Raw genomic sequence first — 288,358 nt, forward strand, 5'->3', positions numbered from 1 at the left:
CTCCTAAGAATACTGGGACATGCTTCAAAGATACACATTTGAATTTTTTTGATTGTGCTAGGAAATGCATTTTGACCTATTATTATTATTATTACTTTAGATCAGAAAAGACAGGCTGCTGCTTTAGTAATTGTGGAAAAACCCCAAACCGAGAGACCTCTGACATTCTGTATTAATAAAATGGAACAAAATAACAATGCTACCGCTGAAAATTATATCTGACAGAATTATTTTATATGCATGTGTCCACAATGGCAGTAGTTTTGCATAATTCTCTTCCTTAATGAACTGCCAAAGTTTGTCAGTTTGTTGCAAAAAGTTAGCGGTTATGTAGGAGAGGTCTGTTACGGCAATAACACTAATAAAGGTCCATCATGATATAGATAGATATGTGTAAACAAAATCAGTTTGAGACCAATGTTCTAAAGGATGGGAACAATGCTAAAAGTCAACTGCAGCCCATGACATGGGGAGACAACATGGTGGTAAAACACTGGCATCCTGTCTACAAAACAGCTTCCTCGTGTAGTTAATTATACCTACAAAGTCTGCTGATATAACACATTTGTATACTATAGAACAGGTTTCTGGTATCTTCATAACAGAGACAATGGTTAACTGCCAACGTTACTGATTTTATATGTAAAAGTAAGCTGGGTGGATTTATCTGAGATCAAAAAGATAAACTACTTTCCGCCTTTAAAAATGACCTCAAGAAAGTACATTTCAGCAATAGTCTCTGCAGTAATAAACATGCCACTCTGCTTACGCTGTATGAAAAACTATGGGTTCTGAGAGCTGGGGGTGGGTGGGGGTCAAGACAGAGAGATCAGAGCGCTTGTAGCACTGCAGGACCTTTATCTCTGTCCTTGTGTTGGGAGTAAAAGTAGTCAAGATCCCAGAGATGCCTTAGAAACATAACTTGACTTTATTAAGCATAAGATTCGTTCCAATGAGGTTCACTGAAAGTGCATGAGTGAGCTAGGAAGGGAGAACTCTATTTTACAGCAACTCCACCCACCACAGCTCCTCAGCAGGATGTCAAGTTACAAGCATCACATCTCCAGGACATTGGCTGAATGGTGACTCTTTGCTAGTTGCTGGTGGAAGCAGTAACCTAACGCAAATTAACACATACATGGGAGCCATTAAACTCTTAAATTACAAAGTAAAACATCCTTATTTTAGCAGATGGCACCATTAAGGTGGTGTTACCAGGCCCGCTAAAGCTAGTAACGCTCATGGACATTTCCATTTGAAATACTGCATGTATATCACTGCTGTCTCCTTTTGGATCGGAATTGCTCTATCTATGCTCTTTACAGTTGACAACTAATGGAGAGTCTCCCTTAGCTCAAATGGGAGAGGCCTGTAATTTTGGAGCAGGAAAACAAATTCATTTTTCACAGTTGCCATGAAATTTTGAATGGCCTTGGGATCCTGCATAGCGCAAGCTGTAAAGTCCTAGGTGGCCACAGATTCATTACAACAGTTGGAGACCATTAGCACTCATGTGAATATTTGCACCAAGTGGATTTCAGTCCTCAAGCACTTTTTTGCATGTTTTACTGTCTGTATTCTGATATGTCCTTGTCCACTACTACAAGTTTTTAGCGAGTTTTATAGGTGATTTGGCCTAATCTATTTTAGTGTTTTAAAAAAAAAATATGTAAAGAAAGCAAAATGCAAATTCTAGGGCAGGAAGGAGTAAAAAGTGCTGAAATACTGAGGTTTGAATGGCTATAGGACATTCACAGTGGCTACTTTTGATCAGGCTTTTTGCTATGAATTTGATATGTTATGGATTCAGGAAAGTTAAGACTGTTATAATTACACATACATAGAATAAATCATAATGACCTGATGTTCCGATTGACCTGTTATGCTGCATGCTTTGAAAAAATATTAAGACTTGCAACAAATCTGTCTACATCCTAAGTGCTGGAAGTAGGAGTGTGCTGCGGCACCCCCTGACTTGAAGTGGTTTCTATCATATACAGGGTTTATAGTTTGCTTCAGTGGCTCTCAGCACCCCATGGCTTCATGTCAGCTGATCTAGTGGTAGCCTGATGATCTTGTATTTAGCTGTGACACTCTAAAGTACCTTTCCCAGACCTGAGGAAGAGCTCTGTGTAGCTTGAAAGCTTGCCCAATAAAAGATATTACCTCACCCATCTTGTTTCACACTAAAGACATTTATCAACCAGTATTCTTTATCTAAATGGGTTATATTCATTCCTTTGGGCCTCTTTCTCCTCCTCTACTCCCCCTTATGGACTTGCAAAAATCTCCAGTTCATGCTATTGTGTATAGAATCTGATCTTTCCACTTTCAGTTCTTAGTGCACAGTGTACTTCCACCTTGCCTTTACTAATAAATAACACATAAAGCGCACAGAAATATTTTTAAAATTAAAATGTTAAAATGCACATGAAATTTTTCCCCTGGGGAGAAGGAGAAGACAGAGTGAGAAGGAAATAAACTATGCATGGGAGATACTAATCATATTGCTTGCTGTGTGATGCGTTGCTGAGCTGGTATAGTAAATGTTAGCTATCCTAGCTTTTGCTGTTAGCAAATAAAATACTCTAGAAAATATTTATAATCACATTTGCTTTCTTTTATACATTCATTGAGTCCGTAAATTTGTGTTTATTTTTTCTGCAAAATCAAATTATTATTTTGTACAGATTTTAAAAAATCCACAAAAACAAACACATACACAGCACAACTGTAGACTTCTAAAATATTACTAGTGCTAACATGTGAAACAGGACTAATGCTAGAACTCATGTCCTCCATAGTTTACAACCACTTCAGGGACAAGATCATACACAGTGTATTGAGGTTAGTACTACATCTTGTGCAGCAGTATTAAGAAGGAAGGTGACATGAACACACACATGCCTGAGCAGATCTGACATCGGTCCAGTAAAAGGCAGAATTATACATATATACTACAAGAGAGGGGGGGAAATAAGTGTCCTAGGTTATCAAGTTATATGTAAATCAATGTTTGATTAATGAATGCAAAATAGTTCCTGACTCATTTCAGTGCACTAATAAGAACTGTAATAATATACTATAATTTACTGAGAGGAAGAGTTGATTGGGCAGCTCTTAAAGTAATTTTTAATTATGGAAATTAGCATTTGCAATCTTATTCTTTTCTAAGGATTCAATGTATTTGGTAGATTTCTCTGTGCAACAGGTAAACACCACTGTGAGTTTTTGAGAATTCTAAACTTATCACTTTCATTATTTCATTTGTACCTATATATGTCTAGGGCTCCCATCACTACAGTAATTGAGTGTCTCACAAACATGAATGAATTTAGGCTCACAGCACGTGTCAGGGAGGGGAATTATTAGCCCTAATTTTACAGACAGGGAACTGAAGCACACAGAGATTAAGTGCCTTGTCCAGGATCATGCAGGAAGTCTGTAGCAGAGCCAGGAACTGGCTTCACATGATCATTGCCTGCTGGTTAGCATTTTCTGTACCACAAGCCTGCTAAGCTTTCAGAAAACTGCACAACTGTGTGCGAGGAGCTTTGTAAAAATCCAGACAGCTGAAGTCTGCTGGAGTAATTTAGGGGACTGATCTCCTTCTGGCTGGCCTCACAGGGACTAAAGGTTGGATTTATTGTTTCTGAGAATGGCGCTATTGTTGTTGAGGCCGTACTAGTTTGAAGCTACGACTATGGAAACATCTTTGATTCTTATAGGCCAATGCAAAATGTGCTGCCAAGATCATAACTTAGTTGTTTCAGCCATACCACCAATCTTGGATGTACTTCAGCTGTGTTCTAACAAGTAAACACTTGAAACACCAGTAGCTGCAGCAAGTTGAAACAATATGATGGAATGCAACTTTTTAGTAGGGGTCATGCTACTACAGCTACTGCAGTAGAAAAAAACAGTGGCTGATCACTGTTCGGAGCACGTTTTACTTCTGACAGGGTACTGCTCCTTTTGAGAACTATCCGTGATATGTCCTTCGATAGTTTCAGTGTAAGCCAGCTTATGTGTCTTAACAGACTCCTCAAATGCTACCTTCATATATATTTTTTTTAAAAAAAATCATTTCAAGAAACATGGAGATTTGAAAATGTTTCTCCCATCCCTGAAAACACTTGACAAGCTTCACTACAGCCCAAACCTAGATAGGGTTTGTTTGGGGATTTTATGACGACACTGGTAGGGGTGATCCTACCTGTCTGTCTAATTTGGAGTCAACGAATCAGCATGGGATGGATGCCTTCACAACAGGTTAGAAGCAGAGGGGAACTATATGTTCTAGTATAGGAAATGTAGGCCCTGGGTTGATGAGCAAAAAGGATGGTTTTCTCAATTGTGTTAGCTCAATCAAGTTAGTTTAATTGATTGAAAAGTCTTCAACATTCACAGAGCTGCAGGCTAACAAGCCCAAAGCCATGTTAAATGACTGTGCTGGAGCATAGGGCTCCCTACTGACTACAATATGGCCTACTTACCTGGCTTCACGCATGGGCAGCAGGTGTAATAGGCCAAGGGAGGCTAAGCCTCCCCAAACAGCCACAGACCCGACACCTTTGAGAGTGCAGATGCCTGGGCTGTGGCCCCTCCCGCACTCTGCCCCAAGGCCCCGCTCCCACGCTTCCCCTGTGGCCCTGCTCTCGTTGCTCCAGCCTCCCCAAATGCTGGAGTCACACGCCGCCCATGCTTACAGACTAAGGGTATGTCTACACTACCCGCCCGATCGGCGGGCAGCAATCAATCCTGCGGGGATTCTATCGTGTCTAGTCTAGACGCGACAAATCGACCCCCGAGCACTCTCCCGTCGACTTCTTCCAGCACCGCAAGAGACGCAAGTGGAGTCGACAGGGGGGCGGCAGCAGTCAACTCACCACGGTGAAGACACCATGATAAGTCAATCTAAGTACGTTGACTTCAGCCATGTTATTCACGTAGCTGAAGTTGCGTAATTTAGATCGATTTTTCCCCCCCCTAGTGTAGACCAGGGCTAAGAATGGAGACTTTGTGAGGACGAGTAAATTCACTGTATGTGGTAAACTAACAGACATTCTGAGGATCTTATTATTGTTGATGTGTAGACAAAGCACCACTGAATCTGACTCGTGCATTCCACACAGATTCTCCCAGGCCTGCGGATGACCAAATCAACTTTGTATTACATGTATAAAGTAAGGGCAGCAGCAGCTAACTGAACCTTTTCCACATTGGTTACCACTGATGTTTCAGGGTAGAAAGTAAGGGTGTGTCTTCACTAGCAATGTTAAAATGCAGCCGCGGCGGCACTTTAACATGGCTGCGTAGTTGCGGCACCAGCACTGGGAGAGAGCTGTCCTACAGCTGTAAAAAGGGGGTGTTTGCAGCACTTGGAGGGGGTGTGTGTGTTTTCACCCCCCTTGAGTGAGAAAGTTGCAGCGCCGTAAAGTGGCAGTGTAGACAAGGCCCCAGTGTCAGTGACCAAAAATAGGGCTGTCCATGAAAAAATAGTGATTTTCACTAATACAGAGCAGCTGAATATAGCTATTGTTCAGTATAAAAATAGACCCGAACCTGTCCCTGTTCTGCCACATTCCTCACTGCCTTGAGTGTCAGTCTATCCTTGTGCTTTGCATAGGAACGTGGGGGTGGGGGTGGAGCTAAGCGCCCTATTCTACCTTTGCACTCCCTGTATTCTGGAGCAATTCAAGATGCTGACATGGTCCGCAGCATCAGTTACAGTAGCCTCAGGGGGCAGAGAACAGCTAAAGCAATGTACTTTCTGGCCACATCCTCTCCCCATGCCGTGCCCCTGGTGTGACCCTTTTCTCTTATGCCCTGCTTCCTGCCCTGAGAGATGGAAGCAGGACCAACACAGAGCTGCTGTGGCATGAGAGCAGTTTTATACAGGGGATATTCCCCCTGGGTCGGGTTTCTGCCTCTTTATGCTGCTAGTTAGAGGGTCATAAAGGGAATGCTGCGGAACAGAGAACTGGGCCCAACATGTCCCCATCTGCTGTGGGTGACTGCAGTCCACAGAATGTATGATAAAAGAATAAATGGACATCAGGACAAATCGGACATCAGGAATGGTAACATACAAAAGCCAGTAGGAGAACACTTCAATCTTCCTGGACATTCTATAACAGATCTGAAAGTAGCCATACTTCAACAAAAAAAATTTCAGAAACAGACTTCAAAGAGAAACAGCAGAACTAAAATTAATTTGCAAATTTAACACCATTAATTTGGGCTTGAATAGGGACTGGGAGTGGTTGGCTCATTACAGAAGCAGCTTTGCCTCTCCTGGAATTGACATCTCCTCATCTATTGTTAGGAGTGGACGATATCCACCCTGATCCAATTGGCCCTGTCAACACTGGTTCCCCAATTGTGAGGTAACTCCCTTCTCTTCATGTGCCAGTATATTTATATCTGCATCTGTAATTTTCACTCCATGCATCTGAAGAAGTGGGGTTTTTACCCACGAAAGCTTATGCTCAAATAAATCTGTTAGTTTTTAAGGTGCCACCGGACTCCTTGTTGTTTTTGTGGATACGGACTAACACGGCTACCCCTGATACTTGACAAAATGTATGATAGTTTACTTTGCTGGGTGGTTTCCCAGGGCGGGGGGCGGGGGGGAGGGAAGCTCTCTATCCAGCTGTATGCTAAACTCAAGTTGTTGCAGTGAGTTTGGGAGGTCTCTGAAAAGCTGCATTCCAAATTAAGATTGTGGCAGCGAGCCACTGCTGTTGGTTCCCATCATGCTTCCCAATTCCCTGTACTTCTTAGACAGGATTAACTCAGGTCTGAGACTGTGCACTATGCTTGCAATACATTCACTGATTGCCTCTACTCTGTAGTTCCAAAACCAAGCTACTACAGTAGAATCTCCGAGTTACGAACACCTTGGGAACAGAGGTTGTTTGTAACTGTGAAATGTTGATAATGTTATGGTTGTTCTTTCAAAAGTTTACAACTGAATATTGACTTAATACAGCTTTGAAACTTTACTATGCAGAAGAAAAATGCTGCTTTTAATCATCTTAATTTAAGTGAAACAAGCACAGAAACGGTTTCTTAACCTTGTCAAATCTTTTTAAAACTTTCCCTTTATTTTTTTAGTAGTTTACATTTAACACAGTACAGTATTGTATTTGCTTTCTTTTTTTTGGCTCTGCTACTGCCTGATTGGGTACTTTCGGTTCCAAATGAACTGTGTGGTTGACCGGTCCATTCTTAACTCTGGTGTTCATAACTCTGAGGTTCTAGTGTAGTATATATATTTTAAGTTTTAGATCTTGTTTTGATATCATGCACTGAATCTCAAGAAGGGGAGTCCCATAATAAAAGTTTCATGGGCCTCCGCTTCTCCTCTCCTCTGATATTCCAAATCTCTGCACAAAAAAATGTTTGAAAATTTGTGACTTTGAAAACAGTTCCACTTTTTTTTTTACAATGTTTTAAAAAATAGCTTCAAAATTTCCCCCACAAACTCTATCCAAACCCCTGATCTGGCATACTAATTTTTAAGCAAATCTGACTTCTTAAATTAATTTTAAAGAGAGACAAAACTCACTTGGAAACAGAAGATTAGCTGCAACCTTACCAATGGAACCAGCTTGTCATCATTCCTTAATAGGATTTGGTATGAAGCTAGTAAAATTGCCTTGTACATATTTGTCATTTTTCTAATGGCAACTGATGATCTTCAGGATTCTGGATGTTAATAAACTCTGATATGGTGCTTTTCTTTAATATTTTTACCTCTATATAAATTTTGTATTTTGTAGTTTTCTGAAAGTTTAAAAAAACAAACCTCTCTGTGTTGGTTGAGAACTGTCTGGGTGGTAACCCTCAACTAATGTGGATTTAGGAAAATCAAGTGCGGTCTGGTCTCTGGAGGACTGTTTTTAGTTCATCTGCTTTTGTGTGCAGTCTGTGAAGGCAGTGGCGCAGGTAAGTATGTAATTAAAGGCTTATTTAAAATGGAGATTCTTTTACTTGACAGGCTGCAGAATTCTCAAAAGGAATCATGACCAAAAAGTATAAAAACTGCTTTAGTGCTGTTGTAGGTATTTAAGGTGTTTGGCTTACAGCTCATTCTTGGTTCAATTACACAGTATCAGGTTTGTGTGTATGCCATACACGTGCAGCAGGGCCCGATTCTGCACTACTGATGTAAATGTGAATTTACAGCCTTGAGTAAATATTTAGGAATTTATCATGGAAATGTCAACTAAAACTACAATTGCTCTGTTACAATCCTCTCCTAAACCAGTGTGCATTAGCTTGGTGATTGTAAATGAAGTATTACAGAAAACAGAAGATATATGACTTTTCCCCTTAGGAATATCTGAATCTTAAGCTATCAGGTATACAGCCTCTTAAAGTTCCCACTCCCCTCATTACAACTGTCAAACAATGGTAAGTTACAGTAATTTTGCTCTCTTTATGTGTTATAACTATTTGATTTAATGTGATATTACACATTACATAAAATTAATAGCAAATAATCCACTTTCTCTCTGTTCCTCTCCAAACTATGTTTTGATTTTAACACAAAGTTTATTTTATTTAAAATCCCTATGCACAAATAAAATGCCCTATTTCAATCCCTTCAACTACAAATTGCAATCTGTATCTCTTTGGAGGAACAGATCTGTGACCTTATTCTCAGGCTATTCTGCAAGTGTCTAATTGTACTCTTGGCTGAGCTTCAGATAATGCATTATTCACTGACATAAAAAAAACCCTGTTTTTAAAAAAAGTATTTCTTGACCCTTCTTCACTATATTTTCTCAAACAAAGTGCATTTTTTCATTGAAGCTTGTATGATCCACAGAAAGTGCAGGGTATCTGCTGAAAGAAGACCCCAGATCCTGTACAGCACCAACCCTGGACACAAACTTCAAATCAAACAGGACCCAGGACACTGTGAAGCAAACATTTTTCTCTACAACAAATTGCATGGAGGATTTTCCATTTCCAGAAAGTGTTTTGTTAAAACAATTACAATCCTTCCAAAATGTGTTGTGGTTTATGCAAAATATTTTAAAATTATTCTGTTTAGCTAGTCATCTTTTTATGAGTAAATATTTATTCGTGAGAAAAATACTTTAAGTTCACTTTAGCTTAACTTCTCAATCGTCTCCTCTTGATTTCTGTCCTAAAGCTATCTGCAGTAAAGTCTTACCTACTCGTGATGCATTGGGCATAAACTTACAGGCTCTCTGTGTGCTAAAGAGCCATGGACTGAAGTGGCTTTTCATCATCTCTCTGCTATCCGTGCCTGAATTGGCCAGAGAAGGAAATGTGCCTACACGGTTTATTTCGTTCCATAACACATTCGTTTGTGGCTGATGATACGCTCTGCAGGGCAGCAGGATCAGTCCTGCCCCTGTGCACTGACCTGACCCCCCTCCCAGGGGCACTGGGGACTAACCACGCAGACGCCACGTGCACGAGGGGCGAGCCTGCAGACCGCTCTGTCTCCCCCCATCCCCTCCCCTCCCCATATGCAAATACTACTGCTTTGCTACAGGGAGCATTTCGCGCCACAGAATTAGGCCCTTACAGTACCACAAACTCCACTGCAGGAAAAAATATTAGAGGATGCTTTCGGCCCCCTCTTTGCACTCCCCGGAGCCCTCTGCTGCTCTCTAAACAGGGAGCAGGCTGTCTGTTGCACGGGGGAGCAGTAAGGGGTCCTCTCCTAGAGGGGTGTTGCCTGCACCTTCCAGGACTCGGGCTCCAACGCGGGAAAGGTGCCCCCAGTCCCCGCCCCCCTGACAGTCCCGAGCTGGTTTGGCGCGAGCTCGCAGCCTGCTGTCGACCTTCCCAGTCCAGCGCACGCTGCCCGGATCGCGCCCGAGCTACCCGTTATGACTAGCCGTTACAAGAACCGCGCGCGCCCTGCAGCTGGTAGCATGGATCCCTTCGGCATGCAAGTGAGTAGCGGACGGGGCCGCAGGGCTGAACGCGTGCTGGAGCGGGGAGTGCAATGAATTACAGGCTCTGGAGGACGGGGACGTGCAGTAATTGTAGGCACCGGACGCTGAGCGGGGCAGAGGGTGCAGTGAGTTGCACGATCCAGAGGAAGGGGGCTGAATGAGATGGGGGCGGGGGGGGATGGGGGCTGAGGGTGCAGTGAGTTGCACCCGCTGGAGGAAGGGGGCTGAATGAGGTGGGGGGGATGCAGTGAATTGCACGCGTTGGCGGATGGGGGCTGAGGGTGCGGTGAGTTGCACCCGCCGGAGGAAGGGGGCCGAATGAGGTGGGGGGGATGCAGTGAATTGCACGCGTTGGCGGATGGGGGCTGAGGGTGCGGTGAGTTGCACCCGCCGGAGGAAGGGGGCCGAATGAGGTGGGGGGGATGCAGTGAATTGCACGCGTTGGCGGATGGGGGCTGAGGGTGCGGTGAGTTGCACCCGCCGGAGGAAGGGGGCTGAATGAGGTGGGGGGGATGCAGTGAATTGCACGCGTTGGCGGATGGGGGCTGAGGGTGCGGTGAGTTGCACCCGCCGGAGGAAGGGGGCTGAATGAGGTGGGGGGGATGCAGTGAATTGCACGCGTTGGCGGATGGGGGCTGAGCTAGCTGCAGGAGGGAGGCTGAGGGGCGGTAAGTTGCAGACTCCGGAGGAGGGGGGCTGAGCGGGACGCGGTGCAGGAAGCTGTAGGCGGTGAAGGGGGGGGGGGAGCGGGGTAGGCTGCGGGCGCTGGCTGGATGTGGCGGCCCGGCAGCTCCCGCCCCCTGCCCCACACACGTGTCCCCGTGGAAACACGCTGCGACGCCCCCTTTTTTTTTTGCGGGGGTGGAGGTGTCCCTGCAGGCGGGGGCCGTGGCGGCGGCGCTCGGACAGCGGACCCTCCGGGGCAGTCTGCGCTATTGGTCCGCCCGGACCCTTCCAAACTCGCGTTCAGCCCGATGCGTCCCCCCGGTCCCGGGGTCAGTCGCGTCGATTGCGGCGGGAGCCCCGTGGCCGGGCTCGCTGCTGGCCCGGCTGCCCGAGGGATCCTGTGGGAAAGGTGGAGGAGGCAGGCAGCCCTGCCGCGTGTCCCGGCCGGCACGCTGAGCCGCGTGTCTGCTCCCGCGCCCCGCCCTGTGCTGCTGCCAGGCTCGGCTCCCCTGCTCTGCCCCAGCCGCTCAGCCCTGCCGCTCGTCCGGCCCATGGCGATCTCTGCCCTTCAGAGCTTGCTGACTGGGGTCCCTGAGCTTTGCGAAATCCAAACAAGGTCCTTGCACTCTCTCCCCATCAAAACAAGGGTGGCTGCAGGCTCCCAGTTGAGTAGGACGTGTCTCCATGCCAAGCTGCGGCCTTCCCACTGTCTGGGTGGAGGAGAGCTTTGCGAGCTAAATAAAGCCCTGGGGATCGCTCACGGGAGGAGAGCCCGGTGTCCCCAGTTCCCCACTGTGTTGGGAAGAAATACTGGTTAAAAACTGTTCTTTAGAAAGTCTCTCCATGTCTACTGGATTTATTTTGCACTGGCGTGGCTTCATTGGTCTTGCTCCGCATCTTGGTGCAGTGTGTGCCACTTGTGGCTTATAGCCGCCTAATGAGCCACATGGCTGTCAAAGAAGCCCTCACTACTTTGGGATGATTAAAATAGAAAGGATTTACAGTGAAGATGGTCAGGTTCACTTCTCTTGCCCATTTTGGGGTGCCGCAACTACCATGTTGGGGTGACCTGGTTGACACTCAGTGGGGTTCTATCTTGTGGTGTAAACAGGAGCTAACTGATGTGCCTGTACCACACTGCAGACACAGTTTGGAGGGACAGTTGAAACTCAGGTCCCTTCAAACAGAATAGTGCGTTAATAATGGAATAGGAATTGTGATTGTTGTGGCTTGGAAAGGACTTTTCAGGCTGTCCTGTGCTTATCTAGTGCAGTGTCTGCTCTGCACCACAGAGAGTGTAATGTAAGTTTTTACTGGAATGTTGCAAAAAGAAAAGGAGTACTTGTACTCACTTCAGCTGTAGCTCACAAAAGCTCATGCTCAAATAAATTGGTTAGTCTCTAAGGTGCCACAATTTTCTTTTTGCGAATACAGACTAACGCGGCTGATACTCTCAAACCTGTCATTGGAATGTTGGTGTTTAAAAACAAAAAATCTTGCCCTTGGGGTTTTGTAAAAGTTCACATCTGACTCCATATTGAGCTGATACCTACTTTGTTTTTCCTCTGCAAACCTACCTTTACCTCTGCTGAAAAACAATAGGCTCTCTAAAGAATGTGGTTTTGGTGGGAGTGCAAAGTGTCTAATTGGGGTGGAAGCATACCACATTGGAGAATGATTAATAGAGTACTGAAGAAGTTTTAGGCTGGTTTACACCTAAAATTTAGGTTGACTAGCTGTGTCCCTCAGGGGTGAGAGAGATGTTGTTAAAGTGACCTAAACTCCAGTGTAGATATTGCTACATTGACAAGAATTATTCCATTGGCCACTTTTTGGTGGTGGGGATTAATTACAAAGTGATGGAAAGCCCCTTTCGATTGCTGTACCACATGTTTACACTACAGTGCTATAGCTGTCCTGCTGTAGCGTGGACATAGCCTTACCCTCTTCATTGGCCGGATTAAAAAAGTAGTAGCTATGATCCGGGTGGAAGCAAATAGCTGTGTCTGATTGGGAGGAAAAAGAGAGACTGGTCTGCATGTTGGTGCAAATTTCAAACTCAGAACTGGTGGGGGGAGGGAGGTGGCAATCGTTTCTACAGTTGTGTTAGAATTAGATTACGTTCTCATGGCTCAGACAAGTGTATGCAATATCCAGCATGTGCAGACAGCACATATCTTTAAACCTCTCTGTGTGGCTACATTTTAAAGAGATTTCTTAAATATTTTGGGCTCAATGAGGTTGGCCTATGAATTGCTAGTAACCATAAGAGTTCTTTCAGCTTGGCATGAGCCACATCAATCACTGGTCACGTTGCAGTAACTGTTGGGTGATGTAGTGTGTTTAAATATGGGTACAGACATGGGTCTCCATTTACAACTCAAAATCTTAAACCATATTTACTGAGGATATGTGAGATTCCAAGGAAAAAGATAAATTTAAAGGCCGTCAAAAGATAAGACATTACAACCCAATGATGGTACGTAATGAAGTAATAAGCCATTGTCCCTAAAGCAGTTGTTCCAGTGTTCCTTTTCTGGGTTTTTTAATGCTTTAAAGAAATTTAGTTGATTAGTATTTGATTTCAGAAATTAAACTACAAACTAAAATGGTGATTTCTAGATGCTAGTCACACTCTATAAGATTCAACATAAAATAAAACTTGAAGGACTTTCAGAAGGGATGTAACTAATTTTGGTGGGATTTTTCACAAAAGCTATTATTTGTCAGAAGAAAGAAGAAACATTTATAATATTCAAGGATAAATCACTTATGTTAGTGACCAGAAATGCATTAGAGCAGAAACTACTCAATTTTAATTTTAGAGCTCTACTCCTGTCTCTTTTCAGTGCTGATGGTGTACTGAATGGATAAAAGTCTACTGCATATCTGAAAATTTAACCACATTAGGCTTTATAAGCACACTTTTAAAAGCTAGTGTACTATAGTGTAAATCATATTTTAATATTACATCCGATGAAGTGAGCTGTAGCTCACGAAAGCTTATGCTTAAATTAATTTGTTAGTCTCTAAAGTGCCACAAGTACTCCTTTTCTTTTTGTGGGTACAGACTAACACGGCTGCTACTCTGAAACCTGTCATATTTTAATGGTATTGTCATCCTCCCCTTGCAGCAAGCAGACCTTTCAGGAAAGAAGAACTTCATAGCATTCCGAAATATGAAATTGATCCCCATGGAAACGTCATCATCTGATGACAGTTGTGACAGTTTTGGTTCTGATAATTTTGCAAACACCGTAAGTACAGTACATGAATAAACAGAACTGAATGTGCTGTGTTGAAAATGTCCCAAATGCTTCATGTGTGATTTAAAACTGCTTGCTATGCTTACATTTCTATACAGTAGCTATGAATCTACAGTATGCACTATAATTTCATTTCACTTTTTGCTTGTCCTTCTAGGTAGTAATTGTTGGAGGCAGATTAGCTATTTATTCTATTCTTTGAAATGTCGCTTAAACTAATATGCTTGATGATTTGCCGTAACAGCTCTGAAACCATTTGTAAATCCCTGAACCATTTTGTTTTCTTTCTTACAAAAGCTATTCTCTTGTAGTGCACTTGTAAATGTGATTGGCTGTCTGCATGGTTCATGAAAAATTGGTTCTTTTTTTAAAAAAGTGTTTTTATTCTTTTTACAGAAACCAAAGTTTAGGTCAGATATCACAGAAGAACTGGCTAAAATTTTTTGTGAGGACTCGGATGATGATTCGTTCTGTGGTTTTTCAGAAAGTGAGATTCAAAATGTATTGGTGAGATGTGCAAATTAACTCACTAGTTTTAAAGTTTAAGTAATTACTAATTACTGAAATGTTACAGCCTCTAGGACACTTGCCAAATATAACTTTCCTTAATTTTAAAATCGCTTCTCTAAGTGTATGAGAGCGTGTGAATGCCTAATATGGAGAAAACTAAATTAAGTCTTGCAAGAGATAAAATTTGTGCATTTTAGAAAAATACTGTTTTTCCAGATTTAAAATTTAACTAGTACAGATTGAAACTTTGTTTATTGGATATGTACTCTGTTCGTGAGCATCTTGTATTTTCTTTTAAAACTGTTTGGACAAGATGGCCATCATTTGCTACAATCTGTGAGTTAGCATGACATGATATTGGTCTTCATGGCACTTGTGTAGCATAACAGGAAACAGTACAGGAAATTCTACACTTTGTAGGCAATGTAGAAATAGCAATAGATAGTAGAATTTCCCCCCTTCTACCTTTAATCAACTGCAGAACATCATAGCAGGCTTACTGCTTAAAAATAGCCCAAGAATAAATATTGAGCATTGTAGAGAGCAATATATTCATATTGCATGTAACATGGGTTATTGGAGTATTATGTCAAGGGATGTCCAGGGAAAAGAGTAGGTGCTCTTCTTGTAGAAAGAATACACATCTAAGTTAAATAATGAATAGTAGTTCAGAGAACTAACAGAGACAAAGTACGCTCATATATTCAAGAAAAGGGCAAGGACAAGCAATAACAGCATGAAAATTGGTGAGCAAGAACCACATATCAAGCTTAATACAAAATTATAGAAAATGGGATTGTCAGTATGAGCCTTGACAAGCAGAAAAAGAAGTACTAATGGTCCACAGCACGGTGTCTGTTAGACAGGTTAGTCCTAGATGGAAGCAACTTTATTTTGGTTAAAGTAAGATAAGACATGTCACCGAGTGGATAATTAATTAAGCAAACAAAAAATAGAATAACTATCTTCATTGGCATCACTAGTAAATTCTCATTACAATTGTGAACAGCATCAGAATACTAAATTGATAAAATACTTGATTTGGGACCGTAATTGTCTCAATGGCTATTTGAGTTGGGGCTGTATTTGTCTCAATGGTTAGTCCTGTGAGTAAGTTACAATTTGCTAGTGATCTTGTTTCCGTATCCATTGAATTCTTTGTAGTTTACAAACTTAGGCCTGACCCTGCACAGAGAACCCTGGTGGGGGACTTGTACACCCATGTGGACTAACTTGCAGGATTGGGCCCTTAACGCGTACCAACTCAAACAACATTTTTCTCTGAAATATTTTTACTAACTAGACTTACGAGTAAAACTAATCTCTCTCTTTCTGTGTATTGGAGCACTCTGTAAAACCACAAAACTTGTCAGGGGGTTTCATGGGTAGTAGTGCCCAAAACTTCAAAAAAATAAAATAAACCAACCTAGATTTCAGGTTGATAAACTTGCTTGTCAGACTAAACCATACAGCAATCCAGTGTCATTCATAAACAACAATATTGGTTTTTGATAGAAATTGGAGTCAGACTGTAAGGAAAATGGCTTACGTGCTAAGGAGAAGTTGCAATATAGGAGACATGAGAGACGCTCGATTCCTTTGAAAGTGGCTATGAAGTTTCCAACTCGAAGGTCTAAAAGGGGAAAGAGTGAAATAGCATCACCCCCTGAAATACAACCATCTGCTTTGGATTCTGACTCTGAAGAAAAGGGCCCCAAATTCTTAGAGAAAAGAGCTCTAAACATAAAGGAAAACAAAGCAATGGTAGGTATGCAGGAAAGTTCTTCAATTCATTTTTCTCCTTGACTTCTAATCTCTACGCAGTTCTCTTCTCTTATATAAGTTAACATTAATGGGAGTTATGTGAATGCATTAACAGAAATTTAGAGCCCTGATACGGCACATTCACTGGCATATGAAAATCCACATACTGAAATAGGTTCTTCAGCAAACATCTGGGTATTCTAAAGCCTTATTCCATGTTTAGGCTGTTAGCCTATTAAGCCTAAGCATCATTTTCAACCCATTGTCAGGCACCAGGATATAAAAATAAGATCTCAAAGAATATGACTGCATTTCCTATAAGGCAGTTGTACTTCTAGGCAATTGCCCTAATTTAATAATAGCACATAAACTCTTTTTTAAGACCATATGTTTCTCTTTTTTTCCCTAGCTTGCAAAACTAATGGCTGAATTAAAAAATGTCCCTGGCATTTTCACTGGCAGAAGATCATTGTCAACTACCAGCCCAGTAAGTAGAAATTTAATTTCTGTTTGTCTTATACTTCAATCATCTGAGTGTATCTACTTTTGATTTAAAAAAACAAAAACCCTTTCAAATAAAAAGCTTAATAGACCAAGTAAATCAAAGTCCAGTTGTTCAGAATTTTATTACTTGTTAAAACAATCATCCCAGTTGTGCAATTCCCTTTTGATTTGCCGTTCTATAAAAACTGAACAATATAGTCACCTGGAAGTGTCCATATCAAAGGCCAATTAAAGCCATAAAGCAAAACAAAACCCCTTTCTAAATGCTTATTTACACAAATGGAGAAAGGGGGGATGGGGGGCTTAAGCTTCAAAGGTCAGGTCTGAATGTCATCAACAGTTTGAAGGTGCTTGGATCCAGATTCTGGTTTGGGCCCATCTATATGTTTTACAGCTGCAATATCAATCTACTTAAGGAGGCAGCATGTCCCAGTGAATGGGTCACAGGATGGGGAGTCAGGAGTACCTGGATTCTACTCCTGGCATTACCAATGACTTGCTTGTATGACGTTGGGCATGTACTTTTCCTTTGTTGTGCCTCAGTTCCCCATCTGTAAAATGGGAATAAAGATGATATACCCTTCTAAATAAAACATGTTGAAAAGTACTATTAAAGTGCTATTTATTTGATTGATTATTAAGGTACTTGGAATCCTACTGAAAATATATGCTTTTCCATAAAACAGACAAACATATCTAAGCTCATTGAAACTCTCTTATGTTTACACAAGTGAATTGCTGCCTTCTACCTTATATAGGCACTGCCTGCTGCTTGGGGCTTTGTATGTTTCTACAGTTTGTTGAATGGCAAAGGTGAATTTACCTGCAATGTTGTAATTGTGCTCCATTTTCCGTACTAGAAACAAAGTTATTTTGTTTTTGTTTGCCTTTGAGGGCAAAGGGCTTTGTTTTAACTCATTTTTTCTTCCAGCGTCCAAAACGGGCTCCAAGAAGCTCGTTTCCCCAAAATGCTTTAAGGAGGAACCCAGACCGAATTTCTCGGCCTCACACAAGATCTAGGTCCCTGATTGATGGACCACCTACTCCGTTACAAGAGGAGGAAGATGATGACAAGTACAGCTTAGTGAGGAGAAGAAAGCTGTCTGATGAATACTCAGAGGTATGTTTAATGTGTTTGCCTTTTACAGTAGAACATTAATTGGGGAAACTTTAAAAATATAATTCGGTATTGGTTATTCAAATAAGTGCAGCTTAAGCCTGGTTGTTGGTCTCTTTGGCAGAGCTAGAAGCTCATGCAGAGCTAGTTGGTGTTCCAGTCCACACAGAGGCTAATGGGAGGTGTGGGAAAAAATGGAGTGTATTGCACAATTACCTTCTTATTTTATTTTTATTATCACAGTGGACGAATTGTCACTTTCTCCACTATAGTAGGAGCTAAAAAAAATAAAATAGCATTTGATTTCTGTTCTGTTACATTTCTAGAACTAAAGCTGGAGACCTGGATTGAGATTTTCAAAGCATCCCATTAACTCAGTACTCGTCTGCTAACTCTAGTGGAAGATACACATTTAAATCCCTTAAACTGCTTTGAAATTCTCTGCCCTTGTTTGTGTGGGGTTTCTGTTGGCAGTAATGTTATGACCACAAAATAAAACTTAGATTTTGATTCTTCCACACCCTTCAGCAAGAGATTCAAACTCCCAGGAGAAGTCGCCCTGGTGCTATGGCTCTTCCTCACATAGTGCGTCCAGTGGAAGAAATAACAGAGGAAGAGTTGGATAATATTTGTGAAACTGCCCGAGATAAAGTATATAACCAGGTGATGGTAAGTGTATTGCAAATCAGAGAAATGCAGATTGTGTATGTTAAGATAGCTTTCTCTTTTGGGTTCTCCTTAAGAATGTCAAGTCTTGGAAGAAGTACTAATGCAAATACCAAAACTATTTGCAAGGGATGGGTTGTTTGTTAAATGAGCTGTCTTGTTAACTAAACTACCTCTCTTGGCTTTCTTGTCTCCTGAACACCTGTTTGTTGATGTAGGGATCCACTTGTCATCAGTGTCGCCAAAAAACTATAGACACAAAGACAAACTGTCGTAACCCAGACTGTGTAGGTGTGCGAGGTCAGTTCTGTGGACCTTGTCTTCGCAATCGATATGGGGAAGATGTCAGGACTGCATTGCTGGATCCGGTAAGATAATTTAATGTGGGCACGGGGTTTGTCATGCTTAATATAGTGGGAGCCAAGTTCATGGAGCAATGGATTGTAGTTAACGCTGAAGATAGGATGTTGGTGGGCGAGCTGTGTTTTAATGCCTTTTAATACTGTAGTGCATGCACGCTTTCGTCTTTAAATATGTCAGAGCATCATGGGTGGGGGCTCACAGTGGAGACTTGAACTCATATGTGTCCTCTTGCCTTGTGTAATTCACAATTCTGAGTTAGTGTCCAGGTTCTCTATACAATGCATGGGGAGAATAGGATTCACAAATACCAGCATGCTGAGTGGGGAGCGACTCATCCAGAGTGTGGGAGACCCAAGTTCAAATCCCCACTCTGTCTGATGGAGCAGCTTGTCACTATGTTGGGTTTGGAAGGGAGTGGGGAAAATTGGGGTGCTCCTTGTGGCTCCATTGAAAGTACAGAAGATGCCTAGCACATTGGAAAACTTACTCTTTACTCACAAACACTAGCATTTGTTGGCATATCTTGACAGCATCTGTGCTAGCATGGAATTGTTTTGAGCCAGTGCCGGAGAGGGAAAGGAGTGGGATGAGGAGTCGCTGAGATTTTAGTTTCTTTAAAAGATGTCTTATTTTTCTTTAGAACTGGCGCTGCCCACCTTGTCGTGGAATCTGCAATTGTAGCTTCTGCAGACAGCGGGATGGCCGATGTGCTACTGGTGTGCTGGTTTATTTGGCCAAGTATCATGGCTATAACAATGTTCATGCTTACTTAAACAGGTAATTGCTATTTTTTTGCATGGTCCAGTTTTGTGTGTTAGGCAAGGGTCTGAAAGCCAGGAATGGAGAAATCCTGGCTTCTCCACTGAATTGCTTTGAAGTCTTAGTTAGGTAAATCTCTTATCCTCAGACCTGTCATCTGTGAAATTGAGATGATCTCAGAAGGATCTCATGGGAATTGATTGTTACTACTTAGTAATGTGCCAAAGTGGTGTACAGTGTAAACACTAAGTACTTATTCTGCTGGCAGTGAAGTTCAGTTATTACTTAGTCCACAGCTTTCAAACTGTATCTAAACTGAATGGAAATCAAATTCTTTAATGGATCAATCTGCTTTTCTTGAAACTAAAAGTGGTTCCTCTTTGTATTTTGCAGTCTGAAACGTGAACTTGAAATGGAAGATTGAGGTTGTGATGGGTTGTCAGTGGCACCTTTCTATAGTCATGTGCTCTTTCATCCATGTCAGACTTCGTGTGCAGTTAATTGTTCAAACATCTGAGGGTTTTAATCCCAGGGTGATCAGCGTTTTCTTTTTTTCAGGTAAAAAGGGACACGGATTTTTTTCAAGATAATCAAAAGCTTTCTGCAAATCATGTTGAGTCCTTTAAATATTGTTGGACAGGCTCTTTCTTTCCCCTTCCTGTTCTTACACAGTCTGGCTAGCATCCACATTTTTTCCCCCTTCCTCCCTGTAACGGGAAGTGAGACTTGACTTGGCTTTAAACTGATTAGTATCTTGTTCACACAGTTGCCCTTGCTGCAGTTTTTATCCACAGTTAACAGTTATTGAAAATGTTAAATGCATTTAATATATTAATAGCTGTGTTTCTCATGGACCTAAATGGAAATGTAGATGTTAATCCTTGGCCTGGTGAAACTGGTTAATTTCTGTCTCATTAAAATTTAAAATTATTTTAGGAAGAGTAACAGTAGCAAATGGAAGCAGAAACCTTTTAGGTGCAGTGATGGATCTGCTTTAAAATTAGCAACTCCAAAATGATTACTAGTCCTTCAAGTTTAAAGAGGAAAAACTTACTTGAGATTGTTTGTTTGTTTTAAAAACTTCTTTACAATGCGTAGATTTCCAGCATTTGGTTTTATAGAGTGCTCAGAAGTGCAAAACAACAGTGGGGGCAAAAATGCTGCATAAATAAGGAATTAATATAAACGTTTAAAGTTTCCAGAGTGTGACAAAGTGGGCCAAAATACAACTGAAAGACTGCTTTTGAGTAGTCAAAAATCTTGATGGACTCTGTTGATGTCTTCCTTTGTGATGTGAGCATGGAACACTGTTGAAAACTTCTAGGGCAGCCATGCTTTTCCTCACTGAACTAGGACTGGTGCAGCTCCACTGAAGATCGCAATGATGGCAATGCTAATGTGAGTTGGCAACAATGATGGAAAATGATTGCACCCTGTTTATATTAGTGTTTCCACTATTGCTGCCAATAGTGATGCTGCATCAGTGCAAAGTCAGGAGTGAGACACTACTAGTATGTAAGTGCAAAACCTCCGTTTGGCATAGAGGCAGAAGGTCAGTTCGAGACGCTTACTTAATCAGTCACAAATAAGGTTGCAAGATCAAATGTAATAAATCATATGTACTGTTTTTAGAGCTTTATGGACAAGTGGTCTCTAGCCATTTGGAAGTGGAGCCTGAATTTTCTTTTATTTTTTAAGAGCCAGTGGTTTCAAAGCCCATAGTTAGGATGGACCCTGTCTTGTACGAAACACATCTAACTATGTAGTGCAACTCAGATTTGGATAACAAAGTATTTTAAAAAGAAATTAAATGTCCTGACTGATGGGGTATTAAATGAGACTCCCAACCCTTTTTGATAAAAGCTAAGAAGTAATAGTCTAGGAGTACAGATGTAATGATTGAATATATTTTGGTAGCATTCACACATACTGTTGCCTGATCCTGAGCACAGTCTAGCTGTATTCCCACTTAAAGTGGTCTCAGCCTAGTTGTGGAACATTATTTTGCGTGACATGATTAATGAACCATAAGTACAGCTAAAAGCAAGGACTTAAAAGTTGAAAAGATCTAGTGTGCTGCATGGATGAGACCACTGTAATGGCATGAAATGGAAAGAGCACTACATCGGCTGAACCAATGTAATTATGAAAATGATTGTATAGTTAGTGAAGACTTCAAATGTAATGTTATAACTGAGATCAATCCCAAGTAGAATCATCTTGGATTTGTTGAGCCATAGCACTAGATATGCTCTTGGATCTTTCTGCTAGTAGGATATTTTATGCAACAAGTGTTTTTCTCTGGTGGTTTTTGCCCCTTACCACAATTCAGCACCTCCTACTGCAGCAAGGAACTATAGTAAGCTAGAGTGAGACTCTTCAAAGGCAATTAGGCATCCAGCAACTCCCTCTGCCTTTCATGACTGTCATTGTGTGTCTCTGAAAATCTCCGTCCTGCCTCCAAACGTTTTCTTTTAATTATGTCAAAGCTTGAACGGATGTATAGTCTAAGGTGGATAACACACTCATCCTAAATAGAGTGAATATTTCCGTCTTGGTCAAAAATCTAAGGTTGATCTTTTGCATTTCATGAAGAGGGAACTATATGTGCTGTGATAATTCAGGTGACCTTCTAATTGAGTTGCTAAGCTGTGTAAGTATTTCTGAAAGGTTTGTATTAAGACAAGACCTTAATGCTCACCTTAAACGTGTCATGTGAATAAATGCTGTAACTGGATCATCGGATCTATGAAGTGCTTTTGTACAAAATTTTATTTTGATAATAAAAGCTTTGTCAAGAGTTTCTGCCTCTTTTTTTGCTAACATTCAGTCTTACATAGGTTATCTTGTTCGTGCTTGCTTGCTTTTTTGTTGTTCGTTGGGTTAATGTTTATGCTAAAGTTTACTGCAGAATTAAAGAAAAATATCAACTAAATACATGGCCAGCTACTCATTCTCAAAATAGAACGGCTTCCACTTTCTATCAGATCCCATGTGTAGCTATTGATGTGAAAGCCATTTGATTATAGAAGTCTTCCTAATTATACACGCAGTGACATTGTCTAATTTTCCTTCTTGCCCCCAAAGATGCAGCTTCCCTCGTGGCTTATATATAAAGCTGCAAGTTGTATAAACTCATCCTTAAGCCAATACAAGACTTGGCTTTGTTTACTGTAGTAGAAGGTGATGTCGTTTTAGTTTGTATGCAAAAGACTATTATTGCTACTTGTAAATCAGTTGCTAGACGGTTTAATTTTAAGTAATAGTGCATTTGTACAGTATGCATCCAGCAAACCAGGAATATACTAGTGCTTTACCAGAGCTGGGCACTGCTCATTAGTATAGTGTTTCCCCTCCCCAACATGAGTGAAACTGGGCCCAGTATAGAAAGAAGATAGGGGAATGGGAATAACTGCAATTGCAGTGAGAGACCAGGTGGGTGAGGTAACCTCTTTTATTGGACCTACTTCTGTTGGGGTGAGAGAAATTTACGCAGTGCTCTTATTCAGGTCTGGTGTGCTACTGCACAGTAAAAGTTCCATACTGGGCTTCAACCTACCCATAAGTCAAAGCATACTATTGAACTTACTCTGCAGTACCAGGGTCAACACAGCCAATGAGAGAAAAGTCCAGTACAGTGCTGTAGATTTCCTCCTCAGTTTGCTGTGCGCTAATACTCTGGGTAGATGTGTTCTGTTACTCACTTTAAAAGAGACATCTTTCCACGCTCCCTGCAGGCTGCATCCCGTATATTAAAAGGCTTTAATTAAGTCTGGGCCAAGCTAACTCAGTTTCTTCACGCACCCAATGTTCTGTGGGCCTTGCCTTAGTTTTTAAATGGAATGCCTACACGCAAGTGGAGCCTCTTAGTTTCGTTGTAAAAACTGGGCATTCATACATGTTTCTTAGCATCTCTCTGTCAGTGGGGAGGGTGCTCACAAAAATAACAGGACTCACTGGTTCTGATGCTTTCAGAAAGATTACCAGCTATATGTTCCCCTGGAATGTCCCGGGGAGTGCCTGTAAATATTTTAATTTATGGCTATATGGATTCTTAATCACTTCAAAGTTAAAGTTGCATTTGTTTTTGACAGTAATGCTGAAGTGAACATACAAACACAAACTGAATATCTTGTGTTTTATTTAGTTACTAAGGGCCAGCTTCACAAAAGTAGGGGCCACTGTGGTACTCAAAATGACTCCTCAGCTGTTCCCGAACCTGTCCCCAGCAGTAGGCATGCAGACATCACCTAAGCATATATTCTGTTTACTGTATTTTTCATTCCATGCGTCCAATGAAGTGGGTTTTAGCCCATGAATGCTTGTGCCCAAGTACATTTGTTAGTCTCTGAGGTGCCACAAGGACTCCTAGTAGCTTTTGCTGATACAGATGAACACGGCTGCCACTCTGAAACCTAAACACTGACAGTATCTCACAGCCAAGGAGATGCTCATAGCCCTTGCGAAAGCCAAATCTCCACAGGTTCAGAAGCGGGATTCTCAAACTTGGTGTTCCCCCGGCCTATTTTGTCAGGCGTGAGATGTGTCACCCAGACTAACTATTAGGACACTCCTGGGGTGTATGTGGAAGACCCAATGTCAAATCCTGCTCTGACTGATCTGATGCTGGGACTTGAAGTCAGGTCTTGAAGTAAGTGCCAGAACGACTAAGGTATTGTGGGGTAGGTCCCTCTCAATCTCTCCTGCTGAAGCTTTTCCATGTAGTATAACTATTTATTAGGTACTGCAAAACTCAGCCTTGCAACTTTTCTGGTACTAGCCCAAAAGTAATGTGCAGTATTTGATGTTACAGTGGGCCCTTAAAAAAATGCAGTCTAGTTCTAGTGAGAGGATCTGTTCTAGGGCTAGTCCCAAATTAAACATAGAGCTTTAACCAGAATTAAATTTTAAGTGCTCTGGCTGCAATCTTGCTGGAGTCTCCCTCCATCAAGCTTATTAACCACATTTAGCAATGGGAGAAATCACATTTCCTATTGCTCTAGCCTATTTTTAATGGCCTTTGGTTTGTGAGCTGCATGTGGCTCTTGTGCAGTTTACAGCACCCACCTCCGTACCCTCCCATTCTCCACCGACCAGACAATGTGGTGGGGGAGCTCGGGACCTCTGCCTTGCAGCAGTGTCGGGGGGTAGGTGTTTCTGCCCACAGGGGAGGAGCGGGTCTCAGGGCTTCAGCTCCTCAGGGTGTGCCTGCCAGGGGCCGGGGCTTCAGGAAAAGCGGGGCTGCCCCAGCTCTTGAACATCTAAAGAGTGGGGTAGGTGGCTTGGAGGGTCAGTAAGTCTGACCACCCCTGGGTTGTCGTGTGAATACTAGTGTTGACCATGACTCACCAAGAAAAAAAATACTCTCAAACTCACATTTTCTTTTTTGTACACTAAAGAAAAATGGTCACACTCGAAAGGAGGGGGGGGAGGGGCGTGGAATTACTTAGCCAGTGGTTTTTCCTTTGGGTTTAGGGAAGGGGTTTTTTCACACCTGCCATCTTAATGCACATTCCTGCTTTTTCCTACAAGGAAGCCTTAATCTGGTGAAGGCTTTTGGTTTGTTTTTTTAACCTAATTTTCTTGGAAACGATGGTGATTAGGTATAATGCTGAAAGTGTAACAAGTGTACAAGTGTGAGGGTCCAAAACTCTTGCTCCAATTATAACTTAGTTTGCTTAAGTAATCAAGCTGTAGTGTGTGTGTGTGTGTGTCTCTTTTTGTAGGTGCAAAACTGCCCCTGCAAACTCAGGGTCTTGCTGACGACTAGGCCTGCAAAAAATTCTGGCCACAGTCTACAGACTCGCTCTGCCACAGACTTCCTGCATGGCTTTGGGCAAGTCTCTGAGGGCATGGTTATGCTATAGCGGCACAGCTATGGCACTGTAGCTATGCTGCTGTAGTATAGATGCTCCCTACATCTATAGAAGGGGTTTGTCTGTTGATGTAGTTAATCCATCTGTTTAAGCGGCAGTAGCTAGGCGAACGGAAGAATCCTTCCGGCAACCTAGCTGCAGCTATACTGGGGGCGAGGTTGCCCTAACTACAATGTTAAGCACACACAATTTTCACAGCTCTGTGAGCCATAGACAGGGCCTGCGTCTCTGTGCCTGAGATCCCCAGGTGGGGATAATAAGCACGTCCCTACCTTGTAAGGGTATTGTATGGACAACTAAATTTAAATATAATGAGATGCTCAGATACTACAGTTGTGGCAACTGTGTCCAGGGATGCCAACCTGATTTGCCAGTACAGTCATATATTCAGAGATGTTAAAGGCCAGAGGGGATCATTAGGTCATCTAGGCTGATCTCCATTATAACACAGGCCAGAGATTTCATCCAGTTTCACCCTGTAATGACCCCAATAACTTGTGTTTGGCTAAAGCATATATTCCATAAGATCTTCTCCTGTTTATGCATTGGTGCTGGAACTAGGGGTGCTGATGCACCTGACCTGGCTCGATGTTTGGTTCAATGGCTGTCAGCACCCTTCCCCTCCCACTGCCAGAATTGTTCCAATACCCCTGCTTTATGGTTTGAATGCAAACTTGTATTTGCAGAGTTGAGGCCCTCTTAAAAATCAGCCCCTCTCAGCTTAATGATATTTTCATCAAGGCTGAAAGTCCCTCCACTCTCAACCTGAAAATAATGCCCTTAATATTTTGTTCACCTTCCAAGTATAGGCCATGTACCTATGCCCGGTCTCTAGCAAGCTGAGTAAACTCATCTTTGTATTTCTTAGTGGCATCCATTGTTCAGTCTGTCTTATCTAAAGATCATTCATTTTTATGGGATATGGTAGCCTCTGCATTACAAACAAGATTTTTTATTTGAATCACTCTGTCTAGGTATCCTACTGGTCTTACTGGTCTCTAGACTTCTACAACATGCAACTTGTGTAACACTTTAATGTTAATAGTCTGTTTGTACCATAACTGTGAGGAAAAATCTTGACTAGGAAAAGGGGTTGTATTTTGGGTAGCTAAGCTGGACCGAAGTTCAATATTTTCCCTAGTGCAAATAAAGAGTAACACTTTTAGGTTGATGAGGATAGCCTAAGATCCTGCCTGCAATCGGGCCTCTTAGGTATCTTCAGAAAAGTAGCACCAAATGAGCTGCAATATATAGATACCTAATTCAGAGGAGCTTTCTAAGCGGGTCTTATTTACATGCTGGTAAGTCAGGCTGCGGGGCAATTCTGACTTAGAAATCAGTAACTCCACTGCAATCAATGGAGTGTAAGTTAAATCAGAATCTGGTCCACAGGAATCAAATCTAATTTAATGTAACGTGGGCAGTAAGGAGACGGTACCAAGAGGCATCATTTTAAACTCTCTCACATTTACTTAGCCTCAACTTTAAAATTGTCCTAATAGGTGGATGAAAGGGATGCTATCAATTTGAAATTAACAAAAAAAAAAGTACTTTTAGGTACCTCAGCTGCACCTCATCACCCTGCTAATTTTTGTGGATTTATTATAATTTACTTAGTTTGAATGGGCTTTTTTTTTGCTGTGTGAAATGCTGATGCACGTAACACAGACTTCATGAGGCAACACTAAAATTGCATTAGACAATGCTTTGTTGAAAGAAAACAGGAACATATTCTTTAATTTGTATCTGTTGTATACAAAAATTGACCTTTTAAGTTTAAATCCTTATGCTGAAGTGCTTTGACATATATATATATATAACATGACCTTACTGTGGGCATTGGCTTGTAAAGGAATTGTTGAAATGGGCTCAAATGATGGCAGAAAGTAGAGTAGAGAAGATTGCTTTATAGCCTTGATATGTGTTTTAGTGTACCCCATATTTCTGTACTTCTAAATCTGTAAGCAAGGCAGAAAGTTTAATTAAATTGATTACATCTAAAAGCGAACTAAACATATTATGTTATTGTTGGCCCACAAGTGTTGGTCTTCTACCTTCATTGTTAGGTCTCACATTGTTTAGTTTCACTGATTTACAAGCTAAAATAAAATAAAAATAGACTAAACCAAACTGCTTTGTCAGGGGCTAGAACAGAGTGAGTGCAAACACAGTGGAGCACTCTTCTTTGACACCAAAATACACAGCTATGATCCCTTTTTCTTTACTAATGAGCAGTATTTTACTTTTTGCAACAGATACGCCAATTTCTGTTTCCACCATCTGTTCCTTGACAATTGACACTTTAGAGGTCTAGCTGTTACTGAATAGCCATTGATATGAATACAGTAAATTCTTTACAAAATGAAAATCAATAGTCACTGACATACTGCGTATTGAGGAAAATAATTGTTTATGGCACTCAGCTTAAGCTGTTCTGGTAATCACGTTGAAAAATACAATATTTATTCATTAGATCAAATTTAATGAGGCCTCCTGGCAGTAATTATAAAAATTACTGTAGCAGTAAATTACTAATGAGCTGTGATGTGCTTCCTACCTGTGAGGCAAGACTGGGGGTTGAAAAAGCCTGATATCCAGACAACACTGAGGAGGGAGAGATCCTGAGACCAGGAGTAGAGCTCGTGGCAATGCAGCAGACCATCACTGTACCTTAGTGGTAATATAAAGAGGGGAGAAGGCTCACAAACAAGTGTGTTCAAAGGGTCACTTTAAACAGGCAGTAAATCTCTATGTTCGTTTCCGAACAAAGATGCATTTGCAATAACATAAAATTATTAATAGCAGGAGGCGCATAATTCATGTACATAGCGGACAGTCTAAATGACCCAATAGGTCTCGATGGTATACTGACCTTTTTTATCGCAGAATGAACGTTTTTCCTGCATGCTGTTCAAACATGAGGAGGGTCAGGAGTGCAGTCCCATTGCTAATCAATAGTGGAGGTGGCTTCTGGCCCCAGTAGTTGATTATTTCAGCTTTCTGGGCAGATTAATTTCTCAGCTGTGCATAACCCTATGGACAAAATCAGCTCTTGAGCAGTTGCCCACATGCTCAGCAGCTGAGGTGAACTGTATATCTTGAGCCAGGAATGACTTCTTGCTTTTTGGTGATTATGATAATTGGACTAATATTTTTGCAAACTGATTCATTATGGATTAAAGGTGGGAGGTTGCAGCTGACTCACAGCACAAGGTTACTGCATTTGGAGGGGTGGATGTTGTTGCTGGAGCCATGAACTATACAGATGTGCTTGCTCACAAAGCTGTCTGGGTGAAGCAGTGACACATGGTCACAGCTCTGGCCCATGTTCTGGAGTAGAACTGCTTCTTCAGTCTTTTTATTCTGTTCCTCAACCCTAGTTATTTGGGCTGAGTGCGCTTCGCCAGCATTTCAATTTTAATTCTTATAGAAAACCTAAATAAGTCATACATATACTGTACTGACAAAGGGGCATATGCTGCATAAGATCATACTAGAAGAGGTAATCCTCTAAATGCTTTTTGGCTTCAATTTAAAATAGATGAATATAAAATAAAAATGAGCTATTTGGAACATTTTGGAAGAGCATATGAATTGGAATAGGTATTCAGTGTGTAGGCAGAAGGATTGGATCGTGGCTAAAGAAACAGAACTGGGAGACTAGGTCTGTCCTCACTGCCAAAAAGAGTATTTTTAAAAACATGTATTAGAGGCCAACAGCCTAGCTTCCCACCTGGGAGTGACCTCACCTACCTACAGCACAGTGAAAAAACGACACAGTCTTGTCTCCATGACAATGTTACAGCAAGCTTGCTAATGCACAATAGTTACAGCTTTTTGACAGTGATGATCTAGCTTTAGATACTAGAGTCCTGTGTTCTATTCCTACTCAGCCACACACTTTCTTTGTGATCTTGGGTAAATCTCACTCTCTCTCTCTCTCTCTCTCTCTCCCTCTGTTTCCTTACCAAAGCGTGGGAACAAGGCTTTTCCTTTTCCCTTTCCCTTTCCGTTCCCTGCTTGCCTTTGCTGCATCTACAAGGGCAAAAACAAAAAGTCCTCCTCTGATAGCCATGAAACCTTTTTTTTGAACATCATAATTTTAAGGAGAAAAACCTTGTAGCTAATGAAGAAATAGAGAAAAAGTTAAATTTTTTTTTACAAATCCCATGAAAACCTATGCCCTAAAGACAGACCTGGACTGTGCCATCTGCATAGTTTTGGAGGCAAAGGCGTCTGAAACGGGTGTCCTCTGGGGTGGCCCTAAGCCCAGGGTCAGGGTCAGAGCAAAGATCTGGGCTGCTTCCTGGTGCTAAGGCGATTGGGAGCACCCGATTGTGAAGGCTCTAACATGGGGCAGGAGTTCTAGGGAAAAAATTCAAAAGCTAGAATTTTTCAATCTTCTTTCTCGGCTACTATGAGGTAAATCAATATTTGCTGAAGCATTTTGAGATGTGCAGATGGAAGGCACTTCAGAAATACAAAAGTGTAAATTCAAATGCACATACAGTAAAAGCCGTCAGGTAAATACAAGAGCGTAGACCAGGTAAAATGTTCTATGTTTTTAAAAACAGTTAAGTCTTGGGACTTTACAGCCACTCAGAGAGTCACAGACTTTCCATTCAGGCAGCCTATCTATTGTCTTACAATACAAAGAAGACGGTTGTTTAACTTTGTGAGTTCTTACACTATCTCAAATTGCTGTGCTGGAATGGAGCACATAGCCCCAAGGGTCTACTTCTGCAGCTTATGATGTTACTTAAAGGGGAGCTGAGTACCACAGTGCTGAAGCATACAAGTTGAAAGCATCAGCAGTACTGTTTAAGAGAATGTCACAAGTCTCAGCAATCCAGTAAGTAGTAAGACTGTTGCTGTATATTAGTACTATAATTCAATTACATTCAACTAATACATTAATCCGTCACTAATACTATACTTAGCGGTAGGGTTTTGTCACATAAACAAGCCTTTAAACTTCTCCATTTTGCTGTGTGAAATGCAGGCAAACGTAGAAACTGAAGCAGCAGAATATGACAGAAAAATGTTTAGCAAAAGGCCACCTGGTTTAACATGCCAGTCCTTCTTAAGGGGGTAAGTTAGGACTGCTGGAATACATTTACCAAAGGGCTGGATCAGAAGATGTGTGTGAGAGGTCGCTAGTTTTAGTTATTTGAAGCCATTAAAGTGCCAATGTAAGCAATCTCTTTTCAGTTTTGCCTTGAACTTGGGCATACGTATGGTTACAACTGAAGCTGCTCAAATTGGGATGTTAAATAACAAGTGCAAACAATAACTGAAGTGAAGCTTCAACGTTTTCTTACAGCAAAGGTGGAAAAAGGAGCCTACAGTATCATTCAAACTGTGATAGCGTGACCAGTGCAGTATGGCAACTAGCCTGAAAGCCTTAGCTACTAAGGCAAAAAACAAGCTAGAAGAGTAACATTATCTCAGGCATTCCCCTAGATCCCATGTCCATCATGGCATCTTAGTCCCTTTTCCTCTTTGGCAACTCCTGCTCCGTCATAGCCTACTATGCTTTTTGCATGTTGTGGGTGGTGTTGAATTGCTGCCAAGTCATTGCATAAACTGTAGCATTATGCCAGACTAGCTGTCCTTTCCCCAACCATGCAAATTATGGTTCAAGCTAAGGCTGCCTTAAATGTGCCCTTTAAAATCAGGGCAGTTTGTTTATTATCAGTGACCAGCATAGCTGAAACAAAAGTTAGATTTTTTTCATTTTATTTTTTGAATGATCAGAAACAATCACCAGATTTCTGTCCTATCTGACAGCACCACATGGACACACACAGCATTAGACACTTGGAATATACCAGGATGCACCGGTTGACTGGCCACAGTATTTGTGGTATTTCTTTTGCTTACCAAAGGCAGTAGGCACACAGATAATAAACACAATGCCCTGTATTAATTTGGTGTTTGTTGCTTATTGCACAGTTGTTGGGGTGACAGTCTATTAGGATGGCTCAGCTGTTCATGGGGGAGTCAGAGGTCAGGTTCCCATCTTCCTGCTGCCTGAGGTAGGCATAAAATAGGAGTAATATGGAGACAGCACCTTATGAACCCCCCCCCCCCCCGCCACTGGCTGATTCAGGAGTAGTCCCTGTAGCCTCTGCAGGGAGCTTCAGCCATGACATGTTTATGCGGTGTCCATGCTTTTATAAAAAATGCTCACCAGTTTGTAACAATACTTTGCACGTTTGTGGTGCCTAGCAGCTGAGGCTCTCATAGTGTTTTAAAAGAACTAAAACTCTCAGCGCCATTGTGAGGTAGCCATGCATTGTTTGAGGCTCTGAGATATGACCTAAGTCACTTGAAAAGTGGGAAGAATTGGGCAGAGAACTCCTAATGTCTCATTCCCAATGTGCTAATCATGCTACTTCCCATCTAATTTTCCTAAAACCCAGGTCTATGCTCTTAACCGCATTTCCTCATTTCTATACACAGCGTGTGTAATAAATATAGCATTGTTTCAACGGTCACAAGATATTAGTTTCCAACTCCATTTAATCACCTGGAAAGCAATCCTTTGACAATTGGGTGTAGATATGGCCATGAAAGAGAGAGAGAAATGTCTTTTTACTATTGTCACAGCTATGGGGTCTTGTCTCCCCTGGAGGTGTATAACTCCTGTACATGCCATTTACATGGATTCCTGACAGAATAGGATCCTAAAGCTACAATGTCCTTCATGCATAGCCGCCAATTCTCTACAAAGCTTACATCTCACAGGATTCAACAGTATTGGTTCTTTTGGGATCAATGAGAAATTCACCACCCATCTCCACTAGCTCTGAATTACAGAGCAGAATCAGATCAAATACAGAAGAGTTCCCTCATTTATCCTGCCTCTGAAACACTTCAGAGTATGTGCTGCATTCATTTTGTGTAGGCGGGCTGGTGTCTAATCTATTCTGTGAACATATTTATAAAAGATTAACCTGTGCCTAGTATTCCTGAAAACTGATTTACTTAAAATACATTTTATTCCACTTGTCTCAGCCATACATATCTTTTCATTTATCTTTGATATTAGTCATTTTCATTGAAGCATAATGTACTGTACATTATCAGTATTTCTTCTATGTATGATACAGCTTTCTCCTAGCCAATACCATTCAGAAGATTATATGCTCTGTGTCTAAGAATTTTAGCATACAGTTAATGCATTCACTAATGGGTTGGACTATGATTCTTAACAAATAGCTGAACACCTGGAATTTCATAGAATGCTGTAACTTTAAAAGTGTTTAGGAGCACCATGGACCCACAAAGTCATGCCTCATGGCACCTGAAAAGCACCAGGTGCAATGTATACAAGTACATATGCACACGCACACGCATGTGCGCATGTCTACATACACTCCTTGCACCTCCCATTTTATATATGATCCGGAAAGGAGTGAGTCTTCTGCAACTGTAAAGAGCTTCAAATATGTTTTAAGTGCAGATGATACTTGACTGATTTAGGGGAATGATTAAAAGGAAATGCATGTTTCCTTCCTTGGTTATTCTGAGGAGACAGGATCTGCTCGCCCTCTACAAGTATTTGAAGGAGGGTACAAACTAGTTAATGGTGATTCTGGGGATTTACCTAGAAAGGCTGGGATGAAATTAAGAACGAATCAGTTTGGGTTGAGTTAGACAACATTCACTACTGGTCAGGTTCATGAAATAGTCTCCCAAGGGAATCAATGGAAAACCCATCACGTGAAAGATTTAAAATGACTAGACCTGGGAATTCAAGATGCCACCAGCAATGGCAGCCATGATCGTCTAATTCTCTCTCTCCTCTAACATGCACTTTGTCGCTCCCTTCATGAGTCAGAAAAGTTTTAGTCAAAATTCCTAAAGACACTACCTCATCCTTCAAGTCCCTCCTCAAAACTCACTACCTCTTTAATGAATACAGTATAGTGCAAATTGTTAACAGCTAGGCAGGCAGTGAATTGTGATTACTGCTCCCAACTAAGAATTGCATGTATCCTGTTTTTTATTACTCTATTTCCCCTGTCCTCACGCTGACCTGCTGGTTTATCTCATCTATCTGTTATGCCTTGTCTTTTAGATTGTAAGATCTTAGGGGGCTCCCATTTGCTGTATGTTTGTACAGCACCTACCACAATGGGGCCTGGCCTGGTTAAGCTCTTTGAGTGTTACCACAATACAAATATTAAACACCACCACCCACTGCTACAGTGGCGTTGAATTTGATGACCTTAATAGGCTTTTCCCATTTCTACTGATAGTACACAATAGATTTCAACACTGTAACATGTGGACTCAGACTCCGTAGTCTGTCGGTCAGGTGTGCCCTGCTTTTGAGCCTAAGTTGGGGCTGTTCAGCTTTAAGATTTTGAAATTTGTGGATATTAGATTTCCAGATGAGTTTCACGATGAACACCATTGTTATTTCTCATTGCTGTGATTTAGAGACTTATTGAAGCTTTACAATATATTTGATTTATTTCTTTTTGTAATAATTGGCTCTTGTAACCCATTGTACATGTGTTATCTGTGCTTAGCACATACCTGCTCTGCATATATTGGAAAGGCAAGGTTTTTTGGAAAAACCTGGATTTGTTCTTCAGCATCTTATGCATTGTGGATCCAGACAACTGATTGGTTGATTACTCATTATATGTTTCTTCTGTTTGCACTTTGAGTTGGTGCATTTCATTCCAGTTCAGCCAGTTCTGCGTTCTGTTATTTCCTTATTTATAACCCATTGGTCAGGCATCTTACAGTATTAGTTTTTTTCACTATCAAAATATCTTATTCTGCTATGATGTAACACAAAAGTCAGCATTTTTTTCCCCAGAGCCCATCAAGCAATTTTTATAGTTCATTATCTTTCTCATTGGTTTAATGCCAACTCAGAAGCTTGAAAACGTGTCTTTTTTCTCCCCCCAAGACAGTGATACTTTTGCCATGGCACACAGGCATGGGTTTTTCTTGTTTTGAATGCAGCTGAACAAAAAACATCCTTCTCAATTTAACAGCAACCTTCTCACATTAAGTTCTTATATCAAAGTATCTTTTTGATTTCAGCAAAGATCTGCAATTGAATTTGTTAATTAACTATTTCTGAGCAGAAAACTGGGTATCTGTAGGGATATCTAAAACAAGGTTATTTTTTTGTCTGTTTCGAGTATATCATAGAGCACACTTGCAGCCTCACTTTGGTTTGGCATGTACTAAAACTTGCAGAAGGATGGGAGGGATCTTTTAATCCGAAACTCTTTTAGTTGCCTTTCCCACTACAGCTTCCGCTCGCTTTTTATGTAAGTTACAGTATGGTGCACTTTCACTGAATCCCAGCTCAGTGCATGGTACAGGTTTTTGGCTGGCTTCACAGAAAAAAATCTGTGCCTTGAGGGTTCTAAGTCACTGAGATTGTTGTAATGTCACCCTTCCATTTGATTGACAGGTATCTTCCTGAATGCACAGTACATTTCATCCTGGACTGCTCCATGATGATCACCATTAGGCCACCCCTCACCCCCATCTTCCTGTTCTTGTAGTATTCCTCGCTTTTGCTTTTGCTTTTTTGAACTAGGATTCCTTCTCAGAAAAGTAATACCTGCCAACTCTTTCACATCAGCAGCTGATTCTGTTATGCACTTTAAAAAATTTGTAAAAGGCCTTTTCCTTTTAAGCATGTTGTTTTCCACTCAGTGAGGGAGGGAGACAGTGCATTCATGGGATATTTTTTCTTGTGCCTGCCTTTGCTAATCTTGTATACCACTGTCACATTTTCCAAGGTACAGTTTTCTGTATTTTGCAGCATCCTTTGTGGAATTTTGCTGTATTTGTTGAAAGCCAGGGTGGGAGGGCTTGTGAGATCAGCTTTTTTTCAGATGGATCTCATAGATTTCTCTGAACTGCTGTGGCCTGAGAATCAAAGCATCAGTACATTTCTTCCTTTTATGCCACTTAACATCATCTAAGACTCAACCACCGTCTTTCCATCACAGGTCTCTTCTCTTCTTGGGAGCCCTTCAGTGTTGCTTCATAATAGATCACGATTAGGTAATGCGAGGCACACCTTCCACCCGAGGGGCAGACATGCTGCTTCTAGCCCACGGGTCACAGGGACGTGACTACTGGTGCAAGCGCAAGAGAATGAATCCAGGCCTCTTGTCTGGCAGAGTAAAACACTCACCCTGGGCTACAAGGCTAGCTCTTGTAAGAAAGCATTTGACAGTATTTGCATTAGTTTCAGATAGCTGCACAAAAGATCCTGAGAGATCATACAGATCATACAGTTACTAGGTAGTCTGACATTTATCTTCTTAATTTAATCACTCATACTTGCTGTTTCTATGACATATTTGCTGAGCCCATGAAGCTCAAACTGTGCATTTATTCAGATTTTGCCCTTCACCTCCTTATCCCACCTCACCCCACTTCGAAACAGCATCTGTTTAAAAAAAGCAAAGGGTTTTATCTGGTGTCTCAGCTGGTGACATGTCCATCAGGGATACAGGAGAAGCAGATTTTAAAATCAGGGTGAGTGAGGCATCATTTTACCTTGCAACATATGTGCCAGAGAGAGGCTATCCTCCACGGATAGCAATAATACAAATTATTACAGAAAGGGTTTTCACGTGCAACAGGCAATCAGGTTTTATTTGCAGGCTCTAACAGTGGGCTACTGGTCTCCCTCACCCATGTGGGCTCTCTGACCAATGGATGCAGACTGCCATCCCAATAGCCACACCTATGCATATCCTATGGGCCACCCTCCGCCCCACCCCTCCCCTATGCTCAGTCAAAGAAAGCTGGCATGGAGCCCAGCTGTGTGGCACAGAGTCCCCCTTGCACTGCATTCTGCTTTTCAATGATTTCACTGCACTTTGCACCTTATGCAAAGGATAATCCTTCATGCTAAATCCTAATATGTCTGTCAGATATGTTTTAAATCAGTGCATACTTTCCCATCCTCTCCAGACATGAATATTGGGTCTAGCTTGACTTTCCCATACATTTATTTTTTTAAAAGAGTAGCCGTGTTTTCCTTCATGAGAACAGCTTGTAATTTACCATGACTGCTTTATTTCCCCATGGCAATGCTTACTGTCCTCAGGACGGTTGTCTATCAGAAGCGCCACAGGCTCTATGTGGTGCTCCAGTTTTCCATCAAGGGAAGCTAAAGCCCCATGATGCTCTGGTTGATCTACTCCAAAATCCACCCCTGGTGCTTTATGATTTCCTTCCTCTGATCAACAAAATGTCCTCCTTCCCTTTTCCTCTTCCAGGGATCTGAAATGGCCTCAGATGAACTCATCTGGTTTGGACTTGTTTTGCTTTTTAGCACTCTTTCCTGCTATGCCTGGCAGTTCCTGGCAGAGCTCTGCTATCCTTTGGGTGGCTCTACAGAGATGGTGCAGTGCAGACTGGTAGAGACCAGTCCCCCTTCCCCCCTGTCCCCCTCCCCTCCGCTTAGGGTGGCATCAGTACAGGATGAGAGCACCCAGAATTCCTTGGGTGGCTTCTAGTGGTCCCACTAGCTGGTGGCCGTGGAAGCTGGCAGAGCTTCCTCCTCCCCTTCTCTTTGCTCCTGGGAGTGTTTCAAAGGTGTTTAATCAGACATTTTTATCAACAAATAACTAATCATCAGTTAATTTTTTTTCTTCTCCCAACTTTCACTCCTTTGTGCGATAAGATACCCACGACTGATGCTAGACTAATGTATATTTCTGGAAATGATGTGCTATTAATGCTACCCATCACGGCAGCAGAACTGGGTGGGTCAACACTGTATGCCTGCTCCGAGACATCTCCTCCAAGGTTCTGTGTCCTTAATACAAAGTGCTGTGCAACGGTTAGCACTGGAGTCTGATACTTTCCCCTCCATGTACCCAACAAGGTATTTGTTATCTATTAACATTATGAATCATGACCCAAACAGAAGACCTGTGTCCATGTTTCGTCTTTTGAGTGGTAGATACTACATGTTAGAGCTCTCTGCCCAGTCACTTTGAAGAGCACTCAGCTTGATTTGAAAAAAGAAAGAAAAGTGAGAACTAGAACATTACAGAAATTGCCCAATGTCCAGAGCAAGGTAAAATGCAAAATCTTTTTGCTTTTCACACTACAGTTAATATCAAGCTACAAAAAGCTAGTCTGAATTATGCACGGACACAGGATATTTGCTGGAAAAAAATCCTATCATTCATATTCTGTTTTTCTGATGGGCAAGAGGCACCGTCCATTCTGATTGACTGTTGGCATGCAGCTTACTACTGAGCTAGACTGTATGTTGATGGATAAACCAATCTCATCCAAGTGTCAGGAAGATTATATGAAAAGAAAAAAAAAAGAGCTGTCTCTAGTTGCTCCAGCTCTGAGAAGATTGCCAACTCACCCTAACAAAAGAAAACATTAGTGTGCTATTTGCGTCTCACAAAGAGTCTGTGATAAGATGACATGATAAATGATAGAGAGCTTTTTTCCCCCCAGTAAAAACACATAAGGTAGCTAAATCATGCAAGTGTAAAGAATATCTTGGCTCTTTGAAATAGTGCGAGCCATTTATTAAAAATAAAAAAGGTGAAATTGTCAGAAACATGAGTGTAGTTTCCATTTTTTCTGCATTTCTTAAATTAACTCAAATTACATTATGTAGGGGAAATACATATGTATACACTGAATATCCTAAGAGCCGTCTCTCTCTGCACCCACATGAAATGGCACAGGCAAACAGGTTAGGAGCTTCACTGTTTGTTTGTATTAATGGCTGTTTGAGTGCCCCAATTCTATAGGTATTAATTAAAAATAGGAATGAGTGTATTTCCAGTTGTCAAAATTGGAGTCTACTTTCAAAATTTGGTACTAACGATCATATCTTCAAAAGCCAGTTGTAGCAATACGTGCATTTGTCACAGCTTTGCATACAAAGCACTTGATCATAAATGCAAACTGCTGGTTAGGCATCTAGAAAGCCATTTAGATGCGCAATGTGATCTGAATGTGCATTAAGTCCAAACACAGCAGGTATGTTACTGCATTGACATTTCTGTATCCAAATATCAGGCTTCCCTTTGTGAACATTTGGCCCTAAATATTCAAGATTAGTGAATATTATTATCTACTCTGGTCATACACAATGAATAATAACTACAAATAAAGGAAAGAATTAGATCACAAATCCCTACAGGGTAATTATAAACTATTGCTACAGTCTTACTTATGTTAGTATTCCTGGAGCACTTAGTGAACATGCGACCAGATAGGACAGCACATATTAGCCTCATTTTAAACCTGGGTATGTTCTGAGACTGGGTATGTATGATAAGAGTATGAACCTTATCCAATGGCTAATGATTACCTTCTAGTCATGGTCAAAGGCACATGCAAATCCATTTAAGTGTTCCAGCGGGCACAGTCGTATATATTTTGGACCACTCGATATTTTTGTCTTGGTGGATTTGAGTGGATCCATTTTCCCCCCTCCCACAGAGTTCCCAAAGTGGGTATTGCCTTCTAGCCTAAGGGTTGCTTCATGATGGGGGCATTCTCAAAATATCCACCACAGCTGGCAACCCCTCTTGGTGGCACTTGCAGCAGAGAGGCTGAAGGAATGAATGGGCATGGGGATTTATCTCCCCTCTCACCAGCTCCAAGCTCGGGCTGAGGCACAATGAGAAGGCAATACTCAGAAGGTTGTACTGTCATTTCCTAATATGGGGATAAATGGAAAAGGCTTCCGAGCAGCACCTTTTGTGATCACTCATTTCACACAATTTAAAAAACAAACAAGCTATTTTAGAGTTGACAAACCGTGTTATAATATTTTTTAAGGTCCATGCAATATGAGATGACAAAACACCCCCCAAAATGCAGACATCTACTATATGCATACACAGTCGTGTCTTTAGTTAGACTGGAGCATCCCACAAGGCAGGTAAGCAAAGCACACATACCTCCAGAACTAAATCAAGTCTCTTAAGTAAATGCCTTATCTCATGTATTAGCATATTCATTCTCTCACATTCTTGAAAACAAACCAGAATATATGGGGAGTGTTCTGCTGTTTTTGAGGTAATGTCAGACATGTTATATTCTTCGAGAAGTTTCTCCTGTATCTCATCTAGTATGCCTTTACCTTCATGTTTTTCATGTTGAAAGTTTCTTGTGTATCCAATTAGGTGAGCATTTGTAGAATTTAGGGGGCTATTTACATGCAGGGGAAGTTACAAACATACATACGTGCTTAACTTTATGCACTGAGTAGTTCCACTGATTCTTGTGGGACTAATCTCAGTGCATCACATTAAGTACATGCATAAATAGCAGGATTGGGGCCAACACCTAAATGTTAACTACCTGGGGAAAGCCCCAGCATGACCTTTGGAAAATAAGACCTCTTAATGTGCATGCTTACATTGATTGGAAAGATTGTCTGAATGCAAAGAAGAAAGTCACAGCTTGAGTATCGACTACTACTTTGTGTCTTGCAGTCATGTTGTAGCTGTGTTGGTCTCAGGATATGAGAGAGACAAGGTAGGTGAGGTAAAATCTTTTATTGGACCAAATTCTGTTGGTGGAAGGGACAAGCTTTCGAGTTTCACAGAGGTCCTCAGGTCACTACTTTGCTAACCACTCCATATTGCAGTATTAAATTGCGCGATCTGCCCCATTCACACAATTGTTTTTGTATGTGGGATGGAGAATTGCAGCTGCTTCTGTCTCCCCTTGTCTCTCTGGACTCAGAAAGCGCTTGGTGCGTCTGGGAATTGGCACGTAGGACGGAAGAAAACCAACCTCACCAGAAATCTGCCCAGGAGTTCTTCCAGCTCCTCCTTAGAAGAGGGCAGGAGTATCAGGGGAGGCTCCTGACAGGGAAAGCTGGAATATTTGAGAGAATCTGGCACTCCTAGCATGGGAGTATGGAGGTACATCTGCATAGATATACTTGGCCTCCTCTGAATCCTCCACAGAATTTGTGGGCTTTTTCTTTAGGAATGGGAAGGGCATGGAAACGAACCCTAGTCTCCCTTCCCTGGATCAATTTGGAGGAAACTGCAAGAACACTTCACAGGGTTTCCCTACAGGATGGCAAGTTCTGGGGTACAGTTCATGGGAAAATGGGATACTGCAGCTTGACAAAGGATTCTAAAGAGCGGAGTTCTACTAAAGCATAATAAGACTCACAAGGGATTGCTGCATGATTCAAACCGGTGTTTAATGTATTCAGATTTCTTTTATGTATCACTTAGGCTGTAGATCAGTTTCCCACATTACCAATTTCAAATCAAAGCCATACAAAATAGCTTTTACTGGTGAAACCAAACAGCCAGCAGAAGAAACCAACAAGCGACACACCATCTTGTGAAGGATTTGCAATCTGTTTTTACTAGCCTTTTCTTCCACAGTCTGTGAGACTCCTTCCCCAGTAATCGAATCCTTGGATTGCAGTTCCAACAGCATATGGAACAGTTTGTCTGAAATCACTGTCAAGAATTCAATCTCTGCATTGGGGGGGTAGGCCACAGTGTATGGACTTTCAGGAGGTAACATTGCATCAGTGTATTTAGGGTAATGTTGATAAGCCAGGATCACAGACCCAGGAGCAAGACCTAGCTTCCTATCAAACTGTCAAAAAAAAACACCAAACCACAAGTGACAATCCTTGCTAAACAGAAAAAGGAACCTGCTAGCTATAAATCAAATTATTCCGTTATGGAGTCATTGCTGAGAATGATATGACTTCTTAACAGTTTATGTCCATGAAAATTAATAAAATTTGTTCCATATTTTAATTAGCTTCTTTATATCACATACAGATATTGATGTTCACAAGACAAAAACTACATGAATTTGCAAAAAAACAGGTTTTTCTTCAGTTAGCAAAAAACATACCGATAATTTTAATTTAAAAAATAGAGAGAACTATTTTAAAAGAAAAATGTTATTTCTTCCAAATTACAAAGTGCTGCTCTCTGGTGTAACATTATTATTCCTTATATTAATTTATTAAATAAAGCAATTTATGATAGTATCACTGAAAAAAGCCATCCCTTCTTGAAATGAAAGCAAGTAATAGTGTAAGGTTTGCAAAATGAAACGGCATGGTTTTTTCTTCAGATTATTACCAAAATACATGTATTGTTTATTTGACAATCAATACACTCCATAAAATAAAATGGAGCTATGGGATCATCCTCATCATAAGTTCTTTTCAAATGGTTTGCTGAGAGTCAGACTTTATCCTTTATGGAACAGAATGGCAAAATTGTTTAATTCAATATCATATACTTATAATAAGCTAAAATTCTGCTGTATCTCAAAACTGCTACGCAAATATTTTAGGCTCACTAGACATTTAAAACAACAGACGGGTGGGAGTACATTTATTTATTTACATTTGTAATGACTTAAAATTCAAAATGCTATTTGATGCTTTTGAAGTATTACTGTGGGATGCTAAATTACTACTGAAATCTTACAGTTTTGTGATACCTTTCAACCTGCCAAGATACATAATGATGATGATGATAACAACAATAGCAGTAGTGCAGGATCCTTAAAATAATGTGGGGCTCATTTCTGAAAGATAAATACCATTTTCTCTAACTTCAGTTTTGTGATTCAGCATTTGTGATGCAAGTAATCTGCAATAATGAAGGTAAAATAACCCCAGGTTTGTGTGGGATGGAGATACATTTGAATCTAAAATGAGGCGCCTCCCTTATAATGAGGGGCATGTTAGCAGCATGCAGTGCCATGATGCAAGGCTTCCTCTAGAGAAACTGCAAAAAAGTTCATCTTCAGAAATGACATTATACTGAAAAAATGAACAATTAGTCCAGATGTGCCTGCTGCCGGGCCTCAAGTTTTTTCAGTGCCTCACCAGATCTGTTTGGAAAAGGATTTCCCACTGTTTCTTTGAGAGAGAATGCACCACACTAGTCGGGCCAGAGACAGCTGAATGACCCCAGATTCCTGGCAACCTCAACTGCAAATATGGGTAGCTCCTTGAAAGGAGTTACAGCTTTCCTCCCTGCAGCCCCTCTATATTCTGCTCTCTTTTAAAAAATTCTTTCACTGCATTCTTCCTTGGCTTTCTTTTAATCCTTTTCTGCTCTTGTTCTTTTGTTCTTGTTCTTGCACTCAGAGCAGGTTACATACTGCTCAGGGTGGGTAGGGAATGTACACTGCAGGCTCTGTGGGTGTGTTCTCACAGCTGAGCTGAGTGGCACATGGGACGGGAGAAAGGAAGAGAAGTTTGAACCAGTGGGCTGCTGCCTTGGCCTGCCACTGTATACATCTGCGGCCTGATTCTCCACTATCTCCCACTTTGTGTAGCCACTTACATATGTGCATGGTGTGTATAAAACACCACCAATCTGATCTGGAAGTGTTGTATACCCACTTTGCACTGGTGGCTTGTTCAGGAGGGGAGAGAGAAAAAATAGATATAAAAGGACTATTTATGGTGGCAAATATATTGTTTCATGGGGTAGGATGAGGGAATCACAATAGAAGGTTAGTGTTCATCAATGTCAAAAGGGATCCCAAAGAGAAGGGTTGGGAACCACTCGTTTACAACAATCAGAATGATCCTGATTCTGTATCCCACAACTCCCATTGACTTCAGTGCAAAATCTGTGTCTGTCTAAACAACAAAAGTCATAATTGTGCACAAATGAACTCCCTTGTACAGCATGACGTAAAAGGGCTTTTGCTGCCACTGACTCCTACCATGTGAATTTAGAACTTGAGGGAATTCCATAAATATTATAACCCTCTCTATAATGCATTTGCAGACATCTTGGATATTTGAAGGGAGATCAGAGACCACCACCAAAAATCATCAATGGATTGGACAGATAGACTTATGAGCTAAAATAGCTAAATCCTTAATTGAACCCAGGATGCTTACATGGGTAGGAGTGGAGGAGCACATTTGAGGATGTCTAGGTAGAGAAAAAATAATGTTGCTTAATACCAAAATCCACGGACCATAGAACTTTGTGCCAATGGATGGATGGATGCAAGGCTGGATTATCACTGGGGAATCTCCCCTGGCAAAACCTACAGATGTTCCGCTTTTACTCCAGTCCCATTAACTTCACTCAGACATAACCTCATGCGTCAGGGCTTAAACTATATCTAACCAGTATGGGTTAGGGTGAGACCTTCTTGGGAAACAGGTTATACCACACTGAGAGATCCTACTCTGAGGTTTGTTGTACTTTCCTGTGAAGCATCTGGTTCCAGCAACTGTAGGATACAGGACAGTGGACTAGATGGACCATGGCTCTGATCCAGTCTGACAATTCCTAGATTCCTATGCAGATGCTCGTAAATATAAGACAGAAGGATATATCCCTACTGCATTTTAATATCACATTATTCTCGTGTGTCAATGATGTCTCTAAAATTTCAGCATATCTAGAGCTGTTATACAATGAAGTTATCCATTGTTAGTCAACTTAACCATACAGTTTTTGATGTTTAAAAAGTAATACGTTATTAAAAGCTGATATTACTATTCCATTTTTACTTTGACATCTGAGAATTTGAAAGGGAAGAACCCAAAGCTTGATGTGTACAGACCATGTCACATAGAACTGAATACACAACCTAGATTATGTGCAGGGTGAGGTAAATCAGTCTGACGACGGTAATAAATGACCCAAACATTTTTATAAAAAAGATGAACGGAATCTTTTCTGCAATTCCTAACTGTTCCGGTAACTTCCTTCACCAATTATCTTACATATTCATATGTCCCTTTAATTCCTGAGTCCCAGCTGAGACTGAAAGCAGGAAGTTGAAACTATCTTGAGAATGAACTCTTTGCAGGGTAGTTCTGTCTTAACTGGAATCAGGAAGGAACAGAAGTCCCACAAGCCTGCGTGTGTTAACTGTATGTTAACAGTTTTGTTAACATAAATGATTTGGTGCTAAACAGCCACACCCAGCTTTTGGGGGTGGGGGGGGGTGTATCCTAATCTACCCTATGGAGATTTATCCATTAATAATTGAATTACAAGCAGTTAAGCAGAATCCTTATAAAAATAGTAATCAGTGGTCCAAAACACTTCAGAATCACTATTGTAAGCTTTAGCCTTTTGGATCCTTACTGTAACATTTTCTTTTATATATATAGGGGAGAAGATTCTGTTTTATTGTAAAATGAAACGATTTAAGGTAAATAATGTTATGCAAGGACATAATTTTCACTGCCAACGTAAAAATGGATGGAAGAGCCAGGGGAATTGAAAGGTGAAATAGCACATCATGATCCAGCAGTGCACTTATCACAAATAACACACGTTTAAGAAAAATTATATTCTTCAGAAGTGTTAAGTTTACATATAAAAATGTGTCAGCTTCCAGCAGGGGGAGCTCTAACTCTGGAAACACTTCTGTGGTTGCTGAAGCTTTGATTACCTGATTGGGTTGCATATACTCTTCCAACTATATGCGACAAAGTCTTCTATCCTAGTTGTCTGTAATATGACCACCATACATAATCTAGCCAAACAAGTAACAGAGATCTTCCCAGGATACCTACTACAAGAAAGATATTTTTTAAGTGTAGGGTTTGATTCTAAAGGAAATGAAATTATTATTCAGACAAAGAGCAGAGCGTAGTTAGTGTATCGGGATTTCTACCCTCAGTGAAGAAAGATTCAATTCTGTTTGCCAGTCAGGTTCAGAACAACAGTTGATGGGGCAGAAAATTTCCACTATTCTAATTGTCACACAAGAGAGGTCGCACAAAGTCATCCTTCGTAGAATGTGTTAATCATCTTTAAAATTCGTATTAAAAATAAAAACCCAGTGTTGCACATACAGGAAACAACAGGATTAGGTACAGCACATTTATCAAAGTAGTCAGGGATGGCACATGCTTACTTAAATAGGTTTAAGGAAATGCAAAAATATCTGAGAATTTGCTTCCAGGTAGTTGTAGAGAACATGGTCAGAAATTGTGAGGTTTCCATTGTTAAAAGGGCACTTTCTGTTCTAGCCCCAAGGTCCAAATTTCTGCCACTCATCCACAAAGGCATGCCAGCAGCAAAGTGAAAAACAGAATAATCTTGAATTCCTGTTCACAGATACACTGATCAAGCAGGTTCTGAAAAATCAGAGAGATTTCACTTATTCAAGAGACTCCATCAATCTGAAAATTTCTGTGTGAAGATTTTGTACTTCCTATAATTATAAGTAACACTGCAGATGACTATAACTGACAGAAGTTAGTGACAAAAGTATCTTCACTATTTTTTGCAGCTTGTTTACTTTGTACATTTGTCGGCACTTTCTGTGTCATTGTTTCCCCTGTACAGTCCGCTACCTGTTTTCTTTCTTGCTACAAGACTCCTATAAACATCAACAGGGGAACAAAAAAAGACATTATAATTTCTAAAGGGTTTTCTAAGATGATTTGCACACCATACTATTTAAGGTGTGAACTATCAGAAAATAGATTTTTTTTTTGCTATGAGGCAATTTCTCAAAAAATTAAAGTTAATGGTTTCCCTTTAATGTGACTATTCATGTTAAAGAGCTAATTGATTTCTATGCCTGTCTATGCAACGTTGCTTGCAATTATTAACTGTATCAGTGTTTGTGTATCTTTTAAATATCAATAAAAGTGTTTTAATTAAAAGCACATTCTACAAAATGGAAACAAGTTGAGAGAAAAATGATGATGATCTAGTACAACCAAAGTGATGTTTCATATTACATGTGATCAAAACGCTTCGGACTAGTTGCTTAGCTGGTGTAAATTGGCATAGTCCCATTGATTTCAATAAGGTTAATTGATTTACACCAGCTGAGGATCTGACCCCATACACAGTAATAATACAAAATAATCCAGTGGCCACTGGGCACAAAAATTCATGTTCTCACATCTGAATTAAAGAACAAAATGAAACCAGACCAAAATAATTTCTCATTTCTACAGTAATTATCTGTAATGTCTGCAAACTGTTTCCCATGGACACAGGAATATATTTAATCAGAAGCCATATTTCATGCTTCAGAATGAGAGGATCTAATTTCTTGTTTGATGTACAGTTACACCACTATAAGAAAATTTTGTGAATGGATCTTTATGTAAAATAATGAAGTTTATTCTATTATATTATCTCACAGCCTGCAGTAACTGTCAGGGACTTTTCAATTTTAAATGCCTTTACAATGATAAATTTAATAATCCTATTTTTATACTTTATAACTCCTATGATGTTTTACTTGCTTGGACAAAATTATCCAGTGCAGCATGAAGATTATGCAGCATTCCAGTGGGTGGCTCATTGGTTATTTTAATAGAGTTTTCCAAAATTCCCTGTGGAATGACATGATCTTTAGGAGAAGGGGCACGTTCAGCACACATAAAAACCTGATAGTCTGGGTGACTTCCTTCACTGCGTTTCTCCACAAATTCCTCTACTGTGCCAAGCCACTTTGCTACCAGATGAATATTCTGGATAAGGGGGTGGGGAGGTAAGAGAGAGAAATAGACTTCCCAGTGAGCTATTGATTTGAAGTATGAAACATTTTATTGATACAAGCAAATCCGAGGCGTAAGGAAGCAGTTGGATACAACACAATATCTGCAAAAATCGTGTGCATCTGTTCAGCACAATATACCGCATCATGACAGCAATCTTCCCTGCTTGTGTCTATTCATCTGATTACACAGAGTAACAATTCTTTTTGCTACACATTTATTTACTAAAGGGGTTTTTTTATGGATAATAAATTAGTAAATCAAATAGCATGTGTCTGGTAAAATACTAGAGTCAACTCCCTACCACACAAGGCAGATGCAGTTCACATTTTATGTGATTTTCAATGACCCATTAACACTCAGACCTCGATATTAAGTTCTGAGCTTCTCTTTTGGAAGAGACAAAGGCAGTTGGTAATCATTATTTAGCGCTGTTTTATCTAGACACACATTATTTTGAAAAGCTTCCATTTTTAACAATGCAATGTTGCACTGTTGAAATGAAGAGTTTTGACTTACTTGAAGTATAACCCAGTGGCCTTCTTTTGATGCTTTTCCATAGCTATTTCTGCCTCTGCTTCCTGTCCTTGACCAAGAGGTACACTGTGAAGTTTTCTGGCGTCAGTGGTAAATTCAAGCTTGCTCCCTAAACAGAACAATATATCATATCACTTCAACCCAAATAATTAATATAATTCAAAGAATCACATACTGTGCACTGAGCATTTAAATTGTACACATAATAGAAGTCACTAAATTGAGAACAAAAACAATTCCTCCAAAATAGAGTTTCATTATATCAGATGGACTAATATGTTTTACTCCTTTTGTGCTTCTTACAATACAAAATTGCAGATACAATAAGAAGCAATCCAGAAGGAGAACAACCAACTAATTTCCACTAAGGAAATCACTACCTACTACACATATAAAATACAATTATACCACAAAAGTGCATTTTCTGGTAATGTAATGTAAAGGCAAATATAAAAAAACTTCTGACTAAAATAACATAAACTGACTAGTTTCAGAGTAGCAGCTGTGTTAGTCTATATTCGCAAAAAGAAAAGGAGTACTTGTGGCACCTTAGAGACGAACAAATTTATTTAAGCATAAGCTTTCGTGAGCTACAGCTCACTGCATCAGATCCGATGCAGTGAGCTGTAGCTCACAAAAGCTTATGCTCAAATAAATTTGTTCGTCTCTAAGGTGCCACAAGTACTCCTGTTCTTTTTATAAACTGACTAGGGTATCTGTTAAGCAGCTGCACATCCCATCGATGTACATACAGAGTGCAAGGAGTTAACTTGTAGTCATTACATTGAAATTGTGTGTGTGTGTGTGGGGTGGGGGGGAGAGTCGTGGCATAAAGAAGGATGAGTTGAAATTAATACATTTGTCTCTTATCAATGTAAGTAGGCCAAATTCTCCTCATACAAAACTATCGACTTGCACTCCTGTAATCAAAACAGATGCTGGCCCTTTATTTTTTCACCAGAGAGCAACCAACAATTGCATTGTACACTGTCTGAGTCAAGCACTACAATTGTCATAAAGGAGTATATTTTCCAAATGTCAAATAGTTCATGAAGTAATGTGATGGTACTCAACAATAATGGAGGTTCCTTATTTATTTCTCTAGAGGTATTAATTGTAATAGCATTAATTACAATGAATTCTTTTGGTATTAATGTGAATGAGTAGGAGTTCCACTCCAATTCAATAGAAAGTATGTTAGTTGTAAGCATTCCCTTTTGTGCAACATAAATAGACATGTTTGGCCTGGACTTACCTAATGATTCTATGGCTTTCAATGGGTCAGCTCCAGGAGATAAATGAAAACTAGCAGGACTGTTTTCTTAAAACTATTTTGCATACTCAGCTTTATGCCTCTCTACGTATTGGTTCCAAATTTCTCTTCACCAAAGTTCCTATAAATTAAGAGTTGCAAATGATAAAACTTCAGGGAAACCAACATTTAAAATCTATAGAAAAAACATGAATACTACTAGTATTTTATCATGATTCATATTTGGTAGAAATCCAAGAACACCACAGTCTGGAGGCAAAAAATCCATTCCTCAAAGTGTTCAGGTTAGTAATCCAACTAACACCATATGTCATCTGATCTGGTCGCCTGGCTTACATCATAATCAGCTTCTGGAGGGAACTTTTCATTTTCCATTCTTGTGAAAACTTCTCTTTCTTTGGACATTCTGATTCCACCACTTTTATTCCTTCATTTTGGGGAGCCTTCAATATCTTTATCCATGCCACAAAATTAATCCCTAAAACATGTTGTCTAGAGATGAAAAAAACCCTAAGCACACCGATCACATTTTATTGTATTCATGTATATTTTGAACAGCAAAAAATCCCAAATTATTTGCACAGATTTTTAAAAACAACAACAACAACGTTTGTGGTCTTCCTTGCAAGCCTACCCAGGTTCCGGGGTACATACTACACCTTAATTGCACTCTATGCAGAGCTGGAGTGAAAATCCAGTAGCCTGTTTTAGCTGTTGTCAATATTAACGGTGAATAAGAAGTCAAGTTCACAAGCATCAGTTTCTGTATTCATAAGTAAAAGCTGCAAAACAAAACATTTACGTAATTAACTGAACAATTCCCCACCTACAGTTGTTTACATCTGTAAGAGTTTAGGACCCCATTCATGACCAAATCCCAAGTTCCAGCCGGTTTTTTAAACATGCAGTCTACGGGTACCATAACATGTTGATTTAAATATAGAAGTGTTCCCTACTGCAGTTGAATCAATTCACAGTAGATAAGTGGACAAAAAGTAGCAATTGAGTAAGTCCATTTGAATCAAACAAAAATCACCCCGAACATTCATACAAAATTTGAACCAAACCCCAAACCTAAAGCTGTTTTGACGTTCAAAACATTTAACTCTTTCTGTTAATTTTTCGCTCCCATCTGTGTGCCTTTTTTATATGGGACCAGGGATAGAAACACTAAAATGTGGGGAGAAACAATATTTTATGGTGTTCCTGGCTCGGTAAAAAACAAATAGCACTGGAATGTCATATTACATTTCCAGAACTGAGAGGATTAGCTAAGCAACCAAATTTTTGGATGGTTATCAAATCTGAATCCAAACTATCTAAGGTTAGCAGATTGCTAGCTTTTGGTGACTACTTTATAGAAATCAAAAGTAAACATAAAACCACTATAGTATTTAACTGTCTTGTGGAAGGATATGTTGCTTGCCAACATTTGGAATTTACTGAGGAAGCATTTCAGCTAAGTGTTAGTAGCCACCACTCCTTCAGAGCAGCAAAAAATGTGACAAATAAACCATTTACTGCAATTGCCCCTTTCAAACAGAACAGGAATGTTTTTGGGGGGAGAGGGGAGGGTGGGAGCATCCCTGCCCCTGGTGGAGGTCATTATTCTCCAGAAACTGGTAAACCAACCCTGGCTCATGTAGATACTTGAGAATAGGAAATGTTTTGTCTTTGAAATGCACCAGATTACATGTAGCTTCAAAGAGTGTTCATGGGGAAGACACCCCCGGGACCACCTTACAAGGGTTTTATTTCTTGCCTACAAATTAGTCAGTTCAAAACACTGCTCTCCTCTCATCTCAGCCCTCAAATCTAACACTGCAGATGCCATTTGCAAAATGGGGGGTAAGAAAGAAAAGCAACTGTTTTGGAAAAGACAAAAATATTCTAAAAAATGAAGCCAGGCGCTGTAGAGACAGGAATAAGGATGCAGTTCAGCTGGCAAGTAATACACTGACAGGGTGATGGATTTTTGAGGCATTTCAATAAATCCGTCTTTTTCAACTTCAGCAGGGGCGCATTGAAACAGCTACATTTTCCAAGTGGCAGACAGACAATAGCATCTACATTATTTTTAAGAAAGCACCTACAGCATTATGATGACTATAACTAAATCCATCTTAAAGCTGGGGGGGGGTGTCAACAAATGTATTGAGCTCTTTGTGTAATGCCTCACTGACATTTCCCAACTCCCTCAGTCGGCTTTTTGCCCCCCCCCTTTTTTTTTTGAGAAACCTGATAAAATGCACTAAAGGATTTAAGGTTATCCTCTGTCTCTCTGTCTAACTTCTGACATATCTTTATGACAATAAAAAGTCACAGTCAGCTGTAATAGGAGGGCAACACAATGAATCCCGGTAAGTCAGGGAGGGAGGTCATTTTTTTTTCAACTTCGCTGCCCTCTCACCCCCATTTCTTCCTTGCATAACAGAAGTGCCATCTGTTCCTACCCCAAACATGCATGTATTTGATTTCCATTCTGTAATAGCTAACAGAAAAAGAGATTATCAAGCGATCTAAAGCACTCATCAGCATTACTAGTCTCTCCCATCCAATGTGTTTTGTTTGCACCTCCAAAGATTTAGAGACAAATGGAGATAGATGAGTGCTGTCATTGCCTATAATTATTCCTTTATTTGGTAGGGTACCATATATCAAAGGTACAGAACATGGCTGCAGTAAGGAAATATGAGGCTCTGGGGTCAGAAAGTTTTAGGAGCCCCAAATGAGGGGAGGGATGTTTAGCTTATAGTTTTGTGTGCTCTAGTTTGCATTCACATAGCAAGCACTATAACTTGGGTGCTGTGCTATCAAGATGCTGCATTAGAATACATTATTACCAAGTAACGATGTTGCATGATGCAATGTCACCTTGTAGTGATGCAAAAATCTGTATACTTTGCAGCTGGGGTGTCAACGTTAAAAATGTGGCTCCAAAAATCAGCTCTGTACAAAAGTCATCCCAGGGTTCCATGTTTAGTGTAGCTCAATGACTTCCGCTCAAATTTGTGCAGTTTACAAGTAAAAAAAAGATTTTTTTCCCTAACTGCCAGGTCAGCAAACTCAACTTGGGATCTTAAAGTCAAGTTGGGTCCTTTCCTTCCTATCTTGTATCCAGTTCTAATGATTCTGTAAGCCAAATCCTGCCCTCAGTTACATCTGGTGCCACCTCATGAAAGCAATGGCTCTGCATTTGGAACTTAATTAATGGTTCAACAGAGGCCAGGTTGTGGTTGTCCTGAAGTAGTGCTAAAAAGAAAAGAAAGGAATATGCATTTTGTTACCCAGACAAGTAGACGTGACAAGATACATTCATGGAGCAGATCTACTGAGACATCTGGTGTGAATTTGCCTTAATTACTTTTCAAAGTAGAACAGCACTTTAAATCCAAATTTCTGAGTGATCTAACCTCTGTCCCATTCCTCTTCCCTCATTTTCTGCCCCTCTGTCTCCACTCCTGACTCATAGATACTAAGCCCTGGTCTACACTAGGACTTTAGGTCGAATTTAGCAGCGTTAAATCGATGTAAACCTGCACCCCTCCACACGACAAAGCCCTTTATTTCGACTTAAAGGGCTCTTAAAATTGATTTCCTTACTCCACCCCTGACAAGTGGATTAGCGCTTAAATCGGCCTTGCCGGGTTGAATTTGGGGTACGGTGGACACAATTCGATGGTATTGACCTCCGGAAGCTATCCCAGAGTGCTCCATTGTGACTGCTCTGGACAGCACTCTCAACTCAGATGCACGATTGTTTGCCGTTGCTCTGACGCAGGGAAGGGCGACTGATGACACGGCTTACAGGGTTGGCTTACAGGGAGCTAAAATTAACAAAGGGGGTGGCTTCACATCAAGGAGTATTTCAGGCAGGACTTCACGGAGGGTTCCAATAAGAAATGGTGCACCTAAGTTATTGCTCTTATTGGAACAAGGAGGTTAGTCTGGCCTCTGATTGATACATGGCTAGATTTACCTCGCTGCACCTTCTCTGTGAGTGACTGCAGTGTGACCTAGAGGAATGAGTCCCCTAGACGGGGGGCAGGGGGGTGTTTGCAAATGAGTACAAAACAAATCTGGTCTATTTCTTGTTTTAATACACTCCATCTATCTTTTACATCTTTGGCTGGCAGCAGACGGTGCAGAAGGACTGCATGCCATCCACATCTCATGGCTGCTCGGCAGAAGATGGTACAATAGGACTGCTAGCCATCCTCATCTCTTGCCTGCCCGGCAGAAGATGATGCAATAGGACTGCTAGTGATCCGTATCACCTGCCTGCTCACCATAAGACAGTTCACTAGGACTGACTGCAGGACTAAAGAGAATGACCTGGTCAAGTCACTCCAAATTTAGTCCCTGCGCCCATGTTTGCCCAGGCGCTCCCAGCCGACGTGGCCAGGAGCGCCTCGGACATGACGAGGACGGCTACCAGTCATACTGTACCGTCTGCTTCCACAAGGCAAGGGGTTGCTGCTACTGTGTAGCAATGCCGTACCGCGTCTGCCAGCACCCAGGAGCCATACGGTGACAGTGAGCTGAGCGGGCTCCATGCTTGCCGTGGTATGGTGTCAGCACAGGTAACTCAGGAAAAAAGGTGCGAAACGATTGTCTGCCCTTGCTTTCACGGAGGGAGGGAGGGAACGGGGGCCTGACGATATGTACCCAGAACCACCCGGGACAATGTTTTAGCCCCATCAGGCATTGGGATCTCAACCCAGAATTCCAATGGGCAGCGGAGATTGCGGGAACTGTGGGATAGCTACCCACAGTGCAACGCTCTGGAAGTCGACTCTAGCCTCAGTACTGTGGAAGCACTCCGCCGAGCTAATGCACTTAATGCACTTAGAGCATTTTCTGTGGGGACACACACACTCGAATATATAAAACCGATGTCTAAAAAACCAACTTCTATAAATTCGACCTAATTTCGTAGTGTAGACATACCCTAAGGCCAGAAGGGGCCATTGTGATCATCTAGTCTGTCTTTAGAACTTCCCCAAAATAATTCCTAGAGCAGATCTTTTCGAAAAAATCCCATCTTCATTTTAAAATAGTCAGCAATACAGAATCCACCACAAACCTTGGTGAACTGTTCCAATGATTAATTACTCTCCTGGTTAAATTATCTGTTCATCTCCTGTTTCTTTCCTTTCAGTCCCTGCCACCTCTCGCCTCACCCTCCTCCTGCTTTCGTTTTCCTCCTACCTACTTCCTTAATTAAGCCAGCTCTTATATGTCCAGGGCCTTTCCACTTTGTCAGGCCACTGAAAAATGGAAGCAGAGCCGGGAGTGGGGCAGATCCTGGAGCACAGGAGACATATGGGCAGCATACCCACACTGTGGAACTAACTGGCATGGTAAGACAGTGGAATACACCAGGAAAAATTCTGAACAGCAGGCTGTGTCATTGCATGGGGACTCCAGGAAGCTATGCTTGTACTTCAGAGTAGCTATTTTGTTTAGCTCTTAATTAATTAATTAAAAAGAATCAGAGACTTTTTACAAAAGGTGGAAGTAGAGGGGAAGGCATCAGCTCAGCAGTGTTATGCAGTTCAGTCACAGGGGACCTCCCTAGACTTGGCTACTAGCTGGGTGTTGATGCAGGAGTTGTGGAGGGCCAGTAGATCCAAGATTACGTACCCAAGGATCTACCAGAATAAGGAGAGAGTTAATCAGAGCAAAGGCTACCAAAGCCTTGGGGCTGCAGTAGATGCTGCAGAACAACTGCTGAGGGGGCTGGGAAGAATTCCCTATGTCCTGGAGGGCAGCCTACCCCAAGCCCAGCTGCTCATGCTCAGGGTGGTGGGCAATCTATAAAGCAGTTGTGCAAATCAAATATTGCATAAGCAGAGTCTGAAGCAGATCTGTCTGGCAAACCTCCTGATTTCTACATTATGTCAAAATACATGAGTCAACATTTCATTTTCCCAAATTTTCAGTAATTTAGTTGCCCTATTCTTGTACTTTATATCCTACACCAAGATGACATTTTTGAACCATATTTTAGGAGCTTAATTTGATCAAATGATCCAAGGGAACTACCAGTAGATAACTCTGATTTAATGCTAGATGTGTTATAATGGTTTGCATTTCTGACAATGAAGTTTTATTCTGCTCCAGTTAATTTTTAGGAAATACATGCTTTATTTTTTACATGAGCCAGGAATGCACATTCCTTTTTTTGCAGTTCAGTTAGGAAGTAAAAAAAAATTAAAAAATAAAGAGCTTAACCTTGAAAAGTGCTGAGCACCCTCAAAGAGAGCAGAGGGTGCTCAGCATCTTGCTGGATCAACCCCATAATACATCTCCCAGTGTGATAGACTTAATGGTGACCTGTAGGTGACCCAGAAGGAGCTGGGGTAAGACACAGCTAAAGGACTGATATTCGGATTTGGTAAATACTAGCAGTGTCTGAATATCAGCTTTCATGACCTCTTTCCCCTTCTCCACATGGGGAACCCAGTGCTCAATTTGAATGAAGGAGGTGCGGAGCTCAAGCAATTAGGTGCTGGGGTTCAAGCAATATTTTTAACATTAAAATACATACAGCAAGCCCAGAGATACCGGGGCTCAGCCCTGCCAAGCTCTGGCACAAATTAAGCACTGATTCAACCTCCTCCTTCCCCACAACACATGTTCAACAAGCTCCACTCCTAAATTTACCACCTTCCTCCAGGACATGGCAGCTCATATCCCAATAGGCCCTTGGCCCTTCTCCTCTGTCCCCATTTGTGTTTTTTTTCCAAAAGGAACGTGTAGCTTGTGGGGAGGGGTACTAAGGCCTGTGCCCATCATACAACCCCTTCCGTGAACCCAGAAGAGCAATGTCTGGGTTGAGAAGCAAAGACATAATAGAGAAATTTCCAGCTGTGCAAGGAAAAAAAAAGGCATTTTATACCAGATCAGAGAACATTACACAATACTCTTCCCTCGCCTCATAAGAACAGCCATACTGGGTCAGACCAAAGGTCAATCTAGCGCAGTATCCTGTCTTCAACAAAGGCCCATGCCAGGTGCTTCAGAGGGGATGAACAGAACAGGTAATCATCAAGTGATCCACCCCTTGTCACCCATTCCCAGATTCTTGCAAACACAGGCTAGGGACACCATCCCTGCCTATCCTGGCTAATAGCCATTGATGAACCTATCCTCCATTAATTTATCTAATTCTTTTTTTAACCCTGTTATAGTCTTGGCCTTCAGAACATCCTCTGGCAAGGAGTTCCACAGGTTGGCTGTGCTTTGTATGAAGAAATGCTTCCTTTTGTTTGTTTTAAACCTGCTGCCTATTAATTTCATTTGGTGACCTCTAGTTCTTGTGTTATGAGAAGGAGTAAATAACACTTCCTTAATTACTTTCTCCTCCCCCACTGGGTTCTGTGTGTGTGAAAACCATGCCATCCTTGGGTGACCCAGTATAATTTAAAAAATGAATCCAGCTCCCACATTTTGCTCCCAGGATGGCTAGTGGGAAAATCAACTCTCTTCACTGGGATAACTTTCCAGGGATGATATTGTTTTTGTGTTCTTAAGAAAGCAACTTTGAGTGGCTGGGAGTACTGTGAAAGTACTGGGAGTACTGTGGCACACTCAGCCCCAGGGAGCATCTCAGACTCAGGGTGACACTGATGGACCAAAGTCCAACTCTCCAGAGGCCCAGTAGAGCTGTCCTTCAGCATAAGCAGCTCAAGCACCAGTATGGAGTCCTAGTAAATGTACAAACCAGTTCAATCTCTCCCTCCCACAGTGGGAAGAGAGGAGGAGGAGATATCACTACAGCAGAATCTCTCCTCACACTCAGCAGATGGGGGCCTTGCACATTGTAAGATTAGTTCTGCATACCTAATGACATATGGAGCAAAGTGTTGTGGGAGAAAGTGATCATGGACTAAGCGGGCACGTGCATGAGCATACACCCACCCAACAACATACAAAGGTGTCTCTGTCACAGACATACCGCACCTGGAAAGCTAACTGGGCTGTGAAGGTAAGCTTGTCTCTTTCAAACAGACCCCGAGGACGGATGTAAATGAAAGTGGAGTATGTCACACACTCGATCAGATTGTTTACCCTCTGTCAGGAAGTGTGCGGGAGTCCGGGCCCTGCACCCCTCTTCCTGAGATTCACCATGACTCTCAGCCAGCCAGTAAAACGGAAGGTTTATTGGACAATAGCAACACAGTCTAAAACAGAGCTTATGGGTACAACCAGGACCCCTCAGTCAAGTCCTTCTGGGGGGGCAGGGAGCTTAGACCCCAGCCTTGGGCTTCCCTGCATTCGACCACCCAGCCTGAAACCGAAACTCTCTCCAGTCCCTCCTCCTCTGGGCTTTGTCCCTTTCCCAGGCCAGGAGGTCACCTGATTCCTTTGTTCTCCAACCCTTTAGCTCTCATCTTGCAGGAGGGAAGGGCCTGGCCATCAGTTTCCAGGAAACAGGGTGTTGGCCATTCTCTGTGACCAGACCCCTGCACACACCTGCCCTCTAGGGATCTGCAATTTCATACACCCTTATCCCACCACCTAGATACTTAAGAAGTACATAGGGGAAACTGAGGCACCCCCACAATATTCAGAGAAAACATTAAGAACAGTCCCACTTCATCACAGCCTCTCACACCCATTGTCAGAGGATTCTGCCTGCTGCCCTGCTTTGTGAAATACAACATAAAAAGCCCATGACAGAAGGGAGACAAGGGTCTAAGCCAATGGTAACACTAGATTAAAACAGCAGCACACGAACATATTGATCTCTTTCTAAATCGTAACCTTGAGCAAGAACTGATATATTGGATTGATTTTAATCAGCTTATCCTTGCGGAAATAGAGCTGGGAAGCTCTTGCCACTACTGGCTGATAATGCTCACGAGCCTCATTGATCTTCACTTTGTTGACTTTTGCTTCCAAAACCTGAAATATGTGAGAGATACAGAAACTGTGTGTGAAGAGCTGGACCTGGCCTGACTGGATTCAGTGAGCAGCATTACGACAGAGGCCTTGGGAGAAGCCAGAGGGTTTCCAAATGATGGAAGTAGCAACAACTTTGGGTCTGTTTCTGGAAGGTTCTGAGAGCCTTAGATTCTGCAAGGTTTGAGATGTGACATACTCTCAACTCCCATGACAGTCAATGAGAGCTGAGAGCACTCAGACCCAGCAGGAGGTGCTCACTCTTTGAAGGATCAGGTCCTTGAGGAGGCCACAAGATTAAGAACACCCTGAACTTCTTTTCCCTGTTTCAGTTACTTTTCAAATCATTTTAGGGCATTAGAAATTCAAAGGGACTCAGCCGAAAATTGTTTTACATGCAGCACTCCCAATAAGGCAATGGAGTTTTGAGTGCGGACATTGCAGGATTGAGTCGCAAATATTTAATTTCAACCCATTTGTTTCTCACTGCTCAAACATTTTAAAAGAAAGAAAGAAAATAAATCAGTGATCACTTTCCCTCAATGGGTATTGTGAACTGAGAATAGAGAGACGACACAGAAAGTATCCAGCTACTATATATGTCCATAGCAAATGCAGCTGCTTGTATCATGCTAGAACATCTGCAGGAACATGACATTCACGCAGACTCACACACATTAGCTTTATACAGAGAACAGTTTTGTTATGAAAGCAACATAAATCTATTTTATAATAGCTTTGTCCACCACCTCCCCTTGCTCTCTTAACATAATTTTAACTGAAGAATACTGTCAAACTGGTCAAAATGGGACAAATCCTCAAGTCCGTCATCATTTTTTACTCAGTCCTTAGTAGTCTGAGTGATGTCATGGTAAAAAATGACTAAGGATTTCAGGATTTGGCCCTTTTTGCATTAATAGCCACTATGTAATTGTATCTCTTGAGAAAAGGCATGAAGCTACCAAAAGAATGACAGGCGGAAGATGTCAGTGCCTATGTGAAACAGTTAAACTCATTCCAGGCAGAGCTGATCACATTTTGTAAGAGGCACTGCTAGTCTGTAGAAACTAGGCAACAAGGACCTGCGTTTCTATTCCTCTGCACCTTGCGTAGTCATTTACACCAGTGAAAAGTAAGTGGTAGAAATGTTACCATTCCAACTTTGCACTGCTGTAAATGACAGCACAAGGTCCATAGAAATGGACAATCAGGCCCCCCAATGTGAATTTTTGCAGAGTTAGAGGCAACCCCTTCCCTGGTTCCTTTACAAGTCTCAGCTAAACTCTCTTCCTAAGGATTCACACTCAACCATTTTTAAAAACAAGTGTTCTAAAAGGTTCTTTTAAACTCCAGTCTGTCCCAACAACCTGTTTATAAAGAGTTCTGATGCTTTAGTTTATTTGATGGCTTCTTTTGAAAGAGGCTTTTAATTGAATGTTTGCTATCTACCGCTGTTTCATCAATATAGGCTGCTTCCTGAGGATTTTTACAGGGGAAACTTTGGCACTGATGTATGTTAGTTTAAAGTTATCTAGGAGACGGGTAAAGATGACCTCACAGTAAGACAAATACAAACCTGCAGCTAATGTGCAGATTTGCAATTTACTGGGTTCCTCGGGAACATCTTACTCACAGCCCCCTAAGGAGAGTCCAGGCAGGATGCATCCACACAGGGTAATCAGCTCCAGCCACATTCTCTCATTCTTCCCTCTGACTTCAGGGCTCAGACAAGCCTGATGGAAAAGTAGCCTAGCTGGGGTCACAGCTTTCAGCTCTGTCTAGTCTCACAGCACTTACTGAACCCTCTCCACCTAAGGAAGACCTTCAGAAGTAAGCGTCTCCCTTTTAAAAAGACACTGTCACATGATTAACGTTCCAAGACATTTCTGCAGTTGGTTGTTGATGTTATCTATTCTGAGTTGGCGAAGGGATGGGATAATAGCGTCTCTGTATTCTGATCTGGCTTGAATGCTGATATCCTCAGATTTTTTGGTCAAGTCACTTAATCACCACCTCAGTTTCCCTATCTGTGAAACAGGGGTGAACTACGTATTTTACTACCTAACAAGGATGAACTGAGGATGAATTAATTAGTTTGTAAAGCACTTTGCAGATGAAAAAGAGACGTAAGTGCTACGTATTTATTACTGATATCACATGACATTTCATACTTATGAATGTAATATTTCTCTCTAAACTGCATATGAACCATGACTTTAAAATGCAATGATTTCTAACATTAGCTTCTTGGTTTGCATACTTAGCACTGTTTGCACAAGAGATCCAGTGATGTGCATCAGCATAGCAGAAATTAATATAGAGCTCCAAAATGTGTATGGCATTCATCACTTTCCTGTTACCTTCTTGAGTTCCTCAATTTGCATGAGGTTCATTATGCATCCACTGAAAGGGTTTTCCATACTGGACATATGTTTTTACAGTCAGTTCTGACTACTTAGAGCCAGAGAAAACAGCTCAAGGATTGAATCTGCCTGCCTGCATTTCACTGGAGTAATTCTTGCACTGTTCCCTCCTGTTGTTTTATCTAATCTCCTCAGGTCCTTGGGAGTTAGGTGCCTAGGTGCTTTTTGAAAAACCCACTACCTGCCTATCTGTATCGGTGCCTAAATCCCTTTAAAAATCTGGCCCTTTAGTTTTATGATTGAGCAATGTCAACCAACCAATAACTCAATACAGTGCAATCTCAACATAATTCTAAACCAAACAACGTAGGAAAATATCAGTAAGCATTTGGTTCATAAGAAACGATGAAAAGAGAGGTGCCAAAGAAAAGCTAATTTTCAGTTAACAGTCACATGTGAAATGTAAAACATCGATCTAATTCTCTTCTTCTTACAGCTTTTATTTTGAATTTATAAAAGGATTTCATTGTGATTAAAACATTTTAGAATGATCAGGGTACAAATTATAGAGAGATTCTACTATGCTACATATACATGCAGTTTCACCTATGCAAGTAACTGAGGCTGTTACCCACGGAAAAGAGCTAGTAAAAAGAATCTCTGAAACACACTGAGATCCTCACAGATTAATATGCTGAAAAAAGCGGTGATGCAATAAGTATAATTATGAAAGAAAAACATCTGGTTTTGATCAAAAAGAGCCATTTTCATCTTATCAAAATGATCATTATTGTTGCTGATCTAATTCTTTTCATATTTTACCTTTAGTTCTACTTCTGCTGCTGTGTGTAGTGTTGTTTCCAGCTTTTCAACCAGAAGTGTATCCCAAAGAAATTACTCTTGGCAGCCAAAAGGCGTGCCAGCAATTCATCCTCAAGCATTTTCAACTCAATTTTAAAATAATTTTGCTGCTTTGTGAGTTGAGACTGAAATGAAGATGGCTAGTTTGCAAATCTATATATCAAACAATGTTAACACAGGAAATATTGCATCTCTTTGCTTCAAATACACTGATCTCCTAAACTTTCCTTATAAACCTAGATTTTAGTAATTAAGTTTTGGATTAACATCAAAAGAAAGAAAATGTATAAATTGTGACCTTTTTTCTGATTATTATTAAACAGATTTAAATCAGAAAAATTAGCTAATTACTGGCTATAGATTCCATCCTAATAAATGTGAGTTGAACATCCAGATTTATGTCTGACCATATCTTGCAATTATTTCTGTGTGCACCACACACTAGTCATGTCATCCTCTTTCAGGCCAAAACATGCACAAGAGAGAAGAACTCACACACAACATTAATAGCTTCAAAGCCAGGGAAAACCTGAGGCATTATCTCCTTGGTTTAAAGGGGTCGTAGCTAAGCAGACCTAGCCTGGCATGTGGCTTACGAGTACAGACCCTTTATGATTTGCAAAGAATCATGGCCCTAAATGTCAGTCTGAGGGAATTCATGTGGCATGCCTGCCCCACCAACAGCTGCAGAAGCAGCTTGGTGACCTAGCTGGCATTGGTCCTTGGTCTCCAGTTGCAACTTTGCAGTGAGTACAAACTGTAGATTGGGAACACTAACTTCTCAGCACTTATCTGTGACAAATCTGTGGGGTTCTGAAAGGATTATGCTATCTACAGGAAGTTCCCCAGGCCCCTTCCGTGGTCTGATATCTCCAACTCCCAGCCAGCAGAATCCCACACTTGTTGCGGAGAAGTTGCTGGGGAAGGAGTTGTGCAGGCTGTGCTCATAGGTTCTGCCTTGGCATTTTTCATGACCCAGTTCACAAGAGCCATTCGATGCGTTCATTACTTGTTACATTGCTTTATTCCTTTCTCCATTATTTCTCAATTATCAAAGTGTGGCTTCCTCAGTGAGGATTCTGTGCATGCCAATGCCAAAGTACTAACACAGTTATCGTCAGTTATTCTAGAGTAAAAAATGGATGCCACAATTTTTATGAGTATAAAATGTGTATTTGTTCCACCTCCAAAAAATCCTTTTTAATGAGACCAAGCATAAAATATTTCAGTTCAAAAGGAGCATTCCAAGATAAGCTTATACATGACATATCCATCTCAAACATAACTAGAGTGTTGCCACTACGGTGCTCAATTGGCAGCATTCAGACTTCGTGTGTGTCCACACCATTGGGCGGGAAGCTTTAGGGCAACATTTTCAAAAGTGTCCAAGTCACTTAGCAGCTCAAGTCCCATTTTCAAAAGTGACTTGGACATTTAGGACCTAAGGCTTATTTAAAGTCAGTGGAACTTAGGGTATGTCTACAATATGAAATTAGGTTGATTTTATAGACGTCAACCTTTAGAAAGAGATTTTATAAAGTCGATTGTGTATGTCCCCACTAAGCGCATTAAGTCGGCAGAGTGCGTCCTCAATACATGGCTAGCATCGACAGTCCCCACAGGCTCCACTGCCCATTGGAATTCTGGGTTAAGCTCCCAATGCCTGATGGGGCAAAAACATTGGTTTTGGGTACATGTCGTCTGTCTCCCCTCCCTCCCTCCGTGAAAGCAATGGCAGACAATTGTTTCACGCCTTTTTTCCTGGGTTACCCATGCAGACGCCATAGCACGGCAAGCATGGAGCCAGCTCAGCTCACCGTTGTGAGCATTGTAAACACCTCACGCATTATCCTGCAGTATGCGCAGAACCTGGGTAGGAGCCATAAGCACAAGGATGATTGTGAGGAGGACACAGATGTTCCTGAAAGCATGGGATGTGGCATTTGGGACATCATGGCTGAAGTGGGATAAGTTGATACAGTGGAACGCTGATTCTGGGCCCGGACAACAAGCACAGACTTGTAGGATGGCATAGTGTTGCAGGTATAGGATGATTCCCAGTGGTTGCAAAACTTTTGCATGCGTAAGGCCACTTTCATGGAACTTTGTGACTTGCTTTCCCCTGCCCTGAAGTGCAGGAATACCAAGATGAGAGCTGCCTTGACAGTTGAGAAGTGAGTGGCAATAGCCCTGTGGAAGCTTGCAATGCCTGACTGCTACCAGTCAGTTGGGAATCAATTTGGAGTGGACAAATCTACTGTGGGGGCTTCTGTGATTCAAGTAGCCAATGCAATCAGTGACCTTCTGCTAGCAAGGGTAGTGACTCTGGGAAATGTGCAGGTCATAGTGGATGGCTTTGCTGCAATGGGGTTCCCTAACTGTGGTGGGGTGATAGACGGAAGGCATATCCCTATCTTGGCACTGGACCAACTTGCCAATCAGTACCTAAACTGCAAGGGGTACTTCTCAATGGTGCTACAAGCACTGGTGGATCACAAGGGACATTTCACCAACATCAACATGGGATGGCCGGGAAAGGTGCATGATGCTCGCATCTTTAGGAACTCCAGGCTGTTAAAGCAGCTGCAAGAAGGGACTTACTTCCCAGACCAGAAAATTACCATTGCGGATGTTGAAATGCCAATAGTTATCCTTGGGGACCCAGCCTACCCCTTGCTCCCATGGCTCATGAAGCCTTACACAGGCAGCCTGGACAGTAGTAAGGGGCAGTTCAACTATAGGTTGAGCAAGTGCAGAATGGTGGTAGAATGTGCCTTTGGATGTTTAAAAGCTCGCTGGCGCTGTTTGTTGACTAGGTTAGACCTCAGCGCAACCAATATTCCCATTGTTATTGCTGCTTGCTGTGTGCTCCATAATATCTGTGAGAGTAAGGGGGAGACATTTATGGCAGGTTGGGAGTTGAGGCAAACCGCCTGGTGGCCGATTTTGAGCAGCCAGACACCAGGGCGATTAGAAGAACACAGCTAGGCGCACTGCGCATCAGAGAGGCTTTGAAAACCAGTTTTATGACTGGCCAGGCTATGGTGTGACAGTTGTGTGTGTTTCTCCTTGATGCAAACCCACCCCCTTTGTTGATTTTAATTCCCTGTAAGCCAACCACCCTCCCTGCTTTGATCACAGCTGGCAAAGGAAATAAAGTCTCTATTGTTTTGAAACCATGCATTCTTTCTTTATTAATTAAAAAAAAAAGTGAGATAACTGACTAGGTTATGTGGGTGGGGTTGGGGAGGAGGGAAGGACAATTATAATCGGGCCCACTGAGCACAAAAGTTCACCAGCATGCCTGCTGGGCTATATATATTAGTATGACAAGTACAAATCTATTGATGAAAGTGAAAAAGTTTGTTGTGCTGGTCCCTCCAGCAAGTGGAGATGTCATTCTAAAGAGCAATAACTAACATGAGAAATGTTACAGTAATGCACATACACACCTTGAAGGGTTCTAAGTCTGGTGTTCCCAAATTGACAACGTGTGCCAACAACTGATCTTCTAAATCAGCTTGAGTAACAGTGAAATTGATTAAAGTGTTCTGGGCCTGGCTTTCTCGTTTGTAATGGGGATTTGCAAACTGTGTGTGGTGGATCAGCCAGAATTTAGGGTGAAACTTACATTCCTTATCCCCTACTCTGATATAACTGTATGCAGGTGGGGAGAGTGGAGGTGAAGGAAAGGAACATGACAGCAGGAAATAATTGTACTTCTGAAGAAATAAAATGTGAGTGAGAGGGAAAGTAGCTTGACTGAAAAGTGAATGGGATGCCTGGCTCAGTTATTCAACAAGACCGAAAGAGACTTGTAGCGTGTATTGGAACAGAAAGTGTGCATTTCAAAAGTCATTCACATTCAGAATTGCAACCAAAATATAATTAGTAGCAGTAACTTTGTGAGTCTCAAAATACCAGGAAATCCCTTCTTGAATCAAATGCCTCCCGAGGGAGTGAGAAATTAAAGCTGCCTTTCCACTCTGAGCTGCTGCACACCAGTATCAGTAGTCAGCATAAGGAGGATTCTGCATGTAGTTGCCCTGTGGGAGTGTCATGAAAAAACACCCTCCTGAGTGCAGCCAGTTTCAGTGCTGTAAAGCGCCAGTGTAGACAGTGCCCCAGCGTTGGGAGCTGCACCCCTCGTGGAGGTGGTTTTTTTAAAGAGCGGGAGAGCTCTGCCGCGACCACCCAAGCCACGTTAAAGCCCTGACATGGCAGCGCTTTAGCATTCCCAGTGTAGACTAGCCTTTAGGAAGGCTGCTCTCAACAGGTAGACAATCTGAGAAGTAAGATTTAAAGTTAGGTGGGGAAATTAAGATAACAAGAGAAAAAAGGTGAAAGGATCAGGACAGGAATGTGGGGATTGTGATGACTCCACTTTGTTCCTCAATTTGACCTGTTTGATTAGGGCTCTCACAGCTGCTGTAATTAGAACTAAATTTCAAGAGTCAGGAATTCATTACTGTGGCTCACTAACTACTTTCTCCCAGTATGATTAAAGAGTAGAGAAAAGGAACTGAAAGAATTTTATGCTATTCCATTAATAGTTCTCTCTTGCCTAAATTGTAGGTAAGAGCTGCATTATGGCAACTTTCCCAGGGTTGCATGATTTAAAGAGATTAGACAAGCCGGGTAACGTAACAAGCTAGCGTGCATGATCCCTATAGTCAGAAACAATCTTGGGCAATAGAGGGAATGACCATGAGAGATGGGATATTCTCATTCTCCGGCAGGGCCATGGGATGGAAGGGAGAATCCCTGGTAGTTGCACAAAGGGATGTAGGTGCAGCTAAACCAGAGGGAGGGAAAGGGTTCAGGATTATAATGGGGAGGAGGGGGAAATGCCACTAGACTAAAAGGGGAGTGAATAGCTGAGAAACCCACTCATATTAGCATGTCTCTATCTCAGACAGGTGGGTACATGACTTGAATGGAAGGGGAGATAGCTCCCTATGTCAAAATAGTGAAATAAAGAAATCAGGTTAATAAAGTGGAGGATATGGATCCCTTCCAGCCACTCCTCCTCTTGGGGAGAGGAGCATTACTAAATGTAGCCTATTTTTGACCCATGCGGCAGCACACAGGTTGGTATAACCCCTCCGGTGCTACAGTAGGGAATTGAGGAAGATTCCATGGTGTGGTGGGGAACACTACTCATCTGGGTCTCACAAGGTCCCTGGGTAGTACAGCCAGGACTGTGCAGATAGAACCCTGGCCCAAACTTTAGTTTTCCCCTGTCAGGTGTGCCTGGGTGTAAAGCCACACACGGAAGGGTTAAGCAGCTGGAAGATGCAGCTGGGCCCAACAGTTCAGGGGCCTTGCAGTACCCAGATGGTAGCATACCCAATCACACATGTGCTAGAGAACTTTGATGAAAAGATACATTAAATATAGATAACCATAAGTGGAGAGATGGCTGATGACATGATAGCAAACTGATTTACCTTCCTTTCTTTAGCATATGCCCTCCAAGTAGTTGGTTAAGTACAGGATCAATGGTTACGTCAGTTCTCTATCAAAACAGGATCTCCAGCAACAACTACCTGCTGTATAATATCAACATACCTGTAAAAATCCACAGGGGTCGGGGGAGACATGGACACAATGCTGAAGATGCTAATAGACAGCTCAGTTCGTTATTTCACTGGATACTTTGATATGCTTACAGTAAGAAAACAGTTTAGTAGAGTTTTTAATGCTTCCTGGGATATAAAGAAAACAGTTCAGGATAAAATTAGCCCCCGCACCACTTTAGAAGCTCAACAAATAAATGTTTCTATTCCTACTAATTTCTGGTAGCTGCCAACTAGCTTTTATCCTGCCTGACTCAAATGGACGACTTTCAAATCTGAGCCATATCTGCTTTTTATCCATTTGATCCCCCTGGAGCAGGGGGTCAATCAATAGAGGCCAATGTTCATCGTTTGTAAGAATAGTGGCATTTTGTGTGGACGTGTATCGCTGGGCAAGCCTTCATTGTTCCATTTAGCAATTGTTGCATCATCCGTCAGCATGGAGATTGGAGCAAGACCTTCTGTCATTGGAATGGGGACCTAAAGTAATAAAGGTTAACTTTTAAATTGCTAGTTTCAATGGCTTGTGTGTGACAATATCTTTTCACACATATTTGTAATGCATGTAAAGAAAAAACTGCATCAACAGGAAAAAAATGCAGCATGCTTCTTAACTTTGTACGAATCAACACATGAATGTAAGAACTTGGGTTATAATTTTAAACAGTCAAAAGACAGGGAATACACAAATTAAGATTTTCATAGTGATCTCAACTCTCCAGTGCTGCACATATGGAAAACAATTTGACTGTCTGTGTAACATTCATTGAAGTATTTTAGAGTTATACATACAAGGGCAGAAGAGTAGTCACTTATATTAAACCTTTAGCTGTATAATCAGTACCTGGTGGGCCAATTTCCACTCTCAGCTCCGCTGTCTCACAGCTATAAGAAATCCTGTGTCTTCAAATACGTTACTGCAGGCTTAAGGTGGTATAACAGAGCAGAATTTAGCTCTCCACATGCCACATGGGCACGTTATGATGAAGACCTCTGCTTTTTGTACATCCTGACTGTAGAGGGTTTAAAATTATGGCCTGAACATTATTACATTAATATAAATGTGTATATTTTATTCCCATGTTTTTTTTTTAAAAAAGGGAGATTCAGGCCCAAATTTTGCCCTGTATTAGCACAAAGTTGATCTAACACTGGCTTAACCAGCCCATAGAGGAGACGTAATCAATTATTTTTTGTCAAGGTCTAAATTTCTTGGTCAAGGTCCAGACTCCAAAGAAAATAATACAAAAATAAAATTAAGAATAAGAATAAGAGAATAAAAAGATTTTGTGGTCTGTCCAAAAGCGTCTGGTGGTCCAGATTTGGTCCACAGTCTGCCTATTGATTACCCTTGCCCCAGAGGATTCCTCCAGTGTGAGGGAATCCGTGGGTAGCACAGAGCTACTTTACTGTTCCTTTGGCACCCACTATTCCACCCATTGTTGCAAAGAGTATATCTGGGGAAATGGAGGAATGGTTCTTTATACACTGAAAGTCCTTCATTGCTAGGATGGTCCCTTGATGTTCTTGGGAGCCTGAATAATAATTTAGAGTAGCCCCCAGACTGCTCTAATTTACTGAGGCCAGCCTGGCATCCAGACAGCCCCAGACAGCAGTCTAAGGCCAACTTTGCACTCTCCTGAGTTGTGCCTAGCACTCTCTCTGGTCAAAGCACATGATTCACAAAACCCTAATTACTATACTGCTTTCACTGTGAGCTTCCACATTTTCACAGACAAAAGCTACTGTATGGAACTCCACAGTGAAATTGCAGCACAAAACACTGGTATTATGTAATTATAATATTTTATAATATCTTAAATAAGCTTATTACTTTAAACTTACGCTAAGGGATTCATAATAGAAACATCTCAAACAAATTAGTTAATCATATAAAACACTATATGTAACTTTTTATTTCACTCTTTCTTTCTCATTCTTTGTAATTAGCTTGGAGACTGGCCCTCAGTCAAAACTAGCCACCTGGAAAGTTTCAGCTTGTAACATTTAGCTTTTTGTGAGTCATAAATGTGCAAAAAAGACTTTTTTACAATAGAAAAAACACCTTTTTTCCCCATCCTTGCATAATTCAATACCAATGAATGGTTTTTATTCAGGCTTGCAAAAAAAAAAAAATCACATTTCAACTGAAACCAAGCATGAAAAATTTCAGATGTAAAGGAAATTTTCATCTGAAGGAAAGTTATGCGCATGAGACAACAGCAGGTTCAGATGGACGTCTCAATGCAACCTTAACTATAGCATTCACCATGAAGCCAGTGTTATAACTGAACACTAAATCTTGCTCTGTGCTGCACTGGTGCACAGTGGAGGGACGAGAATAGAGTATTAACAGCCTGTCCCCTCATGCAAGCAGCAGGGAAGCTTCTCTCCACAGCACTCAGCAGAATACTGGCCGGACCTGACAATTGCCCTGGGTTGCAAATCATTTCCCCAAGGTCTGTGGGTTAGTCTGCATGTCTAGCCCACATCAGCTAGTGAATATGTTTCAGACAACAGCAAGCACTAGCCAGCGACCTCATTTGCTCTTGTTCAGGAGTGCACTTCGTTGATTTATTATTTCCAAATGTACCTTCCTATACAATGAGATATTTGCAGAAAGTAGAGTTAAGCTACATGGTGAGTCAACAGCTAAAAAAGGAAATACAGCAGATGTTGGATTTTTTTGATTAATTGTACTTTTAAAAAAATAAACAGTATGAGCACTTCAATTACGAAGGCGTGTGCAAGTCTTGACTTAGCCTCTAGTTTGCCAAGTAAGGCATCCACAGGTTTTGAACTAGCCAATATCTCTTTGCAAATGAACCAGCATAAGAAATAAAAGCTGCAGGTAGGAGCATATCTCCACACAGAATTTGCTCTTGTTCACGATCCTGAGGGACTGACTGAACCCATCTGACATCTTTGGACTAGAATACAAGGATGAAAGAGCCTTGTTAATTAATTGTTTACAAACAAATTGCTGAAAGGAAGTCCTCATTGTTCTGGGAGCATGTGGGGTTACTCACACGTGTTAGAAACAAGACAAATAGTTTGGAGTTTGCACATAGCAAGCCTCAAACAATTCTGTTGCACAAAATATCCTGTGTTCAACATTATGTTGATCTCAAAAGCAGGTTGCTTTTGGCGGGGGGGGGGGCACGATCCAGTCAATAGCATAGTAGTAGAGGGATAGCTATGCAGCATAGATGTAAGACTTTCTAGGGAAGGGCTTAAAGCTTCATCTTGAGTCTGGTTGGCTTTGGGGATTGGTAATATCTCTGATATCCAGATGACTTGTGAAAAATCAACTCAGGGCATTAGTGGTGGAAAAGTTGTTGAAAATGGCTGTTTGGTGATTTATATGGAATGAGTTGGTGGCCTCAGTTCTGTGATTAGCAGGCAGATGACCACAGCATTATTGGCACCAATCAGAGGCCAAAGACGGAATGGATACAGAGACAGAACTAACTTTTCGGCCCTAGAGATGATCTTGTGTGTCAGGGCTCAGGGACTCTGGTGGAGTGGCAGGGGAAACTTACACTGCCATTGGCTGTTTCAGGACTTGATCTTGCATTCAGTAAAGTCAATAAGAGACTTGCTATTGACTTCAACTGGTGCACAATTGATCCCGTGTTCCTTTTCCTGTGGCTAGACAACTTCAGCTTCCAAGACTGTGCATTCAGTACTTTCCACCAGGAATTAGAAGAGAAAACACAAGCACTGGTTATTTGTTAGTATACTAATGATTTTCAGGATGAAATTCCATTTAGTCTAAAAAAAACCAGTACACATATTAACGTAATAGAAAGATCCACTTATGTAGCACTTATGTAGCACTTGCTCAAAGGGAGTTTTGGGAAAGATTACCTTTCTAGTCTTTGCCAGGTCAATGTGCAACTATGACTGCAGCAAGGGCTTTGGCATAAAGCTAATAAAATAATATGTTCTCAGCAAAAATTAAGATGAAAAGAAATCAATCCTCTTGCTCTCTAGGGATATGGTCTAAGAGTATTCACTTCATACAGGCCACGCAACAACCATCCAAAGGTAACAGCTTTGGGTCATTACTGACCTTGATTGAATTTGATACAATTATGTACAGGTGATAGACTCAGTATCCCACCACCAACCCCTTGAGCTATCCAGTCTCTTCAGTGAACTGTTGCTTTGAGAGGTGCCTGGTGAAGGACTTGCCATTAAAATTCACCTGACTGTCATCTTCATCTAGTGAACAACTCACTTTTTCTTTCCTTTTCTCTCCATCTCCTCCTTTAGATTATATTCCATTATACGCCTCCCCTTTTCATCTCTCTGTTGCTATTCCAGTGCTTGTCAACCACAGCAGGGGGTCATGGTGGAACCAAACAATATGAGACATTAGGGGGAAGAAAATAATATCTGATGCTCCAGAATAACCATTTATTGCAATAATTTTGAAAGGTCTGCTGTATTAGATCCTTTATTATTCTGTATTATGTATGTGGTTTAATTTTAGAGGCATTAGTTTCTCACTAAAATATACTATACTTTCAATTCAATTGGGATGTTAACATTTTAAATTATTTGATTTTGCTTCTTTAAACAGGAACAGTGGGCCTTTTGCATTCTCCTTCAGGCAATCAATCCTTCTAGAAATGCTGTGCTTTATTTTAAGTTCTGCCAGAGAGACTGAGCAATATAAATTTATGTAATAACAAATAGATCTTTTATTTTTGAAGGTCCACATATTTGGTTATCTAAGTCAGCTTCAAACGACTGGCTCAAATTGCACAACACCCATAATGCCAGTAAACTATAGCAAGAGATTCCCCAAATGAATTTTAACATGGAATAAAATATCTGAAAAAAATATATAAGGTAAAAATCTAGATGGGTGATGAATGAAAAATCCATCAGTGAATATGGATTCCCCTGAGCCAAACTGAATCAATAGACAGTATGGATTTTTGATAATTCATGGGTTTGCCATTATTTTTTCTCTCTCAAATAATACCCACTGACTGCACATCTCAGAGAGCTAATTAGAAAATTATCATATTACTTAACTAAGTAGCCCAAACTATTATTCTGTATGTACCCCAAGCAAGGGCAGTATCATTAGCACTGTTTAATTGTTGCAAATAAAGCGATTGCATCTTATTAAATCATCGTCATGGTCAATACCTAAGATTCACTAGATCCATTCTTTTAATGTTCTTGGATATGTTAGTTACTAGGTAATCTTACAGTTAATATATACCACAGTGAAGCAAAATATAAGAAAATGTAAAGGTCAAAAACATGCTTCTATTATGAAAAAAATGAATGATAATGACATAATTTTTTCAGCTCATCAGGTTCTTTGCTAAGTGCCTCTGTTATTGCCAGATCAGTAGTGTATAACAAAGAAATGCTTTCTGTAGGCTGCTTCATTAGCCTGCCCTGTAGGACCTCACCTCCAGACCTTTCACTAATCTGTTGGCCAGCTCAATAGTCTTGTTAGTTCTATTCACTTCTTCCTGGCAGCGGATTTTCTCAGCTGTAGCTCTGAAAGGCAGTGGTTAAGGCAGCCAGGTTTGTGTCTAGTGCCTTCAAATAAAAACAGTAAGAAACAACTTTGGCCATTGTAAGACCAAGTAAAAATATTTCTGCTGTCTTATTTTATATTTCTGAAAGTTAAATTATGCACTGTGAGAAAGATGTAAACATGACTGCTCTTAGCATCCTTTCCCAAGTCACACCATCAGATGGTACAGTTGGAAAGCAGTAGGAAAAAAATGTGGCAGTTCTTGTAATTTTTGCTATTTGTTCAGAACAGCATTAAAAAAAGAAACGACAGATTTGCTCTCATAAGAGGGAAAGAAGACTGACCATTTTTCAGAAAGGTATCTCAAATTTAGCAAGCTTTAATACCATGTATTTCTTATAAGATGGCATACTTTATAGGAGGTGTCAAAAACACTCTGCAGAGAGTTCCATTTGGAAACTAAAGAGAACAGACAGGTTTAATGAGGAGGGGTAAAAATTTGCTAAACAGCATACACGACAAAGTTAGCTTGACATAAGTCACCTTGCGTCAACCTATTAGCGTAGGTGTCTATGCTCAAATTTGTCTTTGGCTGACATAAGCGCCCAGTTATAGTGACACAATAAGCAGCTCTCCCTTGTGTGCAACTGCCCAACCCACCATGGAACTCCACGTACTAGATGCATTCCCGCTTGGGGTAGACAGGAAGCATCGGATCCCCTGGGCCTGTGGGGAGAAGAGACTGTGCAGATGTAGCACAGACCAGCCATAGAAATATGGACAGCTACGCACAGACTGCATGGGGGATGCAGGTAAAGGGATAAGATAGGGATCAGCAGCAGTGCCGTGTGAAATCAACATCGGGGGAGGGCTCCAGCCATGCCATGAGCCAGGACCATTTCACATATGTTTACACAGCTCACGGACACGAGCCTTGCAGCCAGGCTGATGGTCTTGTGGGTAGTGGGACACAAGCTAACATTCTAAAAATCACTGTGCAGACAACACTTTGAAGTTGTGGCTCAGGCTGGACTGTGGGCTGTGAAGCCTAGGGATGGGGTGGCGGGAGCTTCAGAGCCCGAGCCACAACTTTCAAGAGTTGCCTACATATCTATTTTTAGAGCACTAACAGGAGCCCTGCTAACCCAAGTCTATTGATCCAGGCTGGAGGCTTGCTTCCACAGACTGTATAGAGATACCTTTCATGATTCTAGCCGGTGTCACCAGCTGAACACAGACGAGTCCAATGAAGGGGAAGGGACCTCAGGTAAGTGTCGCATGCATGTTTCCTCACAATATTTAAATGTAGAGCTGGCAACTAGCCCATCCACAAGTTAACAAGACACAGATATCAACTTCTTCTTGTTTTACTCATGTGAGAAGAGGTAATCGTACAACAATCAGAGGTAGGGTTGGTATCGGCTTTTCACTCCCCTGTTGGGTTCAGCAGGGAAAAGGGAAGTGGATGTAGAGCAGGTTGCGTATGTACAGTAGAACCTCAGAGTTACAAACACCTCAGGAATGGAAGTCATTCATAGCTCTGAAATGTTTGTAACTCTGAACAAAACATTATGGTTGTTCTTTCAAAAGTTTACAACTGAACACTGACTTAATACAGCTTTGAAACTTTACTATGCAGAAGAAAAATGCTGCTTTTAACCACCTTAATTTAAATGAAACAAGCACTGAAGATTTCAGAGTAACAGACGTGTTAGTCTGTATTCGCAAAAAGAAAAGGAGTACTTGTGGCACCTTAGAGACTAACCAATTTATTAGAGCATAAGCTTTCGTGAGCTACAGCTCACTTCATCAGATGCATATCGTGGAAACTGCAGCAGGCTTTATATATACACAGAGAATATGAAACAATACCTCCTCCCACCCCACTGTCCTGCTGGTAATAGCTTATCTAAAGTGATCATCAGGTGGGCCATTTCCAGCACAAATCCAGGTTTTCTCACTCTCCACCCCCCCACACAAATTCACTCTCCTGCTGGTGATAGCCCATCCAAAGTGACAACTCTTTACACAATGTGCATGACAATCAAGTTGGGCTATTTCCTGCACAAATCCAGGTTTTCTCACATCCCCCCCACCCCCATACACACACAAACTCACTCTCCTGCTGGTAATAGCTCATCCAAACTGACCACTCTTCAAGTTTAAATCCAAGTTAAACCAGAACATCTGGGGGAGGGGGGGGTAGGAAAAAACAAGAGGAAACAGGCTACCTTGCATAATGACTTAGCCACTCCCAGTCTCTATTTAAGCCTAAATTAATAGTATCCAATTTGCAAATGAATTCCAATTCAGCAGTTTCTCGCTGGAGTCTGGATTTGAAACTGCATGAAAAAACTTGTACAGATACAGACAGACATCATCTTCCTTTCCAAATGCAAACAGATGGACATCGTACCAAAAGGACTGAAGGTAAAAAATCCATTACAATGGATATCGATACAAATATGCACAAACTTCAGTGGCTGGATGCCGCTGTAACTTGTGTCAATCAAAGTTTGTAGTTGTAGCCATGGCCTTAATAAATAAATAAATTGTCAATGGGATTTAGGCTCCTAAGTCCCCAAGTCACTTTTGAAAAGTGGCTTACTTGGGTGCTTTTGAACATTCTGCCTAAGATTTGGAAAGAGGAAGTAACTTGGGTCATGATCCAGCAATGCACTTAAACACGCTCTCAACTGTATGCATGAATAGACCTGTTGGATCAGAGCCTCTGTTGTTCCCAGAGGAAGGAGTGGGAGAGAGAGAGTTCAGCACAGATGGTTGGGCGTGCACACTAGTGAAAGCATGATTTCCAACTCAGGAGCGTTACATCAAAGGAACACAAATGACTCCAAGAGGAGAAGTGTAGAATGACTTGGCTAGTGAATGGTTGATGTGCTATTAATAAATGTGTAGAGAAATTTTGAAAGCCAAAAAGGCAATTCTAAATTGTACCGCAAGGCCCCAGAGCCAGTGAAGCACTTAAACAGAAGTGAAATTTGGAACATGTGCATACTCCCGTTGGCTGGGATCTGGGATTTAAACCCTAAAAATACTGCAATTGTCCAGTATGAGATTTCATAACTATAACTTGAAGCAGAATTTTGTCTTTTGTAGCTGATGGTTAAATCAGGTGACTTAAGAGCGCCATGTTTCAACCCCAGTTCTGCCACTCACTTGCTCTGTATATCATGGGAAAAATCAAACCCTTCCTGTGCTGTGATTTGCCCTTCTGCAAAATGATGATGATGATAATAGTTAGCTACCTCACTGGGGTGTTGTAAAGCTTCATTCATTAACGGTCACATTGAAATCCCTGTGGCATTATAGGAGGGTAATGTATATAATACAGAACACATGTGGCTGACACAGAAATTGTATTGGCATGAGTTTGGCATGACCAAGTGAGTTATACAACACAAACATTCCTAACAAGGGCTGTTACATATATTTCAGATAAGGAACAATATAACTTTTATACCATACCACACCACCATATTTAGGGTCAGATCCCCAGGTATATCAAGCAGCACTCAGAGCACAGAGGAGTGAAAGGCTAGGGGTAAAGGTGGTTTTCTGCTACGTTCCTGTCCCCTGCATGGGGCATATTAGCGCAGCCTCAGGTCAGGCAGGATTGCCCAGGCACGTTGGCCCAGCTCCTCTTAGATATTTAGGCATCCAATTCCCATTGAAATCAATGGATGTTAAGTGCCTAACTACCTATTGACCTCTAGCGCCACCTCCTGTACTGGAGAAGCCAAGACACCAGTCCCATACCAGCTAGGCACTCCCCGTGTACTGTAAGAAACCTCAGGCAGCATTACATCCCCTTTGTGCTGCTGGAGGGGCTGAACATATGGCCCTTAGGGTTATGGTATATATTTAACACACTTTTTAAAAATATCAGGGAGCGTTGGAACTTTTTTACTGGAATAATTTTTGCTTCTCTCTGCCCACTGAGTGCAATGAGCCAAACTGTAAATCCCTCAGATGCAGAAATATATGGCTAATTGAATTTTACAGACATCTAAAATCATGATTTTGAAGTTCAATGTCTCTGAACTTTCCAGGGTTAGAAGCAGGAGCAGCATGCCCCCTGGAATAACTGGGTCATTGGTCCGAGGCTCGGTGTGAGACCAAAGTAATTTTTGGCAATTTTGTTTTTAATAAAAGGCAGCTGTCTGAAGGGGGAAAAATAGGCAGACAGTGAAGAGATAGAGAAGAAACCCCTGTCTGTGATTAATCCACGAAAGAAATAGTTCCAGTTCACGTAGGTTAAATAATGACCTGTGGACTGCTGCCAGAGCCAGTGAACCGCTGGTGAGCTGATGAATAAGAGCTGTTTGGGGAACTGGAAGTTGCCTGGGGGCAGTATTAACTTACCTAAGCAATTTTCTCAAGATTTCATCGTATGAAATATTACATGCAAGAAAATGGAACTCGCTTTTAGTTACCACTTTGCCCCGTCCCTCGTTTTCTACTCCTTCCTGTGCCCACACAGACCAGGTAGGTTGTGGCTGAATTCTAGTAAGGAGAGAAGAACAAACTGCAGGTAAATTTAGAAAGCCATGCAGCACTACTTCCTTTTCAATTAAAAGTCCAAGACAGTCAGGGCCCCTGATGTGTTACCTTTCACTTGCCTACCCGCATTTTTAACTATCTGCAAATAATGTACTAAATGGATAAAAGATACGATTTTTTCTTCTTTCCCCTGAGTTACAGATAACAAGACAAGTCCCTTCCCTTACAGTTTGTGCATATCAATGTGATTTAATGTTAAAAAATACTAATAATAAATTGGCCAAATCTCTCTGTCTCTGTATTTTTAAAACATTGCCCTTTTCAAAACAAGAGGAAATTCAGTATAGTTTCAGTGCCACAGTGATCAAACAGTGTCACATCACTATGGCAATTGCTGCCCAGGCCAGGAATACAGATCAGCTTTAATTGTGCAACGCCTTATTGCTGGTGCATGTCAATCAGAACCTATGAATTGAGAAAAATTTGCTCTGTTCATTCTGTTAAATGATGTATCCAATTAAACCTGTTAGAATTCATGATCTTCAGTCAAGGTTAAATGAAAGTAGTTACTCCTGTCAGCTAGGTGATTAAATGCTGCCTACATCAGGCACATTTATGTGCAAAATTAAAATTTTGGTATAAAGCATGAATCTTTATGCATGCCAGTTAATTATCTTGCGGTTCCTCCATTTATTAAATGCCCACTGCATTTCTTCTTAATCATCAACGTCCTTTCAAAACTTATTTCATAGTCCACATTATGCCAAATTTCAATGTTTAAATGAAATGCTTTATCAATGAAAACTTGCTCTTTTGAAGGATTTGGCTGTTGCTACGCTACTAAAGATGGCCATTATTAATAGTTTTTTAACCATTATGCAAAAGATCTAGTTGTGTTGTGTTGTATAATTCTGAGTGACTGTGATAGGAATCCCTTGTGTTGTTGCTGTCGGTCATTGCCTCATTCTCTGTACCTAGCTGGGACTTGTGCTGCATATCAGCCAACTCCAACATACACCAAGACAGTAATATACAGTGCTACAAAATTAGTATAAACCTAACTGCTCTGGGGCCAGTCCTGACTCCCTACCCTCCTATGTGGGAATGGAAGGCCTTGAACACAAATTCAGAGTAGTTTCTCTGTATGGGGGGAGAGAGAGGGAGAGGAGGGGCAGGATCTGGGGAGCCTGAAGGATATCCATAGCCTCTGCATGTCAGATAAGGATTTCTTTCGAAGCAGAGCCAGTGGATCCATCAGCCAAACATCCACACATAAAAGAGAACATACCAGCTATGGGGTCTACACAGCCTAGAGGAGGAGCTCTGCCGCTGCTCCATTTTATGGGGTGGATAGAAGACTTTGCTGTCTCTCCCCGCCCCCCACCCCACCCCACCGCACAGTCTATTTATTCCGGCTGTATGCTCTGTCCAGGATTTGCACAAAGTCATTCACTGTACCTCAAAAGTATTCTTCAAATTAGGAGCAAGAATTATGTATTGTATATTTATTCTTGTAAAGTCCAATAAAGCCAGGCCTTGAATGCTGCATGCAGTGTAGAACCAGGATACAAATGTGTGTAGTGATCAGTCAATACATCTTTAACTAGAAACGTATACAAAAAAAGACTGTGAAATACTCGTTTAAAAAACTACAGCGTGGCACTAACTTTGCTATTACAAGGGACATTTCTTCCTAAGGTCTGAAATATTCTAGGTGGACATTTATTCCTTTTCATTCTGAGACAGTGTTAAGAACCCCTCTTACAAACAATCAAAATTAAAAATCTACTATGCCTCTTCCCTGACTATTAATGAATAATATTTAAATCAGACTGGGAGATAAACTAGTACTATACTAAACTGGTACTAAAAAGAAGCATGCCGCTGTTATTAAAGGTAAATGGCCACAGTAGTTTTCTACTTGTGGAGTATAATAAGTGTAATTTTTATTCACATGTTTAAAAATACAGCTAGATAAAATAAATATTGAGGGTGGCAGAAGGAGTGCCACCAATGTGAAGACTGTTGAAACCAACTTGCCGGTGTGTACAGCTCTATCTTTGACGGTCCTCAGAAATTATGGAATGCTGGTTTGAATCTTAAAGGTGATTGATGTGATTTGATTTATTCAGGATTACACCCAGAAAATACCTGTTCAGAAAGTATTTCCACAGAAGCTTACACAAATGGCAGTGTTCTGTCACTCAACATATATCTCTAGGCATTCAGTAAGTTTCCTACACAAATCTTTTGTGGACTGGAGCCTGTAAGCCAGTCAATTCTCGCTGAACTTTGGCTTCAGCTTTTTTGAGTCCAGCTAAAAACAACGTGTTTGTCTCTTTGAAAAAAATCTCTGAAGCTTCTTGATCCATGCAGCAGCACACTGAAGGGAAACTATCACAATTGTATTTCTGGAGTATCTGAAAAATGGAAAAGGTCACTCCACTGAAGCTGCCTTGGAAAACGCCTGGAGCTCGAAGGAAAGGCTTTCCTTTGCTCTCCCCCTTAAACAGCTAAAGACAAAGCCCTCCTTCCGGTCCCAGGCAGCCGCAAACAAAGGTCCCTCTCCTCTCCCTTAACTGAAAATAATGGATTTTTCTCTCTTGGCAGCCAGGAGAAAAAAACCTCTGCTCCCTCCTCTCTCTGGCAGTTGTTTACAGCCACTCCACACCAAAGTTCAATATTTTTAGGTATCTAAATATAATGCTGTCAGCCACTGTGAATAAAGGAGTATCATCAGGCTTGTAGACAACAGAATCCTCACCAAGCCTTGCAGAGGGTGGTGACAAGCCTCGAAAAGTGAACTGGAAAATAAGCCTTTCACTAGCTTCCCAGAAGGCTGATGCTGAAGCTCCTGGATTTGGCTCAGCCTGTCTAGCACATAAATATTCTTTCTTCTTCCTCCTCCACCCACACTTAGCACTATTCCACTCCTCCAGACATACACAGAGGCTGGGAATTGCAGGCTGTATTCTACAAACCCAGCATGTCCTTTCCATGGTTAACTGTTGCCATGGGCATCAGTATGGATTAGTACTTTAATTGGATATTTCTGCTCAAGTGCTCCCCAGCAGAAGATCTCAACCTTTGTTTGCTGTGTCTCCCTTTGGAGATTCATGTCCTATGCATGCCCCACCCTTTCTCAGAAACTGTATTTCCATGGAGGTCTGGGGCCTAGGATCCCATCCCATTCCTCCCTGGCCCAGGACATGCTCTGGGTGGGAGCCCCAACAGGACCCAGAGCTGAGCTGCACCCTCTGGCCCAGGGACCCCCAGAATCACTCACAGACCTCAGGCTCCTCTAGCCCTGGTACAATCCCCAGCATGCATGAGCGAGAGCCTCTGCAGGTAGAGAGGCAGGAACTGCTTCCCCAGTGGGCACACGCACAGCAGCCTCTGGAGAAGCGAGCGAGATGGAATGTCTCCCCCGCCTCCCAAACAGAGAGAGGCCACTCCCTTCGCTCCTCATCCCTCCTGCCTCCTTGTTCTTCCACAGCAGAAGCCGGGGCAGGAGACTCAGCTAGTGGGAGGCATTCTTATTTTATTGTAACCCTTCTGCCAAGTGGAGTCAACAGCAACCAGGGCCTATATCCAATATCCAGGGTTTCCTTTTCAACAACACAACACAGAACCAGCTCGAGCCCTGCCAGCTGCCGTTCCGCTGGCTGCTCCACGGGCTGCCCTGCCAGTCACTATGCTGCACACAGTCACCTTCTGCTGCCACCTGCTTCTCTATGGTGACCTCTGTAAATCAGCCTCTTGAGGTTCCCCTGCAGCTCTATGTGACTGTCAGCTCCCAGTGGGGAAACTTCACTGTAGGACAGAAACGCTGCTCCACAACAAGTGATTCCAGCTCTAATGATCACTTAACAAAATGAAAAGACTCCTAAAGGAGCCCTACTTAGCTCTGTCTTTGAACAGTGGGGAGGGGCAGGTTAACTTTTGCATGGGGCTCTGAGCTAGAGCCCACACCTCCCGGCAGAGACACCTGTCCCCACCCCTGCTTACTTTCAAAGTGGTCTGCATTTGAGCCCCTGGTTTAGCAGAGTTCATTTCAGTTGAGGGTGACCCCCTCAATCTGGACAGGCTAAGCACAGTTCTAATGCCCTTTACCGATACAATAAAGATAACATTTCACTACCCCTGTATTCAGTTTTAAATTTATTAACGCTAATGTTAAAAAAATTATGTAATACATAGGTTGAGAAAAGAGTGTTGGTACATCTGGGTATAGTCCTTAGATTATCCACAAATACAAAGTTTGTTTTTAAAGTCATATGATACATAGAGTACATAATGAGCAATAACCCAAATTTGGGTGAATAGATTTAACAATACAGTTTAGATATTAGAATCCAAATACTTGGGTATATCACTCATGAAAAGTTGTACAGCGAGTTGGTTGTGGAAAGCAAAATATAACAAATGAGTGGAGACTGTCCCTCACTAATTGAGAATTAGGTAAATTGTCCATTTAGAAAATACGATCCATGAGGAAAGTATTTCAGTTAATTCCCTGACTGATTTGTAACCCAACATTAGCCAAAGTTGATCACTTCGGGCAACACAGCTCTGTCTGCTGGATACCTAGGCGTAGTAGGTGTATTCATGTCAATACAATCTGCTCCTGTAATCTTTCCCCCCTCCCCCCCCAGCCGGGGGAGAGCTCATTCACCCTCTGCTTACATCATCAACAATAATTGGAAGAAACAAGAAAACATTCTTAACCAGTCACCACCTGATAATCTCATCATGCCCCCCTCCCCCAGTTTGAAAACCCACTCTCTACGATAAAAGAGTTGACATGTGGTTTAAAGTGTGATCATTAGGTTTCAGTGTTATCCCACCTCTCTCGGTTCAAGCTGTGTCTCTACAAATTTAAGGAATGCAAACCCAGCATCGATTTATATTTGGAGTAGGGTATTTCACAGGCATAAGGGTTAGGAACTTCTTTAATGGCAGATTAAATTGTGCAGAAACTGAGTGAGACTAGCAGGGAAGAAAAAACAACCACTTAAACACGCTGTGGGTTGTGCATCACAGCTATACATGTACACAGGAATATTTGAATACATATATGTTTATCTGATTTCATATGCTGTTTTATTTCTCAGTCTGATCTACACATATAAAAGCAGTATTTTATAGTAAGGAGAACATCAGATCTATGAATTCCACAAGAAAATCACTATGCAGTTCTTTATATTTCAGTAATTTATGACAAAATCGAGAGAATTTTTGCTTTTAGGATTTGCAGTCACTTTCAGTCAAAACCTCAGTATAGATAGAAGGCTATTAAGCATATTTGTATCTGGTAATTCCATATTCTTTGTTTTAATTTTTGTGTGTGTTTTGCCCCTAAAAACTAAACAGAATTAATCAAGGAATGGAATGGAAGGAATTTTTTTTTTTTTTACTGAATATTATAAATGAATTGAACAAAGATAGCTAGTGTTTGTTATTTTTCTTATCTGTACACATGAATATGTTATATACTCATTTCCATTGCAAATGGTACATCAAAATGATCATAGCAAACTGAAATATGTCGTACATTTCATTATTTAATTTCTTTGAAAGTATCACTCACAAAAATATTCAGTTGTCACTGTTCTTGAACTAAAGCTTTATGGTGCCATGAAAGACCTAAAAGTGCTAATGGTGTCAGTCCAGAATAAAAACAGGCCACAAGCTTTGGAAAATTATTATTTGTATTTAATTAGCTAGAATCCCAATCAAGTTCAGGGCCAGTTGTGCTAGGTGCTGCACAAAACACTTAATCACTTTGCTTGTAGGTTATATTCCTTTCCCTTACTCTTTGTATGGCAGGGGTTAATCCAGATCTCAGAATGGCATTCAAAAATACAGTAGGGGAAAAAAAAAATCTGCTACGGATCATGGATTGGAGTTCTTCATCACAATGTTAGGAAGGGCCTATCAATCAGAATAGGAGAAACAAGACTGCGGAATAATTATACAATAGGGAAGATCAACACATCCTTTTGGATTTAATAGGACCAACATCAGTGGGAACTCCACACATATATCTCAGTGCATAACTGAGTGCTAAATTAATTATTGTAAACAGCATATTGGACCAAACCCTACAATCCTTACCAATGAAATAAATGGGAATACTTGTGTGAGTAAGGACTGCTTATTTGCCTTACCAAGGGATTACATGATCAGGTTCATTTTTTGGAGGATTATTGGACAAATGCTAGAAAAAAACACTCTCTCTTCTTTGACACTTTCTTTTGAAGTAAAACAAACAAATAAAGAAACAAAACCCACACACACTAGATAATTTTGAGTTCAAATGTTCATTGTTCCTGGGTGTTTTTTAAAATTCTTTTTTAAAGCTAAATCGTCAAATCAAAATGGAGTGAAATGTTCATCTACTGGTGTGTTTTATAGCTTGTTTTTATAACTAGCTTTGTTACTTAGAAATGTTACAGAGGCTAAAAGAAACTTTGTACTTAACTAGTCTTTATCAGTCCAAATAGACACACACTCAAGTTTGTTGTTCTGTAATACTGCTGTGTTAGCAATTCCCTGAATTTAATGTCAAATAGGAGCCAACATTAACATGAAAGGGAATTTCTGGAGGGTGGCTGAGTTTGTGTGTTTTGGAGGATGGGGTGGTGGTGGTGTTAGTTATTTGGAGCTTTAATTTTCAGGAAAAATTAAAGCTAGAAAAATTCACAGTTTGTTGAGGGAAGGAGCCCTTTTCTCTGAATACTTTTATTCTAGTCATAGAAATTGAATCTTTTGCTATATTTGTTCACATTGATTTGAGCACATTATGTTGTGGGGTAAAGACTGGTAATGTGGGAAAGATGGTTTTAATAGTGTTCCCATTTCAGGTTAACATTTATGGCACTGCATCAACCACAGTGGAATACAGCTAACTACTAGTTTAACTACTAACTGGTGAGTACAGAGAACCAAATAATAACTAAGCCTAGTTGGTCTACAATTATAGATATTTATGGTCAAAGTCAAATGTAATTTTCAAGACTGAAATATATGTTGAGTGTCCAAATTTTGTTGCAGCACACTTCACCCACAAGGGGGAAAAACCAAAAAGATAAACACGGTTAATTTAAACAATAAAATAACCTACTTCAAGCTTCTTTTGAATAACTTTGAGTTTTTCTGTTGCAATGGCAAGATCTGCATTGGCTTGAGGCAAGGACTGGAGTTTTAGATCCACCTCACAATACACCTAAACTGTAAAACATTTTCAGCATTTTAAAAGTGAAATAAGTCATTGTTTAAAAAGATCATGGATGGTTGGCACCTATATTCTTGATCACACCAGGAGATTGATAAATTAAGATTGTTAATGAGGAATAGTGAATAATGAATTGGAATTAATCTCCTCTTTCCTAGAGTCAAAAAGTTTGGGGGAGAAAAAAAAAGAAACCCCAAATAGATTCAAAACCTGTAGAACCCTGGACTCAAAATATTTGGCTCATATAGCCCCCAGATGTTTCACCAAGAATTCCCACAGTCTTCCTCCAATCAAAGTTAATAGGCATTTTGGATGTCCAAGGAATGAAGGATTTACTCTTTAGACGCAATAATTTAAGGGCCCAGTGTTGCAAAATGCTGAACACCCTCAGCTCCCAATGAGTTGGTTCAATGAGACTTGGAGATGCTCAGCATCATGCATGACTGAGCCCTTATGTAGCACCCATTGACTGTACCTGTTGACTTCAGTGGAAGGTTTTGTCTAACTCAGAAGTGTAGTATCAGCCCTAACCTATTTATATATTCTATTTCTGTTCCAATTCTACTCTCATTTACCCTCACGTGACAGCATGGGCCTCCACGCAGTTGCACAGAGCTCAATTTGGTGGTCTATATTTTATAATAAAACCAATAGCGAATATAATTCTGTACCTGTTCATAGTATTAACCTTTTACTAAGATCTTTTGCACAGAAATGTAGAGTAAAAATAAGGAATTTTGTTCAAAGAAACAACACTATTGCACTGCCCCAGGATCAGCCCAGAAAGGAGATTGTTCATCTGCTACTCCAGGGAGAAAGTAAACTGCAGCAGGTCTATTCCTAGTGCAGTGCAGTGTACTATTCCCAGCAAACATGTACAGCTATGCTTCTTGGTGCATTGGAGAGTGGAGCTAAGGCACTAGCCAGTCCCTGCCCCCTTCCACTCCCCTGTGCAAGGGGGAACATAATGGTCCTGTACATTTATTTCCCTTCTCCTGTGCTGCCACCCTAACCTTGCCCCTCCTTCTGCCCCTAAATCACCAGGCTAACTGGGCACAATTTGGCCCTATGACAGCTGACAATATTACCTTACAAAGAAATGCTCAACAATTCATAACAGGCTTGTACGAATGCATACTTACCTTAACAAATACATTTCAAACATTCAATTTGTTTACAGAATTATATTATGAATGCATTTATTTGCCTACTAGTAACACAGTCAAATGTCTTTAAAAAACCAAGAGAACAATTAGGAGCATTAAACCCTTATACAAGCTCAGCAAATATGGCAGCAAGAGATCATCCACCTCTTCAGTGTGTGCTTTATTTAACTGGTTACTACATTAATAATATTAAAAGTGCACCAGTTCACAACGAAGAATCTTATAGCAAGTAATGCTACAAAATCTAGGTTTTTACAAACTGTGCTGCATACAACACAGGGAGAAAAAATACCTGTTTAAAAAATATTGTAAAAAAATAAGGCCCCAAATCAGGTTAAATACATACATCTTTTTGAAGTGCCACAAGGTAGGAGAGCAGATTGATAAAGGACAGAAGAAATGCTAAATATGCAACATGACAAACAGTGAAAAATTAAGTATTGTAACTAACATTAATTACACTCTTGTAAGATGAATAGGCTGCTCATCATTAATGAGAACGTATACCTTTGTCTAAGTTTCACATCTACCTGTGATAAATGTGCTAAAGCTGATAAAATTCATCATAGTAACATTTGAATTAACAGCGCACTAATAGATTGACATGCGAGTATGAATAAAGCATTTAATCATAAACACTGTACACACCCGAGAGCAAATGTTCATTTATGCATATATCAAACAAAATGGGTATGATGAACATTACAATCTTATTTTTGGTTATATTGAGATAACCTCACATTATTGCCCCAAATATTTATAACCCAGACTATTAGATAGTTTGGACAGAGTACACTCATAGGAGAGATTCAGGCAGTTTAATCAGAGAGTGATAATCTCTGAATAGAAAGGGTAGACTTGGGCTCAATACAAAATACCCAGTGACTCTTTCTCACAAGACAGGGAGGGAATATTCAGACATGCCTCATATTGGGCCAGATCCAGCTCCCACACAAGTCTGTGAAGCCTTGTCTACACCCAGGGTTTATTTCAAACTATCTTTAATTTGTACACATTAAAATGACTTATATCCATACAGCACAATTCTTGACGTGTATTAACTAGCCAGTTAATATGTATTCTACAATCTGCTTTGAATGTGGTTTAATTCATTGCGTATTGTTCACAGGGGCACAGCTTTACCTTGCATTAGCTTTGGCAGCCTTCCAAATGCCATCATACAATGCTTTCCATTATGCCAGGACTGGCCTGTCTGTTTACCTGCGTGCCTTGCACTGCTCTAGAGTCATCCTGACCAGATGTCACCTCCCCATTTAAATGGTGGCAAAAAGCCAAGATTGGTCCATTTGTTGCTGCACACCCCTGGAGTCATATATATTATACATTGCTATTGCTGCACTATAGCACAGGCCCAGGAGACCTGCAGAGGACCTGGATCTCCTAACCCAGTGGGGAGAGGTAAGAGTGGAGGCAGCCCTTCCCAGGAAACACAGAAATAAAGAGGTGTAAGAAGCAATATCTAAGGGCCGGATGAGAAGGGTTACTTCCAGGACCCTGTGCAATGCCAGCAAAGAGGCTCAGAAACACTTATAAGAAAACCAAATACAAAAAGAGGCTCTCCAGCACTGCTCCTATTGAGAGTCTTTCCATTGATTTTAATAGAAGTTTGATAAGGCCTACTGCCCATTTAAGTCATTGGCAGCCTTTCCATTCTCTGTCCCTCATAACTCCACCCCCCACTCATGCTTGGCTTGGCTTATGTAGCCGGGGACTGAACTTTCCCTGCCCACAGAGAATGCAGGCTTATCTCCTGACTCTCTGCTTTCAGTGATTTCCTCTTTGTCATCTGCTGGCACCTCTCTACTGCACAGGTGTAGCTCCCAGTTCTTCCAGCAGCTCTAGAGGCAGCTTTAGGGGGTGAGAGCTGGAAGCAGCTGCTACAATTGAGAGAAATAACTGGCAGGGAGTAGTGGGAAGGGTAGTCTGACACATAATCTTGGGTCAGTGACGGGGACAGATGTTTTCCAGGGATGGTTCCAAACCTGGGCCTGTCCTGACCAAACCAGGCATATTAGCAGGTGGCTTCCCTTCTCTTCCACATCCCCTACTTACTAGAAGGATCCATGCATGTGGTAAGCCAAGGAAGAGGGGGAGGCAGGATGGTTTGATGCCTCTCTGGTACCTCTGTGGGGAATGGAACAGGTACCATTGGTGGGTGGCTGCTTGAAGAGAATATGAAGAGGAGGTAAGCAGGTGGCTTAAAAGAAGCCACTAGCTACTGCCTGCTCTCCACAGAGAACATTCTGCAGTGAGAGCAGGAGTCTGGCAGTTTCTCCACACCAAGTGCGCCTCTCCTCCAATCCATGTGGGCTATTCCAGCTGCTATCACTATTCTCCTGCCCCAGTCTCATGGAGGCCTGAGACAGGATGGGAAGCAGGCAGCCACTGGAGTTCAGAGCCTCCCTTTGTTTTTCCTCAACCCGTCCTGCACACAGACTGATACCAGCAGCCACACATAGCTGGAACCACTGCTGGAGTTGGACACTCCTGCCCCAGGTTGGGCACTCCTGCCCCATTTACTGTACATTCTTACAAAAAGAAAACTTGTATTCCTCATTGTTCAGTGCATTACGGCATCCCATTGGAATTCCACATCACAGCACAGGTATAACTGGAGCAAAGGGTTTCTCTCTTCTCTGTGGGTGAAGACTGAAGCACATAGAGTAACTCTCATTAATGATAATCACATTTAGATACATAAATCCCTTGTCCTAGAGCAATAAAACCAGTGATTACTTATTAAAAAGTTTGAAACATTATCCACTGTACTTTCATTTGGCACATCTAAAACATGCTATTTAGTGAACTCACTAATAGCAACAATTAGCCCCTCTCCAAACCAACAGAGGCAGTATCAAAGCAAAGTCCACACACAGAGTAAGCATGCAAAATTATTTCAACATTGCTAATGTGGAGTTGTTCTAGCCACTCATCTGATTAAATATAATTTACTGCAGGTTGTTCACACAATACAAGTGCATTGGTGGTTTTTTTGAACCATTAAATATACTTCAATTTCAAGGCTGTCCCTGGCCCAACTCCTGCCCCTGGTCCACTCAATCTCTGCCCCCTCCTCCAGGGGAGACTCTGGGGCCATGGAGTACCCTCTGTGGAGTTTGGAGAACGGTAAGACTGCCACATTGAGACAGCTAATCCGTCTGCTTTGATCAGAAAGGGAAGATCCATGAGGGGATCTACGGGAGGATGACCAGGCCAATGGAATTAGTGAAAGTGAGTGGAGAATCATGCCCTCCCCCAACCCTTTCTGTCCTCCCCGCATCAAGACTGTTTACTTTGACTTTGAGCACAATATGGTTGGCAATTTCAACCTCCAAACAGTTTACACTACCACTACAAAAGGCTAGAGAGGGGCATGCATATAGTCTAGCAGCCAGAGTGCAGAACTAAACACCAGGGACTCCTGAGGCCTGACTCTGATATGACTCATTGAATTATCTCGGACAAATCAATTCACCTCAGTTTCCCCCATCTCTAAAATGGGGGTAATACTATTTGAAGTGATGCTGGATAAAGTGCTAAGCATTATCATATTATATGGCAAGCAAGCCACTGTAATACAGTATTATTGCTTCACTAGCAATTGTAGTCAAATATAACACTAATCGACTATGTATTTCCTATTAATACAAATGCTATTCATTCAATATCAAATTAGCACAAGTTTTTCTTTGCATTTGGAGTGACAACTTATTGATCTGCTATTTCATGTACCTAAGAAAAAGATTTTATTGATTCTCCTACACAGATTTGAAAGCAGGTATGTATTATCATCATCCTCATTTTACTAATGGAGAAACCGAGGCACAGAGAGGGGAAATGACTGGCCCAAGGTCGACCAGCAGGCCATTCGCAGTGTGCAGGAATAGAATCTAGGTCTCCTAGGTCCCAGTGGCCTATTTGTTGGACTACACTTACAAGGTCAAACCCTTCCAAATAAAGAAAGATGATAAAGTTACCACTATGCTTGAATCTAGATTTACAGCTATGACATTTTAAAAAAAGCATTTTCTCATATACTTTATTATGGCTATTGACAAGAAGTAAATTCTTTTGCATTTTCAGAAGAGTATGGCTGAAAGAAGAGAAATTTTTAAACTATAAATTAAACAGATTAATACTAGTTTAAAATGGAATCTAATTATATTAATAACCCAAGCACAGAATCTGACGACTGCTAAAGATTTTGTACACACAAATTCTGGGTTGAACTCTGGGTCACTAAGATAATCTTTTTTTTTATATTCTTAACTCTGATTTCACAGGTGTGTTCCTTATCAAAATGTACAAGATTTTGGAGGAAATCATCTACCTAGAAAACAGAGAAAACACTGTGAAGATGTATTAATCGTGTAGTACAGGAAACTCAAGGAGCTTTTAGCACCTGCCACAAAGCACAAGCCCAGTAGATCTTGGTCAGTTTGCAACGGTATTTCCTCATTTGCTGCCAGTACTTAGAGAGGGTCTGGGGAGAGTGTCATATTCACAGTTCAGCTATGAGAGCGAAGCAAACAAAGATAAATTACCAACACTTAGAAACTACACAAGGGCACGTAGTGGAAGCCCTTTTTTCACAAACCTCTAGGTATATCCACATTCTAGAGGTTGATAACAAATGGCTCGAATCTATTTTTGTTAATCATTTTGAATGTTAACTTAGATAAAGATTTCTTATTTGTGGAAACCTGTTCTTCTTTCTAAATATTCTTTTCACTGAGGTTAATCAAGACCTGACTATCCAGATTGACCCCAAACAAACTTCCTCTTCCTTTCCCACGTTATCAGACAGATCTATCATGATCCACATATGTTGTACATGGCAAATTTAACTTGAGACATCTAACTAGTGAGAAACAACAGATAAGTTAATAAAAACAAAAATCCCACACAGAGTCCAAATGGATTGTTTTGTATGGTTTTCCTGGCTCTATATTTTTGCATGTTTATGGGGAAAAATCTTTATGAAAAAAAATTAAAATAAGAAACCTCCCTCTGAAATTAATGGGAGTTTAAATGAGTCTGGCTGGCAACACATGGCTCATAGTGTCCAATCCTGCTGTCACTCCACATGAGGAATTCCCATTGAAGTCAATGGGAGGTTAGTATTCAGGAGGACTGTAGGATAGCGTTTTCCCCTGGCTCCTATTACTATTTGCAGATGAGTAGTGCTGCTTTTTTAAACTCACATTACTAAGTATCTTGGGTATTAGCCATGACCTTTTTGTGCAGGTCTGTTCTTTGATCTCAACAAGTCTTTTGGGTAATCTAGCAATTTGCTAACAACAGCCTCAAAGAAAAATAACACAAAGCTTTCATTCTACATTCAAGCTATGCAAATACAGTGTCTCTCAATGATGTGTTTCATAATCACAGCTTTAAATGTGTATGATCATGGAGGTTTTCTAGCTGTTCCAGAATACTGGAATATATTTAATCTCTAGAGAAGATCAATATTTAATCCAGGTAATGACTGATTCACTAACATGAACCCTACTTGAAACTTAAAATAATTTATTTTCCTTTTATTCACTGAAGTTTGTTATTGTTTTATAATGAATAATAAGAAACCAAGGTAACTAAATATTTAAAGTTCATTACTTTGCAAAAATGTAATTTATAAATGCTTAATCTAAACAGCCTATTGGTCAATCATTAACTCAGTATTATATAACAACATGACTCAGTTTATTCTCTCAGTTGATAAACAACTTTGTAGCAAAACAAACTGATACTTCCTAGTAGTCAGATGAATAACCAAAGTGATAGAGCTGGATGCAGAAAGGTTAATTAATAATTCTGGCTAGACTCAAACTCTGAATATACAGTAGTCTAATGACATGGTCTTCTTACTTAGGGCTTTAATCTGCATGGGGCTGAATGCCCTCCACTCCCACTGAGAACGTTGTGCAGCACTGGACTCTAAGGCATGCTTCTGAAAGAGAAACCTATTTAGCAGCTATTGAGGGATGATTATAAGATAAGCACCTGAAAAGTCCACCTATAGTCTGGGCTTTCAGCAATTCTATGACTAAATTGGCTAACAATTTTACCTTTTCATTCCAGCACAGTGTAACTTTGTATAACTACCAGCCGTTTTCCCTTAGTTCATTTGTACTGGAGGATTTGGGTAATATTTTTGGAGGACATGGTTGGCGACATTAAAGGAGGCTGAAACCTGAGCTGGAGCTCTCCCACTCCCAAATTTCAGACAGACTCATACCTAAGTGATTCAGTGTCACCAGTGCTGTAAGCTACTTTAGCTTTTGAGTTGAATAAAAAACAAACAGCAAAATTTCATTTGGCATGTATGAAACTTCCCAACGTCACCATTCTTCACCTCAGAACTACCAAATGATTTTTTTTTCCATGATTGTTTAGTAGCTTAGATATCCATAAGATTAACCCAAGCCAAGTCTGATATGTCTACTTTCTAACTATCCACAACATTTCTGATTACAGCACAAAGGGAAGAGTATTTTCTCTCACACACACTTGCATATACCCCTATCTCCAAAACCTCTGATTTTGCTCAGACTTTTCAGAAACATTAACCTTTGGATCAAGAATGGAAAATGTCAGCTTCACAGAATTAGTATGGAAAAGGTATACACAACCAGAAAATAGGATACAGAATGGAAGCTGGTACACAATCTTTATGCACTATGCTAGTCTGCTACAGGGGACTATCACAACTTCCTTCACAATCACACTTTCTTCATCCATTCATAAGCATCCACTGTGTCATCTAGCCCTACTCTCAGCATATACTAAAGCTTACCCCATTGGTAGGAATGGTGCTCCCACAGTGTTTATGAAAATTAGATAAGAAATTTCCTAGCATCCATAAGGTGTTTCCCTGTTGCCTGTACACCTTTGTGCCTTCTGCACTTTCAGAAGTATTTGTCCCATACTTTTTATGAGTGTGAGTTGCAAACAGAATTATTTCTCTAATGTATATCAAACTTAGTACACCTATTTGAAAATATGATCATCAATGAAAAATCCCCCTTCCTCCGAAAGTTCTGTAAACAAAGCACCACTGGGATAACTGCTATACATATGGGTGTTTATAACAAGCAGTTTTAAAGATGTTGGGCCTTATCCTACAGCCTCTATTTAATCAGAACTCCTGAAGGCTGACTGAGGATTGGGCCCATAAGCAGTAGTCAGTCCATTCATACTGTCCCAGGAGACAAAACTTGTACGTTAGCGCTGTGCTGCTTGACTAGGCCATAAAGCTTTAGGATGCAATGCTGAGACCAAACCTTTGCTGCTTGATGCTACTAACTATATGAAATTCATCAGCATGATAAGCGTTCCTCTTACGCAATATCAGTGGCTGCCTTTCTCATACAGTATGAAATTAATCCTTCACCAACAGCAACTGTTTTGCAGTCACTGTATCTTAGTTCACTAGACTCGCAGACAAATTGACAGGATTGTGATAGTGGAAGCTGGAGAAGGCAATCTGGAATAAAGGAAATGAGACACGGTGAATGGGCATGCCACTATCCTCCCTTTACCTCTCTCTTTGGGGTGTCAGCAATGCTCTCACCAGTCCTGCTCAGCAAAATGATGAGAGTTAGTACCTTCCTAGCCCCGAACACAGTGAATGGGGGTTATTTTCCTCTTGACACCTGTGCATTACTGATGGAATTACAGACATCCAAATCAAGTTGAAAACATAGAGCACAATGTGGGGTAGATAACCCCAGCACCTCCCCTTCTGGCTTTATTTGTTGACAGTATTTGACAGCCGGCAAGGTTAAAATATTCTTAAGTTTCAAGGGTGCAGATGCTTGAAGTAGTTCAGTCTGAACCAGTCTGATAATGACAGCCTTAGCTAGAGCTGTCACAGCACTACATTAAAAGTACATATTTGACTGAATTTTTTTTTTAGATTCTTTTATAGCAAGACTTTTCTACAGTACTCGCCACTGTAGAATCTGGACTTTCAATTTACATCTTGGAGTTTACATTTAACAAGTATCATCTTGGGAAATTGTCAAATATGTCCTATAATTTTTAAGAAATAAAACAGTAAAGATGTCTGTATTTATGCTGAAACATTTTCTGAATTCATTTGACAAACTCCTGCCTTTTCTGTGATCTTTGGCATTTGTTGCAAATATCACAAATAAGCCAGCACACAGCAATAAAGACTTATTTACTTGGATTGCTCCCATACATAATACTTCTGAAACATTCTAACACATTGTTACCTTATTCATGTACATCTCTGCACTCTTCCAGCTTTGATCCTTTGGAATTTTGCCACTGGGAGACAAAAGGACTCGAACAGCAACAGTCACTTTGGTTACAAGAGCAGGGGAGTTAGGGAAAGTTCTCAGCTCAGTCACATTGAACTAAAACAACACAGGAAGGTTACAACTATGAATTGTACCAATGACAGCTCCGAAACTGCAAAGGAAGAGAAAAGAGTCTATTCACACCAGATAAGAGAAGCGAAGCAGAATTGTTACCCTGTTTAGAGTGGTTAAGGCAGCATTTGTGGCAGTAAGAGCAGGTCCAGCTTTGGCAAGGTCATCTCCAGAATCTTGCTGCTGCTTTGTCACTTTTGCTTGAATCTCAGCAACCTGGAAAACATCCCACAACCAGTTCCACACCACACTGTGATGTTGCTGCAGGGTAAACTATGACTGGAAACAGACATATTTATGGTTAATTTCAGCCCAGGAAATCCTATGACTTGGTATGCACAGGTGCAAACGAGGGCAGAATTTATCCCTTAATTTCAGTGTCTAGGTTTTAGCAAATAACTAGGTTTATTGTATTTGGCATATTTATCTCTCCACAGTCTCAATGATACTATATCTGTATGAAAGACACAAGTTGTATAAATGATTTGCTTAATTAAAAAACAGCATTATGCTGGCATTCAAAAATTTTCCAGGATAGCACTTAAGCCAGAGATGGGGTGCATACGCGCCAGAAACAAATATGATGAATCATATGCAAATATGAGACCAGACTAGATGCTCATGATGGTCCACTCTAAGTCTATAAATCTGTATTGCAAACAAACAGCTTTTAGGTAATGGAATGAGGCAGGTATATGAAATAAGTAAAATACTGAATTCCCTAACATTTCACAGCTTCCATCAACACCCTCTGGATACACAATATGAAAGAATAGAAAGGGGCAGTGATGACGGCTGTCACCAGCATCAACAATCCTAACAAGTGTCTGGCATATCAATCAAAAGGAAGACAAATGATTTGATAGCATTAATCAGAACTGGTCCCCAGATACCATGGCAAGTCACTTGAATTTGTGCCCAGTGCCAATTGTTCACTTTTTGGACGTGCATGCTTCCTTGTGGATACAGTCATACTACAAACGCTGAAATAAATCAATAAAAAGTTGCTTTCGCTTGGCTGCAAAGGCAATCGTAAATGAGTTAAAGTTCAAAGAACCGGAGTAGAACAACTACTACTTGTTCCTAAGCATTAGCTGGTAAATGCCACATGCAGATGGGAACGATGACAGGCCTGACCCGAGGCAACTTTCTTCATGCTCTTGGAAACCACATCAGTGAGGGCACATGAGAAGGAGATGGGATGCTTCCCAGAGTCTCCAGCTACCCTAGGCAAGACAGGACAAATAGGAAAGCCTCAGGGAATCAATCCTGTTTCATGGTTTAACTGTTGCTATAAAGACAGTGCTGTAGGGGCAAAAGATCTTGCTAGAATCTTTCTGATGGACGTATAAAACGCCAGTCTGTGATTGTCACAGCTAAAATCTCTTAGCTAAAGAATTAGTCCTAGTGACATAACAAGGTAAACGTGTTTTGCCAGTCTGAGACTGGATTAGGATTTGTTAGCAGGGACTTTTCACATGGGACACTCATGTTACAAACAAGTCTGTGAGATTGATTCCCCCCACCCCACCATAAAGAGGTGGGTAGCAATTGCACCCAGATGCATCAGATGGCAGCAACTGCCCAGCATGGCTCACCATTGAGAGAGGCAGTAGATGTTCTCCTCGGGGAAGGCAGCTTTAAAACATGGCCAGGGCTCTGAAGGAATCCCACCAGCAGAGGTGCTACACTGAGTCAGCACATCCTTTAAGTGTGCTGCCCAATGCCATCTCCCAGTTATTGCGACCGGCTTTTGGAGCTGCACTGGCTGGCTCTTGGCTCCTTGGCAGTGAAGGCTTTGAGGGTGCCTTGAACCACTGGGATCCCCTGCTCTCCCTCAATTTGGACCTTCCACTATTGCGGCCCACAGCCTGGACTTTGCCAGCTGGAATTAATCAAGCTCTATATACATATGCACAAGCGTGTGTGTATATTTTCCCTGATATTTTACATGTGCTTATATGACAGATCAGCTCAGTCTTGTTTTTATTAGACGCATATATACCCTCTGCTCCTCATCATCCACTGTGACTTTTTCTTCGCTATTTCTATTATCCGATTTTGACAACGAGCACCTCAGTTTCGTTGCTTCTCAGATGAAGTTCTATTGCTTGAACAGCAAGTTTAGACTTCAGATCTTCCACCAAATTATCACAAGAGAAAACTGGTAATTAAGTTTTAACAAGATTTAAATTATATTAAAAACAGACAGCTAAAAGGAGAGACTGCTTTGGGCTTCATTGTAAATTTGTATAATTATTTTTAGACCTCTAGAGGATGCATAATTATGTTTCTGTATTTATAAAAATACTGCCCCGGAGGTACCAAAATGAATTTTACAGTCTGTTGATTTGCATATTAATGTTCATCTTGTGTCAGATATTTTCCTAACAATGAAATGTTCGCAACGATTTTCAAAATGGCCAGAGAACTTTACAATACTGCTGCCCTGGTTTTGAAAAAAACTGCTCTCGAATGAAAAAAAGGAGGAAGAACAAGAAACCATGGTGATAGGCATGGCATAAAAGCCCAGAAAAATAAGATAGATAAAAATAAGAGAACTATACCTACACCAAAACTAGAGAGAACATAGAAGTGTAAAGTTTAATTCTATCTCATGATTAAATGTTTTTGGCTCAGTTTACTTTTGTTCATGTGTAGCTAAATATTTAGACCTACATCCACAATAGTACTTAGGTGCCTCAGTCTCATTTTTAGGCTCCACTGACATCCACAAACCCACACTTGGCTGCCATGTAACCCTATAAGCATCTAAATTTTTTGCTCTAAAAGTTTCTGCCTCTGGGCATGTGCGCTGCATGCCTCACTCTAGGCATCCAGGCATCCACTGAAGCCCCAGAGCGACCTATGAGCCGGGGAGGATAGGCAGAGGAGCACCTATCTCGCCCATGGGACCTGAGAGGGTAGGCGTGCTCAGAAGCATTCAGCGTCAAGCTGGTGGTGTTGGCAGTGCCCACCTTTTAACTTTAGTCCAGGAGTTACAGCACTCTTCTGAGATGTGGGAGATGCCTGTTCAAATCTTTTCTTCCCCTCAGGCGGAGGGGGGGAATTGGACCTAGTGTCCCACATCCCAGGTGAGGGCTCTAGCCACTGAACAATGGGATATTCTGATGTGGGGTGCCCTCAGTCTCCCCTGTTGAAGCTGTTCCACTTTGGATAAATACTTAAAGACTCACTGGGTGATGAAGAGAAAATGACTGGGTAGCCTGGTGGTCATGGAACCCATCTGGAAGGTGGGAGACCCCAGGTCCAGTGCCCCAGCTCCAATGATTCTTTCATTATTTCCTCACAGTGGAACAACAACAACAGGAGAGATAGAGGGAGACCCACATCAATATATCCCAGAGCTCAGTGGTTAGAACACTTGCCTGAGAGCTAGGAGTCTCCTGTTCAAACCCTATCTCCCCTACTATGGATGCCCTCCAGACTTCCAGTCTGAGGAGGAGATTAAGGGGGACACAGACTTTACTTGTTGCTGCCTCAAAATCGTCTTTAAAAGCTAGGACAGCAATGGTGAAGGAAGGAGCTCTGAACCAATGCACTATTTGCACCACCAGAGGGATTCTGGGCCAAGCTCTGGAGCCATGCGAACTTTGGTATTCCAAGAAGAGACCAGGAACGGTCAGGGTCCAAAATGTTTTACACTGGAAATCTCCTCTTTAAACTTTCAAAAGGAACTCACCACTGGCCTTCCCTCCCGGCTTATTTTTGCCTGTTACTTTATAAAACATTATTTTTTTATGTCCATAAGAGATTTTCAAAGACACAAACTCTAACTCCCATTGAAAGTTAATGTCAGTTGGGTGCTTATCTGCACTTTGTGCTTCTGAAAATCTCCCACTTAAAATATATTTTTTTAAAAAACAGTAATAATAGCAGGATCATACTAATAATATAGGATCCAATCCTGCAGTCCACGTGTTGGCAAACTCTCACCGACATTCAGTTAACACAGTGAAAACAATGTGAGATTTTCTTGCGAATGGACAGCAGAATGAGACCCATACTTAATGGTAATCCAGTTTTCTTATGACACACCGTAAACCCAATGAATTTATTATCTTCATATGGAACAAATTTATTGCCTACTAAAATAATGTAGTATTACTACCATTGCTAAAGCAATAATCTTACACAGTTATTTGTATTTTAATTTTATATATAGCTTATCATCCAACTTTATAAAGAGATCTATGTAGGCGTTTTTTGATTCACACACAGAGTAGAACTGAGATGTACTCTGTGTGCCAAAATTAAATGAAAAAGTGACAAAGTACAGTGTCTAATATTAGCAGATAAGTTGACTTTTATGCAAAATGCTGCGTGTCAGTCAACTGCTGGCATAGGGCAACATTTGTTAGTCCCTAAATGATCTGATTGCATGGTCACAACTACCATTTCTGTGAAGCCTCATTCAAGGAGATATTAATGGCCATTATTGAGCTGCAACACAAAGGTATCACAGAGGGAAAGTACAAATGACACTCTTCAGCTGTTCCTTGTAAGCATAACTCCTGAAATGTGATCTTTTGACCTATATTCTCTTATCAGAATGTTTAAAGGATCAGTAAAAAGGTTAAAACAAGAAAGGACTGAGCTAAATGTTTCTGTTAAATTAAAAGATTGATTGCAAACTGGCTACCATATAATATTGGGCGGGGTGTGTGTGTGTGTGTGAATTAGGTTGCCTAAAAAATGAAGTCCAGCAAGTTCTTAGGATTTTATAATGGACAAACATTTGGGGGGTTGTTTGAGAAAGTTTGCACCTGTACTTTTGCATCCACAACCAACCTCAGGAACAAAGCTGCAGATGCAATTCCAAGGGACTCATCCTTACAAAGTGCTAAATGTCTCCTGCAATGCAAAAGTCGGACATGAAGATGCTTAGTCTCTTGGAGAATACAGTACTATTCAGCACAAATCACAGCACAAATCACAGCATTTAGATGTCTAACTACTTGAACTTCTAAATGCACGCACCTCGAAATGCTACTATGGATTTGTCGCTCAGACTCTGTTGCTTATGAGTTTTAAAACCAAGTCCACAAATGCATAGCATGTTTGTTGCTGTTTAAAATGTTCCAGTTTTGTTTCCAATGCTATTAAACTGTGGGTCGACTGTAAGATTTTCAGGGCAAGGACCTATTTGCTTGCCGCTGCTGTTTGCTCACCAACTGTATAATGCCATTTATAATAATAATAGCTCTGTTTTGATAGCTAATAAATAACACAAATATTTGAAAGAGCTACCTGTAAAGCTGTCGCCTGGAGCTTTTGTAAACCGTTTTCCAGTCTTTCCATGTTTTGAACCAACTCTTTTCTCTTCTTCCCAAGTAGATTCTGGTAGAGTTTGATAAGAGCTTTCTGGAACTTAGGAGCTGCATAGTTATGATGTTTTTCATTCTGCTCCTACTTGACATGTATTTCATTAACACTAGTGTGTGCAAAAGCAATGAAGTGGCTGAAATGCAAATACATAGAAAATAATACTTTGTAATATACAAACGAAATCCCCTATTTTAGGCTCTAATCAAGGTGATGTTTTGCAAGCAACGTTTAACATCACTAGTTGATTTAATCTCTCTTTTTCAAGATGATGCTAACAATTAAGGGCCTGTTTGTGGTTGGCTTTTGTGTGCGGGCAGGGAATGAGATGGTATAAGCATCCTTCTTCCCCACCTGGGCAGCCGGCACACGGGTCAACCACACCTGTAGTGCTTTTCTCAAGTAGCGCAGGGACTGCTCCTATTCTGAGACTCCAGGAGCACAATCCAAAGGGACAGGGGAGGTTTGCAGAACAGGCCCAGTACACCAGAGGGGGTATGTTGCACCCAGTGAAGAGATGTAACAACAGGCCATGACGCGGCGCAATCTGCCTCCTTGAATTCCCCAGTGGCAGCACTTTTTACTCTGGACTGTTTGCATTTTGCAGAGTTTACCCTAGATGAAGGAGAAAATAAAAGTGCTTTGAGGGATGTCTGATTTTGCAGAGATGGAGCATCACAAAGAAACAGACATTAAGGTCAGATAGGGTGACCAGACAGCAAATGTGAAAAATCGGGACAGGGGATGGGGGGTAATAGGAGTCTATATAAGAAAAAGCCCCAAATATCGGGACTGTCCCTATAAAATCAGGACATCTGGTCACCCTAAAGTCAGATGACTAATGACAATACAACTATCCATACCTCCTTAGTAAAACTGTTCATGCGATACCCTCTGAACCTGATCTATTACTAGCACCTTGTGCCAGGAGTTTGCACACCTGTGTAGTACTTGGCTGCCTCATTATACAGAAACTGCACCTAGACCCTTTCTTTTCTGACTGGTGTCATTCTGGAGTAATACATCATTGGGTACCATACTAGGTGATGCATTACATGAATACATCAGAAAATCAGCTGGCTTAGTCTCTCAATCCTTGGAGTCCAGCAACAGCTGGCAGTGATGATGCATTACACAAACACCCCAGTCTATCATTGCAATACATCAGAGCAAGGCACTGGTCCAAAGGTGTACTACTCAAAAGATGGCATTGCTGAAAGAATCTGTCCAGGAGAAGGAATCTAGGTTAATTATGGAACAGAAGGTACGGTCCACTGCTAAGAGGAGGAGGCTTCTTCGCTTCAAATTTTTGATGCATTGGTAAAATACAATTTGCATTCAGACAGATTACATTACAAGAGCGGGTCATGTTGTAACTATAATTACTCAGTTGGAGACAAACACCACAGCTGGGTCAAGACACTGCCACCTGTGTTGCGTATCAGAGTAGAGATTAGCTACAGTTCATAAAAAGTCTCTGTGGGCGTTGTTCTGCCCTTGTGTGCAGAGGTTTCCCATTGACTGGGAATGCTGCTCATGCAGCTGAGGGCAGAATTTGGGTCTGAAGTTTCAAGGGAGCCTTCTTATGATTGAGACCGCTCACCACAAAAAGGGTTTGTCTGTGCCTGATGCCATGTGAGGAACGCACATGACTCCCATTCAGAAGATGATGGACTGGCAGTGGATACGAAGCAGGACTCTGGTGAGGCCTGTTTTCAACAGTGGCTCCCTCAAACATGTTAGAACAGCGCTGGGGACAAAGTTACCAAGTATCACTTTTTCAAGTCCAGCTCCTCTCAGACTAGGTTGCTTTCAGAGCCCTTCACTGGCATCTAATTTAGCGCTGTCACATCCTTTCTCCAGACTCACTCCCAGTTCTGATAGCCCAGATAACTCCTTACACTCCAACACAGATGTGTTGTAGATGGTGAAGTAAGTGTGTTGTGTCTCATCCTAGTGTATGGTGGAGGGTGCACTGGCTCTTCCTGTCCCCACACCCACTTGACCCATTTATTCAGTGCTTCTCATTGTGCTCAGCTGATGAGAAATACTCCTGTGAGGAACACACTACTTCCTCAGGATTCAGACACATGAGCAGAGGGCTGATCGGTGTTTCACATGCAAACCCAGTGATGAGATGCTTTCCCACTAGCAGGCAGGGCAGCATACAGACACCTCCAGATATTGGCCCTCCTGCAGATACTGACCACTGGTTAGAACTATGGCAGCTGTTGGTGCTCTTCACCTCCTACTGCTGAAACTATTACTACTAGACACTGATTTACAACCATGAGTTTGCACCTTTGAATCCCTCCACTGCCGCCTCACTGCCCCGCATATCAAGTTCAAACTTCTTCCCCAGCACACCTCTCTGACTTCATCTCCTACTGAATGCCTCTCCCCTCCTCCACTGATGACAGCCTTTTCTTCTTGTCGGTCTCACGCCTGTCTGCATGTCCTTTACAACACTGCTCCTAGGCTTGGAACACCCTTCTATACCAGAGTTCACCAGCTCACTTACTTCAGTCCCTTAATTTATTTCTGCTGTATTACCTACAAGAAGTACAACTAAAAACTTAACGATTTGCTACAGAACCTCAATATATACATAAGCCTCAATATATACATACATAATAATATATACATATATACATATTATTTTAACCCTTGTCCTACCCTTCCCCACGACTCTGTCACCCCTTCTAAAATTGGATCACTAATTCCTCAAGGTAGGCCTTTCCTACATATGTGAATCCATTAAGCCCCTATGCCCATTTCGAAGCAATATAAAAATAACAAATAATAATAGTATCTCAGTGTATGCTCAATTCTAATCTTTAATACATTTTCAGGGAAAGCCTCTGGCTACCGTGGCATCTGAACTAGATAAAACAAGGAAGCTGCATCAGAACTGATGATAGATATAGGAATGGCACTTGGGAAGAGGGACTTCACAGCCATATCAAAGAGATATTCGGAGTGAGAAAGGGAATAGAAACTAGAGAGCTTGAAGTAAAAGAAACAACAAAGTCCAACACTGTCTACACTGCAATTAGACACCCGTGGCTGACTCATGCCAGCTGACTCAGGCTCGCGGGGCACAGGCTGTGTTGCTGTTTAATTGCATTGTGGATGTTCAGGTTCAGGCTTGAGCCGGAGCTCTGGGACCCTTCTGCTCCTTCAATTTTAATAAAAAAAAATTAAAAGCTGTTTAATAACATTCTCAAAATCCTAATGAAATATTTTATTTGGGGTCCAACAAAATGCTCAGTTCACTGAGATGCTCAATCCACCTGATACCTGTCCCGTTCTAGCTGGGACACTAGTCAACACTGTTATTCTGCAAAAATATGATTAATAGCATATGTAAATATAATGACTCAAATACATGAATGGGGGTGGCTATTTCAGGAATGTGTCATATATTTGCTCGAGACAGTTTTAGGATTTGCTTTGTTGTTCAAAAGAAGATCTAATCAGTCTCCTGTCTGTGAAAGATGTCACTCACCCGGAGATGCACGACAAGCAGCCCCATGGATAACACAGCAAGAACAGACAAATAGTACTGAATGATTAATAGTTAATAAGAACTGACTCACCCAAGACACTTATACCTTCCTCCATAAGATGAGCAAGGTTCAGAATAAATTATACAAATTTAGAGATGAATGTAGATGTTGTGTCTTTCGCTGCAGTACCACATTGTTGTACTCTTGGGGTCTGGAGCAGTTCACAAGGGTTAAGGACGATGGAGCCATAAAGCCACGATGGGAACTTGGGGTTGAACTCTAGCTGCTCACTCGAAATAAAAACAGAGTTGCTGTGTGTCTTCACTACTGTTTTAACCCAAGTTAAGAACACACCTTTTTTTTTTTTTTTTACAGTGTAAACATACCGTAAGACTGCAAGGTCTTCAGAGCCGGGAATTTATTTTCTTCCTTCTCTATAAGCACCATGCACAGCAACAAAGCTGTATACCTAACTAATAAATGTGGCAGTTTAGTGTGTACATATGTAATAAGAAACATGTTCTAATGGGATTAATGGCTCAATCCCACCTACTAGTTGGCTTGCTTCTTTGCTGGTGAATTGTATCACTTCCAAGAGAGGTGCTGAGGCACTCTGAATAAAAGAAGGTACAGTCAAACCATAAACATGTGTAAGTATTTTAAATCTATTAGCTATATTCTGCCCTGACTTATAGTAGGGGCTGCTTTGGGCACAAATCAAGGTACACTTTACCTTAATTCCGTCCTTCTTTTAATGCACAACTCCCAGTAATAAACACTGAGGAAAAGTTCATTATTTTTCAAAAATCTAATTTAGGCATCTACTTGAAACTACTGCAGCACTTGAATCTGGCACTTTCTGTGATATCAGTGCTCCATTGTTACTTAGTATTTGGACAGCTGAGTTACAATTCTGGAGCACTATATTGTTCTGTTTCTATGAAAATCACTTCTTGTGTTGACTACGCTTATTCTTTTCCACTTCATTTCTATATTATAAATCAACTTAAGATCATCAGGGATATTATTAGGAACTTATTGTTGCCTTTTTCAATGCACTTTTGAATACCAGCACTCCTCAGTCACAAGTGTCAGCATATTAAGTGCTGTTCAGGCATCTGAAAATAATATATCCCACTTCTAAGGCTTCCATTGCATTAGTAGTATGTTGATTATTACAGCAAATAATAAAACACTGCAAAATTGTTTTCTCCCCCACCCTAATAACATAAATAAAAGGAGCAATTAATTTCCTACAATAAAAACAGGCAATACAATAACGAACAAATGTAGAGTTTCTTCATTAGTGCATCAAATTGCAAAACGGAAACATATAATTTCAAAAGGCTCAAAAGTAAAAATGGAAACACAGCTGATGTTGCGTCAGCATGTAGGCTACAAAAAGAATGAGGCTTGCACAGCTCCCAGCCAGCCTTCTTGGATGAGCCAGTTCAGTTAAAACTTCTAAACTAAACCCTCTAAGGTCTAAGCCGTCGCTTGCTCTAAAAATACATCACTCTCTTTCCAGTAGGCTTTATTTTTTGTATTTGAGACAACCCGTTTTCTAAGCCCTTACTGCTAGTTACCTGTATAATTCTACAAGCTCATAGTATTGCAGCTGATCTCAAAACTTCAGTGTCATGTGTATGCACAGATAGATTCACAAACAACAGTTGTTCAAATGGCATTTGAATACACAAACAAAACATATTACACTTCACATACAGTTGCCAGCAGTACTTTAAAATCCACAAGTTCCTCACTGATATTCCGGTTGGTTGATTGGTTTTTAGTTGCTGAAAAAGATGACACTTTTTTTTTTTTTGACATTTTGTGCAATTTTACAAGTATTCAGGGCACATTCCCTGCTTTGCATGGAAAATGTATTTGCACAGTTGTCAGAATGATGGACAGGGAGAGAATGATAGGAAAGAGCACTGATCTTTGCTTGCTATTACATACAATAGCCCAGTAGGAATCATGATGTGTTGTGAGACAAACTGTGTCCCATCCTGGAACATATTAAGTTTGTCTCTAGGACACACATGACTTCACTAGGGTGTCTAACCTCATTCATAATAGATGCTAATCTTTTCAGGGCTGACTGATGACAGCACTTCCTGCCCTTCACGGAATTAGAGCTGGGTTTTATCAAAGGACTCAAACTGCCTGCTAATTAGACTAATTCCCTTCATCATGAATTATTTATTTCCATTGGTAACCGATCACTGTGACATTAATGGGTTCTGCTCAACTTAGTTTCATACTAATATACACTATAAGTTAAATGTTTAAAAACTCTTGATACTTTACTCCAGGTCAAGTGTATCCTAGTCTAACTCTTGACAGTTTCAGTGAAGTTTTGATTGGTAAGTTCGAGTAACAACTAAAAAATAGAAAACAAAAATGCAGAATGGCTTTAAATTCTGCAAGCACATTTGTTTTTTCCCAGTTATCATGTGACTGAGGCAAAATGAACATGTACCTAGGGCTCAAGGGTGCGAAATACCGACCCACAGCTTCCAGTGGTTTTGATAAGAGTTCATGGTGAGATTCTGCAGTGTTTGCACATCCAAAACTCCCATTCAGTGCAAGAAGTTTCAGGTTATAAGTATCAAGGCTAAGTGAAGGCAAATGATAGGTCATCAAGTTAATGGGGACATACATTGAATTAACCCTAATTCCAAGTAAGGCTAAATTGTAAGAGCCACAAAATGCTTTACCCTAATCAGAAAAATATTATACCTCAGTTACTATTATATATATATCCCTTTATAAAATACCTTGATGTATCTTACTATTTAAAGACTAAACTCTAAGTTTGCTGAAAATATATGGTTAATTATCAAACTGCTTAATTAGTTTCTAAGTGTGTGTGTATATATAAACATTTTACTTGGTATAATATTTCAATTTTCTCAAGGTAATGGATGATGTTTTACCCCGCTATCATTAGCGCTGAATTTACACCACACCTTTGACACATGGAGTAGTTATGAATCATGCTTATGCACAGTATAGTACAATGTCATTGTTTTCTCCCTGCCCTCACTGTTTAGGACCCAGTCCTGCAAAAGTGCTATGTGCTTTCTGGAGGTGATGGGCACACTCAACTCCAGCAGGTGTTGAGCATACTCTGTACCTCCAATGGGGTGCACAGTGGTTGCAAGGCTGGGCCCATCATTTGAAGTTGAATGTATTCCATGTGCATCTGCACTTAAACGCTCTATTCTCTCTCTGATCCTGTCAAGTCAGTCAGAGAATAGGTTTTATTCCTGTTTAATCATCCTGCCTATAAAGTGTTGTAAAACAAAATGCCTACAAGACCTAGACGGATCAACAGCCAGGTTTTTTGTATTAATGAGTGTAGAATAATAACTACAATGAGATATCTGGACAGAATAGTCTACAACTCCTGGAATAATAAAAATTTGTACAGGGCATCTGACAGACATTCTTGCATAGTAGAATCTAAAGAAGAATGTGTGATTTTAATGCAAAGTGATGTTTCATAGAGGTTTGGTTAAAAAAAGAGAGAGATCATATTCAGGAAGTATATGTACATTTTGGTCACAGTGGGGGTTACTTTCACTGTGAAAATAAAGGTGTTATTTTTCTACTATTGAAATAATACAGAATCAATGAGAAACAACTGTGAACTTCAATGGCACCGAGGGGTTTCTGTTGACATCATAAACCACAAAAGCAGAGCTCGAATGGATTGAGATGTCACTAGAAACCCCAAGATGGCATTATAGCCTTGTTTTTCTATGTTGCTTTCCACCCCATAAATACATGAAATCCAACTTTTATTTTAATTAGAAAAAATAAACCTCTCATCTTCCTAGTTCCTATCTCTTCTTTCGGGTTTTCCTCTCATCCTGTTTTCCTCCATCCTCCTCTTGCCTTTTCTCTCCTTTCCTACTCACTATTCCCCTCCCCTCCTGCCTCTTTCATGCCTTCAAGCAAACAGCTGCTGGAATGGGCAAATTATGAGATTTTGCGGGACATGATAGCAGTGATTTCTAATGTCATTTCAATAGTGCAAATAGTAATTTTGATAATACAGATAGACTATTCTATTAGACAAAAAGAGGCATCAGTCAAGTACCTCTCATTATGTGTACAAAATTCCTGGCCAACAGCATAAGATTTCAAAGAGCTGGGCTGTCTCTAAGCAACTACTGATGCAGCCACATAAAATATCTTTCAGTTCAGATTTAATATGACTACTTCTAATAATAATAATAGACACTTATATGGTGTCTTCCATCTGATGATCTCAAAGCATTTTACAGAGGCTAATGAATTAAGTCTCAAGAGCCCTCTTTTATGTAGATACTATACCCATTTCACAGAGGTATACGTTATTTGCACACAGATCCTGATCCCATTGCATTCAAAGAGATTTTTGCCTTTGCCTTCAGTGGGCACAGGATCAGGACAACAGTGAGTAAACAGAGTCAATAATAGAACTCGGCTCTCCTGATTCACGATCCTGTGCTTTAGCCACTGGGCTGGACATTGTGTTGTGTGTTGACTTGCGTTCATGGAGGGACAGACGAGGACAAGCCGGACAAAGGTGACGTTGCTTCTCCTGGTATTATTGAGAGAATATCTTCTCCACATGCTGTCGTACAAACACTATATGAAACATTTTGATTCACATTTCTAACTTACAGTTCACCTAGAAAAGGTAGACTTTGCTCCTCATTGCTCTTCTGTCATGAACAGACCCACCAACTCACGTTTGAATTTTTATTTTATTTTTTTTTAAAAAGGTGTTCTGGAACCGTATCCTGTTGTATAAATAACATTGCAACCTTAAATCTAGCTTTTACTATAATGAAAGCCACCATGCCATACAAGAAACAGAAAGAGGACACTATACAAACACACATCAAACATTTCCCATATAATAGTAATTGCAATTTGCTTGTAATATCCTTAGACCTGTGAGATGTATGCTGTCTTATTCAGGGTGTTACTAAGTTGTGCTTAATAGATTTGACTGATATCACAAGATTTTGACAAAAAGATGTCATTTGCATCATCTACAAAGTGTTCTGCTTTATATTTATTTTTTTGAAAGTTCTGGTTTTTGAAATACATGATAAATAAACCCCCAGAAAAACAGGAGAAAATGTGTTTAAGGTATTTTAGTTTTACAACTGCAATTATTGGATGATTTAGTTGCAGGGAGAAATAGAGAGACCAAAAAGTGCAGTAGAGAAGGTCACAGGAGCTCTAAAAGGGATAGTGTTATAAAAAGGCCAAAGCAGCACAGAGTAACAGGAGATGTCATCATGGGCAACCTTTATAAAAACCAACAAGTTTGTATCATGTTCATGAATGTGCAGAATAAATTTAAAGCAGGTCCAAAGATCAGGAATTCTATGCACTGAGAGGGATGAGGGTGGGGAGGAGGGGTTTGAACTTTGCTACAGTAGAAAACCTTTGTGATAAAAACTAATTTTGAGCAAAAGATGAAAGAGGAAATTGTTGTGGTATTTCAAATGATAATGCTGGATTCCGACATTAAGCATAGCAGGTAGGCATATCCTGCGTGGATTTTAAAAGATGTTTGTTTTTAAAGTCCTGGTCACTGAAGTGCTAATGAAGCATCAGAAAATAAGTTTGCATAGAGGGGGGCATGAGCTATAGAGGTGGTGACAGGAGTACTGCGGTGGGATCCTAGAGCAGTACCAGAGTGACAGGTTATTCTGAGACACAAAGAAGGCACTGGAGAGTTGGCACGGTCAGCTCCCAGGTACAGAAAGGAGATAAGAAAGCAGTAAAAATATAATCTGATTGGTTTAGCAGCAGGCTGATCTGGAGTGGACTACAGAAGATCAGAAATTGTCTGTCCCTTCTATCAGACTGCCATTCACACTAACAGTGTTATTTCACGAAGTGGAGTTTGCATCGTGTACGTGTCACTCTCTTTTCAGTTAAAAAAAAAAAATCACTCTAGTAAGGGCAGTGAAATTTAGCCTCTACTAGCACTGTGATGGAGAAGCTGCCGAGACCCATCAAGCCCTAGGATCGCTACCCCTTCCTGCTTCTCCACGTGGGCACCAATCATACTGCCAAGAATGACCTTGAGCAGATCACTGCAGACTACGTGGCTCTGGGAAGAAGGATAAAGGAGTTTGAGGTGCAAGTGGTGTTCTCGTCCATCCTCCCCGTGGAAGGAAAAGGCCGGGGTAGAGACCGTCGAATCGTGGAAGTCAATGAATGGCTACGCAGGTGGTGTCGGAGAGAAGGCTTTGGATTCTTTGACCATGGGATGGTGTTCCAAGAAGGAGTACTAGGCAGAGAGGGGCTCCACCTAACGAAGAGAGGGAAGAGCATCTTTGCAAGCAGGCTGGCTAACCTAGTGAGGAGGGCTTTAAAATTAGGTTCACCGGGGGAAGGAGACCAAAGCCCTGAGGTAAGTGGGGAAGTGGGATACCAGGAGGAAGCACGAGCTGGAGCGCATGAGAGGGGAGAGCTCCTGCCTCATACTGAGAAAGAGGGACGATCAGCGAGTTATCTCAAGTGCCTCTACAAAAATGCAAGAAGCCTAGGAAACAAGTCCTGGCACAGTCAAGGAATTATGATGTGATTGGAATAACAGAGACTTGGTGGGATAACTCACATGACTGGAGTACTGTCATGGATGGATATAAACTATTCAGGAAGGACAGGCAGGGCAGAAAAGGTGGGGGAGTCGCATTGTATGTAAGGGAGCAGTATGACTGCTCAGAGCTCCGGTATGAAACTGCAGAAAAACCTGAGTGACTCTGGATTAAGTTTAGAAGTGTGAGCACCAAGGGTGATGCTGTGGTGGGAGTCTGCTATAGACCACTGGACCAGGGGGATGACACGGACGAGGCTTTCTTCCGGCAACTCATGGAAGTTACTAGATTGAAGGTCCTGGTTCTCATGGGAGACTTCAATCACCCTGATATCTGCTGGGAGAGCAATACAGCGGTGCACAGACAATCCAGCAAGTTTTTGGAAAGTGTAGGGGACAATTTCCTGGTGCAAGTGCTGGAGGAACCAACTAGGGGCAGAGCTCTTCTTGACCTGCTGCTCACAAACTGGGAAGAATTAGTAGGGGGAAGCAAAAGTGGATGGGAACCTGAGAGGCAGTGACCATGAGATGGTTGAGTTCAGGATCCTGACACAGGGAAGAAAGGAGAGCTGCAGAATACAGACCCTGGACTTCAGAAAAGCAGACTTTGACTCTCTCAGGGAACTGATGGGCAAGATCCCCTGGGAGAATAACATGAGGGGGAAAGGAGTCCAGGAGAGCTGGCTGTATTTTAAAGAATCCTTATTGAGGTGACAGGGACAAACCATCCCGAGGTGTAGAAAGAATAGTAAATATGGCAGACGACCAGCTTGACTTCACAGTGAAATCCTTGCTGATCTTAAATACAAAAAAGAGGCTTTCAAGAAGTGGAAGATTGGACAAATGACCAGGAAAGGGTCTAAAAATATTGCTTGGGCATGCAGGAGTGAAATCAGGAAGGCCAAATCACACCTGGAGTTGCAGCTAGCAAGAGATGTTAAGAGTAACAAGAAGGGTTTCTTCAGATATGTTAGCAACAAGAAGAAAGTCAGGGAAAGTGTGGGCCCCTTACTGAATGAGGGATGCAACCTACTGACAGAGGATGTGGAAAAAGCTAACGTACTCAATGCTTTTTTTTGCCTCTGTCTTCACAAACAAGGTCAGCTCCCAGACTACTGCACTGGGCAGCACAGCATGGGGAGGAGGTGACCAGCCCTCTGGGGAGAAAGAAGTGGTTCGGGACTATTTAGAAAAGCTGGACGAGCACAAGTCCATGGGTCCGGATGCGCTGCATCCGAGAGTGCTAAAGGAGTTGGCAGATGTGATTGCAGAGCCATTGGCCATTATCTTTGAAAACTCATGGCGATTGGGGGAAGTCCCGGATAACTGGAAAAAGGCTAATGTAGTGTCCATCTTTAAAAAAAGAGAAGGAGAATCCTGGGAACTACAGGCCAGTCAGCCTCACCTCAGTCCCTGGAAAAATCATGGAGCAGGTCCTCAAGGAATCAATTCTGAAGCACTAAGAGGAGAGGAAAGAGATCAGGAACAGTCAGCTTGGATTCACCAAGGGCAAGTCATGCCTGACTAATCTAATTGCCTTCCATGATGAGATAACTGGCTCTGTGGATGAGGGGAAAGCAGTGGACGTGTTGTTCCTTGACTTCAGCAAAGCTTTTGACACGGTCTCCCACAGTATTCTTGCCAGCAAGTTAAAGAAGTATGGGCTGGATGAATGGACTATAAGGTGGATAGAAAGTTGGCTAAATTGTCAGACTCAATGGGTAGTGATCAATGGCTCCATGTCTAGTTGGCAGCCAGTATCAAGCGGAGTGCCCCAAGGGTTGGTCCTCCGACTGGTTTTGTTCAATATCTTCATCAGTGATCTGGAGGATGGTGTGGATTGCACCCTCAGCAAGTTTGCAGATGACACTAAACTGGGAGGAGAGGTAGATACGCTGGAGGGTAGGGATAGAATACAGAGGGCCCTAGACAAATTAGAGGATTGGGCCAAAAGAAATCTGATGAGGTTCAATAAGGACAAGTGCAGAGTCCTACACTTAGGACAGAAGAATCCCATGCACAGCTACAGATTAGGGACTGAGTGGTTAGGCAGCAGTTCTGCAGAAAAAGACCTAGGGGTTACAGTGGACGAGAAGCTGGATATGAGTCAGCAGTGTGCCCTTGTTGCCAAGAAGGCCAATGGCATTCTGGGATGTATAAGTAGGGGCATTGCCAGCAGATCGAGGGACTCGATTGTTCCCCTCTATTCGACATTGGTGAGGCCTCATCTGGAGTACTGTGTCCAGTTTTGGGCCCCACACTACAAGAAGGATGTGGAAAAATTGGAAAACGTCCAGTGGAGGGCAACAAAAATGATTAGGGGACTGGAACACATGACTTATGAGGAGAGGCTGAGGGAACTGGGATTGTTTAGTATGCGGAAGAGAAGAATGAGGGGGGATTTGATAGCTGCTTTCAACTACCTGAAAGGGGGTTCCAAAGAGGATGGCTCTAGACTGTTCTCAGTGGTAGCAGATGACAGAATGAGGAGTAATGGTCTCAAGTTGCAGTGGGGGAGATTTAGGTTGGATATTAGGAAAAACTTTTTCACTAGGAGGGTGGTGAAACACTGGAATGCGTTACCTAGGGAGGTGGTGAAATCTCCTTCCTTAGAGGTTTTTAAGGCCCGGCTTGACAAAGGCCTGGCTGAGATAATTTAGTTGGGAATTGGTCCTGCTTTGAACAGGGGGTGGGACTAAATGACCTCCTGAGGTCCCTTCCAACCCTGATATTCTATGAAAACATGACCTATGAGGAAAGGTGAAAAAACCTGAGCATGCTTTGTCTTGAGAAAAAACAGAAAAAAAAAAAAAAAAAAAAAAAAAAACCACCAAGGGGGACTGTCTTCAAATCAGTTAAGGGCTGTTACAAGGAGGACTGCGATCAATTGTTCTCCATGTCCACTGAAGGCAGAACGAGAAGTAATGGGCTACAAGCTTAATTTGCAGCAAGACTAGATATCAGAAAAAAAAAAAAAAAAAAAAAGACTTTCTAGCTATAAGGGTAATTAAGCTGTGGAACAGGCTTCCAAGGGAGGTTGTGGAATCCCCATTATTGGAGAATTTTAAAAACAGGTTGGACAAATACCTTTCAGGGATGATCTAGATTGACTTGGTCCTGGCTCAGCGCAGGGTGCTTGGCTTGACTTCACGACCCCTTCCAGATGTACTGTTCTATGATAATTTACTGCATAGCACCAAAACCCTGCACTAAATACAGAATTATTAATGTCCTTATGGGCTTCTCTAAGATGCTGTGATCTTAGCAACTTAGTTCTTTATAATTATTATTGAACTGATCTTCCCAACATTCCTGCGAGGTGACGGGATATTATTATTATTCCCATTTTACACCTGGTGAACTGAGGCCCAGTGGTTAAAGCTAAAACTGTCAAAAGTGTCAACTGATTTTAAGTGTCCAATCTGAGAAGCCGACAGCCTGATTTTTCTGAGTGCGGAGCATTTTGTAGCACTTTATATATTCGGTGCACTGCTCCTATTGACCTCAGTTGCAGTTGTGAGTTCTCAGCACTTCTGCAAATCAGACCTGAGAGGTCTCAAGAATGGTACCCAGAAAACAAGGAATACACAAGTAGAGCTGGTCAAAACTTTTCCATCTGAACTGCTTCTCAATGGGGAATTGTTTTTTGTCTAACCAATTCTTTTTGCAAAAAGTATCTGTTTCCCAGGGAAAATTTTTGTTTTTTCCATCTAAATATTTTGCCAAAAATCCTTTGGTTTTCAGCTTCAAACTTGAAAATTTCCATTGGAAGAAAAAATTGGACCAGCTCTAATACACAGTGGCCACTTGTGAAATTTTTGCTTTATGTGACTTACCCCAATTCATATCAGAATTCTGTGGCAGAGACAGGGGTAGAATCCAGTCCTCCAGGGCAGCATTCAACTGCCTTAACCATGGAATCCTCCTTCCTCTTCTTGCAATCCCTTGCCTCATTCTTACACACATTCCAACTTCCACAACTGAACAGAGGTCCTACAGACAACACCAATAGGGGGAGTGAAGAAAAAAGAAGTCAGGAGTTCTGTGGAAAAAACAGTAGTGATCATGTAATTGAAGACTATATTATAATGCATATGCACAAGGGATCCCTATAAGGTTGCCTGTGCAACTTTTAAATCTGGCATTTCCCACCTCAGGTTGATATTGCAACCTTAATATTCTTTTAACAGTTTTTTTTAAAATGTAATTTCCCCAAGGTTTTAAAAAAACTGAATAATCAAAGGTTGCCTCAGGTGGAACTATACTGAGCCCCTCACATGCCATCAGCAGGGCTGGGATCTCTAGATATGCCGCACAGTACAGAGTAGCAGTAGATGGCTACCTGCCACTAAAGCAGATGGACACATATGTTGTCAGTGGGTTTCATAGCTATTTTCTAGACGGCAAATGAATGCTGAGATTCAGGGCTCCTGGATTCAATTCCAGGGTCTGAAGGGGAGTGCTTTCTAGGAGTTCTACTGCCCCATTCCTCCCAGCCCACTCATGTTTCTATAACTCACCTCCCCAGCTCTGACCTCTTCCTCTCAGGGCTGTTTTCCACCTCCTGCTCCTATCCTCACTTTCTAGCTCCTGTCCACGTTCCCCCCACCTCTGCTCCTACTTGCTCCTCTCCACAGCTCCTGGTTTTCCCCCACCCATCTTATCATGCTCAGCTCCTGCCCAAGTCCCCCTCTCTCAGCTCCTGCTCCTAACCCCTGTCCCTGCATCTCTTCCCCAATTCTCCCACCATCACCACTTCCTCACCACTCTGCATTTCAGTATGGCTCTTTCCTTCTCCTCTATGCTGCTGGGGCATCAACAGGGAGAACACCGATAGTACAGGAGAGAGCCTGTGTTCAGCCTCCAGCTGCTAGCAGGAGCAATTGCAGGAAGAGTCCTTCTCAGTCCCCGTAGGCCAGGATGGAGCAGGCTTAGCTGCTCTGTAAGGCTGGTGCTTGCACAGTCCAATTGTCAGACAGGAGCTGTAGAGGTCTGGAGCACACTCAGTGCAGATAGAATCTTCAGAGAATTTAGCTGCTGGACTTTAACAAGTCTCTACGCAGTATGTGCAAACTGCTGTTTTTTGGGGCCTTATCATTCTGCCAAATATGGGTGGGATTTTCACAGGTATGCCAAAAGGCACTGACTCCTGCCAGATTTCAAACCCTTGCTCCAAAGCATAAGGTACTACAGCTTCTCAACAAGCTAGTCGAAAGAATTTCCACCCCTCACCCCCCAACCTCGTTTTCAGAAACAGCTGAATCCTTTTATCTGAAACTTCCCACCAAAAACCTCAGGACCTTTACCTCATTCAGTGCAAAGAATAAATGGTGCTCACTTAATAAGCAGCTATTTGCTATTTTGTTTTATCCTCATTGTATCGAGTGTGACCCCAGGACTGATTACTGCACACTATTCAAACCCTGCTCTGAAGACAGAATTATTAATTTCCTCCTAGGCTTTTCTATGGTGCTCCTCACTATGGTATCAAAATGCTTCACAAACATTAATGAATTTATTTTCACAACAATCCTGTTAGGTGAGAGTATAGTATTATCCCCATTTTGCAGATGGAGAACCAAGGCACAAAGAGATTAAGGTCAAAAATATCTATTAATTTTGGGTGCCCAATTTGACACATTTAGGACTTTAGGTTGCAGAGTACTTAGCATTATGTAGCATTTTATACAGTCAAAGCACAGCTCCCATTTACTTCAGTTGCAACTGTGGGTGGTCAACATTTCTGCAAATCAGACCCCAGGATCTCAAATCAGGCACCCAGAAAAAGAAGAACACAGCAACCGTTGGTGAAAAGCCTGTCTCAAGTGACATGCCCAGCATCACACAGGAACTTTGTGGCAGAGGCAGGGATGAATCCAATTTTCCATTCAACTGCCTTAACTATGAGTATATTATATATCTTTTCTCTTCCTGAAATTCCCTGCCTCATTCACGATACAACTTCTAGCTTTTGCAACAAATGAGTCGGTAAACTTGGGCAACCGGAAGAATAGAGGATGCTACCAGCTCTGCCTATAACAAACATGGCCAGAGTTCAAGAGTGCCTGCTGGTTCCTAGTGTTGAAGGTGGAGATATATAGGTGCAGGGTGGTAGAAGGGAGATAGCGGAGTGTGAGAAAGGAAACAGATGAGTGTGTAGATGGGTTGTTGAATGTCTTAACTGCTTATTTTCTTGCTTTTTGTGGTTTACATTGATGTAATAAGCAGTTTCACAATCTTAACTAAACTTTTTTTTGTGCAGGAATATATATAAAAATGTATACCTATATGCAGTCACTCTCTAAATACAGAAATATGAAATCCAACATATGCATAAGATTACTTAATTTAACTGAAAATGGTAGCTCGTTGACAAAAAGGCCCTGCTAGGTTCCACAACCTGGAAAGGTAGCTTTTATGAAGCAAATAATTCTTGAGTAACAATACAGTTTGTTTCATATCAGTGTCACAATATTTAGCTCTGTCATCTAAGTATAACTGCTCTATTTTTACAATGTTACCACTATTGATAAATGTGGATTATGTGGAATAAGAAAATTCTCCCTTAGGATGGTAAAGTGATTTATTAAAAGGAGAAAACTGTTACTTACACATTTCACAGTCTAGATTTAAAACAAATTATTCTATTTATTATGGTAAATTGAGGTATGACATTTCAATGATTTTGTGTCTAATATTTTTTATATTGCAATATAGTCCACCTACTTCATAGACAATACATATGGATTTATGCAGATCACAATTTACTTGTGGCTGCTGTCTTGCTGTGTGGAAATGCCCATTCCTTTTTTGAGAATAATCACAGCAATAACAAAAATTGATATTTTAGGTGGTATTTGTAAAATGAATCCAGTCCGAAATGCACTGGTTTCTGCCAGCACCACACCATGGCTGAATCCTCCCCATGAAGAAATCCCACTGTGGTATCATTTTGCCATTTTTAATGAGGAATTTCACCTCAATTGCAATAAAAAAATTGAGTGCGTTTTTTTTACTTTGTTTTTACTGAAGTGAGTCTTTCCTTAAAATCAGCTCATCATTTTACAATGAACGCAAATTTTTGTCTTCACAAAACTTGATCTCTCTGGGATTAAACATTCATTTCAGACTGACTCAGAGAAAAAATTACTTCTATTACCTCTCAGCCACCTAAACACAAAGAAAGTGTCCTTTATATAATGCTCAACTCACTGGTTGGGGTGAGGATCTGATGGGACTGGGCAGCAGGGGCTATGGGCCAGAATTCTCTCTGTCTCCTCATTTATGCAGTGCTCCCCTCACCTTCCATCCCCATCCCAGGCAGGACTTCTGCTACTACTTACAATGGAAGCAGGCATACATGTTGGCATTGTAGTATGAGGAACTTGCATCTTTACTCCACTGCACTTTCTGGCCCCACTGGGAGAAACAGGAAGCTGAACAGGCTCACAGCTTCAATGGGATGGCTGTAGGGCTGTTATATTGGGAACCCCTGACCATAAGCAGCCTGTTCTAGTGCCCCATTCTTCACCCCCTAAGACACACATGATGGATTTCCTGGAATGCCAGAGGCTCACGTTATCACCTTTTTCAAGCTCTGGGAGGGCTCTTTCCCTTTTGACAAAATTTGCAAACAGCCTAGCGGGTCTTCTAATCTTCCTCCTGGCAGCTAGTGTAGTGTATTGGGGACTGTGCGCTTTAAAGGCTGAGCTTCTCAGATAGAATCTAGGTGGGGGCATAGTCCCTAGTACTGCACCTTGGGGTCCATTCTTGGTCACAACTCCATCCTCAGCCCCTGCTATAACATGCAAAAGGAAAATATTATAAGGTACCTTTTGACTGGTTTGAATCAAGGGGAGCAGAAAGCTGTAAGGGAGAGGAGAAAACTATTTGCAATATTGTCTCTTTACACTTTTGGACAACTCCTGGAGGGGAGCTGGTACAGAATGGACTAAAACAAATCACTGTCAAATTTCAGAAACCACCATCATAACTGGCACACTCACTAGCAATCAGAGCAGAGAGGCAGTGCACAGAATGGGCATGGATTCTGAACTACACATTTGGGCTGCATGGGAAGAGGGTAGACCCTAAGATCTGGGATTCAGAGTGGGAAAAGAGCCATATCCACAGATCTCTGGTACCAGGGGTAGAAGCTGGATCCCCCGATGTGTAGTGTGTGGGAAGAGCATCTGTGTATGCTCTCAAATAGAATTGCAGTATTTGCAACTGCAGGCATTCAAAAATCATGAGTCAGCCCACCATAAATCATGAGATTGCTTAGAAATCAGGAGATTTTTTTTAAACAAATTATGTGTGTTGGTTTCTTTATATTTATCATCTGTTTTCTGAGTCTTTGTGGTTAACCCAATCTTGTTTTCAAGGTTTTTTCTGCAACTATAAGGGCTATAAACTTTTATTTTAAATAAAGAAAAAGTTGTATGAGATTCTCATACAGTCTCTTGATTCTAGGATCTGGCGCTTTAAGGAAAACACTAAATATTGAGAAACTCATGATAAAGTCTTAAGAATTGGCAAGACTGGCCTGTTTTGGCACACTTGTAGGACAGCAAGTGGAAACTTGCACTCTACTTTCCATGCTGTATGTAATCTGTGGGTTAGCTTTCATTCTCCACAGCTATCAGTCTGGCACCTTTCAAAAGGGCTAAAGAGATGTATACAAATTGAAAGAATCTAAAAGAAAATCCTGTAAACCTGGAAATAACCCCCCACAAGTTGCTTTGTATCACTGAGCTGCCTTATCTTTAGTAAGAACAAGGCCCATTAGCAAATCAGCATTTGCTTAAAGCTCTTTTACTGTATAACATTGAACAGCTAGTCTGAAATCATTTTAAGTAATACAATATTAAGAAAAATTCCTGTAAACAGAGAAACAAACCAATTGGACCTTATGTCAGGTAAATCCAATGACACTGCTGCTGACAGACTGAAGAGCCCCCAGTGGCCGGCAGGAAACGAGTCAATGGCTGTGCAACTCACCAGAGCTAGAAATTTCTTTCCTCTTGCTCTCTGTATAAAACCCACAGGGGAGACGCATAACATAACCTGGAAAGCAAAACGGTTAACACATGTCTATGAAACAAGTTTCTGTGCCAGTCCAAATTATATTCAGAAGAGTCCAAATTATATATTCATTATAGTTCTATTAGCACCAAGGGCATAATGATTTTTGGAGTTCCCTCCTCCCATATCCAGCAAATCTTCAAATCCAGTACTCCCCTCATCGTCCTGCCTCTGCAAAAGAAAAAAATAAATCAACACCCCATACAGACATTCTTCTCCGACAGGCATGCATCATGAACTGCACTGTCCTCAAAACATTTAGCCACTCTACTCTCAATAAGAGGGGGTCATAGGACAATCTACCTTCAAAGTCCCACTATAGCCATTGCTCTCCAATTTCAATTATTCATTTCTCGTATTCACAAATGGAAGCAACATACAGAGGTAATTGGTTTGTCATTGAGGGGTCTGACTAAGAGAAAGACTGAGATGTCTCATGGCTTATTGCTAACAATTCCCATGCTTTATATTTCCATTCTTCAAACTCAGAGCCACTCAACTTCCCATTGAAGCATTCTAGGTATTTTTATTAAAGGATTTCTCCAAGGGATTCAGTGTTTGATTATAGTCTGCTCGAATTAGAATTACCCATGCAGAGCATTCAAAACACTATGGGCAACAGTTTCTATAGTACTTTACAAAAGGCACTGCCCTAATCCATGCATAACCTTGGCTATTACTCACGTCTTTATTCCTAAGGTAACTTACGTCTCATCAGGCTTTGTTAGCTTCCTCACAGGAACAAAACATCCAAGTCTCTTCTCTGTAAGAGTAGTTTATTCCATCTCTTAACTGCATGGTGGTTTCTGCTTCCAATCCCCAGATCTTATGATGAGCCCTCTCAATTCCCCTTGATTTCCTTTATTCTCACCCCGGCTTCCTTTTTCTTTATTGTCTTGTGAACCACTCCATTTTTTGCTAACAGGCACCCTCAGTGCTCAACCCGTTACTAGGGGTATTTCTTTTACCACATCACATCACTCCAAAAGCCACTGTTTTCCACCAGAGCAGATCAACCACTGTCCTCTGCTTTCACCAGTTCTGCTCACCAACTCAAGGAAGAGAAACATGGTGGATATCAAGCTTTAACCATTTCAGTGTTAGGTACATCTAGATATTCCACTGATTTAAAGAGACATCCAGTTAAAAGAGCAGCAGTTTAAAGAAGGAGGCTGTAAAGCAACAAAAAGTATTAAAAAGACAATCCTGATAAATTCTTTTCTTCATCTTTGATTTTATTAGATTTTGAACATCTGTCTTTCCTCTGTGTGTAACAAACAATGTTCTCATAGAGACGAACCAGAAGTAATTTGGCGAATTCAGTCTTAATTCCACTAACTTCAGTGAAGTTATATCAGGGATTAATTGGGCCCAATATGTGCATTCAGTAGATATGAGTAGTTAGCATGAACAATAAAATCTTTAAGGATCATTTTATTTTTCATATATACTTTACTGTCATTTCAAAGCTGCAATAGCAGCTTGAAAAATAAACACAACTTCTCTTTGAAAGTTTACCACCTACCATAGTTATCTAGTAACACTAAAAATTGAAGACAACGTGTTGGGAGGAAGGGGGAAAAGAGTTTCTCTACTTTTCCAGTTTGTTTACTCTGTGAATTTGTCAGAACTTTATGTATAGTCAGTTTCTCCATTTCCTCTTTGAGCGAGCAGTCAGCCCCTGGCCAACAAGATTGTTATAAACACTAACAGATAAGGGAGCAGAGAAACCCTTATCTTTTAAAAGTATAGAAAAAAATATCAGGACAGACTATTTCCATCAGAAACTGGATTTTAAAAAATTGGAACATTAGAAACAAATTAAGTTCACAGTTACAAAGATGCATTAGCATTTGATACACTGCCTGGGCTTCCTTAATGCTATTTGCTTTTCACAATAAGATACTACTGCAAATTTATCTGAGACTGTCATAAATATAAAGGGAAGGGTAAACCCCTTTGAAATCCCTCCTGGTCAGGGGAAAGCTCCTCTCACCTGTAAAGGGTTAAGAAGCTAAAGGTAACCTCGCTGGCACCTGACCAAAATGACCAATGAGGAGACAAGATACTTTCAAAAGCTGGAAGGAGGGAGAGAAACAAAGGGTCTGTGTGTCTGTCTATAGTCTGTCTTTGTCGGGGATAGACCAGGAATGGAGTCTTAGAACTTTTAGTAAGTAATCTAGCTAGATACGTGTTAGATTATGATTTCTTTAAATGGCTGAGAAAAGAACTGTGCTGAATAGAATAACTATTTCTGTCTGTGTATCTTTTTTTGTAACTTAAGGTTTTGCCTAGAGGGGTTCTCTATGTTTCTGAATCCAATTACCCTGTAAGGTATCTACCATCCTGATTTTACAGGGGGGATTTCTTTATTTCTATTTACTACTATTTTTATTAAAAGTCTTCTTGTAAGAAAACAATGCTTTTTCATTGTTCTCAGATCCAAGGGTTTGGGTCTGTGGTCACCTATGCAAATTGGTGAGGCTTTTTATTCAACATTTCCCAGAAAAGGGGGGGGGGGGTGCAAGTGTTGGGAGGATTGTTCATTGTTCTTAAGATCCAAGGGTCTAGGTCTGTAGTCACCTAGGCAAATTGGTGAGGCTTTTTACCAAACCTTGTCCAGGAAGTGGGGTGCAAGGTTTTGGGAAGTATTTTGGGGGGAAAGACGCGTCCGAACAGCTCTTCCCCAGTAACCAGTATTAGTTTGGTGGTGGTAGCGGCCAATGCAAGGACAAAGGGTGGAATATTGTGTACCTTGGGGAAGTTTTGACCTAAGCTGGTAAAGATAAGCTTAGGAGGTTTTTCATGCAGGTCCCCACATCTGTACCCTAGAGTTCAGAGTGGGGGAGGAACCTTGACAGAGAGACTAAAACACAGTCATAAATAGAATCATACTTCATGATTCTACTATGCAGGCCAATCCCTGGTGCACCCAGCCATGTACACAGCTGGACACAAACACATAAAGCATATTGTGGTGATGGGCAATATAAATTGAGCACTGTGAAAATTAATTTGGATTAGATAGATTTTAACTCAGAAAACATTTTGAATGACAATTAAAGAGGATACTTCAAAAGCAGTGATCCTCACAAGTGGTGGTGAAGTGTTGGTGCTGATCCAAAATTATCCACCCTTTTTCAGGCTTCCTGGCTTCATCCCCTGCTCCCTCCCTGTTACCAGCCCAACACGCAAGAAACTCTAGCAGCCTCTCTGCTGGAGGCTCAATGCTTTTACATTCAGCTTTACCACACTCGGGAGCAGCATTGCTCTCACAAAATAAAAAATTATGTATTTCTTCCTCCTTCAGATGAAAACAGTTGCTGCCCATTGACCCTGTCTAATTGTGACTCCAGCTTTAACCACTAGGAAGTAAATTGTGTCCTTCAGTTTCAGATGAATTACATTAATCTCTGCCTAACAAAGTGGCAGGGAGAGCATGTGCTTTCATTGTCATCTTCTCTTCAAAGTGAAGGGAGAACATCTGGAAGCTTACATTGGAGTTATTAAAAATTCCAGGTAAGAACACTCCTATCTCTGACCTTGTATGGGAGTGGGACACTCATCTAGAGTCACTTGGGGTATGTTTATATTGCAGTTAATAACCTGCGGCTGACCCGTGCCAACTGACTTGGGCTTACAAGGCTTGGGCTAACGTGCTACTTAATTGCAGTTTAGGGTCCTAGAGCCCCCGCCCCAGGACCATGTGAGGTGGGAGGGTCCCAGAGCTCAAGTTGCAGCCCAAGCCAGAACGTCTACACTGCAGCTAAACAGCCCCTTCGCCTGAGCCAGTCAGCATGGGCCAGTCTTGGGCGATTAATTGCAGTGAGGGGGACCAGAAGGAAGCTTCAAGGCCAGTGGACAATAATTTTCTTATTATCCCATTAAGGCACCACTTCTAAGTGCTTGAGCTCTCAGTCATATCCTTCTGATGGAGCTAACCTGTTGGAAACCTGTAGATTACCTTTAAACCTAGGTTAAGCACAGACTAAGCAAAGCAGGGCTTGATCAAATGGCATTGTCTGCAACATTTAAATAGTTGTTTAACCCCCAAAAGGTCAGAACACAAGATAAAAATAATTTATTTTAAACTTTTATTTTTTGAAATGTTAAAAATAGAATAAAAAAAACAGATGAAGGAAAGGATGTTCCTTAACCCTATGAAAACTGGCATGATCCAGAATGCCAGCAGAAGAATTTGGAACTGAAGGTCAGTGCTTGAAGAATTTGATGGCAGATAGGAGACCAATAAAGATTAGAGAGTTACCAAAGCTATTCATCATCTGAATAAAGGCAAAGCAGCAAGTATTGATCACCTCTCTGGAGAAAGGTTGAAAGGAGGAGGTAAGGTCACTACATCGAGGTTATACAAGATCTGTGGAAGAAGTGGAATCAAGATCAAGTGACAGTCATGAAACCAAGGGATCAATGTACAACATATTAGCTATAGCACAGCTGAAGGGCAGTTTCACGAACTGCAATAAATACCAAGCCAATGTATTCTATGGCCCATGGATGTCCAGATATGGCCCAAAGACAATGAAAAGAGAAGCCATGATACAGCCCTTGGTTGTTATGCATGATCATCTTAATGAGTTAGGCAGTTAGTTGAGCTGGTAGTTGGATCAGGATCCTATGCAACACAGAATGGATCTGCAGCTTCTATCAATTGATTAACAGAATCTAAATATAAAAGCATGATAGCAATTGACAGCGTGACTTACACCACCAAGCTATTTCACAGAGTTTTGTCTGTAGTGCAGATGAGCAATAGGCAGCAAACACCCAGCTTCTAGGAAAGAGTTTTAAAAGCTGCATGAAAGGAACCCAGGGAATCAGAGGCATGAGGGCAGAAGGGTGCTGTCCCTATTGCACTCTCACTTTAGGTTCAGGAAATATTTGTTCCCGTTTGTAGTGCAGTACTGAATTCATTGCCCCTTGGTGCTTGAACTAAAACCATCAGAGCAGGAACCTTTGGTTCTAGCTACCACCACTCAGGCCAGCACATCATCATAGGGAAAAACATAACAGTCTGCACTGCCTATTATTATAGGGTATTCTAAAATATGGGTGCAGTGCTGTGGAGCCTGTATTACATATTTCAAGGAAGAGCTACTAAAGCCATGACATGTCACAACTCGAAGAATGGATAGGCAAGGAAGACAACCAATTACAAAGCAGAAATTAAAATAAATGGCCAAAATCAGGCTGAAAATCTTAACTACTTGTGCGGTGTCAGAAAGAAGATGATGTGGTGCCAAGCATAACGACACAAGCTAAATTTAAATCCTTTTGTAATTAGACAATATCATCAAGAAAGAATGTTGATCAAAACTCTGAAGGCCTAGCCTCCTGTGGGACTATGTGGGTTCTTGGGTCTGGCACACTAAAGGGGTCATTCCCAAGACTTACAGGATGGGCATAGACCAGACCATGGGGATCCGTGACTCCATGCTTCTAATTTTTCTGCATAAATCTGGTTGTTGAAAATAAAGCTACCTAAAATCAAGGCAGCATCATTTTTGTTCAGTTTCATTTCCAAATCAAGGGGACAAAGAATCACACTGTGTTTGCCCAGGCTAAAAGCTCAGAGAAGGGGGACACACACACCAGGGATGAGCATGCCATAAAGTTTTGGATCCTTTCCACCAACACAATAATGTAAAGAAGATCAGAATCTGGCTGTATGTGTTGCAGAGTCACATGGACATGATTTTCCTCTCATTTACATTGGTTATACACCAGCATAACTCCCTTGACTTAATACTCATTCCTGATTTACAATGTGGCAAATGTTTTAAAGAATGTTAAGCATTTGTCAACAAAAATTACATTTGGAATATAATGTTATGGCACTAGAGGACTTGGGGGATGGAAGAAAATGGATCATTTCAAATATTGCTAGAGCATAGTGAGAAAGCTAGAAAACAGTATCATGTTTAGAGTAGCCTTTCATACAGAGAATCAAAAGTCTAATTCAAGTTGATGCTAAACTCTAACTGCCTCATTTTCTCTCGTTTGAATGTTTCACAGAAAGTTGCTGCAAACACCTACATACATCAGTAACTTTGCTCCTGTAAATAGTCCGATGAAGTCAATGTGATTACCCACACAGAAAAGTTACTCGTGTGCATGTTGGCAGGGACTGGTCCAGAAATTGCATCCAACCTGTTGTAACTGACTTGAAGCTGCAGGAGTTGTTATGTATGTATTCCTTAAAATCAATGCCAGCTTTATGATGTCATTTCTGTCATTCAAACTTCTTCCTCCCTCAGTAAAAAGAGAGCAAAACACAGTTATTCTAGGCAGAGTTTCCCTAATTTACTCTTGCTTTAAAAGGTAATATAAGGATTAAGGATGGGGTTTTTTCAGGCCTCCTACAAGTAGATTTTTCACATCATAAAAAAAAAAAATCAATACATTGATTTTTCCTCACTAACCAACATAATTTACCACAAACACTGTGCTTATGAGAATTCATTCTGCTGTACTTCAGCCTGGACGAGTTATTTGTCAATTGGAAAAGAAAAAAAAATTCTTATCACTCCTATTTATTATCCCTCCTCACCTTAAACGGTCGAAAAATTCTGTCAATAAAAAACTGCCAGCCGTTGTCTCTCAAATCTGCCTGACCGACCCCTCGTAATTCTATCCTTACAGAAGAAATGATGCTATCCACTTCACCCTCACAAAGAAGTCAGGAATGCCATCTTCAAACACAAGCATTCTGCTTAGCAATACGAGGGCATTACATAGAATTCAGCCTTTTCCACCTGTCATAGCTTTTTCAGCACCTCTCACTGAGAGATCCCAAAGTGCTTTACAAAAATGAATCACTTAAGCTTCTACACCCCTGTGAGACAGATGTTATCACCTTCCTGCAGCTGGAGTATCTAAGCCAGAAAAAGACTAAGGGCCAAATGGTGAATCCCTTACCGCCACTAGTGAGCAGTTACTTGCCCAAGTAGTAGCACTGAAATTAATGGGGCTACTTGTACAAATAGTTGCTTGCTTGCGGGAGTGAAGAGTTCTCAATTTGGCCTGAAGTGACCTGCCTAGTGTTATGCACTAAGGATGTCTACACAGCAGCTGGAAGGTATAATTCCCCACGCAGGTAGACACACACACACAGGCCCTGTGTAAGGAATCAGGGTGCAGGCAGTCTGGCCTACCAGACACAACTGGGCTAAGGTCTTCCTACTAGGGCAAGGAGTTGCCAAGAAGGAGTTGGAGGAATTGCAAGGCTGGGTCCCATAAACAAGAGTCAGGGTCAGAGTCAGGCCAGGGTCAAAGACAGAGATCAGAGGCCGTACCAAGTTAGAATCGAGAGGCAGGAGTTAGGGTCAAACTGAGGCTGGAGTCAGAGACCAGATATCAGGAGACAAGGCAAAGTCTGGCATTTCAGCAGGCCATGGTCTCTGTAGCTGCTGAGACAACTTCCTGGGGCAACCCCTGGGGTTAAGTAGGGTCACTTGGCCAACCAGAGGGCCACAGAGTACTGTAACTCTGGGTCCTGTGGGCAGTATGTCCTGGAGCACCTACTCTCCACATTACTGTGCCTTCTGCATAGCCTCCTTGTGTCATTGTGGGAATATCAACTGCCCCGGGCTCTGCAGACCTGGGTTCTGGCCCTTACACTCTGAACGAGTGCCTAAAAATAACAGTGTGGCTGCAGCAGCCCGGGCTGCGAGTTGGGCAGGATTGTTCTTAGGGGGCTAGCCTGTGCTGCCACAGCCATACTGCTATTTTTACAGGCTAGCTCAAGCGGATCGAGCGAGGGTATGTCTACCTACACTGGGAATTACACCTCCCTCCCAGCTCTGTAGACATACGCTAAATCCCTTAGAAGGGCAACACAGTCTAGTGGATAAGACACTGGCCTGAAAGTCAAAAGATCTGCACTTGATTCCTGGTTTGTCACTGATTTGCTGAGTGATTTTGAGCAAGTCATGTAATTGCTCTGTGCCTCTATTTCCCCTCCCACCCTTTTCTGTCTTGTCTTTTTAAATTCTTTGGGCCAGGGACTGTTTCTCACTAGACAGTAGTAAAGCACCTAGCACAATGGGGCCTGGTCTGCAACAGGCACTACTGTCATACAAATAAGTAACAAGAATATAGTCAGTAGCAGGAACAAAATCCAGGACTTCTGATTCTCAGTTTCCTGCTCTAGCCACACAGCATGCTTTACAAATCATATTGCACGTGAAGGATTTTGTATTACTTTAAAAGTACATTTCTTTGGATATTCTTTTATCTAAGTTCTAATTATTACATCGATCATTTTCTGCTATTCCTACTACATTATTCACTCTCTCTCTCAAACAAATCAAGCAATACTTCCACTTTGCATCACCTAAGCTCTCTTATCTCAGTAAAACTTACAGGAAATGAAGTTTGATTCCTCTCCTTTCGTTTTATTTATTTTTAGTTAGTAGGTGCTTTTGATTCACTAAAAGCCTTTTTTCCTCCCTGTCTTTCTTTCCACCTTTGTGCTTGTTCTCATCTAGAACAGGCTCCTTTGCTGTCTCTTGCTACTTCAATCAAAATGATGGTGGTCTGACTCCGAGTTACTTGGCCTGGAAGGCAGTTAATTTCTTGCTTTTATCCAGAATTTCACCACGGGAACCTCTCTCATTTTCCCAGTATATCCATCTGCACTGATCTCTTCAGTCATTATCACCAGCCCAATTTACCTCAAATGTCACTGCAAACACTGATCCATGAACTAGATGGAGTACAACAGGGGGTTAGCATGTACAATGGTGACAAAATTCAGTCAGTTTCTTTCATATCTTTATCTCCAATGCTTAAATTCCAGCACAAAAGACTTGGTTATGCCCTCCAGCCAACAACTGGACAGAACATCCCCCTCCACACCCACAGATATGATTGCCCCCTAGGGTCACAATGGGTCCAAAGATTGCCCTGGCTTTAAAATGGACTTGCTGACCTTTGAGCTTCCTCTGGTCTACCCTGAAATACAATAAAATAAGCATGTGAACTGGTAAAAAAAAATAAAATCTCCCTGAAAATTTTTCTAACAAAAAAAATTCAGTTGAAATTTTTTTTCTTACATCTTAATTTTTCATTTCAATTCATTTTTTTGAAAACAAACATTTTGGTTTTTTTATTTTCAGTTTAAGGATTTTCTGTCTCCATTTTTCTTCCTTTTTTTCCCTTGCTTTAATTATAACTCTGTTACTCTTTAACTTGACATACTTTCCTAATTTTTGAAAAGTTTTGGACAAGCAATATTATAGTGTCTCAGTTTTTCCTTTTAGCACTCTGTAACTTTTCCAAAGTTGGAATAGTTTTGAAAAGTTAGAGTGGTAAACAAAACTGAGGAAAACACAAAACCTTTAGATACGATTCTAAAGATTCAAGGGGGGAGCGGGGTGAGAAGTAGGGGGAAAAAAACCTAAAAATTTGATTTGTTTTGGTTTTTAAAAACCTAAAGAAAAATTTTCCTGTCAAAAAAATGTTGAGCAGCAATCATGGGACCAAATACACACAAAATTATCTAACTTCAAAGTCATTTCTTTCAGCTTTTCTCCCTTTATTCCTTTCTCTTGTTCTCTTCTTACAAGTGTCTGTCTCTACTTGCATCTTCCACTTTCTTTTGCTTATTTCCTTCATGTTCTTTTCCTGTCTCTCTCTCCCCTTCTCCAGAGTATCTTTTACGTCTGCCCTTCCCCCATCAGCTTTATGTCCTTTCCTAGCTCTTGGCTGCACTTCATTACAAGTTCTCTCTTCCATAGTCCTTCTCCAACTTCTAATATTTTCTCTTCCCTGAAATCTTACCTCAAAATATCCTTTCCCCTCACTACCTTCTTTAACCCCACAATCGCTCTTCATTATCCTCTGTGACAAAGTTCCTCCTCTGCCTTGGTGGGTCCTGCGCTTATTGGGGGATTTGCTTGCCTCAGAGATTCACAGCAGCCCTCAGCTTGGCCACTTTTGCTAGTGGCTCAAACCTGCCAAACTCTCAGCTAACCTCACCACTGGCCAGCATGCGAAAGAGGAAGGAGAATAATCCCCGCAGTCTCTGCTGACCCACCATGTGGGTTGGGGAACAGCCCAAAGACCTTCCCCTCTGGTGGGGCCCACAGTCCAGGTCAACTCCTCCTGTGTCTGATCAGGAATTGGGAGGTTTGGGGGGGAACCCAGGCCCACCCTCTACTTCTGGTTCCAGCCCAGGGCCCTGTAGAATGCAGCTGTCTAGAGTGCCTCCTGGAACAGCTGTGCGACAGCTACAACTCCCTGGGCTACTTCCCCATGGCCTCCTCCCAACACCTTCTTTATCCTCACCACAGGATCTTCCTCCTGGTGTCTGAGGATGCTTGTACTCCTCAGTCCTCCAGCAACATACCATCTCCCTCTCAGCTCCTAGTGCCTCTTGCTCCCAGCTCCTCACACACATGCCACAAACTGAAGTCCTTTTTAAACTCAGGTGTCCTGATTAGCCAGCCTGCCCTAATTGATTCTAGCAGCTTCTTAATTGGCTCCAGGTGTCCTAATTAACCTCCTGCCTGAATTTGTTCCAGGAAGTTCCTTCTTCTTCTGAAACTGCCCCTGTTATCTTACCCAGGGAAAACAGATCTGCTTAATCTGGGAATAATATATCTGCTTTCTAACGCTCTCCTGTAGCCATCTGGTCTGACCCTGTCACACCTCATGTTCATTTCTTAGTCTCCTCCCTCCATCCCATTCTCTCTTTTGGCTCTCCTCTAACTACATGTTTAGTAGCAGACTCTGGCATCTACTTCCATTGCTCTTGCTCTGGGGTTGGCTCCTGCCACCCATGTTCCAGGATGGGTTCCCAGGGCATGGGAATTTTTCTTTGAAAGGTCTCTCTCCTTCAGAGATCTCTTCTCTGTGTAATTCATCATTTAATGGGCTGTTCATGCTCTTTCTTTAACTCAAAGCTAGCATTACAACGAGGCAGCCAAGCAAGAACCAAAAGGTCAACATTGCACTGGTATGATGTGTCAGCTAGATATGGTACAACAAGAGCATTGATCGCTATATCAGACTGTTGCATACAATGCCTCAATTCAAGCATTGGATATATCGGCATATTCCTGTGCCCAGAAGTCAGCACAAGATCTTATGATGGATAATAAACTAACTGGAGTGATGTTAAGTGGCATTGTTAGTAACAGGAGACAGTTTGCATCACCATAGGTATGTGCTTAATCTCTCTCAATCTGCACTACCACTAAACATGATGTAATTTACGTCACTCAGGGGTGTGACCCCCTCCCGAGTGACGTAAGTTACATCGATTTAAAGCCATGTCTACCTACACTGTGCTGTTGGTGGGAGAGCTCTCTCTCATCAACACAGCGTGTCTTCATCAGACACAGCTATACCGATGTAGCGCAGTAGCGAAGATAAACCCTTAGTCTAGGAATCAAGAGTCTGCTACCCCTGCTGCTTCTTAACTAGGGTGTCACTCATGGCAACAAATCTGAGGTTTTATTATCGATTAGCTAAAAAGTTAATTTGTAAGAAAAGACATAGCACTTGTCTGAATTATTAAGATGCAAAATATGAAATGAATGGGAGATCAGAGTTAGTTAAGATGGGATGGTCTTACTTTTTGGTCAGTAATTCATTTACACCTATGGGGATTCGTGGATTTTAATTTCACATTTTATTTTAAGTGATAAAAGACTCAATCTTATTGTCATGGATTTCAGTGCAGCACCAATCTCAGTCAGAATCCTTAGGTGTAATACAAATAAGAAATAATAACAAAAAAAATCTACTTAGTAATATCAAAATTTCTATAAGGAATTTTAGAACTGATGTGATAAATGAGGGGGGTAGCTGCCTTTTATGGACACCCAGCCAGTCAGTAGCTATAGAATCTGCCTTAGCAGCTGCACCCTAATTGTCATAACTGTAAAGGGTTAAGAGAAACTTAACCTGAGTTGGCACCTGACCAGAGGAACCAATAGGGAGTCTGTACCCTTTCAAATGGGAAAAACTGCTGGGTGTGGGTTGTTTTTTTTCCTTTGTCTCTCTCTTAAGTAGCACAGGAAAAGTTAAGACAGATGCGATTAGGAACCTTTTTGGTTGTTTTGGTTTGTGGATTCCTCTGTGCTAACCCAAGGGGCTTTTGTTTTGCTTGTAACCTTTAAGCTGAACCCCAAGAAAGTTATTTTTGGTGTTTAATCCCTAAAGCCTGTTTTCAGATGTGTTTCTTTCTTTTTTAATAAAATGTACCTTTTTTTTAAAAGAAGTCTTTGATTCCAAAGTCCTTAGACAAGGGGTTGGTCTGTGCTCACATTGCTGGTTGGTATTTTATTCTCAAGCCTCCCCAGGAAAGGGGGTGAAGAGGCTTGGGGGGATATTTTAGGGAGATAGGGATTCCAAGTGACCCTTCCCTGAATATTTGTGAAAATCACATGGTGGTGTCAGCAATATTTGTCCAAGGCAGAAGACTGTGCCCTGGAAGAGTTTTAACCTAAGCTTGTAGAAGATAAGCTTAGGGGGTCTTTCATGCGGATCTCCACATCTGTCCCCCCAAGTTCAGATTTCGGGGGGTATACCCTGACAACTGATTTCACAGAGATTCAGTGCTACTTCTGATTTTTCAATCAGTTCCCCACAGACAGCAATACACAGGTGTCTTGACCTTAAATTTAGGTAATTATAATTAAAGATCACATACTCCATTCAAAAGCATCTGCAGCTCTCTCTCTCCCTCTCTATTGTCTAAAACCATTATTCTGCATGTGGTTCCTTTTTTGTTCTCTGCTTCTTTGGACCTCTTCCAAGATTTGGTTGGTGGTTATTTAAACCCTTTCTCCGTGTTTTGGTATTTTGTGCTTTGCCTCCTCTGATTCATGGATTATTCCACTCTGAGTGAGATATTTTCTATACCCATTCACAGCCGTTCCTCATCCCACATATCATAAATATAATGCCCATCTAATCAATCATTACTTCTATATCTCCAAATAAAACATTTCCTTATTAAGTTGGGCAAATTAGTCAAATGAATGTTTTCTAAAACTTGCTGCCTTTTTAGGTCCTTTGTCTCCCAGCCTGTCTCTCTCCCCCACCTCCTTTATAGTCCTTTGATTTGCAATCAGTACCAGCTTAGATCCATTAGTGTTTATGTGGATATTTTGGCCTTCCTGATTTTACCATAATAATTTAGTTTTATAGACCACAATGACTGGAGGGAGGGATAGCTCAGTGGTTTGAGCATTGGCTTGCTAAACCCAGGATTGTGAGTTCAATCCTTGAGGGGGCCATTTAGGGATCTGGGGCAAAAATTGGGGATTGATCCTGCTTTGAGCAGGTGGTTGGACTAGATGACCTCCTGAGGTCCCTTCCAACCCTGATATTCTATGATTCTATGACTGTGCAGGGAGCATCCCCTCCCAGAAAAGCAGGGTCAGGGGTAGCATATAACTAACAAATAATGGTTTCTGATCATCCCCCCTCCCCCTAAATCTGAGTTCAATTGATTCTACTTTCATAAGAATGGCAATCATATAAGAGGGAATGTGGTATAGTTAAAAAAAACAGGGTTTTATATATTACAACTTCTACAACAGACTTGCTGTATTGTGCTGGGTAAATTACTACTTAGCAGCTCTGTGCCTTAGTTTACCAGTCTATACAAAGGCTAAGAAATTATGCCAACTTCAAAGAGGTGTTGAATTAACTGATGTTTGTGAACCCCAAAGATCCTCCAATGAAAAGCACAAAATGTTATAATGCAATCAATAATAATAATAATGAATTGCAAAATGCATTGTTTGTAGCTTCCATATAAAACAAATGTGCGGACAATGGTTTGATTCTGCTCCCACTTACACCAGTTTAAGGCCCCAGTTCAGTAAGGCACTTAAGCGTGCACCTAACTTTAAGTCTGAGACACAGCACACATGCTTAAAATCAGGAATGTGCTTTCTGAACTGGAACTGAGTCAGGAGTAACTCCAATGAAGTCAGTGGCATTACTTCATAGTAGAAATAGAATTGGGATCAGGCACATCACACTGAGTCCAGATTCCCCTCCCCCTTTCAAAATGTGTTTTTAATAAGAAATCCCATATTTTAATAAATTGCTTTCTCTTTGAGTCATCATAGAGTGTTCATGAATTAATGCAATTCAATACAGTCTTCAGAGCTGCATCTGTTACTCTATGGAGTCTCCAGCACAAATCCCGTTCTGGTGAAGTCTTACTACTGTCCTAATGGAGCAAATGGCTAAAGACAGAATTCTTTCTAATGTGTATGTGAAATATATGCAATTAAATTCCTGTTATAGTGAAGAATCACTGTCAGCAGAGATTATTTTAATGGATGTACAGTAGTACTCTAAACTGAGTCTTCACCATCTGTTCATCTTAATTATAAATGCAAACACAACATATCTTACATTAGCATCAGAACATAGTGAAATATCAGCGATTGAAATGCCCATACATACTCTTTGTACAATACTGAATGCATCTGTGCTATTTTTCCTCTCTCTCCCACCCACCAACACAAATTGAAACAGGGGAAGGAAAGTGCTTATTCCTCACAGATAATTTCCTGACATGGTTGAATATTTTCCTAGCAAACAAGGATTAATTATAGAGAATTTTAATACATTATGCTCAGAACACTTTCTAAAAGTATGCAGTGCAATAGGACTGCCACTTAATTTTAGCTCTTTTTAGTTGTCTTAGTTTTTTCCCTGTTTAGCTGTCAAAAGCTGTGAGAAACAGCAAATTCACTCTAATCCTAATAAATCACTAGCTTGCAGGTAAAAAATAGCGGAAATAAACTTGAGCTTTTCTTTTTTATAACTGAAATTTAAAAGAGACACACTGCAGACAAATAAAAGGTACACACTTGATTGGGAAAGTTTACAGATATCCATACATTTCCTTTTTGATGTGGCTCTCTATGGTTTTGCAAACTCGTTATTGGGAGGACAATAAAACACATCAGACCATGGTCTAGAATCTAGATGGTGGAAGTATGGATTCATGATCTCCTTCAATTTCATAAAAAGAATGAGGAGTACTTGTGGCACCTTAGAGACTAACAAATTTATTTGGGCATAAGCTTTAGTGGGCTAAAACCCACTTCATCAGATGCATGGAGTGGAAAATACAGCAGGAAGATATATATATATATATATATCTACACACAGAGAACATGAAAAGATGGGGGTTGCCATACCAACTCTAACAAGACAAATCAATTAAGGTGGGCTATTACCAGCAGGGGAAAAAAAAAACTTTTGTAGTGATAATCAGGATGGCCCATTTCAAACAGTGACAAGAAGGTATGAGTAACAGTAGGGGGAAAATTAGCATGGGGAGGGAGTTTTATTCCTGTTTTTTGTAACTTTGAAGCTGAGCCTAGAGGGGAATCCTCTGTGTTTTAAATCTTTTTATTTACCCTGTAAAGTTACCTTCCATCCTGATTTTACAGGTGTGATTCTTTTACTTTTTTTTTTAAATAAAATTCTTCTTTTAAGAACCTGATTGATTTTCAGTGTCCTAAAAACCCAGGGGTTTGGTCTGTGCTCACGTTGTACCAATTGGTTAGTATATTATTCTCAAGCCTCTCAAAGAAAGTGGGTGAAGAGGCTTGGGGGAATATTTTGGGGAAATAGGGACTCCAAGTGGCCCTTTCCCTGAATTCTGGTCTAAATCACTTGGTGGTGGCAGCAATACCATCCAAGGACAAGGAAAGGATTTGTGCCTTGGGGAAGTTTTAACCTAAGCTGGTAGAAATAAGCTTAGTGGGTCTTTCATGCAGGTCCCCACATCTGTATCCCAGAGTTTAGACCAATGTGATATATGCCATCATGTGCCAGCAATGCCCCTCTGCCATGTACGTTGGCCAAATCGGACAGTCTCTACGCAAAAGAAAAAATGGACACAAATCAGATATCAAGAATTATAACATTCAAAAGCCAGTCGGAGAACACTTCTGTCTCCCTGGACACTCAATTACAGACCTAAAAGTGGCAATTCGTCAACAAAAAAACATCAAAAACAGACACCAATGAGAAACTGCAGAACTGGAATTAATTTGCAGACTGGACACCATCAAATTAGGCTTGAATAAAGACTGGGAATGGATGGGTCATTACAGAAACTAAAAACTATTTCCCATGCTAATTTTCCCCCCTACTGTTACTCACACCTTCTTGTCAATTGTTTGAAACAGGCCAGCCTGATTATCACAACAAAAGTTTTTTTCCCTCCTGCTGGTAATAGCCCACCTTAATTGATTTGTCTCATTAGAGTTGGTATGGCAACCCCCATCTTTTCATGTTCTCTGTGTGTATATATATATATATATCTTCCTACTGTATTTTCCACTCCATGCATCTGATGAAGTGGGTTTTAGCCCACGAAAGTTTATGCCCCAATAAATTTGTTAGTCTCTAAGGTGCCACAAATACTCCTTGTTCTTTTTGCTGATACAGACTAACGGGGCTACCACGCCGAAACCTATCACCATTCAATTTCATAGTTATACTATTATGAGTTAGATTCTCACAGTGTATATTGAGGCTGTAGCATCACTATAGTTAACATTGAGACTAGTTTACTGTTTAACAGCCCATTTCTCTAAAAGCTCTAAAATCCATATGTTGACTCAAATTATCTTGAAAATTGTTCTCTCATGGGGATCCAGGGTGGAATTAGTGAGCCAAATTTGAGGCTGCTTGAGCAAGGGGTTTTGGAGATACAGGTCTCCCCTCCAATAACTTGAAATCAAAGCAAAGCAAGTAATTGTGATTCTCATCAATGCTAACATGATCAAAGGGGTTGCTGAGCATTAGGAAATGCACCCATAAAACAGAACTTTATTCTAAGGACCAGTGTAAGGTGCCATTGACTATTTCAGCACCAGGATAGTCATCAGTCAAAACATGAAAAATAAAACACACAAAACAAATTTCAACTTTCTACAATAATTCCAACCAATCGATCACTCCTATCAATTTCACCCCTCAAAGAGCAGTAGTTCCTGTGAAAATGGGTTCTGAAGGAAATGTCAGACAGTAGAAAAATCTTAGACACATGGCCCTTTTTAAAGCAAACCTCAAATGATATTCCCCCACCCCAAACTGCTATGGGGGTGCGGGGGAACTCAAGCAGTATGCAAACTAAAACAAACCCTTAGAAATAATGTTCTAACTGCAAGAGATAGAATTTTTCTATACCATTTTCATTTCTGTTAAAATGAAAATCCTGATGTAATGTTAATTGTCATGTTTCTGCTGCGCCAGCATAATATTGCTGTGCTACCATAGGGTCTGGGTAGAGTTTGTGGTGCAAATTTGGGGTCATTTGATCAAAGGTCCAATATATGGTTGCCCATATTATGAGCTGCTTTTAATTTTCAAAATGCTCTAAAATCCAAGTGCATAGTGAGATTATGTTGAATATTGGTATGCCTGTCTCTCTTGGTGCAGGCATTCCTCAAATGTAGCACCTTGCAATAAAGAGTTGATGTTAATATTCAAATTGCTCTAAAAACTATGTGTCTACCAAAACTGTCTTGAAAAAACTGATATTTGACAACAGGGGCTGGGATAGACTTTGGGAGAGGGACAGGGAGAAGGAGAACATCCACTGAGGTGAATGGGTCATTTCACACCTCTTAGAGCTATTGTGTCAAGATGTATTCATCTCCATGGGGTTTTCAGATGAACTGAAATGAATGGGCCACTTCACACCTCTACAATGCTACAGAGGGTTGTGCAAAGCCTCTTCCCACTATCCTAGCCCCCAAAGGGGAGTACAATGTGTGGGGCTACCCTCACTCCCCTGTGCTGCCTCCAGCCAATAGATGTGCTCCTCACAGCCCGTTGGTTGCCACCTTCCTTTCTCCACAACTTTTACTGGAGGCATGTAAGGACCAGGAGGAGGGCAGAGCTGGTAACTGAGTCAGTGAGGTGTTCCCAGGAATCCTACTTCTGCCTTCAGTTATACCACTACTTCATCAAGACAAGGAAAACTCACTGCCCAGAAACACCCTTCCAGAATGCTGAATGCACAGATGCTTAACCCACAGAAAATCAGGCAATGGTCAAAGCACACACCCGCACTATTCTCTTTGAGTGACATTTTAGAGCTTTCTTATTCCCAGAGATGGAGCACTGCAGAGACACAGCGTATGGATAAAGTAAAAGAAACTGTCAGACCATGTCCTCACTAAGGGAGAGGTCACCTTTAGGTGGACTTAGCAAACACCAGCTGGCTACACCTGGCCTCTATTCCACCACTTCACTTACCATGCACTAACCCCCTAGAATTGCCTGATGGTACCACCCCATGCCCTTTGTCCAACGGATTCCCTCTGGAACAACATTTGCACTTACCCCAACACTGTCATGCCTGCTACAAATTCCCACTGCAATAGAATAGAATATTGTTCTATTGTCCTAGAATAGAATATTGTCCCTCCTCAAATTGCACAACTTTATAAAGGTATGAGGTGCCTAGTGGGATTTTCAAAAGCACCTAAATAGATTAGGCACCTAATCCCCATCGAAACTCCTATTACCAAATCCAGTCTGCTCAGGATGAGGGAAATCTTACAATAACATCCATTCTCACAAGTTTTTGGCCAAAGATGAAGGAAAGCCTGGGGGTAGGGGGAGCGGATCTTTTCAGATTTATACTAATTTGGATCTAAGTCTTATGGGAACAGCTTGTGAAATTTCAGCACGCTCAAACCTGAATATAAACCTTACTCCTAGTTCAGCCTGAAACCCAAATTCCAAACTCTGGCCTTCAGTCAATCCAGATTCAGATACCTCATCAGACCACCCTTCGTATCAACATGGGAGAAATAACAATGCAAATATATGACAAATCAAAATATAAGTATTGCATACTGTAAGTCTAAGCTAAAGTATTTTATTAGACAATCCCTCACCCACATTTGCCAGTTCTTAGAACTCAGTAATATGCACTTCAAAGAGATGGCTGGTATCAAATTGTTAAGAAGGCTAAATGAACTAAAACACAGGTGTGTAATGTAAGACTGCAGATTAGCCTGCTTGATGTAGGATCATTAAACATTATCACTCACAAGTGTTTATGAGGACAATATAAGGACCAAGCCTCAACCATCTAAAAGCAAACCTTCAACTACTTAAGCAAAAGTAGATTTGGAGAGGTATCTCCCAACAACGTTGTACTTTGAAAAACAATGTCATGAAAACACCACAAATCATTAATAATGACACTTTGTACTCATGAAATGCAAGTGTGTGCACCTTGCATTGCACCATTTTAAATAATATTAAAAGGGAAAAACATTTTGTAATAAACGGCATTTTTGCTGATTGCACATGATTATGTTAAACAGATTGTACTATTGGTGTCACAGAGGTGACTTAATAGCTAGCTCCTATAACTAATTTCCACAGCTGACCTCTCCCCTCTGTTGATGAAGCCTATTCAAATCCTGCTGCCCTTTGCTCATTTTAAGATCTTATATTTCTGATCATGAATATATTTGTCAATGTTCTTTATTTTAAACCTGTAAAGATTTCTCCAGTGGTCTTCTTAACCTGCATGATTTGAGTTTTATATATTACTTTATAAAGTGCAACAGAAACTAGTTTTCATTGTTGTTATTATTTTTTACCGGATGCTAGCATGTCATTAACTAAAACAAGAAAAGACTCATAGGGTATCTGAGCACTTGTGAGAAGGAACAGTGCTAATATTCTTCGCTATAACTTTAAAATAAAGGGTGAAAACATCACTCGGAGGTAGGAAATAAAATAGGTCATTTCCACAATCTGAATATACATACACATTAAGAAACACTCGGTTGGAAATATCACAAATTAAAAGTTAAAAATCAGTTTTATTAAAATAATGTAAAAGGAATTTGTATTTATGATATCATATATTTCCACATATATATGCATACACTCCCTCTATAGATACACACATGCATGACTACTTAAAATCCACTGAACACAAAACACAAACCCACAGGATGCCAATAGTCAAAAAAAACCCCACACAACCTGGAAGAGGTTAAAAAGCAACTTAAAAATAATGATATCTGGAACAGGAGATATTCAAAGTTACTATCAAGGTCAAAAAAAGGTGAAGAGAGAAGTAAGCATTCCATATGAGAAATACAGACTGTAATAAATGGATCCCTTAAGGCCTCCAAGCAGGTTGCCACAAGCAAAACACATATCCCTAGAGGGCAGTACATAATTAACAATTTGAAGATCTAGCCACTGTCACAAAGAAAGACAGGGAAGCTACCCAAAAAGATGAACAATCATTTTGCTCTCAGATCAGCTTGCTGATTACCCTATAAAGCCCACGCTGATTGTTCCTCATATAGTATTTTCCTACTTTCCATCACAAATGTTTTCCTGTATACTGTTTAGTTTTCCAGTAAAATGCTGGGATTCTAGACAGGACACAATTACTATAACTAGTAAGAGAGAAGCAGTGAAACAAGCATCTCTGCAGGTGTGGGGGAGAAGAATGGTGATTTTAAATCATTGTGAATATCAGGAAGATACATTTTAGACAGATCATAAAAGTCAAGTAAAACTTGAGTAGATGGTGTTTTGTGAAAAGCAAACCATGATTCTATGGAGTACATCAATCAGATTTAAGGACCAGTTCATGAAAAACTCTAACTCATATTCTGGGATCGACAGAATGGTCATATGAAAGTGAAGAACAAAGGGATGTTTTTGTACTGTTGTTTCTAGATAAGTAACGTATATACAATATCTGTGCATCTGCTGAAACCCCAAAGGGCATCCAACTCAAAACTGAGATGCACACTTCAGAGCAGGCTCAGCAGGTGAACATGAGGTACAGTTGGTTCATTCAGTCAGGCACTGATCTAGCACTGAGAACCACATGGGTGCACCCACATATAGCCCCATTCACTTCAATGGGTCACCTCTGTGCCACTCTGAGTTTCACCTGTGTAATTTGCAATGCATAATCTGGGCCATATATGGTAGGGAAACCTTCTAAAGGGAGATTTTTTAAAAAAGGTGATGAGAGGAAAATACTGAAGGTCAACTGTATTGATCATATCTGCTTATTTTCTAGGCCCTTGGGAATGTCAAAGCTACAGTAATTCTATAAGCCCATATCACTTAACTTGGCCCATGGGGCCAAATTAACCCCTAGTATAATTCTACTAAATTCAGTATAGTTGCACTAGAGAGAAACATGGCCCATTCATTTGTAAGTTTTCAGCTACAGATCATTTTGTCCCAACAATAAGTTACAGATGGTAAATAATGTTAATGTCCTTTTATAGTAAAACCACGTTTCTATTTATTACTTTATTTATTGCATACAGAAAACAAGGAAAGGATTGTGATTGGAAAGGGTTTAAACATGTAGATATTTATTTCTGTGCCACCATTTTGGTGATACCTAGGGACAATGTATCTAATAATTGTAGAGCAACCACCATCAGTTTGTCTTCCAAACATTGCTGAGATACCACTGGGTCCTCAATAAAAAAAGTGTTGCCATGAAGATCACTGCACCACCCCTGAAACTCCACATAAAAATGTATGAAGATGACAGATCTTCACAGGCATGAGAATCCAAGTTAAAAACAGAGACATGTAGATGAATACAAATTATTCATGTGGCATACTCTATTCTTGTTTTTTACATGGGGAAGTATGGACACTAAAGGCATGCATAAATCCAGTGCAGAACACATTGATTAAAAAACCACAACAGTACTTTGACTATCATATGCCAATACAAAACTACTCAAGACCGTTAAGTCCCAGACAGACTGGAAAGAGCTACAAAACGATCTCTCCACACTGGGTGATTGGGCAACAAAATATCAGACGAAACTCAATGTTAATAAATGCAAAGTAATGCACATTGGAAAACATAATCCCAACTATACATATAAAGTGAGGGGGTGTAAATTAGTTGTTACCACTCAAGAAAGAGATTTTGGAGTCATTGTGGATAGTTCTCTGAAAACATCCACTCAATGTGATGGGGCAGTCAAAAAAGCAAACAGAATGTTGGGAATCATTAAGAAAGGGATAGATAATAAGACAGAAAATATCATATTGCCTCTATATAAATCCATGGTAAGACCACATCTTGAATATTTTATGCAGATGTGGTTGCCCCATCTCAAAAAAGATATACTGGAATTGGAAAAGGTTCAGAAAAGGGCAACAAAAATTATTAGGGGTATGGAACGGCTTTCGTATGAGGAGGGATTAATAAGACTGGCACTTTTCATCTTGGAAAAAAGATGATTAAAGGGGAATATGACTGAGGTCTATAAAATCATAACTGGTGTGGAGAAAGTAAATAAGGAAGTGTTATTTACTCCTTCTCATAACACAGAACTAAGAATCACCAAATGAAATTAATAGGCAGCAGATTTAAAACAAATGAAAGGATGTATTTCTTCACATAACTCACAATCAACCTGTGGAACTCTTTGCCAGATGATGTTGGAATATTCATCCCCCCACGATGAAATACTGAAAGAGAAGACCACCACCTATCACCTTCCACTTAGACCCAGAGCAGTAAGTTTCTCAATTGCAAGATTCTGCTGATGAGAACACTAACAAATCTTTTTTTCTGTAGCTTGAGTTTCTGATCTCCATTACATCTGAACTCCATTACATAATATTCTTTAATTACTTATATTTTATTATGTATAATAAATGTAAAACTTATTTTTACTTTTTTAATTAAGAACATATTCTTAGTTACTTAAAGTCTTCTTTGGAGTTCTTCTACTCTTTTATAGAAATAAGCATTTAGGAAATTGGTAATAACATCATAGTTTTGACCATATATTTTCTGAAGGTTATAAATTTTATATTTTAATCTGGTTTCAGAGTAGCAGCCGTGTTCGTCTGTATTCGCAAAAAGAAAAGGAGTACTTGTGGCACCTTAGAGACTAACCAATTTATTTGAGCATAAGCTTTCGTGAGCTACAGCTCACTTCATCGGATGCAATCTGTCAGTCACAATGGGGTAAAGACCCATTTATTTTCAATGAACTACAGAAATATGAAATAAAGTTATCCACTGATATAAATAAATAAATATTATATTTCTTGAGGCTAAATTACTCTGTAATACAAGTTCACTGACTTCCAGCTAGTAAATTTGGCCCTTTGTCAAGATGTTATGGCTACAGGCCAATATGAACAATTGCCACAGTTAGGTCACAAATAAAAGCTGGCCACAGTTAAGCTTAAGATATTGTGTGTGCTTTAGTGATTTAGTCCATGCTAAAATGGGTGAATTTACCTTGCCTAATTTCTAATCCTCTCAAACACAGAGTTTGAAAGTTAAACTCAGAATTAAATGATATTTGGTTTGTGCTTCCTTAGCAGAGACTGTGAGATAAAGGACAAGTAAGGAGAAGGAAAACAATTCACATAAAATTGCACCACTCAGCACAAAGCAGCCAGAAAGTCATCTTCACAAACTGTTGAATGTTCCCTCTGGTAAGGGGGAAACCAATCAATACAGGGAGCATTTCTAGGCTCACAACATACAACTTTAGTAATGGGGAGAGGCAAAGCCTACAATCACATGTTGAGGGCTACCATCACTATGCACAGACGTGCACACACATAAAATAATCTGTTATTCATTGCTCACGTACAGCAAGTAATCTCCCATCTTCGGCTGACAGAAAGTGGGTAATTCTATGAACCTTGGGAAATAAAAACAGTATGTTAAAAGAAATTAAAACTTTTACCCTGAGATCATGAATAGCATTTCCTTTACCAAAAGCTATTTGGAAAACTGCCAGGGAGCTGAGAAAGGCTGCTAAGCAGCACCAACTTTGCTTGCCCTTACCTCCAACTCCAATTAAGAGAGCATTGCCATATGGGGCCTCAAGAATGCAGCTGACATGACACCTATGGAAATTATATTAAATTACAGTGTTTTTATTTTTGCTTGGTAGCAGACTTTTCCATCATATGTAATCTATTGAAGTTTATGGGCTAGAAAATATTAGTTTGATTTTCACAGATAGATCCAAGCTGCAGAGTCCCTGTCTGGATTGCCATCTTCCTAATCTTTTGGGGTGGGCCATATATGGTATGGAAACCTTCAAAAGGGAGATATTTTTTAAAAAGGTGACGAGAGGAAAATACTGAAGGTCAACTGTATCAATCATATCTGCTTATTTTCTAGGCCCTTTGGAATGTCAAAGCTACAGCAATTCTATAAGCCTAGTCAGCCTCTGGCTTCTCTGCTGGGACTACCAGTTAGTACCAGTGGTAATCTGTAGGATATGGACACCTACTAGGAACTGGACTGAGATCTTCTTCAAATACAGCCAGCAGAGAGCAGTCACTTTTGGTCACTACTGTCACTGACTGCATTCAAACTGGTGAACTAGATATGAACGGGTCAATATATTCCCCAATTGCCAGTTCCTGTAATTTCCATGTTGAAAAACGTTGAACAAAAACGTCATTTAAGATCGTTAAGACACAACCAACCATGTATAGCAGTAAAAGGATAAAGCCTCTATCGTATGGCTTAATTACATTCCCACTTGAGTAAAATATGGAGTTCTTTTAGCTACCATAATTGATGAGGTTCTACTCTATTAACAGTGAAGTAGCACAAGAAACTTATGCTATCTCAGACTATGTGACATCTGGTCTCAAGCTCAGTTCAGCCTCTACATACACTGCTTCCTGTCAGAGTAACTAAGTACATTTTTCTTAATTAACAAAATCCAAACAAGATGAAGAGCTAATATGCTTTTAGCTCAGAGTCCCAGTGGAAGAAGAATTTTTACATTCCTTTGGGGATCCTCCACCATTGACTTGTATTTCTACTTTTGTGTCAAGGTGAATCTAATGACATTCCTCAAAATGGAAAATATTGTTCACAATTCAAAGGTATCCTTGAGAGGCCAAGGGATACAGACCCCCATTTTAAGCTTTGAGGAGGGGTGTGTGTGTGTGTCAGGGATTCCAAAAATCAGCAAACAGAAATATTTTCTTATTTTGCATTATATTTTAGTGAAGGGTGTGTGTGTGAAGGATTTGGCAGGGGATGGTGACTTAAATTTCACCTATAATGTTGGTTTCAGAGTAGCAGCCGTGTTAGTCTGTATTCGCAAAAAGAAAAGGAGTACTTGTGGCATCTTAGAGACTAACAAATTTATTTGAGCATAAGCTGAAGTGAGCTGTAGCTCATGAAAGCTTATGTTCAAATAAATTTGTTAGTCTCTAAGGTGCCATAAGTACTCCTTTTCTTTTTACCTATAATGTTGTGAGCTCAAAAGCACTGGCATTGTACAAATATATGAGAACCAAACGGTGAAACACCATATACAAAGCAAAACTGACTAGTGTAGTTTTACTATTTAAGCTAAATGGAATGCAAAAAGTGAACAAACAACAAAATCAGTGAATGCTTAATTTTAATAACGGATCCTGCAAATCTTAGCTCATGTGAGTAATCCTAATTTACACATGCAGTGAGTGTCTAGCTCATGTTTGGGCTAAAATAAATGTAATAAAGAATTAAATAAACCTAATAAAGCATAAGACAATGGAGTTAAACCAGAGCTAAATTTGGCTCCCTAGGTGCAAAACTTAGGTCTGTATTAAAAAGGGCCTGTAAAATAATTTTATCAATAAACAATCAGCTTACAAAACATGCAAGAGATGTCCCAGAAAATCCCCCCAAAGGGATTTAAAATGTAAATCTTACTTTAGTTCCCTTCCCCCCCCCTTCTTTTTTTAGACTTTGCTAAGTCTAGACACACTGGATCAATACCTCCAGTTGTAGATGACCTCCTGGCATTGACTAAACAGATGTCATATCTACCACAGAACCCCACTTCAGACTGGAGTGACCCTGGGGAAGTTAATTAAAGCCTCCTTCCTAGATTTCAAAGTGTTTTTTAAATAACCTTTATTTCATTCCCACATAGAAATGTAAAATATTTGAAATCAATATAATATTGTAATAACAAGTCTTAAAATATTGTAATGGGTAAAGCTGCAGTCTGCCCCAGGGCTCTATAGTGGATTTGATGTGATCAGCAACATGCTTGGTGGGTCACACTGAGAGGAAGCCAACAATTCACAGTGGGTCGAGGTTTCTTGGAACCTTTAAAAGTAAAAATTGTTACATTTTATTTTAAAACAGTGCTAAATGCCTGGCTTAGTCTGGTCACTTGAGGCACTCAGCACACTGCTCTAAAGATATGTGAGGTTATTTTTAATACCCTTGCAGGTCACCTTTAAACGAATTTGCACTTCAGTGATTATCTTTGTTAGAGTACACATTATACCAGCTGAAAGTAAGGAAACTTACATGTGCTGTATAGCATGCTCAAAAAGAACAAGATTCATTGCAGCATGAAGCTCATTGTAGTGCTCTAATGAATCTGTTAAAATTCTGGTCAGCTTCTCCCAATCAGATACTGGAAAGTAACAAGGTTCTCCAACACCATGGGCAAAGTGGCAGTAAATTAGTGGCTTATGGATAAATACGTGCTCATCAACACCCTGATGGTAACAATAGAGAGATATAAACAAGCATTCACACAGCACATTAACCCTTTATCACATTTTTTCTCCTAATTTTAATGTTTTGAATTAATTGTTAGTGCTTGTGAAAGCTGCTGAATTGACATCTTTGGAGGCTGAAATCCTCTACCCACAAAGCAAACACAGCATACACAGTGGCAATTTACATTTCCCCATCATTCCCTGCCAACAAGCCACAACCGTAATCTGGAGGGACTCCTTCCAGAAGTTTCGTTTTCATGGTAATTCGGTCTTTGTTTTCTCTGATGAGCCTACCAACAAGGGTGCCAGTTACTGACAATTGTGTGACAGTTTTGCACTGACACTTGTTCAGAAGGAAATGATTTAACACAACCAGACCATTTCACTGAGGCTTCTACTCAAGAAGCAGGTTTATATATATATATATATATTTATTATTTCATGTAGTTTCTATCATTAGTTTTACCCATTTACTAATACCATAAGGCTCTCATTTTTCATTGCAGCATTCACCATGAGGTTGTAACATACAAGTAGCTGACCAGAATGGAAGGTAAACAATCTAATTTCAAAGAAGAAACTGGAATAACTATGTTTCCAATATAACAGGAAGTATTTAATACTATCCTTTTCATAATATTCAAATCATGTCCAGTTAGGCATATGAATACATAGAAACAAGAAAAAGGAACCTGTTATACAATGATCCACAGAGCTGTCAGGTATATTCTTATTTAAAATCATGAATCCTGTTCTAATTATTCTAAATTTTGGGTAAATGGGAGGTAATACGGCATGAAACAGCATAGAAGCACTCACATGTATTACTCATAGGTATCTCATATATATTGAAATCATACCTCAAAATATCTTTTTACAGTATCAATAAGAACTTTGTTAAAATGTTCAATATCCTTTTCCTCCATAAGTTCATCTGACTAGACTCAGAATGATTCATGGAAGCCATAAATTAACCAAGTCAATAGGAAATCTCACACACTCTTGAAATGCAAAAAACATTCCCTGCAAAAATTTTTTCAAATTTCATTTCCATGCTTGACTTTTTATGAACATTATACTATCCATTTCTGATTAGTAACTAAAATGCTTCATTCAGTTAGATGCATTTTTGTGTCACCAAAATATGAATATTTGCTTTCCATAAATGTGTGTGTTTACTAGGAAATTAACGATTTGTTGTCAGAGCAGCAGAAGTTATATAATGAGGTTCTGTGGCTGCTTCAGGAACAGTGATTCCTTTTTCTCCCATTCTCTACTATCATTTCATTTTTGCTGAGATAATGTTTCCTGTTTTATTTGTCTCTGACATGCTTCACTCCCCCATTCAACTCAGCCTCACAATATTTTGCCAGGTCAACACTGTCCCCCCACTGCCACTCGCATTCTCATTACCTCTGACACATATTCCTAGCTGACCCGGTAACACACCTGAAGGACTTCAGCACCAGTACCGCTAGTGATGTTACAAATAAGTGAGTCTTTAATCCCCTACTACCTCGCTTAAAGTTGATTCCAATTCACTGTACAGTTTGACTGGCACCTTCATCGTACTTCTTATTGCCTAACACTTTCCTATCCTCCATTTTTCCCGACTGGTCATCATTGCTTAACAATATATGGGGTAAAATCCTGACCCCACTGAAGTCAAAGGCAAAGCTCCTACTAACTTCAGCAGAGCCACTATTCACCCACAATTTCTACTTGTCTCCAGAGGTCATTAATCTCTAAGCTTCAGCAGCTGAAATTCTGTCCCACATAGTGCTAATGCACACAACACCTTGACTTTGGGCAGCTAACACCAAGTGTCACCCTGGCATGTCAGACTACGTCTTGAGAGCGTGAAGCAGGTGGCTCATGTAACCATACCTTCCCTAATTCTCTCATTCAGGGACATGTTAATCCCAGCTCGCTTATTTAAGCCCAGAATTCTACACCTGGTGTGAGGAGCGATTAGGAACCTATCTGGGCATTTTTTGACATCAGGGGAGTTTCTTGGGAAATTTTTTCCTTCTTTGGTGACCTTTTCATCCAGTTGTACTAGGCGATCTTAAAAACTAACATCCAGCACTTCCTGCACCTAAACAGGATGCAGAAAAAGCAGGTGTCAGGGACCTTGGCTTTGCAAATGTGAAATAGACCCCAAAAGCTACAGACAACCAGTAACCGACCAGAAATGGTATAAGGGCCAGATCCTCAATGCTGTTTAAGCACTAACTCCCATTGAAATCAATAGAAGTCAGGTGCCTAAGTACCTGTAAATAAAAGTCACACTATCAACAGCATGTGCTACTGCCCGCTCTGCTCAGGCTGCCCAAATTGCTGACCTCCTTCGCACTCCGGCAGACTCCCTACATGCTGCCTCACACTCTTTCTAGCCTCCGATAAACCTGACCCACAATACCAAAAAGGTTCTCACTTCAATAAATAGTGGTAGGATAAAGGGAGGGAAACCACCTTGAAAATAAAATAGGAACACTCTTCTTCCTCTGCGACAAACCCTTTCCCCCATTTTGAGAATCAAACACTATGTGCTCTCATTCATTTTTATTTCCATGCCTCATTGTGCTTTCTGCTTCCAGCACAGCTCAGGCAGCATTAGAAATCTCAGGAGAAAACTTGGTCTCTTGAAAGTTCCTGCCAAGACAGCTAGCTAATGGGTGGGGCATTCTAACTTGTGGGTACAAACTGACACTGCTTCACTTGAACTAGGTCTTGCAAGGTGCCAAGATCCTTCTTAGAGGGCATGAGAGCCCTCCTCTCCCCCTGACATCAATGGGAATCTTAGGAGATGCTCAGTGCCTGGGAAGATCATTCCTCATGAGATTCACCCTGAAGAAATGTGCAGCGTAATGTTGTCCCTGAACACCCTGAGCACATGGTCATGTACAGCGATTACAAAGAGCGGAGGTAGGAGCAGACTATAACAGGGAAGTGATGGTATGTCCACTCCACACAAGACCTGAAGGGGTTAAGGTGGCAGGTGGGCTAATTAGCCTCCTAGGCTGCCCCTGGAGGAGAAGCCAGGGAACAGGGATGAATTAGAGATAATGGTCAGCTAGACAGGAACAGGAGGGGCCTAAATAAAGCCCAGGAGCTGAGAGTAGAAGGGGGCTGCAGAGAGAGAGAGAGAGAGAGAGAGAAACTGCAGTCACTATCAAGGTGAGAGACAGTAAGGGAGGAAGTAGATCAGGGATTTAGCAGTAAGACTGAGCAGACCTTGACCGCTTGTTGTATGGTCCCTAGGCTGCAGTGGCGGATTTGCCACTAGGCCACTGGGGCCTGTGCCCAGGGTCCCTGGCCAATTGGGGGGCCCCTGGAAAAATGGGTGCCCACCAAGCACTCCTGCCAGGGAGAGGGGCAAGTCCCTGTGCCCTGACCCCATTTCCCCAACAGAAGTGCCAGAGGCAGCCAGGGGGAACTGCAGGCGGAAGAGGTGGGATGGGGCCCTCACGTACTCTGGCCCAGGACCCCACAAACCCCTAATACCTCTGCTGGGCTGGAACCCCACATAGAGGACAGGCCTGGGTTCCCCTACCAGCCACTGGACAGTGGTATTGTTAAAGGGAAGGGAGAGGAAAGATTGCCTGGGTTCCCAGAGAGTTTGATATTCTGCAAAGAGAGGACTGCAATGACCTTGCTGGGGGGACAAGCATGAAGCAGGAGCAGTTGAGTCCTGAGAGAGCGAGAAAGCGAGATAGAGAGTGATGGAGTGAGCAATGACAGGAGGGGTGTTGGACTGGCAGAGCTAATCCCCAGAGGGAGTCAGAAGGAAGTGCTCCGGCCCTGAGCATGGCACCCCACGGCAAGGGGGTTTTAAATTCAGTTTAGAGAAGGTCTGGAATGTGAACCTCTTTTCATCATATGATAGTTTTCATGGCTGACAAAAGCTTGGTGTACTGCACATACCTACATAGGTAACTATCCTCTATTAGACTTTTAATCACAAATTTCTGATGCTGTGAATAAGGGTGTGTCCATTATTAAACAAGCACTGGGCTGCAGTACAATTGAAAAAACAAAAAAATTACTCTTCTAAGGTTGCATAAAGAGTTTAAGTCCTGGTTTACTCAGGCACAGCAGTGTGTGGAATGTGGATAAAATTATTCTACTGGTATCTTTACATCCCTTTCTCTCTCTGGTGGGGTGTATCTCCTCATCTCCCAGGATGAAACTCTTGCATCCTCCATATCTTTCAATTGATTTGGACTCCGGATGCTGAACTATTTTTCAAGGCTTGTGTGTCAACATAAGGGAACCCTATTGCAAAATATTTTGGAGATCATCAACTCCTTTTGGCGTTAACAGTGGTTATGCGTATGTATTTATTTGAGGGCAATCCCCAGCTCAGTTTGACTAGAGACTTTAAGAAGAGTAACATAAATCTTATAAACGTTTACAATGCATGGTGGAGGAAAAGGGTGATTGGTCTGATCCTATACATAGCAGAGGAAACTGTGTTGGCTGGAATATGTGTAGGTAGGAAGCACCTCTTAAATTAAAAAGATAATGGATTCTAATAGCTGTGGGTAGGAAATTCTGGGCCATTTTCTGATGCAGACAAAGTGCAGCTTGTGTGAGTGTGCTGATAGATTTCAGTACACTGTAACAGAAGCCCCAGTGCTGGAAATGGATATTTATGATGCTGCTGTAGATGGTAGCTAGAGCATCCATCCTTGGGAAGTGGAGAGTAAACACAGAGAAAAGTTTCTGAACGAAAAGAAAACATGAATGGAGAAAAGGGTCATTATTTCTTTAAAAATACACCAATATATTTTTAATAAAACTGAAAACTTTAAGGATGAAAGCAAGAGTTGAAAAGGTTTTCATAGCCAATGCACACGGTGTTAAATATCTTATTCTCTCCTTGTCTCACTCTATGGAGATCATAATTACTATCAAGTTAGTATTTAACCTATCAAATGAGCCTGACCTTAGGGAAGTGCAGTCCTTTGCACTACACTAGCTCCGTTTTATCTCCAAAATGCTTGCTAATCTAGGTTTATTTAATGTACGCACATGCAGTAGGGATAGTTTGAGGACTGAAGGCCATCAAAAATTGCAAATGCCAGACATAAGAATGCAGATAACACCCTAGCACAACAGTGTAGTGGCAGGAAGGAGTGGCTGTAATTCTTAGGAAGGACATTATATTGATGATTTATTTTATTATAACAAACACTAATAGCTCTTATCGATATAATTATAGTCTTTTTTTTTTTTTAACAAGGGCCCGATAGCCACAAAAGTGTTCAGAAAAAACACAAGAATGTGTAGCAGGGTTTTTCAGATGCAGCTCAAAGTATACTAGGACATACATTTCTGGGATTCTGACTGCTTCTGCTTAGTGAAAGCAAGGAGCACCAGAGGAAGAGGATTTGGGAGTAAATATTTCTCAGTTATTCATTTCCAAACCAAAACTTGACAAGCTCAAAGGAGAAACAGAAAACACCTCAACTTACAACTGCTGGGAAGGTAATTCAAGTTAGATGCCCCCCACTCCCTCCCCCCATATAGTCCATGCATCTCCAAGCATAACATGTATTGGGACTATTGAGATAAAATGTCTGCCTCTGATGGGAATATCACATAGCATAAGGTAAACACTGTTAAGCAAAATTCACAGTATCCAGCTGGGTATTGAGAAGTGTAAGAAGAGAGCCCAAGGCATAAATCCTGCCATCAGAAATAAGGACTCACCTCTTAAGTTCAGTAAAGTTGCTTTATGTCACTCTGTTGGCAGAAGACAACCTGAAAACTGTCTATTGTAAGATCTTCCCGGTCCAAGGAGGGCCTTGGATGGTGTAGAATTGATATAGCCATTCCCATGCCCCCTTCCTACAGCTGGGGTGGTATCTCTATGCCTCTGTAACCCTCAGTTGTCACAACAGACCTCTGAGGCTGTTAGCATCCAGTGTAAGTTAGAAGAGCATAACTTAGAACAATCACAGAGAGAATAACTATAGAGCTCCACGGTGTTATTTTAGAGTCACTTTGCAGACTGTAATCCCATTTTAAATACCAGATTTTCAAAAAAGAGTGCAGTAGGTCAGCCCACAAACATCTGTATGGAAACAATCATTTGCATGTGCAAATTAGTTAATGGTGCAGCTACGTACCTTTCTGCATGTCAATTATTCAATCTACATGCACAGCAAATAGTAATTGAGTTTGTAATTTCAGTAATACCATGTGCAAATGGGTGGATAGGTGTGAAATTTCAAAATCTGCTGACACATACAGCTGCTTGCACACACAAATACACTGTCAGAGGGTAGACTGGCCCTTCTAGGGAGCTGGACTCGTCTCCGCCTGTATTTTGTTATCCATCCCCTTGTGATGGATTTGTGTATGGGACAGTGTGTGTTTGGTCAGGTGAGCAGGATTACCGGATAGCAGCCAGGGGACAGGATTCTCTATAAAAGGGAGCATGTGCGATCAGTGAGAAGGAGAAAGACAAAGGGATGCAGGGTATCCAGAGGGAACTCAGAATCCTGTCAGGAGCTACCTTCAGTGAGAGGCAGGAGCAGAAGCCTTAAGAAGAAGAGGCATGAGGAAACAGCAGTCAGGAGGACCTGCGTTTTTGAGGAAGAACTGCTGAGTCCAGCCAAGAGCTGAAGAAATTAGTAGTGCAAGTCCCTGCATGGTGAGCATCAAGATTGATGCTTCAACATAAGTACAAGTGGAAACTATGCCCAGGTGTGATGTTAACTACAAGGGATAAAAAAGACCTTTTCACCATAGGAAAGATCCTCACAACATTGACAGCCCCTTTGACCTAATATACCCCAACCAACCAAAAAACCAAGCCAATGCACAATCCTGAAACTAACCACAAACAACCAATGCCCTAACAAAAGTAAATTACCAATCTTAAAAACAAAAGCTTTGCCCCGAGCAGAGTTTTTACCCTGAAAAAGGAAAAGTGCCAGAGATTTCATGAAGTCTACTAGGGACGTCACTGTTGCACCATTGGTTTTATGTGGAAGGTGCTCAGATACTACTGTGATGGGCAGCAGCTTAAAACCCAAAGGCAGGCAAGGCAAACAAAGAGTTCTCCATGCTCAGCAGAAGTAAGCTGGGATACATCTACACTACAGCTTCTGACAGCATAACTTATGTTGCTCAGGAGTGTGAATAAACCACCCCCTGAGCAACGTGAGTGCTGGTGTGGACAGTGTCACTGCTGACACAGCTTCTGATGCTCGCAGAGGCTGGAGTCATTAAGCCGAGGGGACAGCGCTCTCCCATTGGCTTAGAGCGGCTACACTAGAGAGCTTATAGCGGCGCAGTTACATCGGTGCAACTGCGCTGCTGTAAACGCTCTACTGTCTCCATGCCCTTAGCAGTTCTCTCTCTTACTCTCTGCAGGGTCCAAACGGCAGAGCTTGTGCTGAACGCTGTAGATACGTCTTGAACATGATCCTCATCATGCTAAACAAATGCTTGTCGCTGTGGCCTTATTTCTGCTACGAGGTGGGGATACCTTGAAAGCTGCTTTCATTAAAGCAGGATCAGGTTTCCCTGTGTTCCCCAGCCCGCTCATCACCTTTTATCTGGTGCTTATATGTTTGTCAATCCACACTTGTGCAGTGCAAGAGCTAGTTCTACATGACAGCTTTGCAAGCATGTAATAAAAAGTTTAAACCTTTCACGCTCAAATTAAAATAGCTCAAATGAGAAACATTTACTCACTGAAAGGAAACATGTTTTAACAAAGTGTGGCACTTATAGCACCTACCTGAAGACGCTGATGTACTGAAAAACTTCCAGCAGTAAGATTCAGGCATATGACATACTGACAATTGTGGATTTCTTTTAAAATCAGTTTGTCTGTCATACCTATGTAGTTACAAAATAACAAAGGGATAATAAAGTTCAATTGTATATTCACCGTTTGAGATTTCTATTGACAGACGTTCACACTGAATGCTGCTACAAGAAAGGCTGATTATGTAGCCCTGTGTTAAAAGAACTGAAAAAACCCTCCTTTGTTAAAACTCCCTTACACACCATTTGAATCTTTTTAAGGAACACTGTCAAGGTTGACAGGCTCCAAATGTGGCCTCCTCTCACCAAATTATATTGGCAGATTTAAAATAACCATCAAGTAGGGGAAAAAAACCAGCTGTCAGCCACTCCAAAAAAAAAGGGCTGCAATAGTGTTAAACATCCCAACTCCAGGCAAGGAAGCATGAGCCAGCAACAATTAGCCCCTGGTGCTTGGTGAGAATCCGAACTATGGGTGCACAGAATGAGAGCTGATATGTATGTGCCATGCCATCTTGTGACAGAATGTACCCCCGGGTACACACCCTACACCCCATTGTAGTAAGTTTTGTACAAGGCATGTCTTGTAAGGTAACATTTGAAAACTCAATTTGATGGTCAGTATCATCCTGATACAACGTGTGTGGCAACATCATATGTAAAGTTATAAGATTTCCCTGTATGATGTTCCAAACCCTACCACTCTGCCCAAACAGAAGCTGGCAAACAGGTCTGTCCTAAACAAAGGAATGTGTACTCTGCTTAATTTGCATTTAAACAGTAAACAAAGTCATCAAGCAGGGAAGGAAAGACAGAAAGTTCAACCAAGTGTGAAAAAACCAGCAGGGAATATTCTTCCACAGTAAAAAGAAAAGGAGGACTTGTGGCACCTTAGAGACTAACCAATTTATTTGAGCATGAGCTTTCGTGAGCTACAGCTCACTTCATCAGATGTTTACCGTGGAAACTGCAGCAGACTTTATATACACACAGAAATCATGAAACAATACCTCCTCCCACCCCACTGTCCTGCTGGTAATAGCTTATCTAAAGTGATCAACAGGTGGGCCATTTCCAGCACAAATCCAGGTTTTCTCACCCTCCACCCCCCCACACAAATTCACTCTCCTGCTGGTGCTAGCCCATCCAAAGTGACAACTCTTTACATAATCAAGTCGGGCTATTTCCTGCATAGATCAAGGTTTTCTCACATCCCCCCCACCCCCATACACACACAAACTCACTCTCCTGCTGGTAATAGCTCATCTAAACTGACCATTCTCCAGGTTTAAATCCAAGTTAAACCAGAACATCTGGGGGGGGGGGTAGGAAAAAACAAGAGGAAACAGGCTACCTTGCATAATGACTTAGCCACTCCCAGTCTCTATTTAAGCCTAAATTAATAGTATCCAATTTGCAAATGAATTCCAATTCAGCAGTTTCTCGCTGGAGTCTGGATTTGAAGTTTTTTTGTTTTAAGATAGCGACCTTCATGTCTGTGATTGCGTGACCAGAGAGATTGAAGTGTTCTCCGACTGGTTTATGAATGTTATAGACATGAAGGTCGCTATCTTAAAACAAAAAAACTTCAAATCCAGACTCCAGCGAGAAACTGCTGAATTGGAATTCATTTGCAAATTGGATACTATTAATTTAGGCTTAAATAGAGACTGGGAGTGGCTAAGTCATTATGCAAGGTAGCCTGTTTCCTCTTGTTTTTTCCTACCCCCCCCCCCCAGATGTTCTGGTTTAACTTGGATTTAAACCTGGAGAATGGTCAGTTTAGATGAGCTATTACCAGCAGGAGAGTGAGTTTGTGTGTGTATGGGGGTGGGGGGGATGTGAGAAAACCTTGATCTATGCAGGAAATAGCCCGACTTGATTATGTAAAGAGTTGTCACTTTGGATGGGCTAGCACCAGCAGGAGAGTGAATTTGTGTGGGGGGGTGGAGGGTGAGAAAACCTGGATTTGTGCTGGAAATGGCCCACCTGTTGATCACTTTAGATAAGCTATTACCAGCAGGACAGTGGGGTGGGAGGAGGTATTGTTTCATGATTTCTGTGTGTATATAAAGTCTGCTGCAGTTTCCACGGTAAACATCTGATGAAGTGAGCTGTAGCTCACGAAAGCTCATGCTCAAATAAATTGGTTAGTCTCTAAGGTGCCACAAGTCCTCCTTTTCTTTTTGCGAATACAGACTAACACGGCTCTTCCACAGTGACTCTTTTCTGTCTCCTAGTGCCGACTGAAAATGGCTTTAAAGAGAAGGTACTGAAACGATCCAAAGGAGGGACAAACATCCCAAGGGACACCTCTCTCTCCCCCAGCCCATTGCATTCACTGCACCTGAAGTGACAAAGGAAGCATTTGTTGGACTCTGGAGGAGGGGTCCTGCCCTACCGGATTTGGTCAGTAAGACAGCTGAAAACATGGTAAGAAACTTTGTTTGGATCTGATATAGTTTAAGTTCAGTATTAGTAAAACATCTTATCTTTGTTTTTCTTGTAACTATTTCTGACTTTTATGCCTCATTACTTGTACTCACTTGTATAAACTTGTTTTGCTGTTTTGTCTAATCCAGTGTGTTTAAACTGAAGTCTCTGAATAACTATTTGAGATAATGAGCTGACATATTTTACGAATAATGGATTTAATATAATTTGTACTGTCCAAGATAGGGCTGGGCAGTACAGGACATACATTTCTGGGGGGATCTAAGACTGAGTGTGTGTTGGGGTCACCCTGCAGTATAACCGAGGCTGGTGAGAGCCAGAGTGAAACCCAAGTGTGGCTGGCAGGCTGCAGTTAGACACAGAGGCATGTGGCATGCATGCTGGAAGGCTGTTTGTGAGTGGCCCAGGTGGGAGCTACTTCAGGAAGTCATTGTAAGGTTGCAATTGTAATGCAATTGCATTGTAAGTCATTGCAAGGTTGCAGGAAACGGATGACATAGCTGCTCATTAGTCTGGATTGTACCCAGCTATGTCACACATCTCTTCTACTCACCAGGCATTTCAAAATTGCCATGCGACCTTATCCACCTACAGGGGAGAGATCCTCATATGGTTGGCCTAATTCCAACATTTTCTCTTACAGTGGAGAACAGATATCCTTTTCAGTAATCTACCAAAGTTTTGTAAGTGTCCTTTCAAAAGGGACTATTATATAGTCCTTATAGCACACAACTCTTGGGTTCTGTTCTAAGAGCTGACTTGAAGTATGCCACTGCTGTACTATGACCTTGTGCAATTTATTTAGCTTCTTTGGATCCTTGCTTACCTATTGTTAAACTAGATCTGATCATATTTGCCCAATTCACAAGGATGTTGTGTGGTTTACTTTGTCCAGCCTAACCCTGAATCCATGTTCAGACAAAAAACACACTGAGGTCTGTAGTTTTGATAAAGGACTGAGAAGGATTTCATGACTGCCCCATCATGATTATATAAAATGCCTTGAGATCTTTGGATGAAAGTTGCTATAAAAGTGGGAAATATCATCATTGACTTCCCAATGAAATTTCTGCCAAAAAATGGAGAGTATGTGAAACACAGAAGGATATCTCTGTTGCCATAGATGCATAAGGTGCTAGGTTTAGGCAAGTATAAAGCGTATCTACATGGAAAATGACATAAGTGGAGGGGAAATATTTCATGTTTATCAATCCGATTTGTAGGAGGCACATTTTTCATGAAAATATTGATAGTAGTTTTGCTGCATATTTACAGAAGGATGGAACAGAACGGTCACACTCAAGCTGTCCCATTGTACCCAGCATGTTGTGTGCCTTCAAATTAACAAATCAAAACTTTGAGTTGACTTTTAATGTTAAGGCTGCATGTGATGAAAAGTGATGATTTCTACATCCTGAATGTCAAAAACAGACTCTTCCCAGATACATTTTTTGGTACAGGGAACAAAATGATACAAATAGCTGGGAGAAGTTAGAGTTCAGCATAAAAATGAGCATGGCTTCACCCCAGCTTCAAATGTATTTATCAGTGGACCCAGGGGAGCAGATCACACAGACAGAATCTAATAGATTGCTGACAGACAACATGTTGAACAGCTACCTCACAAGAAACCTCAGTGCAGCCAGAAATAAGACATCATCATAAGACGACTTCTGTTGGGTTCAATACTTTTTGTAAGAAAATTTTAAAATGTGCTCATCCTTATGGCAGACCATTCTTTTTCATCAAAAATTGTAAACCTGACATTTTATGGATCTCTAAATGTAAATATCTCCTTTAAATATTCTGTGTCTCCAAAGGGAACACTATCATTTTAAGATCAGTAAAGTACTGTACAGTATTTAGTCCTTTATTTTAACTGAGCTGTGTGGGCGTACACTGGACTGACATTGGGCAGGATTACAGATGATCAGTAATACTGGATAGAAATAGAGGCCCCAGTCCAATGATATTTACTCATTATATGATTGGGCAGGATACACTGCGCACGTTGTTATGCTAATTATAATACAGCATTTTCTGGGCTATCCTGGTAGCTGGTGGAAGTTGCCTAGTGTAGAAATAAGATGAAAGTTCTATAGTTTAATTTCCTACAAAGCATTCTGCACAAGCAATAACACTTCTGTATTCTTATTGTCCAGGAGCATCAATAAGAGAGAAGTTTATTTGGGGTCTTCCTTTTACTTTCAATAGCTCTTTTTCTAAAAAGATTGCATGTTCCGAAAATGCAAAATTAACTGAAACAAACATGGAATCCTCGGAAAAACAAGATTAATCTCTAGCTTCCACTATGCATTTTTCCCTCCTAGCCTGTATTTCTTTCTGGGCCCACTCCATTAAGCTCCTATCAGACACACTCATTGCTACAACCCCAGAGACAGTGGACAAAATTTAGAAATGCAGCCATCTAAACTAAAACCAGCAATCACCACAGTGAGACACAAACTCCTGTGTTCACGCCAAGAATACAAGCCCCGTCTGTGAGATGATTTCACCAGCCTTTTACAAAACATTTCTGTGAAATGGAGGGAAATAATCTCCACAAGATTCCCCACAGAGCTTCTCCTCTGCACACAGACCTACCACCTCTCCCATGGAGAAGTCAGTTGCCTTCACATCCCTGCCTCCAGATCACCAGAGAGATCGCTAGGAGTCTCACAGCCTGTACATGGAGAGGGAGCATGACAGGGATACCTGCAGCAAGGTAATCACAGAAATTTTAATGCAGCCTAAGATTTCATTTGCTTTCCCACAGCCCCTCTCCATGCAGGAAGGATGGTTCTAGGGGTTTCCCTTACAGCACAGCTATGGTACAGCTATGTTGCCACACAGACAGCTCTTGGCCTTCCACAAATTTAGGAGGATACATGCTTGGGGGAGGGGGGGTGCTCATGGAGATCCCAAATGCTTAGCTTCACACAGGTTGCGCACTGGTTCAAAGATCTGGCCCTTTGGATATAAAATCAGGATCTGAGTTACTTGCTGTAATAGGAGCTCTTCAAATAAATATCAGTAACACTGACAACTTTAAAATTTTTTTTACCAGCGACTGTAGTCAAGAGGTTGTGTAATTAGAGCAGGAGGTTGGACAGTACTATAGGCATCAACCTCAGGCACGTTAAGATCATCAATTAAATAATTATTTTAGCACCTGGGAGAGAATAATTTCTTCTAGCTTTCTTTTCCAAGGGTCTTTTGAGAACACCTGTCAATGGAAGAAATGTTGTGAGAGGATAAATGTTGAGGCATTTGTATAGCAGAAGGCCTCATGCTTACAAACACTTGACCAGGTCCTTCACTTTAAGCACATGAATCCTCCCACCGGACAGCTCATGTCCTTAAAGTGAAGCGCCTGCTGAAGTGTTTGCAGGTTAAAGGTCCAAATGTTGCTCTTTGGATAATAATTTAGAAGAATTGCATTCCATACATCCCTCCCTTAAACCAGAAAACCTAATCAGGTATCACTTTTATTTATGGACACAGACTGTTGTTACTACTGTTCATTTTTAATATCTGATGGTTACCACAACAGAAGAAATTATGACAAACCATTAAATAAACTTAAACGGGAGCCTCAAGTACTTCATATAGTTTACAGTTTATTTATATTCTCCATTGTTTTAAATAGTCTCTTAAAATTTTGAAATAAAATGTTGCCCAACAAGGTTACCATTTTGCACTTCTCCCTTTAGTTCCCTACATTTATTTTAAGTGAATTTAGGGCTAGTAGAGAGTAGATGACTGCCTGACAGCTCTTAAGAATGAAGCCTTCTTCGCTTTGTCAGTCACAGAATTGCAGACTTGGTACCATACAGGCAGAGGGAGCTCATGTTTTCCCCACAGTGACCTGGGAGGACCTCTGCTAGGGTGGAGAGACTAGTTCAGTCTATATATACACACTATACCTCTGCCCTCTTTGCTCAGTCTGCCTGCATGGGTACCAAAGCTTCTGTGATTCAGACACATATCTTAGAAACTTAACTAAGGGCTTCAATTCATTTTTCATAGGTAATGGAATGGTCAGGTAATGATTTGTTCACATTATCAATTTGAACCAATGACCTGGAAGTTAAATGCTCCTTATCCCATTTCCAATCTCTGAGCCACCTAGTCTCTTTTAGCCCTTGTTTTTCATTTTTCTTTTGGTTAATTCTTTGGTTGCACATCATCAGCAATAGCAGAATATCACTTACTGAGGATTTTTTCATGAACTTGTGCTCTTTCTGCTGGCTCCGTTGTAGCATAGTGCAAAATATTGTAGAACCTACATAAATAGTGGCTGTATTTTTCAAATTCTCTATTACAATAAAGGTGGTAAAAAATAAACTTTTGGAATCAGGACATTTTCCACCAGAGTTTAACAATTTTACATCAGGTATTGAGCCTAGACTAATAGCATTCCTTTACTTGCAAGCTCACTCTCCTGCTGTATACTATAAAAATCTAATACTTCATGCACAACATTTTCAATAGTGAAAGATAGTTATTCATCATTAAATTAGTGATTTGCTACATGAATACCACGTCTAGCTTGGAAAAGGAAATGGTAAACATTATGTGAACTCTGCCACTAGAAAGGACAACATTTCTTTTGGAGAGTTACTGTCAACCATTAACTGAGCTATTTGGGTTGGTTAGGCACAAACTGAATGTGCGTATGTCCTTATGATAAATAAATGACACAGGACTTACAATTTTAAGGCCTGATTCTCCTCTCCCTTAAACCAGTGCTAATCAATAGTAATGCTATCGAAATGAATCGAGTCCCACTAGTAAAGAGAGAGGCTAAGTGAGAGGAGAATCAGGTCCTTGGAGTGGAGAACAGTTACAATTACGTATGCTGAAGCATAGCAGATGTTGTGTAGAAAATGAAAGGGACTTTGGCCACCATGTAACCTTCTGATAGCTTGGTAACCTTGTCGGACACAAGGACTGCTTTTCCAACCCCAGGATTTCCGATTAGCATAATTGGCTTCCCCTTCTCCAAAAGTAAATCCACAGAACATCTCAGGCAAACTGTCCCAGGAGAATGAATCAAGACAGTCTACTTGCAAAGAAAAAACTCAAGGCATGTGTGTGTTAGAGACAAAGAAAAGATGTATGTTATGCAGTTAAAAGAGTTTAAACACGACTATAAATCAAAGAGTTTGTTTTTAATACTCCAATGTAGTGATAAGTGAATTAATATGCAAGATTAAACAAGTGGAAATATACAGCAGAATTTATATTTATCATAATCTTAATTTTGTAACAACAGCGAATTATTTTTAAACACTAAGCAAAGATCAGAAATTAACACTAAGCAAAGATCAGAAATTAAATAGTCTAGTAAGATTACATTATATGGCATTTATAACTCAATGTAGTAGGATACTACATTTTCCTGTCACTGGTAAGATAGTGAAATATAATATTAAAATTATTGCAATATCTATACACACATTTTCAAATATAAATGGCATGCTATAAACATAACTCATTCCACTACTGTATGATTATGTTGAAATAATATAACATGGATATAAATGAAAAAAAATGATGTTGAATTGCCTTACCAGCTAGTTGGAATGAAATACTATCCAAGAAGATCAGAATTAAAATTGGGAAACTGAGTAAATTCTGTAGCAATAGTTTTATTCTCAGAAAAGCACCAATTTCTTTTGAAAATGAAATTGCAGATATACTTTAATATTTATCACACCAGGTACTTCATTCACACTGTACAAAATAGCTATATCATTGGCAGAAATGAAGTATGAAGTCAGCTTCTATAGCAGATAAAATTAGAATCTAGTGAGTGGTGGAGAAAAAAAGATTTCTCGCTACAAGGCTCCAAATAAAAAATAAAATATAGGGCCTGTAATGCACCGTAATTTATACAAACCTGTGAACTGGAGGAGGCAGATAGAAAAATGTATAGTTGTGATGTGTTTTTCATATTGAATAAATCCCACACCTTCAGTTGTGTTCCAACTGTCTGGCTGCGCATATGCAACATATTAACACAAGTCATGAGTCGAAAGATCACAAGTGCTAAAACAGCACTGCTTAGGCATAAAACAGCATGTCTAATGGGAAACAGGGTTTCTGAGTTCTTTTCTTGCATCTGCCATTAAGAGAGAAATGTGTTCTTGAGAAAAGCCAGGTCTATACTATAAACTTACATGGGTATATCTATGTCGCTCAGGGGTGTGAAAAATCCACACCCTGAGCAACGCAGTTATACTGACTTCAGCGAGAGGCGGTAGCAAAGTTGACAGGAGAAGCTCTCCCGTCGGCATAGTAACACCATTGAAGCGCTGCAGCATTTTAAGTGTAGACCTGCCCTTAGTCAGTTAACCTCTCTGTGTCTCAGTTTACCCACAAGCATAATAGATACTGAATAGCTACTTGACAGGGATGTTGCAAGGCTTAATTACGGTCTTTTATTTGAGATCCTTGTGTGTAAGGTGCTAGATAAGCACAAAGTATTTTAACATGGAGAAATGGTAGACTCTTCTTAATGAAGGCTGTAATCACCTTCCATTGTACAAATCTTTTTCTCTTTATAGCTTTGGCTTGACCTAAAATTTGCCATGTTTACTCTGAACATAAAGGACCATGTTTCTATCTCTGTCAATGAAACTGACTGAGGAGCCAAAAACAACCCACCCAAAATAAGATGACAAAAATATTTTCATCATCAGTCTCTCAACTGACTATTTTCAAAAGTGAAAAGAAACTCCATCCTCCGGTAAAATTACTCCTCCTCCCATCTTTCCCTCCAAAATGCTCCACTAGCAGTGTCCAGATGGGGTAACTGAGGAAGACAGGCTTAAATGATTTGTCAAAGATCATACCTTTGTAGGAAGTTTGTAGCAGAGTTTTGAACAGAACTCTGATCTTATTCGTGGTAAAGACTACATCTTCTAGGACTACACAAAATAAAACCATAAAAGCTGTTTAAAACAAACTAAACAATCAATAAACTTTGGGAAATTACAAAATTAAAACATTTGGTTTCAAAACCCATTAAATCTGCTAAGAGCCAACAATGTTCTGACCTGTAGTATGACATCATTTTCAAAACTCAAGTAACTTAAAAAGCAAAGAAATTAATAGATAAGGACTAGAGCTAAGTGAAATTTTTCAGACAAAACTTGTGTAGCCAAAAAATGCATATACTGGTTGATGAAAGCATTTAGTGAATTTGTGCCAAATTGTGACTAAAAAAAATCTAAATTTTCCAAACAAAACATTTTCATTTTTTTATTCAAGATGATTTTTCATTCAGAATTTGCTTAAATTTTATTTTTAAAGGCAAAAATACCTCACAAATAAAATGAAACAAAATTCTTTTGACTTTTTTGTTTGATCAAAAAATTCAAAAAAGAGTTGTTTTGGTCAACATGTCTTTTCTCCCCAGGTTTGGCCATTGAACAAAAAAACTATTAATTATACCATTTTTGTAAGGACATCATACATTTTACACAGCCCACATAACAAACAAATATTTTTATTAAGTATTAAAATCCATATTTTATCACAACCCAACCAATGTTAATGCAGACTCTGAGCCACCCTGACCTTTCAGAACAAAGCTCCTGTCCAGCAACCAGTATATTCTATTCATCAAGCAAGGAGACTAATGTAACATTACAGCACAATTTTCCTCGCCACAAACCTTTGCACTTATCATGCCCTGCAGTACTGCCATTTTTCTTCAACTGAGCTGTCAGGCCTAGCAATAAGGAACTGCAGGAGAGCTAACTACAAGAAAAGGCAAAGGAAAAAGAGGGTGGGGAACTTGGAATGCTTTGTTCTAAGTTTAAGTGGAAAAGTAGACTGAAAAACCCCTGCAGATAAAAGGTGTTGGAAGGAGATCATAAAGGCTGTTATGAAGTTAAACAATTTTTAAAAAGTGGTGAAAAAAGACAAAGGGCACATGCAAGAAAACTTTAAAGATGTGCTCTAATTGCTAAATTCTGGACTGGATTTTCAACATTCCCCAAACTGCAGAGATTTTTAGATTAAGGCTCTGCTCTAGTGATATATAACAGGAAGAGGAAGTGAGAAAATACAAAAAGCAGAATAAAGCAAAACAAGGAAGAAAAATGGATGGATATAAACCAAGTATGGAGAAATAGCACACACAAAAAAAAAAGTACTAACTTTACAGCAGCTGGATTTCTTCTAGAATCACAAGGATCCCACTGCAGGAGAACTCACCTGGTGCAGCCAACCCCAGAATCTTTTAGCCAGCACCCTCTTGTATACCTTCATGCCCTTACAGTGTGGGTATAAAAGGCAGAGCAGCCCCAACTGCCACATAGTTCCTTAACTAACATAGAAATCCAGATAAAGGTTCAATATCATTGGGGAAGGAGGGCAAGTCATGGCATCCATGTGGACAAAGCATCCAAAGAACACCAGATACAAGAAAGTAAGTAACCTCTTTTTGTTGTGAGCACTCTTCCACATGGATCCTACTGTAGGTAAGCGACTTGCAGTTGCCCCTCAACGAGGGAAGAGATTGGAGTACCTGTCTGAATAATGATTATGGAACAGCTCTACCAAAATGGGCATCTGATATAGAAACTGTGACAATGGAGTAGTGACTGGCGAATCTATGAACTGAACTCCAGGGATAGGGATACCTCTTAAACAATCATAGAATCATAGGACTGGAAGGGACAGAGGAGTATTGGTTAAGTTGAAGGCACCTACATGCCCTGCCTGACCAGGGCTGCATGGCTCAGGAGCTATGTAAACCTCCATCCCAACTCCCTATGCCCCCCTTGGAGCCATGGAGCCTCAATAAGAGCATCATCCAGACCCCTGGACTAACAAGTGACTACTGTACTAAGTCCCTGTTCTGTACTAGAATTTATTGACACTAGGCAATCAGCTGCAGTCTCAGGTTTACCTGAAATTGTTCCAAGTGAAAAGTGCCCAGTAATAAACCACCCAAAGTACAGAACACACTGTGCAAGTCCTATCTGTTTGAGCTTCCTGACACAAGATTATAGACCTGGAGGCCCAATCCTGCCACTTTGGCTCACCTGAGCAATCTATGGGCTGCAGGATCAGGCCCATTACTCTCCTAAGCAGCCCAGTGTTCACATAAGACTCCCAGAGAGGAATTCCTTATTTAACACAAATCAATTTTATGTTCTCCCCTGTAATTTGATATATCTGCCTCTGAGATCTCACTTCCCCATGGTCAAATCATTATCCCAGGACAGGTCCTATTCAACATGAAGAAGAGAAACTTCTGATCAGCCTACTCTATCTGCTCTATGCCCCTAATATTTCTGTCAATATATTTTGTTTCCAACCCTTTTGTTTTTTCATTTCACACAGCTGTAGGCCCCAATCTTGTTTGCAATGAATTTAATGGCAAAACACCTGCTGACTTCAATGTGCCCAGGCCTCGAGCATCCAATCTCTGCATGTGGGCTGTACCACTCACCATTGTGACATTTCTACTTGTAAAAATGTGAAATGTGTGTGCACATGTGCAGCACTGAGGCATTTATAGTCCAACTTACGTACAATTCACCACAGAATCCTCCTCAGATAGTGGCAACTAGTAATGTCTCACAAAACAACAATGAAATGGCCAGTGTCCTACCAGCAGTGTAATGATAATCACACATTTGCAAGGCAGCTACAAAACAAGGCTCTAAGCGTTTCCAGGAATGTTCAATATTCCAATGAAAAGCACAAACTGTAGTTCAAATATGTCTTCACTCTGAGTGCATTGGGTCATTTACCTTAACAATGTGAACGTGCTCTCATTATCATGTTCAACTTGATTAGTGTATAGTCTAACATTTAAAAGTGCACTTCAGATGGACGAATGTATGAATGCATGATTGGTTCCTAATAAATTGAGCAACCTTCTAATGAACTGTGAGGGATCTAGAAGGAACTGTGGTAGATACTAGACAGACACAGAGAATCAGACAAAAGGAGATAATAAGGAGGGGAAGATATTCTTTCAAACAGTTTGTCATATGTGCATCACATACTGTATAACTCATTGCTAACTTAGGGATATTGAGCAGGAGGGTGTACAGAGTCAGGGAGGTAGAAATCATTAGGAATTTGGGTGGATGCTAGTGAAAGGTCATATGTAGATATCACAGGCATGACCAGTCTGACTGATGTGATTTGGGACTGTGCTACTCAAATATATCATGCCCTGGAGCAGGGAGCTAACCGTGTCTCTCTATCCATCTCTCGTTTGTCTGCTATTGGACTATTTCATTCAGTTCTGAGCACCACATTACCAGAAAGATATTATCAATTATCACATTCATGTGGATTCGGAGAAAATCAACAAAAATGATCAGAAGATTAGTGAGGACAGATGTAATGTGCCTAGTGTGGCTAAGAAACAAGAGAGAGGACATGATCAAAGTATTCCACAGCTGTTTGAAAGAGGTTGACACCACAGAAGGAAAAAAATTGTGAGGTAAATGGGGGTATAACTAGAAGTAATTATTTTAAATTAAGAAAGGGAAAAACTGAATATTAGGAAAAAGTTTAGTGAGATATATTAGGATGTATAATTCCCCTCAGTGGTAGTAGAAGAAGCCCCATCACATTGGACATTTAAAACTAAAGCACTAGAAAGTATACTGCAGAGATTAATAGTGAATTACTAGGGTAAGTTTTTTCCATCTCTAAATTCTGAGTCTATGTTATGGATTACTATTGTGACCATCTGCTTTTTCCATTATTCTGAAATTTTCCATCTCTCGTATTCCTTCAAAAAGCAGTTGTTCGTATGAACTTTTTCCACTTGTCTCCTATAATCCTTGAATGTCAACATTGCCCATACACTAGTGCCTGCCGTTCAGTTTTCACTGAGAATACAATGCTTGGACAAACTGAACCTGTGGCATTTTTGGCATAGCCATTTTAACTCTTTGCACACCAAGAAGAAATTTGAAATGAAAAGTCAGGCCACAGCATATATTATAGCTTTGGTAACACCAAGAACTTCCTTTCCAAATATCTGGAGTGTTATATACATTTCATGTCTCAGCAGCCTCAGCAGGACTTGCTCCCAAGGTCAGTAATGAGTCATTTTTGGCCTCGGCAATACTACTAATGTTTCTAGGTTTAGTCACATAACATGTTTACTCAACTGAAGTACACTGGGAGTTGTACAAACACATTTCTGGGAAAAGGCTGTTCTGGAGTCTCTCTAATTTACCTCCTTTTAAAAGTTTATCTAATCTTTCTCCATATTTGCTACACCCACCACTGGGGCATCTGAGTGCCAGTCAAGGGTTAAATATAAGGGCTCTTTCTGTTTATTTCTTCCTGTTCTTCCACCTCATTATCTGGAGATTTGGGAGTGCAGGAAAGCTCAGTTAAAGAAATAAGAATTTGCATTTTTTTCTGAAAGGAGTGAGGTTCTACCTCTTAAAAGACCTCACATCATCACTATTATTCAGACTGGTTGTGTTCTCTTTATCTACATGAATGACCCAGTGATGTAAAATAAGACTAGAATAGCTCCATTGATCTGCTGCAGAATGCCAATGCCTATAGATGTATGTACATGTTTGTGAATGCCTCCGTTGTCCACTGAAATACCTATAACTCAAGGACTAGCAAAGAGGACTGTACATTCCCAGTCACTGAAAACACAGCCATGAGAGAAGGGTTTTAAAGGAGTAAGGGTTACAGCACAGATGTGATGTTTTCTCTTCTGTGGCTGTTATGTTCTTCTGGAAAAAAACTGACAAAACATGTTTCTACAATCATTTGCTCACTTAGGTAAGAAGCACTTCATCAGAAGGTAACAGCAGGATCATATACTAGTATCAATAGCAGACTCTTTCATGAGGCCTGTGGCTATCAAAGAGGAACTGTAAAAATCCAATGGCTACCCACACTTGCACTTTGACTGAAACTGTGCTCCTTTTTCTTGGTAAACAAAGAAATAGATTCTGGCAGTAAACCTGCCAGCCCACCTCAAGATTACAACAGCAGCAAAAGAAAGGGTATCCCTCTTAACAGCCACACCTACCATAAAAGCAGCAAGAGCAGGTTCAGTAGTGGTGTTCAACATACTCACTGTTAGTTACTGCTGACATAGCCAGTACAGTAGAACCTCACAGTTACAAACACCTCAGGAATATAACTCTGAAACGTCTGTAACTCTGAACAAAACATTATGGTTGTCCTTTCAAATGTTTACAACTGAACATTGACTTAATACAGCTTTGAAACTTTACTATGCAGAAGAAAAATATTGTTTTCTTTTTTTTTAATAGTTTACATTTAACACAGAAATGTACTGTATTTGCGTTGGTTTTCTTTTTGTCTTTGCTGCTGCCTGATTGTGTACTTCCAGTTCCAAATGAGGTGTGTGGTTGACTGGTTGGTTCGTAACTCTGGTGTTCATAACTCTGAGGTTCTACTGTACTATATTTGCATGTAGAAGAGATTGGGAATTTTTTCAGATACCTTTTTTTTTTTTTGGTTGGAAAATGCCAATTCATGAAAACTAAAATTTTTGCAGAAAGACAACTTTCATTAGGAAGGTTTCTCATGTACAGAATGGAATATATATGAATATGAGCGAGAGAGAGAGAGAATAGCCACAGAACAGCCAATAGCCTATTGGTTTAGAGGATTCACCTGAGATCCCAGACCAATTCCCTGCTCTACCTGATTCAGGGCAGGAACTTGTCTCCCACATCCCAGTCGAGTTCCCTAACCACCAGGCTATATGGTCAGTCAATCTGTCAGTCAATTCAGGCCCAATTAATATTAATTATTTATTTAAAGTGGAACAGCTCCAACAGGAGGGACTGCGTGTGATAGAGACTTGATTCAGGCAAAGCTGGGACTTGATCTTGGGCTTCCCACATCTCAGGTGAGTAACCTAACTATTTGATGATGGGCTATTTTGAGGTGGGTCCCTCTCCCTCTCTCTCACAAAAACGTTTTAGTTTTTTCTTCCATATTGGAATGAAAACAAATTTTTAAACCTGGACATTTTTCACAAATTGGAATTCTTGTTTTCTGGCCAGCCCTACTTGTATGGCTAATAAAACCATGTGTAAGAGGCATGGTTTTCACCACTGGCAAGAAAGGTAGCTTAGCCCAATGAGCAATGCACAGGACTAGGAGTCAGAAAAACAAGGCTCTGCAGCTGATGGTGTGCCTTTCCATGCCTCAGTTTCCCCATCTATAAAATGGGAAGAGTGACAATTCTTTTCCTTTGAGAGCTGGGGAGAAGGCCAGCCTGTTAATGTGTGGCAGAGAATGCGAGTAGGAAATCAGTCCCCAGAATCCAGGGGAAATTGAAGCCTCTGAGCACTGACTGGCACCCAACCCCAGTTTGGGTGATCAGTGAAGATGGAGTATGTAATACATCCTGTTGGTAATGGCACAGTGGCAACAGACAGCCACACACCAGCAGCAGGCAGTTGTGCTACAGTGGCAGTAGGAACAGCAGCAACAGATCCAAACTGTGCTCCTGCAATTGATAGAGCACCTGCAGAAAGAACAAGAGGCCCAATTTGCCACTCCACAGACATGGCAAGAGGCTCACGTCCAACAACAAGAGTGGTTGCAGAAGCGGCTGGGCCAAGGGACTCTGGGAAATTAAACTGGTACTGGAGAAGGTAGTTTGGGCTGACTGGACTCTGGTTTGGTGAAGCTGGGGCAAGAGGATGACCTGGAGGCATTCCTCTGTACTTTCAAGGAAGTGGCCAGTGCAGCAGCTAGGAAGAATCGACTTGGGCAGCCTGCAAAGCACCATTTCTGACAGGCAAGGTACAGGCAACCTCCCGAGCAGCGAGTGACAAGCGGGCAGCCTGCTATCCTGTGGTGAAGGCTGCCATCTTGGATAAAGTGGGATTGACTCCAGAGACATAGTGGCACCACTTTTTGGCTGAACCATTCCCAGAGGGAGTACAACCATAGGTAGTGGCTTAGAGATTATGGGACTTCATTGCCTGGTGATTATGCTCAGAGATAGCTCCACAGAGAAAATCATGGACCAAGTGGGATCCCAGAGTGAGGTAAGGAGATTCCAACCCGCCCCAGTGGGAGAGACAGGTGAACAGGCAGAAGTCTTTGAGGCTTGAAAGAGCCATGTGACCTGAATGGCATGGCACACTAGGAATGTCCCACTGCGGGAGACCAAACAAGAGGATACCATGATCTGGAATGCGTCGGGAAGCTATCAGTGGGAAAGGGTCCAAAGTAGCCCAAACAGGGGGAAGTGCTTCCAGAGCTAGCCATGGAAATCCACTGATGCGCTTCAAATATAGCAGGCCTGGGTATATTTGGATGACTAATAAAAGAGTGTGATTACCAAGGTTGCTATTACAACCAGGCTTGAAGCCTGCAGTCCACTCTGAATGGTACTGGGGCTCAGCCATACATGGTACCCGTTTGACTGGGGAGGACTGTTTGTAGAAGATCTAGTGGGCTCAGGATGTGGGTACACCCTTGTCCAGGAAAATGGGGTGCTGGCAAAGAAGATGTATCAGCATCTCCCCCATACATGTCTTATGTTTACATGGGGAGACATGATTCTACCCCCAAAACAGAGGTTGAGCAGGGGTGGAGAGATCGGCTATGTGTCAGGGTAGTGGAGGATCTTCCATGACCGATACTTTTAGGAAGACACTAGTGGGGTTCCCCAGCCCTGATGCAGAGGAAAGTAGCATAAGAGCTGGCAGATGAGAAAGGTCTTGTGAACCCAGATCAGTGGCCAAAGACAGATAAAACCAACTGTTGATCAGAAAAGGAGTGCAGAAAGCAGGAAGTTTGAGTTATAAACTCATCAACTTTAAGACCAGAAGCAGGGGCGGCTCTACCAATTTTGCTGCCCCAAACAGTTGCCGCCGAATTGCCGCCGCGGGACACAGACTGCCGCCCCATTCTAAATGCCGCCCCAAGCACCCGCTTGGAAAGCTGATGCCTGGGGCCAGCCCTGACCAGAAGGGCCCATCATGATCATCTAGTCTGACCTTCTGCACATTGCAGGCCACAGAACCTCACCCATCCGCTTGAGACAGACTGAGAGGAAGTCCTCAGTCATCTTTAAAGCTTACAGGAGCAACTGAAAGAGTATCAACAAGAACTAGAGGATGTAAACATCTTCCAGCAGAAGATCATCAATCAGATGATAAAACTGGACTAAGAATTAGCATGGTCTGGGGTGGACGCAGATTGTGGGAAACAGCAGTGCTTGACTGAGGAGTTGGCTACTCTTCAGATGCAAAAGGGTACCAGGGAGCAAAAGCTCATGGCACAGAATGAGCAGCAAGCAGTGCGAGCCCAGACAGGACTGCAGGCCAAACAGCACGCTGTGGGGGCCCAAAAGGGATTTCATCAGCATGCTGGGGCCCAGGTAAAAGGCTGGGGTCAAAGCAGTGCTTTTTGTGGAAGGGGATTCAGAGAGCACCTGTTTTATGGACTGGGGGGACTGCCAGAACAACTAGCAGCTGCTGACAATCCAGAAAGCACAGCTGGCTGCAGGACATAAGGTGACTCAGGAAGAAAGGGGCCACCTGATCTTAATGGTTCATAAGCTTGAGGGAGAATTAGAGACTCTGTGTGCAAAGACCTCAAAATCAAAAAAATGAGGCTCTATTGACTGTCCCCTGGTTAGGTTGTCGACTGTAAGGCTTCCCTTAGGGGTGGCAAGGTCTTAAAGAGAGGAGTGTCACAGGCTGTCACTAAGAGGGAGCAGGGCAAGTGCCCCCCGTCCCTGGTCAGCTGATGCAAATTAGGTTTAAAAGAGGGCACCTTTGCCTGGAGGAGCTGAAGACCTGGTGAGTCTGAGCCAGGGAGCTGCAAGTTCCCGTACAAGGTAAAGGGGGGAGAACCCTGGGAGCTGTATCCCAGGGTGGGTTGCGGAACTGTTGCTTTGCCTATACTGGGAAATAAACCCTGGAAAGAGACTCTGGGTGTGGCAGTGGGCGCTTTGGGACCTGGGAAGAAGGCCAGCTCATTACAGATGCCTTCCTATTGCAATTACCACCTCCAAAGCCTGTAGCGATAGGAAAGGAAAAGACTCAGAGCAGCTCTCCTTAACAAAGGGACAGAGATGAGAGGCTACAGAGGACTGGTGTACTCTTCCTGCCACACAGGCAGTAGAGGTTCCCCACCATAGGCATTGCCAACCGTCTTTTGGGTCAAACGCAGCATGACCTGAACATATCTTTCCATAAGATTTTCCTCTCCCAAAGCTTACACATATTGCCAGCCTCCATAGCCAGAGACCAATACATTCAGGGGAAACACTTCTAGTCATTAAAGGGAAATTCCTGCCCCTCTCCACATTATGTGATCATGGAAGGCCCAAACTGTAGTGGGCCAATGGTCTGAGGCCTGGCTGTGGAAAGGCCATGCAGAAGCCCTCTGCACTCCTTCTCTGCAGCAGTATGGAAGGGCAGAAGCATAGACACCAACTTACTCAGATCCTACGGGGGAGGGGTACTAGACCCCTGCTCCGCCCCAGGCCCTGTTCCCACTCCATCCCTTCCTCCAAACCCCTGCTCCCACCCCACCTCTTCCCTCCCCTGGCCTCTTCCTGACCCTACTCCTCCCCCTCCCCCTCCGCACCTCCTGCACATCCCTGAACAGTTGATTGAAGTGGATGAGAGGGGAAGGAGCTGATTGGTGGAGCCACCAGGGGAGGGTGCGGCGCTGATCCAAGGGGCTGCTGGTGGGTGCTGAGCACCCACTGTTTTTTTTTCCCGTGGGTGCTCCACGAGCAGTGCCTATGGCCAGGGGAGCACTGGAGGCATAAGTCAATGGGTTTAGCAGCTACACCTATCCATTACCAAAACACCATGGCCAGAGAGCACTGCAAGTCTCAGTCACCGCTGCGCTCCTGGGGCTCCCAAGTGGCCGTGTTTGCAGCTATCAAGCGGCTATGCAGGTGTTCCACAACTTGGGCTGGGATGGTGGCCATGCATGCTGATTCCAGTGTATGTCACCCACCCAAAGCCCATTTACTTGTGTGAGTGACTAGGATTTCGCCCTAAGATAACAGTCTGAGGAAGCATCTTCAGTGGAAAGACTCCTCTATTTGCATGATGTCACATTTCACCAAAGATTAGATTTAGGAGAAGTCTGTGGTTAACGCCTGAATTTCTGCCACATTTGTGAAAAAGACAAAGTGAGCTATCCTGAGGCGGCAGAATAGCTGGAACATTTGAGATGACAACTAGACTAACTAGTGTGTGCCACAGTAGAAACACTACTTTTTATATAGCTACAACAGCTCAAAAATGGCATCTCTACATTTGGCATTTTCTTTGCAGATTCAAATCAGGAAATGCGTGCATGGCAGAACAAGGGAAGACTGTGGAAACCTCATGAACCTCTCCTGTTAATTACCAGATTAATCTCCCAACAAGACTGATAAACACAAATAGGACTGAAACAGATAGGGAAAATCTCGTGTGGCTCAAACTGCTGTAAATGTCACAGCACGATTCCCTCCCTCCCCCGGTTTTACACTAAATGTTTAGGTTTGGACATTTTAAAACTTTGAAATTATCCATATATTGAGGGGGGCTTAACTGACATTTATAAGGCATCCTATGGCCCTCTCAACACCATTCCTTGTTAGTATCTCCTGAAGCTCATTCTTCAAATGACTATATCAAAATTATTCCATCCCACTGCCTTTCATGGCTGTTCAGGTTCTCTCACATCCCCCTACCTGTGTTAGAGCATAGTGTAAGACAGTACTGGCTTATGCAATATACATTCTCACACCAAAGAAATACTACTCAAAATATGCCCCTTTATCTTCATCGTCTCTGCTACGGTGCCGATCATACATCCACCCCATTTAAAAACAATGAAAACCATTAATTTTTATTGTTTTTAGTCAAGCTGTATACGGAAGGGTCATTTTCTGCCTTGATTCCTTTAAACTTTCACATGTCAAAGGAGGATAAATGTACATTTGCAGGATGGCAAAACACAGCCACCAGATATCCTAGGTTCCACTCAGTCCTATTCAACTTTTTATTTTTTTCCTTCTCAGTGAGCTCTGCATAAAGCTAACCCGAACCCACATGGATTTGTAGAATATCCAAAAAGAATGACAATGAGTGATGTGATGTAGGTGGAAACTGCCTCAAGAAACCTAAATTGTAACAGGAAAAAAATTGACATTTTAGATTTTAAATGTTACACAGTTTTTATAAAGCTTCAGTCAATTTATTTTATTTATTCTAATGAAGAGCATTACAACTGCTTTACTGCACTGAAGCAAGCATCGATCACACCATTAATCACACCTTGTGAATAGTCACAAATCAAGTTCTAACAGCAAGCACTGAATCAGGAGCAATGAAGCATAAACTCCTTCACAATTTATGATCTCTCCAATTGCATCTTTTCAACCATTAAATTGCAAGATACCATAAATTTTTATCTTCTTCACTTCAGTCACATTATTGATTCTGCCTTGTGAAATATAGAATAGCTGTAAATCTAGGCTATTGAATTAAATTTAAAGTCTTGACTTCGGAAAAGAAACCCAACACACTGCCATGGCTGTTAATTTACACTGAGGAACAAATGATAGAAACATTAAAATTTAAATGGACAACAGGGATTTCAAAGAGTCATAGTTCTGTCAATCCCAGTCCTTGTCAACCTTGAGGGGTTTCTTTTAGCCAAATTTTAGAATGAGAGAGAGAAAAAAACAAAAAAACAAAACCACAACCCTCCAGGTAGATGCCAAACATAATTTTTGCCGACAAGTAAATAATGAAAAGATTCCTAAATCAAAGTGACTAAACAAACATTAGGGCTCAACTCAGCCCTGGTGTAACTCTATTGAATTCAGCAGAATTGTACCTGCTTATGTTCACTCTCTCTCTCTCTCTCTCACTTTCATACCTCCCTATTACATGAGGAACATAGGGCTTTCACCACTGCCTTCCATCTTCACCAGTCTCCTACTGCAGACTTAGCTTCTTCCATTGTCATTCTGGTAGCTTTCAATTCTGCTTCTATTGTGTATATCCATGTTATCCTTGGCCTACCTCATTGCCTCTTGCCCTGGGGGGGTTCTAGTCCAATGCTGTCTTACATCATTCAGGCCTTTTCTCCATGTATGTCCTAGCCATCTCCATTTTTGTTCCATAATTTCTGGTCCTATCAGTGCCATATAGTACAACCAGCTTTACATATATTCAAAGTTTAGTTTGAAGAACACAATTTCTGTTTCTCCAAAATGGATTTAGAGTAGCAAAGGCATGTCTGGCTTTAATGTCTTCATCTGTTCCACCTGTTGTACTTACAATGCTTCCAAGATATGTACAACATCAGACATCTTCTATGTCAGTCCCAGAAAACATTACTGGTATTTTTTGTTGTGCGTTGATTCTCATGACTTTCATTTTCTGTGTTGATTTTCAACCCTATTAATTGTGAATAGGCCTGGAGATCATTTGTTTTGGTTTGCATGTTTCTACAGGTATGGAATAGCAAGCTGATACCATCTGCAAAGTCAAGTTCTGTAACTTCTGTGTCAAAGTCCATTGTATGCCCCTTAGTTGTTCTGTGGTCTCTCTCTTTATACAATTCACTACCAATAAAAAACTACCTGTAGTAACCTTGAATGGCTTAATCAGTTCATTGTTATGTATTACTTGGCATGTCATATTTTCATAGAAAGTCTGAATGACGTTCACAAATTTCTATGGGATGCATAGTGTCACAGCAACTTCCATAAAATTGTTCTATCCATTGTACCAAATGCATTTTAGAAATCTATAAAAATAATATAAAGCGGTGACTGCCATTCAATCAATAGTTCTATGATGATATGTAAGGTTACTATTTGATCAATACATGATTTCTCCTGTCTGAACTCTGCCTGTTCTTGTCCTAACCTTTAATCTACTGCTTTCTTTATTCTATCTAGAATAATATGTGTAAATACATTACTTGGAATAGAAAGCAATTGAATGCCTGTCCAGTTTTTACACTGACTGATGTCTTTCTTTGGCGTCTTCGCTACAATTTTCCCACTCATTTGGTATTTTTTCTTCTTCACGTATCTTTTGTGAGAGGCTTATTGAAATGTCTACTATGTTCTTTAAGTCTGCTCTAAGAACCTCCATTGGAATGTTATCTGGACCTTGGGCCTTTCCATTTTTTAACCAACTGACTGCCCTTTCTACATCTACTCTGCTGTTGGGTCCTAGTTCAATGTCCACATCTTCTCCTTCTGGCCTCTGGGGGATTGACCACTGGCTCGCCATTCAGTATTGATTATAGTACCACCTCCATATATTTAATTGTTCTGATGTCTTCATTGTTAAGTTGCCCTCATTGTCTTGAACTGGTTGGTTAGTATTTGTTTTTCGTCCTGACAACTGTCTAACGATGTCTGTGTAATTTTGTGCCGCAGCGATCTGTGCATCTGTTTCTATTTGGTCTAAAAATCTCATTTCTCTTTCCTAACATTTTTTTGGCCTCTTTGTTCTTTTCAGCATATTCCTCTGGGAGCCATTCTGTCTGTGTTCTTCCTTGATTTAGTATACACTTAATTTTGAGTCTTTTTGTATTTTCTGCCATATATCCTCAGATCACATTTGTTGTGATGTTTCTTCCTGAATCACAGCACTTCACCACAACTACTAATGAAAATTTCCTTTACAGGTTTCCATTACCTTTCTACCATTCCATCATCTTCATCTTCAAGCACCTGGTATCTATTTGCTAGTTTAATTCTAAACTCTTGCTGTGTTGTCATCTGTTATAGCATGGTGATATTATAACATCTGATATTATAACATGAGCATCTTTGTTGTTCAGATCTTTTTTTTAATTTTTATTCTCAATTTAGCTACCATTAGTGTGTGGACCATTCCGACATGTGCTCTGTTCCTGTTTTGTACCACCTTCTACAGTTCTTCTCCATTTGCATAGAATTGAAATGTGGTCAGTTTTGTTCCCTGTTCTGAGGACCTCCAAGTTATTTTATCAGCAAACATTTAATCATTTTCATCTATTTCACCAAGGTCTTGTGTGACAAAGTTCCTCCTCTACCTTGGTGGGTCCTGCGCTTATTGGCAGATTTGCTCGCCTCAGAGATTCACAGCAGCCCTCAGTTTGGCCACTTTAGTGGTTCAAATCTGCTGTTTTACTCAGATAACCTCATCACTGGCCAGGATGGGGAAAAGAAAGGAGACCAATCCCCGCAGTCTCTGCTGACCCAGCATGTGGGTCGGGGAACAGCCCAGAGACCTTCCCTCTGGTGGAACCCACAGTCCAGGTCAACTCCTCCTGTGTCTGATCAGGAGTTGGGAGGTTTGGGGGGAACCCGGGCCTGCCCTCTACTCTGGGTTCCAGCCCAGGGCCCTGTGGACTGCAGCTGTCTAGAGCAGTGATCTCCAAACTTTTTTGATCGCGCGCCCCTATCAGTAAAAAGTTTTTGAGCATGCACCCCCAATATATGTATATTTATTTATGTATAAATTATATACATGTACTACTGTACTAATATATTATGTATATTATAAAACATACCCAAAAAATTGAAATTAGAAAAGGATGAAAAACAACATTTTAAAAATATTTTATTTTATTTTATTTATTAACGGTACAAAAAATCTTTTTGGTCTCACTAAAAAAATAATAATAATAATATGTGTAGTGAGAGCAATGTGATTGAATATGCTTCATTATTTTTGAAAATCTTGGTTTAACACTTTGTGATGCAGAGATTCGAAGGTCTGGTTCTAAGTTCAGTTTATTTCGCACCTTGGTTTTAATGGCTGTCATAGCTGAAAAAGATGCCTCACAAAGATTCGTAGATCCAAATGGAAGTAGTACAGCATTGGCTGCGCTTACTAAATCGTGATACTCATTTTTCAATCCCATCCACCAATTATGCAAAGGCTTTGTTGAAATTCGGCTTGTAAATTTCCATCTTCCCTGATGTCAATCAGTTGTTCTTGCAAACTAATTGGAAGGTGTTGCATTTTTATATTTTTAACATATGGGTTCAAAACCCACTCAAACTCTTCGTTTGGAAGATTTTTAAACAGGTTAGAAAATTCTGTTTCCAAGTTTTTTAAGTGTGCAGATATGAGAGTTTTTATAGGTGACACACTTACATCGTTTTCAGCAACAAAATCACATAACGATGGCAACGCTTCCAAACATCCGTTTTCAAAATGCTCTCTCCATAGCAGTTACTTTCTCACTCATTGTTAAAAAGTCACCTTTACCTTGAAGGGACAGATTAAATGTCGATTTTTTTGAAAATATCTGCTAGGTAGCATACCACTGCCAGCCACTTGTCATCACAGAAAAGGTCAGCAAATTTGTCTTTTTGTAAAAGAAAAATGCGCAACTCATCTTTAAGTTTGACAACTCTTTTAAGCACTTTGCCACGAGATAACCAGCGAACCTATGTGTGGTACAAAAGATTATCATGGTCACTCCCCATCTCATTACAAAGTATTGTAAAGATTCTACTATTTAAAGGTCTTGTTTTTATAAAATTAACCAAATCGATGATATCCTATAGCACTTTGTGCACTTCTGGCTCCAACTTCTTTGCTGCAATAGCTTGCCTATGAATGATGAAGTGAATGAATTTTACGTGTGGTGCTATCTCTGTAACCTTACCTCAGAATCCTTTCTTTATTCCAGTTGAAGCAGCCGCTCCATCAGTGGTTACACTTACACAGTTTTTCCATAAAACATTGTTTTTATTAAAGAAGTCATTTACTGTTGAGAATATATCTTCTCCGGTATATCTGTCCTTTAGTGGCTCACAAAAAAGTAGTTCTTTGTGTATTTGATTATTGAAACAGAATCTAGCAAATACCATAAGCTGAGACACGTTAGAAACAGCTGTACTTTCATCCAACTGTGTAGTAAACCTCCCGCACTGCGTAATTCATTCTAATACTTCTTTCTTCAAATCTTCAGCAATGTTTTCTATGCATCTTCCATCAGTATCTGCTGACAAAGGAATGCATTTTAGTTTGTCGCCATATTGTTTTCCATGTATTATTTCAACCATTTTTACCACGGCAGGAAGAACAAGTGTTTCCCAATGGTATGCGGCTTTTTGTCTTTTGCTATTAAGTAAGAAACCTCATAAGAGGCCTCTAAACATTTATCATTAAATTTAATGAAATTTTGTAAAGTACTGGATTGAGTATCGCATGACTTTAAACATTGCTGAAAAAATTGTAGAGGTTTGTCTTCATGTTCTGGATGCTTAGTTTTTAAATGTCTTGCTAATCTTGATGGCTTCATACTATCATTAGCTAATATCTCAAGGCACAATATACACTTAGGGTGAGATTCATCGTTAACGATAGTGGATGTCAATCCATATTTCAAATAGTCTTCTTGATAATTTTGAATTTTTTTGGCCGACTTCCTGTCAGATCTGATTAAATCCTCATTGTTTTTACCTCATAATGTGGCTGATGAAGAGCTCGTACTAGGAGTAGGATACCAGGGTCTGTGATAATGTGGTGATATGCTTCGGTGGTCCGGCCTGGTTTGATTGAAAACACGTCCTGGTACCGGTTGATCATCTCAGTTACCTCCTTCTTCTGGTTTGGTGTCAGATCAGGGGATATCCTGATCTGCTCATGTAGGTTATTTCCCTGGATTGGGGCCTCTTGGGCCACCACACATGCCTCTCACTAGTGCCAAGATTTCAAGAGGTTAATGTGATAAATCTGTTCTTGTTCCGGCGTCCTGGCTGCCACACCTTGTAGGCTATTTCCCCCATGGGTTCAACCACCTCATAGGGCCCCTGCCATTGGGCCAGAAGCTTGCTTTCTGCCGTGGGTACCAACACCATCATCCAATCCCCTGGTTGGAACTGTCGGACTTTTGCCTGGCGATTGTAATGGGTTCACTGGGCCTCCTGTGCCTTTTCCAAATGTTCCCGTACAATAGGGGTGACTCAGGCTATCCGGTCTCACATCTGCAATACATGTTCTATTATATTTCTCCCCTCATTGGGTTTCTTTTCCCAGATCTCTTTGGCGATATCTAGCATGCCACAGGGGTGGCACCCATATAATAACTCGAAGAGGGAAAATCCAGTTGAGGCCTGAGGTACCTCCTGGATAGCGAACATAAAGTAAGGTAGTAGGGTGTCCCAGTCCTTCCCGACCCGACTTACCACCTTCCTTATCATAGCCTTGAGGGTTTGGTTAAACCTTTCTACCAGCCCGTCAATTTGTGGATGATAGACTGAAGTTCTCAGGGTATGTATATGGAGCAGCGTACAGAGGTCCTTCATTAGCTTTAACATAAATGGAGTTCCTTGGTCTGTTAATATCTCTTTCTGTAGCCCCACTTGGGCAAAGATCCCCACAAGCTCTTTGGCTATCATTTTAGAGGCTGTGTTCCGCAGGGGGATGGTTTCTGGATAGCGAGTAGCATAGTCCAAAACAACAAGTATATATTGGTGGACCCAAGCCGTCTTCTCCAGGGGTCCCACTAGGTCCATGGCTATTCACTCGAAGGGGACCTCTATGATGGGAAGGGCTACTAAAGGTGCCCTCAAGCGGGGACAGGGACTGGGACTGTGCAACTGACACTCTGGGCAGGATGCACAGTACCTCCGCACTTCTTCATGTACTCCGGGCCAGAAGAACTGTCGTAGGACCTGTGCCAGGGTCTTCTCTACCCTCAAATGCTCCCCAAAAAGATTACTATGGGCAAGACTTAATACAGCATTCTGGTGTTTTTGAGGTGCTAGGATCTGCTGTACCTTCTGCCCCTGTACTGGTGCAAAGCTTCTTCATTATGAAGTAGGGTCCTGGTCCCTGGGTTTTCTCTTCCACGGGAACTCCATCTATTTCGGTCACCTCTTTCCTAATGTTGTCATACCTTGGGTCTTCAGCCTGGTCCCATCCAAAATTTCCTCTCCCGGGGCTGGTCTGTCCAAGTTCTAGGGGGCCAGTCTCTGTTGCCTCTACTGGTTCAGAGGCGTTAGGGTATGGGTCAGACTCGGGTGCTTCTCTCTCCTGGGTGGCCTCCTGTTCAGCTGCTCAGGTCTGCCTACCTACAAGAGTGACCCTCTGGCTTTGGGTCAGTATTTGGGTTCCTAAGGCCTTAGCTGCCCTTCTTTCCCTTTTCGTCTTTCTACCCTGTCTGGGAGTGGAGAACAAATCTGGGGATATCTCAGAGAAGATTGGGGGTTGACAGTCCACTGTGGATGCCTCACTAATTTCAGGGTTCCCCTCTTTCTCCAATCCCCCTACTGAGAGTAAGTCTCCAAACCCTGGGAAGTCCCTCCCTATGAGCAATGGGTATGGGAGTTTAGGGACTACACCTGCTGCTACCTCAGTAGTGTTCCCTTGGATCTCAATTTTTACTGGGATGCTGGGGTAGTAACTGACTGTCCCATGGACACGTTATCCCCGTACGTTTAGCCTACAGCAATTGACTATGCTTCACAAGCCTCCCCGAGACAAGCGTGATAGCACTCCCCGAATCAACCAGTGCCATAGTCTCTACCCCATTTAGTTTCACTGGTCTGGTGTACATATGTGGGGTTAGTGAGACCCCCCACAAAGTGGATTAGGGAGCATGGGTCTGCCCAGTTCCCCAAGTTACACTGCATAGGCTTCTCAGCATTGGGACATTGTGCAGCTACGTGTCGCCAACTCCCCGTGGGCATAACATCTGTATGGAGCCCTAGGCGTCCCCCGGTCTCTTAGTTTGGGCAGTCTAACATCACGATCTTCTTCCCCCTCAGTGCTCCAACTCTTTGTGGCCTCTGGTGGGCCTTCAGCCCCTCTCTTTTTTCACCTGGGCCCTCCTGGTGGCCCAGTCACCTGAGCTCTAGGGCTTGGTGCTGCTAGTTTAACCCAGGGTGCCTCTTCCTTAACTGGTCGGGTCAGCTCCCTCGCTGCCCTTCGCCTCTCCACCAGAGCGACAACCTCGTCATAAGTGGAGGGTTCGTTCTGGCTTACCCATGCGCAAAGGTCTAGCAGTAGTCCCCTCATGTATCAGTCAATGAACAGAACCTCTAGTATCTCTTCCGGACTCCGGGACTCAGTTCGCAACCATTTTCATGCAAGATGGATGAGGTCATACAATTGGTTTTGTCTTCCTGGTACCTTCACACGTGATACCGCTGGGCCCGCACTGCGGTCATTACCCCAGATCTGGCCAGGATCTCTGCTTTCAGCTTCGGGAAGTCTGCTGCAGCCTCTTCAGGCAGATCATAGTAGGCCTTTTGGGCCTCCTCACACAGGAATGGGGTGAGGATGCCAGATCACTGATCTCGAGGCCAGGCCTCCCATAGGGCTGTCCTCTCAAAGACAAGGAGATATGCCTATATGTCGTCCTTCCCCGTCATTTTCTGCAGGCAATTGCTGGTCTGTATATTCCATACATGGCCACGGTTCATCTCCGTAAGGGCCTTCACTTGGTTTACCAGTTCACACAACATAGCACGGTCTTGAGCAGCCTGGTCAATCAACAAGGGATTAGTCTCATGCTGCAACCGTACTGCCTCCTGTTGGGCAGCCGTGGCTTGTATCAATGCCCGCACTACATCCTCCGTTGTGGTGAAAAAAAATAAACCCACCATTTTTTTTTTTAACACCCTCCTTCTTCCGCCGCGCTGTGCACACCAGATCCCACCACTAACACCAGTTTTGACAAAGTTCCCCCTCTACCTTGGTGGGTCCCGTGCTTATTGGAGGATTTTCTCGCTTCAGAGATTCATGACAGTCCTCAGTTTGGCCACTTACATGGCTCAAATCTGCTGTTTTACTCAGATAACCTCATCACCGGCCAGCATGGGGAAAAGGAAGGAGAACAATCCCTGCAGTCTCTGCTGACCCAGCATGTGGGTCGGGGAACAGCCCAGACCTTCCCCTCTGGTGGAACCCACAGTCCAGGTCAACTCCTCCTATGTCTGATCAGGAGTTGGGAGGCTTGGGGGGAACCCAGGCCTGCCCTCTACTTCGGGTTCCAGCCCAGGGCCCTGTGGACTGCAGCTGTTTAGAGTGCCTCCTGGAACAGCTGCACAACAGCTACAATTCCCTGGGCTACTTCCCCATGGCATCCTCCCAACACCTTCTTTATACTCACCACAGGAACCTTCTCCTGGTGTCTGATAATGCTTGTACTCCTCAGTCATCCAGCAGTATGCCTTCTCACTCTCAGCTCCTAGTGCCTCTTGCTCCCCAGCTCCTCGCATGCACGCCACAAACTGAAGTGAGGTCCTTTTTAAACTCAGGTGCCCTGATTAGCTAGCAAACTATAGAGCTGTTTTTCAAGAGCTAGCATGAGTCCCACTATCCCAAGTAGGTTGACCTAGACTGGGAGGTTCGAGCCAGCTCAGTCCAAAATGCAGTATAGACATACCTAACGGGTTCCTGAGGAAGAGTAGACTCACTGCTTGCGCACCACCTTATGGCTGGACACAGTCTAGCACAGGGGATCTCAAACTGGGGTTGAGACCCCTCGGGGGTCAAAAGGTTCTTACATGGGGGGGTCGTGATCTATCAGCCTCCACTCCAAACCTGGCTTTGCCTCCAGCATTTATAATGGCATTAAATATATTTAAAAGTGTTCTTAATTGATATGGAGGGGTCACGCTCAGAGGCTTGCTATGTGAAAGGGGTCACCAATCCAAAATTTGAGAATCACTGGTCTAGCTGGCTGTCTTTGTCTAGCACTCTTCACTAATGGCCCCTCTTCTAGTGACTTGGCCCTCTGGCCAGGTCATGTTTTAATTCCATGCCTTCTGAGGTTAAAAAAAATTACAACTCAAAGTCAAAAAAGTCTTACTACAAAAGAGGTTTTCTGCCACCTTTGGAGCTATCCCTTGGCCCAAAGTTTAGGCTCAGTCTTTAGCCTAAATAGTCCTTACATCAGGCTTGAACCTTTCCTTGTGCCTGGATGGGGAACACTGCCCCACTCTCTGCTCCAGGTTCTGGCCCAGGGACCCTTTATTGAGCAGCTAGGGCAGCTCCTTCAAACACGTTGCTATTTCCCTGGGCTACTTTCTACCCCTGAGCCCCTTGTGCTGCTTCCTTGAATCTTGTGCTTAACACAGCCTCTCTTCTGGTTTCTCCCTATGTCCTCCCAGCTTCTCCTTTCTCTCCAGGAATGTCGACCCCTCAGGACTGCCTCTCTGTGCCTTTTCAGGGCCCAACACAGGGAATAATTCCTACCCTGTAGCCTTCTTCAGTCTGCCTTCCTCAGACTCTTCCCAGAGAAAGGGAACTGCCTACCTCCTCTTTCCTGGGTTTCTCTATTTTGGGACCTTCTGTAGCTTTCACTGCCTTCTTTTATTAAGTTGATCCAGCTCCTGCTCAATGGGGTCTAACCACAAATTGAGCTTGATGCACCCTCCAGATGCAGCGAAGTGGGCTAATTGAGCTCTCAGACTCCTTTGTTCACCTGTGTGGGGTAAACAGCTAGGGTTGCCAGTTTTGGTTGGTAGTATTCCTGGAGATTTTCATCACATGACAATCTTGAATTCAAGATTAATCTTTAATTCCTGGGGTCTCCAGGCCAATCCTGGAGGGATGATAACCCTATAGACAACCCATCACAGTCCCCCAAAGTCCCACACGCCATCAGTTGTGGGCTGTGTGCTCGGAGAAGAGAATGGGGCTGGGGAGAGGAAACTGCAGTTGAGACAATGTCTGACAGACATCCCAGTATGTGTCCCATAGATTTACTTCTCCCTGCCCGTTTTGCAGGCAAGGTGAATCAATGGAGGTGGAGGAGTCGGGAGAGAGCAGTCCCTGTAATCTTCCAAACACACAGACTGTGATTGTGCCTGGTCCTTGCACAAAAGGGTGCTTAGGAAGGCTCCCTGCACTCTTTCCCTCCCACTCCCCTCTTGCACATCGATATAAGGGCCAGGGACAACCTAGCTCATGAAACTGGAAAAAAACTAGTAAATGCTAAGAAATTATATTTCAAAGCTTAAACTGTGTTGCCTATGCACCACATACTATTTGTTCCGTGTGTTAGTGTTACCTTTCTGATGCCAGGCCATATTATTTAGAGCTCTGAGGTTGTCAGCTATCAAACTAAGGAGGGTCAGGACAATTAAGTGCTTAGATGGAAGACACTCAGAAAAACCTAGGATCTGCAGAAAGGGATGTTGAGGATTACGTTTTTCCCTCCAAGATGCGAAACCAATACTCCAGCACAATGCTATAGTACAATGTGTTGAAAAGGTGCCATTTTTCACATGGGAAATTAGTTCTATTTGTGTTCAGTGTCCAAATTCTAGCTTGAACAACTATATATTGCCTACCACATATTTCCCACTCCTCTAAAATCAAATGGAGAAATTATCTTTAATCATGCAGAATGGCTGCTGCTTTCCATCCCAGAGATGGCTGCATTTCAGTACTAATTGAGCAAAAGCTCAATAGGATCCTTCTACACAAAAATGGCACATGAATATAAAGTATTAATACGATTTTAGAAAGTTAGATTCAGGCTGGCTGTGGTGTCATTCACAACTCATTAAATATACTGTACACTTGTAAATGCTGTTTCTTAATAGCCATACATCTCTATGTGCACTGTATTTCTAGTGATTACAGAGCTACTTGGGTGATTAATGTCACTTGAACTTCAACTTTCTGCCTTTCAATCACACAGAATCACACCAGAATCATACAACTACTGTCCAGATATATGCAGTTTCTCTTATTACTTAATTACAGTAGATCATACCTAGAGAGGGACATCTGGTTCCATTTCAATGTCTGGAATTTTTTTCAGCCCAGAGAGTAAATTTCTTTGTATCAGGGTCAATGAAGTAATCAAAAATTGTCCCTTGGGAAGGAAATTTTATTGTTCTCATTTCTTTGATCCACCACCTGCTAAACTCCATGTGGTGATCAATTAGCTGGGGAAAAAAACAAAAACCAAGAAAGACAAAAAATATCAAGAGACATGGCTAGTCCTTATATATTTCTACTCTACAACAGCAATAGAGAGAGGTATCTGAAAAGGTTCATGGGCTCATCTCCACATCCAGTGCTTTCCCAATACTTCCCCAAAACTCATCTGAACAACTATCCTCTGAAAATTGGCTAACAGCACTCATGAGATCAGACTTTTTTTTAAATTTTGAAGTCTCCTGTGCATCCTGCTTTCAGCTATAGTATAATTCTGCAAGAATATAGCTTTTTCCATAATATTTTCTCATTTATCATTTCAAACAAAAACCCCAAAGCACAAAATTACATGAGAATTATAGCAAACGAACAAAGGGAGACTGGATGGCTTAGCAAGTTGGTGCCTGCATGTGAACCCTTCCATTCCTTGGTTTCTGGTTCAAATTTAGCTCCACTCACTATTGTGTCCCATGTTACAAAAGAGTTCCTTAAATCAAAGAATTAAGACTTGATACCAAGTTACATAAACCATGAAAATTTATATCACTTATTAAACTCTCAAAATCTGGCCTCAGCATGCTCTATCTAGACTCATTAAACAAAATGGGTGTAATATCTCCTTTGGTTATTTGAAAGTCCGGCTGAGGAATCTGAAGTAAATATCCCTAAAATGGTAGTTAGCCGTAACAAAAAAGATGTTAACACCTGCCAGCTATTGGTTGGTCTATGGCATGAGAAATGAGTTGGTCAGTTCAGGCCAGTTCCCAGTGGTCAGGTCTAGCACCACAAAACATATGATCACAGCTGGCACTCAGCAAAGAAGACACTGAGCTGTGAGGAGAATTGAAGAGTCTAGGTAGGATGGTGTGCCCACGGGAAAGGACATACAGAGGGGAGAAAGGAAGCTATTATCAGATTAAAGTTACTTTTCAATGTATAACGTAGGTTTAATATTTATTGTAATGCTGGCTAAATGAAACTTAAACATTGCAAACAGACACCATTTATTTCATTGTTAAGATGTACACAAGAGATTCAGTCTCCAGCACTTATTTTTAAATAATATGTCCCTTGTAACCGAGTTGAAACTATGTCTTTTGTAGCTTGCAGTCCTGAGTAATGAAATGTGCATATGACATGAAGAACTTGTAAGAATTTCAAAAATGAAGCAATTACAGAAATATTTTATCCTTCTTTGGGTTCAGTCACTCACCTGATCCTGGAAGAGAACTCCACTGAAAGGCTGGATGCTTGCAAATGCAAAATGTATTTCATAGAGTTCATGAGGAGAGTCTGGGGAGTATTCTCTGGTGTCAGAAGACAATCCAGTAAAAATCACAAAGTCTACAATAAAGAGAGCAGGTCAGAGGCTTTGTTGAAGTCCACAGATTTTTTGAAATTATTATTAATTTAAAATTAATAATAATAATAATTTCCAGTTCTCTCACACCTTTTATTGAGACATCAAAGAAATCTTTACAAACATTAAATCTCACAACATCACCATGAGGTAATTATAACTACTTTATAGATAGATAAATAGAAGCACCTCAGAGGCAAAGCGTTGGGAATATAACTCAGGAATCCTGACACGCAGTCCTTGCACTAACCAGCAGACCACTCTTCCCCCAATAGCTGCTTCAAAAATATAATACGGAAATGCTAATGATTAGGGCCTATGCCACAGCTCATTGAAGTCAACAGAGGACTTCCATTGGCTTTGGATCAGGGCCTATATGAATAAACTTGTAGTATTTTATTACAAAATTAAAAATAAAATTAGGATTAATAGTTTCTGTTCAAAGAAAAATATGAACACTTAACATTAAATGGGTGTAAGGGATGCAACTCTACTGTACATGTCTGGGGTACCTGAATCAAAAACCTGGATCCAAATACAACATAACTTTGTGGTGTTCAAAAGCTCGGACCAGATTTGAATTTTGCAGCTAGAGCCCATCGCTAGTATATTATTCATAAATATTTGTTTTTACTTCTCTCCATTCTTTTTCACAACTAAGCCATTTGATCCAGAGAGTATTTTTTAAAAATACTGACTCGCTCTGAAACTCATTACAGAGTGTAACACCTGCGCTTTCATATAAAAATGTCCATGAAATCATTTTTTAAAAAATTTATAGGGGTTTTGGTCTAATTATCCACATGTCCCAGAAGCCCTCTCTATAGCAATTCCTGTTGTTTGCCATGATCATTACTGATCGGGGTAGAACTGACCAACTGCAGGCTTCCTTGCTTCTGAACTGTGCCAGCAAGCCACTTATGACTCCAGCAGATTCTTTTAGTTCAATGAGAATTTAATAATCTGGTTTTTTTCTTTGAGAATTTCCCTTCCCAAAAAAGGGTCATTGCTCAACATGAGGAACAAATTGCTGCCCTCACAAGAGATGGCAGAAAGTGAACTGTGCTTCTCAGAAGCAGAGAATCATCTGACAAACTGCAGCATCAGATCACAAAAATCACTGGTTTCTTTTCCTTCCCATTAAAATGTGGTACACTCGCATACTGTAATGAGTTCTCCTGGATTCTAGAGCAGAACAATGGACTTTCATTTGAAAAAGGAATGCTGTCATTTGTTATAAACGTTCTGAGTCTCCCAAGCATTTTTCCAGGATTTGTACAGATAGATATTTGACACAGAGGACATCATTTCTTTAAGTGGTGTGATCTTAGAGCCAAATCCTGCCCGGTGATGTGGGGATGTGTTAGGCAAGGAAAAGGGCATTCAGCAGTAAATGCCAGCTCAGAGCACCACAGCTCTAAGGAGACATGGTCTGTCAGCTAGGGTGCAATGGCTGCTGTCAGCAGTATGGAGAGGGCACACTGCTTCTTTCCAAAAGAACAACATTCACAGGTCCTCCTGTAGTATCGTGCCCTGCGCTGACAGGATAGCTCCAGAAACATGGCCAGGGCCACTCTCCTTCTCTGCTCCCATCTGGTAAGGGCAGGGTTGGACCCTAAATATAGATTTAGGGCTGTTTTCTAACTACTCTCACGTGATACAAAAAGGAAATGTTCATATTATGTTCTGCAAATGGGATCATGTTAAGAAACAAGCAAATTAGCAAAATACTCTGGAGAACCTGGACAGGCTGATACAATAATATTTTATGTCGGGGATGTCCATTATTCTGTAATAGTACTGAACAAATTATATTAAAATTTCTAATTAAGAAACTGATGGCTGAAGAGAAACAATGATATTTCACAGAAAAAACAACTGAACATAAATGACACTAACATGCACCCCTTGTTATGAAGCAACACTAGGTGACAATCTGGTATATTTCTTGCTCATTTCTATCTCTATTAAATCTTCTGGGATAGATATTGACTCTTTAAAATGTGACTTACATGGAAAACAAGGAAACTCTCTTCCCAGAGAATTCACTACCTAAGCATGGCACGTGATGACAGTTGAACATTAGAGAATATGGGATGAAAAGACACAGAAATCATAGAAATGTAGGGCTGGAAGAGACCTTGAGAAGTCATCAAGTCGAGCTCACAGAGCTGAGGACCGTCCCTGACAGGTGTTTGTCCATCTCATTCTCAAAAGCTTCCAGGGATGGGGATTCCACATGAGCTACAGTAATATGATTGCATGGCTGCTTGTGTTAATCACACTTTGTATAAGCTTTACTTGGTTTATTCTAGTTAAATAATGCGGTAAGGACAGCCTGTGCTGAAAAAGCAGCTCACAGTTAAGTGGTGGTGGTGAAGTGATGGAGAAGGGTAAGTCAGGTATGGTGTTGTAAAATAAGGAATGAACTCTACCATCACACTGATAGAAAGACTTTTCTCTTCAACTACCTACTTCTGCTCTATGCTTTTTGGCTAAATCCAGCAAACTGAGCCATGTGATGCTGTTTATAATGTGGATTGATGTTTGGTAATTGGGTTGAAAACGCCAAAGTATTTCATTTAGGATTGATCTCATTAATCCCAAATCCAAAAATAGGGGTTGGGCAACATTTTCATCTTATTTCTTAAGAAATAACAGTCTTCTTTGGGCTCAGGACAAGCGACACTTCTTCACTATTACTGAGAGGAAATGGCAGTAAAAGGTAGAGCTTTAAATTAGAGACACTTATATTGAATGTGTATGTTATAGGAATATGTACTTATACAAACTCAGCACAGGTATTGAGGGAGTCATAATTCAGTTTTGGTGCTTAAGTGACATTGGCTATTTGGGAGATATTCATGTCCCCCAACATTCATTGGATAGGAGTGCAAAAACGGGCAAATCTGAATTATATTAATATTAGAGAGACAGCCCTGTTGTCCAAAAGTAGATCTGGTTAATACTGAGTGACAGGCTGGTGGAAAGCCGAAAGAGAGAGAATTTACTAATACAAATGGATAGGACTGACAAGAGACTATCCTAGAAACTCAATAAGAGATGGGAAAGATGGGACATACTTTAACTTACCATTGGCTGAAGTTTCATTCTGTGGTGGTATGTAATTAAAACAACATGAAACCTGGTTATCTAACTATTTTAGGTAAAACAGCTATTGTTATTTAATATTCAGACCGTCTGCCAATGTAATAAGACTACTTATCTGGACATTAGTCTGGGTATTCTTAGATGGCATGCAGGAGGATTTCCCATGTATTTGCCAGCCTCTGCACTGGAATTTGGTTGCTAGTGGGGGATAAAGAAGATTTATTTACACAAGAAAAAATTGTAGCATTAAATAAATGATCACTGAGCTCCAGAGTATTGGTGAAAGGAAGAAGGAACAGTGACTTCACTGAAGGGGGCTTTTAAGCAAGGGCATGTTAATGTACTACACATGTCACACTGCCTGCACGCATAACTGTTTGCTAAATCCCAGGCTCAGTTGAGATGTAGCCAATGGAAATTGACCTTTTCCACATGCCAGGAATAGCGCCTATCATTAGTGACAGCATCACACTCCTCTATTGCTCTCTGGCATTATTTTAATGGATTTTATAATGTGTTAAAGATCATATCACAGAACTTGCAAATCCAGACTAAATAAATAATACAAATAAGAATGAAAATCAGGCCTTCACATACATAGACAAATATCAGGAGTAGTGCACACCCCTAAATCAAAGGATACACATTCTAAAATCCTTGGGTAGATAATAGAAAGTCATAATGCAGATGCCCAACAAAGGATGAAAGATTGTAAATATATCTACCATTGCAGTCAGCCAAAAACAGCAATTTCTGTGGATTCATACATGGAACATACCTGACTGCAGACAGGCGTGTGCTATGTGTTCCATGGAACTGTACACTTAGTTTCTTGGGAGCAACATTATCTGTTTTCCATAAGATATTTTATTACCATTATATTTAACTGGACCTGCTGTGTTAGTGATCAGTCTTTGTGCCTTGACACTTTTAACTGGAGAGGGTGGGGACTAGTTTGTGGCTCTAAGAGCTGTCCATGGTAAAGTGAGGTGAAAGAGGCCATGCACTGGTATCAGCTCTCAGAGTCACTGTGCCTGAAGCAGAAAGAACGTCCCAAGCATTGGGAGAATAAACACACCAGCAACAGACTTCGGTAAGGCACATATTGCACTCCCTCCAATGACAGCCCAACACCAACGAGTGATGAAGAATGGTGCCATCTTCTTTTTGATGCAAGGAATAGCTACAAAATGCTGTACATTAAACCATTGCTTCATTGCAATGAGGTTCTACCACACCAACTGTGAAATATTCAAATGTTCTTTTTAAAATCAGAACTGATGAAAAACAGCAGAGTGAAGATTCTGTTGTTGTTGTCACCTGGACCATGCGGCTTTCAGGAATTGGCGTGATAGTTTTTAAGTTGTGCCAGACTTTCTCCAAACAATAAGGAACATATGTGACAAACAGGATGGTCAGATTTGTTCTTTCAGGCTCTGCCTTGCCAGTCTCAATCCAACTAGTTGCATATTTACAGAAATAAAACTAGCAATGAAATAAATAAAAATAATGTCAGCTATCAAGAATTTACACTGATAGCATGAATAACTTCTACTGCTGAAAACCCTGCTCTCACATCTGAGGGCAGAACTTGGCCAAGAGGGATTTACTTACTCTCCTCTGGTTTAACATGTTCAACTTCATATATTGTTAGTGAGTTATGTCTGGAAACCACAAAGTGTGACACACTGTTAACTCTCAATGGGTTTTGACAATCCTCAGCACTGTTCAGGATTGGACATGCAATTTGCTGCATTGCCTCACTTTGTTGCTAGTTCTTTTATATCAGCATTTCCTACTCAATAGTCCAGATGGTTTTTGCTTGAGTGATTACCCCTCCCACACAACTGCTGCTGAACACCTGGAGGGGTGTAACCTAAAAGTTGAGAACCACTGTCTCGACTATTGCAGACAATCTGTAGGGATTTTAATCTAAGCACTGCTCTGGTAGTTGCAGTATTAGTTATGTAGTCCTGCTGAATTAGCAGCTTTCCTGCCACATCAGTGAACTGGATTTTTCAGAATTAAATCCTCAAATAAGACATTAACACAGTTTTAAAAGTCTATTACCACTCAGATTACTTTGAAACCTGCCAACAACAACCAGTCCACTACAAACCAAAGCAAAGGTACCAACAGGATACAATACAATTTTCACGTCCTATTAGCTGTGAAAACTGGTTTCAAATTCAAATAAAAATGGAGCTGCCTGTGTTGGCTCACTTTCAACCAGCTATAAAGCTGGCAGACAATGTCATCAACCAGCAACAATTGTGTGACTCAATACATCTTTTCTGTTGTCTTTGCTATCAACAGATAGCTTTGAGTCAAGCAATATTTGTGACTGCACATTTGCATCACAGATAAAATGTGCTTTTGTTTTATTTACTTGCAGAAAACCTAAGTAGGACAAATCCAGACCTGGTATAAGAAGGGGCAAGTCATTGGAATTGCATTCCTGGCTCCAGGTATAAGCTTGGCTCAAAGTTCTTTTTACATTTTAACTTACTAACAGAAATCCAGTTCTAATATTAGCTTACAGTAGAAATCACACAGTGACAAATAATTCTCTTCTTGTTGACTCCATGAAGAGTCCTCTGGTTGTGAACTATGCCCAGCTGTGGTAAATAATCCTAATAAATATCAGAGAAAGTTGTAAATAATGTGTGGCTACAGGGCATATTGAACTAAAGGGACAATGAAGCATGGCGTTATGGTTACAAAGTCAGTATGGGGGTGAATATTCAAGTCAGCATGAAAAAATGTAACCACGCAACTCCTATTAAAGTGTCTGTGTGTATACTTCATAGACAGTGAATCCATAAATGTTTTACACAATGAAATGATACAGAATACCAAAAGAGTCATGTATAAATTAGAGAATACACTCACAAAATATCCTATCATGGCAAATTCACGCCTATGACATGTACAGTATATATACAGATATGTCTACATGTTTGAGTATATCTGGGGCTGAATGCATCCTTGTATTCACATGGTAACCAATATTGTAATAATCTTTGTACAAAATATGCCTTGTGAGGTATTATTTGAAAATTAATAACTTACCGGTCAATAATATCATGATGAAATGTGTGTTGCAACATTGCATGTAAAGTTATAAATATAAGATGAAATTAGGTCTGAAATACATTTATCAAACAAGTCTGGATAAACCGGTTTCTCAAAGACAAAGGACAAGCCAGCTGTCATCAAAGGTGATGGGCAATCACCAGTCAAGCAGCTATTCTTTTGGCAAGGAAGGCGGGCAGGAACAAACAGATATGCATCTTAGCAAACACAAGCATGAAACCTCTTTCACCATGAGGCTGCATGACTACAAACTCACAACGGGAATCTAGGGGTATCCCTCAGCAACCACACACCACACAACAGAACCAATAACCCAGGAACCTATCCTTGCAACAAAGCCCGTTGCCAACTGTGTCCACATCTATTCAGGGTACACCATCATAGGGCCTAATCACATCAGCCACACTATCAGAGGCTCATTCACCTGCACATCTACCAATTTGATATATGCCAGCAATGCCTCTCTGCCATGTACATTGGCCAAACTGGACAGTCTCTACATAAAAGAATAAATGGGCACAAATCAGACATCAAGAATTGTAACATTCAAAAACCAGTCGGAGAACACTTCAATCTCTTTGGTCACTCGATTACAGACCTAAAAGTTGCAATTCTTCAACAAAAAAACTTCAAAAACAGACTCCAACAAGAGACTGCTGAATTGGAATTAATTTGCAAACTGGATACAATTAACTTAGGCTTGAATAGAGACTGGGAGTGGATGGGTCATTACACAAAGTAAAACTATTTCCCCATGTTTATTCTCCCCCACCCCCCACTGTTCCCCACACATTCTTGTCAACTACTGGAAATGGCCCACCTTGATTATCACTACAAAAGGCTCTCCCCGCCCCCGCCCCGCTCTCCTGCTGGTAACAGCTCACCTTAAGAGATCACTCTCATTACAGTGTGTATGGTAACACCCATTATTTCATGTTCTCTATGTATATAAATCTCCCCACTGTATTTTCCACTGAATGCATCTGATGAAGTGAGCTGTAGCTCACGAAAGCTTATGCTCAAATAAATTGGTTAGTCTCTAAGGTGCCACAAGTACTCCTTTTCTTTTTGCAAATACAGACTAACACGGCTGCTACTCTGAAACCTCAAGAAAATGCATTTCAAAGGGTGACAACTTCAAAAGTGGGGAGAAAACACCTCAGGTTCTCTCCCCCTATCCATCTCTCGCTCTTTTTCAGCTAAGAAAACAAAAGAAACAGCTGTTGGACTTTGGGAGCAGATCTTAGCGTCAGAATTTGTCAGCAATGTTCTTGGAAACATGGAGTAAGGGTCTTCACCTTGAACCAAGTCTAGTTTGTTAAGTTTTAGTACTAGTGTTTTATCTTTATTTGTCTTGTAACCATTTCTGACTTTAATGCTTTATACTAGTACTCACTTAAAATCTATCTTCTTGTATGGAAATAAACTTGTTTTATTCTTTAATCAAAACTAATCTGGTGTTGTGAACTGTGGGGGTAACAGACTGTTTTATATTGATTCCCTTAGAGGGGCAATGGCCCTAAAATATCTGAAGTGACCAGGACACAGAGGGCTGGACAGTGCAGAACACGTTTGGGGTGGGGGTGGCAGGGGGAATTTGAGACTTGGAGTGTGCTGGGGTCACCCTGCAAATAGCAACCATGGCTGCTAGAAGCCAGTGTGTGGCTGGTGTTTGCTGATGGGCTGCTGGGGTTAGAATTGCTGGACCAGGGCTGTGGCTATACACAGACACTCTGGGTGTGACCTGCATGCTGGCAGGGTGTTTGTGAGCAACCCAGGTGGGAGCCACAGCAGCAAAGCATTGTGAGGCACCCCAGGTTGCAGGGCAAGGGTGACAGCCCCTCACTGGTCTGGACTGCACCCCAGAACGTCATAATACCCACACACACAGAGGCCCAAATTGCGGCATTTAGCTATTATCCCCACTAGGGGCAGTTGGGAGCACCATTGACCAGTGCAAAGTTTGGGGAAGGATCATGCATCAGGTATCATGCTATGGCGCCATCTCCTTCCTGTATCAGTTTGAAGAGCGGGGTTGAAGAAGCAATCAAATATATGGAGAAGATTGTTCTTCTCATTGCCCATGCACCAGAAGCAGTATGGAGATTTTGTGCATCTCTTTGAGGCACGATCTTGTCAGTACTCTTCTTGATGCACTGCAGCTACGCAAAATCTAGCCTTTTTGAATCAGAACATATGGGACCAGATTCTGATCTAAGTTATACTGCTGTAAATCTGGAAATAATTTCACTGAAGATTATGTGGATTTGGGCCTTCTGACTTTAATCTGCTTTAAATTTGAAGATATAGATCAGTCAATAATTAAACAATCCTTTGCTAAAAGACTAATCTGAAGCTATTATTAATCTGATAATCATACTCACAGACTCCAGCCCAGGTCCAGTGTTTTGAGACAGAGGATGACAGCTCTGGAGACTGTGGCTGGAGTTGCTTACTGAAGATGGTCAATAACAAACATTTAGTTGCTTTGATATTGTTAATGAAATACATTCTTTACTTCCTAGAGTTAAAATCTAAACAGAAAATCACTTTCAGAATGCACTGTCACAATTCCATGATGTTTTAAAATGAATGTAGTTTTTGCATACATAAGGCTCATGTAGCACACTTCTTTGCTAATCAACTACAACTGATACAAGAATATGATGTTACTGGTGAAATACTGAAGTGATTTCATAGAATCATAGAATAGAATATCAGGGTTGGAAGGGACCTCAGGAGGTCATCTAGTCCAACCCCCTGCTCAAAGCAGGACCAATCCCCAATTAAATCATCCCAGCCAGAGCTTTATCAAGCCTGACCTTAAAAACTTCTAAGGAAGGAGATTCTACCACCTCCCTAGGTAACGCATTCCAGTGTTTCACCACCCTCTTAGTGAAAAAGTTTTTCCTAATATCCAATCTAAACCTCCCCCACTGCAACTTGAGACCATTACTCCTCATTCTGTCATCTGCTACCATTGAGAACAGTCTAGAGCCATCCTCTTTGGAACCCCCTTTCAGGTAGTTGAAAGCAGCTATCAAATCCCCCCTCATTCTTCTCTTCTGCAGGCTAAACAATCCCAGCTCCCTCAGCCTCTCCTCATAACTCATGTGTTCCAGACCCCTAATCATTTTTGTTGCCCTTCGCTGGACTCTCTCCAATTTATCCACATCCTTCTTGTAGTGTGGGGCCCAAAACTGGACACAGTACTCCAGATGAGGCCTCACCAATGTCGAATAGAGGGGAACGATCACGTCCCTCGATCTGCTCGCTATGCCCCTACTTATACATCCCAAAATGCCATTGGCCTTCTTGGCAACAAGGGCACACTGCTGACTCATATCCAGCTTCTCGTCCACTGTCACCCCTAGGTCCTTTTCCGCAGAACTGCTGCCTAGCCATTCGGTCCCTAGTCTGTAGCGGTGCATTGGATTCTTCCATCCTAAGTGCAGGACCCTGCACTTATCCTTATTGAACCTCATCAGATTTCTTTTGGCCCAATCCTCCAATTTGTCTAGGTCCCCCTGTATCCTATCCCTCCCCTCCAGCGTATCTACCACTCCTCCCAGTTTAGTATCATCCGCAAATTTGCTGAGAGTGCAATCCACACCATCCTCCAGATCATTTATGAAGATATTGAACAAAACCGGCCCCAGGACCGACCCTTGGGGCACTCCACTTAATACCAGCTGCCAACTAGACATGGAGCCATTGATCACTACCCGTTGAGCCTGACAATCTAGCCAGCTTTCTACCCACCTTATAGTGCATTCATCCAGCTCATACTTCTTTAACTTGCTGGCAAGAGTACTGTGGGAGACCGTGTCAAAAGCTTTGCTAAAGTCAAGAAACAATACATCCACTGCTTTCCCTTCATCCACAGAACCAGTAATCTCATCATAAAAGGCGATTAGATTAGTCAGGCATGACCTTCCCTTGGTGAATCCATGCTGGCTGTTCCTGATCACTTTCCTCTCATGCAAGTGCTTCAGGATTGATTCTTTGAGGACCTGCTCCATGATTTTTCCAGGGACTGAGGTGAGGCTGACTGGCCTGTAGTTCCCAGGATCCTCCTTCTTCCCTTTTTTAAAGATTGGCACTACATTAGCCTTTTTCCAGTCATCCGGGACTTCCCCGGTTCGCCACGAGTTTTCAAAGATAATGGCCAATGGCTCTGCAATCACAGCCGCCAATTCCTTCAGCACTCTCAGATCGAACTCGTCCGGCCCCATGGACTTGTGCACGTCCAGCTTTTCTAAATAGTCCCTAACCACCTCTATCTCCACAGAGGGCTGGCCATCTCTTCCCCATTTTGTGATGCCCAGCGCAGCAGTCTGGGAGCTGACCTTGTTAGTGAAAACAGAGGCAAAAAAAGCATTGAGTACATTAGCTTTTTCCACATCCTCTGTCACTAGGTTGCCTCCCTCATTCAGTAAGGGGCCCACACTTTCCTTGGCTTTCTTCTTGTTGCCAACATACCTGAAGAAACCCTTCTTGTTACTCTTGACATCTCTTGCTAGCTGCAGCTCCAGGTGCGATTTGGCCCTCCTGATATGATTCCTACATGCCCGAGCAATATTTTTATACTCTTCCCTGGTCATATGTCCAACCTTCCACTTCTTGTAAGCTTCTTTTTTATGTTTAAGATCTGCTAGGATTTCACCATTAAGCCAAGCTGGTCGCCTGCCATATTTACTATTCTTTCGACTCATTGGGATGGTTTGTCCCTGTAACCTCAACAGGGATTCCTTGAAATACAGCCAGCTCTCCTGGACTCCTTTCCCCTTCAAGTTAGTCTCCCAGGGGATCCTGGCCATCCGTTCCCTGAGGGAGTCGAAGTCTGCTTTCCTGAAGTCCAGGGTCCGTATCCTGCTGCTTACCTTTCTTCCCTGCGTCAGGATCCTGAACTCAACCAACTCATGGTCACTGCCTCCCAGATTCCCATCCACTTTTGCTTCCCCCACTAATTCTACCCGGTTTGTGAGCAGCAGGTCAAGAAAAGCGCCCCCCACAGTTGGCTCCTCTAGCACTTGCACCAGGAAATGACCGCTTTGTGAAAAATGCTTGCCCACAAGTGATATCGTGTTTTATGGTGATTGTTTAGTTTAAGCCGCATAGTTGTTAGTGAGGCATTTAGTGCACTGGATGAGGTACACCACATGTTGTAATAAGCATGTGTGTGACCCATGAATCCTGAAAGGCATGTTGTGAGGGGTATTGATCACTATAGTAGTGGAAATGTCTGCAGGTTTTGCATCTGTTGTTCTGGTGCCACTTTGAGCTCTGGGTAGCTCAGAGGCTTGTATCTTCCACCAATAGAGTTGGTCCAATAGAAGGTATTACCTTACCTACCTGGTCTCTTTCATGTCCTGGGAAAAACACGTCTACATCACCACAAACAACTGTCAGTTTAACAGGTAGACCTTTTCACCATAGATATTCTGTACTACGAACATTGAAAGAACCGCAAGTGTCTGAATGACTTTTCAGTTCTTTCTCATATCATGGGTCCAAGGAAACTGTAACTAGTGGAAGACATTTTCCACTCTTACCAACCTTGATTTTTTTCCCTTTCCCCCTAACTTACGTAACAAAGCTCTTTGGTCTAAATTTTCTCTGCCAGTCTCAGGCTAAAGAAAAATCCCTTTTTCTCTTAAGTTTGAGGGTAATCAAATGGGCTATTTTTCATTGTCAATCTTAGAACAATTTTCAAAAAATGAAAAAAACCCCACATTTTTAAACTACATTTTGTCTTCTAATAACCAAAATTACTTAGGTTAAAGACTTCTAACTTGTTTTATACATTGATCCTCAAAGAAAACTAGTAAATATCCCCACAGGAGTAGTGTAATCCTTAAGGAGTCTTCAATTTTAAAGTTCTTTTCCCACGAATATTATGAATCAACATTTGAGGTTTTGCACATCTTGCAAACTCCACACTTTTCACTACGGAACCAAATCCTGTTTGCGCTCATCATATGAGTCATCCTACATCCATAGAAATTACAAAGTCTGCAAGCACTGCATATGATGCTTTAGAGGCTACAGGAACATCTTAACTTATTTTAGGGCTATTGGCTTATCCTGTGGACCTTGTAAACTCAGAGTTTTTCATTAAAGATCTGCAGACATTCTTTATACAAAGTCCACAGGGTCATCCTTAAACTTAAGCATGTGAGTTATTCTTTTCAGGATTGGGTTCTACACTACAGATTTGAAAAAACTGACCATTCACTAGCTGCTAAATAACTAACTACAATGGTGTTACAAATTGTTTGATAATTGAAGCTTTTGGAAGTCTGTTGTAAGACTGAAATATCAAAAGTAATCAAAATTGATGCAATATCATCATTCACTGCAACAATAATGCATTTGGGGATTTTCATCAGCCTTTAAATAGAAAACAAAAATGCCCCCAAAACATTTAAGACAATTTAGCTGGTTGGCAGAATAATCACCACCCAGAAAATCAGGACGACACATTCTGAATTAACCACAAATTGAACTCACTAAATTATATAGTTTAGCATTAGGTGATGGTTAATTACACTTCAGCTGGTACACTTAACAAAATGAGACATTCCTTAATGGCCAGATGATGGCTGAGGACAGTCAAAATACGACTCCTTGAGCATCTAATGTATGTGGACGACAGGAAAGTCTAGTGGAAGTAGAGATCTTGGCGAGGAAGAGCTATGCTCCTCACTTCTCCTTCTGCACCAGCTCGCTGGCAGAAGCCAGTCCCAGGGGATTCAGACGGCATCATAGTAAAAGGTGCAATAGTGGTTGTTGTTGTGTACTCTCCCATAGTGGAAAAAAGAGTAAAAAGTTTCCCAAGGGAAGTGCTGGAAACCCCAACACTTGAGACTTTTAAAATTAGAAAGGACAAAAGACTAGGAGTATAAGGGAGGGAGAAATCCTACATTGGCAGACAGAAGGACTATATGATCTTTTATGGGTCTGTTCCATTTTTAACTTCTATGATCACATTTGTCCTCAGGCACAATTCCTCCAAGAGCTCCTTGGGAGCGGTGCATCTCTACACATCTCCTACTGCGAGCTCTGGCTTAAAAGTCACAATGGAACCCTTAGAATCTAACAAGAGCTATTCTAGGTGCTGGTTAGGAAAATGTGATTTAAAGGAAGTTTCTACTATTGTGAAAAATTGGGGCAAAAATCTCCTTTCAGATCCTCACAAAGTATCTCAATTCCAACAGTTTGCTCTCCTGCTGCTGTATCCATCATAAAGAAAGACTGCCTCTGTAGTGAACAAAAGGTGATATTTTAATCAATTAAGATTATACAAAAAATACTGAACAATTCAGCTTTCAGCCCCACCCTCTTTCCAGGTTGAACCACAACCTTTACACTTTTACTCTATATTTTACTTCTGTTAAAGTGACAGACACCTTCCAGAAAACACCAAACATGCATCTAGAGAGAGCAGAATACCCAGTTTGAGATCGACCATGAATTTGGCTCTTAGGGTCTACTTATGTAGACTGCTTTTGTACTATGTAAGTTTTGTACTTTTGTACTACTGTCTACTTTTCTACACCGTAATCAATATATATATATTTGCACATATACACACACACATATTAATCTCTCCCCAGTAAGTGAATTAAATGCATAAGTGAATTCTTGTTGAGACCACTTTCATTGTATAGTCTGTAACATTGATTTAAAGGAAAGGTGTTCTGAAAGACTATGATACATATGTTTGTATTCCGCAGAACAGGATTATTAGTAATTTGATACACACAAACCTGTGTGTCAACCATTACCGTGTTTAATGATTCAATCCACATAGGGTCAATATCTCATCTAGCACAGTCCATTTGGGGGCATCAGAGGCTATGACAGAAAGTTCCCTCACAGTGGATAAGAACAAGCCTTCCAGTTATTGAAGAATGAAATTAAGTTCCCATTTACCCTAACCATGTAAACAATGTAAATCTTAAATTTGGCTTATTTCATTTGAGTATTTTCTTGGCAATACCATCTTCCCATTCCCTTGTTGATGGATAAAGACACCCCAAAAGTTCATCTGTGGTGACAGCTTTAGGGTTAATATCATTCCAGAATGGGTTCAGCTTCATGTTAGAATAGGTCTTTTGCAACATCTTTAAGATCTAAAAGACAGAACACAGCCACAGGGAAGTTACATTTTTCCTCTCTCTGACTTGGGAGTAACCTCAGCAACTACAGAGCTTGAACAGGACAGCGGCCACTGACTGAGCCCAACACATGAAACAGATTTTAATAGTTTTTTCTCAATTAGCAGGCAGAACAGGTGTTTTGAGGAGGTACTTAAATGTGTAGTTTACCTGATTTTTCCCTGTTCCACCATTCCTAATTGTGGGGGTCTCAGAGCTAGCAGCTCTTCTAATTGTGTGACCTAAAAATTAACGACAATGAGTGATAAACTTGATACACTGGCTGGCACATTTTACTGGCATCACTAGATAATTAGGGGACTGTAAGAAACAAACTAATATTCAGGATTTCATTTCCCCCTCCATTCACAAAATTATTCCTTGAATGTGTTCTTCAGTGGGGATAGGATAAAGTTTGGGAAGGATACAAGAATTCTCTCGCCCAACAGTTTAACGTGGTGAACCACCCTAGAGATGTGATCATCAAGAAGAGCTGAACATTGTCAAATTATGGGAAACTTCAGATGTGTTTAACTGTGCCAGATATGAGTGGTATTAACCCAAAAGCTTTAGCCATCCCTAACTCAGAATAAGTACACAACGCAATTGTTCACAGTAGCAACTGCACAGCCTTTATTATACTCTTTCTCTGCACTTTGCAGGGATGTACATTTCTATCATCATTCTTGATTGATGGCAGTGACTACCAAAAAGGAATTCAAGTATGTGATAAATTCAAGGAATGAAAGACATAGCAATGAAGCTTGCTATGGCTTTGAAGTAAGACACATCACGACTGTATTTACAGCAAAGTCCTGGGGTCTCAAAATACAGTGAAACACATTTATAGTTAACTTATGTGTAGTAAATTTCCACTTAGACCATAGTAAAGTAAAATGAAAGATCCAAATTGTTTCAATACTTTCCTGAATATATTTGATTTTCAAAGTTTAGAATCACTATTGACTCTACAGTTAATAACTTAATCTAAGCTATAACTTGATCTGGATGCCCCTTCTCTTTTTTAAGATGAGCTTTCCTCATTTGGGTATTTAATTGTATTTTAGGAGGGTGGTATTTTATTGTGTTGATTTTTTTTCTGTTGAACACTTTGGTGAGGAAAGGAAGCTATGCAAGCAAAATATCACCATATTGTTATTACAATGTGCAGAATATAGTTCTAGTTATAGCAAACCACTAAAATTACAGTGGTCCTGTTCTGTTTAACACAAGGTTTCTATCAGAGAGTACATATGGAAGGAAAGCCGTCTTCGTGACTATTTTTGGAAGCTCTATTTGAATATGTTCAGAAAAATTAGGCACATTTTTCTGAAATGAATATAATAGATTTTTCACAATTGTAAGTTAGAAACAGAACTTTGTCATTTCCACAGCATATCTGCCTGTTCATCTGCCACAAAGCTCACTCAGCCTCATAAAGCAAACTACAGTCACTCTCATGGACACTAGTCTCATAGTCCATGAAGATTTCTCTGCTTCATTAAGCATATTCAACCTAGAGGGGCATGCTCTGCTGCTGTTATAACTTTGTCAAGCGCAACTAGGATACTCTCCATCCATAAACCTCCTCCCACATTATGCCACACTAATAGTGCTGGATGCCAACCTGAGAAAACTAATCATAGTAACAACACACCACTGGGATCCATTTTCCTTTCCTTCTTTTCTCTACTACTACATAGAGTTTACTATTCTGGAGACTGATAGAGTTGACAGGAATTATGCTATCAGGACAAGATTTCAAACATTATCCCTAACAAATGTCAGCAATGAAAAAAATCTACACACACACACACACAGAGTGAGATTCACCGCCATAGTCACCCACCTGTCTCTTCCCTCAGGCCCAGTCTCTCTCTTTCCTCTTTACCATCACTCACCAGCCTCACAGCAACAAAACTCCCTCTCCTCCCCATCACTTGGCAGAGTCTTATCTTTGTAGGTCTTTGTGTGGCTACTTGTGACAGAGGCAAGAGCTCTTGCTAACTGGGTGTGAGGAAGGAGAGAATGTTCTTGTCCTCCTCTCACAGGCAGGAGAAGTTTCTTCTTCCCCCTCTTCCCACCTCCTCCAATGAACCATATGGGAAATGGGGCTCTTCCTGGTGGTTCAGGCATGGGCTTTCCAGTGGGTAGGCATGTTGTTCCAGATATATACGACTTTTGTGTCTCTCCCCACCAGGTCATACCAGGGATAGGGACCAGGGAAGATAAGATGAGAAGAGATAGGGAAGAAAGAAACAGGAATTAAGCTGCTATTTACTGCTGATCCTGTTTCCATAGCCAAAAAATGGTGAGCAACAGCATATAAAACATGCTCACATATAGTGGGTGGCCTTGGGACCCCTGCTAAGACCAGGCCAAGCATAACTTCCATACTTGTTCCTAGAGTGTTCATCTGCATTTGTACCAGAACAAAGATTCCCTCTACAATCATACAGTAAGAACATAGAAACTGCCATTCCAGAAACTGATTAATGTTTCCACAGACACCTCTTACTGCAGAAGCACTTCAAAGATGTCTGTTCCTCGTCCGAATGAAAATCCATTAAACACAAGATGGGTTATTCACCATAACACCATTTAAATCACTCAGAAAACCCTTTTAAGTTAGAAATTACTCCTACATGTCCAGAACAGCTTAATACAGGTATAAGAGTGAGCTCTGAAAACATATAGCTGATGTACATTACAGGGATCAAGCCCAAAAGCCCTTTCATGTGTCAGAAATCAGAGAAAAGGTTTGAGAGGCAATGGAGGGACACAAAGTGCAGAAAGAGGAAAGGAAAGCAGTCAAAAGGGAAAAAAGTGTCAAAATCCTAATAAGTCCCTCATCACGCTATACATTATTTATATCTTTATTCCCTCACCACCTGGCAGTGTGGTGCTGGGTCATGAGATACCAGGATAATTCCAAGCTTTGCATTTCAGTCCAGTTTTAAAGAACTGTATTACAAATGGATGATCAGTTGGTTTAGCCACTCACAGTAGCAGTGGCTGCTGTTCTGCTCTCACCCCCAGCATCAGCCACCCTCCATCAGCACCTCTGATATGCTTTTTGTTTGTTATGCTTTTTTGTCTCCTTTTTGTTACTTTGCATCCCACTGAGCTGCTCAGTTAACCAGTTCCAACTTGTCAGCTGCCCTGGATTCACTGCATCTGATATGGAATCATCTGAAATGTTAGCAGCACTGTGGTCAACACATGATACCGGATAGCAAAGTTAAGGGGGAAGACACAGGGGGTTGATTAGCTAGCACTAATTGTTCATTGGTATAAGTTATCACACAGCTCTTTCAAAGCAAGCACATTTATTCTTAAAGTGAAAGCACTACAGAGAAAACATTAAAAACAATAAAAGAGCCTACACACAGGATAATCATCTTACCAGTGATCACCCCACAGTGCAGGTACACATGGAGCAGTGATACCATGTGTCATGCCACTGGCTACATAACTCACTGAACTGCCTACGACACAGTCTCTACTATTTATCATTTTATATTTGATGTAATTCTGAGATTTCTCTAGCAACATAGCTAGATGTCAAAGTGACGCCTAATTTGGCAGAATTATATCATGGAATTGGTAGGACATTTTTATTTTATTGACAGGTGGGAATATGAAATTCCCCTTTTGACTGCTACTCTTTGTGCTATCCTCCCTATGATCCTACAGAGGAAAACCATATACTCTGACAGATAAGGCAACTTCCTGCAATGTCCTGGACGAACCTAATTGAATTAAGTTTAAGTATTTTAGGAGCTAATTGTATTAAGAATGAAATTGTTTATGTATTATTGAGGGAGTGTATGTAAAGTCTCTGAAGAGAGACATGACTAATGTAAACCCTGGAAAGTATTATGAGCATCAAAGGACTATTTGAAACAATGTATGCCCTCCAGTTATGCAAGAACTCAGTCTTTTGAAGCTTCACCCTTTGTCTGCTGATCACCTGTTACCTGGGAACAAGATCAGAGCCCCAGATTGTACAAAGAAGTGACTGATAAGGTGGGCGAGGTAATATCTTTTATTGGACCAACTTCTGGTGGTGAGAGAGACAAGCTTTCAAGCGTACACAGAACTCTTCATCAGTCAGAAGTGACTCTCCTATTGAATGGTGTGCTCATTCCGAGCCAAGGCGGTTATGAACTTGCAACCACAGAAAATCCCTTGATGGGGTTTGAAGGACTGGTCACCTGTGTAGTCTTTTATTTTATTTAAAGTGAATTTTGTAATGTAGTATTACACCACTGTGGGTTCGGCTCGGACGGCTACAGTTTCACGCTTAACAGAATGAAAGTCATCTTTGCTACTTTCTTTAGAGTCTCTAGGAACACAAAGACCAAAGGTAGTGACCACACATACATTCACCAGTAAAAAGTCTAGTCTACTTTACAAGTTTTATTAAAGTTACAATTAAAGTTATTATTACCCTATCATATAGAAATGCTATACAGACCTATGCACAAGTTACAAATATAGTTATACTCACATCCTTAACAACAGTATTAGGGTCTGACAGGTCTCTCAGAGCCCTTGTTGGAGTTGGGGTGATCACTGGTAAGCTGATTATCATGTGTATAGCCTCATGTATTGTTTTAATGTTTTCTCTGCAGTGTTTTCACCTTAACAATGAATGTGCCTGCTTAGAAAGGGGCTGGGTGGTAACTTGCACCAATGGGCAATTACCCTGTTTATAGCCTCTGAACAGAAGGTACAGCAGGCCTGCTTGGGCAGTTACTTGCTGGAGAATTCACAGTGTAGGCAGAGAATTGTGCAGCCTGGAAATACCCTGGTCAGAAGGAAATGAGAAGCAGGTCTCTGCCCAAGAGAGGGATGGCTGAGCAGTCGGGAGTCTAGAGTGGATGCCCTTGGTGGACCATGAGGGGGAAAACAGAAGTGCAATCAGAGGCGTGCACAAGGGGGGGACAAGCGGGTGCGCAAATCTCCATGTGTTCCTGCAGCATTGGGATGGAGGAAGCAGCAGGGTGGCAGGGTGCCAGCTGAGCTCCTCCTCTCTCCACCCCTGCAGCTGCAGCCTGCTGCTTCTCCTTCCCTCCTGCTGGAGTCCCAGGTGTTGCCTCTGCCTCCAGCCCCTGACTCACCTCAGTGGGGGTCAACAAAGCAGGCAACAGCGCTGGGACTCCAGCAGCAGAGAAGGAGAAGCAGCAGGCTGCAGCTGTAGGAGTGGGAGGAGGAGGAGGAGGAGCTCAGCTGGCAGCCAGCCATCCTGCTGTTTCCTCCCAGCCGGGGCTGCAGGGACAAGGAGAGAGGGCCGCTGCCTTCTCGCTGGGGGGTGTCCCAAGAAATGGGGCACGGGGGGTCACGTGCACCTTTCATTTGTGTGTGTTTAATGTGCCCCGTCAAAAGTATTTACATTTAAATTCCTGCGCACGCCCCTGGATTCAGTTGCCCTGAACAGTGACATATATGTCAAGGCAAAACTTGCTGCACCAGATGTCAATTTCAGTACTTTTAAGGGAGAAACCCAGAATGATGGTGGGAAAGGTAGGGGACGAGAACCACCCATCCAATACAAAGTGTGACCAAACAGTTACAATCCAGCTATCACCACCCAACAGAGCTCGGTGTATTCAGCAAGATGGATTCCACCCCAAACCACTCCTCAAAGAGGGCATTATCCTGACAGACCCCCAGCTTCCATAAATCAGCATAGCTTCACTGAAGTTAAATACTATTTTTTTTCTCCATACTGTTGTCCTTTAGGTCACAATTGAAAGCCCTGAGGGCTACAGATTGGACACCCTGGGTTTACGGTTAATTAGAAACACATTGTCAATGTGATCTAGCAGGAGCAGAAGAACAAGAAATATTTAATCCAATAGCATTAGGAAGATTTCTGTTCTCATATTTATTTCTATGTATGTAAATTCATGTCTGTACCTGCCTAACCTATCCTCCTCAGGATTTCCTTGTAAATAAAACAAATACATGTTTAAACTGGAGATATAACATGACAGTTTTGAAATAATAAAGCTCCATAAATGGAAGGGAAACAGACACCTAGTTTTAGGCCCAAACTTTAACATTCATTAAAAAACAAAATAATTAGAAAACCCACTATGAATAGACAAGTATTTCATGCATTTTTCTCTCACGCCAAACATTATACTAAATGTTTGAGACATAAAGGGATACCACCTATAAAATATCATTAGTGATGTGCCAAATCCTTGCATCTTTATTTATTTAGGAGTTCACCTGAGTAAGGATTGAATAAAAAAGTATGGACTACAAGGCTTGGCCCCATTATTTGTATGACAAACAGTACAGGCATTTTGCAGTCATGTAAGCAGAGGTAGTCCTTGACCTGAACAGGTGACTGTCTAGAATGAAATTGACCCATCTAGACTTAATTGCTGGACCTTGAATCACCAAAGACAAAAAACAGCAGACATTTAAAAGAAAGAATCCTGCTCAAATATTTTTCTTACTGTATTTTAGATTAGATGATCTGGCCACAATTCAGCATAGCATTTAGTACATGCTTCATCACACTAAAGCCAGGGAGCATAAGCACATGCCTAATGTTAAGCATGAGCTTCAGTTCTTTGCTGAGTAGGGTGGCAGTGCTGAGTGAATGTCTAACGTCAGTAGTGCTCTGGCAATGCCACGCTAAGACAACATGCCAGGCAGTTGAACAAGTGGGTCAGCAGCGTATGAAAATGCACCTACGTTCTGAAATGAACCCCATCAATCTGTTTCCATTGTCTAGTCTGAGCGACTTGCAAAAAAGGAAAGAAACAGCATAAATAGGGACAAATAAATAATTTTATTGTTCTCTAGTGAGAGCACATGAGAATGTTCTTTTCCAAATGAGATAATAGGATAGTATAGACCAGTCATATTGGTGACATAAGTATGTCATCCACACATAGGGCAGGAGCAACAAGGGTAGGCTAATGAACATTCTGTCACTGACAAGATCCCAGTCTTCAGCTGTGTCAGCCTCCCTATTCATTTATTCTTGAACCTTGCCGGAGGACAAAAGCCACTTTTGCTAAATTTAACTTGCATTTGTCACTTGGATTTGTGTCTAATGGGGGCTACAAAGGGCTTAACAAATTAATTAAAACTTAAGCTAGCATGTAATAAAATCCAGGTCACTAAAGGAGGAAGACCAGAGCTGAAATGGACAGTACTGTAATATGTGCCATGTTATTATTGAGCAAATCAGTTAAACTAAAATTAAATTTCCTACTATATAAATCAACATATAATCTATTTAAAAGAAAGAAACAGAAAGCACTGTACTGCCTTTGCTTATTGCTGCAGCAAGCAAAGGCATTAGCCAGATGTTGAAACCTCCAGGCATCAAACAACAGTAATCATTATAGCCTTCAATCACCCCATTTAAAATTTACAATAAGCTAAGCAGAAAGCCATTATTTCCACCTTCAGTATAAAGTTTTCCTCAGGCTGCAAACGGAGTTCTGCAATGGACGGATGCACCATCTGTTCCAACTTCAGATCCCTTTTCCATGGAACTTCCAGCAATGGGAACAAGTCATTGAGAGATCCAGGAATATAGGGATATCATTAGTTACTATCTTAGGAAGATTAAAATCCCTGAAGGCTCTCAAAACCCCCAAAAAGACTGACACTATAATTAAATGAAATAACAACAAACCATAATATGAGGCATAAAATTAACAAACATTATGAATTAATCATACTTAGACAATTACAATCCACATGGCTAGTTAAACTCAAGCTGCTACCTGTAGTGACATGGACTGGATACCGTATACTCAATGTCAGTGCATTTTTCCCAGAATATAATTACTTAATTTTGTGAATGAGAAAATGGTGTGTAAAAGCCAATGCTTTCATGTCTTATTGTTCTCTTCAATATCTTGTCTTAGACAAAATGCATGAATGTCTGTTCCATGGTGTGATATTACCTTTGGACAGGTACAGATATTCAATTCACATTCACACACACACCACTAAGAGAGATTGAGGAGGCATTGTTCAGATGAAATCCAGATTAGGTTTAAACTAGGGTTATGTTCTGTGGCTCTTGAATTTTGCAAACCATACTCTACATTTGCCTCCAAATGGTGTAAAATTTATGACATCAGCGATTCATGTGAGATTTCCATCATTTCGAGTCATAGCCAAACTGGATCCTGTCAATGCGCCTTTCTAGTTTTGGATCCAGTATGGGTTTGGATTTGAGAATTCCAGTATGACATTCTCCCTACCCCTTAAAGGGGTACAGTTCAGGGCCCTCTCTGGTGCATACAGCACACCTTTCCCAATGTCATTGTAAACTATAAAAACTGTGATACCACAATTTCCTGATAAAGGGCCAAGTAAACCTCTTAACATTTTAGATTTATGTTGAACCTACAAGGAATTCCTGGTTAACAATCAATCTTTCAATGTACCATTCTGAAAGTTCCAATTGTTCAGCTAGTCATCCAGATGATTTCTCTAAAACAGTTTAAAGGAAAGATGGGCAGAGCAACAAAACTGAACTTTTTCTTTTGCCTCTTCCCTAAATAGAATCAAAACCAAAATTTACTGAGGTTCGGAATAGGAAACCACTCATGTTCCCTGAAGTATCTCTGTTCATCAGAGAGGAGAGTGGTCTGCCTGTCTGCCCTAGGCTAGATCATCACACTGGAATGAGGAAGGGGGATGCTCTCAAAGATAACCTATGTATCAAAGGATGGTAGGATTCGCTTCCCACCCACCGAACATTACCTGCCACCAGGATTACAGACACAACAGGTAGAGGAGAATCAGCAAATTTATGGGTGTTTATTGCTGGTCTAAGTAATCCTATGCAATTATGAACTTTTGGGGATTATTTTACATGCAATAAAATAAATGTTTACAGGAATATACTTTCAAACAAAAATAGTAAGAAAGTTAAACTCTGGGAAGCTTTGTTAAACTCTGGGGAGCTAGGTAGTCTTTGGATAAGTCAGGAACTGGAAATTACACATAGATCAAGACATTTTACGACAGTTTTTCTCTAATTAAAATCTCCACTCAATAATCTCATAATAGCACAATTCTACTAACCTTCAGGTCTGCTTCGGTCCTCTTGTTTCAGTTATCCAGCCTGAGACACTAGTCAAAGAGATCCTAAAAAATCAGAAACCAAGCTGTATCAAATAAACCCCTGATTTTTGCAATTAAACTAAAAGTTACTAAATAAACTTAAATAATTGTTTAAAATAAGAAGACATTTGTTATTACAAGCATTTTGGCACTTAACACAACAAGAACTATGCAATCAGCCACAAAATACTATACAGACATACTCAAATCAAGACATGCCTGTTGTTTTTCTAGTGACCAGATACAAATACACCAACATTTTAACTTCCCTCCCTTGGAGCCTATTATTTAGACATTATTTCTCTTTGGGATCTATACACCGATTTACTTTAATTATTCCTAAAATATGACACCCACTCCATTATGTGTAGGCTTGATAGAATTCGACTTTTATTATAATTTTGACAGGTTACATCGATTTTAAAGTTTTTTCATTTTTAATTATTTAAATTTTCACAACATTATGGGTTTTAAGCATTTTTTCCAATTTTTATCAATTTAAATTTTCACAATGGCCTGAAATTATAGACAACTGGAGGGCTGGTCATTCAGTCATTCCATGACAGTTGATGCTAAGATTCAAAAAGTTAAAGCTCATAATCATCAAAACACAAATTGTCAATATCACATGTCAAAATATAAGCTCTAATAAGTTCTCAAGCAGCATCTATCTGTAAATTTCAATTATTATAGACAAACATTTTTTCATCAGCTTGAGTGTATACAGTAAAATCAAAGTTTTACTAAAATTTACCAATACAAAATCTCATCCTTTTGTGCCTAATTATGTGACTCCACAGAGGACAGAAGCAGTCAGTTTCCTTTCTGGACAGTTGTGACCTGAATATATTTGAAAGTTGCACTGTATTGTCATAATCAAACCTATTTCTGGGCAAAAGGGAATGGCTTTTGAACATAACTGGAGTTTTCTGGCTGTCAATGAAGACCTGTCCATGACTACAACAACCTGTAAATGCACACGTCTGTTTCTCTTAACGTAAGGTATAAATTCCATTTAAGAATGGCAGAGGGCATTCCAGCCAGTGCATTTCAAGGTGATTACTAATGCACATTTTGAATGGTTAAAGTCACTCAGCCTTCAGCCTCATGTTTTATAATACCAACTGAGAAGTTTTATACTCACCTTGAAATCCAGCGCCTGTCATATTTTATTGCTTAATTAAAATAATGTAATCAAAAACCGCAGAGAACAAATGTTGACTGAAAAGATTATGTTAATCTTACATGTATCTGGTATTCACATATTACTCTGAGCAGGATAATATGACTAATGTGTTAATAAAATGAAACATATCCGACTATCTTGTCAAATGGTATCATCATCTCAATATTTACATGCATTTGTGATTAAAGGGATATACTCTGTTGAAAAGGAATAAACACTTATGATTAAACTTGTCCAAGTTGCTGCTCTCACCCAATCATTAAACAACTCTACGTGCATTAGAAACTCTATCTTGTAAACTCTCCCAGTCCACTGAGCAAGGAAACTAACTCTTCTGTTACTGGGATTTGGTGGAGTAAGGGGGTTGGACGCTTTGGGGAGGAAAAAAAGCAAGTGGATGTATTGTTTCTTGACTTTAGCAAAGCTTTTGACACGGTCTCCCACAGTATTCTTGTCAGCAAGTTAAAGAAGTATGGGCTGGATGAATGCACTATAAGGTGGGTAGAAAGTTGGCTAGATTGTCGGGCTCAACGGGTAGTGATCAATGGCTCCATGTCTAGTTGGCAGCCGGTGTCAAGTGGAGTGCCCCAGGGGTCGGTCCTGGGGCTGGTTTTGTTCAATATCTTCATAAATGATCTGGAGGATGGTGTGGATTGCACTCTCAGCAAATTTGCGGATGATACTAAACTGGGAGGAGTGGTAGATACGCTGGAGGGCAGGGATAGGATACAGAGGGACCTAGACAAATTGGAGGATTGGGCCAATAGAAATCTGATGAGGTTCAATAAGGATAAGTGCAGGGTCCTGCACTTAGGACGGAAGAACCCAATGCACCTCTACAGACTAGGAACCGAATGGCTAGGCAGTTCTGCAGAAAAGGACGTAGGGGTGACAGTGGACGAGAAGCTGGATATGAGTCAGCAGTGTGCCCTTGTTGCCAAGAAGGCCAATGGCATTTTGGGATGTATAAGTAGGGGCACAGCGAGCAGATCGAGGGACATGATCGTTCCCCTCTATTCGACATTAGTGAGGCCTCATCTGGAGTACTGTGTCCAGTTTTGGGCCCCACACTACAAGAAGGATGTGGATAAATTGGAGAGAGTCCAGCGAAGGGCAACAAAAATGATTAGGGGTCTGGAACACATGACTTATGAGGAGAGGCTGAGGGAGCTGGGATTGTTTAGCCTGCAGAAGAGAAGAATGAGGGGGGATTTGATAGCTGCTTTCAACTACCTGAAAGGGGGTTCCAAAGAGGATGGCTCTAGACTGTTCTCAATGGTAGCAGATGACAGAATGAGGAGTAATGGTCTCAAGTTGCAGTGGGGGAGGTTTAGATTGGATATTAGGAAACACTTTTTCACTAAGAGGGTGGTGAAACACTGGAATGCGTTACCTAGGGAGGTGGTAGAATCTCCTTCCTTAGAAGTTTCTAAGGTCAGGCTTGACAAAGCTCTGGCTGGGATGATTTAATTGGCGATTGGTCCTGCTTTGAGCAGGGGGTTGGACTAGATGACCTCCTGAGGTCCCTTCCAACCCTGATATTCTATGATTCTATGAAAAGGAAGAAGAGCCCAACAGGCCAACCCAAAGCCAGGAATCAGGAAATAAATAATAAATCACACTGCCGATACCTTATAGCCATAGAGCCAAATTCAAACCTGCAGTAAACAAGCACCACTCCAGTGACTTCAGAGGAGACGCATCTGATTACACATCTGAATTTGGCCTCTGCTCTCTGGGCAAGGAATCCTCCACCAGGATTGCACCAAAAATGGCCTGACAGAGTTTGACACTGTTCCCTACGGAGATCTGAATATTTTATATGGCACAGCCAAACTGACCAGATTCTCTCTCTTTGCAGCTACTCCCCATTCCAGCATAACAGTACCATGAAGCCTAGGAGATCCACTCATACAAGGAGATAGACAAAGCTGACCCTCTGTGTCTCCTCCTATCTCTGTGCTATGTCAGAGGCCAGTATGGCAGAATTGAAATCCACCAGACTTATGATGATTGAGAGAGGGTAAAAAAAAAAGGGACAGAGATGTAGAAACAGAGAGGCTGGTAGGGAGAAGGGGTGGGAGAAGTGGTGCCATGTGTTGCTCCCAGTAAACCTATGTAATTATGCACCCCACCCTATCCTTTCATTAAAGGACAGGTCTTACAGTAAGTTCCTTTCCACTTCTCTCTGAATGCACTGCAATGAGAGAATGCAGACCTGAGCTCATGCAATAGTATACAATAATGATTGTCTGCTTTCTCTCCTACTGCTGCTGGTATTTAAGTACAATGCCAAGAGGACTTCACACACTCCTGGTACTGGATATGTGGAAAATCCTCTATAGTCCATTACTAACAGGTAATGCCCTACGCACCAACTGTTTCAATACACTTCCTTAATGACAGCATTACCAGAAAGTTTAGACTTATCCTCCATCACCCATTTGGAGAGTAACTTACAAGTGTGTGTGCAGAGACAGATTTTCTGGCATGCATCCTGGCATCCACAAATCCCTCTGTCACCGACATTATTTCACATATATGTTTGAAGTCTGGAATCACCATTGCACAAGATCTGTCAGATAGGCAGAATGCATTAACATGTGAAAGGTGATTATACAGGTCATCACTGGTTACAAACTACATTGCTGATACTGATATAATTAGCTTCAGTGTTTTGAAGTCATAAATCAATCAAAAATACTACCAATGGTTCACTACCCTGCCACCCTCATTAACAAAAATTTCATACTGACAATATGGAAGTTTTTAAATAATCTTTTACTACAATATTTCAGCTCTTTTAAAAATATATATAGCTAAAAACTGTTAATGAAAAAAGACAGGATTAACCAGCAAAAAGAAAACAAAAAACTCTCTAGAAGTTTGTCGATCAATCAAAATATTCTTGCCTTAGATTAAACGACTACTTCAAAATTTTATAAGCACAAGAGACAAATTTGATGCCAAGTCAATTTTCAAAAAGAAAACAAACATATACACTTCTGAAGAATAATACAAGAGATGAAGAGGGAGAAATCAAACACAGACTGAGATGGGAACTTCTGAGAGTGAGCATCCCTTGAAACTTTCAGACAAAAAATAATAATAATAATTATATTTATCCTTAATAATTCTCTGAGAATTTATTTTTTCTCTGTCATCTTAAATAGGCATACCTGTCTAGATCTAGTAGTTATAGATATAATTTATCACTTTAGTCTTTAACAAGAAGAGGTTTCTTCAGGAACAAACAAGGAAGAAAGTACTGTTGGAATACATTTTCCAGGAGATTTATTAGGCAATCTGAATACCTGAGATAGCTAACGGGGAGGATCAAGCTTATAGAATGAGTTTTAAAAAGTGGAAATTAAAAATATTTTATTCTCTTCTTTATATTCCAAGAAAGTTAGAATCTTGGCATTAGCCCCTGCACAGTTTTCAAAAATCTTTATCTTATGATGGAGAAGTGCACTACTGTAAATAAGGACTCATGTTAAGGTCTTATGGGTAAACTGATCTGATGCTATTTCCTCAATCTTCTTAGCTCCATTACGAGGTGGGGTTCCCGTTGGTATGAGCTTTACCTAAATACTGATATACTGGGTCATTAATTTGCAAAGAGAAAAAATATCTTAGAATTTATATTTACTGAAAAAGAACTTTAGATTTTCTAGAAATTCTGCTCTTTCTGCAAATTCCAGATTAAGTGTTAGGAAGATCCCCACTCTTGTTTCCAGTTCAATGGATTCACCTAAAACATTAAACCTTAAGAAAGAGGTTGTTGTGCGATAGGATGGCACATAATTAAACTTGAAAAATTACCTTGTTTCTGGGTCCACTCTTTTTTCTTGTGCCAAATAGTGTCCTGGGTGGTTTTAACTTGAACACCTACCACAGACAGCAACTCCACAGAACTGTATTTATCAAAGCAACCCCACACTCCAGTCTGGCATAAACCTTTGTAGATATTTGCAATTGACTAATGGGGGGGAGAAAAGTATAGGTGGTGAGATCTGGCCCTAGAATACTAAGAGAGAACAGAGTAGTATATTTTAAATACAGGAGGTAGGTTTGGTTCACTCATGCGTCCAGTTTATTTCATTAAATTGAATAGATATATTTATATGGAACAAGTGCTAAGGTGATGGCTAAATCTGTTCCTGACAGCACACTGTACATTTTGAGATTGGTACAAAAGGAGCAGTTCCACGAGACATTGTGTATTAGCTGTGAGGAGCTCATAGGTCAGAAGTGTATCACCTGCTAGCACAGTTCAGGCCCTCTGATCTTTTGCAAAAACAGAGCTCTCAACTGTACCTTTTCAGGCACAGTCTCACATTGGAAATGCACTGCCCCATGAAGTGATTTCTCCAGGAGGCAGAAATTCCCGAAGAGATTTTCAGTGGACATGCAGGGTGCACCGATCAGTATGTTTCTTCAGGGGGTACAGCATAACCCCACATGCTTCCAGCCAGTTGTGCTGCCTGCTGCATAGGGAAGACAGTTGGACCGTGGTCCTGCTTCCATCTTCTCTCTTTCGGGGTGTCTTCTGCCGGAGGGGGTGCACAACATCAGCAGTCTCTGCACTGGAGAACAATGGAGAAGAATGGTAATTATACTCACTGGGGCACAGGAGTGCAACAAGGGGGCTCCTTGCATCCTCCCTTTGTGCATCAGTGGAACAACATGACATAATCTGGCCCAAAACTAACAAGAGCAAGAACAGGTCCAAATGAACAGATTTTTAATTTTTGCAGGTCAGCGTATTGTCTACCCAGATATTCCAGGCACCCTTTTCAAGGTGTCAAACTTAAGTCTTTGATATGAGGGTAAACCCATTCTCCTGAGCACATGCACTTTAACACAGGAACAGTCTAAAATTGTATTCTTTGACATCTCTGGCTGCCTCAACACATTATGAGCCGATGCCTGTATCAACACTGCAATCAAGACAGTAAGCGTGTACTGTAGGAACCATATTGTATGATTCACATGACATGCTAGTGCACAATCTTTGGGCCTCTCTTCCATTTCGAGTCTCTCTTACATATTCCTAGTGCTAAAAGACCTTCACTATCAAAACCCTCACCCACATTTTTATCTACCACTGCACACTTATGGTTTAAGCCATAACTGCCATTTTATTTAGTGAATTGGCAAATATGCCTATCATTTGGCATTAAGGGGGTAATTTCTTATGGTCTCTGGGAAAAGAAAGAACATGAAACAGCCTAACAAGAGGGTCATTTTATTCTATTTTTGAAGTAGTAGTTTAAATCAAGATGGTTAGTAAAATAAGGTAATGTCTACAGCCATGTATCATGGCAGTTCTAATGATGATTTAGATCAAATCCAGTAAAAAAGAAGACACACAGCATAGCAATGAATTAGATTCTACAGCAGTACAACTTCTTGCTTACAATAATACAACATACCTAATCTCCTCAGCAATAGTGGCTATAAAAATTAAGGGTATACCATTAGTCAATCAGACTATTTCTGAATGAATTAATTATGTGAGGGAAAATCAGCAAGCGAGGATAAGACTGCATCCAAAAACACACTTCCCCTCTCTCTCAACAATCCACTCCACTAAATTCAATCTGAATTCATATTAAAATCAAAGAACTGAAACTGTTCTCATCAGGGTCAATGATGAGTGTAGCTCTCACTTTGGTCTCTGAATTTTTCTGGTTTATACAGGTCAGTGCTCTGTATCTTTTAGACTTACTGCAAATGTGTGACTCACCAGCTGGCACACCCCCAGGTGGCTGGGTATGGCATAGCAGGCTGTTCTCCTTTAGCACTCTTGCTGACAGCACTATCCCAGCCCTGTGGTGATCTGCTTCTTGCATCTCGGCCCTCCAGCTGGGTCACTATTGGCCTGCGCCTATCAGTGTAAACCAATAGTCCCTTCAACTTCACATTGGACCCCCAGTCTGAGACCAGACTCATTAGTCCTTACCTCTAGTATCAGATGTTTCAATAGCCCTTACCTCGTGAGTGGGGGAGGGGGGAAGGGCATTCCAGTTTCCTCGGTAGGGGAGGGGAACCCAGGCCCTTCCTCTTCACTAGGTTCCAGTCCAGGGACCCTTGGATAGGCAGTCAAGATCTGACTACCCAGACCCCTTGCTGCCTCCATGGGCCACTTTCTACTTTGCCCTTTACCTCAGCCTTTTTCTAGGCTCCCACTATATCAATTCCATTCCTGCTAAGCCCCTAGCACAGGCTCACTGCAGAGCTTCTCAGCACTTTCTGCTAGCCAGTTGATTCCACTGAAAGAGAGTTTTCTCCGCTCCCCTTGCAGGACAGTCCCTGACTCAGCAGTTTTCCTGGTCCCTGCAGACCCCTTCATCAGCATGCAGAATCCTGGATGGATGCACTTTCTGCAGCTCCTGCCCAACTGCCGTGGGCTCCCTGTGGCAGGTGTACCTTCCTTCAGAGAGGCTCTGTCTGCCAGCAGTCCCACTCAGATCCCTGACTCCAGCCAGGCTTCTCTCTGAGAGAGAGAGAGAGAGTCAGCAATCTCCTCTCTTTCCTTACTCCTCCCTTACTGAGCCAGTTTCAGGCCTTCTAACTTCTTCCTCCAGGATTGACACTTAGGTGTAGCAGGGCATGGCTGAATGCACCCACAGGCTCCCATTAACCCCTGCAGGCCCAGGGTGGGGTTGGTATACTCCATCACACTCATGCACAGTACAACTGTCTTTACCTTATCCTGTCCTATCGTGTGATTTTTCCACTTGTCCAGCAGATTCAATATACTATGTGCAATAGCCATATCGCAATTTTCTAGCATTGTCTACATTCCTCTGAAGAGCCTCAGAAGTTCATTGCACAATTGCATGCTACATTTGCAGTAACACTAGTTAGGACACAATTAAGGACTAGTTAACACAGAAGGAATATCAATCCTCATGCTTCAGAGCATAAACTATCTGCCTTGGGGGGCTGGAAAGGGATTCCACAACCACCACCAACTGCCCATAGACATGGCATCCCACCACTGGACAGGTGCTATGCTGCATGTGGAGTTTTTAACCTTCCTCTACAGATCTAGGACACTATGGGAGGGAGAATGCCCCACTAGACTGACCTAAAATCTGCTCTTCTTTGGCATTTCCTACCACCTGTTCTTTTGCTGCTGCTTAATATCACTGTGATCCCACTTGTACAAGTTACTTACTGATAACAGATGAGTGATCACCTTTATGCTGACAACATGCAAGACAGGGACATTTGTAATTTTTGCCAATTAATTTCTGGAATTCAGTTATCAAATCCCTGTATACACTATACACATCCTCATTCATCATGAAATGTACCAAGACAAAGTGTCCTTTCCTGATTTAATTGTACCTTTTACAATTATTTGAGAGTCTTCACTTGGAACTAGACTGGACAAAGCCTTAAGTTTTTAATACATTTTTACCTTCAATATGAGGGCCAGACCCTCAGCAGATATATATGAGCACAGCTCCATTGGCTGTCATGCTATGCTGATCATCTGGCCCTGAGTTTTCACCAACAAAATAAACAACGAACTCCTTTCTAACCTTTTATCAATGCACTACAGCTCCCAGCAGTCCTGGGGCTTCCAGCTGTCACACAAGCACTTCATTTCTCTTCTAAGATCTTTAAATCAAACTTTATTCTCTGCTACAGCTAAATATTTTCTCTCTTGTGCTCCCTCTCTCCTCTCACTTGCATTTCCTCATTCTTGCTCGCTGCTTGGTGTCAAATCCAGAGGTCACACATAAAGTGATAGGAGTCAGACTGAACCCCCTAACGTTAATTCATAATCCACTACACTGACATTAGACTCCCTCTTACACAGAGTCTACACATGTCTAAGGGGGTATAAATTGATGTGACTTGCAACTTCTAGTTCCTTGGCATATGCAAATTAAAGCAGCTTTTCCTCTCTTCTGGCTTCTCAGCACAGAAACTACACCACTGTAGACTCCATTACACCCCAGTAAAGGGAACCTAAGTCAATTCAATCAAATAAAATCTGAGAGTGAGAGCCTAACTGAAAGTGAGAGGGTCTAAGTTAGTGTGGGGCAGTGGTGGTCTAACTTGTATCTCCCCTGCATTTGGCCCCTGTTCTTTAGGTTTTCCCATGCCTCAGCTGTCCATAGCTACTGCTCTGGCAGCATATTTGGGGTAGAGCTCCCCAAGCCTAAGGCTTTGGCCAAGTGCTCAAAGAGGGCATTTCGCTCAATGCAGTGGGTGGGTTTCTTTTTCTTTATTTATGGCTCACAGTCCTCATCCCAAAACAACAGTAATTTGAAAATTATTTTAGATAAAATCAGGATTTATTCAAGCTACAAAACAAAGATGAAATCAAACAGAAGTTCTGCACAATGCAAAGCACCTACTCGAAGACTACACAAAGCCTCGATTGTGGAAAAAACCCTCTATTTACTAAAAGAAAAGGAGTACTTGTGGCACCTTAGAGACTAACAAATTTAATTGAGCATAAGCTTTCGTGAGCTACAGCTCACTTCATCGGATGCATTCAGTGGACTCACGAAAGCTTATGCTCAAATAAATTTGTTAGTCTCTAAGGTGCCACAAGTACTCCTTTTCTTTTTGCAAATACATACTAACACGGCTGCTACTCTGAAACCTTCTATTTACTAGTGATTTAAACATAATGTGGATATCCCACAGCATGTCAGACCCTTCTCTTTTGCTGATGGGGCACATTCTCCTGCATGCTCATGTCAGGGACCATGGGCAAAAAGTAGGTGGTACAGAGCCAGCTATGCTGTCTCTGTGTTCACCAGAGATTCCCTAATACTTGGGGAACCTCCAGCTGGCTGTTTAAGCCATCTTTCTGTCCCCTCTGTGCCACCAAAAGGGGATAGAGTAGAGCTGTGGATTTGGCTCCAAGGCTACATTACTGAATATATCCAGGCCTCTTAATAATAAGGCAAATCAGAGTGAGAAACTCTTTTTTCCCAATTATTCGAACGAAAAGGTTGACAGATTCCTTTGTACTTTGTCTTTCAGAAAGCAGTAATTTACAAGTGCTGGGTTCTTGTGGGTTACAGGAATACCACCCAGTTTTGTAGCTATTAATTGCTAGTGAGCTGCAAGATTTCTATATGATTTTAATCAGTACAGTACCTTTCTGTCCAATTGTTCTGAACAGTTGAAAACATACGCCATAATTCCCAGAGAATGTCCCACGTCCTTGGTTCTTTCATTTTTTCCTGTTATAGCAGGATTGAGAAGTGCCCCATTCATGGTTGAGCGAAGAGACAGGGTCAATATTATATCACATCTGCAGAAACAGAAAATATCAGACACCTTGTCTGTAAAGCATGTGTAGAAATTACAGTAGAACCTACCTAATTTGCACTAGTAACTGAGAGAGACTGCAAATGATTGAATGCTGAAAATTGGCAAGTAACAATAATGCAACTTCCATCCTAGATCAGACCAGTGGTCCATCCAATTAATATCTGATCTCCAACCTGGATCAGTACCGGAAGCTCCAAAAGATGATGCAAGAAACACTATTATAGACCTACCCATGGGACAAATTTCTTCCTAGTCTTCCACCAGTTTATGGTTAGTGCAGTAAATGAATAAATACAATAAAAAGGAGATTAATGCACCACAATTTACTTTGCTTGTGTATTCTGACAATTTTAGCTTCCTTTTAAAAGTATAATACTCCATAATAGAAGAGTAACTATACCGCCATATTTCAGAGTAACAGCCGTGTTAGTCTGTATTCGCAAAAAGAAAAGGAGTACTTGTGGCACCTTAGAGACTAACCAATTTATTAGAGCATAAGCTTTCGTGAGCTACAGCTCACTTCCTCAGATTCATATCGTGGAAACTGCAGCAGGCTTTATATATACACAGAGAATATGAAACAATACCTACTCCCAACCCCACTGTCCTGCTGGTAATAGCTTATCTAAAGTGATCATCAGGTGGGCCATTTCCAGCACAAATCCAGGTTTTCTCACCCTCCACCCCCCCACACAAATTCACTCTCCTGCTGGTGATAGCCCATCCAAAGTGACAACTCTTTACACAATGTGCATGACAATCAAGTTGGGCTATTTCCTGCACAAATCCAGGTTTTCTCACATACCCCCCACCCCCATACACACACAAACTCACTCTCCTGCTGGTAATAGCTCATCCAAACTGACCACTCTAGCTATTACCAGCAGGAGAGTGAGTTTGTGTGTGTATGGGGGTGGGGGGGATGTGAGAAAACCTGGATTTGTGCAGGAAATAGCCCAACTTGATTGTCATGCACATTGTGTAAAGAGTTGTCACTTTGGATGGGCTATCACCAGCAGGAGAGTGAATTTGTGGGGGGGGGTGGAGGGTGAGAAAACCTGGATTTGTGCTGGAAATGGCCCACCTGATGATCACTTTAGATAAGCTATTACCAGCAGGACAGTGGGGTGGGAGTAGGTATTGTTTCATATTCTCTGTGTATATATAAAGCCTGCTGCAGTTTCCACGATATGCATCTGAGGAAGTGAGCTGTAGCTCACGAAAGCTTATGCTCTAATAAATTGGTTAGTCTCTAAGCTGCCACAAGTACTCCTTTTCTTTATACCGCCATATACCTTCTTAAATAACAAATTTTAGTCACATTAGATCCCACTACTGTACCCTGCTATTAAATCTTTATAAAGAAGTAAGGAGAGACAGCTCTTTTTTCCCCTACTAATCTACACACTGTGTACAAAGTGTGTATATCAGTGAAATTGGATTAATGAGGTTATATTGTAGGAAAAGATATTCAATTGATATATGCATGTGTATTAAATAAATCATGCCTGATTGAGACCTCTGGGGCTAGAGGTCTCAGACCTAGAGGTATAAGTTCTCTTACTCACTCTTTACTGTCAAACACCCTCACTACTGTCTGTCTCAGACTTCCTCTTCCTACTAGAAGTGCATACAGTAGAGCCCTGATGGAGCTGAACTCATAGGTCACCTGGTAGCATATATTTCTGCATACATTTAACACTAGAGAAAGTTAAATCACCACATTCTGATGGAAAAATGAGCTGAATGCAAGCACATGCCAACAATAGTAAGGCATGAAAGGTGATCTCCTGGAACATCTAAAAACAGTAAACCCTCAGGATCTTTTTAATTGATTACTTCAAATTAGTAATCTCCCATTAAGCCCTTGATGCCTCTGTTAATGTTAAGAAAGGTACCTACTGTAATATTTTTTGTCATGTGGCTACCCATTAAGAATTGGACTGTAACCATCAAGTCATTTCAAACATTAGTCAGATGGGTAAAACTTTCTGTCACTACTACTGCACTTAGTGAAAAGTTAAATATCTTGTTGATAGTGCCTTTACCCACACAGTCCCCTTAAGAGTAATAGAGCCCACATTATGTTTAGTTGAAGTTTGGTACTATACCTGACCCTGTGGTACCCAACCAACTTGTTCCAGAAGTATGTTTACGGGTTTTTAAAAAAAAAAAAAAAATAGAAAAAAGTCTCTCTCGCTCCACTGCTGTTGTATCAAAATCAAGGGAAACAGACAAAAGATCAGATCCTGAATATCTATCTCCATGAGTAACTGTACCTGCACACCTATTCCAAAATAAGAAGAAGAAACTCCAGGCTGTGTATGCTCTCAAGAAAGCCTTGTAGTTAATTATTCCGAAGGTGCCAGAAAAGATATCTTCAAAAATAAAATTTGGGAAACGATCCCCAGCTGCTATAAATCAGTGTGGCTCCACTGAAGTCAATAAATTTATTCCCATCCTACACCGTTGAGGATCTGGCCCTCAGTTTTAATGTGGTTTGTTTGTTTTTTTTTTTAAACTCTGAACACCCACCAGTGACTTCATTAAATACGATTGTGGACAAATGTAGCTCCCCTCCACACCTCAAGGCAGGCTTGTGAGAGCTTTGTTAGGCAGGATAATCTGAAGTGGATCAGAAGGAGATAGGACCAGCGTGAGCAGCTGCTGGCTAGCAGCAGGTGGAGAATCACCTGATTGGGAATAAGCGTCCCAATGGAGAGTGCACTAACCACCATCTGTCCTGCTAAAGAAAATCTGCCCCCTTCTCCACTACCTCCATCTCCTCTCTAGGGAGAAAAATCCCACCACTAATACACTCTGGGAGGAAAAACAGATATCTACTACATGAGAATTTATATAAAACTTCTTCTGACATGTATTTACATCATTTTAATGTAGGCAAATTAGGGGGAGAAACACCCTTTGCAGCCCTCATTTTTATTTGCTTTCACACCAGTATTTTCTTATCCAAGTCAGGTCTTTAAAAAATTATATTTAGAGAAAATGGGATGGGAAGCACCATGGATGTACCCCTCCCCAGCTCCACAATCCATCTGTGCACATGCACACAATAAACACTTTTGCTCTAATAGCTATGGGTCCTCTAAGACCTGACACCTTCAGAAACATTTCTTGTCATTACATCCGATCATCACAGGATGCTGACTTTCTGTATCACCACTTGATGTGGAGACCTGCAATGATAGCCAGCAGAACCGCTCCTTCCTCATTTTGATCTACTTTAAGCACTGGTAACATGTAGAAGAGATCTGGATCATGTTTCTCTAGGTGCCTAAGGATAATAAAAGTCAATACCACAGGTTATATGATCTGGAGAAATAACTAACAGGTAAGATATGGATGACTAGAACATCAGAAAACATCAAATCAGGAAATATGGAACTTTTGTTTTGTTGTTGGCCAGATTACATCTTTATTGGAAGTGGAGGACTCTGGATTGTCTCATATTAGATGGCAACCACTAGCTCACTTTTCTTATTTTCTTAAAATCTCTTGAGAGATTTTAAGTGATGCTGGCATTTCCCCCTCTGCTCGGATACCTTTAACAAGCACAAATCAAAAGCAATCATCAGGATCAGCTAAATGGCACCCAACACATTGTACTGAATTGTAGGAGAAGCGAAGGAACTTGCAAAATGAAAATGTTACAGGTCTAATCTGATCCCTATAGCCAACATCAGTTGCTAAATCAAAATGAAATTAGCATTGTCAAAACAGAGAAGGGCCTTTGCAAGGACAACATGATCATGATGCCTTATGAAGGAATTCCACAGCACAGTATATACTCTGTGGCTAGATATATTTCCATGACTCCATCTATCCTTGCTGCTTTCCCCCTCTAGATCTGCAAAATCATCCTATTTACTTTCTATGGAGCTATGTCTACCATCATGCCCTCCATAATGAGAAAAACAGGAATTATTTCTCTTTCCAAATATAGGTGTCCTTGTAAGAACTTTCACCAATTTCCTCACTTTCCCAGGCCATTTCTTTGATGCACCTCTTCTTTCTTCCTGTCTCAATTCAGGCAGATTTCTTCACTTCCTACCCCTGATATTGTTCACCAACTTGAAGAAATCGCTTCTCCTATTTACCATCCTGTGTTCTTTCATCTCTCATGCTAGCTGGTTCAGGTGGGTCTTCCTGCTTGCTCTAAATCTTCTTCCAGCTCATTAGTCCTCTACTGCACCTTTGATCTTCATCTTCTTCACCTTTATGCTTGCCTTCAGTGTGCTTTCTGATATCTGTGGCTTCCAGAAAACCTTTTCCCTTAGCACGACAGTACTTTTGCTTTCTTCTGTGACCATCTCCACATGACCCTCTAACCCTACAGTACTTTTTGTTATTGTTGTAAACCTGCTCACCTTGTACTTTGCTTGCCGGTTTGCCTTCATTGACTTCTGAGGGATCAGGCTATTTCCTTTGTCCTTGCCTGATCATGATGTGCTAGCTTTTTTCTTCAGCCCATGAGGCATCCTCCTTTGTTTGCTCTTGTACACCGTCCTCTGGGCCATTGATTCCAGAGCTCTACTAAGATATAATTGATCATATTTCTCTCTTCCCACTTAGATTTCACCCAGTGGCCAGCATTTCCTGTCTTTTCTTATCAGCTGTTTCTACCATGTACAAGTTATGGTTCTTATATTTTACAAATTGACATATGGAGAATGATGGTATTGTGTTAAAAGAACAGGAGTACTTGTGGCACCTTAGAGATTAACAAATTTATTAGAGCATAAGCTTTCATGGGCTACAGTCCACTTCATCGGATGCATAGAATGGAACATATAGTAAGAAGATATATATATATATACATACATACATACAGATAAGTTGGAAGTTGCCATACCAACTGTGAGAGGCTAATTAGTTAAGGTGAGCTATTATCAGCAGGAGGAACCCCCGACACACACAAAAAAAACTTTTGTAGCAATAATCTAGATGGCCCATTTGGACAGTTGACAAGAAGGTGTGAGGATACTTAATTTAGGGAAATAGATTCAACATGTGTAATGACCCAGCCACTCCCAGTCTCTATTCAAACCCAAGTTAATGGTATCTAGTTTGCATATTAATTCAAGCTCAGCAGTTTCTCATTGGAGTCTGTTTTTGAAGCTTTTCTGTTGCAAAATTGCCACCCTTAAAATCTTTTACTGAGTGGCCAGAGAGGTTGAAGTGTTCTCCTAACGGTTTTTGAATGTTATGATTCCTGATGTCAGATTGTGTCCATTTATTCTTTTACGTAGAGACTGTCCAGTTTGGCCAATGTACATGGCAGAGGGGCATTGCTGGCACATGATGGCATATTCACATTGGTAGATGTGCAGGTGAACAAGCCCCTGATGGTGTGGCTAAAGTGATTAGGTCCTATGATGGTGTCACTTGAATAAATACGTGGACAGAGTTGGCATTGGGCTTTGTTGACAAGGATAGGTTCCTGGGTTAGTGTTTTTGTTGTGTGGTTTCTGGAGAGTATTTGCTTCAGGTTGGGGGGCTGTCTGTAAGCGAGGACTGGTCTGTCTCCCAAGATCTGTGGGAGTGAGGGATCATTTTTCAGGATAGGTTGTAAATCTTTGATGATGCACTGGAGAGGTTTTAGTTGGGGGCTGAAGATGACAGCTAGTGGCGTTCTATTATTTTCTTTGTTGGGCCTGTCCTGTAGTAGGCGACTTCTGGGTACTCGTCTGGCTCTGTCAATCTGTTTTTTGCACGTGGGTACTGTAGTTAGATTACCAGGCAATGGACTCAATGTACCAGGAATTTAAGAAATACATTCACCCACCACTGCTTCCTAATTCAAGGTCACCTGAAATTCCTCACAGATTATGAAGTAGGAAAAGGTATTTTATGATAGCAATTCCAAGTTCATGTTACTTTTGTTAATGCCTTGGAAGATCTAACTTCTCTGAAAGAACTGTGGGGTATTATTTCTTTAGATATTTTTATTGCTGGGGGAAAACATTCTTTCTTAGCAAGTTTAAGAGACAGAAATCATCTCCTTTATGCCCAGCAGTGCAAGATTCCCCATGTTGTCCTGGCAACGTACTTTAAACTAATCTGAAGGGTTAGTCTAAGACTAAGAGGACAAGTCAATCTCCAGGTCCATTCAATACTTGACTCTTTATTTAGACTACAATGAATGGTGATGGTCATTCTGGGGTAGTACAGACACGCTAGGAACTGAACTGAACCCAATTAATTTGAAACTGGTGGAACTTATCAGTGAAGACTTATAGAATAAATTGCTTCAATTTAATTTTTAACAATAGCACAATATTAATTGAAAGGTTAACTCTCAGGGCTTAGGATGTTAACATGATGGAGACCTTAATAATACCAATATTAATTTCTTATGATTTTGTACCTGACAGAGTTTTCAGAGAGATTTGAAAAAGTATACATAGGGAAGGCATAAATTGGTAAATAGCACTCAGTCATAAGAAGCCTAACCCAACACCCACTGAAGTTAGTGCAAGTCTTTCCATTGACTTGGATTGGGTTCTAATTATTTGGCAACAGCATGTCCCTTCTACTAACACTAGCATGATGAAATGGTTTATTAGCAAGGAAAATGGTTTCAATTCGAGGTAGAATGAACGAACACCTCAGATCAACAGGAACTGGAGCATCTTGTCAGTGTCTCATTGCTTCCTCGGGCCCCAACCACTACTTATTACCCCTACCTGCTAAACTGCTTCCAGCTCTCTCATGCTACATCCTACTACACCAGAAGGAGAATGAGGAAATCATTATTTTAACAAGTCTATCAAGTGAGCAGCAGAAACTGGGGTACTGTAAAGCTCTATATTTCTATAGGCCATGGATCCATGACCAGACTTGGCTCTGGTTTTGTCTTGGCAAAGTTCATACATGATGACAGAGCTTTGCTACCCCCAAAATGTAGTTACGTGGGGTAATCTCTGGTTTTAATCATCCACTCATTTCTCTACAGGTCTTCATTTACTATCAGTCACTCTAAATAAAAGACATATATAGAATGAGGTAAAATAAATGTATTCTTTTAGCAGACTCATTTGTATCTAATGTTTGTTGTAGTGGTCTTTACTGGACATCCTTCAATATATTAACAGATGCTTTTATCTGTGGCAAACAATCTTGCTCAATTCTTACAAAACACCTCCTGCCCTGAACCCTATCCAAAATTCTAATTAACCAGAAGTTCATATTTTCACACCACTCGGCAGTTTGATTATGTAAGTGCTCATTCAATGCACTAAAGACCTTAATCACCCCCTTCAAAGCACATGGCTCTATATAAGGCCTCCCATGTCTGAAATACATAAGGATCATCATCATAATAGTGTGGCAGCTGTGCTTTCTGCAAGCCAGAAAAGTTAGTTCTGAATACAGCAGACACACCTCAGCTACTGTCTACCATCTGCCTAGTTATTGGGTAGACAACCACAGCAGACCAACACAGCTGCTCCTGACAATGTGAAAAACATCAGTACTTCCTTAAAGGCTTTGGCAATGTGGATAAACAATTTCACTGAAAAGAATATTTAAAATTGCTTCAAATTTTCACTGCAACTGCTATTATGCCTCATACCACAACAAAGTGATTATGTTCAGTCAAATGGATTTTGTTCAGCAACTGTAACAATTTTACGCATTTTTGCAGAATACCAGTTAACAAGGCTAAAAGACCATTGTCCTGGACAAAGAGCTTTCATTATAGACACACTAAAATAATTACTGAGGTCTTCTATCCTTTCTTTTCTTTGAAGTAAAATGTTTTTTCACTCTCGAGAGTTACTTTGGGCTGCATCTTGCACTCTTTACCCAGCCACACTCGAAGTGTTTGAGGTTTCTCAGAAAACCCTACTTTTACATAAGTGACCCAAGTCCCAATTATTAAGGCTGAGCACACCATTTTCAATTAATAATTCAACATATGTCACCATTTTTTGCTCTCCGTGTTCTCAAATTGACAGATAGAATTCTTGAACTGAATCAGTATTCCTCCAGGAGTGTTCTGGGGGTAGTGTTCTACGTGTGGTAATGGTGTTGGTGGGGGTGAGGCAGGCCAGCAGTGTTCCACGCTACAGGTTTCTGCCAATGGGCAACTGTCACTCAAAAAGAACAGGTCATCATGTTGTTGCAGTACAACATAAGGGATGAAGTAGGGCAAATTTTGAAGAGAACAGAACAGATTTTGTTTAGTAATTTTTTTTAAAAATTAGCCTTATATTAAATTTCATAAACTCAAAGAAATTTAGTACTGCCAGTGGTCCAAGTGTCCCAGACAGCCATGCATTACAATATTCAGTGTCAGATATGGCACTATTTTATTAAATAGGAATACACAAGGTCAGAATCTCTATAGCTTGTGAGGTTCTATGACCCCATTGTTAAAGTTCCTGGGTTCTGATCTTTAAACACTGTCCTTATCTAGCAGTAAGAGGAGTAAGCACAAACTGAACATCACAAATGTTTACAAGACAGTCTCCCTGGTCCTCATCCCATCTGTGGCATAGTTGTGATAGATTGGTGAATGCTTCTCCACTGGAAATATCCAGGGTAAAAAAATGAGAGTTGCATAAATTACATAGCCCAGCAAGTATGATTTGAAATCTAATTTTTCTTATATAGTGATCTCAGGGTTTTGTTTACATTTGCAAACTTTAAGCATAACTTAGAAGTTGTGGCAGATTTAGACATTTTGCATGCCCTTAGAATCATAGAATCGTAGAATATCAGGGTTGGAAGGGACCCCAGAAGGTCATCTAGTCCAACCCCCTGCTCGAAGCAGGACCAATTCCCAGTTAAATCATCCCAGCCAGGGCTTTGTCAAGCCTGACCTTAAAAACCTCTAAGGAAGGAGATTCTACCACCTCCCTAGGTAACGCATTCCAGTGTTTCACCACCCTCTTAGTGAAAAAGTTTTTCCTAATATCCAATCTAAACCTCCCCCACTGCAACTTGAGACCATTACTCCTCGTTCTGTCATCTGCTACCATTGAGAACAGTCTAGAGCCATCCTCTTTGGAACCCCCTTTCAGGTAGTTGAAAGCAGCTATCAAATCCCCCCTCATTCTTCTCTTCTGCAGGCTAAACAATCCCAGCTCCCTCAGCCTCTCCTCATAACTCATGTGTTCCAGACCCCTAATCATTTTTGTTGCCCTTCGCTGGACTCTCTCCAATTTATCCACATCCTCCTTGTAGTGTGGGGCCCAAAACTGGACACAGTACTCCAGATGAGGCCTCACCAATGTCGAATAGAGGGGAACGATCACGTCCCTCGATCTGCTCACTATGCCCCTACTTATACATCCCAAAATGCCATTGGCCTTCTTGGCAACAAGGGCACACTGCTGACTCATATCCAGCTTCTCGTCCACTGTCACCCCTAGGTCCTTTTCCGCAGAACTGCTGCCTAGCCATTCGGTCCCTAGTCTGTAGCTGTGCATTGGGTTCTTCCGTCCTAAGTGCAGGACCCTGCACTTATCCTTATTGAACCTCATCAGATTTCTTTTGGCCCAATCCTCCAATTTGTCTAGGTCCTTCTGTATCCTATCCCTCCCCTCCAGCGTATCTACCACTCCTCCCAGTTTAGTATCATCCGCAAATTTGCTGAGAGTGCAATCCACACCATCCTCCAGATCATTTATGAAGATATTGAACAAAACCGGCCCCAGGACCGACCCTTGGGGCACTCCACTTGATACCGGCTGCCAACTAGACATGGAGCCATTGATCACTACCCGTTGAGCCCAACAATCTAGCCAGCTTTCTACCCACCTTATAGTGCATTCATCCAGCCCATACTTCCTTAACTTGCTAACAAGAATACTGTGGGAGACCGTGTCAAAAGCTTTGCTAAAGTCAAGAAACAATACATCCACTGCTTTCCCTTCATCCACAGAACCAGTAATCTCATCATAAAAGGCGATTAGATTAGTCAGGCATGACCTTCCCTTGGTGAATCCATGCTGGCTGTTCCTGATCACTTTCCTCTCATGCAAGTGCTTCAGGATTGATTCTTTGAGGACCTGCTCCATAATTTTTCCAGGGACTGAGGTGAGGCTGACTGGCCTGTAGTTCCCAGGATCCTCCTTCTTCCCTTTTTTAAAGATTGGCGATCTAGTAGCTTCCTTCTCCCTACACAAACCTGTTGGATACAACTATCCAGAAAGAGCCCATGTAGCAATCAGGCTGTTCTGCCAAGAGACTGCAAAACATTTTCTGACTATCCCCCAGTATGATTCACAGGAGAGGACTCTCTTTGTATCCAGATCATAATGCCTTTCCTTGGTGGAAGCTATTAAAAAGGGCTAACCCACCTAATGGTCCATCTGTAGAGAATATGGGCTCAGTTCTGCAAGCAGCTCAGCACCTTGCAGGATCAAGCCCTGTAATTCCTTTTAGGAGACATAAGTGAAAAGTCTTGTGGTGAAAAGCAGTTTGACATGGCCACTGGAGGATTTGTCTTGTATAAGGGAATCCTTGGGTTGTGCAGACTCACCACACCTCCTATGACACTCCCCTATGCGAAGTGTCCAGCTGTACCGTACTCAGCATTTCACAGAAAACGTATGTTTATTCCCATGAAGCCTTTCCACCCCCTGGATCCTTTTGCTCTAGCCCCTGACTAGGGAGGCAAAACGGCCAAATTCTGCCCTCACCTCCAACAGGTTCAACCCCACTTAAGTCAGGGCACAATTCAGCCTTCTAAATCATACACTCTGAAAAACTGCAGCTTTCTTCAGATTGGCTGATTTTATGTCAGGACTGGAGGCTCATTATTGCAGTTTTATTCTGGTGTTATTGCTCCAGTAAAGTAGCACAAGAAAAGGTTAAGTTAAAAAAAAAATCACTTACTAGTATAGTGGGCTTTCCCTCCAAGTTCCCACAGACTTTAGCCCTGGCCTAGACCAACAGCCATCTACATCTAGTCTTCTCTTCTCTTCCTTCCTCCCCCTTTTTTTGGTGGGAGAAAGGGGGGCTATTCCAAGAAGAGAAATGGGAAAACACTAAGGGACAACCTGGCCAAAAGTGAAATGGAGTCTGAAAACATAACAGAACTGTTGTATTATCTTCCATACACTTTTAAACTTTCAAGCTATCTAATAAATGTACATGTTTATACTAATTGTTAGCAGATAGTAATTGGAGCTAGATTAATGAGAAACCTGCTGTCACATTACAGCATACATTTTTAAAGACATCTTTAAACATTTGAACAAAGTATCTATATATATTTTAAATGGCATTTTTAACTGGTAAATGTAATTATCTAACTGAAGCAAAAAAACCCGATAAAATTGATTGAATTAATATATTCTGTCATTGCCATACATAAGCATCCAAAGTACCTTTACAACAAATGAAAGTATTCTTTATTTTATGCTTTTAAAAATGCATTAGGGTAATTGCTGTGCAACAAATTACCTTCTTTGCTTTGAGCTTGGGTACAACATCCCTAGAATGTATATCAAGTGTGCATACTGTCATGATTCTGTGACTATCACTGGAGTGAGTTCCCTAACAGCATGTTTATAAGGGCATTCAGTTGAGCAATCTGCAATATAATTATATTTCAATGGAGATATTACACTGTGCGGGGAAAGAAAACCTATTATATGTCAAGTGCTAAATGGAGCAGTTCTGGTACCAAGACACATTTATTGGTGTTTTTAATCAAAGCAAATAACTTTTGCAAACTAATAATGGTATTGTTTTCTTACCATTTTAATTTGCTTCTTTAGTAACAAAAATACACTCTGCAGCTAGTGGCCATTACTTCATCTCCAAATGAACAAACACTGGTTTGCAGTTTCATTTGCACTATTACATCATCTGTGTGCTATGTGGTTAACTTATTAGGTGTTTAACATCTAACACATAGCATAATATTATTACTACATTTGGAAATGAATATGAATTATTTTTGTCACAGCTGCCATAAAAAAAATTATGTGTTTTGCCCTGATTCTCTAACAGTAAGCCTGCTTTGTGCCAGACGAATGGTGAAAAGCAGGTTGATCTGGCCACTGGAGGATTTGCCTTGTATAAAGGAATCCCAAGGTTGTGTAGACCCACCACACCTCCTGTGACACTCCTCATCCCATCTGCTGCTATAAGGAATGTGGCCTGCAGACAGAAGGTATGGCTCAGACACCCCTATTCCCCAGAAATCCCTGCCTTTTGTAACTCCTGAGGGCTATTGGTAGATGGCACAGACTAGAGCAGACTGAAGACTGCTCTAATTTATCCCAAGGAACCAGATCAGCACAGGATGTCTATCATCAGGGCATAAGGTGGCTTAACGGCACCTTCACACTCTCCCCATCCTGAGCTGCACAGAGAGCTCTTTGGGAGCAGCCCAGCATCTGGGCCTATTGTCTGCACAGATAAGCCTAAGCACAAGTTGGGAAGTCCAGATCTTAGCACAATATATTTTCTATGAAATATAAAATTTTGGCCATTGTGAACATTATGGTGGCTGATGGCAGAGCTTTTTAAGTTTGGGAACAGCGGCTTTCAAACTAGCTTTCTACAAAAATATGATTAAACACCTCTTTGGCCCAGCCTTCCTAATGTACTGAGGCCCCGACGCTGCAACGAGATCTGAAAAGGCAGACCCTTGTTGTGCCCACGCAGAATCTCACTGGAGTCGAGGAGAGTTTGTGCAGATACAAGGGTCTACACAGGACTCATTACAGGATCAGGATTATATGGCAACCCATCCCACAAGGGAGAGGAATGTCCACAGAACTAACCAAAAAACATATTTCTTCAGTTTAGCTTTCCCTCAGCACTTTCTGCACATGCGGGTACATCTCACACACTTTACAATGTATAGTACCAAGTTGAGCTCCTTATAATCCCTACCATTATTAAGAAAATGATTTTAGTGGATTGTATCCAAAGATACAGCAGTGGATCACTGTTCATATTACTCAAAGATTGCATATAATTTGGCCTCACTGAAACAATCTCTGCTCTGAAAAGGTTGAACTCTGGGCTATTATGAAGACTAAATTAACTCTCATCACTCGAGTGAGTGATCCATTCACACATCAAGGTCAAAATCAGTAGTTGAGCAGCATGGGAAAGCTGACACTGTAGCTGACTCACCTACACTTACTAACGGATAAGGCTGTATTATTTTCTCAGCCAGCAGGGATTTCAATGTAAACATAAAATTAACCATTTGCTGTGAAAAACAAAAACGTTGGGAAAATGTAAAATTCAGTCGTTCCACTTTTTCTCTTAACGGCACTATTTAGCTAAAAGCCTGAAAGATTTCAATTTGTGATTGATCTTGCTGAGAAAGGTATGAAAGCACAGGAGGCAAATGAGGGTAGGACCTTGGTTGGTTTCCACTTGGAGTCTCTTAAATTGAGCCTGAAGATCAGACAATTGATAGCACTAGGGAGGGAGAGAAAATAGGGAAGAAAGGAAGCTAGCGGGAATCAAGGACCAGCATCTCCCAAAGAAAATAATACTTTCATCAGGGAAAGAATAGGGTCAGGTCTACCTTCTTACTTTTAAGTTCCATTCTCTTTTCACACCCCATATTAGGGCTGATCGACAAATGGAATTTTCATCTCACAGGAAATTCTAATATTTCATCTGATTTCATCCTGAAAGGGGACCAAAAAGAGAGACAGATAGATTAAAAAAATTTATAAAACAAAAAGTTCCAAAAAATTTCAACATCAGAAAAGTCAAAACATTTATTTTCAGATTGAAATTAATCTCTGCATCTCCCTGAGCTGCTGCTGTGCCTTATGAGAATTGTAGTTTCAGGTTTCTCATGCCCCCACTCTTTCTTATGGGCCTTGCTCACTGGCCAGCCTACATCTCCGATGATTCATTGTTATGTCTCTGTGGCTGGAACTCCCATGATGTATCATATCCATTCAATCACAGGGAGCGAGCACAGTGCATCGTGGGAAATATAGTCCAACCAGGAAGCAGGGCCCATAGGGGAGAATGGGGAGCCGAAGAAACTACAACTCCCAGTAGGCACTGTGCTGGCTTAGGCAGAGATTAATGTCAACCCAAAATAAAAACAGAAATATCAGCCAAAAAAAATCAATATTTTCCTTCAGAAAATTTTGGTGATACCCTCTTTGCTGATGGAGAAATGTTTTGTTATTTTTTTTTAGACAGATTAGATAGAACCAGACCAGCCTCCACTTCTGCTCTCAATACTTTAGTCTGCAGGTCAGACTCTTAAATGTTCCAGTTGCCTTGGGGTGACTAAACCATTCAAGGCTTGTCCACTTGTGCCGATTAAACTAAGTTAGCTTCCTAAACTGATTTAGTTATTTCACTGCAAGTTGCATATCCATGCTTTTATTTAGAAATAAGTCTCCACACACCAAAGTAACTGAATCTGTTATAATTATATGATAATTAGAATTAAATAACCTTTGGTTACAAACTCCTCTTCTGTACTGTACATTCCCACTGCCATTTGTATTTCAACATTCTCGTCAAATTGAAGGTCACCCATAGTGTCAAGTAGCTTCAGCAAATGTCTGGTAATCTGTTGATATGCATTAAAAAATTGCAGCTAGAATAAATTTCATTTGGACACCAACAGTAATAGAAGAACAAAATCATGAAGAATGAAAAGTTTGCCTGCAATGGGTCACTTCCTTCAGAAACTATTTCCACTAAATCCATTGCAGAGACAAAATACAATCTTGGAAAGCTGATCTCTTGGCCTCCAAATAGTCTGCTAAGGATTTCTTACAAAGCATGCGTCTATAAACACAAGCATATAAGGCAACAAATATATTGCCAGTTATTGTTACTTATTAGTAATAACACCTCAAGGAGGAGGATTGTTATTGTGGCACACAAACTAGTCTAGTGTCAGGAAGTCTTGATTCTTTTGTCGTCTCTGCCACAAACTTTCTGTGTGACCTTAATGTTTAGAACACATTTTGCTTTCCTCAGATAGACGACGTTATAAAACTGCGAAGAATTTTCATTATCTTACAGTTCTATACATCTTCAAAGCACTTTACAAGCAATTAAATAATGAATTAATCCTTTCAACAGCCCTGGGAAGTAGGTAAGTACTAACTCCATTTTGCAAATGGGGAAACTGAAGTAGAGGGAAGTTAAATGACATGACTAAGCATGCACAACACATCAGAATTCAAAATCAAAACCAGGCATTCCTTCCTTCCTGCACTGTGCATGGAGCTCTATGAAAGCTTTGCGAATAATTCAGAAAAAAAAAAAGACACATTTTGTCAATGATCTCCAAACTGATCACATTTCTCAGGTGGATTTCCACGAGTTCAAATTATTCACACATTAACTTCTGCAGAAAACTCTTGCTCTGTACTTTTTTCAGGAGAAGTTCCTTGGCCAATAGTCCACATTTGAAATTCAAATATTTTGATTGTGCAAAAAGATAAAATGCTATGACTCTGTTCCTTGATTGGAGGAGTGTAACACTTGGAGGTAAAATACTTGTGATTTCATATTCAACATTTGTTTTCAGAGGAAGGATGGTCCAGCGGCTAGGACCCCTGCCTAGGACCCAGGTTCAATTTCCTTCTCAGCCACAGGCTGTTGACTTTGAGTTAGTCACTTAGTCTGTGTCCCAGTTTGCCATCTGTACACTGGGGATAATAGCATTTCCCTACATCACAGGGCTATTGTGAGGATAAATGCATTAAAGATTTTGAGGTGCCCAGATGTTATAGCAATGAGTACCTAAGATAGAGATATTTTTCTATGAACATTGTGCTATTAGTTTAAAATTAATTCTTTCAGCAAAAATTCCTGCCAGTAAACTCATCTACCAAAATATTTATAAACCAAACCCAAATGTGGCTAAAACATGAATGGAACAAAACTTGTTTAAAAAGTGGGCAAATATTTGTGGAAAACTTCTGTGGTATCCACCCAGCCCTGATCTCTCAGATACGCATCTTCTATCATTTCTTTACCATTTACACATATAAGACTTGGTTTCTGCAGCCACTTTATATGCAGGTATTCCACTGATTTGATTGGGAATTCTACTTGTGGAACATACTTAATATAGGAGAATCTAACCTTTGTTGAAGATGTTTAATTTTTCAAGCAACCCCATCTGGTCTATTATTTCTATTACTTTTCTTGTCTTCAATCACCCCAGCCATAAGCTTGTAAGCTGACTGTGAAGAGTTACAAAGGAATCCCACAAAACTGGGTGACTGGGCAACAAAATGATAAATGAAATTCACTGTTGATAAATGCAAAGTAATGCACGCTGGAAAAATAATCCCAACTATACATACAAAATGATGGGGTCTAAATTAGCTATTATCACTCAAGAAAGATTTCTTGGAGTCATTGTGGATAATTCTCTGAAAACATCTGCTCAGTGTGCAGCAGCAGGCAAAAAAGCTAACAGAATGTTCGGAACCATTAGGAAAGGGATAGAAAATAAGACAGAAAATATCTTGCCACTATATAAATCCATGGTCTGCCCATACCTTGACTACTTCATGGAGTTTCAGTAGCTCCATCTCAAAAAAGATATGTGAGAACTGGAAAAGGTACAGAGAAGGACAACAAAAACGATTAGGGGTATGAGACAGCTTCCACGTGAGGAGAGATTAAAAAGATTGGGACTGCTCAATTTAGGAAAGACAGAACTAAGGGGAGATATCATAGAAGTCAATAAAATCATGAATGGAGCAGAAAAATCAAATATGGCAGTGTTATTTACTCCTTCACATAACACAGGAACCAGGGATCACTCCATGAAACTAATAGGCAGTAGGTTTAAAACAAACAGAAGGAAGCACATTGCCAGAGGATGCTGTGAAGTCCAAAAGTATAACTGAATTCAAAAAAGAATTAAGTTCATGGAGGGTAAGTCCATGAATGGATATCAGTCAAGATAGTCAGGGACACAAAGCCATGGTCTGGGTGTCCCTAAACCATCTGATTGTCAGAAGCTGGGACTGGACAACAGGTGATGGATCATGTGATAATTGTCTTGTTTTGTTCATTCCATCAGAAGCATTTGGCATTGACCACTATCGGAAGACCGAATACTGGGCTAGATGGATCATTGGTCTGACCCAGTATGGTCATTTTTATGTCACTTGCATTCTCAAAATGTTTTCATTCATATACTTTTTTAAAAAATTATGATCTAAAAATAGTGAATGAATACAGAGGCATCCAGCAGTTTCTCAATGGACACTTGATTACATAGAATCATAGAATATCAGGGTTGGAAGGGACCTCAGGAGGTCATCTAGTCCAACCCCCTCTCAAAGCAGGACCAATCGCCAATTAAATCATCCCAGCCAGGACTTTGTCAAGCCTGACCTTAAAAACTTCTAAGGAAGGAGATTCTACCACTTCCCTAGGTAACGCATTCCAGTGTTTCACCACCCTCCTAGTGAAAAAGTTTTTCCTAATATCTAACCTAAATCTCCCCCACTGCAACTTGAGACCATTACTCCTTGTCCTGTCCTCTTCTACCACTGAGAATAGTCTAGAACCATCTTCTCTGGAACCACCTGTCAGGTAGTTGAAAGCAGCTATCAAATCCCCCCTCATTCTTCTCTTCTGCAGACTAAACAATCCCAGTTCCCTCAGCCTCTCCTCATAAGTCATGTGTTCCAGACCCCTAATCATTTTTGTTGCCCTTTGCTGGACTCTCTCCAATTTATCCACATCCTTCTTGTAGTGTGGGGCCCAAAACTGGACACAGTACTCCAGATGAGGCCTCACCAATGTCGAATAGAGGGGAACGGTCACGTCCCTCGATCTGCTGGCTATACCCCACTTATACATCCCAAAATGCCATTGGCCTTCTTGGCAACAAGGGCACACTGCTGACTCATATCCAGCTTCTCGTCCACTGTCACCCCTAGGTCCTTTTCCGCAGAACTGCTGCCTAGCCATTCGGTCCCTAGTCTGTAGCTGTGCATTGGGTTCTTCCGTCCTAAGTGCAGAACCCTGCACTTATCCTTATTGAACCACATGAGATTACTTTTCGCCCAATCCTCCAATTTGTCTAGGTCCCCCTGTATCCTATCCCTGCCCTCCAGCATATCTACCATTCCTCCCAGTTTAGTATCATCCGCAAATTTGCTGAGAGTGCAATCCACACCATCCTCCAGATCATTTACGAAGATATTGAACAAAACCGGCCCCAGGTCCGACCCCTGGGGCACTCCACTTGACACCGGCTGCCAACTAGACATGGAGCCATTGATCACTACCCGCTGAGCCCGACAATCTAGCCAACTTTCTACCCACCTTATAGTGCATTCATCCAGCCCATACTTCTTTAAATTGCTGACAAGAATACTGTGGGAGACCGTGTCAAAAGCTTTGCTAAAGTCAAGAAACAATACATCCACTGCTTTCCCTTCATCCACAGAACCAGTAATCTCATCATAAAAGGTTATTAGATTAGTCAGGCATGACCTTCCCTTGGTGAATCCATGCTTACTGTTCCTGATCACTTTCTTCTCATGTAAGTGCTTCAGGATTGATTCTTTGAGGACCTGCTCCATGATTTTTCCAGGGACTGAGGTGAGGCTGACTGGCCTGTAGTTCCCAGGATCCTCCTCCTTCCCTTTTTTAAAGATTGGCACTACATTAGCCTTTTTCCAGTCATCCGGGACTTCCCCCGTTCGCCACAAGTTTTCAAAGATAATGGCCAATGGCTCTGCAATCACAGCCGCCAATTCCTTCAGCACTCTCGGATGCAACTCGTCCGGCCCCATGGACTTGTGCACGTCCAGCTTTTCTAAATAGTCCCTAACCACCTCTTTCTCCACAGAGGGCTGGCCATCTACTCCCCATGTTGTGATGCCCAGCGCAGCAGTCTGGGAGCTGTCCTTGTTAGTGAAAACAGAGGCAAAAAAAAGCATTGAGTACATTAGCTTTTTCCACATGCTCTGTCACTAGGTTGCCTCCCTCATTCAGTAAGGGGCCCACACTTTTCTTGGCTTTCTTCTTGTTGCCAACATACCTGAAGAAACCCTTCTTGTTACTCTTGACATCTCTTGCTAGCTGCAGCTCCAGGTGCGATTTGGCCCTCCTGATTTCATTCCAACATGCCCGAGCAATATTTTTATACTCTTCCCTGGTCAATGTGCTTCTTGTAAGCTTCTTTTTTATGTTTAAGATCCGCTAGGATTTCACCGTTAAGCCAAGCTGGTCGCCTGCCATATTTACTATTCTTTCGACTCATCGGGATGGTTTGTGCCTGTAACCTCAACAGGGATTCCTTGAAATACAGCCAACTCTCCTGGACTCCTTTCCCCTTCATGTTAGTCCTCCAGGGGATCCTACCCATCCGTTCCCTGAGGGAGTCGAAGTCTGCTTTCCTGAAGTCCAGGGTCCGTATCCTGCTGCTTACCTTTCTTCCCTGTGTCAGGATCCTGAACTTAACCAACTCATGGTCACTGCCTCCCAGATTCCCATCCACTTTTGCTTCCCTCACTAATTCTTCCCTGTTTGTGAGCAGCAGGTCAAGAAAAGCTCCCCCCCCCAGTTGGCTCGTCTAGCACTTGCACCAGGAAATTGTCCCCTACACTTTCCAAAAACTTCCTGGATTGTCTATGCACCGCTGTATTGCTCTCCCAGCAGATATCAGGAAAATCCTATACTACTTATGTGAAACCAAAACAGTTTTAGTGCAGTGGACTTAGCTTACAATTCTGTATATTGTTTGAAAATAGGGCAAGATGTTCCATAGTTACATCATGTCCTTCACTACAATTGATTATTCAAGAGCAATATCATTTCAATACCCCCCAATCTCTTTGATACTGGGGTGACAATCCAAAACACGAAAATAACATTCAATAACTCTTGAAAATCCTGGATAATACAAAAATAAACCATTGCCTGGCTGTCTTGTAATGTCTCTTCGAGGTTTTGATCAGATTACACCAAAGGAGTGCCTGTGCTATGATACTGTTCGTATGAAATGTCCATGACACACTAGATCGGGTTAATCTCCACAAGAACCTGTGAAACATCAGAGGTTCAGTTTGTCATCTACCTTTTCATAAGTGAATTATTATTGTACAACGCCGACTGCAGCTATGTCCTCTATAGCCATTTCTTTCACGGCTTCATCCACAATATTTTTACTTCATCTTCCACTCTGTGCAGCTGAAGAGCTAACAGGACCCCTAATGTGGTATCTTCGTTCATGACATCCCATGCCAAGGAAAGCTGAGGAAACAAGGTGTTTCTGAGATGCCAATATACACCTAAAAATTCTACAGCTTAATCAACGTTCCTTTTAGTTTGCAATGCCAGAACATTTACCACTGTTGAATTCATAAGTTGTTGCCAATGCCTGTTCCTGATGGCAGGGTTCTGAAGGGATTCACAGCCCAAAAGAAAGCCAACAAATTTTAACAGTTGATTCTAAACCCACATTAACATCCCAGGTCTGAATTTCTTTATCAAGGGTCTTCATTTGTTAGGACATAATCACAAAATGGAAAAAAAAGAAATGTGAACATTATTGGACTCTGAAGGCTTCATACGCTATGGGTCAATTTTTCAAAATCATTCTGGGCCAGATTTTCAAGAGCTCAGTGCCCACAATTGAGTTTATATTTTCAAAAGGCCTCCAATTCCCTGCTAGACACCTACATAAAGGGCAGATATTCAAAAGTGAGCAGCACACTTTTTCTGGCTCATATTTATGGCGACTAATTACTACACTTGTTTGCCGCATCGTATCTAGGAAAATAAGTAAATTAAAATTATTGAAATCTTAAGAACTAGTAAATAGTCTCTCATAATTTTAGATGCCTTTGACAGCCTTGCAAAACAAACATGTAAGACCAACCTAGACATATTCTATTCATTTGCACTTACCAGGATAATGAAAAATATTTTATTCCCTCAATGTGCCCCAAGGAATTGGTATACAGAATTTTGCAAGGTTCCCATGTTTTGCTTTTGTGGAGCTAGCATGTGTATCTTGAAGCTTGTCTGCTATGATGTCTGTGTAGTTTTCCTGATAATCTGTACAAAATATGGGTTTCAGAGGAGATTTTCAAAAGTACCTAATGGTTTTAGAATCACAAATCTCATGGAAAGTCATTGGGACTCTTACTCCTAAATTTCTAAACTGCTTTCAAAAAATTACCCCTAAGGACCACTGTTGAGCTAGCTACTGGTACAATATAGGGCCCTTAGAATGCGAGAGATTATTTCAAGTAGTAACACAATATAGTAATTGGGGAAATGATCCCCTCTGCAAATCTTAAAAAGAAAAGGAGTACTTGTGGCACCTTAGAGACTAACCAATTTATTTGAGCACAAGCTTTCGTGAGCTACACGAAAGCTTATGCTCAAATAAATTGGTTAGTCTCTAAGGTGCCACAAGTACTCCTTTTCTTTTTGCGAATACAGACTAACACGGCTGTTACTCTGAAATCTGCAAATCTTCTGAGCTACCTATCCCATTTGCTCAACACATTTCTTTCCATGGAATTTTCATCCAGTCTTTAATATTCATGTAAAAAATAAAAATAAACACAATATTGGCTATAAACACAGACCGCAGCAGCTGAAGATGAAAGCAGGTTTCTGTATAAATACATATAATGAGCAAATGCAACAAAATAGTTTTCAAAATTTAAAACCTAATCATGCTGAAATATAATCTGAGGATTTATATTCTTGATTGTGTGTTATAGAAAGAGAACACTCCCTAAATTTCAGAAGAGCATGAACCAAAATTCATTCTAACACATGTTCTAACCCTCAGCACATGGATAATGCTCACCTGAAAACGATTGTGAATCCCAACATGTTCACAGGGAATAGTTTGCAAGCACACTAGAGGTAGAAATTTGTTGCATAAACTCTTCAGCAAATAATCCCCATTAACCAATAGATTGCTGGAAAACAGGATGGGTTCATAAACAATTTTTTGAAGTCACCAGCAGTGGAATGGGATGGGGGAAGGACGCTGGTAGTGGTATAAGCTAAGCAGGGTCTGCAAAATCACGCGGGTGAAAAGGGGACCTTCAAGAGCTGTAACTAGTTCAGTTGACGACTGTCAAATGGTTACTCTTTCCTCTGGGTTTGAACTGAAAATAATGCGGGGACGTGGTTGAAGAAAATGCACTTTAGATGAAATGTAAAACTTACCCCTTTGCGGTAATTTAATTTACTTTATCTTTGGGGCAGGGACCATCATTTGCAGGGGAGGGATAGCTCAGTGGTTTGAGCATTGGCCTGCTAAACCCAGGGTTGTGAGATCAATCCTTGAGGGGGCCATTTAGGGATCTGGGGGAAAAATTGGGGATTGGTCCTGCTTTGAGCAGGGGGTTGGACTAAATGACCTCCTTAGGTCCCTTCCAACCCTGATATTGTTTTTTAGGGGGAGGGATAGCTCAGTGGTTTGAGCTTTGGCCTGCTAAACTCAGGGTTGTGAGTTCAATCCTTGAAGGGGCCATTTAGGCTTAGGGGCAAAATTGGGGATTGGTCCTGCTTTGAGCAGGGGGTTGGACTAGATGACCTCCTGATATTCTATTCTATTCTAAAATTCAACACTGATGTAAGCAAGCATTAAATCCGTGGCAGTCAAAAAAGCTATCCCCCTTTATACTGAAGCTGAATTTGGTCTAATAGCTTTAGAGCTTTAAAAAGAAATTAAGATAAAAGTTTGACACATCCACATAGCTGCAGATAAGGTGGTAATACTCTTTTCACACTACACTGTGCCTACTTACTGCAGCACATTCTGTACGATACTATTGTATCACCCAGTTTGGAGAAGCCTGAAATAAACAGATATAAGGAGATTTATGGATGCTCTCTCAGCTCTGATTTCCTTGTTTAAGATTAAACATTAATCTAAGTGAATGTAGGGTTTAAGTATTTTCATGGATTTTCTTATTTAACAACACTCAGACAAAAAGGAAAGCTCTCGCTAGAAGCATCTAAGGGCTTGTCTACAGGGGGAAACTGACCAGCATAGCTATTCCAGAATTAATGTTCCACTATAGCTATTCTGGAATAACTCCCCATGTAGACACTATTACGAAATAACTTGACTTTATTCCAGCATAATTACTCTGCTCTGGAAGTGGGGTAATTATTCCAGAATAAAATCCACACTGGGGCATTATTCTGGAATAGCTAAATTATGTGGAATTATAGTGTAACTGTTTTTCTGGAATAGCTATGCCAGTCAATTTTCCCTTTGTAGACAATGCCATATAAAATTTACCTATCAGTGTGTAGCAAAAGGACTTAAGATTAAAACCACACAAGAGAGTGTAACAGCTCCTCAGGGTCCATTGCAATCTACAGTATAATGCAAATAAATACTTAGGGACTCAAACAAATGTCTTATTGACATAATAGGCCATAATGGCTCTGAATATGTATCTGTTTTGTCATGGCCTAGGAATTTTACTTCTTAGCATGAAGATTATTAACACAATAGACCATAACGATTCCAGGCTTAGAGCTGATGCTCTCCATTTTATCAAGGCCTACTTAAGCACTCCTTGTGTAGATTCTTGACATGATTGACTATAATGGTTTCTTCAGAAACATTCTTTATCAACATCTCCCCCACCCTTGTCTATTTGAATTAGACAAGACATGTAGGGAAAAAAGTTATTATGGAAACAAGAGTTTAACTGGCTTTGAATACATTCTTGCTCTTCTTCTATTCAAGAAACTAAAACTATTCTTGGTACATTACGCAGGTGGGTAAGTGTTTTAATTTTTGCCTTTCTGTGAAGCACCAGATGTAGGCTTAATTGCTGGACACAGAACACTGAAGTTGGACCAATGGTCTGTTCCAAAGAGGTGGAAAAATTAGATGGGCCAAAATGTGTGTCTGCAGGTAGAGAACAGTTCAAAACTATCATTTTGCCTGGCCCTGATTCACAGATGTCAGAGAGCATTACATCTTGAAAGACTATTTATGATGGAAACAATAATCGCTATATTATGTCAAGAATTATACAAAAAGTTTTTCTTCAGGTTTCATTTATGTTATTTAATTTCTTGGGTTTTATTTACAAAACCACTTATTTTAGGCTGTAGAATTTGCACATCCACAGCTTTGCATGGGCAATTTTTGCTCACTATCACTGGTGCATACAAATGAATTTACATATAAACTACACATTCATAAAACCCTCACTGTGTGTGCATATGGGGTGCAAACAGGTTTTAGATTCTATCATCAGTATAGAAATGATAGTGTTCAATAACTATGCAAGAACATTTAGACTCGTCTTAACTAGAAAAGGGTGTGTTTTTAATTCATGTTAGCTAAGTTGAGTTAACTATCCTAGTAAAGACAAAGCAAATTGTAGTTTTCATATAAGTGAGCACATGACACTAAAAACTATGGGGGAAGCTTAGTCTTTAACTTGGCCTGCTAACATGTGAAAACCACAAACTGCCATGTGTCTACTCAGATTTTTACCGCAACTGAGCTAACTTGAGTTAAGAACAGATGTTTTACTTAGTAACATCACAGTAACATCTTAGTAACATCTTAGACTCTCTTCAAAAAATTAACCCTGGAAATTAGTGGAATTGCAGAGATTAGTAATCTCTTCAGAATTCAGACAGGTGCATGTACCTAGCTTTTTTGAGAAGAGGAGAAGCTGTAACGTGGGTTGTAGCAGGAAGAGCACCAAGCCAGAGAGTTCAGATCTGGATCTGAACTGTCCCATAGTTTGGGGATGTAAAGAGCCACGGTCTGGTTTGGATCCATCTCTAAACTGTTTAGCTATTTTGGGTTAGACCAGCACAGCTCGGAATAGGTGCTCACTATTTCACAGGGAGTTCAAGGAAGGATTAGGGCTCATGCTACTCCCCTCCTGCACAGAGGAATTGCACAAGTTGCACAGTCCTGTCAGACAATGCAGCCCATGCCACAGGCTTGCTTCACTGGTGGATGTGCAAGGGGGAGGGGACAGGGCTATGACCTACTCTAACCTCTTCTATTTGGGGAAATGTGCACTCCAGGCATATCCCTGCACTCCTCCTAGTTACTGCCCTGGCCCTTGCATGGCTCATATAGCAGAGTAGCAACTCTTCTATGGTTAAGGCTGATATAGTTTGAGGGAAAGCCCCTTACCACAACCAATCTTAAAGCTAAATAGGACTAGATGGAGCACAACCTTTGGAGGGCCAGGGCCAGTGTAACCCAAACCAGCTCGACGAAGCTCACCAATATGGTTCTTTTCTGTCTGGACCCCATCACACCACTATGTAGTCATCTGGGCCCTATTCTCCAATCACAGGCTACGAGTCATTCCCATTGAACTCAAAAGGGAGTTAGTTGTATCCTGTGGCTGAAGAATCAGGCTCCTGGATTGGTAGCTGCTTCTACGTGAGGCAGTCCTTTTTCCTATTCAGCATTCCCACTCTTGTCAGAAAGAATAAATAGATTAGAGAAAAGGAACAGTGTGATGCTGGCAGACCCGGTGCCAGCTCATGACAAGCCTCACTGAACAGTGACAAATGCACAGCTGGAAACAAGTCTGGCTCACCCAAGTGTTAGTATTGTTAAAATAGATATTAGAAGTTATAAGAGTGTGTTTAGACTTTATGAAATACTTTTGGGATGCTGCATGTATTAAGCCTACTTACAACATCTGTAGCCCATGTTATAAGGTAATGTTTAAATGTTTGCTCTGTAACTATAAAAACATTCACTAAGACTGTAAATCTCCCACCGTCAGGGGAGAAGCATTACCACGTGTGAAATACGAGTTTTCCACAAGAGGCATTATCTCCTCCCCTACGAAAAAAGGTCTAGACATCAGCCAAGCCATTGTTGACAAAAGACTTTGTTGATTGCTTCTCCCACACCCCTGAAGAGGGTACATGCAAAGCCCTTGTCCCATTACAGCTTGAACACTGGGGAAAAGGGAATAAAAATACCTGTTAAGGATAAATTGTTATCCCTGTGCTGAGTGAAGACAGAGGGGCGAAGATGTCTAAGCATAAGCGTGGGGTCCCCAGCTGTTTAGCTTGGGTTAGCCCTAAAGGACATACAGAGTTCAGAACTTATTACAGAAGTTTTCTATTATCTTTTGAAACCTAAGGATGTAACTCATTTGTAGGGCCCTACCAGATCCACGGTCCATTTTGATCAATTTCAGGGTCATAGGATTTTAAAAATCATAAATGTCATGATTTCAAATATTTCAATCTGAAATTTCACAGTGTTGTAATTGTAGGGTCCTGACAACCCATTGTAGAAGGGGTTGCCTTACTGCTACCCTAAGTTCCCACTAAGCTATGCGACCGTACAGCAGGCTATCAAGGACCACACAACCAGGGAGAGGCCCCTCTCCCCCAGCCCCAACCCCGGAGCTAGGGTGACCAGATGTCCCGATTTTATAGGGACAGTCCCAATTTTGGGGTCTTTTTCTTATATAGGCTCCTATTACTTCCCACCCCCATCCTGATTTTTCACATTTGCTGTATGGTCACCCTATCCGGAGCTGCCACGGCCAGGGAAAGGCACCTCTCCCCCGGCCCAGGCTGCTATGGTGAAAGGGCTGGGGGTGACCTTTCTCCCCTCTGCAGCCTCAGGGAAGCCTGCACCTCAAACCCCTCATCCCCAGCCCCACCCCAGAGCCCGCCCCCCCAGCTGCAGCCCTCGCCCCCCCCCCCCAGCCCCAACCCTCTGCCTCAACACTGAGCCCCCTCCCGCCTCTGAAGGCAGAGCTGCCACCAGCAGCAGCACAGAAGTAAGGATGGCCTGGTATGGTATTCTGGGCTGCTGCCTTCAGAGCTGGACCCTCCGTCAGCAGCTGCCACTCTCCCGCCACCCAGCTCTGAAGGCAGCAGCGCAGAAGTAAGGGTGTCACAGTATGGTATTGCCACCCCTTGCTTCTGCATTGCTGCTGATGGGGCTCTGCCTTCCGAGCTGAGCGCCTGGCCAAAGGCCGTCGCTCTCCGGCCGCTTAGCTCGAAAGGCAGCGCAGAAGAAAGAATGGCAATACTGCGACCCCCCTAAAATAACCTTGTGACCCTCCTGCAACTCCCTTTTGGGTCAGGACCCTCAATTTGAGAAACTCTGGTCTCCCCCATGAAATCTGTATAGTATAGGCTAAAAGCACACAAAAGACCATTTTTCACGGTCCGTGAAGCATTTTTCATGGCCAAGAATTTGGTAGGGCCCTACGCATTTGTGTGTATGTTAATCTGCTTTAACCTTGTAAATAACTTATTTATTTTTCCTAGTTAATAAATCTTTAGATTGTTTATTATATGATTGGCACAAATGTTGTCTTTGGTTTGAGATCCGAAGTACAGTTGACCTAGGGTAAGTGAATATTATTATGACTTTTGGTGTAAGGGACAATCTATCACAGAGACAAGCTTTCCCAGGTGGCAAGATTGACCAGAGTGCCCCAGGGGACTGTCTGTGACTCCATGTTAAGGCTGTTATAGTAATTTAGGAGTTCACATTTGTTACTGGGTTGGTGAAATCCAACTATAGAACATTCAACAAGTTTGCAGTTTGTGCCCTGTTCTTTGACAGTCTGCCCTGAGGTAGGCACTCTCAGTTGTGAGCCACTCTAGACAGTTTAACGAACAAACAGAACGAGAGTCTCCCTCATAACATTACTATTGCTACCCTGAGATATCAGTTTTTAGGAGTCAGAAACTTTGAATCTTTATGAAAGTGAAGGAGAGATGCTGGAAGCTGAAGTCAGTCACTGCACAATCTTTCATCACACAGCTATGCCTGCATCTCACCATAGCAAGGTGATAATTGTATCAGACTATGTGAGGCTTTTGTCCTAAAGGCAGATCCCCTTATTCTTCCATTTAACTATTATGTACGTACATACTCATACACAGTACAGATACGCACACACCCGTGAAGCAAAGACGAAAGGACAGAAAAACTTACCTTTTAATTCTTTCCTGAATGCTCATTACTGAGAAGTACAGAATCCCTATTTTTCTAAACATCAGATACAGAAACAGATCATCATCAGCATATTGATTTATTTCTCCAGCATCTGTTATTTAATCATTTTTTATTACATGTTCATTCAAAAATATACCAGTTTTTCTCATTTGAATAATGTCTTAAAAAACATGCAGTGACTACATGGCACTAAATAAAAATTAATCCCATTCTATTTCTAAGGGTTTATTAATTCTTTAAAAAAATGGTCGAAAGTACCCCTAATTCCAACTAAATCAAACCACAACTCATATCATGAAGTTCTCTCTCCTCTTTTGTTAAGTGAAGGAGGAAGTAAGAATTAAGATTAGTGCCTGTATTTCCCATTCTGAACACAACTGCAGAGATGAGGCCTTACCTGTACAAAAACCACCATGTCCCACACAGACTTCAGTAGAATGACATCGGCATGGATTGTTTCAGCTGTTTATATTCTGGCATACTTACTTCAAAAAGGTCTGCAAGTTTCCTGAAGACTTTTTAACTCAACCTCCAGTTTTGCAATGTCTTTAGGGGTCTATAAGAATGTAATTTTAGAACATCTTACCAACAATGAACTAATGCTTTGCATATACTTTTTAAGAGACTCTAGACTGGTTTGCCCAGAATTCTGCTCCATCTGTCTACCTTTCTATGTCATGAGCAGGTGTCATGAAGACACACCAACTGGTGGGGATAGGAAAATGACCTACATCTCATCCCAGAGTAAAGGGGAAGATCAGTACATCACACTGAGGTGTTTCGACAGGAAAAGAAGTCATTCTTCCAATATATTCAGTGCCTACCCCTGAGAGAAACATTATGGGGAGGGTGTAGATGGCTTCCCCATTGTACTGGGCGTGCTCCGCACAAACGTAAGGACAGGAGAAGGGGACAGGACTCACCATTTCCTCATCCCATTGGCAAAAGGTGCACCTCTAGCGATATACAGAGGGTCTAACAAAGGTGTAACGCTCAAGAGTACCAGTAAGAGATGGATATTTATTTCCAGATCCCAGCCACATGACATATGTCATAGACACAAAGTGTTTCATTCCTATCATGCAGCTGAGTCAGTAATTACCAACTCCAGCGACTACTTTTACAGTTAGAGTTGTTCCCGTCAAGTGCAGAGATGGCAATTGTGACTGACCCTTGCACTGAGTATACAAGAGGCATTACCCCTCCCAACTCCCAGTTTCCCTGCAAGGGCCAGTCAGTCTGGTACTCTGTCCCATTATAAGCAGATACATGCTTCTTACCTACTCTGAACCAGAATTTGGCCCAGGAGCTTGGAAGGGGTGGAGTTAAACAAATACTTCCCCCCTCACCCCAATGAAAAAAAATAAATCAAGACCTGAAGCCCAGTTCTCCCAAGCAACCCTGGAGCAACAAACCAATGGGAGGGGGGAAATGCCGACATAACAACAGACGTCCACTTTTAGGTTTTATATCATAACCAACCTTGCAATTAAAATTTATTTTAAAAATCAGGAACATACTTCAATAGCAACATTTTAAAAGAATGAAACTAGACTCTCCCTCTCCAAACATACAGATTACGGTATTTTGAGGAAGAAATTCATGTCACCTTAATTTACAAGTTCAGAAAAAGATTTGGGAATATTCTTCAAGTCAGTATTTCCTCACACTGGTCTAAAGATCTGTTTTAAAATGATAAGCCCATTTCTTGGTCATATTATTTATTGTTACACTGTAAAGCACTTGGGTGCTTGAAAGAATGGGCTATGTACATCAATAAATGTTAATGTATGCTGCATACTGACCGCAGGCTGCAACTGTGTTTCCCAGACTGTTTACAGTAATGGAAGTTTCACAGTAATTTGTAAAAGCAACAGATATTTTTACCTTATCCATATGCTTAGAAGGGAAATCTAAATAGGACTTCCTGTTTAAATCTGTTGCTAAACTCATGCTGTTTAACATGAAAGATACAATGTATTTATTGAAGTAGGGCTCCTTAGAGGTTAAGGAGGTGATCCATGGAGACTATCTCATAACTTTTCCTTAGCTGCCATTCATTAAATATGTTCCATCTCATGAACCATGAATCATTTCATTTTTAAGTACACTTTTATTTCCTTTAAATTTACCTAAAATTTTATTAGATTCAGCCTGTACAGCACTGACAGACAGCCCGCATACATTTAAAACATTCCCAGTGGAGAAGCATAAAACATTTAAAATCTATATTTGATCTGACAACAGGAGCACCACGTTTGAATTAGAAACACATTACACATAAATGAAGATAAAGAGTATGCAAGTGTCACTCCCATTTTGGTGAAGTGGGCTTTAAATTATCAGATTCATCCAGAATACATTACCAAGAAACATTGAATTGTTATCTTTAGACAGCCTCTTCTAAGAGTTTACAATTTCTCAGTTCAGTGAAGCTTACCACCAGCTTGTTATCAGAACAAAAAACGAAAAATCATTTGGTTCAGAGCACAGAACTGATCTCACCTCAAAAAAAGTACACATTTTCTTCTGATAACAGATAGTTCATTGGACTGCAGAGGTGCCACTTCATGCTTTACAGTGAAGGCAATCTTTTTTATGGTTCTTCCACTTTTGAGGTAATTCCTCACCACATTACAAACAGATATTGTTGGTCAGTAATACCTCAAACAACCAGCCCCTCACAGAAAAACACACACACACACACACACAACACAAACACACACACTCCGCAACCCCTTTTCTTTTTTCTAGCTGACTTTGGATCATTCACTCTTCATAGAATATCAGGGTTGGAAGGGACCTCAGGAGGTTATCTAGTAAAACCCCCTGCTCAAAGCAGGACCAATCCCCAACTAAATCACCTTCTTATTTAGTACCAAACCTGGACTCATCACTCCTGGTAATTTCCAAAACATAATTATGGCAAAAATAAAGTGTATTTACAATATTCTGGATTTTCTAGTTAGAACATGATTATGTATTTGAATTTTGAAAATAAACAGCACTACCAAAAACAAGTACCAGACACTTCAATTATGCAACACCACACTATTAATTAGGTTGGTTTTAAAGACTAACAGATTTTTACTTATTTGGTTTATATAATTTAGGGCTCAAACCTACAAACACTTGGTACTGGATGTTACTGTACTTCCCATTAACTCCCAGGAGTCAGCACTACATCCAATAGGAAGTGCTTTCAGAATTTGGCCCTCCCATATCCAGAAACTCAGCTGTGTTTCAGCAAGGATTTGCTTGTTCACAATTTTTCTTCTAGCCCAAAGAGGTCACATAACTTGCCTGGGTTCCACAGATCCCCAAACCTTATCTACACTACAGAAAATACCTGTTGCTGACAACAGGCATCACCAAACAGGTGCAGCTGAAGTAATACTGAACATAGAGAAGCTGTAAGTGTACCCAGGGATGAGACACGTTTAGCACTGTTTCATTACACATGGTCAATCCCTTCAGGTTAAAGGCAGATACACAAAAGCAAATAGTTGTTTTTTGTTAGGCGTTGGGGTTTTTTTGGTAGCACAGACAATGCTTTTGAGAGCAACTTTGGCTTGAACCCCATACTACCAGCTCTTTACTGTCACTAGACCACATTGCCTTTCCAGAATCGTATTGCTGAAAAATGGGTTTCTGATTCTTATTTGATGCAAGGTTTGACATTTACCTGGGCTACAAGCTTAATAAACACAAGCAATCTACTGACAATACACCCATAAATAAGGACACAGAGAAATCTGTCTATAAATTGCACATTAAAGAACACATTTCCATAGTAAAACCATGTTTTCCAACAAGTATTTAGACTGCCTGAAAGATTAGAATTGAAAAGTAAAGCAATCAGTTTGAAAGGTCCTGCAGTTTCATACCCAGCACAGATCGACATATTTCCTGGAAATTGTGCTGGGGGAAGGAGGGGGAAAAACCCAAAACCTATCTGTTTCATGCACAGAGCTTTGATCTTTTGAAAAATGAGGATGAAAGCAAGGTTCCAGTTTCACAGAGAATGTTCTAACTTGTAAAACACCCAATCTAATATTATAATCATGCCATTCACACTGACATAACTTTTGGTATACCAAACTTTCTTAACAAACCCCTATATTACAGATTATGGCCCACCTTTTCAAATCGTGGCCTTTCAATTAGCACATACAAAATCAGACTATTTGTGCACAGTTTCTGCATGTGTGTGTTCAAACATATTTGTTTATGCAAATGAGATTATTAGGCACCAAATTACTCAATTTGCATATACAAACAAATAGTGCCCTGATCCCGCAAAACCTCGTCTTTGCAAGATCAGGGCCCAATCCAACAGTTGTGCACAGAAAACTTCCCACTGCAAAAACCACGGCATAGTTGAAACTCCTTTGAAAATTGAGTTTTAGGTATCTTATTCATAAAAATTAACATTGAGATGAAATTAACACACAACTTCTTAGCCTTGGAACATTTTTAAAATGTTTGCCCTTTTTATCAAGATTTAACTAAAACCTAAATATAAACATAAAAATGGAAATTAAATTTTTCAAGCATTTCTATACATTTTTGCAACTCAAAAATTCCTTAAGTTTTTTTACATAAATATCACAGAAGTTTGTGCTCAGTTTGAAATAACTGATTTTGTTATTTTGATAAACATATTTCAGAACAATTAAGATACTGAACTTTAAAACTCTTCAGCACATGTGAAACATGACTTTATACTGAATACATATTGTTACATGTAATAATTTCAGTGCATTACTTGGAGTATTATTAGAGGTAATCAGAACATGTGGGGGGAAAAACATAAAAAGCTAGCCACATCTCTTCTTTTTTCAATCAAAATTGTTTTTAATCTAAATTTCTCTATCAGTTCTAGTGATTATTGTTATTACATGAATTAATAAAATTCCATAAAACACAATAATCTATTTGTTTTGGTGGTTTTATTCTCACTGATTTAGAAGCCTGATTCAAAGTCCATTTAAGTCAGTGGAAAGACTCTGATTAACTGCAATGGGCTTTGGATCAGGCTCTTGAGGCTGATAATAAGATCATCTTATTGGTGGAAATAAAAACAGAATGTTTATAAAGGGACAATGAAATTCATTTAATTAAAAACAACAACATTATAGGTCATATTGGGTTTATAGCTTGTCAGCCCCAGATCATGGTGGCATATCCTATTCTTTCTAGTCTTGTGTCTGGATCTGGGTCCTTTTCAGTCCCTGGGTTTTTACTAGAAATGACCCTAAAGCCAAACATTTCTAAACTTTGGGAAGTTCACAGTCATACACGGTAGCCCTGGTCTATCCAAAAGTTTTAGCTGTGAATTGTTCTTTCGTGTCTGCTCCACAGTGTACAAGAGGTTGTTAGCAGTGCTGGTGACTAAACAGATCCACTATGGATTACAGTCTCTGATGGGGAGCACACCAGATACCAGGGCAACCATGTCACTACGGTAGCCAGAGGGATTTCAGAGGAGTTCCGCTGCCTTTAATGACCAAGGGAGTCATTGGGGAAGAATTCCTTCCTCCCAACCTCGACAGTGAAGAGATTCCCACCCCATTCACAGCATGGCCACTATGGCCAAGAGCATCATTTTACAATCTTCCTGAGGAAAGGGCACCGGGTAGTTGTGCTGCCCCAAGAGCTGACCAGACTGGGACTCCTGATTCCCCCTGAGCTCCAGAGGGGAAACTAATCTGCACCAGCACCATAGCTGCAGCAAACTATTTCCCCCTTTGCAAAGACTTAGCTGTGCTTGCTGATGCATTGGGGGGTAGAGCCTTAACTCTACTGATCATGCACCCATCCAACCAGTAGAGGCTGCAGTGGCCTACAGCTTTTACGAAAAAGATTCCAATGGCTTTTTAATGTAAAACTAATCCTGCAGCCCTGGAAATGGAGAGACAATAATACTGTATGACTGCATGAGAGCTAGAACTTGAAAATGAATGGGCTCAATACAGGAATAACGCGGTGAAAGTCTATGGCCTGTGATATACTGGTCAGACTAGATGATCTAATGGTCCCTTTCTAGCCTTCAAATCTATGTATTCATGAACCACCTACTCTAGTTTAATTATCCCAGCAGAGTGAAATGCATAAGGGAAACAAAACGCGTAAGTGGTGGAACACACGTTACATTTTCAAAACCCTTTCCATTTCTGTAACTTGAGGCGTTGTTAATACAAGAAAAGCACCTTTCAATAGATATATTAATTCTTTAGTGAACCAATAATTTATATCTGTTTTGGGTAGCTATCCCACCTACCCACCCACAGACCTTTTCATTGTAACTTTATCCTTGGAGTACACTGATAACACTGTATTGGAAAGCAGTTCTCTGTTAAAATGATGAAGGAAATTGAAGAACATAGGGCAAAATCCTGGAAATCCTGACTAGAGGACTAGAGTGAATCTTCCCCTTCTCCCCCATACATACCAACCCCTTTAAGTTAGGGGGAGTTTTGCACAGATTGTGACAAAGGACTGCAGATTTTGACCTATGATCCATTGTTTGATTTTTAAAAATACAGATCCAAGTTTAATATCTCTCAAAATTAAGCTAACAAGGGTAGAAAAACAACAAAAAGTTTTGGTACAAGTATGACAAAAAGCGTTGTGTGTGTTACACAGAGTCCTTACCTCCAATTCTGTATAGATCTGTTTCGGTAGCTGTGCCCATAGGTTCTGAGTAGCTCAGCAGTTGATTTTAAAGGTCTGAAAATGTTATAATGTGGATTGACAATCCTGTATAGCCATCAGATGCTCCAGTATTTCAACCAGAATGAGGCAGCCTCCTCCTTTCACTGTCTTAACTAAACCTTTTTCAGTTTCATGAATGGATTTCTCTAGCTCAGTAACACTAATGATATATAATGTGAGAAAGTGTCAACAGTTAATTAGCATGGAGCCTGTGAAAACTGAAGGCAAGCCACACACATCAATTATATTAATGAACAAGTAAATGCAATCAAATCAAATGTAGAAGCATTGTGTTAAGTTTTTACAAGATGAGAACTGTATTTCACAGGCACTACAGCCGCTGTCTCAGTGGGCAGGATGTGGTACCATCTGGCCCGGCCTCCCCTTTTTTCTTCTCCCAGTGCATCTGCTCAGGTGGCAGCCAGGGGCTGGCTCCAGGTCCGCCCAAGGAGGGCAGAGGGGCTAGCTAGCACTGCCGGTTGTGGTGAAGGATCCAGAAAGGCATCTAGACAGGGGACGTGCAACGCCAGGGTCCACTCACTGTACAGGACGATCAAGCTGGGGAGAATGCAAATTACTCCTTTTAAAACTGTAGCCAGGGTCAGCTCTTACTTCTTTCCTCTGTGTTACTCAAAGTACGGTATTCATTATACCTTTATTATTGTTTGTATTCTTGTTGTGCCAGCACACCTCCATCCACTGCTGCTCAGGTGGTGAACCCCCTTCCTTCACCAGCATGGCTCTGCCTCTTAAGTATTCATTCAGCCATAAACGCATAATAGGCAAATGGCAAAGCATTAGAAATCCATAGTACTTGTGGCAAGTTAAAAAGCCATTAGAATAAAAAAAAAATAAGAAATAACTAATATGTTTTACTTATATGCCACCTTCCATCTGAAGACCTCAAAGCACTTTACTAACAATAATAAATTAAGACAACACTTCAGTGAGGTAGGTAAATATAACTATCCACATTTTACACACGAGGAAACTCAAGCACAAAGAAATTATGTCTCTTGCCTCAGGTCACATACAAGTCTATGACAGAGCTGGGGTCACTCTGTGTTTTTGCTTCCAGTCTTCCTTTCCCTTCTTTGGCCAAAGGATTAAATTTCCAACAAAGCCAGTTAAGAGAATGCAGAGTAGCTTACCTGTGAGTTACATGGTTGAGTAGATGTTCCTTAAACATCCAACTCCATTTTTAATAATATTCATCCAAGACATTTCAAAGGGCTTAATATTAACCGGGGACCAGCCATTGAAAGTCTGATTTTCAAATTCACTAACTTCCTGTACAGTGTTACATAAATATTGATGCTAATATATATATATATATATATATATATATATATATATATATATATATAATTAGCATTTTTAATTTAATCTACAAAATAATATAATGATTTCATAGCTGTTCTATCAGCATGAGAAAGAGAAATACAACAAACCACAAAAACGAAAATACTTGTTCTTTAAAGTGTGCTAACTTGGGAAAGCATTTCTGAAGCCCATATTCTGCATACAATTACAGCTCCTCGGTATTAAGAAATCTTTCACAGAACAAGAACCGCTTCATAAATTCAGATTTATCATCCATCCATAAGTAGCTGTATTTGTTAAAGTGGCTTTGATTCTCTTGAACATTAACAGTGACCGATTGCACTCTGCTCATGATTTCTTCCAGGGTATCCATCTGATCCACATCTTGCTTAAGTGCAAATAAAATTGAAGGGTGAGTGGAGCCAGTGATTTAATGTAAATTAAGAAGAGGTGGGCTGGAAGCCAAACCATAAGATACCTGCAAGGACTCAAGAAGTTAGCCCAGTGGCAAGTGAATAACCCAACATGCCAGTTAGCAATCAGGTTGGCTGTATGCTGCTTGAATAAACTGAACGTGATTGCTTGGGGTTTAATCATTTCTATTTTATCCATCATGCCAACATCTTGAAGTGCTTACAAAAAAAAACAAATCAGTCAGTGTCTATTTGTCATCATCTGACCACAAAACATATCACTGTTATTACCCATACCCACTGAGAAGTTACCCACCAAGCTGTTGACCTATATAAAACATAAAGAGCCTTATTTCAACCAAGTCCTAAATGCCTCCAGAGTCGGCCTCTGCTGGATCTCAAGAGACTGAATTCCAGAGACAGGGTCCTCAGACCCAGCACCAAGAATTCCCTGTTGCCCAAGCACAGGGTTTAAATCCCTGCAGACAGACAGCAAAAGTGGATGACTGATGTTACGTCATCTTGGTAAGAGATTATTTTGGCTGAAGCTATAATGGCAGGTACAATGGAGACCATAAAGCTCAGTATCTCCATATTGTAGGCTCCACCCTGTGACTGGCTTCTGAAGGCTGTATTCAAGCCCCTTCCCACACCTTCTCTTCTCCTAAGACTCACTCTCCAGCTGCCCTCCCTTCTTTCCCCTGCCCTTCCCTTCCCAAATATTCCCTTTCCTTTCCTCTCCTCTCTCTGGTTACCTAATCCTCTGCTAACAAAACCCCATCCCACCAAATTAAAAACCTCCAATAGCCTCCCCAAAAGCCTCCAAAAAATCGTCAAACCACATGGCACTGATGTGGCTTTTCCAAACCATCACATTGTTTACTCTGCTTGTGTGTTGTGGGCCTTTCCCCACCCTGTCTCTCTCTTGCAGTGTTGCCAGTTCTCCCAATTTTAATGCATCTCTTCACATGTACTGGTTTTCTTAAAGCCCCAGCTGCTGGTAGCATGAGATTGCCTGAGAATCTCAGCTCTTACTTTTTAAAAAGTGTCAAGCCTTCGTAGTTGCAGAGAAACCCTTGAAAATGTGACCAAGTGCACCCTAAAGGCTTGGAAACCAGAAAGCAAATAAAAAGAAGTTAATGTGTGGGGGGGTTTGTCAATAATCAAATGATTTTTTAGTCGATCTCACAACTTTTGGGGGGTCTGACTTGTGATATCTGAATGTGGGGTCAGCAATACTGGTTTTATCTATTTAGATTTTAAGCTGTTCAGGGCAGAAACAGCCATTGGCTAGCACAATGGGGCCCTATTCTCAACTGGCTCCTCAGGGCTACCGTAATACAAACATAAATAAATCAGCAAAGGACATAAGGACAATTTAATGAAAAATACTCTTCTTGGGTTCTGTGCAGCTTCTTTGTGCTGCTCAACAAATGCAATCTGGTTGTGGAGCCTGCCACAATGCGAAGGATGCTCTGGTGGCACAGTTGGTCTTTTGGCTGTTATGCCATCTACCCCTCCCTCCTCAGCCAACATCAGAGCTATTGGGGCAGAACAGGAGATGTGACCAGATCTTCCCCAAATTCTGTTGACATTCCAGCCTCCTGAACCAGTACAGCTTAGAGCAAACCACCTCCAAACACGCTGTTCCAACTTACTCAGGGGACTGGCCCAGCACACAGTCGGGCCAGGAGTGGGGAAATGGGGAAGTGGGGAAAGGTGAGCTTTATTCCACCTCTGCAGAGTCCCAGGCCAACCTGAGCTGTGAAGCTCCTTAGCTGCAACCAAGGGTTAGTCCCTAAAATACTATCAATTCCCATCAGCGTTGCTTGGTTTAGTTGCTTTTTAAACGTTTTTTGTTTAAACTTCATGATGTATTTCACAACACTGCTACTTCTATATAGTTTATATGGCTGTGACCTACCTACATTTTATCTGTTCTTTCTCGGTGGCCTGCATATCTGAGATTGGATTTTAGCACTTGCTTGTGACTGCCATAAATCATAGAATCATAGAATATCAGGGTTGGAAGGGACCTCAGGAGGTCATCTAGTCCAACCCCCTGCTCAAAGCAGGACCAATCCCCGACTAAAGCATTCCAGCCAGGGCTTTGTCAAGCCTGACCTTAAAAACTTCTAAGGAAGGAGATTCCATCACCTCCCTAGGTAACGCATTCCAGTGTTTCACCACCCTCCTAGTGAAAAAGTTTTTCTTAATATCCAATCTAAACCTCCCCCACTGCAACTTGAGACCATTACTCCTCGTTCTGTCATCTGCTACCATTGAGAACAGTCTAGATCTATCCTCTTTGGAACCCCCTTTCAGGTAGTTGAAAGCAGCTATCAAATCCCCCCTCATTCTTCTCTTCTGCAGACTAAACAATCCCAGTTCCCTCAGCCTCTCCTCATAAGTCATGTGCTCCAGCCTCCTAATCATTTTTGTTGCCCTCCGCTGGATGTTTTCCAATTTTTCCACATCCTTCTTGTAGTGTGGGGCCCAAAACTGGACCCAGTACTCCAGATGAGGCCTCACCAATGTCGAATACAGGGGGACGATCACGTCCCTCGATCTGCTGGCAATGCGCCTACTTAAACATCCCAAAATGCCATTGGCCTTCTTGGCAACAACAGCCCACTGTTGACTCATATCCAGCTTCCCTCATCCATTGTAACCCCTAGGTCGTTTTATGCAGAACTGCTGCCTAGCCATTCGGTCCCGAGTCTGTAGCGGTGCATGGGATTCTTCTGTCCTAAGTGCAGGACTCTGCACTTGTCCTTGTTGAACCTCATCAGATTTCTTTTGGCCCAATCCTCTAATTTGTCTAGAGCCCTCTGTATCCTATCCCTACCCTCCACTGTATCTACCTCTCCTCCCAGTTTAGTGTCATCTGCAAACTTGTTGAGGTTGAAATCCACACCATCCTCCAGATCATTGACGAAGATATTGAACAAAACCGGCCCGAGGACCAACCCTTGGGGCACTCCACTTGACACCGGCTGCCAACTAGACATGGAGCCATTGATCGCTACCTGTTGAGCCTGACAATCTAGCCAGCTTTCTGTCCATCTTATAGTCCATTCATCCAGCCCATACTTCTTTAACTTGCAGGCAAGAATACTGTGGGAGACCATGTCAAAAGCTTTGCTAAATTCAAGGAACAACATGGCCACTGCTTTCCCCTCATCCATAGAGCCAGTTATCTCGTCATAGAAGGCAATTAGATTAGGCAGGCATGACTTGTCCTTGGTGAATCCATGCTGACTGTTCCTGATCACTTTCCTCTCCTCTAAGTGCTTCAGAATCGATTCCTTGAGGACCTGCTCCATAATTTTTCCAGGGACTGAGGTGAAGCTGACTGACCTGTAGTTCCCAGGATCCTCCTCCTTCCCTTTTTTAAAGATGGGCACTACACATTAGCCTTTATCCAGTTATCCGGGACTTCCCCCGATTGCCGTGAGTTTTCAAAGATAATGGCCTCTGGCTCTGCAATCACATCCGCCAACTCCTTTAGTACTCTCGGATGCAGTGCATCCGGCCCCACAGACTTGTTTGGGACTATTTAGAAAAGCTGGACGAGCACCACTTCTTTCTCCACAGAGGGCTGGTCACCTCCTCCCCATGCTGTGCTGCCCAGTGCAGTAGTCTGGGAGCTGACCTTGTTCATGAAGACAGAGGCAAAAAAAAGCATTGAGTACCTTAGCTTTTTCCACATCCTCTGTCACTAGGTTGCCTCCCTCATTCAGTAAGGGGCCCACACTTTCCTTGACTTTCTTCTTGTTGCGAACATACCTGAAGAAACCCTTCCTGTTACTCTTAACATCTCTTGCTAGCTGCAACTCCAGGTGTGATTTGGCCTTCCTGATTTCACTCCTGCATGCCTGAGCAATATTTTTATACTCTTCCCTGGTCATTTGTCCAATCTTCCACTTCTTGTAAGCCTCTTTTTTGTGTTTAAGATCAGTAAGGATTTCACTGTTAAGCCAAGCTGGTCGCCTGCCATATTTACTATTCTTTCTACACATCAGGATGGTTTGTCCCTGTAACCTCAATAAGGATTCTTTAAAATACACTGTGGAAAAAGGAAATGAAGCCAAAGCTGGGTACAAAATATTTTTAAATGTTCATTCAAATTAAAACTACAGAATTGTTTTAATATTTGCAAACCAGTTTGATTTACCGTCTGTGTACATTCACACAAACCTATACTTGTCTGTAGGAAAAGAAACTGCGGTGGACATTCATGCTAATAAGGATTCTGTGTAGCAAGGAGCAGAAACAACATCAGGTGATCTATGCGACCAATCACACAGCACAGAGAGCACACACTCACACCAAGAGCTGTAGCAAAGCAAATAGTTCTCATAGATTCATAGATATTTAGGTCAGAAGGGACCATTATGATCATCTAGTCTGACCTCCTGCACAACGCAGGCCACAGAATTTCACCCACCCACGCCTGCAAAAAACCTCTCACCTATGTCTGTGCTATTGAAGTCCTCAAATCGTGGTTTAAAGACTTCAAGGAGCAGGAGCAACAAAAATGATTAAAGGTCGAGAAAACATGACCTATAAGGAAAGCGTAAAAAAACTGCATTTGTTTAGTCTGGTGAGAGAAGACTGAGTGTGGACATGATAACAGTTTTCAAATACATAAAAAGTTGTTCCAAAGAGGAGGGTGAAAAATTGTTCTCGTTAACCTCTGAGGATAAGACAAGACGCAATGGGCTTAAATTGAAGAAAGAGCAGTTTAGGTTGGACATTGGGAAAAACTTCCTAACTGTCAGGGTGGTTAAGCAGTGGAATAAATTGCCTACAGAGGTTGTGGAATCTCTATCTAATCTGCTCTTAACAATCTCCGACGATGAACTCCTGTCAGGGATGGTCTGGATAATACTTAGTCCTGCCTTGCATGGGGGGGACTGGACTAGACGACCTCTAGAGGTCCCTTCCAGTCCTACAGTTTTCTGATTCTAAGGGAAACGAATACTAAACATGAGGCAGAGAAAGTTAGTGTTCTCACTGCTCAGATGGGGCCTCTTGCATTTTCTGGTAATGCGAAAATATTGTTTGTATTTGCTAGAGTTAAACTGATGAGAGGACTCTGTTAGTTGGCAATTAGTACATTGGCTTTAGACAACGACAACTGTGTTACATGAGCAGCAGCAACAACAAAAGATTTTCCTCTGCCCCTTGTGCCAGTTTGTGTTGTGCATAAATATGTTACTCTCAGCTGCCTCGCCATCAGTCTATGGCTGGGATTGCACATGGTATTGACTCACCTTCACTAGCTCTGTCAGGGTTTTGTTTAAAAGTAAGGTGTCAATTATTTAGGCAAACAAGAATGTAGGGCCTTATTGTCCCAGTAAGATCCCAGGCTGTATCCATGGCACTGGAGTCCCCTTCCTTGGAACGCCACAAGGCTGGGGATTATTGATCTGGAATGAGGTAGCGTGGGGCACCATCACTGTCAAACAATGCAGAATTTTAGTGCTCTTGCCCATCATATGCTGTGGATGCTCCTGTCATAGGGGATTCCTAGGGTGACCCTTTTGGGTCAATAATCCTCTACCAGCAGTACTGCTCTGTTGAGGAGCTGGATTGGGGTGGAGGGAGTATAAGACCTCTGTGTGGATTGTCTGGACCTTCTGCTTGCCCCTTGAGCTTGGTGGTGGAAACAGGTATTCATTCTGTGTATTGGATGGAGAGAGAGGGGGGAATTAACCCTGCCCTTCCCCTCCCTGCTGTGTTATAGTCTGGGGACAGCTCTGTGAAGGAGTGAGATCTCAGGCCCTCATTTTGGCTTCCTCTTAAAGGGCATTTGACTGACCCGAATGTTAATATAATTTGTTTTCATGAGCTATTTTATTTTAAGTTAAAAATATCTCTGAATATAGGTTCTAGAGGGACTGAAGCATCCCCTTGCACGGTAGCATTCAAAACCTAATCTGGAAGTGAAACCAGCTGGCTGCATGTCACGGCTCAAGTTGGTTTTGGGAGCTGGGCTTCTCACTGCTCTGTGTACCTTTTAAAAGTCACCCTGAAAACTCCTTCTTTCTTACTTTGCTAAAATATTTTCATAGCCATAGAGGTGAAGGCACTTTTAAAAAAAAAATAAGATTTTTATTTTGGCAGTGTCTCTTCTGAAATTGCTTTTTGATTTCCATTGCTGCACGACACTCCTTCTCAAGCAGGTGCTTTTGGGAAAGAAGGTTTGCAAGATGCTGCATGTGCTTATTGTCTTGGAAGTAGACATGGACACTTTTTGATGAAGATGCCAGCTGGTACTGTATGTCATGAATAAGGGCTTGGCTACACTTGCCGATGTAGAGGGCTGGGAGTTAAACAAGACTTCAGAGACTGCAGCAGGGAAAACGCTGCCGTGTGTTTACAGTCAGCTACAAGCGCACTGGCGTGGCCACATTAGCAGCTCTTGCAACGCCACAAAGAGCAGTGCATTGTGGTAGCTATCCCAGGGTGCAAGGGGCTGTCTGAAGATTTACACAAGCTGAAACACAATTGCATAAATCATTGCTCACGAAAGTTTAATTAATTAATGAACACATTTGTAAACACCAAGACTGGTAGAGGATTCTTCACAAACAAAAGCAGAGGCTAAATCCATGAAAGTAATTGTCCTCTGCAAATAGGTCAGCCAGCTCCAGACTTCAGTGTGGACTGGCCATCATGCTGTAAGCTCGGCAAGCAAACTAGAGAGGGTTAAAAAACAAAACAAAAAACATGCAGTGCAATTTCAAGAGCACCTTCTGGTGGCTGAACGAAAGTACTGGATGTAGTAATACAAGAAGGAAAGAGGAAGAGGTTAAGGCATGTAGAAAATGACAGCTCACAATAAATAAATGTGTAAAAGCCTTTCACTCCTCCATAAGTCACTGAATGCAGGTGATTTGGGTGGGGAAAACGATCACATTTAAATGCCTGGTGAAAGGGTCAACTGTTTGTTTAAGTAAAGATACTAGCTAGTAATAATACCTGGTAAGTGTCTTTTCCAAGATGTTTAGCAACTCGGTTAATAAATGATGTGATTCTGTAAATGTTTCTGATTAGTCCCTCCACATCAGAGAAATTGCCATTGACATTAGGGTCCAAAGAAGGTTTAAAAGTGGTTTAGCTGCTATTAAGGACAAGCTGCACTTCAAATAACAGAGTGGACTTAAATGATGTCTTGATGTTTTCAATCAGATACTTAAGAGAACACTTGATAGCTTTGATCAGTCCATCTAAAATCATGTGGTCTATGTACTCAGTGTAGGCTTTCCATTCATCAGAAAGAGGATCTGCCTGGCACAGGGTCTGATTGTCCTGAAACAGGTAACTTACAGAATGGGCAACAGGGTTTAGAATTGCTCTTCCCAATATGGATTCCTTATCTCTGCTAATTGATCAGTTCAGGAGTAAAGGAACTCTCACTTTGATGAAGAAAAGCTTTCCCACTATTTACAACTTCATTATCTTTTGATTGTAACTTTTACAAGCACATCTGGAACCAATTGCTAAAAGCTATTTCCTTTTAGAGTTGGATTTGCATTAGCCAAGTGTATTTAAAAACATTTGAGTTTTGTAATCTACTGAATCCCAGCTTTCCCCAGTTATCTCAACCTATTTATTAACAGTTGGTTCGCCCAGCGCCAAAAGTGTACTGGATTTATAACTATTATCACCTGGACTAGCTGGTAGATCCTGTCTCTTGGACCATCCAGTGCAACTTGGAAATTCTCTTTTTACCATCAAGACAAAGAAGGGCAGAATTTCCACAATTTTCCCTCACACAAAAGGAGGTTTTTCTCAGTATGTACAGCAATCACTTAATTACAGTTGGTTTTCTGGATTCTGCGGTCCACATTCTGAACAAGATCCCTAACCTACTCAATGTAATCCCACAGTTCTTCATTCTGCCAGGTCAGGATTCAGTTGTTGTACTGTGAGTTCTACTTCCACTTGCAGAATGATTTTCCATAACCTATTATACCTCTTGGTAATTAAATTTAAGTTTCCAATATACTGAGGGAAGAAATATCATATTCTTCTTTATAAATTAATCAGAAATGTTTCTGATCACAGATTCCATCACTCTTTGAAATGTAGATTTGTGTGCAATGTTTAAATATACTGGGGGGGGTTATCTTCTAAAAATATAAAACAGGCAAGAATCAAACACTTCAACTTGTATTTTAAAATAACGAAAGGCCAGATTCTCAGCTAGTGTAAAGCAATGTAGCTCCAGTTAAGTCAATGGAGATACATCTATTTACAGTGGCTAAGAATCTGGACCTTAATGGTAGCAAAAAGTGCTAGATTGATAGCTGGGAAACTGAAGACTTCTGTTTATTTATAAGACCCTGCTTTTGCACAAACTATACCTGTAAGTTTCCCCACATTGCCCCATCAATCGCATAGTCTGCTCACAAGTATGCACCAGTTTAACTAAAGATGAAGTGATATTGCACCAATTTAGTTAAACCGGTGCAGCATAATGTGCAGACACTACACATGGGTTTAAACTAGGCTTATATCAGTTTAGTTTGTCCCTGAATCAACGTGTACCCAATTTAAACCTATGTAACAATGTCCATACACAAAGCCGCACCAGTTCAACAAAATCAGTACAAAAATCACACTGTTAAACTGGTGAATACCTGTGTGCATAGACAAGTCCAATGTCTCAGTCAGGCTCTGAGGGGCTACTTCCACTATCAGAAAAGTTCTGTTTCTAAGGGTTGTCTACACTTACAGCACTGCAGCAGCTGTAGCACGTAGAGAAGATGCTACCTACAGCCACCGGAGAGCTTCTCTCATCACCTCCCTGAGAGGCAGAAGTCCTCCTGTCAACATAGTGCCGTCTACAACAGGAGTTAGGTCAGTATAGCTCCGATTTTCCACACCCCTGAGCGACATAGTTATACCAATATAAGTTTGCAGTATAGATCAGGTTAAGAAATGTCATATTTTTGGTCTCAACAGAAGCTGCCAGCAAGAGTTTCTACTCTCTATAGTACTGGCTATTGTCATGTGAATGTGTATCATCTAGGAGGTGGACTAAAATCATGAATTCATTTCACAAAGACCACACATCAGCCTTTCAGTGATAACTTTGGTCATGCTGACCTAGACCAGAGGTAGGGTGACCAGATCCCTGATTTTATGGGGACAGTCCCGATACTTGGGGCTTTTTCTTATATAGGCTCCTATTACCCCCCACCCCCGTCCCGATTTTTCACATTTGCTGTCTGGTCACCCTAACCAGAGGGGGGCAAACTACGGCCAGCAGGCCACATCCAGCCCACAGGACCCATCCCTCTGGCTCCTGAGCTCCTACCAGGGAGTGGGGTCAGGACAGGCTTGCAGAGGAGCCAGCCCAACTCCCTGACTAGCCCCTGGCCCCTCCCCTTCAGAGTGGAAGGGAGAGCAAATGCAAATGAGGACATAACTGAACTGCAGAGTACTCTGGGGGAAGAAGAGCTGCCTTGCCAGCAAGAGGGATGGAGACTTCTATGCTAAGAAACAACCTCATCTTGCAAGTTTCTTCTATTTGAGAATTTCTGTAACTGAAAAGCGCTTACCAACACTTCCAGTCTACAGAATTGGTTTCCAGTTTGTGAAGGAAGTTTCTAAGACTGCGTGTCAAACTACAGAGAGCATAAAACCTATTTTTAAAAAGCGCTAAGTGTACCATGAATGACACATACCTCCGTAACACACCAAACAGAATAAAATAATATTCATCTCCCCCGCCCAAAAAAATGACACACACACAGAGCTTATACAATAACAACTGAGAGCATAGAAGAGCACCCACTTTTTCATTTGTCAAAGATTTGTTCACAGCAGGTAATCGCCTCTTCAGATATTAAAAGAACAGCAGCAAAATTTGGCTAAAGGCAAGAACTGGTGACAGACCTTTCCAGAAGAGTACTAAAAATCAGCAAAACCTACATAAAACTCATTAAGGAACATATACAAGAACCACCACCTCAGGTGCTATCTCCTTTGGAGAAAGGAGGTTGCACATTTAGATTGTGTTATACACATTTAAAATGAAAACAATTTTTTAATTTTGTTGCTGAATACTTTTTGTTGTCTGTGTGTATTTAGCCCTTGAAAAGTATTTTTAATACGCAACTTTGAAAGACAAATGGGGGATTATTTTTATAGATTTTATGGGGCATTCTATTTTTATCACTGAATTCATTGCCTCTTTACACTCATGATTAATGTGTTTCATAAATGGTTGTAGACACTATGATCCAGAATTTTTCACAAGAGCGTAACTATGGAATGAAATTAAATGTGTCAGCTATTGTATACCCAATATATTAAAACAAAAATAATGGAAAACATTGCTACCTTTACTATAAGTGTATATAACTAGGCATAATGGGAGCAAATTGAGCAAGAAAAAAAATTACGGCTGATTATCAGTGGGGTCTCTTAATAATGGAATAGTCCCCCAGTGGCAATGGTGAAAGTCCCATCACTTGAATCATTTAAAACTAGACTGGACAAAATACTCAAAGACATACATCAGAGAGCTATTCTAGACTCATGAGAGAAATGGGAAAATAGAGAGACTATGGCTGTAAAATTTTGCCCATCTCTAATTTGCATGGACTACATTATTGTGGTGGAGATTCCAGATCTATTCTCTGCAAATTGGAATAGGGGACGCTTCGCAGTCCTGTGTTCCTATGATTAATAGTGTGTCTACAGATAGTTGTGGGATAGTGGAGCAAAAACAGTTTGCAGCAGCATCTTTTGCTGGCCCTGTGGCTCTCCAAGTGGATATCTGATCAGGAATTAAAGCTGCTTCAGACTGCATGAACATTAACTGGGCCTCCCACCGACAGCTATTCCATAACCATGGGGGCAGCCAGCCAGCAACAGCATGGCTCCAGAAGAAATTGTGCTGGCAGGGGAAGAGTGGGGCCAGCAGGGCAGCTGTATTAAGGCACCAGACATTTACAGATCATGTCTGTCCCTGAGAGCCACACAAATCTTTGATGGGTTTAGAGAGCAGAACCACATCTCTTCTTCAGGACAGTTTGCTAACCTCAGCTCCTAAATAGGACAATTTAGACAAAGTGTTGCAAGAGCTATTCAGAGGGCTTCTTGATCATTGTGTCAGTCTTTCCTCTGTAGGGGCCCTCTGATAATCCAATATACTTATATGTAAGTGTATACAGGTCAAAACAACATTCCTTAATATGTAGAAGGAAGTAGAGTTCTTGTCTGGGATATTGTGGGGCACAGCATGCCAGCTACCACTCTTTCTGATGGCAATAAATTGCAGTTACTTTGTGGACAAACTCAACAAATGCAACCAAAAAGTTTATGGGGTGATTTTATAACATTTCTGCCAACAATATGTTTGTTTGTTTTTCATATGTATTACCAGCAGCAGCTTCAGCTTCTGGTGGTTCATGGTTAAATATCCCATAAAAGCGAACTCAGTCTCTTCTATTCGGAACTCTCTACCTTCACGCTGACAGTCCAAATTACAGTATTTTATTATATTGCATCTTCACTGTGTATTTTATTTATCTCTGTTGTGCCTACTAGGTTTTGGCATCTATTCAAAACCTTTACCTGTGTGCCCTGCTGTTTGTCCTTCTCGCAAACTGTTCTGTGTCTTTTTGCAGCTTGTTTTGCCTTATAGCCTTAACAATCTTTTATTTTATTCGCTACTCAATTCATTAGTTGAGAGAGTTAGGCCATTATGTAACAATTATTTTGCCATCGCCAAGTGACACCAAATTATTTCCTATTTTCTTGATGAATGGTCTCTCTGACCCACAGGACAACTGCCAGTGATAAACACAATTATAAATCATCAGTTTTTAGTAACTTGTGAAGCACTACTTGTGGAGTTGCTCATCATGGTGTAAGGCCAGGTTAACACGAAGGTTAAATTAATCAATAAAATGTGAGACACAAGGTGGGTGAGATTATATCTTTTACTGAGCCAGCTTCTGTTGGTGAAAGAGACAAGCTTTCAAGGTCCACAGAGCTCGTCTTCATGTCTAAAATGTCACAGTTAATGTTTATGTTGTCTAAAAGTAAATCCAGTATGTCTTCATAATTGAACTGGTCTGTGCTTCAGCAACTCTCCATTTACCATACATTCTATCTTTGTTACCTGTTTCTTCAAGTCTCTTCAGAGATTCGTAGCATAGTAGAATCATTGGGTCAGAATGGAACTCTGTAGACCCTCTAGTCCAGCCACTGGCATTCCAGCAGCACTGATTTCACTATTCCTAATCTAGACTAAATGGTGAATGTCTAGACTACTTTTGAACATCCTCAGTGATAGCAATTCCACATCTTCACTTTGCAATGTGCTACAATGCCTAACTTTTGATAGTTAATGTTTTCCCTCACATTTAATTTCCTCTGTTGCAGTTTAAGATTGTAGGTCTGTCAAGGTTCCTTCCCCACTCTGAACTCTAGGGTACAGATGTGGGGACCTGCATGAAAGACCCCCTAAACTTATTCTTATCAGCTTAGGTTAAAAACTTCCTCAAGGTACAAATTTTGCCTTGTCCTTGAACCCTATGCTGCCACCACCAAGCGTGTTAAACAAAGAACAGGGAAAGAGCCCACTTGGAGACATCTTCCCCCCAAAATATCCCCCTAAGCCCTACACACCCTTTCCTGGGAAAGGCTTGATAAAAATCCGCACCAATTTGCGTAGGTGAACATAGACCCAAACTCTTGGATCTTAAGAACAACAAAAAGCAATCAGGATCTTAAAAGAAGAATTGTGCACATATATTACATAGTTTGCCATATTCTTTATCCTTATATAGTCTAAGCATCTTCTACTTGTCCTCTTCCTCTGCTACTGTACAATATCTGTGAACAGGTCATTTTCTCACATCTCTTCCTACTGTCATTCTAGTCATCCTTTGCTCTGCTTCTTCTCTAGTGTATATGGCATGTCTGCTTATGACCTTTTGTCCTACCTTCTGATTTTATTATACATTTTTTGCTATGTTTGTTGTATTTGTTTGGATGTGTTCTTGTAGAGCTGATGGTAAAACTCTCCTGTCTCAGCAGGAAGCTGCTCCTCACAGCAATTACACCTGCTGTCTTCCTTTTCATTTTCCTTCAGCTTCTGATGAAATTGTATTTTCTGAAACCCTATGAATTCTCTCACAATCTTACATAACTCAATGTATTCAATCATCTCTTTTCCATCCACCTTCTCTTTTCCATCAGCTTTTTCATTTTGTTAGACATTTTGCTCATTTTCTCAGACATTTTGCTCATTTTCTTATGTAATATCTTGTCTGCTACTTTATATATTTGTTATTTTCCACTATCTGGATTGTCATTTTTCTCTAAATTTTCAGAGTTTGCATGACATCTAGGCACTAGACTTTCATAACTCCCACTGACTTTAATGGGAGTTGTGGGGCTCAATCCCAGGCAACTCTGATAATTTAGGGTCTCATGGCTATTATTATTTATGTTTTGTTCCTTCTTTATAACAGAATTTAGAATCTCTTCTTTAAAAGGAGAACATATTCAAGGCTAAACTCTTTCTTTCATGATCTCACACCGTTATGGCTTCCAATATCTGGTTGGTTGGAAGAAGATATTTTCATGTAAGCTTGAGCATTTGAGTCCTTTCATAAGAAATTGAAAAAAGATTAGTTATTTCCCTCCCTTGTGTCATGGCCAGATTTTGCCTTTGGTTTTATCTTTACATCCAGTGGTCTCCTGCCTTCTGATCTGAGCACAAATCTTGAAGAATGTATGACTTTGCTATCAAAAATATCTAAATCTAGTTCTTCATTACAATATTTGGATATATCAATTTCAAAACATATCAATTTTAATTCTAACATAAATTAATAATGAAGCTAAGACTATTATCTAACTCTGCCAGACTGTCATTAATTCATTCAAGAGAAAATTCCCATTTTTACTCCCAAGTGTCAGACATTATTTCCATAATTTTCCACAAGTGTTTCTATATCTTAATTACAGGTTTCAGAGTAACAGCCGTGTTAGTCTGTATTCGCAAAAAGAAAAGGAGTACTTGTGGCACCTTAGAGACTAACCAATTTATTTGAGCATAAGCTTTCGTGAGCTACAGCTCACTTCATCGGATGCATACTGTGGAAAGTATAGAATATCTTTTTATACACACAGACCATGAAAAAATGGGTGTTTATCACTACAAAATGTTTTCTCTCCCCCCACCCCACTCTCCTGCTGGTAATAGCTTATCTAAAGTGATCACTCTCCTTACAATGTGTATGATAATCAAGGTGGGCCATTTCCAGCACAAATCCAGGTTTTCTCCCCCCCCCCCCGCCCCACCACCACCAATTATAAGGAGAGGGATCACTCTAGATAAGCTATTACCAGCAGGAGAGTGGGGTGGGGGGAGAGAAAACCTTCTGTAGTGATAAACACCCATTTTTTTATGGTCTGTGTGTATAAAAACATCTTCTGTATTTTCCACAGTATGCACCCGATGAAGTGAGCTGTAGCTCACAAAAGCTTATGTTCAAATAAATTGGTTAGTCTCTAAGGTGCCACTAGTACTCCTTATATCTTAATTCTGTTCAATCCCCCCCCCCCCCGCAAATCAGGACTACAATTAATTGGTGTACTTAGTCAGCTAAGCAATCTGCTTTCTCCCAGCAGTGGTTTTAAACTACAAATTAGCCTGGTTTGAACCCAAAGGTAACGTCTCCAAACCTAGTGATTTTTAGTGTCTCTTGTTCATTCCACACAGCTACCCTTCTACTATGGATTTGTGAAAGCCACTAGAACTGAAAACAATGGTGTTTAGCTAGTTACCACATTTGTTTTTCAGGTCAAGCCAGGTGCTTACTGAATATTCCTAACATGAAATTCCATACTGACTGCAGGTCAAACCCTTAGGGCCTCATTTAGGACAAGACTATGACTAGCCCTTATGCAACTGCACAGGGAAATAGGAACTAGTAAAGATTTACCCCCTGATGTGGTAAAATTGCAGCCCTGATGTTTCATCCCCAGGTGCAATTGAGTAGGGTGGAGCAGAGATTAGGCAGAGCCACAGTTTCACCCTCTATATGCTGACCTGGAAAGCTGCCTGCCATGAAGGAGAGTATGCTGCTCTCCATAAAGGCATTGGGTGGAGCACACAGATGCTCAGGAAGGAATTGTGCCTTTTGAAGGGTGAGGTGTCTATGCACCGTTCCTTACTATGGGCTGTATGCAAATAGCATGCAAATAGCATGATCTCGCCCTCTATTTGCACCCACACCTTACTCAAACAGGATCTAATTGAAGTCAATGTCCCTTGAAGTAAACAGAAGCGAGTTTCATCCACAATGCACTTCTCCTGACTGATACGTATTATGCTATCTTGCATTAATGCTACTATACAGCTCTGATGCAGAACATTTTTCAACTGCTAGCATAAGTTTTGTTTTTTTGGGAGGGACACTTCATTCATAGAATCGTAGAATATCAGGGTTGGAAGGGACCCCAGAAGGTCATCTAGTCCAACCCCCTGCTCAAAGCAGGACCAATTCCCAGTTAAATCATCCCAGCCAGGGCTTTGTCAAGCCTGACCTTAAAAACTTCTAAGGAAGGAGATTCTACCATCTCCCTAGGTAACGCATTCCAGTGTTTCACCACCCTCGTAGTGAAAAAGTTTTTCCTAATATCCAATCTAAACCTCCCCCACTGCAACTTGAGACCATTACTCCTCGTTCTGTCATCTGCTACCATTGAGAACAGTCTAGAGCCATCCTCTTTGGAACCCCCTTTCAGGTAGTTGAAAGCAGCTATCAAATCCCCCCTCATTCTTCTCTTCTGCAGGCTAAACAATCCCAGCTCCCTCAGCCTCTCCTCATAACTCATGTGTTCCAGTCCCCTAATCATTTTTGTTGCCCTTCGCTGGACTCTCTCCAATTTATCCACATCCTTCTTGAAGTGTGGGGCCCAAAACTGGACACAGTACTCCAGATGAGGCCTCACCAATATCGAATAGAGGGGAACGATCACGTCCCTCGATCTGCTCGCTATGCCCCTACTTATACATCCCAAAATGCCATTGGCCTTCTTGGCAACAAGGGCACACTGCTGACTCATATCCAGCTTCTCGTCCACTGTCACCCCTAGGTCCTTTTCCGCAGAACTGCTGCCTAGCCATTCGGTCCCGAGTCTGTAGCTGTGCATTGGGTTCTTCCGTCCTAAGTGCAGGACCCTGCACTTATCCTTATTGAACCTCATCAGATTTCTTTTGGCCCAATCCTCCAATTTGTCTAGGTCCTTCTGTATCCTATCCCTCCCCTCCAGCGTATCTACCACTCCTCCCACTTCTTCATCTGTTTGTATTTTTCAGAATTTCTTTTCCTGCTTTGCAATTTTTCTCGTCTTAGAGGACACTCACATGAGAACATTCTACCATCTTAAATGCTGAGAGCTTTTATGCATAACCAATAGCCTGTGGACCGAAAAACAGAATATCCTCTGAAATAATTCATTTCCCCTGATTTTATATTCAATTATCTGAATGCTAAAACTGAAAGTGAACCAAGTGCAAAGAAGAAATTCCAGCGTCATATGTACAAAGCAGAAAAAACCCTAACGTTTCCAAAGCTGTAGGCATGGAAATTAGGTTGGCAGAAGACAGATTTACTATCATTCTGCCACCCTTCCTCACACGGAGTAGTATTTTAGCTCCCAGTCCTGCAAACTGTTCCATGCAGGTGAAGCCTTTACTGGAAGCCAGTGCCCGTGGAGCAGTTTTCAGGATTGGGGCCTTACTCTCAAGTAGTCCCACTGAAGTCAATTATGCTAGATCAAAGTACAATTAAAATACAAATTAATCATATCACATACTCAAATATTTGAAATGTTTCTCAGTTTAGGCACCTCAGACTACAGAAAGTTGAACACTGAGAAAGAAAATGAATTACATATTTTACCTTAAAAAGCAGATTCCAGTCCCTTTGGCTCTTGAAATGAACAATTTAATATTGTTCCGGACTGGTGATCAAAGTCATTCTTCTGCTGAGTATATCTCACGGTCAGAGAGAAATTCCTGCATGACAATACATTGAATGTTCTATCTCAAAATTCATTGACAAATATCAATACTTTCTACTCAGCGCAACAGCTCCAAAATAAAACTTTTTAATTTCAGATCACACTTAAAGGTATAACCAAATTATTGCATGCTCTGTTGCTGTATACACCAGTTTTAAATAGATGAGCCAATTCTGAACCTTATACTCCCATATCACTTCCTCATTCAAATCGTCCCACTGAAATCAATAGGACGGTTTGTGTGAATAAGAATTACTCATGCAAATAAAGACTGCAGGATAGGCTTAATAATTTTACTAAAATTGACTGATACCATCCATTTGCTTTATGTCTTTGAAGCTCCTCTCTGTAGTTCTAGGTGCTTTTATGCAAACAAACTATAGAAAATCATACATGAATCTAAAGACTGCTCAAAACAAATGTGCTGTAGGCTGCCATAATACTATCAGAGACACAAGGTGAATGAAAAGGAGTACCTGTGGCACCTTAGAGACTAACCAATTTGAGCATAAGCTTTCGTGAGCTACAGCTCACTTCATCAGATGCATTCAGTGGAAAATACAGTGGGGAGATTTATATACATAGAGAACATGAAACAATGGGTGTTACCGTACACACTGAAACGAGAGTGATCACTTAAGGTGAGCTATTACCAGCAGGAGAGCGGGAGGGTGGTGGGGGGGAGAGACTTTTGTAGTGATAATCAAGGTGGGCCATTTCCAGCAGTTGACAAGAACGTCTGAGGAACAGCAGGGTGGGGAGGGGGGGAATAGTTTTACTTTGTGTAATGACCCATCCACTCCCAGTCTCTATTCAAGCCTAAGTTAATTGCATCCAGTTTGCAAATTAATTCCAATTCAGCAGACTCTCGTTGGAGCCTGTTTTTGAAGTTTGTTTGTTGAAGAATTGCAACTTTTAGGTCTGTAATCGAGTGACCAGAGAGATTGAAGTGTTCTCCAACTGGTTTTTGAATGTTATAATTCTTGACATCTGATTTGTGTCCATTTATTCTTTTATGTAGAGACTGCCCAGTCTGACCAATGTACATGGCAGAGGGGCATTGCTGGCACATATCACACTGGTAGATGTGGAGGTGTCCCCTGAATAGATATGTGGGCACAGTTGGCAACGGGCTTTGTTGCAAGGATAGGTTCCTGGGTTAGTGGTTCTGTTGTGTGGTGTGTGGTTGCTGGTGAGTATTTGCTTCAGGTTGCGGGGCTGTCTGTAAGCAAGGACTGGCCTGTCTCCCAAGATCTGTGAGAGTGATGGGTCGTCCTTCAGGATAGGTTGTACATCCTTGATGATGCATTGGAGAGGTTTTAGTTGGGGGCTGAAGGTGACAGCTAGTGGCGTTCTGTTACTTTCTTTGTTGGGCCTGTCCTGTAGTAGGTGACTTCTGGGTACTCTTCTGGCTCTGTCAGTCTGTTTCTTCACTTCCGCAGGTGGGTATTGTAGTTGTAAGAATGTTTGATAGAGATCTTGTAGGTGTTTGTCTCTCTCTGAGGGGTTGGAGCAAATGCGGTTGTATCATAGAGCTTGGCTGTAGACAATGGATTGTGTGGTGTGGTGTGGATGAAAGCTGGAGGCATATAGGTAGGAATAGCGGTCAGCAGGTTTCTGGTATAGGGTGGTGTTTATGTGACCATCGCTTATTAGCACCGTAGTGTCCAGGAAGGTGAATGAGGTGATATCAGACCTGAGGAAGAGCTCTGAATCAGCTCAAAGCTAGTCTCTCTCGCCAACAGAAGTTGGTCCAATAAAAGATATTACCTCCCCACCTTGTCTCTAATATCCTGGGACCAAAATAGCTACAACATCACTCCATATAATATTGGTTTCAGAGTAACAGCTGTGTTAGTCTGTATTCGCAAAAAGAAAAGGAGTACTTGTGGCACCTTAGAGATTAACCAATTTATTTGAGCATGAACTTTCGTGAGCTGTAGCTCACGAAAGCTCATGCTCAAATAAATTGGTTAATCTCTAAGGTGCCACAAGTACTCCTTTTCTTTTTCCATATAATACTGTTAGCTAAGCTAATAAAAGTAGCAGCTACCCACACATACATCCTGCATCTCTCACTACACTGCCTTCCCAAAGGGCCCTCCTCTCCCAAGATGAGTTTTGGGTGCACGTCCTAAAGGTAACTTATCTGAATCCTCTGTCTGTTTAGTTGCCTGACTTCATGGTTCTGACTTTATGCGTGGATCTGATCAGTCTATAGGTCTATGTCCAGGTAAAGATTTGGTGCGGATTCCAGGCATAGTTACGTATTTATCACGTCACAGGATTTCAATGATGGATCCTGGCAACGGAGCTTTAGACTTTCCCTTCTTCAGGGATGGCAGGTAACAGGTGGCGCATGGGTCAAAGGGCAAGAGAGGAAGGACTGTGGTCGCCAAAGGGGAGGAGGAGATTGGAATCAGAGATCCAAAATCACTTTCACAGGGCTCAGTGATGTTTTCTGGCTAGCAGCCTAACCAGGTTGCAAGCCTGGAAGATCCCAGAGTAAGCGGGCTTGCCTGAACCAATGTTAAGGTGGATTAGTTATTAGCTATTGCCACTTGCTTCTCAACCGTGAGGGCTGCTCTCATCTTGGTATTCTTGCGCTTCAGGGCAGGGCAAAGCAAGTCACAAAATTCCATGAAAGTGCCCTTACGCATGCGAAAGTTTTGCAGCCACTGGGAATTGTCCCAGACCTGCAACACTATTCGGTCCCACCAGTCTGTGCTTGTTTCCCGTGCCCACAATCGGCGTTCCATGACATGAACCTGCCCCATTAGCATCATGATGCCCACATTGGCAGGCCCCATGCTTTGAGAGAAGGCTGTGTCCATGTCCTCATCACTCACGTCACCGCGCTGATGTCGCCTACTCGCCCGCTTTCGCTTTGCCAGGTTCTGGTGCTGCATATACTGCTGAATAATGTGTGTAGTATTTAATGTGCTCCTAATTGCCAAAATGAGCTGAGCGGGCTCCATGCTTGCCATGGTATGGCATCCGCACAGAAAAAAGGCAGAGAACGATTGTCTGCCGTTGCTCTGACGGAGGGAGGGGCGACTTACGACATGGCTTACAGGGAATTAAAATCAACAAAGGGGGTGGCTTTACATCCAGGAGTATTTCAGGCAGGACTTCACGGAGGAGCAAATGAATACAAAACAAATCTGGTCTATTTCTTGTTTTGATCTACTCCATCTATTTTACATCTTTGGCTGGCAGCAGACAGTGCAGAAGGACTGCAAGCCATCCACATCTCTTGGCTGCTCGGCAGAAGATGGTACAATAGGACTGCTAGCCATCCTCATCTCCTGCTTGTCCGGCAAAAGATGTTACAATAGGTCTGCTAGCCATCCATATTGCCTGCCTGCTCACCAAAAGATGGTAGAATAGGACTGCTGCAGGACTAAAGAGAGTGACCTGGTCAAGTCACTCCTAATGTAGTCCCTGCACCCATGTCTGCCCAGGCGCTCCTGGCCAACGTGGCCAGGAGCACCTCGGACATGATGATGACGGCTACCAGTCCTATTGTACCGTCTGCTGCCACAAGGCAATGGGTTGCAGCTGCTGTGTAGTAATGCAGTACCACGTCTGCCAGCACCCAGGAGACGTACGGTGACAGTGAGCTGAGCAGGCTCCATGCTTGCCGTGGTATGGTGTCTGCACAGGTAACTCAGGAAAAAAGGCACAAAACGATTGTCTGCCGTTGCTTTCACAGCGGGAGGGAGGGAAGAAGGGCCTGATGACATGTACCCAGAACCACCTGCAACAATGTTTTTCACCCCATCAGGCATTGGGATCTCAATCCAGAATTCCAATGGGCAGCGGAGACTGAGGGAACTGTGGGATAGCTACCCACAGTGCAACTCTCCGGAAGTCGACTCTAGCCTCGGTACTGTGGAACCACTCCACCGAGTTAATGCACTTAATGCACTTAGAGCATTTTGTGTGGCGACACACACACTCGAATATATAAAACCGATGTCTAAAAAACCGACTTCTATAAATTCGACCTAATTTCGTAGTGTAGACATACCCTAAGAATTTGAGAGGCTCTGGATTCAAGCCTCTACTGAGGAAGGACTGGGATGGTTTGGGCAGCATCCATTCTCCTCCTTCCCTTCTGCAGTCAGGAGAAGCTGCCTTCCAAGAGTTATCCTGTCTGAGTTACAGATAAATAAGTTGTAGCTGCTTGGCCAAAATTCTAGTCTGTCCCTCTCCTCATTGGTCCCTGGCCATTTACCAATCCAACTACCTTAAATTGGGTTTGAAATTTGAGATGCAAATTCACTCCGAGTCTAGCAAGAAGACTGGCATCTAAGATCTCTGTCTATGAATTTCAATTGCAATTTTAGAAGAAAATGTCATCCTTGGCCATATTTAAATTACAAAAAGAAAACCTAATTTTTTGGTAAGACATTAAAACAAAATAGTTCTGGAAAAGTTAAGGCATCAGTCATTGTTAACATAAGATTAAGACATTGGGGGTAAGTGGAAGATGCTATGTTAAACAAATTAGTAAAGATCTTTGTTTAGGGGCAACAATTACATATAGTTATATGGCCCAATCCTACAATTACTACTTGGACAAATATGCTGTACTCATGAGTAGTCCCATTAGAGGCAATGAGACAGAGATGACAGTTTGCTGGATCAGGCCGATAATTTGCTACTCTAGGTTTCTCCCTGAAGGCCCTGATACTACAGCAACTTAATCACACTGGTGCTGACTCAACTAGCAGTCTCATTAAAGCCAAGAGGACTATCTGCTTGAGAAAGGCGTACTCAGGTGAGAAAAGCTTTGCAAAATCAGACCCCCAGTTTCCTTTTTACAAATGACTCAGTGAAGAAACACTATGGACCAAAGTCCAAGGTGCCAAGCACTCTCAGCTGTCATAGACTGCAATGGATGTAAAGGAACCTCAATGCCACCACAGAACTGGGCGCTATAACCAGCACTGCACAGAACTGGGCGCTATAACCAGCACTGCACAGAACTGGGCTCTATAACCAGCACAATTTGTATAGTGGGGGGTACTGAGAGCCATTGAATCAAACTGTAAAACCTGTAAATAATGAAAACGACTTCAAACCAGGGGGTGCTCCAGCACCCCACCACCCTTAGTTCCAACACCTATGCATAGTTGTAACCAGTATACCCTAGGAGAGGAAGTTAATTGAAAATATTATTGACTGATCCCATAGGAATAGCACTGTCCGCAGATAGTCTTATACTTATTACTCATAATAAGCTGTGTTATCGTCCCAAATAGGGATGCAAAGGGGCTTAGAAGACACCCCTTACTTTCTTGCGTGGGCTTGGGATAGCAGAGGATTCCCACAAAAGTGAGCAGACTGAGCTGATACAGAAGGGGCAGTAATCTGCACTCAGCGTGGAGCTGTCCCAGCTTACTTCTCCACACTAGCACATGGGAGGAACAAGGATTAAACTGCAACTCTGACACTATTCAGTGCTGGTCTGCTACTGAGGCAGCTGACCCTGACTCAGGGCAGCTCCAAAGTCTAATCTTATATGAAGTACTCTCAATACTGCAAATACTGAGGTAAAGGTACTTAATTATCTAAGGTATTAAAACAATTGGGAAGTTTTTAAGGGTGAACTCTGTACTGCATACTACCACCCTGAGATGGATAAATTACCTTTTAGACATTTTGTTTAAAATAGCAAGTCTTATCTAAATTGAAAATGTGTCTTCTGTGCAGGATTAATAACTACTTTTCACCAAAAACTGCATAAGTGTATCATGTAAATGAAGGACTCCCTAAGCACACATTACTAGGAAAGACCATAACAGTCTATCATTTCAATGATCCCTGAACGACAGTGCCTGTAAGGAAGTTTTGATACAACAGATTGTGTGACAGCTTCATAGGAGTTGTTACAGGCTACATAGATAAAAATCTACAGAATAAAAGTGAACCGAAATGGACTAGAGTCAATTATGTCAATAACTAGTAAACTAGAGTACGTTCAAACTGCTCTTGGTACAAAAGATGGAAATTTCTCTTTCTAAATTGATTTTGGATTACTTTACCAACTATACAAGTATAAAGGGGCATGAGTATAGGCACAGCTGTCCAGGAATGTTTAAAGTCTGAGGACTAACTGTGTCCCACAGAATCCTAAAAACCTCTCCCTGTAAATGAAAGGGGGTTGGGGGGAGGGGAGGAATTAACTGTAGGTTTTTGTTGCTGGTGAAAAACTAATTTCCTTTCATCGTTCAGTAAATACCTAAGTACAAACAAATAATATGCTACTGTGCATGAATCTGTGATAAAAGCAATATGCAAATACATATGAAAATTCAGTGTGCCTCTTGGAAGCCTGGCAATTTGCCCACACAGCACTCCATATTGAAAAGTCTGGACTCTTTCAATAAAGGGTTATGACTAAGGGTCCTTGCTTTTAGGTGTAAACTGGTATCACAAAATGTTGGGGAAAAAGCAGACATGCTAGTATTATATTGGGTACAATGAAGTTGTATTATGCTTTTCTCATTTCTGGAACTTGCACCTGCGTGCTATTATTATTACTATGTGTATTATTGTAGTGCCATCAAACTTAATACCACACCTAGTCAATTTCACAAACAAGGTTGCCAGCTAGGACGTTAAAGAAAGTTGAAAATGCCCAGAACTCTGTACTGGCCTCCTCCTAGAGGCTTACTTTAAGCAAATATTTTGCTATTTTACCTTCCTTCTAAATAAGACTCCTCTGATGCAATTACTTCAATGGTGAAGAGGGAGGTTGTAAGATGTAACCCTCTTCTCATCGCTCTAATTCAGAGATATGAAATACTGCCAGCTATGAGACCAAATTATTTGGCTTTGTGTTTATCTGCCAACCCACACCCTTGAATTTGTCTGAGTAAAAATAGTAAAATATCTAAAAAGTGCTCGGGTACAGCAGCTTATTCTTTCAGTCAATATTCCCTGTGTTGTTGACAGTGTTTATTGTCAATGGCAAATTGTATTTAACCTTTTACATTTTTATATGGGTGTATAACAAAAGCAGCAGGAAATGTTACACCTGCAAAGAGAAAAGTTTTCAACTCCCTGTGCCCAGACTGATTTTCTATCTGCAACATATTGCAAGCTGAGAAAATCCAAATCCTGGCATCAAGAGGTTAAAGAAACACTTTGAGTTATGTTTTCACCCCAATGCACAGAGGTGATCCATATGCAATTAACAGCAGCAGCAGCAATTCACTCTGATATAGGGCCTTTCATCCAAGAATCCCAAAGGGTTTTTACAAAAATCAGCCCTGGTTGGACTCCCATTGAAGTCTATGTGAGTTTTGCCAGTGTGAATTCATTGGGAGTTAGAGGGGCCCTCTTAATTCTCAACACCCTTGTGAGGTAAAGAAGTGAGGTAAATCATAAATGCATTATTAGTCCTAAGAGATGAAAGAGTCTTTACTATAGAGAAGGCCAGGACCTAGTCTTCTGAGCATAGGCTGGAAGTTAGGAACTCCTGAGTTCTAATCCCACCTGTGGCAATGACTGACTTGTTCTGTTGGTCTTGGACATCTGTTTCAGATGTTCTGAAATCTTAATTAATCTTAATCTTTCTTAATAATTTTACCTACCTCAAAGAACTTTAATTAATGTTTGCAAAGCAAGCTGGGAGCACAAAGGGGTATCTAAAGTAATTATAATTATGATAGATTAGTACAATGCTAATTCAAAAAGCAGCTCTTGAAGTACTGCACGTGTGTATTTACCATATTGCTGTAATGCAGTGAGTTGTATTTACTTTCTTGCATGACCCTCCGACGGTGGTGCAAGCAGAATCCATTTCTTACCGGTGCGGGCTGGGGGGGGGGGGGGGGGGGGAGACGACAGGTGACCCTCCATGTGACTCCTCCCCGCCTCCAGCCCAGGTCCCCCACACTCTCCCCATCCCCTCCTCATGATCCATCCCAGGTTACCTGCGTGTGGGGGCCGCTGTCCTCCTCCTGCTGCACCGGGACTTTGGAACTGCAGCTCCTCCGGTGTAGTTCTACCACCCCCATCCCCGCTTCCTGACCTTCCACAGAGCTTTCTCCATCTACACAGCAGCAGCCCCACCAAAGGACAGGACTGTGGGGGCAGGGCTGGTGCAGCTGCGCCAGAGGAGCTGCTGGCCTTCTGCTCCTTTCCCCGCTGCGGTTCCCAGGAGTCTCTCAGGACGCCAGCAGCTCCTCCGGCGGGGCTGCTGCTGTACAGACAGAGGAGACGCAGCTCCGTGGAAGGGCAGGGAGTGGAGCCGGTCTGCTCCTCGTGTGTCTTTCCAGTACGCCACACCGGCTATAAATATCTTGCTGGCACAGTGTACCGGACCAGACTGCTGCACTTGTGCTGCTCCAGTGACGGGTTTACAGTGGGGCCAATGGAGCTGGGCGCATGCTCATAAGGGCCCCCAGCCTGCTCTGCTTGCACTGCGTCCCGAGATCCCACTGGCTCCCCCCGCCCACCACTCACTCTCTCTGCCCCCTGGCTGCACCCCCCTGCTCCTCTCTGCCCCCTGGCTGAACCCCAATGCACCTCCAGCTCCAGGCAGTCTCTGCTTCCCACCACATGTGAGGCCCCATCTGTCTCCCTGGAGCTGAGCTGCCGGGGACTGGTGCAGAAGCCTGGCCAGCTTCAGCCAGGTGGGGAGTGGGGAGAACAGTGTGGGGGGCTTGGCTGGGCCCCTCCAGGCAAGTGCGTCTTGAGGGAGCCCAGCCAGGGCAGGCCCTGACTGATCGTGTCACTCCCGAGGGGCCGGAGCGAATCCCCACCTCAGGACCAGCCTTGGCTGCGCTGCCGTCTCAGCCCAACTCAGGGCAGATGAGTGCGGCCAGGAGGCAGGACATAGGGGAGTGGGCCTCTGGGGTGTGGGGGGGGGGGAAGTGGGCTGTGAGGGGACAGGGAAAATGTGTGTTGGGGCACTAGGGAGTGGGGGTTCTGTGGGGGGAGGCTGGGCAGGGGTGGTGTTGTGCAGGACGCTGTGCATTTGGGGGGGGCACACTGGGCATAGTGAGTCCGGGGGGCTCTGGCCATAGGGAGTTGAGGAGAGGATGTTTGGCGGGGGGGGGGGGGAGGGAGAGGGCTATCTGGCATGGGCCCACCCCCGAGGGGAAGGGGCATGCTGGCAGCACAGGGCCAGGTGGGCCACTGTGCATCTGGCAACTGCCAGTTTGTAAATAGTGGCCTTGCACTGGTCTGGTAGGAGCGGGACCACCCCTGCCATGCCATGCCCATTGCCTCTGGCTGGCCCCTTGGTCTAGGGACTGACCTCCCCGTGCCATGCACCATTGCCTCCATGGGAGGCCACAAATATGTTTGTCGCTGGACCCACAAAAGATTAATCCGGCCCTGACTGCTGCCCTCCAAGCTTTCATAAAATTCTTGATTCATGCAGTGATTTCTTCATGGAGAATCTTTCCTCTCAGCCCCCGAAACCTGTTTTCTCTAACCTGAGAAAGTCAATGGGCTCCTTTAAACAGAAAGAGTTTGAACCAATGGTTCTCTATTTCTATATACTAACTGATCTTACAAAAACCAAGATTAACGTAGTAGTCTTTTCTGGCCTTAAAATTTATTATCGATATAACACAGGCCATAGAATTTCACGCATTTACCACCAAAGTTCTCAATTCTTCTACCCTTGAGTTGAGCTTACTACACAAGTTACAATTTACTGTAAATACTGGGAGTCAGGCCAGGGTTTTCAGATTTATTATTTATGAATAACTTGCTCAATTTCATAACTGAGGCTAGAGTTTTGTCTTGGCTGCCTTGGAATCAAGGGGTAAAACCCTGACCATATTGAAATTAACGGCAGAACCCCTTCTAACTTCAATAAAACCAGAATTTCACCCAAGGGTTCCATAACTTTACGCCCACGCGCACACACACACTTCATTAATATCCAGAGACTTCTGGAACTTAACTGCACTGCCATTTATTGTTTTTTATTTATTCCTACTTATGTATGCACGAAGTGCTAAATTCTTATATAGCAATAATAGCTATGTCAAATAACATGATTATAATGGGTCGGGAAACGATTTATTGCTCCTTATAAAAAAAACTTCAGTGAAAATAAAAAATTTTTTGTGTTCATCAAAATTTCAATTTTCAGTGAAAAGCAGCGTGTTTTTGTTTATTCTGTTTTTGACAACCAAAAACTGAAATGAAAGAAAAAATACTTTTTAGATACCAAAAATTTCACCTAACCATCCAAAATTTTGCAGTTTTCAGTTGTCCCCTCCCCCAAAAAAAGTGACCAAAAAAAAAAAATTGAAAACAGGAATCCATCCATTTCTACAAAATAGCCATTTTCCACTGAAATCGCTTTTTTACTGAAAACAATCTACTAGTTCTAATCATGGCATAAAAAAAAACAATTTCTAGGTTTTCCCCCTGTCTTATAAGTGAAAGTGATGTCCTTTTTTATGGAATGTATGTTATGGATTCTACAAGTGTCAGTGTTCAGTTGGTCAGATGCTAATGCAGAAGCAAAGTCCGCTATAGAAATCTTATATTAAAATGGACTTGAAAGATATTTAGTGTACAATACCTTCATTGGCTGAGCAAAGTGAGGTCCTACACTCGACTGCATTTCTCTGTTTGTATGGAATGCAATAACTTGAATGCTGAATGCAACCAATTCCAAAATTTCAGGGCATGTTCTAGGCAGTAATGAGCAGAACCTTATTGATTTTGGTGAGCACTGGAAGGGAAAAATTGGTGGGGTGGGGGAATACCAACATAGAGCCCTTCGCGTCTGGCTAACAGACCCAGCAGTTTCAATCACCACTGTAATTGTGGACAGATCAAAGAACCAGTTGATGGCAGCCCTTACACCTTCCAGCAAAGCACATGCATACCACCATGTCAGCTCTGCCCGTGGTCCCAATACAATTTCAATACGTTGACGCCCTGAATTATTTACCTCCCAGACAAAAAAGAAATAAAGGCTTGTCTACATGGCGAGTTAGTGAGCAGCAAGCTGGTGTGCTGTAGAGTCACCCCCTGGCTTGCCGTGCACTAATTCAACATGGGGACAGGCCCTCTGAATGATGATGGAGCGAGAAAATGGGGAGTATGGGGGAAGGAGGCACACAGAGCCTCTGGCTGGGGGAGAGAATGGGGGACCCTAGTATGATAGGGAATTGTCACAAACCAGGACTGGGCAGTCAGGCCTAGTGGTCAGAGCTGGAGTCAGATGCCAGGAAGAGCACTGAAGGTCCAAGCCAGAGTCAGGAACCAAGCAGGGGAGCAGCACAGGATCAGGACTAAAGCAAGGTAAACAGAGGAGAGTTCGCAGCTGCAGGCATGTGCGTTGAGCAGCCAGAGATCAGTGGTCACTGCTGGACTTAAGAGCGGGCTTGCTGACTTCCTTGGCCAATCAGGCAAAGTGGTCAATAAGGCAGCCCTACTATGGCTCAGCTGTGCACATAGGCACACCTTCAAGACTTCACTCCTGACTGGGAAGAGGAAAGGAGGGCACACAGAATGCCTGGCATAAGGACGAAGACTGGGAGACAATGGTGGTGGAAGGGCACAGAACTCCCTGCCATGTGGTATATGGGGGTACACTGAGCCCCTGCCATTGTGGGGAGGTTGCAGGTAGTATCAAAAATAGAAAGGGATGGGAAGGTGGCAAAAGGCAGCCTGCAAGGGAATGGAAGAAAGCAAGGAGCTTGTGGGGCAATGGGGGGAATGGAATGTGCAATGAGCTCAGCCAATCGAAACAACCATATTCACGAACCTCTAGTTTATCTGGTTTCATTAAAGATCACCTAAGGAGCTAATGCTCAGAAAGGCTGGTTTCAGACCAGGATTTGGGGTGTAGCTTTGCAGGTGTACTGGAGCCAGAGTTCAGGTTTCATTCATTCACAGTTCATTCAGTAGTGCCAAGATCTGGTGGAAGTCTCACAAAATCAGATATTCTAGGAAGATTATAGCCACATCCAAACCAGAACCAGAAAACAAGCCCATCCAGTCTTGGATCTGCCATGGAATCGTGGACTAATGATTGATTCAGATCCAAGAATTTTAATCTAATATCCCCACCAAAATTAGAAATACTGTGACCAGAGGCTTGAGGATTGTCTCTTCTCTAGGATTTCTATTTACATTTTCATGTATCTGCTCTTATTTCCCAAGGATATCTATTCAATAGATACATTTCATTTTAAAATGCTTTAAATCATTTTAAATGCAAATAAAATTCTCATCATTTACAATCCTGAACCATTCAACTACTTGTTCATTTCAGCATGCAGGCTCCAATCCAAAACACTTAAGCATGTGCTCAACTGTAAGCAGGTGAGTAGTCCCACAAAACTCAATAGACTTCCAGTCTAGATTGACTTGGGACTACTTACCTGCTTATAGTTAAGCACATGCTTAAATGCTTTGCTGAAACGGGGTAGTCTTCAAACCCTTAAGAGCATCTTTCCATTCCTTCTTCTTGATCCCCTTTGAAAATCTCCTCAGGCTTTTATGTTTCTAATTCTGGTTTCAACAAAGCAACATTTAATTATTTCTAAGGCCATATTTTGAAATCTTACTTTTAACATAACATAATTAAAAGATACAACATCACTTAATCAGATGGCTGAGTAGTGTCATGTTTGTGATTATATTATGGTAAGAGAAACGAAAATGTTTTGTGCGTCAGAGCTTGATGCACAATAACTAAGATCATTAATATTTTGTCCTAGAAGTGCATGCAATATACAAAAAAAAATAACAGAAAAACTAACTAGAAATGTGTCCAAGTTTTAATGGCTGTGAGGTAGTAATGTGTAGTGGCTTTTCAAGGCTAAAAATTCCTGGGTTCTACCTCCCCCACGACAGAGAGAGAGATTAGGGAAATCATTTGATTTCCATGTGCATCAATTTACCGCACTGTAAAATAGGTATAATATGCTTTAGCCGATCTTAAAAGAGTTTTGTGATTAATTATCTAATTAACGTCTATAAAGCACACAGACACTCACTTAAAAAGGGTGATTGTAGCCAAAGGTTGCGCTACAGCAGTGGTTTTCAACCTGTAGCCCATGGACCCCTGGGGCTTTGCAGACTACATCTAAGATTTCCAAAGGGGTCCACACCTCCATTTGAAATTTTTAGGGGACCACAAATGAAAAAAGATTGAAAACCAATCCACTGTTCTATTAGCGCCCTGCCTCTGTTTTCCCTCTCCCCTCTTCAGGGCCTTCTAAGAACTCACAGCTGTAGCTCACAAAAGCTCATGCTCAAATAAATTGGTTAGTCTCTAAGGTGCCACTAGTACTCCTTTTCTTTTCACAGTTCAAAACTAGTTCAAACACTCCCCACAAGGGGTCCCATTTATTTAGGCCACTGGGGACACACTGCCCCTCCCCGCCCCCCCCACAACAACCCTAGTTCACTCTCTCACTCCCCCAGGAGTCCAAAACAACACAAAGTTGAAAATAAAACAAACTTTCACACTCTTTACCCCAGTTTCCGCTAGACTCAGCCCCTCCTTCCTGAGGGTCTGCCAACCTGCTTCCCAGTATCTTCCACCTGGAGTTTGTCCTTCTCCATAGGCCTTTCAAGTTCAGCCGTTGCAGTCTCTCTCCATGCTTGGACAGGGTCTCCCGCCCCCCAAACCTCCCTGCCTGAAGAACTTTCTCCAGCTTTCTGCCTAGCCCCTTCTCTGAGGCCCCGCCCATTCCATTCCCCCCCCCCCATCGCTCGCTCTCCCCCACCCTCACTTACTCGCTCACTCATTTTCACCAGGTTGGGGAGAGTCCCTTTTCAACCAGGTGTTCAGCTGAAAACTGGACACCTGGCAACCCTCCCCCTTTACTGCAGCTGCCTGCTCTTTTTACCCTGCATCACCTGATTCAACCCAGGTGTTGCTCATCCTGTAATCTGGGGTGGCTTAGCCCCAGGCTCTCCAGCCCACCGGCCAGCCACCCTGTTACAGTGATCAGTGCAAAGCATTGTATCAGAAACATCTTTAGCTGTTTGTAGCCATGTGTCACTATAATATTTTATTTTGATTACTGTAGGAAATATTGCAATTACATCACTGTATATTTCTTCTTTATGCTACACTGATCATTTTACATCATTGTAATTCTTTCCAGAGCAAAAATAAATTTTTGTATTAACATAATAGCAATTGATAGAAATCCTATTTTTTTAATATCTTTCAATTGTAAAATATAAACCAGCACTGGGGGTCTGGCTTAAAACTAATTATGCCAGACAACAGAGGGTTACAATCTGAATCTCTGTTGTTTTCTCCATTGTGCCACGGTGCACCAGGGATCATTAACACTAGGTAATTTTACATGCATTTTACATGTGCTGCATTTCCGGCATGTACCGTGAGTTAAAAACAGAGGTTCAGACTTAGAGTAAGTCTGATTTCCCTACCTTTTGTCAGTTTAAGCCTGCCCCCTCCTGTTGTTTACAATTTAATTTAATTTGTGGTTTCAAATGTTATTTTACCAAAGACAGTTAAAGAAATAAAAAAGGCAAGGGAAGGGAAAACAAAAGTATGGAAGAGTATTACGGCCAAATTCTGTCCTTTCAAGGATCTGCTTGTGTAAGTGTGAAATTTTCACAGATGTCAGCAGCACTGACTTGCTGCGCTGCCCTGGCCTTTCAGATGATACACAGCAGTGGCTCCAGCTGTGAGAGGCGTTTTTCTCTAAGAATTCTTTGGAACCCAAACCAAGTATAAGCACAGCTCATTTTAAAAAGAAAATCCTGATCCTCCTAGCACGTACCCGAGTTGGCCTTTATGCATGGTGAGCAGTCCCGTTGACTTCAGTGGGGCTACTCACATGCTTAAAGTATGTGCCTGTGTGTTTCCACGATCGGGCCCAAAGTACAGGTGTACGCTCGGTATTAGAGAGGGCATGACTGAGCTCCTAGTGGAGATCCCTGCCTCAGCGGTGCACCCAGCTGACTGGGTAACACAGTTCTGCTGAAGAGGAGGGACTTGGAATG

General features: G+C 41.3%; 1 protein-coding gene and 1 pseudogene across 5 annotated transcripts; one reads left to right on the forward strand and one right to left on the reverse strand.

The window, feature by feature from the left end:
• The first annotated feature begins 9,811 nt into the window (after positions 1–9,811).
• Positions 9,812–22,313, forward strand: CDCA7 (cell division cycle associated 7). 5 transcript variants are annotated; one of them, XM_073305877.1, is made up of 10 exons: positions 9,812–9,944; positions 13,748–13,870; positions 14,276–14,386; positions 15,905–16,153; positions 16,563–16,640; positions 17,589–17,777; positions 18,303–18,443; positions 18,659–18,808; positions 19,444–19,580; positions 19,956–22,313. In XM_073305877.1, exons 1-10 carry the CDS (start codon positions 9,879–9,881, stop codon positions 19,984–19,986), a joined length of 1,275 nt encoding a protein of 424 aa, XP_073161978.1. In that variant the 5' UTR covers positions 9,812–9,878; the 3' UTR covers positions 19,987–22,313. The 5 variants fall into 5 exon arrangements, with proteins under 5 accessions (XP_073161978.1, XP_073161980.1, XP_073161981.1 ...); XM_073305879.1 differs by having other exon boundaries at positions 19,485–19,580; XM_073305878.1 differs by lacking the exon at positions 9,812–9,944 and adding an exon at positions 12,953–13,092.
• Positions 22,314–34,863: 12,550 nt separating this feature from the next.
• On the reverse strand, positions 34,864–210,572 carry LOC140895942 (dynein axonemal heavy chain 11-like; annotated as a pseudogene).
• Between the last annotated feature and the right edge of the window lie 77,786 nt (positions 210,573–288,358).

Source organism: Lepidochelys kempii, chromosome 11 (assembly GCF_965140265.1).
Source record: "Lepidochelys kempii isolate rLepKem1 chromosome 11, rLepKem1.hap2, whole genome shotgun sequence".
Taxonomy (NCBI): Eukaryota; Metazoa; Chordata; order Testudines; family Cheloniidae; genus Lepidochelys; species Lepidochelys kempii.

What these genes read in the sequence shown, in the direction of transcription:
- CDCA7 (XM_073305877.1), top strand. Translation starts at nt 9,879, where the DNA reads ATGACTAGCCGTTACAAGAACCGCGCGCGCCCTGCAGCTGGTAGCATG. An exon ending in GTGAGATTCAAAATGTATTG is followed by an intron (nt 14,387 to 15,904) that starts GTGAGATGTGCA and finishes GGTTTTTGATAG; the next exon opens with AAATTGGAGTCAGACTGTAA. An exon ending in AAGTATATAACCAGGTGATG is followed by an intron (nt 18,444 to 18,658) that starts GTAAGTGTATTG and finishes TTGTTGATGTAG; the next exon opens with GGATCCACTTGTCATCAGTG.